General features: G+C 40.2%; 2 protein-coding genes, 1 long non-coding RNA gene and 4 other non-coding genes across 12 annotated transcripts; 1 reads left to right on the top strand and 6 right to left on the bottom strand.

Annotated features, from left to right (window-relative positions):
- Positions 1–4,170: 4,170 nt before the first annotated feature.
- On the bottom strand, positions 4,171–56,510 carry shisal1b (shisa like 1b). Of its 2 annotated transcripts, none has more exons than XM_028044884.1 (5): positions 55,890–56,503; positions 29,897–30,106; positions 26,445–26,658; positions 21,209–21,514; positions 4,171–7,719 (listed from the first exon to the last, which is right to left on the bottom strand). In XM_028044884.1, coding segments are annotated over exons 2-5 (588 nt in total). In that variant the 5' UTR covers positions 29,964–30,106; positions 55,890–56,503; the 3' UTR covers positions 4,171–7,718. The 2 variants fall into 2 exon arrangements, with proteins under 2 accessions (XP_027900685.1, XP_027900676.1); XM_028044875.1 differs by lacking the exon at positions 4,171–7,719 and having other exon boundaries at positions 21,205–21,514; positions 55,890–56,025; positions 56,104–56,510.
- A 63,006-nt stretch (positions 56,511–119,516) lies between these two features.
- Positions 119,517–122,010, bottom strand: LOC114151033 (uncharacterized). 2 transcript variants are annotated; one of them, XR_003596873.1, is made up of 3 exons: positions 121,302–122,010; positions 120,999–121,181; positions 119,517–120,874 (listed from the first exon to the last, which is right to left on the bottom strand). It is a non-coding gene; the product is annotated as an uncharacterized LOC114151033 (long non-coding RNA). The 2 variants fall into 2 exon arrangements; XR_003596869.1 differs by having other exon boundaries at positions 119,517–120,871; positions 121,302–122,008.
- LOC114137714 (U4 spliceosomal RNA) lies at positions 119,521–119,661 on the bottom strand. The gene has a single exon (XR_003594075.1). It is a non-coding gene; the product is annotated as a U4 spliceosomal RNA (small nuclear RNA).
- Positions 121,688–121,829, bottom strand: LOC114137733 (U4 spliceosomal RNA). The gene has a single exon (XR_003594080.1). It is a non-coding gene; the product is annotated as a U4 spliceosomal RNA (small nuclear RNA).
- Positions 122,011–122,730: 720 nt separating the features above from the next.
- Positions 122,731–122,871, bottom strand: LOC114137727 (U4 spliceosomal RNA). The gene has a single exon (XR_003594079.1). It is a non-coding gene; the product is annotated as a U4 spliceosomal RNA (small nuclear RNA).
- Positions 122,872–123,433: 562 nt separating this feature from the next.
- Positions 123,434–123,574, bottom strand: LOC114137720 (U4 spliceosomal RNA). The gene has a single exon (XR_003594076.1). It is a non-coding gene; the product is annotated as a U4 spliceosomal RNA (small nuclear RNA).
- A 9,086-nt stretch (positions 123,575–132,660) lies between these two features.
- plxnb2b (plexin b2b) lies at positions 132,661–287,922 on the top strand. Of its 4 annotated transcripts, XM_028003515.1 has the most exons (38): positions 132,662–134,294; positions 137,840–137,899; positions 166,590–166,776; positions 238,900–240,023; positions 241,721–241,909; positions 242,052–242,177; positions 243,627–243,727; positions 244,453–244,579; positions 245,149–245,308; positions 246,713–246,824; positions 247,343–247,454; positions 248,546–248,647; positions 250,000–250,095; positions 250,675–250,762; positions 250,862–251,025; positions 252,135–252,283; positions 255,021–255,132; positions 256,364–256,500; positions 256,828–257,010; positions 258,650–258,743; positions 261,875–262,072; positions 263,086–263,265; positions 265,635–265,771; positions 266,869–266,969; positions 267,306–267,535; positions 269,146–269,327; positions 271,836–271,902; positions 273,382–273,528; positions 274,609–274,765; positions 276,286–276,386; positions 278,188–278,272; positions 278,649–278,800; positions 279,009–279,169; positions 281,571–281,718; positions 282,441–282,505; positions 282,648–282,723; positions 284,223–284,297; positions 284,832–287,922. In XM_028003515.1, exons 4-38 carry the CDS (start codon positions 238,902–238,904, stop codon positions 284,934–284,936), a joined length of 5,541 nt encoding a protein of 1,846 aa, XP_027859316.1. In that variant the 5' UTR covers positions 132,662–134,294; positions 137,840–137,899; positions 166,590–166,776; positions 238,900–238,901; the 3' UTR covers positions 284,937–287,922. The 4 variants fall into 4 exon arrangements, with proteins under 4 accessions (XP_027859320.1, XP_027859316.1, XP_027859307.1 ...); XM_028003506.1 differs by lacking the exon at positions 137,840–137,899; XM_028003519.1 differs by lacking the exons at positions 137,840–137,899; positions 166,590–166,776 and having other exon boundaries at positions 132,661–134,294.
- The last annotated feature ends 436 nt before the right edge of the window (positions 287,923–288,358 follow it).

Raw genomic sequence — 288,358 nt, 5'->3', positions numbered from 1 at the left:
GACCATTAAATAGTCTTTGATTTTATTGTCGGTGCTCTTTGCTGTTCTCCCAGTTGCAATTAGCCTATGCTTTGAGCTTTATACATCTACAGAGTGCATTATTTTTTATTTATTATTTAGGAGCTTACGGTTTTTATATATTATTTTTATTTATTGATTTGTCATTACATTTAGAAATCTTGTCACAGATACTGAAGGGTATTTAGATGTGGACTTGGATTAGGCTATTCTAAGATATTTTTATGTTGATTCATTTTAGCTTGGACTGTTTCTTCAAACTTGTTGTAGTGCTGGTAGATCTCTAGCCTTAGAAAAGTTGTTTTTTCTAACAAGTTTTCAGATTTATATTACCTTCATCCATGTCTCCATCGCCTTGGATCAACTTGATTTATTTGTTTATTTTGGGACATGTGACTAGAGCTGCTGCGTTTTTATTTGAATAAAATGTTGAAGGGCATGGATTAGCTTCCTTCGACTTTATAAAACACGTTGGGATTTGCGGTTGTAACTTCATAGAAAAAAAAAAGGATATTGTTTCACAACAAATGGAATTGTTTATTTATATAAATGAGCAATCAACAATAAACAAGCACTACATGAGACCATCAGAATAATCAGATAAATTTCATCTTTGGTTACATAACATATATGCAAAATATAATCCATCAATTGCAGTTTAAAAAAGGAGTGGGATTTTATTAAATCCGTCTCATTCAGTTTAAACATCATATTCTAGACTGCCTTAGTATTTTCAACTGAAACTATATTTTTTTCAACACTATGAATTGTTAAAATGAATTGTATAAACTCAATAGAAATCCCTCCTCACATCTTTTTGTGGCGTCATTACATGACTCCACCACTATGGCGACTTTACCAATTATTCCACATCTCTATTTTGAACATCAAAAGTCCATAATGCTGCTGATTGAAGATCATAACTTGAAACATATGACACACATCTCCAGATATACTTTCCAAGTGTTAGAAGTACAGTAGTTTATCTGTGTATAATAAGTCCGGTTCTGGGTAAGGCTGTGTGCTGCATCAGATGGATCTTAATGTGGTGTCAGTGTTACTGAAGCTCCGGCTAAAGTAGGCGGGGTGTTACGGAGCCGAGGTCTAATGGAGTTTTAATAGATAAATGTTGGAAGGATGTATCTGTGGCTCTGCAATAACAACAGGATGTGGAAATCCAGACAATGGCTTTTAAATGGTGATGGATGGGAGCAATTTGTTTCATGAGCAGGAATAGGAAGAGTGCTCATAACTGGGCAAGCGGGAAGTTAAAGGACTGGCGTGGTGGTAAAGATGGCAGCAAGAAGAAAACAGCCTCGCCACCTGAACCTGGGTCTTTATCTCTGGCAGAGTTGGTAAAAGTCAGAGCTTATTAGGAAATCCTCCATGGGACTTTGTTGAGGCGATGATGGAGAAAGCTTTATTGGTTGGGTTGCAGTTTGTTGGAGGCAGGCGGTAGCAGGTGTCTGGTTTGAAGCGAGGTGTTGAGTGCTCATGTGGCGGGTCGCTGTCTGTCTGCTGACTTTTTCACCCTCAGCTCATTGCTTTAATGATGTTGCCATGTTGGCGAGCTCTGAGGCTCTGTCCCCGACCGAGGACCGCTGTCTAAGTGATAGATGCATCATTGCGTAATGTGGTGATTAATGACGAGCCATTGAAGATAAATTAATTGTGGGGTATATTAAGCTGTAAAACCAAAACCTAACAAAAGGCAATGAAATTAAAAGGTTAGCAGCGTCTGGGTGAAGGGTATGAAAAACTTTTCAATGGTGTTTTAATAGTATAATTTGCATTAAATTTCCACAGCACAATGACAAAAGTATCAGCGAAATTAGTTTAGGTCTTTTAGTTAGGAAAATATGTGCTTTTTTAAATTAAACATTTCTACATATATCATAAAAGAAAATGCATTCATCTTCTCTATTTTTGTATGTAATCAAGTACTCTCTGATTTTAACAATTGCTTGATGATCTGCAGTGTAATTGTGACAAAAAAAGAAGAACTATGCAAAAGGGTGAATACTTTGTCACAGCTCTACTGTTCTTGTTATGATTTAGTTGGCATGAGTGCTCCACTTAGGAACGTAACTTCCTGCTTTATCTTCCTGATAAGACGAAAGTCTAGATCTGCTATTAGATCAATCCTTAGCATTTCCCGTGGAGGAAAAAAGGCTCGCTGTAACTGGCACTTCTTGTCTTGCAAGCGTTTGGCTCGGTGCAAGACGCCAGCTTGCAGAAAGCACTCGGACACGACAGCACACAAGGTGCAACGTGGTCTGGCAGCGTGCTGCTGACAGAATTAATGTCAATTAGTGACACCAGAACTGATGAGCCAGGGCCACTTGTCCTTTTAGCACGCAAATACAGCAGTCAAACAAGCTGCTAACAATGCTGCTACCTGTTGGATGGTTGCAAACTCTTGTTCTTTCACAACACAGGTGTTTGTTTCTTCACATCCAAACGTCATAATTGTTTGTTTTTAGACCAATGTGCTGATGACATCTAATGCCCCCTTCCCTCTGGCTCGGACTGTTGGCAGTGGGGGCCGAAGGCTGGAATCGCTAAATCACTCTTTGAAGAAAGTCCAAAGAACCGACTGCTATCTTGGCGAAGGCATTGTGGAATTTATGTGGGCCATTTACGAAGAAATACTACCTTACCATAATGTTTTGGTGGGAAGTACTGTATATCCTAAATCTTTGATATCCCTTAGTAAATCTCTGGAAACTGGACAAGGGAAGGAGAAAAGAACGAGAAGTTGAACCTCAAACGGTGTCCTGAAGAAAAGAGAAGTTGAAAACTGCGTCTTCAAGAAATGTGACAGAAATAATGAATTTAAGCATACACTATCTTATTTTTTGTTGTTTTAATCTAATTTTAAACCCTTGCTGTGGTACTTGTCACTATTTTCTCTCTGTTAAGCAGTTACATTCATTTTAAATATACATTATGCCACAAAAGCAGCTGGTACAAAGGATGCCTTTGTAACAGGCTGCTAGAGTCAAAGAGGCTGATTCCTCCTTTTTAGCTTATAAGGGCTATTATACAAGTTTTTTTTCCCCCATCAGTATTGAGTTGCTAAACAAAACAAGGGGAAAAAATAACATTATTTCATACTTTAGGAACCTTTGGTGCATCAGTAAAGCATCCATGGTGCCACCACATTTTATGGAAGAAATGATGTAAGGTTTTACACATTGATAGTGGAATAATGTTTCAGAGTCTGACTGATCGTTAAAATTCTCCACATCTCCAACCCCGATCCGTCTCCTGTGCTTCCTCGACCGATGGTGCTGTTTCTTCACTAATGTTTGCTACCAAACTTTAAAGGCCGTCAGAACAGCTGGAGTTACACAGAGGATAAATTACTCACGGGTGAACTCTATTTACCGGTTCTTAGATGAATGGCCGCGCTGGGCAAACCTCTCCTTTTGCCGCCACACAGCTCCTACGATGGCCCAATTTATGAAAACATAATTTCTTCACATTTCCTGTTGTGCAAAGTAAGAGGTAGCGCTTAGACACTTTGTAACTTGAACCTCCCTCAACTTCAGCTCGGTGTGAAAACCCTGTTCAGATCACCACCAACAAGAAACATCCTTTCATTTTATGAAAGAAATATGGTGCTAAATAGAAATGCACGACACACTGCAGCTCCAAATTGTGACCTCTCATTTTTTACGCTACGTTTTGTAGCACAAGTTCCTGAAGTTTGTGGTTATACCATGACAATGGTTCTAAAAGTTTTAAAGGTGTAGAAATACATTTTCAAGGTAATAAACATAAATTAGTAGCAATAAATAGATCTGGCAATACTGCCTCTGATTTTCTTTCCTGATGTTTTTTTGTTTTATGACATATTTTATTTCAATAATTTTGCTGCTCTGCTGTAGAAATGTAAACAAAACTAGAGCTGCAATGGGTTCCAAGCCCGACCCCCCCAAAAAGTATGTCCTGGCCCCGCCCCTCTCCTTCCTGCTTCCTGTCAGTCTGCCATCACCTGGCGTCTTTGCCTTCACACGACGAACTACATACTCAGCATAGTACATTTAAAGCCCAATTTTAAAGGCTCGGAAAGTGTGGCGCTTCATTCATTGTCCTGTTGATGATTTTCCTTCCTTTTGTCAAAGAGACTAACTTCACACAGAGGGATTTAAACACACTGGAAAAGATAAAACTTTATTATTTCTCCCTTTTGTGACAATACAAAGTCAACGAGTGCAATTACAATCTCACTGAAAAAGTTACGCTCTATCTAGTAGGAGGTACATAGACAGAACGCGGTGCACGCCATCGCCTTCATCACCACACCCAGAGAAAAGTGAGGTATCGACCACTACAAAGCTTCTGTGTACAGGTGGGGGATTTAACTGTAAGGCAACTGTTACCATGACAACCTGGAGAGACGGAAACAGCTGTGTGCTTCCTTTGCCCCCCCACCCCACATCTGTTTATTTATTTTTTTCTTTCAGTACAGGAGAAAGGCTTGAGCTGATACGATTAACAGTACCACATCACGTCAGGCCAGAATAAGGACGAAACAGAAAACATCACAGGAAACCAGGTTGGAACATTGAAAACAAGTTAGGATTCCTAAAAACGTCTCTGGATGATGAACTCCATCCAAGATCCTGCTACTACTTTTCGATTTAAATTTCCTGGGTAAGACTAATGCATTTTATAACCAGTGATATGTAAAAAGAAAAAAAAAATTCATACAGCGCTAAAAAATACATGAATGTAATTCTAAATTGATCCAGATTTGGGGACTATTCTCCTGCCGCACCCTGTTAAAGCTCTCACCTTCCTGTTTGCTGCTGCTGTTCATCACACTCTGAGCGAGCGAGAGTAATTTAAAGCCAGAACTGAGCTGTGGGCCAATTATTTCGCTTGGACACATCCCGCCTCTTCTCTGCCCCCTAGAAGTTGATGGCACAAGTCTTCTGGGGCAAGCGCGCAATTAAACTTCAGCTACTGAAAGTGGGAATTAAGTTGCTCTAGCGGTTCAGCAAATTTGAATATCACTGGAGATAACGGGTAACGGATGACGCTGGCCGACTTCATGGAGCGCTGAGATTAAAGAATCAAATCCTCCATCTGGTTTGTTTTTGCTCCACCAAATTGTTTGGAGTCAGTGGTCTAATGACCACAAGATGCTTTGTATGACTTTTCCACCAAAAGAGGATTTTTTTTCTTTTGTGGATTCAGCAGCTGATTCAGAGTCGGCCCGAAGTATTAACCTTCAGATGATAGTAGAGCTGAATATCGTCTTTATATCTTTTAGTCAGTCAATTAGGAATCACTTTGGTGTTTCTGTAATTAATATTCTAGGCGAAAGTGACTCCAATGTCCCTTTAAGCCATTTAAATGTGAATACTTAGTTTTTATGACTTTGTCCACTGTGGCAGATCGTTAAGTGTGTCTAAATGGGACACGACTGGGTGAATAAATCAACAAAAGGACAAAACAGCTGAAGACGTGTCTGCTAGTTTAAGATAAAACTCGAGCAAAGCAGTCCATTCATTAACGGGGCAAAACAGGCGGTGGAGTAACAGGTACTAAAATCACTGTGAAATCGCAATAGTAGGTTGTTATATTTAACTAGTTTATAATCACTCGTCAATCCAAAATAAATCAATACATTTACAGTGCTGTGCAAAGGCATTCACACCCCTCGAGGTTTTTCTCACACTTTGCCACGTCACAACCACGAACCTTGACGTATTTTCTGAGAATTTAAAATAAAATCCAGGGCAACCAGCTGCCTTTCGGCTTAAGCTCAGTGTAAATCCAGAAGTTTGACGAAGGCCTCAGGTGGGAGACGCTGCTCTTTATGTGGCATGAAGACAGATTATTATTGAAAGAAAGCTATAGGAATTCCTATTTTTTGTTTGCCGTATTTTGTGTTTAGGGGGTTATGCATACATGAGCGACAAGGTTCTCCGATCAGATGAGACCAAGATCAATTTTTTGGCTACATGTAAAACACTATGCTTGGAGGAAAACCCAGTAGATCACTCTGAATGTACCATCCGCTACAGAGAAACATGGCGGCGGCATCCACAAGTTCGGCCTTGAGCTATTTTTCAAAGCATGGGCAAAATATCTTTTGTCCGGGTCACAACTTTAGGGTTCTTCTACAACATAAAATCCCCAAAAATATACATCGGAGGGTGTGGTTGTGATGTAAAAAAACTTTCAAAATGTCAACATGGTTTGAACACTTTTACAAGGCACTGTATTGTGGTTTTAGGCTTTTGTTTTGTAAAACCAACAAAAAGAGACTTGGAAATAATGGAGGGCATTTTGACTTATATTCTCCAGTAAATAACTTTAAGTCTGAAAGCTCTGACTGGACGCAACTCTCCTGTACAGCTTTCTTCCACAAAGCGGTAATAATTTAGCTCCTACCAAGCTGACACATAAATCTTTGGAGACCTTCTTACGAGTCCTTTTACTCTGAAATACAAACATGTTCTTTTCTCTTCCTTCTCCTCTAAGCACACGCGGTCTGCGGTCAGGGGTTTTCCCCAGTCAGAACCTGCTGGATTCATGGCACCAGTTCATCTTTCTGATTAGGCTGCTGTACATTATTGCTGCCAGTGTTGACGGGGCCCGGATGGTTTTCTTTTCTTTTTTTTTTTTCTTTAAGTCATGGCTAATTTCTTACAATTATCAATGACCAGTACAGGATACAGAGTTGCTCCTTATAAAGGAGCTTACGGTTAATCGATTGCATCATATTGCTAACGAAGCTGCCGCTTGTACAGCTTCAGACGAGTCGTAATATTACAAACTAACCTTAAAAGTATCGGCCTGGCTTTGTTGTTGGTCTGAAGGCTTGTCACCAAGGATTGTGGATGTGTTTAACTTGGCATAAAGCTTCCTGCTGCTGCTGCGAAGCCGTCCCTGATCTTCAATAATGTTCTGGGTGAAGAGACAGAACCTTTGGAGGACTTCATGTCAGGATCATGAAACCACCAGAGGATAAACTGTGATGCTGTGTCTTTGTCAAGGAGGAGTTAAAACATTTTCTTATGTTTTTTTTTTGTTTTTTTAGCATCACTGAGAACACGTTTGTCTGGTTTTAACAAAAAAAAAACAACAAAAAAAACATTCTAAGTGAGATGCTCAGCATCAACCTAAGCTGTTGTATGTTCAGAAAGTTAGCCACTCATAGAAATTCTTCTACTAGTTCACATAAATAATTCACCAAATAGATAATCCACGACTGTGTCTAACTGCTACTGAACACAAAGTGACACAGCGGCGTGATAAACATCTTATATCTACTGTAGAAAGAGGAGCTGTGTCTGTAGGCCCGCGGGGTTTCGGGTTTCCAGTTCGTCGCTCCGGGCCGCGCCGGCTGCTTTTAAAGGATCACGAAAATCCCTCTGAGCAGTAAAATGAACCCGTCTCTCCTCTGCTGGGGCTGCAGCTGAAAGAGTCCTCTTTGATCATCTCTTCCTAAAAAAAAGATTTAAAAAAAAACAAAAACCTGCTTCTGTCCGTCCTCGGGTGTTTGTGCTCATTACGTATTGGCAGTAGTCACTACAAACTACTACAGTATGGCCAGGCCGAAGGTGGTGACGTGTCTGCAGTCCACACTGCAGAAGGGGTTCTGGGACATCTCCTCTGTTCTGTATAAGGAAACCAGGTGTTGCTACTCTTCAGTTTGTCCACTCAGCACGCAGCATTATTCTGTTCAAAAGGAGAAAACAACAACAACAACAACAGCAATGAGGTCAAAATGAACCGAATTCATCTCAGATTAAAATATGACACAGTTGGGGAACTAGTTGTTTGATCGTCTGCTAATTAAAGAGCTAAATAGAGTTTTCTTGCATAAAAACAATGAGCGGTTTATAATTTATTGGCCAGTTCCAGTGGTCTTATTGTGACGTGAAAAGATGACTTATCAAACAAGAATCGACACGATACGCAAAAAGTAATATTCATTTCCTTGTCACAATGTGTTCCAGGTTAATTTGTCAATTTGTATCACAAATTGCCATTTTGTCCCACCTTACTTGCCATTTCCCATCTGTCAATTCATGCTCATCTAGTTTAACTACATGCATTTTTATACTATGTTAAAGTAAGCCGTTCTTTATAAACTGAAAAACATCATGGACAACTGTAACCATCCTCTTAATGAGACTGCCAACAACAGAGCGTCTTCAGTCAGAGGCTTCTTCTTATTTGGTGTAATACAGACTGCTGCAGGAGATCCTTCTGCCCACAGCAACCAGCACCTACAACAAATCTTTGAAGAGACTGGGATAATATGAGTCACAACTTTTAGTTTCCTTTCCTTTTTTTCCAATTTAATGAAATTGTTATTATGAATCAAGGGGATTAATTATAAAAATCTCTTGCGTAACGTAATAAAATGGCTCTTTATTTCCTGAAAACTGTGTTTTCCGTGTAGCTTTGATCAGTGTTTGTGCCTCTTTCATTTTTAAAATATAAAAACCCATCCAACCAAAACATTTATGTGCCCTCTTGTTGGTAGATAAGAGTTACTGGAGCCATAAAGCCATATTTCCATGACTGGTTGCCATAGTAAATCTGAGACGTCCCATTAATGAGTATGAATTGAGCCACGGTTCATAGAGGATGCCTTCCTTTAAAAGGAGGCACAATTATATAACCAAAAAGATTGGGCATAATGGATACCGAAACTGCAAAAATAAAGAAAAATATGACAAAAGGGTGAAATTATTAGCAACCAACTGAATGACAGGTTTTATCTCTTACAAACAAACCAGACGTCTGACTTGTGCTCGGTTGTTATCCGACAAGATTCAGTCCTTGTGTGTAAGCAGCTGCCAAACGACATCAGATACAAGTTATCAGACATTTGCAACAGCTTTGTGCAAAGGTGATCACACTTGGTGTAATATTTCCAAATAACTTATCCAATGTTTCTGAAATAGTTGAAACGTAAAATGAACATCCATCACCGTCATCCATCAGTTTGAAGTTAGGCGACAGTTCTTGCTTCATGCAGAGATTTATGATCCCTCACCTTTTTTTTTGTTGCGCTTTGAATGATCATGGAAAAGGCGGAGATTAGCTCACAGCTGCACGGGAAGAGCCTGTTATTGATCTGAAGGCAGTTGTAGTCGCAGTCACCGAGAACACCGTTGGGAAAACAGTCATTGTAAAATCAAAAGTTTGACAGTGACTCAGAAAATACTTGGGGGGGAAATACTGTGATCAAATGAGACAAAGACTACAGTAGGTTCCCTCTGCAGCCTGAAGGGACCCAGTTCTGATTTTTTGGTCAAATCGGATTTTTTCTGCTGTGGCCGTTCACACTGCCAAACATATGCGACCTTGTATGTGTTCTGCAATGTGAACGGCAAACGATCTGAAAGTGTCCCGCATGCGCAGTAGAGGGCGCAATAACGTCAGCGTTCTCAGTGTTTGGCCAACCGCCATCAAAAAGAATTAGTGCTCTGTGTTAAACATGGATGATAACAGCTTACACATTTGAAGTTGTTGTCCAACCGGAGCAGCATATTAACAACATAATCCTCGTTATAGTTCACCATGGTTGTTGTTTTTCTTCCTGTCGCACAGAATAGTGGGAACTGTTGAGTATCAGTGACGTTCAGAATGCGACCTGGACGTTAGGTCACGTTTGAATCGGATACCCAAGTGGCATTTAAAAAAATATATCCGACCTGCGTTGTTCAGACAGTCATGAGAAGATCGGATGCAGGTCGCATTACGTCAAAAAAAAAAATCAGAACTGGGTCACTTCAGGCTGCAGTGTGAACGCAGACTTAGTTCAAGTTCTTAGGCATGAGCTCAACTGGCCATGTTTAGAAGAAGTAATGATTATGGGTTTCTGTTTGTGAAGCTGCTTGAGGAGGCTTTGGTTTTACATTGGTAATACAAAAAACCAAGTTCGGATCTGTGAAAAACAAATCCGAACTGAACCGGTGTGCGTCCGGCTTCACGGCGTGGCGGGGTCGCTGGACGAGCTCGGTGTCTGTGAACCTTCTGTCCTCATCATCACGGCGGATGCGGTCGTCCAGCATGAAACCAACCCAAATCGTATCATTGACAAAGGAAGATCAACATTGTGGCGTGGCTGAGGCAGTCTCTAGATCTCAGTCCAACAAAAGAAAATAAAAACCTGTAGGAGGGATCTGGAGCTGAAAGCTGCCAAGCTGCTGTTAACAAACTCTTACTGCTGTGCTTGCCAACAAATTCTCCTGCAATAAGGACCAAGCTGTGGTTCGAAAGCGGACAAAAATGTTATTTCACTCAATGGAGTGGAAGTCAGTTTTTTACTTTTTCCTTTTCAGATTTTTTAAATAAAGTTACCACAAAAAAAATTAATGCTGATAACTCCTTTGTGAAAAAACCTACAAAGTCAGCAGGAGGTGAATTAATTATTTCCCCTCTTTACATCCTTTTCTCCTTTTAGTGCACATTCAGACTGTCATCACAACAAAGGGAGACAAATAAGCAGCACCCCGCTGCCTTTGACTCTGAGGCCTTCTCAGGTCTGACATGCTGTCCTCGCCAGTGAAAGGCGGACAGCCCCGTTTTACATTTTCTCCACAACGAAAAACAAAGCATTCGGATGTAGAGATGTACCAGAGCAGCTGACAAGATGATTACATGTTGCTGCCCTCGCTAGTCTTCCCCAGGATGACTAATCAGTTAAAGTAATCATATGGGATGGCTGATGATAAAACATTTAATTAACATTTTCAAATTAAATTGCTCATTTAAATGCAAATGAATTTTATTGAATAATGTGGTGAAAATCTGCCCAAGTTAGAGATTTTTTAAAATGGTGGCAGCGTTTCCTCAGGTTTTGGGTTGGAGAATTGGCTTCAGCCTTCAGTTCACAGTCACTATGTGAGCAATGATAACAAATCAGTTTATGTTAGTAGAGCAGATGGTATGTATATATGTTTTGTCTTGTAACATCGCAACACAAATAACTTATCCAATGTTTCTGAATTCTTAAAGATAACTCAGCAATCACTTTGTCAATCATAAAGTTCTTCTCGACCAACTTTCCTGGTAAAATGAAGGTTAAGTGAAATAAAATAACACAGAGATTTCAGATCTATGAACAACAGAAACTGGCCGGTGGATTTTTATAAACAGGTGTCCGTCCATGTTTTGCTCAAAAGCAGTGGTCATCATTGAGAGTTTCAAAAATGTACTCTCCAGGACCGAGGCTTGATGGGAAAACAGGGAAACTTGATGGAAAATATAAAGAAATTAAATTAATAAGAACCCAGAAATTTGATTTTGCCAGTATCTTAAAGCAGATTAACGTCTGAGATAAATGTCGTTGACCTGAAAATGGAACCTGTAAGGACACATGATGCCTCAGCATTATGAGGGTAAACCATAATGCTGAGGGACACAGTGGATCAGATGCAGCGCTGTAAAAAAGTATTGATACCTCTGGTACTTTTTGCATTTAGACAAATCACAAACACAAACTTCTTGAGATTTTATAGAAAACTGCTCAAAGCCCAGCAGTGAAATGCAATTTGGTTGAAGTGTTAGTTCAGTAGCCTGAAAGCAAATGTCCACCACACTGTTCAGATCATGTAAAATCCCTGTGTAATCGTTTATTAAGTAAATCAAATGTGTGGTTAAATTTCAACAAAATGTGAAAACACTTGGAGAGTTTGCTTATTTTTGAAGGAAATGAAACCGAAGCTAAAAGTGCCGATTTCAAACAAGGAAAAGCCAGCAGCAGCTGCTGCTTTTGACTTTCAACAAAATATGGTACAAGTCTTAAATTAACATTCAGTTAAAAGTTTACTTTCTGTTTAAAACATCTAATAAATTTATCTGAAGTGTCTTAGCAAATCTGGAACAATTTTAGAGGAAACATATTTCATTCAGTAGGCAATATTTAATAAATATTACTATCTCAGTTTATGTGCATGACTAGATTATCATGACAACAACTCAGCTGCATGTCAGAGAACAAGCAGAGTCCTCACAGTCAGGAAGACTCTTTAAAAAAACAGATAAGACTTTTCTGGATATGCAGTGAAGGTAATTTCAAACGGACTGCAGGCAGATAACAAGCAGATAACCAACGGTGCTTTTTACTCTCCTAAAAGCCGTTTTATTACTCAGAGGGCACGGGTCTGCATCATTAAATCCCTCCGTCGATACGGAGACGGTTTGGTTCCTACCGAACAACACAGAGAGGCTTTCGCCTTACGGTTGACACCGTCTACGCTTAAGAGCTGGTGCTCTTTGAGCCTTTTGGTCAACATTGTTCTTTATATGGGAAAAAAAGAAAAGAGAAAAAGCTTATTGGTTTTTAAATTCAGCTCACAGTCAGAAAACAGAAGAACCAATAAAACAGGGCTGCTCTGCTTTTCAAAAAGCAATTAAATTTACAGGAATATTTTAGGAGTCTGTAAGTCTCGTCAGGACTCCAAGCCCACCTCCTTCCTATGAATCACATCCACTGATCTCTTCTGCCTAAATGAGCGGAGCCATGTGCACGCCGCAGTTGGGAACAATGAGCTGTCCACTTTTCTGAGAATTGGGCTTTGTGTAAAAGCTATTTTATTGTTTTAGGGGAACTCAGTTTAAGCAGTTACAAATTGGTGAATGTAGATATATAAATAAATCAGAAGATCGTGGAAAAGGCAATTTATTTCAGGAATTCAAAAATTGGAAACCCGCATACAGATTCATCTTACACTGGGATTTAATTTCCAAATTTCCATATTTTGTGTAAAGAACACAGGTGGTTTTACAAAAGGAGGAAAAGAAGCCATCTACATTAAACATGAAGAAACAACCAACATCAGGTCTCACTTTTCTGACACCTACACTGCAGCCTTAATTCCTCTACACTTGAACAGCCTTTCAAATTTGCAATTTCGAACCAACACCTGGTGTTTCACTTAACGAAATGAGCCTCATTTTAAATTATTTCTAATTTACTGACCTGCAAATCTGTACAGACCAAAATAAAATTTTAAATACTGCAGATATCCCACATGTTTTCATTACTGCAAAAAGCTAAGTGTAGCATTTTCAAAGACCTAAACCTGCTCACCCGCTCGCTCCCTTCAACAGAGCTCTGTGTCCGTCTGTCTTTGTAGCATCTATGATGTTAATTAACTCAAACCACATGGAGGGCTGCATTAATTGGACAAGGTCTTGGCGTGCTGCTCCGTGGACAGACAGGCCAGGGATAATATTATAATGCACCGTTCCATTATTATCACAGAAAACCAACCGGTGGGTTCAAAGATGGACGCCAATGTGCAGCAGGCAGAGCGAGGCTTTGATCACGCTGCGGAAAAGAAAAGAACAGAAAAAAATTAAAAATGAAGGTTAAATGTTTTGTTTTAGCTTCCAGAGTCTGAGGCAGCTCGGCGTCACTTCCTGCAGAGCAGATGTTGAAGTGCAGGTGTTAGGAAAGTAAGTGATGTAACACCACGCAAAAGATGGCGAAGGTGATAAGATTTACTACACACGGATGGTAACGCTGAGTCACTACAGGGAGCTCTGCTTGCGACGCCTGGTGAGTCAGGTGCGCGCGCCAAATGTGGCCACAGATGTCATCTCGCGCGGACCGGTCTCCACATGGTGAAGCTCAGCTGGCCCACTGAGCTCAGAGCCCAGATCGAGTGGGCGGACGTACTGCTGCTTCTCAGTGCGGAGTGACTTATCAGTCGCCAAGGGATTCAATATGGAGCTCTGGCTGATTTTGCAGCGGTGTCATTTAACGTTGCCCAACATCTTATTCCTTTCCGTTTTATTATTATTATTATTTTTTATATATGACTGTCCTGGCAGATGCTCAGATTGCATGAAACCAATAATGACTCGTGCATTTTATTATTTTTTTTATCTGCTGCAAAACAAATACGAGGAAAGAAACCTCTAATGTGTCTTATCTTACCGCTCGAGATATTTCTGCAGCACAAACCAAATCCAGTCGGACTTAAATGTCAGCAGCTGATCAGATCATTTTTGCAGAATCTTAGAGTGGATGCTCTACAAAGAGAATACAGGATGAGTCTTGATCGAGTGCAGACGATTCTCAGCGCGAGCTCCCTTACAGTATTTTGGTTTTGTGAAACCCAGACGGAGGTGAGCTTCGCCAGCGCCTGGAACTTGAAGTGGACAAATTGTCCCGCCTTGACCTTTTTCACATTTTGTCCGACTGCAACAACAAAGCATTTTATCTGATAAACTATTAGAAAACAGTGCAACATTATGAAGTGGTAAGGACGAGGAAAGAAAGTTTTCAAAGTTATTGTGGATACTCGTAGCACTCAACCCACTCTGACACAATACCTTGCAGCAAAGTAGCCGAGAGGTGCACGGAGGAGCTGCAGAGATCTACAGCTCAGGTGGGAGAATATATTGACAGTATGAGGGACAATAAGAGTGACGAGAAAAAAAAAAAAAGACACTGGTCAGAAAAAACCCCCAAAAAACCAAAATGTCTTCAGCAGACGCAGAAAAGCAGGAGTTCACCTTCAAGCAGGATAACAAGCAAAAACAGCCAGACTACGATTAAATAGTTTGTAATCCTTTGTTAAAAATGCCTAGTCAAAGTCAAGACTTACATAATAATGTGTAAAAATCTCTATATAATTAAGTCTGTAAGAAAAACCGCTGTAATAGCAGTAAAAGGCGCCTTAGCGAAGCGCTGACATAGGTGGGCTGAACACAAATGAAGGCAACATTTTAAGTCATTAATCAATTTCCTTCCACTTCACAACAATTTTGCATTACTTTGTATTAGTCTATCACATAAAACCACACCAAACACTGGAGTTTTTGTGGAGAAAAAAAGAAGAAAATGTTAAAATCTGACTAGATTTGTAACATCCTGTCCCGGGTTGTCTCTTCGTTAGCTCCTTTTGGCAAAAGAACATGAAGTGAGTCTGTGGAGCAACGATTCCACAATTATTCAACAAATTCTATCTTGAGGTTTGTGTTGTTTTTTTTTTTTTTGGTCTTTCCATTCTGAGAGGAACAAACTGCCTTGATTGAGAATCTTTAGTTTCTGAGATACGCCTTGCTTCACAGACCTGAATAGATCAATCAAACTAGCTGCTCTGATTGTAGGAGTTAGCCGTTTCACAGGCCACGCTGTATGCTAATGCAGAAAGAAAAATCAGATACAAACTTTAGGGGGAAAAAAATAAAAATCAATCACCATCTCGGATGTCGTTGCCATTAGGCTTCCCATTTACCCTGTGAGTAAACTTCCATCTGCAGGCAATTTCCTGTATGCAAAGAACCGGTGCATCGCTCCAATAAAACCAAGATAAACCACAATATCGGGTGGACTCAATATTTTCCCCTTGAACGTAATTTGCTGAAGAGCGAGAATTAAGTTTTCCATATTTGCTCAATCCGAAGTGAATATGTTGAATGGCGGAGTTTAATAAACGGTATCCATGGAGAGAAAGTAGAAGCGCTTTCTCAGGCCGCCTACACTGAAACCCCCAGCAGATCTGCAGCAGTGTAAACCAGCCGGCTCACGTAGCGAAACAGAGAGCAGTATTCCCTCTGCCGAACACCGAGCTGAACTTTCTCCGTCCGCGGATACTTCGACTGGATCGCCGTGCTGCACTGGCAGCCATACGGTGCAGAATGCCCAAGATTCTGTGAGGACTGGGATTTGTTTTTAGATGCCGCTCAGCCAGTTTTGGGATTTGACCCACACTCTGTGTATTTACATTTGGCCCAGCAGATGTTAAACCAAGTGGACCCAGTTAGTTTCTGAAGCATTTCCCTGCAGTCTCCCCTGGCGGTGGAGGGGGAAAAGATCCCCACAGTTAAAACAAGGGGCCGCCTGATGACGCACTGCGTGGGCATCATCCATTGCGGCCTGCTGTCGCCCATTTTGGTTGCTTAACACTTTTAAGAAGAAGTGTGAGCATTATCAGCATTCAGAGGAGAGCTTAAACGTGTGAAACTGCAAACGCGCGCTTCTAATCTCGTCCCGAGAAACTGGCTGTGACTGAATTTAGCTCCAAGCATCTGTCATGTCGCTTTACTGATTGTTCAAGAACTGTTTTAGGTTTTGGTAAGAGTCGCCCTGCTGCTTTCTTTCCTCTTCTTTTTCTTTTTTTTTTTTTAAAGAAAGCAGATACTCTTTATATAGCAACACATCTTGGACAAGATATGACATCAATCTTGACCAAGTTAGTGTTTGACTTTTTTTTTTTTAGAGCGTTGACGTTGGCTTCCCTTGTTAAACTAAACAGGCACTGCCTTGTAAAATGTTTACACAGCATAAAGTTTTCCAGATTTATCACAGTACAACAAACTTCAATGTACTTTACTGGCTTTTTACTTGACATACCAACACAACGTAGCGTACATGGTTTTCACAAGCTTTTGTGAAATAAAATCTTTAACGTAGTGCTCCTAACAGACTCCTTCACTTATTATGTCCGGCTAAAATGTAGAAGGCTAGCCTGCGTGATGTAATGTTTACAGTGGCCAACCATCTGGCTGGTGGATTTAAGGCAAACACACTGAAAATCAACCTCTCTTCTGTTTTAATGTTAATAATTAACACACATCCAAAGCAAACAGCGTTTACACACGGATCACGGGGTTTCAGCCAGTGGTAGTTTCTTCATTACCAAAGATGTAGAACAAAACTTAAAATGCAACACATGCCATTGGTGTTTTTACGCAGTACACTTGAAATAAGACACAAAGAACCTAAAAGTAACTTTTCAGCGAGATACATAAGTTTGTTTTGTAATAATTTGTGAATATAGATTTTAAAAAGTACTGGTTAAACTGACAGACTTTTTTTTCCCTCCACTTAAAGTAGGAAAAATGTTTTTCATATTTGCAGAAGAAACCAGACAAAAATACTTGCAGCGTGACGCTCTAGAATGTCTGACATTCGTTTTATATGTAACGCTCATTTTCAGTCCAAGTTCACTTCGGTTCTATGTAGCTGCTTGATTGAAGCCTGACCTTTGATGTATTATCAGCCAAAAACAGGCTCATATTTGTGGGTTATTGAACGTATGTTATGTGAAAGAGGATTTAGTGGTGGCAGCATCATACTGTGTGGGTTTTTTTTTTTTTTTTTTAGGAGATTCAGAGAATATGATCAGAGTTGATAGGAAGATTAGCTAAATGCAGACCAATAAGTAACCTGTTGGGGTTTTTAAAAATTACATAAATAGGACAACAACCCTAAACATAAAGCCAGAGTTACAATGAAAAATATTTAATTTAAAGCACTTTTCTATGCTAAAATGATTCAGTCAAAGTTCACACCTAAATCCAGTTGGAACTCTTTACAATTTCCTTAGTTAGTGGAACCGTGAAGTGTGATTGTAACCCAAATATCCCAAAGGAGAAAGTCTGGCAATCTCTCTGTGGATTGGAGGAAAATCACAGAGTCTCTAATAAGAAGAACTAAAGCTGGTAGAGACGAACCAATAGCTCCACAGCTGCACTTATAATGAAGTATAGTTCCACTAATTGACTCCGAGAGCTAAATACAATTACACACCACACTTTTCAGATGCAATTTGTAAAACATTTTGATCATTTTCCTTCCATTTTATAATTACACACTACTTTGTAATTGTAGATGTGTGCTAATTAAACCGTGCTAAAATTGCTGAATATGACAGCTGAGGATGTAAATACTTTTACAAGGTGAAGTGGTTAACAATTTTAGGTCCCCCTTTAATTTGTTGTATTTCAACACTGTAACATTATCCACCCAAAAGCTGGCACACAGGCATTAGAGAGGAGCCTAAGCCAGTGTAGGATTGATGAGTCCCATCATCCCGAACAGACTTTGTGTCTAATGAGGAGGCTCTACGGATCTGTTGAGTCTAAGTTAACCACGTTTCCACCGGCAGAGGGGTCTCCAGATCCCCTCTCCAGCATCCCCACTCCTCCGTCTCTGGGTCCACGCAGTCCACACCGCTTCTCCTAGCCATTTGTCAAACCGTCGCAACATTAAATTATCACGGCCCAAGAGACACGTCTACCTCGAGGAAGAGACCGAACCCTGGTCAGAGAGATATGGGCGCGCCGCGTCCGAGACGGAGACCTGGATGAAAAATCACCTGCGCAAAAGTGGATGTTTGTTCAGGCCGCGCTCCCTCGATTCTGCAGCTTTTTCATCAAAGTTTGAACAATGTCTGGCAAGAGAGGAGGATATGTTTCCCCCCCCCCACCAGTCACTGCGCTCCGCGGTTCACTCCGGGTGTCGTAAATCATCTCATTTTGTCTTAACTCCGCTCACTTGTGGGGTTGATGCACCTTGAGTCTTCCTGACTGCTCTCAAAAGCAATAAAAATAAACACAGAAAGGATGAAGGATGGTGTTTTCCAAAGAAAACACCACAAAAAAGAAAAAAGCGGTTTTTATGTGACCCAGAATACTTTCATTTAGCTTGAAGGAGTTTTTTTCCAGACCATTTTTTTCTAAAACAGGCGCTGGATGAACTCAAACCAACAGGCATTCACAGACATGGAGGCTAAATGCTCTGCAGGAAGACATTTATTAGGACAGAAGGATGGGAGTCTGTGTTCCTGGAAGATGTGTTGATTTTATCTGCTGTTGCCTGTAACGGTTTGTGTGCAGTCTGCTTATCTCCGTGTTTGCTCTTTAACTAAACTAAACTAAATGCTGAGCTGGATGCTGGAGCCCCTGTTGACTTCGCAGGAGATATTCTGAAAACAGTTATTTATGCTGTTAGACTCGTGGCTTCCCCGCCATGTTGCTCTTGAAATAATAAAGCACAAACTACAAAGAAAACAAAACAAATATATATATTCTTTTGAAAACAGAGATAAACAACATTTCTGAAGTCAGTCACCTCACTGGTATCCAAACATCTGCTTCCTTCACTGCTCTCTTCCAAATGGCAACACGGTATCCATGTTGGAAATGTGCTTATCAGAGCAGAACAAATCACATTGTGCTGTACTCCACAGAGATTTACGTAATGCACCTGTGGATATTTTTTTGCAGCAAATATTAACAAATATTAACCATATGTTAGCATCGATTGGTTTTTAGCAGACCGTTTTTTTTTCCCCCCCAGAAATCATGTAAATCAGATATTTGGACCATTAACCGTAACGAAACCTCCACTGCATTCAGCCCGCTGTTACCGAGACGCCGTAGCCTCAGAAGGAATATCCAAGGATAGCAACTATATTTATTATGTTTATTACGGAAGGGCTGCATAGCTTGTTTTATTGGATAAAACATGAGCATGCTTGCTCTAAAGCTCCCACTGGGGAGTATCTTGTGGCTGTGAACTGCGTGGTGACATTAACCAGATGCCTTGCGAAGGTAAAAAGGCCAAGTAACATGAAGATGTTCGGCTCTGACAAACTAGTACACTGTAATGTTTTTTTTCGGGGGGCGGGACGGTAAAAGCTAGGAGAGAAAAAAAAATCCCAGTAGCAAGCGATGTGTTGGAAAGATTTTAAAGCCCTAATTATTTCTCAGCAGCCAGAGGTTACAGAAGCGTTTCACAGCGCTCTTGATTAATAGTTTATTTATGCTATCAGAAGGTGATTAGCTTTCATTTTGGTATTTTTTGCATCTGACTAGAAGAGCCTATTTAACAATGTTAAGGCAAAAATAATAAATAAATAAATAAATAACTGATCGTCATTGTTCAACTGATCATCCGTCTGCTGTTTACCAAGACTGCCATTTTTTTTATCTCAGTGTGATTTTTAGATAACAGTAAAAGCACGATGCTTTTGTAGAGCTAGAACATCCTCTTTATCAGGCTGCTCTTCAGTCAGAGGCTTTTTTGTGTTCACTGCAACACTGATCACTACAGGATATCCCTCCTATCCACAGCCATTACCAGTTCTTTGAAAAAACCCTGCATAATATGAATTCTGACAGTAATTAGGACTAATTGTGCTAAATTACAAGATGCTACAGGCAGTTTAACATGTGACCTATGCAGTCATGGTGACTACACGCCATAAAATCCCACTTAACTCTGAAAACCTGTGTCACAGTGACTCCTCTCACACACTTGCTATAATGTTGCCTCTGCTCCTAGCATTAATAATCAATCGCCGTTCACCACAGAAAGGCTCCTTAAGTGTCCCATACAACGAAAAGATTTAGTTATGGGGAAATAAATTTAAAATAAATACCCCCTTGTTAAATTCTCCATAAATGAGGGATGTGCCACACGTCTTAGGGATGGTTGCGTTCACTTTCATTAGCCTATTTAAAGCCAGACCAAAAAAACGAACAATCATACAAACCCGTCTCACAAGTAGGCTGAAAGATATCAAAAGGCGACAGATTATGACCCGACCTAAACCCATTCAAGAGCACAAGAAATAGACATTAACATCTGTTCATTTGGAATGGCTTACAAAGCAAGTTGTAAAACATTTTGAGCCCAAAGAACCATCTCAAACGAAAAAGTCTTGATCATCAAAATATTCTGTGGACTAATAAGATAAAACAAGAACTTTCTGAAAAGAGAAAAAGCAACAGAGTACTTCACCTTTTGGACATTTATTTCTATAAGTGATCAGGAATTCTGATTTCTACTCGTACAACTTGAAGAAGCATCTCTTGACATCAGTTTGCGATCTTAAACACAAGGTCACATGGGTTATGCAAGCAGGATGATCAGATTGGGAATCAGAGCTTTAAAAAAAAATCCACCTCTGGATTGGGAAAAGATTCTGAAGTGGACTAGTCAAAACCTGGAGTCGAATCTGCTTCACATACTGTGGCATGACCCTAAACCATTAATTAATTCGTTTATCACTATTCATGTTGTGGTGCAGCTAAATTAAAACAGTCCTACAAAGAAGAGTGGACCAAACCTTCTCCGCGGTCATCTAAAAGACTCTCAAAAAACAAACGCTGGTTGGTTGGGATAGCTTTTTTTTTATTCTAAGAAATTAAGCAGACCTTGGAAAACATTTTTGCATTTACTCAGGTAATCTTTGTGCGAAATTTGAATTTGTTTGATGATCTGAAGAAAGAAAGAATCACCAGAATCCGAAAAAGGGCAAACACCCAAACAGATATTTTTTAAAATTTGTACAACTTTGAAGATTGTAAATCAACTAAAATGTAATCAGTGCATCTCACTAGCACTATATATCACATCATTGAACTACGCCTACTCCTTTGTATGTGCCGTGTCAAGACTCACCATGCGGTGGACGTGTTGTAGGGCAGGAGCGTCGGGCTGTGGCTCTCTCCTCTGAGGCTGTGTCTGGGTTGGTAGTGGCTGCTGGGGACCATGGGCTGGGCTTGGGCCTGGACCTCGCTCTCCTCGGGCATGGACCGGTGCCACTGGTTCCGGGCCTTCTTCAGCCAGCGGCCGCCCAGACCCCACTTCTCCAGGTAGATCCGGCACAGCTCGTAGTTTATGGCTGAGTAGTAGAGGAAGTCCAGGGCCAGCAGCACCATGACGAAGAAGCCGTAGATCCACACGCCGACCAGGGCTGTGTAATTACTGCCAGAAGAGAGAGAGAGAGACGGGGAGCAACAGCCCGGCTTTATCTGGGAAAAGATGATGATTAAGAGTCTTTACACGCCGAGAGCTTCCATTTTGATATTCTAAAAGCTAAGCTCCCAAATCCCGAAGGCTATGGTGGTGCTGCCAGGTGTGAACGTTCGCTATTCACTTGGCAAGACCAAGATGTTCATCCAATTCTCCCTTGGTAAAAAAACCAAAAAAACAAAAACAAATTCAAAAACAGATAAATAAATATAAACCTCCATCTGTTCCCTTTGCAGTTTCTTAAAATCAGCTGCACAAATTGGACAAAGAATTTAATTAGCGCAAGAGACTTTTTAATCCCCCATCATTCTGGCTTTGACAAAAAAAATTTAAAAGATAAATAAAAACCAACAAACATCTCAGCTCTTATGTTTCACCTCTTACAAATTTCTTTTTCCACGCGTTACATGATCCAGCTGGATTTATGTGGGTCACATTGAACTACTTTAGTCTACCAGCATCCATAAAGTCTAACAAGGTAAACGAGCAAAAAAAAAGAAAAAGTTTCAGAAAATAAGCTTCCCTGAGAAGTGGGAGACTAGGCCGTTGTGCAAACGGGGGATATTAAATTATCTCTGAGTGTGACATTTCTGCTCGAGTTGGCACTGAGGGCATTTAGTCGGGGGAATATCCCACAAATGGATGAAAAGAAAGAAGAAGAAGCAAAAAAAAAAAAAACCTACTCTGACTCAGATGAGGAGCTGACACTCAATATTACTTGAAAATAGAGATTTATTTGGAGGGAAGCAAATTTTATTTGCCTCGCTATCCAATTATAGTAACCGCACTGATTAACGGCGTGATAAACCGTGATGTGAAAATGCTTCTAGATTTAGCAAATCAAGTGAATCCTATTACGTTGTGAAATCTCAGAGCCCTGTAGATATGAATCTGAAGAAACTGCTTCAAATGGATGTGCTGAGCTGCCCGGAGGTGCATTAGGGTAGATGACTGCTGCCTCTGCTCTCAGATCTGCGACAATGCATGCTCACCTCACCTGCATTTTCCCACTTCTGAGTTAGAAACAAACACTTATTAAATCTTGTGGGACGCGTCGAGGAGAAATGTTTACAGTACGGTGCTATATGTGTTTAGGAAGAAATGATGCTCATTGCTAGGAGGAAATTGTCGACTTGTTATTAGATACGTAGACTTAAATCCCTCCGAGGGTAGATGATGCAATTCATCAGCTATCAACAGCTCTACCTTCCCTGCCTGGTTTTTTTCCAGCATTCATTTTAACGTGACTCCGCCAGTTTGCCTTGCAGCAGTCTAGAGGAGCTGGAAATATCCAGAACTCAGAAGAGAGAATCGGTTGACAAGAGAACTGGTTGTGCATCCCATCACTTTGATCTTTATGAGTCAAAAAAACAACACACATTGTTGGAATAAAGTCATAAGAAGCCATGACTGCAGCAGCTTACGTCGTATGACCTTAATCCATTTAAGGACACAGTAAAGAACAAGCGTGTACTCTGACCAGATGAAATGGGAATTGAGATGTTGAGTTGCTTTTCTTTAGCTCAGAGCTGAATGCAGCAGGCTAGGAGGTAGAGACTGTAAAAAAAAAAAGAAGGCTGAGTTCAAGGCAGAGGTTCACATTCCAGCAGGACAACATCTCCAAACACACAACCGAAGCTAAAACAGAAGGCTTTTCAGATCAAAACATATCCTTGTGTTTGAAGGGCCTATTCAAAGTCTGTACTGATATCCAGTTGAGGCGATGCTTGAAAAATATTGTTCTCAGACACTCACTGTCCAGTCTGACTAAACTTGCTCTATTTTGCAAAGACGAACACATCTCTACTGATGTGTATGCCACACTATTGAGTTGGTTTTTTTTCACAGTTTCAACTGTACTATTTTGTGTTGGAGCAACACATAGTACTTCGAAAGTTGTATTCGTAACCACTTTCAATGTTTATAAAGTCGAAGGGGAGTAAATATTTTTTGCGTTTCCTTTCTGCTCCTGTTTTTACTCTACATACCCTGACGACTCCTTCAAAGGTCAAATGCCCTTTGGTGTTCAACACCTGCAGCACTAAACCTCCACCCTGTAATAACATTTCCACCATGTGGTGTGAGGAGAGAGCAGAGTTGGGGCCAGTTTTTCTTCTTTTTTTTTATATAGCTTTGCCAGTGGTAAATATCAAACCCGCAGGCCCATCACCTTTTGAGCCAAGATGAAAGAATTGCTCACTGGGCTTCCCAATGCTAAAACCGAAATACCACGGCCTGCTGGGGGAGGAAAGAGGGGCAGCGTGAATCGACTGCATACTGGGAGGGCATTAGTACAAAAGGCTGTGGCTTTGCCACCTAAACCTCCCACTGAGAGCTCCCACAGAACGAGAGCCACGGTTTTTCTGTGTCCTTCATGCAGCAGAAATCACCTCAGCCTGCTAGTGAAAAGCCTGTCCTCCAGTTACATCGTACCACGGCTCGCCAGTACGGACCTAACTATTAATCCTTTCCATCCAACAACTGTATTTTGATAGAAACTAGACAGAAAAAAAATAACATAACAGAGGACATAGCGTCGGCGCAGCAGTGTTGCGGGCAGGTGGGCCGATCGCCACAAGTGCTTTCAGCATCTGCTCTTCACTTTCATGCTTTTGAATGCCTCTCTGTAAGCTGCGGCTCAATGTCGACGAACCTCTTCAGCAAAAGGTGAACCGTGTCAACGAGCGGGACGGCGAAGAGAAAGTCGGTCCTCTTGCAAACGTTGCGGTTTAAAACCTTTTGGTCCAACGTAGCTGCAGGCGGAGAGTCGCTGAAGAATCACGGCCTCCACCTTTTTCTCACTAGTCGCTTTAATTAACAGCTCCTGTTTATGCCTCCATTTTATATCCATGGTTGGGCTCCTTCCTACATACACTTCATATCAATAAACAAACCATTTGCAAGCCCCAGCTTACATCATTGCGTATTGTTTACGTTTTTATCTATATTTAAACTTTTAAAAATAATTTTAGCAATTGATCATATTTGTACATGTACATTAATTTCTGGGCTGCACAGTGGCGCAGTTGGTAGCACTGTTGCCTTGCAGCAAGAAGGTCCTGGGTTCGATTCCCGGCCAGGGTCTTTCTGCATGGAGTTTGCATGTTCTCCCTGTGCATGCGTGGGTTCTCTCCGGGTACTCCGGCTTCCTCCCACAGTCCAAAAACATGACTGTCAGGTCAATTGGTTTCTCTAAATTCTCCCTAGGTGTGAGTGTGTGTGTGCATGGTTGTTTGTCCTGTATGTCTCTGTGTTGCCCTGCGACAGACTGGCGACCTGTCCAGGGTGTACCCCGCCACTCGCCCGGAACGTAGCTGGAGATGGGCACCAGCACCTCCCGACCCCATTAGGGACAAGGGTGAACAGAAAATGGATGGATGGATGGACATTAATTTCTCAAAAGCGAGCACCTTTTCTTGTCATTTTGGAAGAGTCATAAAACCACACTTCCCTGCCCTAGACCATAGATAATAGAATATTACTCTAATTGCCAAACTGGTCGGTATAAAAAGTCCAGAATGATCCATTCACTTGAACAGGTACAAAATAACAAAGGAATGAACTGAGCAGCACCCATTTAAGTCAGCTAACACGGGCATAAATTGTACATTGTAATGTAGTTTGGTGAAAAATGAAGAAAAAAGACTTGACTGATGTTCTGTTTTGTGTGTGTGTGTGCGCGTGTGTGTGTGTGTGTGTGTGCGTGTGTGTGCCATGTTTAGTAACAGCTGGGACCAGCCAAATCCCCCTCCTGTCACCACGAACAAGATGGCAAGGAGAATGAATAAGTAAATGAATGAATGATGTCGCTACACGATTTATCCATTCATAGCCTAACAGTGTTTGCTTGCTCGGTCTGACACGATTTTTCCCGAGACATGACCATGACACATATTTACTAAAACGAAAACAAAAAAACAGCGTGGATAGTTATTGTTTTTTTAGCCCAAATGCTCTGTTGACTGTGACGCTTTAATCAAACACTGGTGACCCAGTTTGTTTTATTAGAGAAGAGAACAGAAAGTTCCTCGTCGTCCTTCATTTTTAACAAGTCGTACAACGACCTGATCAAACTCCACTGAATCTCTTTAACAAGATGAAATAAGAAATGTAAGATGGTGAAACAATGTAGATGTCACTGGGTTGTCATAGCGATTCCAGTTCACAACGGAAAATGACTTTGTTCTCTGAATATTGTTTGCGTCTTGCACACGAGAAGCTAGCAGAAGCTAACGCTGGCTAAGTTCATCTTAGGCTTTTTAACACATTTTAGAGCCGAAAGCTCAGCTCCATACATCTGCATGTATCCAATCTCATCTTGCTTTGGTAGTAAATTATGAAACTAGGGTTCTTGAATTTGCAACACGCAAACAGTCTTGCTTAAAGAAATTCACAAAGAAATAATTTTCTTTATTTTAATAAAGAAATATTCCATTCACGCTGATGGTGCGTCCACACTGTGGTGGATGCCGATGGGCATATTTGGAAACCGGGGTCCAAATTAAATTTTTCTAAGGACCTGATACAATATCGGCTCAACTCTGCTCAGCATGCTGCTCTAAAGCCATAATCCAAGCTTGTGGTATTAAATCAACCCAGTCTGTCTTTGATCTAAGACTATGTTCGCAAATACAACCCTCATGTTGGGTTTATTTTTAACCTTTCTTTTTCAAAGGTGTGTGACTTTTCAAAAGTGCCATAGAGTTTTTGCACAATCACCAAAAGTATGTGAAGATCCCTTTATGCTTCCTTCTGCACAGTGTTGAGGATGATTTAAATGATAAAAGACATTTATTACAACATTTCACCCTGATTAAACTTACGAATCTTTTAAAAAGCCTTACAAGGAAACAGGCAACGAGGCAGTTTAATGCGGACTTACTTGTGTGCGTAACCGTCTGAGGTGGTGGTGAGGTTGACCTGCATGACCATCTGAAACTCTGTGTCGTTGCAGCAGTACTTGAAGGCCGTGTTGTTGTGGTGACAGCAGAACATGTAGGTCTTGTTGTCTGAGAGGCGCGGGCAGTGGAATCCAAAGTGGTACCGCCCTTTATGGTCGAAGTAGGGTTCGCACACCCGGTAATGAGCCGAGAGAGCTGCAGCGTCGGAGGAGAACACGACAAGTCATTGTTGCTGTTTTCAGATCCATCCACTCAGAGCAAATGTAACTCATGACCTTTGAGGCAGAAAATTGTGTTTATCTCCGGGCTCTGAAACCCCTTATTAGATTTATAGATTGGAATACTGCTCTTAAAGGAAAGGTCTTGCAGCCTGCAGCTGCTGCACTGGAAGACCTCAGAATACTTAATGTTGTTCTTTTTGTTTGGCTGTTTGCTTTGGAAGCTGCTGGACACAGAAAGACTCCATGTGATAATAAGAGGAACGCGAAGCGAGCAGGGTTTAACTTGAAAAATAACCAAATATGAACCAAAACCAAATGCAATTCTCGCGCGCGTAATTATTTCACATGATTTGAAATAATTACCAACAAATTCCTGGATTGTGTTCTGGTAGAAGCTGGAAGGACAAAACCTTACAATTTGTTAATAAAACAAAAAAACAAAAACACACTCCCTCTGTTTTATGTAGAATCTAAAAGGACAAAGTTAGAAAAGGAGGATCATTATAAAGTAAAAGAAAACCGGACTGAGCAAATGGTAATTCTTGCTTATTTGCATTCCTATAGAACTGTGCTGTCAAGTTCCTTCAGCGTCAGAGCGAGATAAATATCTGCATTCTTGCTGTTTACTGGGAAAAATAAAATAATGTAGCTTCTGCAGTGGAATCGGGCAGAAAATAACCTTTTTGTTGACATTAAAATCTAGGGAATCGACTTCAACGTGAGCTCAGACTCCATCTGATAGCAGAACAACTCCATAAGAACAAAGAATGTGACATTAAAACATGCCGCAATTCTTCCACTTTTGTCCTCATTAATCAGCGCTAGCTACTTAGCATTGTCTCATTTTTATTACCAATAATAAGTGCAGGAAAACATATTGCAGCTCGCAGTGAGACAGCTGTGCTGCGCCGTGGCGGTATAAAAACTGCACAGAGGACATTTATTCACACACTTAATGAGCTCAAGCACTTGCTCTCCGTTAGACTTGTGCATACTCATGAAGAAAACTGCTGAGGCTGCCTTCGTATGTATCTCTTTAATAATCTTCAACCTTTGTTTGAACAGAAGGAAAGAGCAGAGAGGAGTCGACAAGTAGCCGTAAAGTAGCTCCAAAGGTTGACAGAGAAATAAGGAAGTAACCTTGCAAACGTATTAATGCCCCATTCTGTCATGTTACGACCACAAACGTCAGCGTTTCTAATCAAGACTCTCTGATATTCCAACACAAAATAGTGTGTAATTGTGAAGGTTTTTTTTGTAGTTTTCCCAGATTAATCCTCTTTTTGCATAATCTGTCACTGAATGGCCACTTGCTGGGTTTGAAGAGAGACACCTGAAGCCTGGAATATAGTGTTATATAACCCAACTCTGGTTTATCTTCTCCACAACTTCCTCCCTGACCTCTCTCTCTCTCCGCTGTGCTCCTTCATCTGCTCAAATTAGTAAAGTAGTAAGTAAATTCTAGGATTTTTCTTAGGGTTATTAGAGTAAAGGGTACTCGGTACAAATCCATGAAACATGTAAAAAAAAAAAGATAAATAATTATTATATGTACTGTTGCAACTTGTTTGTGGATATGCTAATATGATTTGTTGCTCTCTCGGTGCCTCATAACCATCAGACAAAGCATGAATAAAAGGACGCCTGTTGATGTGACGTGCTCTCGTGTCACTTCGGGTGTAAGTAACCCACCCACCTGCTTAATTTCATTAACACCTCCTGAGATTCAGGACGCCATTAACAGCTGGGCTCTCCCCGACGTAGTTTGTTTACAGGCTGGACACCACCACGGCTGTTTGCAAGCGGAACAAAAAGCCTCTGAACGTCAGAAAGTGTTCACACGGCGCTCCTGTTGATCTGTCGCTGCTTTCACATCTGTACGTTTCTTGTTTCTTTTGCTCTGAGGCATTAAAGTTAATGATCTATTTTATTTGACTCTCATTTAAAAGAAAAGGAAATTGACTAAAGTAACTTCTTATTTCTCAGAATGTGAAATAATGGCTTAATTTGTCTTTCAGTTATGAAAACAGAGAAGTTATGAGCAAAGGCGGCAAAGTCATCACCTCTGACCATCAACTTTACGGCTACACAGACTTTCTCTCGCTTACAACAAAGACAAAGTCTTCAGTTTGGAAATATTTCCAATTACACACACAGTGGGTTATGGTGTAGCAACAGAAGGAACACCCCCCCATAAAACTTATTTATAAATAGAGCTGTAAAGCGATGAGCAACATGTCTGATTGCAGGTTTAGCTACCTGAGTTAAAACAAACTGATTAAAGTTCAGAGTTCACCAGTTAATTACTTTGAATTTCACGTGGATTTGGCGTGACGTTTTACACTTTTGACTGTAAATTATCCTTGCACACTCAAAAAGACATTATCGTTGACTAACTCCCCTGTTTGGAAAGCTGACAACTTATAAAGTGGACAACTAAGTCAATGTTTTGGTGAGGCCGTCACAAAGCCCTGATCTCAGTCCTACAAAGGGTGAATTTGAAAAGGCATTTGTGAGCGAGGAGGCCTACAAGCCTGACTCAGGTCCACCAGCTCTGTCAGGAGGACGTTTGTGAAAGAAAACCCAAAGAAGGGCGTGTTGTGGTGGCGTAAGGGATAGGGCGAACCACGTTTGGAGGCCTTGAGTCCTCGACACTGCTGTCGCGGGTTCGATTCCCGGACCGGACAATATTTGCCGCATGTCTTCCCCCCTTTCCTGTCAGCCTACTTTCATTTAAGGGACACTAGAGCCCACAAAAAGACCTCTGGAGGGGAGAAGAAAAAAAATCAGCAGATGAATGTTTTTAAATCAATTTAATGTATATAGGCATTCTCTGTTGCTTGTTGATTACAGTTGTCCTTTTTTTCAACAAACGTAGCCCCTTTTTGGGCTCTTCCTACCAAACACGACAACGTTTAGGCTCTAAACGCAGCATTTGTCCTCACATTGACTCTTCTGACCCTCAGAAATCAACAACTCCCAGTTTTTTCCGACAAACGTTTGCACATTTCGTTGTTTTCTCTGCATTTATGTCTCGACATTACAGGCTTTTTTCTTTTTGTCCTGAAACGAGGTCTATCTTTTAGAGCACAGGGATGAACGTCCTCCGAAGGTCTCACACGGGTGTCTGCAGACCCCTCTAATGGGACAAACCCTTGAGGGGGACCAGAAAGGCAGACTCACTGATGGACACAATCCTGACTTTTACATACCTGCAGTGGACAGCAGGAGGAAGATGACCGTCAGGACATTAAAGGACTGCCGGCTGGTGATAGTCATCTTCTTGTCCTCATGTGGGAAGGAGGATCGGAGCAGGTGGGGAGGATGGGGAAGGGGGAGGACCACTCTGTTTTAGCTGGATGTGGGCATCCTCTGCATGCTGACAGCTCCTCTCACATGGCTGCTGCTGGGAGACAGGACTCCTGATGGGAACAAGACAAGCAGGGAGAGAAAAGATTAAGATTTCTGATTCGGGTTTCTGGACGTTCCACTGAAACTGGGCCGACAGCTTGCCTGGCAGCGAACGCTGGCGACGGCGGCTCCCTAAATGTGTCCAAAATCTCGCGTAAAGTAATAGCTCCGCGTTCGGCTTAATTGTAACGAAGAAATTCGACGGCAGCTAAACCGGGTTCTGTGTTTGCCGCTCAGTCCAACTCATAAGTATTGGCAACTTCAAGCGATCAGCTGGAACAGACACAAAGACGACAATCTGACAGCTGGATTACTTCAGCAGGTTGCTGCAGTGAATCATCTGTATCCTGACGTCCATCCAGATGTCATTTTGACACATTCCTCCTACCTCCAAAACTATTATTTGGAGGTAGGAGGAACAACAACAACCCCATCTCCCAGTGGTAGCTGCCTCCCCACCTGGAAGGACAATAGAGCCAGCAGAACCATAAAACTGATCAAGACGAAGAGTTCCTCAGTACTGGATGCACTTCTTACTGCCATTCTTCAACAATAGCTAAATTAAACACACAAGACACCATTTTCTATGTATTACTTCTCAAAGCAGTAAGTTACTTATGAAAATCAGAGTAAAGGGCCCAGAGTAGAAGTGTATGCTGCAAAGTGTTGTTTTTAAAAAATATGGGTAAATCGCCCACAAAATATAACATATTAATGCTTGTCGTTAAAACTGATGAAATGTAGAAAGTTTTTGGTTTAAAATCTCTATTAGGAATTCACTTCAGTAGGTCATAATTGTTATTTCTTCAGCAGATTTTAATTTCAAACTACTGACAAATGTTTTGCTCTCCGCAAAACACTGAAAACAGGAAGGAAGATTAGGTGTCAAATACATGTTTTATTACGAGTGGTTTCGTCGGCAATGTCTTAAAATTAAACTTTAATCTGTTTCCCCCTCCCCCCTTTATTTATGTCAGAGGGAGAAGAGATAAATCAAAAGCTAATGCGATTCTATGACGTCGTTTGAACATGGAAATTGTGCAAGTAATGCAATAAAAATGCAGTGTTATGAGAAAAAAAGTGCATGTTTGTATCAAATATTTAATAAATTGCAGGGAATCCGCTCCTTCAGCACAGCGTCAAGAGTTTGGATCGTGAAGCTGCTGAGGAGCACGTTGCTTATAAATGATGCATTGTGGGAGGTCATGCATCCCCCTCGTTTCACCGCTTCCCTTCCCAGTTAGCGTTCGGATCTTCGTCACAGTTCTCTGTCCACTGATGGTAAGTAAGATAAATGAGACGCTGGTGCAACCTGCTTAGACACGCACCTTCCTTTTCCATTGCAAACGCGTTGCTTTAAGAGCACAAGAAGAAAGCACACTTCGACAGCTTCAGTTCGATAACGCTAATTTACTAATTACGTCAACAATCGAGTGAGCGATTTGCGACCTTAAAGTAAACACGCTCTCTGCTCTCAGACTATGATACAATGGACCCGATCTGCTCCTTTAAATATTCATGCGACAGTAATTTCACTGCTTTGCCGAAGTGTGCCTTCAAAAGTGACCTCTAAACTTTTCACCGCTTTACAGCTGCAAGTTCACGTAGGCGCAGGTGTCTCAAACTCCAGTCCTCGAGGGCCAGTGTCCTGCAACTTTTAGATGTGCCTCTGCTGCACCACCTGAATAGAATAATTAGGTTATTAAGGCTCTGGAGAACTGATCTACATAAGGAGGAGGTCATTAAGCCATTTCATTCCAGTGTTTTGTACCTGTGGCACATCTAAGAACTGCAGAACAGCAGCCCTCGAGGACTGGAGTTTGACACCTGTGACGTAGGGGAAAATTTGAAATCCCCCTCTCACCTCCCTCCCAGCGTGGGTTGCAAGGAGAGAGCGTTGCAAAAAAAAAAATTGACTACTGAATTATTGACAAGGGAATGGCGGCTGCCAGGAGAAACCACTTATATGAGCGCAGAAGGCCACCAGTGCAAAAAAATAAATAAATAAAAATAATCGAGGCCCATATTCAGTTCATTGTTGCATCACCATCTTTTAATGTTTTTTTTCTTGCGCCGTTCAAACCCGGAGTGCAGGATATCCATTTGGAGAGAAATTGGTGAATATTTTTATTGAAGGTATGGTCTGAATTTAATGTTCAGAGAGGAAAGACTGCAGCTCCATTCTGTGTCATTTAAAACAAACAACAAAAAAAACCCCAATCTAGTCAGGGAATCGTCCCCTGTGCTTACATGTGAAATATTTAAAGACAAGAGACTAGCAGACTACAGCGCACACGTTTACACTGCTGCGATTATTCCCATAGCAGAACGAAGAATGCTGTTATTCTGCTGCATATTTTATAGACGAGGGTACTATTTCCAAAGATGTAAAGAAGATCTTGACTACTTAAAAGACCTTAGTGATGAAAGGAGCAATCAGAAAGGTGAAAGGTTTTTTTTTTTTACAAATGTAGAGACAGAGCAATGTTATAACAAAGTCAACATTTTACATTATTTATGGAGCAGCAGTCGTCTTTTCAAGTGCAGTGATGCTGTGATCGAAATGATGAGGAAACCAAACAGGTTTTGTGCAAAATATGCCAATAAGCAGCGCAATCAATAAGCACTTTGGCTGGATTCATCATCTGCAAATATATCGAAATATTTTTAAGAGCACTGTATGAGACGTTCAGCACAGATCATATCTGCCTCAGAGCAGATCTCTAAGCTGATAAATCTGGTTCATAAATCAGACTGAAGGTGCTTGAGAAACTCATGCATTTCTTTTACAAATATTCAGGTGCTGGAGTGAAAATAAGTAAAAATACCAGCCAAAGTATGTGAAGTATCAATCAAGGTCATTCAAGGACCGCAAAGACAATTGGCTTTTGCAAAGACTTTTACACGACATGTTGAAATAATGAATATTTTGTCCAAGTGTTACTCAAAAGAACCAGAAAGTAACAACATCATCATTAAGTCCTGATTTATTTTTTTTTAAAACATACATATTTTTTACTTTCTTGATGTCATTTTATTTTATTTTTTTACAGCCAACTGGAAAACACACAGAAAATACCTATGATCTTTTCTTCAGCTATTTTAAAAGAACACTGCAAGCACAGATTTTTTTTTTCTTCCCCAACAACTTGAGTTCAGAAAAGGCTCATGGCAATTTTCACACTATTCACACTTCAGCACAACTTGGCTGCCAAAGCTGAAATCCTCCTGGCTGCAGGCTGTTTGGGGAAAGTTGCATTAGTTGGGTCCAGCAGACCTTCGCAGCATAAGTACTTCTGAGATCCTTTAAAAGGACCCTCAACTCAACGGCTATAAATCTAATTAATTGCCGTAATTTGGGGGGAATGTCAATTATCTATAAATACTTATATGTAGGTTAAGAAGCGTTTTGCTTTAAATGTGTGAGGCTAGAGATGTATGGAGGAATCGGCTGTTTTGAACCAGTTTTGAGCTTGAGAAAAACTGGTTTTCGATCAGGTATTGCTCCAGATGTAAGAGCTCCAGGTCCCAATATTCTGTGGTGTGGATGCTGTTACTGAATGAAGAAGATGCAAAGCAAGCTAGAGGGTGCATTACTGAGATGCTAACAAAGAAGAAGAAGGAAGCAAAGAGATGTAAAAAAAAAAAGAAATTTGACAAATTTCTGATCTCGAAAAAGCAGGGTTTTGTTCTTAGAGTTGCAGTAATCAACTTTAAAATAATGTTGGTTTTTTTACATTTGTTAAAACTGTCACGACATGACAGTATGACATGAGACAGATAATCTGTGAACAAATCGAGCTCCTATTGCCATCTGCAGAAATATACAGCCTGGTCAGAAACAACAAATCAGGAGGAGTATCTTTGAGCTGTCCATCATGCTCGTGCACCCGCGGCACACCACCCTGCTCTTTGCTACTCTACTATAGGTTTCCCACACCAGAGCCTGCCATGAATGCTAAGGCTAGTCAGCATGGCCATCAATGATGGCGGATAAGCAGTTTTCCTGTAAAAATAAGTTGTTTCTCATCCATAAGCACAATCAGCAGCACATACATGAGGTTGATTGACAGAGCCAAGACCTCCCTCCTGACTCTGATTGGTTGCTTTTGACCAGGAGCAGTGCATTTCTGCTGATGGCCACCGGGAGGATGTGGAGGAGCCTGAGTTTTTTCACTGAACATCTGTCTCATACCAAACTGTCACAACATGGTGAGAGTTTAAACAAATATATAAAAGGCATAATTTGTTTTATAAAAGTTACATGCTGCAACTTTCACCATGTCTTTGTACTTATTATTTTACACATTTTGACATTGTACCTCTTAATGCACTGTTGTTTTGTATGCAACTTTCAAAGATTTTATGTCATACATGCCACTTTTGAAGATGAGAATTTACATCTTTATCCTGGATAAATAAAGGTTTAACAATAATAATAAGTTCTGATCTCCAAAAACAACACCGGCATGGTATGCCACCAGTTGGCAAGAAGCGCAGTGGGCCCTGTAAAAATAGCATTGTCTCATGTAATAAAAATATCATCATGTGACCAGAGCTGCTAAACCCGCAGCCACAGCTGTTCGTCAGCATTAGAGCGAGTTCTCTCCTGACCTGATCCAATTAAGCGAATGAGCCCAGAGACCTATGAAGGCCTCCTTTTCCAGTCATCCTTGTTCTGTTTTATGCAAAACCATCTGCTGCCTTTATATTGCGACTTATCACCACCAGAAATCACATTTTATAGAAAACCTACGCTACCCTAATGGAGCCTGAGTGGATAAACAAACATGTTGGAGGAACGCTGTACCTGCCAGAGTTCCTGCTGGTTGTTTTGCTTCCTTCGACTGAAGGCTGCACATGATAACCAAACCAATCCATGGATGTAATATGGAGAATGTGTTTGTGGAGCACAGCGGGCTTTGTGTGCTGGATTCTTTAAACACATCTTTGATCAGTGACGCTCTCTTCCTGCTGGAGAGACGCAGGCTGCCAGGGTCCCAAGAGCCTTGTTAGAGTGGCATTTCTTATAGATTTCCCCACTCCTTTTATTTCCGCTCCGGGTTTAGCGCAGCGTCAGACGACAATACGTCAGCTTAGGCATGGAATCCCGGTCTTTAACAGACACACTCTTACGTCTGCTGTGGTCTTTCACATGACTTGTACGCCAGGATTTATCTGTTTCACATGGAGTCACAAAATTTACACGGCTACCTGCGCTGTTCAGCCATAAAAGGGTGAAGGTTCAGAGTGCCGCGCTTGTTTGCAAAGAAGAAGTGAGGGTTTGATGGGTTTGTGTAAAGAGTCTGACGGTAGTGAAGCAGAACATGGACTGTAAACATGCAGGGAGGCAAATACAGCATGGAGAAAAGTGTAGCGCTTCCTGGGAGGGAAAGTAGAGCAAACGCTCGTGCAACACGCAGATCAAGAAGATGGCCGTTGTCTATTAACCTTTTATTTTTCTTCTTTAAAAAGTTCCGAACACAAACATGTAAAAATAAAACCTTTGAACTCATAATTAATCAAAAACCCAAGGAGTTAAATTATGTATCTACGTGCTCCTCACTGTAGCCAAGGAGAAGAAATGAATGTGAAGTGACCAATTACTGCGACAACCACTGTGAAACTAACACACTTTTCATCACAACACAGCACGAGACCCAGATCTGTCAGTGGTGTAATGAGGAAATGTGCAGTGGAATATTTTGGGCTATTTGGAGATTAGACACAGTGATACACTGGCCATATCTCATGACTGTCCTGCTGCAAGTTTTAGTTTTGTTTGGATGAAAACTTCCAAAAACTTCAAAGTATGACTTGTTAATATGCTTTCAAAGAAGAAAAGATAGCTGTGTGGTCTTAAATCTTTTTTTTTTTATCTAAGCAACTTTTAAAATTACAACTTTTTATGAATAGATTAGAGAAAATATGAAAGCCTCTTATTTTACGTGCCACATTGTTCTCCATGCTGCTGTAGTGGTCTTAATATATGTTTATGTGGAGAATCAATCACCACTAAACTCGTGAGCCTGAAAGCATTAGGAGTCAGGTGCAGGTTAGAGATGGGGCTTCATTTTCACATGATGAGTGCCTGGGAGTGGCTCTGCTGATGGGCTTGTGTCCAAGGGCTGATCAACTGCAATAAGCCCTGCGCCTAATTAGTGCTTCTTTCGACTGTCGTCGTAATAAATGGGCTTTCATTCACTTTGTGTGCCATTAGAGCCTCTCTCAAAAGCCCTTCTGAGTTTCGCCGTGACATGAGGCTGTGCTGCGATCTAATTATTGTAATGTTGCACAGAGAGCGGACGAACTGTACGGAGAGCAGCTAACGAAGACTGTCAGAAATAGGGATTTGCTGTCGGCGCACGAAACTTTGCACTTATCTTGTCTGGATGACGTCGGTGACGTAGTGGCTTCCTTTAGATGCAGCAGATCCAACAACACTTGAGAGCGACACTTGTCGCATTTCTTGAGGCCGAGGAGTCGGGGTGTGTGCCTGAGAAGACGTCTTTGTCAACAGTGGCTCTTCATTAGCTTGCGTTCGGCCTAGCTTGCGTTCAGTCTCCATGGAAACCAGCTCGTTCGCGGGGCTCCAGTATTCTCCACTCCTTCTGTTAGTGCTTCAGGTCAGTTTTTCTCAAACTGTGGTCCGCGGGCGTCCCCTACTGGTCCGCAAGGTACTGCATGTAAACGACCGTTTATTTGCCGCGCGATACGTGAAGTGAGGTAGAGAATATGAATCGTGGTGCTATCGGAGACGACAAATAGCCCTCTCAGATGCTTCAAACGGTTTTCAAGTACGTATCACGGTTCGCGAACGGGAAGGAGTTGTTAGGACTGCTTTTTTCAGTCAAACTGGCTGACTCAAAGAAATAGAATTCTGTCAGCCCTGAGTGTGTCTCACTCACAGCTGATAGAAATGGCTTCATTACCATAGCAACAGAACAAAGAACAGGACAGAGCAGAGCAGCTGATTAGGACTACAAAAACGCATCACTGTAGTTCTAACTATGGCAGAACATGCAGGTTAGAACTACATCATGGCAGAACTGTCAGTTACTACAGAGGAGGAATGAGTCGGCCTTTAGAACTACTTGTGTTTTGGGCATTTTATAGCTGATTTTAACCAACCATTGGTACACACAGGGTTAGTGTGGCAATTTTAAATTAATCTTAATAAAAATGTCAAAATAAAAGCCTTGACAGTTTTTACATCAGGTAATTGCTCTTTTGGGCATTATATAACTGATTTAACCCAATCGCTGTTACTCATGGGATTAGTTTGGACATTTAAAATGAAGTATATTTAAAATTTCAAAATAAAAGCCTTAATACTCCCCTCTGGTTAGTGCACGGCCGTAGGCGGTGCAATAATTTTAGCCTGTATTATCTTTCTCTCTTAGGTTAGTGGGCTGCCTTTCATAGCAAGGCAGTACATTAACATTAGCACAAACATGAGCACTTCACTGCCCTCCACTAGTGCACCGCCATAGGTGATGCAATAATATTATCTTGCATTATCTTTTTCTCTCAGGTATTTCTGCACGTTTTGATACCTCATTTGTAGGTGTGCACGCAGCGGTATGAGCCGCATTAACGGTTACGGAAGAAAAATAAAGAATATTAACGCTTGTTGGGTGTAGAGTAATAGGTTCCTGCCATTGCTTTGCATGGCAGGCCCCAATGAACCCGAGGACACACAATAATAATAACAATAATAATCTAAAGCACTAATGTCCAAAAGAAATACGTTTTAGCTACAGTATTTAATATGAATCTCAACAGTGTTTAAATACAGATAAACATGCACATAATTGAATTATTCAGTTAACATAACAAGGCAATGAACTGAGTGAATCATTTAGAGACGCTAGGCAAAAAAAAAAAACTCAGCTGTTTTTAACATGCTGTCTCTTTGTTATGAACTGACGAAGCAGGGCTGGAGTAATAGCCGACCCCACAGAGTTCCAGCTGCAGGAATCGACATAAATTTAATAGAAAACACAGAATCAAACACAAGTAGTTTTTGGTATATATGATGCTGAATACATTTTCCAGATCAAATCTGCTAAATTAAGCCCAGAGGCAGCAGCAGCATGTTTTGGTCGAGTGGATTGATGTCGCCTGGGAGACGTCGACGTCACAGAAGACACAGAGAAGCATGTACCACCTTATAATTAGCTACCACAATGTATAATACAGGAAATTAATATAGTCCATCTTTAAGGGGGGTGGAAGCTGAAGGAGAGAAACAACAGGGTTGCCATAGCGCCTGTTGGGCAGACTTTGACCAGTTTGGCAGCGTGACGAGTTCAACTAGTGTGCAGCGCTTCTGCTAAGCTGCATGTGTGGTCTTTTTTTTTTTTATTGTTGTTGTTGTTTCTGATGTGGTCTGTTAGATTAACAGAAGAGGAAGAAGATGTGTAGTCCATCTCTAACCTGCAGGAGGTCTGCTCTGTCACCACCTGAAACATGATGGAAACCATCCTGCTTGGTGTTCAACCTTTACCCTCATTAATTTAGCTGTACATGCCAGAATGGAAAATGTGGCTTATTCTCCCACGACCCCCCAAAAAGACAGGCAGAATAATAGCTCACGTTCTTCACATAAAGATTTTTCTATTAAAGCCGTTTGAAACATTTCTGTTAGCATCTATCAGAAGGTAACTCTGATCTAAAGGACTTGATCTCTTCAATTTCAAGGTTATCAGCAATACGATGCATCGCAAATATTTATAAAACTCAAAATCCAAAGTGATTTTAAATATTCAATGTGAAACCTTAAACAGTGAAAAGGGTTAAACTTCCAGTCTTACGCACATTAGACACTTAGTTAGTGTATAATACCTCGTAAATGTCTTTTATTATGATTTTATGTGATAGATCAACAAAAAGTATTGCAATTATAGTTTGATTTGTGCGACCAAAGATCAGGGCCATGCAGGGGGGAGGTGGCTTGAACGAATGTTGTTTCTCATTCTCAATGTTCTTTTTTATGTGTGTGTTTCTCTCTTTGTGTGTGTGGAGGCCTGCCTGTGACCCTCAACAATAATTTTTACTTATTAAAAACAATTTAGCTAAATAAAATTGTCTGGCTTCCATCAGCCACATGGAGACCATTAACCAAAGTTCATGCTCCATCTTCTCAGGTGCTTTGCTATGCGAGTACGGAGTAGACTAAAGTACACGAGTATTAAGCTATTATATGTTATTAAGCAACTGACGAAGTGAAATGAGCGTGCTGTGTGTGGATTGTGCAGAGATTCTTATGGGCAGGAATATTTTTTTTTCAACATACACCTGTTTGGGGAGAAAAATGCAGGCCTTAAATGAAAGCTACACAGAAATCAAGAAGAACTCCTTCACTCCACTTCCCAAACACAGAAATGTTTTGGATGCAGACACAACTTTTGACTCAGGGTTCATTAGGCTGGCCCAGAGCTATTCAAAATGCCCGGTGCGTTGCAGGCAGGGTAGAAAAGACAAAGACAGATCCTCAGTGGCTCCCTCTGCTCTGGGTCAGGCACCCTCTATCACTTTGACATAAATCAACCGTACCGCGACTGTCACCTAAGGAACACGACCTACAGAGCAGGTACAGCCTTCTTCAGGTTTGCTCTCTGATCCACCAGACCTCACCACTGCACACAGGATCTGGGCTGGAGGTGAGCGGCCGTGAACAGAATGAGGAACCTCAAATCTAAATATGTCACAAATAGCAGCCTAAAGCCCAGTGGCAACAATTCAGTCCGTATCACGTATTGAAAGCTAGTATGAAAAAAAGCTGCCCGTTTTTCAACATTTTGATTTGTACAGAGAGTCCGGACCATCAGCTATTGAAAGATGATTGCTTGCTGGAGGCGTTTTACCCAGTTTTTATTCCTCCAGCCAAAATCAACCTGAGAAATCCAGCTCAATAGGAGAAAACCTAGATGTAGTGCTGAAGAGAGATGAGAATCAGGTGGATTTGTGTAGAAAGGCAATGGCCAGGCTAACGGAAAGCCAGACATGGCACAATTCGGTAAATAAAAATGTCCCAAAATTGAAAAATATGAAAATTATATTAAAACTTGAGATGTATTTGTCAAATAAATGAATCAATCTTTACCTTCATACAATATTAAAATACCCATTTTTCATTTGGCTTATTTGGAATTTCATTAAGGTTTTTACTTCATTACTATGTGGTGAATTTATTATGAAATAATTTTTTCTCTCCACCTTAAATCTCTCAGAGATGCCAACACCCCCTTAGATTCGTAAACTTAGCCCCTCTGAGTTATTTTTGATCTTTAAAGCATTCTGCAGCTGAGTTTCCATGGAGATTAACCACTCAGATATTAAGATTTACTTAGACAGATACCGCAGCAATTTAAATGTTTTCACAATTTACTTCAAAACATTTGCTCAATGTTTTGAGCAAATGTTTTCTTAATGTCTACAGTCTCAGATGAACACGCTCTACCAGCAGCAGCATCAGCAACCCCAAAACAGCAACATTGTGACCCATCAGGTAAAACATAGGCTACTCTTAGGCCACTTTTGCTTTCCATTGTCCCGACTCCATAAGTAGATTCAGCTACAGCTGCAGATATACTGAGACTAATTTACTCAGAGATGAAATCTACTGACAAATTACTTCTGAAGGAAACTGGATTCACTGTAGCTTTATTTAGGTGTATCAGACATGGAGGGAATATTTTCTCAGACTTTTGCTGGTGGAAGACAAAAAGTAATATTAATAATAATAATTTCCCTTCCGCTTGAAGCGTATGCACAGCTGTCATATAAAATCCCCGAGAATTGAATCCCAATAAAGGTTGCAACGTGACAAAACAGGAAAAACGTCCATCTGCGTCCTGATTACCACTGGGCCGTTCTGTTATCTGTACTTTTTCCAAGGTGATAAATGTATGCATGCAGACTGAGAGAGGCAGTTAAGGAGACAGCTACTGGAGTTTAATAAGTTGAACTCATTACACAATCAAGGTCTGGAAGTCAGCTGGGGAATGGAGGTTCTTGGAAGCCAAACTGAAATGATGCAAATCTATAAAGACTTCATTTTCATGTGGTGCAGAACACTTCAGCACCAAATGCTACCTTTGCAAGAGATTGGATTCTTAACAATACTTTACATGGATGTCTTCCTTTGTGCTAAAACTGTTGAAACCATTTTTTTTTAGCATTTTAATGTCACATTTCAAACGTTTTATTTCCGTTTCTCTCAACCTAACAAGGTGAATCTTGCTGTGCATCGTACCCTGCTTAATGAGACTCACTGGAACGAGAATTTATTGAACTTTGAGTCTACTTGGGTTTGCTCAATCGGCGGTAATGATTCGTGCCCCACGCTGCAGCAGCATCTTTCACGTGAAGACAATAAAAAGTGTGAATGCCAAGATCTTAATATAAAAAAATGAGACCATGATAAATCATTTCAGACTTTTTTATACCTTCAGCGTGACGAATCTCCTGCATTAGTCAGCTGAAAAATAAACAGACTTGTTGAAGGGAGAATCTGGGGGGGAAATAGAAGGAGCAGCTGCATTGTCTTGCTGCATAAGCATTCAGAGTTTTGAATCTGAATGCTTAACTCCAGTATCCACAGTTCTGGCTCAAAAACTTTCATCAACTGTAGAGAATCTGATTAACTATGAATGTACGGGTGCGTACTTTGCCTTCTGTAGGCAAAACCACAGTTGTTCAAGAGGCTACAGAGGATTTAAACGATCTAATTGTACAAACATGTCAGTTAGGAAAAGATTAAAATGGTACAGAGTTGGTCAGTAAGTGGAAAGGTTTTGGAACAGCAATGACATTATAAACACTAAATGTTTGTTCACAACTCATAAACGTTCACCATATGGATGAACAAAAGAGTCGCTTTGGAAGACTGAAGCTCACTTTCAGAAGTCAAAATGGATGAAATTGGGAAATTTAATATCAGACAACGGCCATTCTGTCAAAATAACTCACCGATATGAAAGGCGTTTTTATATGACAAATCAGTGACAATAATGCCGGCAGCACAGAAGTCAAATTTGCACTGTTTGAGTGTCATCGTGTTAGAAAGAGCAAATGCCGTGAAGAAATTTGACATTAAACATAATGCAAGTTGAACATGCTACATCAGCCTCCTTTTTATCATTGGCTAACAGGCTAACTTGACAAAGAAAATTATGGATTTTAAATAGAAAGCCATATAGTTTCAGTAAAGTAGGTATAAGAAAAAAAACTTTTGGTATTGGTATCTGTTATCAGCCAAATGAGTTTTAGTATATCGGCATATCGGATATTGACCAAAAATTCAACATCGTGCATCCCTGGTAGTTACGTTTGGTCCAAAACTCCCACATGTTTGATAGAAAGGTGACTATAAAGAGTATTACTTTGAATCCAAGGATGCTTCCAAATAAACAAAATGAAGAGTTAATGGAAGACAATCAAAGTCCAGAACTGAGTCTGAAGGCTGTTGATAAAAAAATATGTCCACACAATCTGATTGATTTGCAGAAAAAATCAATCAAATCAAGATTCAGGACACTCAGACTCATTTCAAAGACTGAATGGGGAAATTGACTGAAAAGTTGCTTCAGTTGTTCGTACTTCTGCAGCCAAGTTGGTACAGGTTTATTTATTTTCTTCTTTACAGATTTATTAGTTGAATAAATTAATTTTTTTAAGTATCTTAGATTAAAGCTGGAAAATGACTTATAGTTTCTTTTCTTCCACCGTCACACAAACCTGGCATCTCAAACAGTGTGTGTGTAAAACTTTTTGTATCGCCGGCTAGTTTCCACAGTTCTGCAGCATCCAAAGCCACAGAAAACGTTCCAGTGTTTGTTCTGAAGCATCTTCCAGCACTTACACTTCCATCACGGTTCTGAGCGTTCTGCAGGCAGCCGAGGCCTCATCTGGGTCTCTGGCAGCTCACAGACTGTGACTCATGCAGCAGAACAACTGGACCTATTTTAGCCCCGAAGTTAAGGAGACGTGTCCTGCAGACGTTCTGTGTCTGCGATGCAGAGAGGACACGGCGGCACGTCCCCGGACAAAATAAAAAAAGCCGGCATTGTTTGTCTGACTTTGCTTCAACCACACGCAGAGCTCATCTGGTTTCTCTTGGAAATGTTCCCCGTCATCATCGGCTGACCCCGGGATTTAAAATAGCTCCTACCCAAAGACAAGTAGTCCTTGGGGAATTTCAAAAATGGCAGAAAAAAACCCCCAAAACAAAACAAAGCGAGACATGGCAACGCAAAAGAAAACCGCTACGATAGTCAGGCCTTTGTTGTACTGTTACTGGCTGCATAAATATTCATGTTTTAACATCTTCCACCAAAGCAAAGAGGAAACATTTGACTAAAGGTTGGCATTTAGAAAAAAAAAAAATCTGTGCATGACCCAGAAGTAGGGAGGGTTTAAATTAAATAAATAAAATTAAGCCCAAACATACTAATCTGGGGTTTGCTTTTCATTCAGAGCAAGAGTTTCTCATTGCCCTTCATAGAATTCAGTGACAAGAGATCCTCTCTTTTGTGATTCAGAAATTGAATTGGTTAGTTAATGGGATCCTTGGGGACAAAATAAAAGCAGTGGAGGCAGCTTAAAAGAAAGATGCAACAGAAATATAGTTTTATTTTGTGTTTAACTGGAGATTGGGAGAAAAATGTTTTTGTCACATTAAATCTACGTATTATCCGAGACAAAAGCGAGACGGAGGAAAGTCTTTTTGAAAACGAAGATGGAACAAGAGATATTTCTGAACAGAAGCAAGAACAAGAGGACTGGAGCTTTTAGTGCACTTAACGATAGGGTGCGATCGATATATAAATGATTAAAAAATTGCCTGAGAACACATTTGCATAATCCATTAGGAACAGAATGTCACTGAAGAGTTACTTTACAAGTGCTTTGAGGATCCGATCCAACACTGCAGCCAATCGCTTAAAAAAACTAAACTTTTAATCAGCAGTGACTTTTACGACCATATTGGATAGAAAACATCATCACGTTAAGAGAAGGCTTACATACTCCTCGGGCCTGAAAATAGCCACAGTAGATTCAGCGTAGGTCATCTCTAGGGGTCAGAGGTCACACACAAGTCCGTACCACGCAGCCAAAAATACCTTGGATGTGAAAGGATAAAGCTCCCCACTCCTCCTCATCCAAATGCTAATGGTGTTTTGGCAGTCGGCTTAAACAGCCAATAAAAAATAAAAATAAATAAAAATATCCTAGAAGTTGAGGAAGTGTTTGTGTTCTGATCCAGAGATTGTTACCGGAGGTGTTGGTTGGCTGGCCATCGCAGCGGGATCGCACCTCATTAACGAGGCTGTTCTGGTTTTGACCCACCTCACTTTGGTGCGTTGTCAATAATAACTTCCTGTTATGTCCTCAAATGGCCCCCAAATGCCTGGAAGTTCAAACTCTTAGCTCATACGTTTCTGCAGCAAGGCTGCCCTAAACCGAACAGACTGTGGAATCGTTTGTTTTTCCCCCCCCCCCATTATCATAATGAACAATAGAGTCACCTATTGTTATTCACCAATAACACGCCAATGTGATTTTGGTGCCTGTTTAAATTCTAAGTAATTATAGTAGAAACGGATTAGAGAGAGCTGTTATATTACACGTTGAATGTGAAATTAGAGTCATTTGAGCCCATAATGACTCATGGATTATAGTGAGGCTTTATTTAGCATATCATCCCTGTTTGCGTGTGTGTGTGTGTGTGTGTGTGTGTGCGTGTGCGTGTGCGTGTGTGTGTGTGTGTGACAACAGAAAAATATAAAAAGCTTTGCAGCAGCTGTGGCAGACATTTGATTTTGCGTTTACATGTGCCAGTGGTTTATCTCAACACACAGAAGTACAACCTTCAGCGTCCCGAGCGTCTCTGCTTTTCTGCTTTTATACCAATGCTCTAAGTCCAACAGCATATAGGGAGAATACACACCCCTACAACAACTTCCACAGAGCCATATATTAGCAGAATATCGAACATTAGCAGATCTGAGTCGTTGTAAAAACAAATCCTGAGAATAGAAAATAGATTTTGGCTCAGATCTTACGCCAGAAACACCTCTGCGACACATAACCCCACAGACTGATTGATTATAACCTGGGCGTAGGTTTGTAGCTATCAGCCCAGGGAATGCTTCACCAGTGGAGAGAAAAATAGGTTCAATAAATAGTGGAAAAAGGTCTGTAAAGCAGCTGAAGATAAGTAGGGATTGGCTTTGAGAGGGACAGGAAGACTCTAAAGCAATACTTAATTAGGAACAGCCCAATTAGGGTTTTTCAGCCGATGTGGCAGCATTCTGGATCAGCTGCGGCTGATCCAGAATGCTGCTGCTCACGTTCTCACTAAAACCAGGAAGGTAGAGCACATAACACCAGTTTTAAAGTCCCTCCACTGGCTCCCTGTAGCTCAAAGAATAGACTTTAAAATACTGTTGTTAGTTTATAAATCACTGAACGGCTTAGCACCACAATACATTAAAGATCTGCGGGGCGTGCTGTGGTGGCGCAGGGGGTTAGCACGCCCCACGTTTGGAGGCCTTAGTCCTCGACGCGGACATCGCGGGTTTGACTCCCGGTCCCAACGACCTTTGCCGCATGTCTTCCCCCCTCTCCTCACCCTCCTTCCTGTCTGCCTACTGTAGAAAAAATACGAGCCACTAACGCCGCAAAAACCCTTTGGAGAAAAAAATGGAAAAAAAAGATCTGCTGTTGTTGTATGAACCTTCCAGACCTCTCAGGTCTTCCGGTTCTGCTCTGCATCCCCGGAACCAAACGAGGAGAAGCAGCATTCAGCCTCTATGCACCACAAATCTGGAACAAACTTCCAGAAAACTGTAAAACAGCTGAAACACTGACTTCTTTTAAATCTAGACTAAAAACCCACCTGTTTAGGATTGTATTTGAAATGTAATCAATTACAAATTTATTGATGGAACTTGACTTAATGCTGTGTTTTGATTGTTGATTCTATGTTGCATTGTGTTTCTGTGTTTGTAATGATGTACAGCACTTTGAAACGCCTTGCTGCTGAAATGTGCTATACAAATAACATTTGATTGATTTAAATATTAACCATTTAGTAGAACAAATCTCCATTGATCTGCTGCATAAAGATGCAGTAAAGCAACACCACTTATCAGCGCTTCAGTATTATGAACTCCTCCCGACAAACTCACACACAGCAGACGTCATTATTATTTGTATTGTTTGTATTTCATGTCAGTCACACATTATGTGACAGGCCGCGATAAAACCATGACCAAGTGTCCTATGAAGCGTTTGGAGTTATTTATAGGTCCTGAAAGTGTGCATTCTAAGCTTTCTAATGATGTCAAATACATTTAAATAAAAACATGGAAGATGATGTGGCCAAATGAAAGTTGGCACTCGGGAAACCAGATTCCTGAGAAAACGACTCTCAAAAGTTTCAAACACTGATGAACAACCTGTCTGTGTTAACAAAAACTCTTCATTTTGCACTAACCCCACCCTCCAGTGCTCACTGTCAACAGGTGTGCAGACACAAGCTCTCATACACCAGCTTTTGTCTGACTTATCTCGCTGAAAATGAATATTTTTATTACCTCTCTTGCTCCTGCAAAGGATGTTTTCCGCACTGATCAGCTTTCTAAGGTGCTAAATTCATTTTGTTAGCTCTCTCTTCCGACATAAACCGTTGATAATTTGACTATTAAGTATTTTTTTTCAATGTCACATATTTGTAGGCAGACAAAGCTTACAGCAAAAGTTGTTGCTGTATTTTAGCTCCTTTTTTGCCCCACATGGACCACTGTCTGGGTCACACGACGCAGATCAGCGGAAAACACCAGCAGACGACACAGTGGAAAACAGCGACTGGTTATAGAACCATAAAATATTGTTTACTGCCTGCGATACGCGACACAAGATTGTAGGTTATGAGTTCAAAATGTGTTTGAGCAAAATATGGGTGCATAGCATTCTGGGGGGGGGAAATCCCAGACTATAATAAAAACATAAAAAGTCCTAAAAAATAAATAAATAAATAAAACATCCAGTCTTTAAATCCCAGACTTCAACACTGATCATTTCAAAACCCATAGTTGGAGTGGAATATGTCATCTCTATCTTAAATATTAAATGTGTCATTTTTGAAGGTTGTACAATCTTTTGTTCTTTTCATAAGTCAGATTAGTATACATTTTATTCCTAACTACATACTTCAACATACATATATTATTCAACGTGTCTACAGTAGGAGGTTATGTAATCAGCTGCAACTAAGTAACATCAGTGTTTAACCCTTTGTTCAGATCAAGCACGTCACAGTAGAGTTGTTTTTCTTTTTTCAGGAGTATAGCAGTGGGAATATCCTCCCACTACTTTGAAAAAGATTGTTGATGGGATTTTAAGGAGAGACAAATGCAATTTCCCACCAAAAATGAAAGCTGGCATTTTCCATTACAAAACAAAAACTGCAACTTTCATGATGAAATGACGAAATCAAAAGCTCTGTGTTTGAAGATGCAGAGAAAACCTTGCTTCTAACAAATCGGCTCATACATCACCGTTTGTATGCACAGTTTTATTTTGTGTGGGTCTAAAGTACATGTGTCCCTGCTTCTCATTGCAAACAGCTGAAGACAAGCCAGTTTGAAATCAAATTTCCAAGAGCGGCGACTGTCTTTCTTATGACAGTCTGAAAGTGCATAGAGGGTCTCTCATCTTGCATCTGACATTTGGTGGCTTTAAATCCACTGCTTGCATTTGGAAGTGAATGTGCAACGTCTTAGCACTTTTTTAAAGCTAGATTTTAAAATCTGAACAGTAAAACCTTGGCACACATTTTAATAATTACCAACAGTAAATATTTACAGCTGCGTGATTAAAAACTCACACAGTGCCATGCAGAAGCATTCACACTCCTGTGTTTATTCTCAGCATTAATATTGCTGTTCTGTGAAGGACTCAGGTTTGTTAGAACAAACAGCATCATCATGTCCGCTGTGAACAAAGAACACAGCGGACAGGTCAGGGATCCGGTTCTAGAACAGTTTAACGGAGGGTTAAATTATGAAAGAAATGAAGCGTTACAAGTAACATAGTAAAAATCACCTAAAAATGCAAACAGTACGATGCGACAGCTGAAAACTTGCGCAGATAAATAAGTCTGGAACAGCTGCAGAGATTCTCACCTCAGGTAGGCGAACATGTTGACAGTACAGCTATTACAGCTAACATGCCTATTGTCCAGTTTGTCACAAGTCATGTTGGGGAAACTGCAAACACATGGGAAAGGGTGACCTGGCCATTGTCAGAGGCATACAGATGGAAAACATCATTTTCCAATGATGGAAAACTAGCAAATTGCCTGATCACTCCCACAGTGAAAAACACGGTGGTGGCAGCATGACACTGTGGGGAATTAAATGATCAGATTAAAACATGTCCATTTGCTCAAACGACCCAGTCAGCCTCCAGACCCAAATCAATTTGGGTCTACAAACATATACCAGTTAATGTTTGTAGAGGCTCTCCGTTTAGATCTGACTGAGTTTAAGACAAAGTTTTCAGAAACTGGTAGACATTCCTTAAAGAACATGTAGCTGTCTGAAGAATTGACCCAAGGGCATAGACACAAATGCACAACCCTTTTCAAATTTAAAATTTCAGCAGTTAGGTGTCATTTTTTTTATCCTCTTTACTTGGCATATCACAAAAAATCTCAATAAAACCCCACCGCCGTTTGGGGTTGTAACATTAAAGAATTTAACGGGGAAGAATACTTTTACAATATGCAAATAATAAAATCAAGTTCCACTGACATAAAGCTCTGATGTTTTTTTTTTTGTTTTTTAAAGTATACTTTGGTGTACTTATTTATGGTTTAAAAACAATCCAAAGTAGCAAATTAGGGTGCCTAATATCATAGATTTTCGTCTGCAGAACTCCATATTTTCATAAATACCCATCTGTCCTCCTGTGGCAGATTGTTCTAGTATGATTTAACCGTTTCGACTGAATTAATGCTCAGAGGAGCCAGGGCCATTTTTCTCCTGCTCTGCGCTTCACCCGAGACACAGAAGCAGTGAAACACAGAGCAAACACTGCATTAATATTCACAAAAGCCACTGGGCAATCCTTCGTCAGAGTTGCCGCAGCTCGTCTGTCACTTGATTATTCATTTCTGGAGCTGCACAAACAGAGGAAATGCCTCTCTGATCCCCCAAACGCCCACGCCCGCTCGATAAGAAAAAATAATTAAATAAATAAATCTACAGTGAGGAAGCTCAAAGCAACCCGCAGACATACAGATGAGGATTGTGATGTAATGAAATTCACTTTGTGATTGAGACACTATTGAGATATAGGGATTTAAAACTTCAGAGCTGTTTCACTGGAGCTGCGACATTGTACGCATGTAAAGAAAGGTGTTGGATGATGCTGGATGCCCAACGATGCCACTTGACGAGGATAGCTGATATTAGCTCTGACGTTATAAAAGTATCACCACGGCTTTCTGCTGAGAATCCTTAGGATTGACGAGCAGGGGAGGCGTAACGCTCTGAAAGCTCTGCTAGAATATCATCAGATCACTGGAGTCTGGTATGGAGGGAAAGTTGCCATCATAGGCGATGCCATTTGCCTCTGTTGGCCTCTATACAGTATCTCATTCATGCACACGTGAAACTACAGGCATCCCTTTTTCCAACTTTGTTTTGTCTAACAAAGACGCACTCATCTATTTGGAGGTAATTCAGCTTAAAGGATCAATTGAAACTGCAATTTTCTCTCTCTCTGAGAGTTAGGCTGAGGACAGGGGAACCCGGTGTGAACCCTCTGGAGAGCGACGTCTGGAAGTCAGAGCAAATAAACCAAATAAAAGAAGAGTTTTCAGAAAAACAAGACACCTCCGTCCTCTCCGAGCGGCTGCTGTTTATTTCGGGGGTCTGGAGAATGTAATCATTTGACTGCTGCTGGTGTTTATTAATCGGTTATACTCTCAGTTGGAAATGGTTCAATGGGATTTTCTTTGGTGTGTTTTTCTTGGAGGGACGGGTGACGGATGGATTAGAGGACTCTTAGCAAACCTGATAAACGCAGCTGTTTCTATTAAAATGCGCAAGTGAGATTTGATCAGAAATGTGCTTTACGGCTTTTTAATTATCATTTTTTTAACGATTCAGATCTTTTGGCTTATTTTTTTTAAAGTTTCAAACTGAATCACAGTGTAAATCTGCTATTGAACAAATTAATTGACGATTAATAGTTACTGATTTGGAACATGAGCGATAAATTGAACTAACAGAAAATATAACAATGAACAAATGGAAAAGCAGCCGATCTACTTCTGCTGATGAATAATTATACTATTCATTGGATTTATCTCTAATCCAGGGCTCTCAGAGTCCGGTCCTATAGGGCCAGTGTCCCGCAACTTCTGTAGAGTCTCTCGTTCATCAGAGCTGGATCAATAAATTGGATCATTAGCTTTTCTCTGTATAACCTGACTGCATGCTGAGGAGGTGATTCAGCTATTTGATTCGGCCGTGCCAGATCAGGAATATTTCAAAACGTTTGCGGGACAGTCATAATTTCCCAGACTTTATTGAAAAGCCCCGAGTAAAAAAGATATCTGCTGTAATCTGATTTTATTTGATCTAATCCCAGATAGAGAGAAAAAAAGAGTGCAGGGTTTTTTTTTGTTTGTCTGTTGTTTTGTTTTTTTATGCAGTTCCAGCTCACCAGTGTAACACACAACTTCCTCCTGATTCTGACTGGAAAAGCTCTGCCTTGATTTCTGGATATCCAGCCAGCAGGCAGGCATAAACATCCAGCCCCTTATCTCCAGCTCCGCTTAAGAGGTGTCTGCCTTTACAGACAGCATGGGCTGCTTAGGTTGAGTAAAGGGAGGTTTCCCAGTGAATGATAAGGGAACAGGGGGCTCTTCGGGATTACACAGAGGAGAAAAAACTCTTCTTAGGAATGTCTGTAAAGAAGAAATCTCACAGGAGTGTGTCAGGCAGACAAATAACAGTATTATTAAAAAACAAAACAAAAACAAGCATCTTCAGTCACACCAGGAACAGCTGATCAGACTGGACTGCTTGTAGTTCTTGACTCAAAAATTTCCACATCTCACTTCTTCTTCTGTGGTATTAAGGTGGCTAAGTACTCTCCATCTCACTACCAGATGTTGCTGCCAGATCCAACATGGTGGGCCCAAATGGAGACATGGAGAATGATGTGATGTGAAATGATTATTTAGAAAATATTCTCACACCAGGACCTCGGAAAAATTCTCTACTGGCTTTAAACACACATATAAGTAACCGTATCAATATTCAAAATGTCTCCAAGCATAATATTCATAATCCATTGCAGGCCAGCATGTGCATGTAAGAGTAATCCTAGAAATTGATTGAAGCAATCTGTCTCCATCTCTGTTTGTATTAGCAGAAACACTCAGTCAGCTGTTTGCGCCATGAAGGGTAGGATATCTGCCTCTTTCACACCAGGATTACAGCTGACAGCGCATGTGACCTGAAAAGAAAATTAAAGCTTAAAAATGTCCCATAACGGAGGGCGGTTCAATGCTACAGAATGAAACATTCGCTCCTCAAGTCACGCTGACAACACTCTTTGATGAGGAGGGTGATACAAAAAAAAGAGACAAATAAATATAACGGTTCTGACATGTGGAGATGCACGTCTTCACACTTTTGCAGCAGACCTGACAATTCACTCCGGCATCGTGGATCTGTCTACAAAATAGACTACGACCACGTAGTTCACCCAAACCTGTTCAGTTTTCAATTTTCTGTGCAATTTCTGAACCAATTTCAAGTGTACCTTGGTGTTTCGAAATTCAGAGGAATAAAAATTTGAATGTAGCACCTAATCCTTGACACACTGGTTAATCGTGTAATGCTGTGTACAAGCGATAAAGAAAGTGCCAAGTAGGTTCACGGCTTAGGAAGGCTAACTACAAAGGTAGTGTCTATTAGTTAATAAGCTTCAGAGCACTGGGGTTATATTTGGCTTCCTGTAGGCAGTTATACTGCTGGCATAATGCTCACGTCTGCTCACCGTGAGATAAAGTGACAGACTCCTGGCTCGTCTTCACTCAGACACACCCTCCTCTGTCTGCTCTCTGATCTGATGTATGACAGGATTCGGTGTGCTGGGATCATCGCGGTACACAGAGTTCCTCTCAGGAAATTAAAAGGTTTAGATTTCTTTGCGGAGCCATGATAAGGACCTCCAAGCTGACCGTGACCACCACATTAGATTTCGCTTTTTAACTCCGTCCTCCTGATCGTTCTGGCACGATTCGGGCATCACAAGGTTTCCCTCAGTCAGAAGATTGTTTGGATCTGATGCCCTCCAGCTGCTCTACTGTTTCAACAGGGGTTTGATCATCTGTTCTAAATTTGAAATTCTCCACACTTTAAAATTTCACCTTGGGGGCTCCTGCCAAACAACCTGTCACAACTGCTCTGTCAGCTCTGCCTCGTCCAGTCGGTGTAGATGTACACCGACTAGTGTAAGTCCCTTTCTGGAACCATGGGGCGTGTACTAGAGGTGAATCAGGACATTTCTATTGTGCATGAGAGTAAATACGGGTGCACATTATTGCTTTTTCAGTTCACTGACTCCTCCTAGTCAGGAAAGGTCAGTGAGCCATGAAGGACTTGCTATAACCATCTCCGAGAGGCAGCACATCGTCGTCTGCGTATTTAAGGCGAGGTGACGGAAAGTGGCCGTCAACTATTGACTGATGGTTGAACTTCACATTCCTGACCTCACATGTCTTCAGTCCCTCAGACGGAGCAGATTGTGACTGTGTGAATACAGACTAAGCACAAAGCGAGCGCGAACAATCCTGCAGCGGAACAAGGCTGTTTTAAATGCTCGCTTTTCACTTCAGGGGTCTCTGCATAAACACATCCCACTGAGCATACACCAGCACTTTCCTGTCACTAAAATGAATAGACTGGAGGCTTATGCAATATCTCTCCTTTCTTGTCCAAACACTCCGAACACAGAATAACTGCCTTACCACCCAACAACGAATATTTAAAGGAGTTCACAGCTCATTGCCACACTCGAGTCGTTATCAAAAGGCCTTCTTCGCCGCCGGTGCCTGGGCCGACTTTTGCATCGGCTCTTATCTTATCCGTGCTGAAAAATGGCTGCAGGAAGGGTTTGTGATAAAAACTGAGCATGGAGGGCCTTTGTTGGTTTCAAGGAGATTTACTCAGTCACAGAAGTAAACAAGACCTGAACAATGCGAGATTTTTTTAAGGCATGTGAAGTGAAAAACTTGAATTTCTCTCTGGTTGCTGCGATAGCCACAGTGAAGGCCACAGAGGGGGCTGGACCTTTTGGTCCTTTGAAGCTTTTACTGATCATGCATTAATTTGTTCCTACCAGGGGGACATTTTGTTCCCACGCTGACAGCCCATGATTTTAATTTATTTTTCTATCATTTCCTCATAGGATACTGTATTGAAATGCAGTAAGTAACATCTACCTGGTGAAGGTTATTATGGTTTAATCAGCAGGCAGTCTGTCATGTTTAATGAGAATAAATGGACATCAGAACAGTCTGATACAAAGTTTTCATTAAATAATTATTGACCCCACTAGGGGACAAGGGTGTTAGAAAATGGATGGATGGATGGACGGACTATTAGGGACACCTTACTAAGACCACACTGAACCTCTTATTATAGAGTTAACAAGGTATCTGAAGTATTCCTCAGAGTACTGATCCATACTGATATGACAGCATCTCTCAAGATTTGTTGACTGCACATCTTTGACACAAAATGTCAGTCCCATTACATCCCAAAGGCTCTCTGTTGGGTTGAGATCTGGAGGAGTACAGATAACATTTTGTCAAATTCAAGATGTGTTTGGTGATTTGGGTCTTGTTACAGGGTGACTTATCCTGCAGGAAGCAACCATCTGAAGATGGGTAAAGTGTGGTAAGAAACTGATGGATATTGTCCGGAGTGTTAGTCAAATGGGTTGTGACATTTAATGGATGATCAGTCGGTACTAAAAGACCCTGTTCTGCAGTTTCCACAGTTCGGTAAGGTAAAATCCTAGCTGAATTAGTATGATGTCTTACTGTCCACCGATCAACGGACTGTGACACCACTAGCTCCACCCTAACAGTACCGTACCACTGTCCAGTGGACCCACAACTGAAGGGGTTCCAGGATTTGTGTGGTACGGGTCGGCTGCATGGCTGCTCTCACATTGGAAACATAAAATAGCTTACCAAAGCACATTGTTCCTTGTTGTGCTGCTCAGTGGAAATGAGGCAGAAGTGTGCCAAGAAAATATCCTTTACACCGTGGCACCATGACAACCAGCCTGAATTGCTAATACCAGGAAGGATGAATTCATTTTCAGCATCTTAATACTGCAGGTGAAGACAAGACTCATTAGATCATGCAATGTTTTTGTGTTGAGATTTTGTTGACCTCCCATTGGCTGTTTGTAGCCAATGGGGTTACACCCGGTGTGGGCATCTGCTGCTGTAGCACATCCACTTATAGGTTCGTATTGTTGTGTGTTAGCAGATTGTATTCTGGAAACATTGGTTGCAGTAAGTTGCTATATAAACCGCTTTTACCTTTTTTTTTAATCACATACAAAAAATACTCTGCTCATTCTCCTCTGACTTCTGACATCAACAAGTCATTTTTGTCCACATTCATAAGACTTAGTAGTTACTTCCTCTTTCTTTAGACCATTTTCCATAAATCTTACATGGTTCGAAATGAAATTCACATTGTAGATCTATTTGCTTTGTAACAATCAGACTGCATTCGACGTCAGGAAATGTCCTTCCTTCCTGTTTACTGATGTTCAAGTTTAACCTCAGCAGTCATCTCCAACATGTCCAGAGGCATTGAAACGTGGGCTGGGCTAACATATGATTGGATCTTTTGCTCTTTGTGCTAACAAGCAATAGAGGAGGGGCATCTCCTAAAGGGAAGGGAAATTATGTACAGTTTGCTTGATATGATTGTAGCGCAATTAATTTCATATGCTCTCTTTAAAGGTAAGAGCAACAAACACTCCCTGTACAGCCACTTGCAGTCAGCACACTTAAACAGCGCTCACCTCTGTGCAAAATCATAAAAGCTTCACAACTGCTGCCCCGGGGCCAGTTTTTGCACAGGCAAGGGCAGGATTTTAATTTTTTTTCACAGAAGGAAAAAAAGCTTTTGTGTTGAATGAACAAAGGGAATTTCCTTCTTCAGCTGCTTCTCTCCCTCTCACCCTGGATCCTATCGTATGGCACCGTGCGTCTTCCCACACGCCTGTTTCTAAGCTACCGGCAGCGTCGTCTGCCAATCCAGCTTAATTGCCTCCTGTGTAAAGTGACAGCTGATGAGCGAGCAATGAGAGGGAGCTGTCCTCGCCTCTTCTTGCTTCTAGCCTCTGCTGCCTTTCCAGGGGATAGACTCCACCTGAGAAATTAGTCTTTTCCCCTTTGGAGAATAAACAGTAATGCTGGCCTGGAGGGAAACTTCAACAACCAACATGGAAACTGGAGGAATATGACCAAAATGCACAAAAACAAAACAAAACAAAAACAAACAACATGTTCTCGTTTACAAAACTATTATGTGAGGATGAATAAGCGGAAGCAGGAGGAAACAATGCGAGCTTGGGAGGGAGATAAGTTTTTCAGAAACAGAGGTAAGAAAAAAAAGAGAAGGAAATTACAGTCATCAACGTTTGATGCTTTCGGCTTTCTTTACATACCTTGCTCGATCCTGGAGAGAGAGAAAAAAAAAGATCCTCAGCCACTCGCAGAATTGGCCACCCTGTTGCTTCTTGTTTCCTCTTCTTTTGCTGTGTCTTCCTCACAAATAGATCCTCCTCATCCTCGGGTGTGGGGCTGAAATTAAGAGCTCATAAGAGAACGCCAGAAAACACACCAGAGTGGAGAAGAGGAGAAGAAACACACTCTTCTCACCCCTTACTCCTCCTTGGCAGTGTTTTCCCATCCGTCAGAGCGCAGCAACTGAAAGTGTGTGTGCGTGTGTTGTGTGTGTACGAGAGAGAGAACGAGAGAGAGAGGGAGGAGGAAATGATACTCAATGGGTGAGTGAGAGGGTGTGAGAGAGTGGAGGGTGATCCTCTGTACAGTACGCTCTCCGTCTGTCTGTCTCCGGCGCGCGCATTCCTTCCCGACAGAAGCCACGGGGTCGGCTGCTTTTGCAGCAACCAGACTTGGCTTCCTCCTGAGGGAAAGAAGACTTCCTGTTCGCTCTCTCCTCAACTTTCCTCACGGCGTGAAGGCGGTCTTAGATTGGTGGTCTTCTCGTTTTTTAATAATAATTCCCCTCTCTCATGCAATCATATTCCTGCTCAGTAGTCTCCAGTTGAGACTCGTGAGCATCCCAGCCAGCCTTGATGTAATTTCCTCCTTTCCAAACGCAGCCCATGCAGTGGCCACGCTTCTTACGAGGCATCTGCTGTGATTTTGTAATTTAAATGCCCCCTCTGTGACACAATGTTTACATGTTCACTAGTTAGTTGTTTTTTTTTATTATTTATATTTGAGTTCAATATAGAAACCTCACAAATGTATTGAAAATTCTTTGACTTTCAATTGCCAGAGAGAGTACACACTCTGGCCACTTTATTAGGTACACCTGTTCAGTTGTTTAACACCAATCACTCAAAGCACTTAGTCGTCTAGTAAAGTCGATTTGCTGAAATTAAAACCAAACATTAGCATGAGGAATAGAGGAGGATTTATGTGACTTTTCTGATGAGTCTCAATTTGAGCTGCAACATTCAGTAGTGATTAAATCAACTAAAATCACACATGATTTTAGTTGCTCAGGTGATAAGTCATTGAAAAACATCCTCCTTCTACCGCTTGCTGTCATCTTCTTACATCCGGATGTTGATCACATGACTGGCGTGATGCGTTAAACGTCTGCGGAATACACTAATTTTGACACGCCTGAAAAACTCCCTCATTCTCAAAAACTCCCTCATTCTCGTGCAAAAACAGATTTTTAATCAAAAAATGTGGGGGGGGTTTTATTGGCCTGTTTCCATTAAGCAAATGTATTTTTGTAATTCCATTTTGCACAATTATGCAGTGAATAGAAAAGCAGCTATTGTTACTGCTTTCACAATAGCAGCTCTCTGCCGAGGAGGCTTCTGAATCTGAACATTGTAGCTTCAATACGCAACTGAGTCCTGGTTCCCCTGACAGCCAGACAACAGGTGGTATGGATCAGAAATGCCACTTCATTCCTAATGCACCTCAACACTGGTGCCTCACAGCATGCCTGCCAAACCCCCTCCTGCTCGCCCATAATCGTACCGACAAACATAAATCAAACACCCTCATTAAATTTACAGATGACATCATTTTTAAAGTGCTGCTGCATGACAGGGTGCCACCGTGGAGCAGGGACAACATTCGGAAAAAATAAGGAATTCTTTGAGGAACAACTTCAGGAGATTCAGCATGGCTTTGGGTTTCGCTGTTGAGAATGTTCTAGCAGGTTGCAATGCAGTCTGGTAGCTGCATTGGCCTCGAAGCTCAAAAGAGAACGATCAGATCGACAAACTGCATTAGCTGGACCAAACTGGCAGCCATCCAGGACCTCTATAGACGGCGCTGCAGACAAAGGTCGTCTCCAAGCCCTCCCATTAGGAAAGCAGGGCAGACACATGCGGCAGAATATAGATCTGCAGATTCAAGAAAGGTTTCTGTCCACTGTCTATCAGAGCTACATGTTAAAAATGGCAACTAAGAACTGATTTCTGTAATTTTACTCTCAGCTAAATCCTCGTTTTCATACTGGCAACATGCTACATTTAAACACACTTTAGTGTTTGTCTGAAGTTTTAATTAAACACCTAAAATATTTTTCTTTTAATTGCTAATAATCTATCACTATTTGTTCTTGTGCAATATCAAATGTATCTTTTTTTTTCTACAGAGATAACTGCGGTTAACATTGCATCGTATGTGTAACTGGAAGTTATGAATACAAGTTTATTGTTGAGGCTGATTTACAACCTCTGGATTCGCTTTTGAGAAATGAACCATAAACACAAAACTTTGACAAAATACAAAGATATTAAAAAATACAGTAAGCTGCAAATGAAACTTACTGGAATACAATTTAAATCATTTAAATGACGACAGATACAATTTATGGGACCAGAAGAGAAGCCAAAGCTCACATTTCATCTTAAAAAAAAATGGCCACAAAATTTTTACAGCAGTAGTAATATTACATTTCTACATGTACAGTCAAAACCAGAAGTTTAAATACACCAAATAAAAAAACTCGCTGTCTGGAGTTAAATAAATAAGTAATTATAAGGATAATTTATGGCAATTCACTTACCAGTTTTTTCAGAATAATGTAAAATGAAACGCAGTCATTAGGAGGCGCTGCTTTTTTATTGATATTAAGCTACTAATAATGGCCGTGACGTGTTCTTAGCCCATTGCTAACAACTGCTAAGTGCCCGTCTCGCAATGCTCCGCTGGTTCCTGGTGTGTCACTGCAGTTGAAAAGCCTAAGCTCGTCCCCTGAGCGTGGTGAATTCTGGGTCAGCATGCACATAGAGCGACAGATCAATGAGGTCCCACCCATTACCCAAAGGTGATCAAAGGGTCACGCTAACAGTTTCTTCCACTCGCTTGATAAAAGTGTCAAAATGTCTCTCAGAGTCGAACGCGCACGCCAGAGCCCAGAGACATGACCCCACGCGGATGAAGAGTGAATTTCTCAGAGGTTGGGAAAACGGAGGGTAGGGGACATATGGCCGCGTCGTCTTGAGCGAGCGACGCCCCCGTGGAGCACGGTGGGTGCTGCTCCCGCACACACAGCAACATGCAGGAGGAGGAGGGGGCATTGTGGAGGGCCGGGTTCTGTCCAAGGGAAGATGAGCCGGCAGGGCTGCCTGAAGCCCGTCTGTGTGGCGACCGGCCTGTATGATGTTCAGCCAGGAGGAAATATGCAGGGGAGAGATATAATGCATCCTTTGAGCGTGCTTTTGTGTCTCTGCGTGTGCACCTGAACGCCGCAGTCCATTTTTAGAACTTTCATCCGCAAGCCCGGTCCTGTTCCTACAAGATTTAGTGCATCTCCAGCTACTTAATTAATGAGTGGCATGACCAGTGTTGAATCAGATATTTGTTTACTCTGCAATTTCCTTCTTGTGAGCGAAAAACAAGCAGGAGGCTATTGTGCGACCACACAGTATCATTCTATCTGTCTCCGATGATGAAATTCTTGCAGGGATTTATACGGAGCCCTCCACCCACGGCGACATAAAGTGAACATTACACACTTCCTTCAAATCCTCATGAAATATTGAGTAGCTTGAAATGTGCACGGAAAATCAGCTCATGAAGTACGAATGCGGAGCCGGGGAAGCTGCGTGGCTTGTTCATCCGTCTCAAGATAATCCCTGTGATGACTTGTTTCGCATCTCGTGAAGTTAGATGAGTCATTCAGCCCCCGATGTTCCCCCTGCAGGTGGGAGCGTTCGCTACGGAGAGGGAAAAGCCCACTCTCAGGTGTGGGGTCATGTTTATGACAGGCTCCTTGTTTCGACCATCTTCCAAACAGCTGGGGTCGGTAACGACACGACTGAGTCTGGGCGCTGCGTTTTGAAGTGTGTGTTCTTCTGAAGTAATGCTGCACTCGGACAAAAGGATGAATTTATTGCAGAAATCAACTAAAAACCCATCTGTTCTCGGGAGAACTTTTCAAATAGAGAATATAGCTGCGTATTGAAGTGAATATTGTCACCCTAAAATAATGGCCTAAGTCACTGTTTTCGGCAAAAAAAAAAAAAAAAAAATCCCAAGGCTGAGTTGAGTTAGGCCGTTGTTTTAGGAAGGTGACAATATGGTTTACTTTACTGCATTCAGTTTGTTGTTGTTGTTGTTGTTAGTTGAAGTCTGTCAGCATCCAATATCCTAGATATTTGGACAAGATATAGATTTTGTTCGAATCTTTATTCCTTGCTAATTTGGATGCCTGCTTAACATAATTGAAATGTTGAAAAGTAAGTAAGCCTCATGACAATAATTTTCTGCACCTGACAGTTTTGGCCAAAACCAGACGGATGTTTGGCTGCAACGACTCGTCCAGCTTTGAGGCAACGTAGAGTTTCATTGTGACAACAGAGAGTCTTTTTTTTGTTGCTCCTCACTGCTTTTCATATCCAGCGTTTTTATAGAATCGGTAAATCATTTTTGTGTCAGTGTGTGTGTGCACTTTTACATGGGGATTAAATTTGAATTTATCTTCTGTGGTCTACGTTTCATCTAAGCATTATCTCCTCTAAGACACTCAGACAGTTTGAGTTTTTGTTTTTGTTCTTTGGGGATGTTCAAGAGAATTAAAAGCGGTGTTTCTAAAAGCAGCCTTTTACACAAATATGATTCATAGTCTTTCAAAAGGAAGAACTAAATAGCACTTACATGGAAATATGTCTATTTTTTTCAATCTCTGTAATATTTTTTCCATCATTAACGCCCCAGGCAGAAGACATGGATTATATTCTCTATTTAGAAACCTTAAGACGGCGGGTTTAAGAGACTGATGTAAAATTTAGCAGGGCTATGACTTAGCATCTTGCAGCTGATGCTAAAATGTGCTGCGGTATTTATAAGACAGAATGTTGATAAGTCTTTCTCTGGGGGCCTCCTCGTGGCACAGACAGAGGTCAAAGATGGAACGGGGAATTGTACAAATCCCCACAAGTCCTTGCGTGACCTCTGGCGTTTGGATGAAAACGGTTAATAGGAAAGTGCGCCGCGAAGCTACGTTTTTATTAAGAATAAAAGTGAATAAGACGTCAAAGTTTTCCGTTTACTTATCAGAGTTAATGTGTAACTATTCTGGCTGAAGGTATTGCAGTCTTATATAAAACTCCTCCTCCCCCGGCCTGCAGCAATGCGATTTTGACATGTTAATGTGGACCAAAAGCAACAAAAATCGGTTAAATAAACCTCTCTGTTCGAAAATCTTCTGACACTCTGGTTGCACTTTTCCTAATTTAGTGGAGTGTGTTTTCCTCATTGCCTGAAAGCTGTAAACCTCATTTTAAAAGCAATGGGGTGTCACCTTTAATCGCCAACTGCTAGATTCAATCACAAGTCGTTTAGTCATTTGAAACGCTCTAAGATTGCCAGACCAGACCAAACAAACCTCAGCGTGCCTCGGAAAGGTTGGCCAGTGCACCACACCATATGTCATTGCTTCATTTAAACATTTGGACTAGGTTTGAAACACACACGCACATTGACGCCTATGCTCACTACTTCATTTATCGGTATTTATTTACAGTTTAAGTTGATTCTAAGTCAAGGTTTTACCCAAGGATGTCCCTGCATATCAGGCTTAAGGGGGAAAGCGTTTTTTGCTTTTGTGGAGCAAAAATTCGTCTTACCCACAAACAATCTGTGAAACTATTCAGGAAAGAAACAGCAAGTCTTTTAATCACAGTCAGAGATTAGAGAGGAAGGTTAGAGCTCAAGAGCTGTTGGTTTCCCCGTCACTAATTTTGAAAACAAAAACCAGCAAGCAGCAGAAAAGAGGCAGAAGACGGCCGAAAATATTGGAGAACATATGAGATGTGTCTGATTGAAGTTTTATTTTAGCAAGGTGACATTTTCTAACCCTGTAGTTAACAAAACTGGATCATGAAAATGATCTGAACTCTAAAATCAGACTCTTAAAATCCCATTTTAGAGTTTTTTTTTTGTTTTGTTTTGTTTTTTTAGTTCAGGGTGTGCTTCAACATTTGGCTTCATTTCCCTCACCATAAAGATTACATTCAGTATTATAAATCTATGAATGTCAAATCAGGAGAAGTTGCTATAAGCATTTAATAACCATTTAATTTGCCCTCTCTGCAGATCGAGCCCAGACTGTAGCGATTCTCATTTCAGGCAAAAATCCTACAGGCGTGTCACGTGTTAAAGTTACCCAGGAACTTTATTTAATTTTAGATCCAGAAGCTGAAAACTGAGCTCAAAAAAATTTTAATTTGCAAAAGAATAAAAAAAATGTACTCTAAAGTGGAAAAATAAGGCATCTTTTTTTTTTTTACATTTTATATATATATATTATTTCCAGCTCTGAGTAAACTAGTTTTTTGTTTTGCTTTTGATTTGGTTGCAAAATTACCCATTTGTGTTTGCTCCAGTTCTCAGCTGGAATTAAAACTGAAAGCCAAGTGGATAACGCATGTTTTCACCAGGCACAGCTCCTAAAAATACATTTCCATAAATAACATTTTGTGTAGAGTTAATGAGATTCTGAATAAATTAAATCTCCAAGTCAATTTTTGTTATGCTTTCCTAAATCCACACACAAACGGTGGACGTCCTTTTCAAAATGTTTCTCATGTGAATCAGCCTCGTGTCTAGTTCAAGTCGTCTCCCGCAGCAGGTGAAGTGACAAACTGGTTCTGGCTTCGCACTAAAATAGCTTTGCTGTCTCGAAGTTATTCTGTCTGAACACTAAACTCTCAGAACTGTCATTGTGTTGCAATGCGTCAGGTCAGCTATGTATTTTTTTATTTTTTAAAGTTTTTTACAGCTCTCATCATGCCACAACTTATTTTCTGCTGTTTGAACACAAAAAGGAAAAAACAAATGAACGTGGTAAACTCAGCTTGTGTCAAGGTTTTAGTCAAACAAGCAAAACAAACAAACAAACAAAAAAACAGCTCTTAAACTTTTGTGAACACCAATTATTGGTTATTTCATTGATGCGAAAATAAAAAAAAAATGTTTTTAAATGTACTGACAAATAACCAACACTCACAAAACTTACTACTGATATAACTGTCAGATTTTGGGTGACTTTGTGTTTTGTGTGGATAGTTTTCTGCTTTTACCCCAGTTTTCCACCAGAGGTCGCTGGGGAGTCAGAACTGTTGGCTTCCTGGAGGGCGGTGCCGACCAGGTGCACCTGCACACCTGAGCGCTACGAGGCTTGCATTGGGTTTACGCCTGTGCGGCAGTGAAGGAGACCTGCTGCTGCGGGGCAGAGCTACTCAGGTGTGTTAGAGTCATAGCAGCAAACCAGCAAAACGCAAAGAACTTGGCACAGTTTTCCGCCAAAACTAATCGACTGAGTTGAGTAATGCTGTTGGATGCAGGTAACATTAGCTAAAAGATGACGAGCTAATACCAGTACAGCACCTTAAGCTTGTTAACTAGTAGCCTGTAGGCTACTGATGGTGTTTATGTTCAAAAGTGGGTAGTACTTGTTACATTCACTTGAGTAAATGTTTTGAAAAACATGGTATTTATAAGAGTAGTTTTACTGCACTTTACCTTTTTCTTTTACTTGAGTAATATTATTATTGCTACAAAGATTAATTTGTCCCCCAGAATACGCCTCTCCAAAAGGCAGCGAAACACAGGAGTTAAAGCTTCCTCTTGGGATTCTCTGCCAGAACTTCCTTTCGATTGTACAACCTGTCCGCCGTCCAAACTCTCCGGTTCGTCATCGCATCCTCCAGTGGCAACCACAAAGACCACTTCACCTTTTTAAAACTTTTTCCTGGTATCTTGAGAGTATGTGAGTCAGGCACTTAGCTTAAGAAAACCATGACTTAATGTCAGCCACGGGTAATTCAGAGACATGGCATTACTAGGAGGCAGTAAACGATCTGACAAGCACTCCTTGAAATCAAGAGGAACATATCTTGTGAGAAGTGATTACTTGATGGGTAGCAGGTGCACTACCCATCAAGAAACAGCTGCTAGGGTAAGATTAATAATGTTATACATGTGGATCGACACAGGTTCTGGAACGCCAATGAAAAATGCTGTAATAACTCTTCCACACATGTAGGTGGCAGCACTGACAACATTTGCAAATGAAGAAGTTCCTGGGCATTGCTAAAGCAGCGCCAGGCTAAAAAAGCTTAAAAGATTCTTGAACATTAAATGTTTTTAGCCTTTCTTCTCATAGTTGTTATTTAGTTTACACTTGATGTTTTATGGAAACAGTCAGGGTGGACAAGATAGAAGTGAAAAACCAGCACAAACGCAGCACTGTTGCATTTTCTAGAACATAAAGTGGTTGCGTTATTGTTTCAAATTCTCTCCAGATATCCAATCTATATAAATACATCACAAAAGGTTTGCCAAAAATCGAAAGTCAGGTTATTTAGCCAAATAATGTTATGTTCATTTGTAATCAATTATTTTTGCAAATATGTACCTTGAAATTAAATTATTTTTTTAATTCTCACTTTTTTTTTTTTTTTAACAGACTCAAAAAATAAAGAGGTGAAAAACATATCAGAAGACAGAGAAACCCTCCATAAAATATTCAGCATCTGTCAATTGCATATTTGCTTCTTCCATTCCCGTCTGCATGGAAAACGCTCAAAGCATCATCACCTGTCATCATATGTTGCTTTGAAGCCTCAGTGCGGAGAATATCTGTCAGTCAAGCGGGTCCACTCCGGGTCCAGCTAAATTTTGCATGAGCTTTTTTTCTTGTGGGGGCAAAGCTTTCAGGAGGAATTTATGTGAAAATCCACTTTGGGCTAAACCCAAAACAACAAAGCTTTGCTCGCAGTCACCGACACGGATGATACGTTGTTATTGCCGTCATAAAGTACCAGAATTACTTTTGTGTTTGTGAATGGGGATTAAACGTGATTGTAGCAATCATTCCCCCTCTGGGATTAGGCTGTTTCTTTGTGCAAAAGTTTTATGGTTCTTCACCTCGAAACGACTCGTGTCATTTGTGGTGATTGACGCCTTCGCTGTCGATTTGCTTCTGGATAATTAGTGAGAAAACGGCGCGGGGATTGCCAGCCATGAGATCAATTCGACTCTATGTCAGACCCACAGGCTGCTAAAGATTTTTTGTCTTTGTGGCATCAATAATAAATTACCAAAGCAATTCAGGACATCAGGCTGTAAACATGGAAGCTTGACTGAGGATTGAAACTTGACTGATAAACACCAAAGGTGAATTATGATCTGCGTTTCTTTTTAAGGCAAATCTTTCATCAGAGCTATATTTTGAAAAAGAGGAGGAGATCATTTTGATGGTACCATGGCAACATAGCTAAGCAAAATATTAAGCTTCCAATTAAAACCAAAGCTCATTCTGGCATCATCCCAGACATGTTTAATAGCAACTTTACCTTGCAAATCTCTGTGGTTTTGTTGTGTCTGACTAGCAGGAAACACCAGAAGCTCTGACTGCATTTGCCTCAGACTGTTTGTCAAAACCTGTTGTCAACCAGAGAATAGATATAGATCTTACTCTAAATGACCTGCGTTCATGTTTCAGGTTCCGACCACACAGAAAGGTGCTTTCCAGACTGACCGGCAGCAACAAGGAGCTTCCAGTCACTGAGATCCTTACTCGTGTCTTATTTCATAAAATGAGTGTTATATAACAAGCAGCTCTCACGCTGATTCCTGCACTTGTGCTTTATGTGAGTTGGGAAGTTATGAGACACAAACTGACCTTCTCACCCCCTTCGCTTTCCAGAAATCCAATTAGCTGTTGCCAAACTTTAAAATGCTCTCTCCCCCATTTCTACCTGCTCCGAGCCTCACTACCTTTATTATCAGGAGAGACCACTACGTCTCATCGAGCACAGCCATTACAGACATTTGCAGCCACACTTTGAAGTCTTGACACGTTTAATTCACCTGCTAAGCCATTGAGTCAAATGTGCATGCGTAGACATCGGTTAAACGGAGGTCCTAAATTTAATATATGTTTCTTTCATCTAAAAGTAGAGCCCAGCATTTTATGGCTTTGTTTAAGAGCAAAGAAGCAGCTGACAATCTGAGACGTCCAGTGAGGCTTTGGGCCGATGTCTGTCATGAGGGGCTTTTAGGATAAATGCACCCAGCAGCGTTCAGGAACCTTTATATTGTGTTTACATGTGAGGCTTTTAGAGATGGACGTATCCAGGGGGACTACAAATGACTTAATAGCTCTGGGACACGGCCGCACTGTTGTCAATAGCAGTGTGGGGACGATGTCTCTGTTTCTCTCAGCAGCTACGATCAGAACAAAAGAGTTTGCTAGAAAGACTTGAGACCAGTTTTGAATAGAATAGTACCACGTAAAAACCCTGAGACGTCTGACCTGCTCTCCTGAGGCAGCTAGCAATGTACGCACTTTACAAGACGGCGGAGTTACTGTGAAGGGACTCTTCGCGCCTAAACAAAAAACTAATATGGAAGAAGATTCATATAATTTGTGTATGTCCTCAGCGCCAATAACAGGGTGAAGTTGCTAAAATTGTCAGGACTGCAAGCGAAGTCAAGTTTATTTGTTCGGCACATTTCAGTAAGAAGGCAGTTCAAAGTGCTTTGCACCATAAAAACATGATGCAGTAACCAATTATGCAAAAGCCATAAACATTAAAACGCCGTCATCAAAAAATCAGCCAGCGCTGTTAGCTTTGGATTCATTGCTAGAAGAGCCTTTATCAGTCTGCTGCTGCCCATTTTAATGTTCTCCACATGCAGTCTGTGGTGAGGAAAGAGGAAGAGCATCGCTCCGCTCTTTATTTCATACTCTGTGACGTCATGGGGAATCCAATGGTGGCGGGCGGGCGGTCCTCTGAAAATGGGTTGATGCTGTGCATTCTGGGATTCAGAGTCTCCTTTCTCTCCTCTGTGTGTAGTTCAGTCAAATGATGAATTGTCCAATGCTTTGTGAACCACTCAGAGCTTTGTGTTTACATTATTCTATGGGCAAAATCTGCTTTTCGATTGTAAATTTGTGCTACACTTTATTTTTATTTGTGAAATAATTTGAAAACTGTGCATTGTTCTCTTTCCAATTTACAGTAAAATCCTACCTTGTGTTTATTTATCATAAAAGTTGAATAAAGTTGCTTCTTTTTCACATCAAATCCTAACAAAATAGTTTGAAGTTTTGTTTGTAATGTGACAAAATGTGAACAGTTCCTACTTTTGAAAGGAAAAGTGACACAATTTAAGTAACTCAATAAATATTTTTGATTTTGTTTTACGTGTTCGACATGTATAGTAAGCTCCCTACATTTTGCAAAATGATACAGTAAAAAAAAAAAAAAAAAGCAGAGTTAATGTAACATTTAACGTTATGAACTCTTCCATCTGTTTACTAGAAATATAAATATTGGACCTGTAGCATCTGAAGGTGGTGTTGATGCTTTCGGAAAGATGCAGATTCAGGATGACAACCTCTGTCAGGCTGCCAAAGACTGAAATGAAGGCGAAAATAAATACGTGATGATCTCACTTGGTAATCATCATGAAAAAAAAAGGCACAAATTTACAAAGACTGCGAATTTCTCTGGGCCCTGGCTACTCCTGGCAAATTTCTGCGGAGGAGCTGGCTCTTTTCGTACAAAAAGATGTCTGCAAGAACATTGCAACCTCACCACAAAATACGCAGATAATTCATGCAGCCTTTTAGAGTTAAAGTGCTGCCTCTGCAATCGAAAAGAAAATAGTTCATATTCTAAACTGACGGAGAAGCCAAGAAAAACTCAAATTACTGCAGCTGACAAAATCCTCAGACATCTGCTCTACAGGCAAAGTCTGTTTATCACTTTTGAAATGATGTCAATTTAAAGTCTGCTTTTCTGTCTTTGTCGTTTGCTACAAACACACACCCACACGCCCGCACACACACACAAATCCTCAAATCATCAGAGGAAACCTATTTAGAGGAACAGAGGCCTTTTACATCTGGGACAAAGCCCTCTATGCCGAAATTGTTTTTGATTGGAGAGGGAATAATTATTAGCACTTAAATTGTCAATCAGCTCATGAGGCTTTTCATGTGATTGCATAAGGGCCCTTAAAAGCTGCCCGGGCCTCTTCAAGAGCCCGACAGCGTGTGAGAGCTTACCCTGCCGAATGAGATCAGTAGACCTGTGGAGCACGAGCAACGGGGGCGAAGACTTCACCTCTGACCTGGTGCTTTTGAGCATCCATGGAAAAATCTTTGACACAAAACAGTTACATCTGGCTTAGGTAACGGAAATGCATCATGACACAATAGCACAAAGTGGCTGATAATGTTTTGCCTTTTTCTTAATCCATGTTTTACTTCCTTAGCTCCAATCAGATGTGAATGAAAAGCTAAACATTTTATAGCAGCTCTGATAAAAGTTGAGAAATTAGCATAAGTCCATAAGGGAGTTTCTTAAAATGAGCAAAATGTTTTATTTAAGGAAGTTAAACCAGAGGGTAATAATTTTTGATTTTCTCACAGAATAATCTACTTAAAATTTAAAAAATTACTTACAATTCCAAGTATTTATGTTTTGTTAACCACATTTTCTGCTTTCATTTTGCAGTAAATAAAACTGCAAACATCCAGTGACCTTCACTAAAAAGCAACAATTTATACAATTTAATTTAAAATTAAAATTATTGATATTCCATGCCTTGCTACCTAAAAAGCGCTAAATTTCCTTTCTAAACAAACAAAATAAACAATCTATCCAGAAGTATAGATTGGAAGATTAAAAAGATATTTTATATCTTGCTACTGAAAATTCACAAAATTTTATTTACAGACAAAATCAAAAAAATAATCTACCCAAAAGAATTAGGAAAATGTATAATCCCTTTTCATGTTTTGAATTTAGAATATTTACAGATTCCTTGAGACAAAAATCTGATTCTTTTGCGTGGCTGCTCTACATTAAAGGCTCTTTAACCCTTTAAAGTGTTAAAACCTGGACGTGGTGGACAGGAATTCAACCCAGCATGTGGGATTTATGTGCTGAAACGCTGCACGTCATTTCCAATGACATGAATATTTCAGATATTGATTCACCTGAACTAGAATATTGACATTTCTGTTGTGCACGCTGCACATCTGTCTGATGATATCATGTTTGTGCCTCATCTCTTCGGGTCTGTTTGACCAGGCGTGCGCCGTGTGGATGAGCGATGACCTGTGTTTGCTCCAGCACGATTGTCGGTGGGGAGCCGGCTGATTAGAGTCACAGGACATTTGCTGAGCGACTCATGGAAGGTCATGTGTGGCTGATGCTGACAAGACCTCTGGCAAATGAAATATAGACTCACAGAGTCATCGTGAAAACCTCTAGAGCAGCGTTTCCCAATTCCGGTCCTCAGGCCTCCCTGCTCTGCATGTTTTAGATGTGTCTCTATTCCAGAGCAGCTGATTCAAATGATTGCATGACCATCAAGTGCTGCAGAAACCTGTTGATCACCCATATATTCAATCCAGGTGTGTGGCAGAAGGGAAACACCTAAAACATGCAGGGCAGGGAGGCCTGAGGACCGGAATTGGGAAACGCTGCTCTAGAGCATTGAAAACATTTCTACTTCCTAATTAAACCAATCAAAACTGTCCTAAAGTACACACACACGCACAAGTACTTGAACAAGTTTCTCACAATGGGATAATTCATCAAATTTAAAACATGCTAAGCATCCTGAGTAGCTCTGTGAACTAATGTTATGGCAGCAACAGAGAAACCGTGAAGACCTTTGTTTGAACAGGAGACATTTCCTAAAACAATAAACATCAACACTCAAATCAACAATTTAACCTCAGCTCAAACTCATGCAGGAAGGATTTTCGGCTGTATGTTACACAACAACACGTCTGCTGCTCTACCGTCGATTAATATTTGATTACTGCTGGTAAGTGATGCTCACTATTCATCTGCGTACAAAATACCAAACAAACTTAAACAAATTTTACATCATCAGATCATAACATGAGATGCTTGTTGTAATGCAAATATAATGAACTCAAACCACTGCAGAGATATTGGGTGACTTTGCCTCAGTTCACCGGTTAGGATGAAATTTGGTCAAAGTTGAGTTTTTCAATACAACAAATAAATCCAAACACACATTAAGTTGTGTTTGGATTTATTGTTGTATTGTAAATGTTTATCATTTACAACTTTAAAAAGTATATTCTTTGTGATTTTCCTGTTGAGATGATTAAATTAAGTAGGGCTGGTTAATTTAATTATTGCATATACGATTGATGAATATTCAATTATGATACTAATAAGTGTCATAGCATATAATAGAACAAAACACATATTGCATCCTATATGTTTTGCAAATATGTAGATAAGTATGTTGATGCTGCAGGCCTTTTAAATTTATACAATCCTTGCTATGTGTCAAATTTTATATTTTATATTTATTTTATATTTATATTTATATTCCGGAGTAACCTCATAACATTGGAACCTCAAAACATTGTTCTGAGCCGTATGCAACGAAATTTCGTTCTGTATACACCTGTGCATTGTTAAGGAAAAATGATTATTTTCCTAAATCTGATCCATGTTGCTTCAAAAAGGTATAGTCAACACTCTTATTTGGAACAGTTTTCTGTTGAGCATTTGGGATTGAGCAGATGAGCAGGCATTCAGACAAACCGGGGCCAAAATGCAGATCACTCAATGGAGTCTCCCTGCTGTGAGGCCGGGCCATAGGAGGCCATAAAATTAGCATTCCCGGCAGGGCAGAGAGACTTTAGATTTCACAGGTATCTGTGAGATTGTATCTCAGGTCGTTCTGTACTCAGAATGACCGTGGGAGCCACGGGGGGTCAGAGCGCAGCGGTTTGCTTCTTTGTCTCGCTAGAAGACAGATGGCCCTTTGATCTTTGCGTAGATCAGGGGGAGTTACAAGTTTCTCTGAGTGCTTAAGGGAGTTTCCAGTTGGTCAACAGGAGGAACGCCTTGAGTGCATAAATTAAATAGAAAAAACACCCCCTTAGTATAAGATTACGTGTCAGGAGAGAAAATGCAGAGAGCGGCCACCATTTTGCCTTTTTGCATCGGCTCTCTCCAAAGACGCGTCTTTGCTTTTTGTTTGTCTTTGTTTTGTGTTTGTTTGTTTCCCCTTGTCTGTCTTTATTTTTATGAGAAAAATGCATATCTCTGTTCCTCTGCAGTTTTGTTGTTGATTGCTTTGTATGAGATTAAACTCTGTGATCTGTGACGTCAACGCGCTTTGTTGTTGTTTTCGCTTTAGCAGCACGACGCCGCCACTCGCCGAGGACTCGGAAGAATAAGGAGGAAAGAGCCAAATGTTTTGTCCAAAGTTAACATTAAATTATCCTCTTTTTTAACAGCATGCAAAATGATTATAAAGTCAGTCTAAGTCTAAGTCTAAATTTGCATCAGTGGGCATCCAGGCCAAATGGCCTTTCCAGATCTTGGTTGATGAAGTACACAAATTAAAAAATATATATCCAGCTAGAATGTTCTTGATAACCAAGTGCTTTCTGTGTAACTTGCTAATGAATGAAATATTTCAGTGGGAAATCTTTATTCATTACATAGCAGAATGCATTGAGAACAAAATAACATAAAAGTGATCAATGTAAGTCAGGCTTATCCCACGGAAATCTGGATTTACAATCATACTCGGAATAAAAGTGGAAAAATCAAATCACGTTAACGTCAGTGAAAACACCTCAAGACAAGTCTCAACGGGGTTCAGTGTGTGTGGCCTCCATGTTTGACCTCCCTATGACTGCTGCAAATGACCCTGATGATCCCAATGTTCTCCTGAGCGTTTTCCCTCCCAGGTCTGGATTAAAACATCAGTCATCTCCGGGACGAGTGCGACGTGGCGGCAGCGGTGGATGGAACGAGACATGATTTCCAGATGTGTGCTCTGTTGGATTCAGGTTTGGGGAACGCACAGGCCTGCCCAACATCGAGCAGGAAGTTGTGACGCACTTCAGCCACATGAGGCCCAGCATCGTCATGCATCAGAAGGAACAAAGGGCCCCACTGCACCAGCATATGGTCTCACTATGGGTCTCATCCTGGTACGCCATGGCAGTCAGGATACCTCTGGGTAGCAGCACATGGAAAGATGTGCCAAAAATGTAGATTGCAAAACTAACATTTACGCAAGGAAATCCCTTTGTTGTACAAAAGAGTTGATCCTTAAACTACAGAGCAGGATAACATGTCGTGTTTTGATTGTTGATTCTATGTTGCATTGTGTTTGTGTTTGATATGATGTAAAGCACTTTGAAATGCCTTGCTGCTGAAATGTGCTATACAAATAAAAATGGATTGATTGATTGATAACACCAGTGGGGGGGCTTGATTTAAAAGCTTCTGTTAACCTGGATGAATTAGAAAGGAGACACATAAAGCATGCTGGCTCACTTACACCCACTACAGTCATCTTGGCGGATTGACTTGCTCCTGAGTGTGACCACTGTGAATAATGTGTCATGTTCCACAACCACCAGACATCCCTTGGGGGGGAAAGAAACACCTCAGTCCATCATTTCTGCAACACTAAAAATAATACATCTGTAATCCAGAATCGGTGCATAACATCAGGATTAACCATAAATGAGATGGAGGGAGGCAAGTTCCTGCTCAGATTTACTGAATCTGTCTCGACACTCGCACGGTGATTACAGTAGACGGTGTCCTTGGAGCACGGCCATAAATCACGGAATAAAAAGGCGTGTGCTCCTTTCAACCCTCTGTGATGCTGTGCAGTGCTCAGGTTTGGCTTCATAAGACAAGGCTCTGAAGTCCTCCAAGAGCAAATCATCAACTCCAAGATCATTGTGAAACCAACAATATAATTTTAACAGCTTAAATTTTAACAGCTTAAGGGAAAGAACAGGGAACATAGAGTGCAGAAGGAGGCAATTAAATTTTAAAGAGCCTGATGATAACTGTATCAGAAGGGCACCTCTCCAAGATCTACAATAAATTAATTCTATGTACTGGCAAAGATTTCAATTGGAGTTTTTAAAAAAATTTCTAATCATTTCCAGTTCGTGTTCAATCAAATGCAGCCCTACGGTAACTTGCTTACTGTGTCGGTCTTAGAAACAGGGTTCCAGCACGTTTCTCATGTTCCAGACGCTTCAAGGCTCAAATTATCAGCGTCCCAAGCTCGACATATAAATGTATGGAAATGGGTGGCATAAAAATCCAAAGCAGATGTCCAAATGGACAGATGATGACTGATGGAAGAATGGCTGAGAGGACAACCCGTTGGATGCATGTATTGGTGAATCGTTTAGGTACTGAGACAAGTCCATACCGATCCAGACCTGAAAAATATGTCTTCTTCTAAGCCAGAATGACTTGACTTGGACAGAATCCAGAATAAAAGGAGGTTTACTTTAAGACCTGTTGTTGTCATTTCTCTCATCTGTTGTCCATCGTGATGTGTTATGAACATGTTTTCAAAATAATATGGCACATTTTCCATGAGCTTTTAATTTTATTTCTGGCTGTCATTTGCGTGAGTTTCCACTGTACCGTCCAAAACTGTGCTGTTTATATTATTACATCCTCCGGAGCTGAGAAGGTCACCCTGACTGCAGATTTTTTTTTTTTATAGCTTTCACCCATCAGAAACTGTGAAATCAGACCAATAACACAGCTGTAATCTCAGATCCTGATAGCTGTTTCTGGGCTACATTTCTAACCTGGTATTTTGAGGTTGTTCTGGTTTCAGAATTACAATTGGGGTTTAGAAAAATAATATGGCACATAAATGGAGATATGATACAAGCCTCTGTCTCTGTCCTGAATCACCAGCAAGGTGTCAAGATTTCTCCCAAAATGCAGAGAAGGTGTTGTACAAAAATCAGATTTGCAAATCCACTACGCTACTCATTGTAAATGTAATAAGTGCATCAAATGATGAAATTTTCCAGCCCAGCAGCTTCCTCTGATGGCTTGAATACGATTCAAAAACACAGTTGCTTCCACGCTGTTTATTAAAATGAAGCAAGAGGAATGCGCTTCACTTTGCTCGTCATGTCCTGTCTGGTCAATCTGATCAGCGCTTTACATGTTCGAATTAGTATTGTGGTGCTGTATTCTTTCCTCCTACATCCAAAAGGAAACCGAAAAAAAGGAAGAAGAAAAAAAAACCTGCAGTTTTAATCACAGAAAAGTGTTCAGACTCAAACCTCTGCTGAGTGAACTGTGACACTGTTTTTCAGGATCGCCTGGAGGAAAGGTGAGATTAGCTTTGATCTGACACACACACACACACACACACACATATAAAGACACAGAGAGAGACACGCCACCAGATAGATTGTGTCTTGTCTTTTATCTGTTTTCACTCTTTGATTCCATTTGTCAATTCTTCAGACCTAATCTACCTCTGGGCCTGCATTTTGTCTGCCTCAGCGTGAGCGTCTCGCTGAATAAGACAAATCCTGGCCTCTTGTAACCTCGCAAATAGCAAACAAGGTGATTTCAATTTGACTTGTCATAAATCACAAAATATTAAATCCACACGACACAAGGCAGGAGTTGCACGCGTGTACTGAACATCATGATGACGTCAGTTTCTAATCACCTCACATATACATTTGCATGTACTGTATATCAGTAGTTTCTATATATATAAACAGAAATATAATTTTTTTTCTTATTTTTCATTACTGTTTATGTGACCATAAACAGGAATATCAACACCAGCAACAGCAAAATGCACCAACAATGATATTTTTACACTTTTATTTATTCTTGCTGTAAACAATAGCTCACTGTAAAAATAACTTACAGTTTAAATAAATAAATTCAGGAGCATTGACAGACACATCATGATTAATTTTAACTCTGTCTAACACAGTCTAAGTGGCAAAGAGGCCTTGCGTTAGAGTCTAAATGTTGAGAGAGCAAGTAGGTTGTGAAAATGGGTCGGACTTCTCCTCAGTAACTGTGGGTCAAATGATAGATCAGAGTTCCTGACCTGCTGCTGGTCTCTGCAGTGACCGCTGCTGCTGCTGGGAATATGTCTGAAGCAACATGGATCGGATTTAGAAAAAAAAGTAGCAAGTTTACCAGGCAGACTTTTAAAAATAAATTCTAATTTATTTTTTTTAATGGCTTTTAATGCAGCCTCTGAAAATGACCACGTTCTTCAAAAAGTATTAAACTGGTGAACAAATGGTAATGAAGGAAAACACTGGGATTTGGGTCTTATTCAGCTGCAGAATGGAAATTGAAAGAGGAGGAAAAACAATAAACTGATTTTATGCAGCTGACCCAATTATAATTTGTTCAAACTGTGCGAGACAGAATGTTTTAATATATACAGCAAATCATTGCAAGTCATAAATGTGTTTATTTCTTGTCTGGACTTCTCATTGGTCTCCAGCAAAATAAATAAAGTAGAAATTTCCTCATCCAAACAAATGTCAACACATGTTGATACCGTCACTTTGACTTCTGACATTTAATAACAACAAATACGGCAATCTAATTGATTTCTCTCGCTTTCTTCAAATGTGTGGAGTGTTTCGTTTGAATGCCTCTCACTTCCTACCTTCACCAAACCTGGCAAACATCAACAGCGGGGCGTCTACAGATCAGTGAAGGCGGATGAAGATTTGGCAATGTCCTTCCTCCCCAATACATGCACTGATGCGCCTGATCGGCGGAAGAGACGCCCGGTGAAGCTTCATTATTCACGGTGGATGGCAGAGCGCTGACAGCGTGCAGGTAAAGAAAAGCTGCCGTCTTCAGCTTCAAAGCAAACATGCAGCCTTGTGGAGTGAGAATAATGACGAGATGAGCGTTGAAAGCGGTTAACTACGGTGGCCGACAGGTGCAAATGCGCAGCAAAAGAGAAAACATGCAAACAAAAAAAAAAACACGCGCACAAATTAAATGCGGCAAGCAAAAAGCGAACAAAATGCAGCAAACAAAAAAGAAAACACCCCCGAATGAAATGCAGCAAACAAAAAAGAAAACACCCCCGAATGAAATGCAGCAAACAAAAAGTGTTGAAAACGGAAGTGCTCCAGACCACTAGGGGGAGTCAAAGAAAATCGAGACCGAGCCCAGAACGGTATGACTGACACAAAGTCTATCACGCTACCCATAAATTATTCTGTTATTCTATAATATTATAAAAGACGGCGTATCTTTTTATAATATAAGTACGTATAGTATTTATACGTACTAAATATAGTTATATAGTACGTATAACTATATTTCTGAAAAGAAATATAGTTATACGTACCTTTACTTTCTTTCAAATTTCTTTCTCTGAATCTTGCATCTGGTCCCATAGAAATGAATACTATTTTCTTTGACTCCCCCTAGTGGTCTGGAGCACTTCCGTTTTCAACACTTTTTGTTTGCTGCATTTCATTCGGGGGTGTTTTCTTTTTTGTTTGCGTCTCTCTTTTTGTTTGCTGCATTTCATTCGGGGGTGTCTTCTTTTTTGTTTGCGTCTCTCTTTTTGTTTGCTGCATTTTATTCGCTTTTTGCTTGCCGCATTTAATTTATGCGCGTGTTTTTTGTTTGTTTGCATGTTTTCTCTTTTGCTGCGCATTTGCACCTGTCGGCCACCGTAGTTAACACAGTGAGAAACACGTTGCTGTTGCAGGAAAAGATCGTTGAGTCTCAAACGCGCTCGTTAGGCGTGCAAAAGCGGACGATACCTGTAGCGCCAAGGGGCGAATCCATCCACACTGAGTTCATTTTCTCTACAAGTCAATTATTTGTTACTTCCCGTATCATGTATAAAAATGATAAAGACAAAAAAGGAGAGATGTAAACATCTGGATGGGGTCAATCAGAAAGCAAACACGCCCTCTCTGTTTACTGAAATCTGCGATAAAGACAATTAATAAGCTTAAAATGAACCAATGATTTTTTTGCAGTAGAAAAGTGTAACAGTGAAACAAATCATTATCTATTTTACTTGGTCAATGCCTTAAATTTTAGGTTTTCAAAGTTTCTAGGAACTAAATACCCTTTGCTTCTTGTTTCTCAGGGGAATAAATATAAGGTGACACAGAGGAACATTTCTTTTAGCCGCTATTCAATAGACTAGACAAGGACTTGAGTTTATTTCGCCATCAAAGGAGAGTGATCAGTATGGTGAAAGGGGTCAAAAGGTCTCCAGAGCTGACCTGAACATTAGAATAAAGAAACAAAAGGATTCACCAGTCTCCATAGCAACCATTAAACGCTATCTACATGTGCACCAATTGTTTGAGGAACCAAGAAATAGCTAACAAAAATCACAAACATGAACTTATGGAGTTTATAAAATGCTACTTCCACTATACCTATAAATGTGTATTTTGGTCAAAAGATTTTAAGGCTACTTTTAGATTATTCCACATTAAACACACAAACCACCGATCAGTTATTGGTTCAGGTTCAGTTATTGGCTTTGTGCTCAAACCTTTAAGGCAAAAAGGATCATCACAAAATAAAAGCTAGGTAATCTGAAATCATGCTGTCTGGAAGTAAACACTTCAGATCTGTCAATACTTTAGAAAGCAACCCATGTAAAAGCTCCTCAGGCCAATTAATTATGGTGGAGGATCTGTGATGCTGTGGGCCTTTCTGAACTGCATGGCCTCATAAGCTCTGATGAAATGCCAGATATAAAAACCTAAAAAACTAGAAATCATAATTGGGGATTTCATCAAGAATATAATTTAAAAAATTGGACCCAAATCAACACAGAAATGGTTCACCGGACAAAAGTAACCTTCTCTCAAGATTTACAGAAAACACTAGGTGAGGTCCTATTGGTGGCTGAACAAAGTATTAACACCAGAGTTGCTAATAATCGTGCTGCAGATAAATTGACTAAAACTAAAGACTGGATTAATTTCGGTACACCCTCGCATAATAATCTCTGCCTGCACCTTGAACCGGTAAAGCTGGTTCTGGTAGAACATTAAGTTCTATAAAAGGAAGCTTCACGCTCATCTGAAGTCTGGCAGCAGCTAAAGAAATCTGTCAGTGGGGGCAGCCGGGATTAGTGTCAGCATCTCACTTTCTCCTCCTGAGAGACTTAAAGATTGGCAAGAAGTGTAATTCATGGGACATTGTGAATCTGACCTCCGTCCTCCTGGATATAAAACACAGTCATCTAATCACCGAATCCTGTCAAAGTGTTTTATTTCATCATTTTCTCATGTTGTTCATCGCTTTAAAAGGGCTCTAGGTGCTGCAGTGTAATTAGTTCTTGCCGACTCTTGATGAATTTCCATGAACATCCCTGTGGAAATCTGTGATCGCAAACCTTTAATATTTGAGCGGCAACACCGAACATGTTCATCTGCAACAATATGCGTTTAACTTTGATGGAAAGCGTATTTTCTCTCTCTACAGCCACCAGTGGAGAAAGCATTTACAAAGAGAACAGCCTGAAGCGTTCAGCAGCTACAGAGTGAATTTCTTCCCCTCCATTCGTGGCCCGGCGCTCAGGGCGAGGGATTTGACATCATTTTCTGCATAGATAAAGTAAAACACTAAACTTTTTTTTTCTTAAATAAAACCAAAACAAGTAATTGTCACATCTTGTTCAAGCTCCTAAAAACGTGTTTGTTCCTGGTTGGGATTTACAAAAGGAAGCAGCAAAGAACGAGGATTTCATCAACTCTACGCGAGGCGCAAACAACTCCAGACTCACAATTTCGTCTGTGACACACAAATAGTTCTCGGGCTGATGAGGCAGAAATTCATCTGCAGACATCTTAACACTCAACAGAAAATTGACCTGACACACTTCAGCTGCATTCTATCAGCGTGTCACGGCTTCAAAGTAACATTTCTCATTATGCTGTCATAAGTGAAAGTCGGATGCTTGACTCTCTCAGCTGGATCGTATCAACAACCTGATTTAAAACAGAACTTTGCGTTTCACAGCACATACTCAAAAAAACAAGGAAAAAAATCTCAAGAACAACCAGGTGTGGCTTGCAAAATGAAGAGATGTTGCACGCCTTACACATGTACTGACTCAAGCTTGCGTGTGATTCTTCTGTCACTCTTCGCCGTCCCCTGTGTACAGAGTCGGCGCAGGCCCACTTCTTCAAACTGCTTGTTAGGAAGCTTAATAATTATGTAACGCGCCACAAACAGGATGTAATTAGCTGTATTGGTGTGGACAAAGCCTTTGATCTTAATGAACAGGAGCATTTGATGAAGGAAGGAGATGGCTCGCAAGCAAAGCCCGGTTGTCATGGCAGGGCTGACGCAAAAACCACGAGCAACACGCAGAGAGCTGTTGGCTATTTTAAGGTTTACTACTGGCTTTAATGAGAGCGCTCCATTTTGCTGTGGTTCAGACAGAGACAAATGCTCGGCAGCAGAAAGGTGAACAGGTGAGAGGAAGGTGGGAACATAACCCCAACAAGTCCCGGCAGCAGGGTCACGTGAGATTCTTGTTATCTAGGCGAGTGAACGGCTTTCTAGGAGAAAACCCTCATTGCCTTACCTTACCGGATCCATTTATTTCTCATCTGAAAAGCATTTCCACAGCATTAGAAGCAGCGTTGATGTTAGTGGTAGACCTGAAGTCGACCTAATTCAAGATCCTGAGTGGTCAGACTAAACCTTTGATTTCCTCTGACATTATTTTTGCAGTTCTGAATGTAGGACAAAACGTCAGAGGCAAGCCATACCCGCTGCCATACTCGTGATGCATGACGCAGTCTTGATGCCGTCCGGTCTCTACAACTGCCAGGTAGTCTGGATTCCTCGCAATGTGAAAAGTCAGATTCCAAATCTATATTTGGACCTGCTCGGATTTGCTTTTCAGACATCAATTAGTTCTGGAAGCAGCAAGAAGGCAGAAATTATTACCAGCCTGATTCTGAAAGGAGACAGACACCTGTGCCTGGCTATTTATATTGAATAATCTCAGACAGCTGTCCTGCTCACCTGGGTAAAGTCACAGAGTATTACATGTGAAAGCTTATGAGAGGAAGCGGGTTTCTGTTTCTTTCTTTTCTCTCTCACTGCCAGGCGACTGCTTTTCAAGATTTTCATAGTTGTGTTAATTTTTTTGTTCTTGTTCTGATAAAAATAAACGCCATTATGATCAGGCATATTGCAGCAAACTTTATATTGAGTTGTTAATGCTGTCAATGACAGTGAAGTTAATTTAGAAAAATATAATTCTCCTGTCGCTTCAAATGCAAAGTTGTTACAAATAAAATCTGATTTCTTTTTTCTCCATGTTTCTATTTTCTGAAAATCATTGAACCCATAAACATTTAGTGCATATGGAAAGTAGCACAGTTTTTTTAAATTTAATTTTAGTTTAAACACCAGAACAGGAGCTAATAAAGCCACTAAACTATTACATTTAAAATCCAAACTGGGATAATAAATAAAAACACAGACTGTAAGAAAGAAAAGAAATCCTCTCTCATGATACTTAAATAAATTATAAAATGTTGAACATATTCAGGTGATAACCTAATTACCCTCATGCTAACGCAGAACACAGCCTACTGAGATGCTACTTCCCCCTGCTGGCCCACAATCTGTGCAACCGCCCCACTCCCACCCCACGATTGTTTTGCCTGCCTACAAAATATGCCACAAACTGTTTAATCCCCATGTTTATCCATGCTGCCCCACACATGACGGCCTGGTGTTAAAGGAGATGCTAAAATTGAAGCTCAAATGTTTCGAGTCAAAACTTCAGGAACAGGCACAAGGGCCCTGTGGGCCGACACGAAATCACGGTCAAAGGTCATTCGCAGAGAGGAAGAAAGATGTTTGCTTTTGCTCCGTAACACACTAATCTGATTCATGCCCACTGGTATTTCTTAACTGAGAATGAAATATGTACAGTGAAGTGCGTTTCTATTTCTGCGCTGCAGTCCTGCACAGATATTCAGGATGAAGAAGCATTAAAGTGATGCAGTAATGTGTCTCCAGGGCGGCTTCCTCGCCGTGAAGAATTACAGCCAAGGTTACATTCTCAGCTCAGTCGCAGGCTTTTCTAAACAGGATCTCCTTTTAGTAAGTGATATTTTAAAGTTTTGGATACATGTATAATTTTTTGTTATTTATGAAGGATAGTATGGTAACATTTAGAGAAAAGTTCATAGTTATGACATAAGTTTCTTGTTTAGTTTCGGAGATGAAACTCCGTCATGATGACAGCCAGTTATTAAAGTTTGTTTTGGATATGATCCATTCACTTGGTCTCCAAGGTTACGTGACATCATGGGTTTTGTTGACACGCTACCGGTCCTGCAGCTCGCGGGGGTGGGGGGTCGGCTACCGAAAAAGCTTTGATAACAAAGAGCCGAGCGGGTAACATCAGACGTCTGTGTAAATGTCTGATTAAAGATGAGCAGCTCTCAGCATCCATAAAACATTCATATGCAAGAAGAGCAGCGAGGAACTGGAGCACATAGCTTATTTACTCAGATGTTATATTTCAATATTAATTCATGAAGTACATTTTGTCTTTGTAGTTTCAAAATCGCCCTCGCTGAGACAAAATATTGTGTGTTTAGGTGTTTCGATTAGATTCAAAACTGGCTTTGTGGGTTAGAGTCCTAATCTATATAGTAAAAAAGAAATTAGTCATTATTTCAAGTAAAATTTTTATATACATAAAAAATAGCATCCAGGGGTTGCTGTGGTGGCGCAAGGGTTAACCACAACCCACATATGGAGACCTTAGTTCTCTATGCGCCTGTCACAGGTTCGATTCCCTGCCTGACAACCTTTGATGTGTCTTCCCCCTTCTCTCATTACCCACTTTCCTGTCAATTTGCCATCTAATAAAGGCCACCAGAGCCAATGAAACCTTTTGTTTTCTCAGTAGAGTTCCTTGCATACTCCATGAATCTTCCATTGTGCATATAACATACATTTAAAGTATTTTATAAATTGTTTCTTTTTATTTTAAATAATCAAAATCAACATGGCAAAAGAAAGAAAGGGAAACAGAAACAGCTTTCATTAGGAGTCGGAGGCAGGGTCAGTCAAAACAGTTTGATTTCTGAAATGTCAAATTTAAAGCTACAACAACATAAAAGATTAAACAGTCTAAACACAAGCCTTAAATAAAAAACAAACGATTAGCATCTGATCAAAACACTACAGTTTGTCTTCATGTCGCCCGTCACAGAGTTTGACTAGCCCATGTCGCTTTTCTCACAGCTGATTATTTCAAGGTAGAGACATGACAGTCATGCTTATTTATCCTCACTGTACTGGTTAGTTGACCAGAAGATGGCTATGAATTCATCACAAACAACAAAATAAATAGGCAACCTTGCTTGTGAGGAAATTGTGATAAATCAGAATGTTTTCGGATCCATACTCCGGCCCCGGTATAAGTGCAGGGGCTCCATGCGCTCGGCAGGTTGGATAGCAGCTCTGCATCTGGACATTTCATTACTTTGTCATCTTCCCTCAGCTTTAACAGGGAAACTCTAAAGGTCGACGTGATTATTTTCTCCTCGGAGGTGTGTGTGTGTGCAGAAAGGTGTAATATTTTGAAGCAGAAAACGCACTTTTTCAGCGTCGGCTGCAGCTGAAAAGCTCTGTGAGGGTCGGCAGAGTATTTAGATTGTGGTTTTTACTGTCAAAGCAATTCGTCATAAATGGAGCTTTAACAAAAGCCAACACCCATTTAAAATGTGAAGCGTTATCTCGCTAAAGCTAAGCTGTTTATAGCTAATAGTTAACGTTTGCGTCATAAGAAAACTGACTCAAAGATGAGCTGAGATGATTTATTATAACCGCTTTTGAGTGACTTTGGGTTGATGCACCTCAAGAAATATCAATAAAATAGTTTGCTTTGAATATGACAAATTATATAAAAGTTAAAAATGAGAGAATTATTTCACAAAAACCTACAAGTAGAAGTATTTGCTTTGCCTGCCGTTGCTTTCCCTCTTTTCTTACGTCACTAACTTCATGGCAACTCAAAGAAATATTTTATTTTCTAGTCTGAAATGATTTTTCAGAGTAGATAAAGTACTCGCTCCATCTTGTGCAAACAGAATACATCAATGTGCCGTGGTTATACATTAGTAAGAAGGGTTTGTACCTGGCAGAGTCTGTGAGTGAGTGACTCAGGCTGCATATTGCCAGTAGTTACCAAAAAGCCACAGTTCAGAAAGAAAGTGAAAATAAATGAGATAAGAATCCAGAAAGCCGGTTTAGTTATTGGAGTTCAAAGGCAGCAGAAATTATGGATGAACCTGAACTGCTCACAAGAATGTTTTGAATATTCCCATTTCCAATAACTTGGCAGCAAGCATGGCAGCTATTCTTAGCAGCAGAGTTCCCAGAGGTCACTGGCACCGGAACAATGCAGTTATTAGTCAATGATCACGTGGACAATAGAGCATAAAGCTCTCTCTAAAGTCTAAAATCGCCTCTCATTCATAAACCCTCGGCCCCGCTCCGCTCCGTCCTCAAGCACAAGCGGCAGATGTTGGCGTCGCCAAGGTGTACTGCATCTTCATGCCTGCGTCAGAGGATCTTCCTGCCGTATCCCGCCGCCCCCTCTATCTCAGAGTTGTTGTATGGAGAAAATGTTCTGTCTTACTTCTTTCTGTTACAAATTGAGCATGTTCCCATGGCAACTACGCTACCGTTAGCCAGCTGTCCAAACTGAAACAACAAGAAAGCAGAGAGACGTCTGTAAAGTCCCACTATGATCACACAGGTTAGGCAAATCTGGTGTATATTTGCCCAACTCACATCACCTTAAGACCGGTTTATAATATTCAACAGGTTCCAGACACTGGGCGGGTCCAGATTTACATGGAAATGTTGAACATTTTGAAAATGTGTTGTTATATTTTCCTAATTTTAGTGATCATAATCAAAACATAGAAACCTGGATGCACAGTACTTATAGTTCACAACTACTACTTGCCCAATGTTTTCCATATGCATGGGACAATGCAACTCCATTGGAAAACTACACAACAAAAACTACCACTCACACATACACACAACTTGTTTTTCACAAGAACGTGATTGAGTTTATTAATTGTAACCCATTTGTAGATCTACTATAAGCACATCTATTACATTCTATTCTAATGTGCAAAGTTTGATTCCTGCCTTACACTTAATGCTTTGTTTACTTCCTTTACAAATCTTCAGCATTCACGTTCACTGATCAGCCAAACTGAAAAGTATAATATTTCTCTTTTTTTATTATTCAACCATGCAACTCAATATTTTCTATTTTTCTTATTTAATGCGATTGAGCTGTTACTCCAACGGTATGTATATATATATACAGACCAGAAGTTTGGACACACCTTTCTAATTCAATGGGTTTTCTTTATTTTCATGACTATTTATAAGGCAAGAAATCCCACTTATTAACCTGACAGGGCAGGTTGACCTATGAAGTGAAAACCATTTCAGGTGACGACCTCTTGAAGCTCATCAAGAAAATGCAGAGTGTGTGCAAAGCAGTAATCACAGCAAAAGGTTGCTACTTTGAAGAAACTAGAATATAAGGGGTATTTTCAGTTGTTTTACACTTTTTTGTTTAGTGCATATTTCCACATGTGTTATTCATAGTTTTGATGCCTTCAGTGTGAATCTACAATGTCAATAGTCATGAAAATAAAGAAAACTCATTGAATTACAAGGTGTGTCCAAACTTTTGGTCTGTACTGTATATATATATATATATATAATGAATGAACGTCTGAAAAAACAAAACAAAAAAAAAACGTTTGAGGCATTCCACGCAATTCTTCTTCTTAAAAAAAAAAAGCCATTAAATGTGGAGGGAAAATATACATCTGCACGTCAACAGCACCCTCAGTTTTTCATGAGTTACCATGACAACCAGAGAGGAGAAAGGATTACCCATGTTGAGCCTGAGCGGTTCGGTGCTGGAAAGGTTTCCCTGATTTTCTGGAGTTATCCTGACATAACCTCTAGGTGTTTTTATCTTATTGGTTTTTGAGTGAAAATAAAAATACCGCTTCGGAAAAAAATATAAATCTGTTCATCTACGGTTTATAATACAAAATTAAATCACAAGATTCCTACATTTACACAAAATACTAAATAATTTTTAAAAAGAGCTACGTGCCATAAACATTTTCAAAAGTATAACCTTTATGTAACAGACAATAATGTAAAAATGACTCTTAAATATATATTAAACTAATAAGAAAATACGGTGCAACACCTTTAATTAAAAAACATCATCCATTTTGACATTTAAGTAATACTTTTTAAAAGATCTGTCTGGAAATACAAAAATGCTAACATGGTTTTCTTTTCTATTTGGACAGAAAGGGCTTCAGTTTTTTCTTTTGGCATTTTTCTCGTGTCTTCAAATGCAGCTTTTGATTTCAACTTTATCCTTTTGTCTTGTTCATCCTTATCAAGACACGGGTGGAAGAAACAGTCACCATACACTCCTCTGGTAATCAACACTTGTGCACCTACTGAAGAGGATTAACATTTGAGCCCACTTTCACATTCATAATCTCCGTTTATTATGCATATCATGTAATAATGAGCTCCTTGACTTCCCGGCTTGAATCTGATTGGAAGCAACCCCTCGTGTCTCTCCTTTTTATTGCCTCCTTTTACTAAACTTTGCTTCTGCAAGCTAACTAAACCATGTTGCATATAGTTGTTTGCAAAGCAGGAACACACATTTGTACCAAATTGCCAAGTTTTGAAAAACTATCCATCTCACTTGAACATTTCTACATGTCATATTACTAATACAAAGAGAAGGTGGCACAAGGGAGCTAAGAGGAGAAACTTCATCATTCAGTTCAAAGTTCTCGAAAATCTGAGCTCAGCTCACAAACGTGTTTGTAGGCCACATGCTAATTCCTTTGGATTGGCTTATCACATAAAATTTCAATAAAATACACTGAGGTTTGTGGGAGTAACTTGACTTTTTTTTTTTTTTAAACCCAAAAGTTTGTTGGAAATTTCTTTGGTCTACAACACAAAAAAATAATTTGCTGTTTTATTGTCATCCTTGTTTAATCATCAACCACAGATGAAAATTTCCCCATTTTGTTTTACCTTCATCATGGCACAAAGGTGCATTACGGCTCTCACACACGCACGCCACCCGCACACACACACAGAGACGGGGATACAAAAGCTGACATTTCAATATTGATTTCTAACGTCAGGAAGGAGCCGAAGCATTGTGACTCGCAAGGGAGAGGGAGAACTCATCAAAGTGAGCTGGTGACAAATGAAGGTGACAAATATTGTGACATAAATGTGGAAAGGTCACGAGTGACACTGCGCACACGGTGCACTTCTCTAACTGAGAGAGCGAGCCGTGTCATTGTCTCCTCCTCCAGCTCCCAAAGGAAGGACCAGCAGGGAAACAGTCAGCTAAATGTCACATCTGCCCTGTGAGGGCAAGCCCAAGAACCGTGCTGACAGGCCAGTGGTATCACAGGCTGCTACTGCCCTGCCAGTACATTAGAAAGTACCCATCTCAGGACTGGCACACAATAGCTACTGTCATACTGTCAGCCGAGTGCCTCGCCTCCAGCAGACAATGGGCTCTCGCCACCGTAGCCTGGATGGGAGTCCGTCTCCTATTGTGTTTGGGAAGATAGCAGAGTGCAACCTGGACCTTTTCACAGCCAATCATTATCTTCCTTCTCCAAGCTACCAACTGTGCCACTCTGTCTGTTTGAAATGATGTAAAAGAAAAAAAAAACTACCTTTTTTTCCCATTCAGAGTGGCTTGCTTTCTCACTTATTTATTTTTTTTCTTGCATTATAGGCCAACACAGAAACTTGCAGGTTGCCGATTTTTTTCCCCATCAGCGCTAGATGTCAAGATATTTGTGCGTGCTGAGGCATGAAAATATAAACCCGGGTTGATTGTAAAACCCTTCTGTCACTCTTTTCTTTCGGAGCTTTTCGCCCTGATTGCTGCCGATGTCTAATTTCACAGAGTTGTTAAATGACAATTGCCCTTTGCTCCAGAGTGGCAGAAAAATTCACATGCAAGTAGAGTGACCGGTATACCTGTGGTGTGAAAAATCAGCCACAATAAGGTTACTGAACACAGGCCTCTAAAGAGAACTGCTAACATATAAAACAATATTAAATCATTAATTTGCTGGAGGGGCAGATTTTACAATAATGGAAGAATATTTAGTTTTGATGTAGGACCAGGATGTGGGACCAAAAAACTAGTTGTCAGATGAAATTAATACATCTAATATGTTCAGTGCCTCATTCAGACATCATTACACTGTAAAACAGGGTGTCAAACTCATTTCGTTTTGGGCCAAATCAAGATCTTGAATGCTCTTAAAGGGCACTTTGTGCCAGAATGTATTGATAAAACTTGTTCACAAACTGTTAAAATATAAATGAATTCTTAAAATTAAACATTATTGAACATCTTTTCACTCCCTCCAGGATTTTGATACTTTTTCTGATTTTTTTCCCCCAATAAAAATCCAAGTGTTTGTGGTACTAATTTGGAAATATTTGTGTTGATTTATGAAGATAAATATGAGTTTTTATTACGCGCTATGTAGGTCATGGACTATAATCTGACATCAATTATCGCTGACGCAGCGGTTTATTACAAGTAAGTAAGTTTTTGACAATTTTTGAGGAAAATCTGCAATAGACTCCCAATTTTTAGCGCAATTTGTTGATTTTGACTGAGTTTCCTAGATAATTCTCAAGAAACTGGAGGGACTGATAATTTGGCAGTAAACAGATACAAACTTGATTGATAACATAATATTTAAGACCCTTGGTGTTTAGTCTAGAATCTAGAGGGCCACATAAAAAGCTACGGCGGGCCAGATTTGGCCCACGGGCCTTGACACCTGTGCTGTAAAATATTTGAAGGTTGTTTAACTTGAAAATGAAAGTTCATCTGCTGCCTTGAAAACGCAATTTAAGTCAACAATAAAATTATTTTGACTTAAACTCAGAAATTAAAAGATCATGAAGTTGATTTATAAAGAGACAAGTTGTCTAAGCAACAAGTTGATTAATCTTGAATTGTGAGTTTTAACTTAATGCTGTAATATAAAGCAAATAATGATTTCGCAATATGCAAGAAAAAGAAACTACTGCCATCACCTCGTTTACCAAGTTAAAATAATTAAACATTTTTCTTTAGAATAATTTAAATTCTTGCTTCAAATTGCATGAACAAGCTTTAGAATAAACATTTGCCTTAACACACAAGAGTCAGATCAATGTAAGTCACTTCCATCTCAGGAGACAAAAACATGCCGCTAAGCATTCTGGGAAATAGTTCCCACTCCTGTCTTTTTCTTCTTTCAGTTTTTTTTTTAAGTGCTAATCTAAAACCTCTCACTTAGTCAACTTGACAAAATGAATAAAACGTTAACACAGCTTATTACTGCAAGTTTATCTTTCACAAACTCACACATTTAGGTTCAAAATCTAGAACTGGCTACATTTATTTTAAAGAGTAAAAGACAGTAGGCACAACTAGTTGTGGGTCAAACGTTTCACAGTGCAACACTTTCTCTATCACTGGGGATTTCCCCCATCTTCAGCTGAGACAACCGATCAATCACAAAAAATGGAGCCAATCTGCAGAAAAAATTAACTGAACTAAAATAGGAATAAAAAAAGATAATTTAGCATGCAGTGCATTATTACTTTGTGATAGTACAGTAATATGTACCAAGCATAACATCAGAAGCGCTGATGTAAAGTGAATAACAATGATTATCTCTTTATCATATAGTAATATGCCTAAATATTGGACATTAACTGAAGTAATTTGTTTACTTTAACACTGTTCAACTCTACACTCTAGGGTTTGATCGATTTCTCAAAGTTGCACATTAAACATTTCACAACTTTACCTATTTTGTATGTCTCTAAGGATTGTGTCTAATTAATATATATACTGTTTATAAATTTATCTCAACTGTAATATTTACTATGATAAAATCTTTGCAGTTTTGCAAACTTGAGGTGAGATTCAATTAATTTTAGAACTTTAATTTTAGAACACCAGCTTCATTTAGTCAATAAAAACACTCCAAAATAGTTTTGAGGCGCTTTCTGTTATGAACGTGTTTTTCCACTACAAGATTAAAAAAAAGAGAGAATCACTGAGAAACTCATTTCTTTCAATAAAGAAGCGGCGCTCTGAGGTCAACATCAAAGCTCTCCTATTTAACATTTATTCTTTTCGAGCAGACACCAAACATGAATAATCATAGCGGCTCTAAGCACAAGCAGATATGCAAACCAAGGGACCGAGTGGATGAATCTGAATTACAACGAGCCCGCCTGAGAAGCAGCAGTGTTACCACGAGGGAAGACGAGACACCGCTCCTCCGCGAAACAACGGCAGGAAGAAGGAAGCCGAACACAGTCGGCGCTTGCAACAGGTGCAAAATGTGTCACAACCCAACCCTGGTTTAGTGAGATGAAAATCGTCTCGAAAACAGTTAATAGTAACAACAGAAAAGGGCTTTTTTTGTTTTTATGCTTTAAATGTTTACAAAGTAGAGTCTTTGCAGCCACACAGGAAGACCATAGCTCAGATTTGAATCTAAGGTACGTATTGGATGGATGGGTGAATGGAAATAGCTATAATTACTGATTTTGACGCTCTATGCAGAGGTCCATCCAAAACAATGACAGTTTCATGGGTCAAGAGAGGTAACAGAAACACCAGAGGGGAGAGTATTTTAAGGTCAGCAACGTCTAATTGGATCTTGGAAGCTGAACTGGGATCTGATCCCAGGACCTCCTTCCTTACGAAGCACATATCTAACACCTGCACACCAAGTGCGGTCCACTTTTAAGTTCAGATGGATACAATACAATGTGGTTGAGTTAGATCGACCTAGCAGCCTTTAGTAGGTTTTCCTCCTGTCTTACTAATTGACTGAAGGCAGGTGAAGGAGGATTTAAAGAAAAACGAGCCGAAGTGATATTTGTCCGCACCTGCCACGGTTTTCTGGCAGCTGCCTGAGGCGGCATCAAGATGACTCATCGTCCAATCAGTCGTTTCATTGACCAGGAATGCGAAATCCTATTTCTGGGAGAGACTTCACTCAGTTATTTTAGATGAACGGTGCATGAAAAAACGATCTCAATTTCTTCACATTAATTAAACGAGTTAAAATAGAATAACTGAATTATAGGAAAATATTTTATTGCCATGATGTCAAACTGAGGACAAAATCTCTCATTTCATTGTCACCTGCAAACACGTAGACACCAGAAGCAGACACTTAAAAACAGTGGCAGTCAATCAAGACACCAGATTGACGTATCTAAGGTACGTATTGGATGGATGGGTGAATGCATCCAATACGTAGACTTCCTGACTTCCAAGACTTCCTGATTTGATCCACATGAAAGCAGCGGCGCTCTTCTCACAAAACCCCCTGACCTGTAGCATCTTCGGGTGTGAGGATGACGAGGTGTTTGCCCCTTCAGCGTCTCCTCCTGACTCCTACAGCCTTGGCTCGGCAGTCGTGCTTTTTTAACATACTGGTGGGTGTGGATTTAGAGGAGCCATTTGGTAGCACCGCATTGGTATTCAGCGGTTGGCGAATTGTTGACAGGTCCCTCATCATTGTGCTGCATTGTGACAACACTGACAAAGTAGAAAGGTGTTTGCATAGCTCAGATCTGTGGGGAAATGTCAGGATTCCTTTTGCTTTGACAGGCTGCCGGAGAGAGAAACAATAGAAAACAGACTTCTTGCCAGACCTTACAGAGTAGGAGATTATTCGGGTTTCACTGGGGGGGAGGAGAAATTCACACACTGTTCCTGGTGAAAGACTTAAAGAAGATTTTATGGGCAACCGTACCAGCCCTGCCAACCCCAATTGTCTATGTCGGCTCCCACAAAACTTTGAAGAGATTTAAGTGATTAAAAAAGCCATTTGTACAGAAAAAATACGATGCATACCTGCCTCGCAGCATGGATATAAAATACCTCCACCTGTAGATCATGGAGGCTGAGGAAGCTAGATTGTGTTGTTTCCCAATCCTCAAAATCAAAGCCAGCAATATCACTTCCAGAGGGAGGATGGACGTTGACTTAATCTTAGTCTTAGTAGCCAAGATGCTACATTTCACAAAAACGGTATGTAACGGAAAATTATTTGCAAACGATATGGTCGTATCGTTTAATATCGTATCGTCGGGACTTGAATGCGGCGTTAAGTCAAACTGATGCTTAAAGGTACTTTTCAAGGCTTGTGATTTAAATATTTGCTGCATTAAAAGTTGGTCGTCCTGCAAAGAGTCGCCGTCTGCACAAATGATGTGACTCATTCAATGGTCGGCTTCCACGTGCGAAGTACATTTATTCCAGCAGACGAGTTATGGCTTACGCTCACGAAGCCTAGAACAGTTGACCGCGTTCAGACGGCTGTATTAATGAGGAGTGCGGACGTTTTCCTTGGAAGGTACCATTACGACTTCATGTCAGCCAAGAAGCGTATGAACCAGAAATTTTTAATGATCCCATTTACACATTCTATTCCTGTCTTCTCTTTCAGGGATTATCTGACATTAAACAGGATATTTTGAATCAACTTACTTCAATTGGAACAGAAACGTTATTGAAATACCAGCTTATTTGAGTCCATTAGACACTGAATAAAACTGGATGGAAGGACATTTCACAGCAAACGTACCATAAAGACAGCGGGTCGGCCCGCAATCTAATTGTGTAAAAGCAAATATTTGCTGCAACTCTTATTTAGAAAGAGCAATAAAAAGAGATAGGAGCAAATCCAGCAAACCAACATGTGACGGAAAAGGTAAATGGGATTTAATCTCTTCCCACTTTTAATAATCTCGCATGTGTACCTTAGCAGATATGGAGCGTGAACAATGTTCCACAAACTGAGGCAATTTCTTTCCACAGTGTTGTTTACATTGTGCAGTGGAGTTAATGTTCAGGCAACCCTATCCATGTCTGAAACAAGTTTAGCTATTTTTGTTTTCTCTCTTGAGTTGGAGTTTTGCTCTAATGAGAATCCACTGATTCTTATGGGTTATTTTTCAGCATGGCATGGCAAGACTCTAAATAAAGGGCCATTTGTTGGTTTTTGCTTTAATTATTTATCTCTGATCTAACTGTCCAGTGATTTGGGGATGGATGTTTAGGGCTACTTTAGATTAAGATAAAGGTGGACAGTAAAAATACATAGAGTGATCACACCTGGAGTGAATTTTTCTGGGTGATATTTTAAAGCAGTGTTTGTGATTATATGTAAAAGTGTGACTTTTTTTGTCTCCTATTTTCAAAATTGTTGAACACTGGATGAAATAACTATTGAAACCATCAAAATTTTTTCTGTGGACGCCAGGAGTAAGATGCACACAGACAAGTATTGAGCACGCCTGCTGAAGTTTCCTAATTGCTTTCTGGAAAAGATTTTTTTTTAGTCATGACTACTTCCAAAAATCAAATTTTATCTATTGTTATAATATTTATGTTTAAACGTTTAGAAGCTACTACTACTTCAGGTCAATTTATACCCACCTCACCACCCCCACTTCCAATTCATAGCCCAACCACACTGTACTTAGATCAACTGTATATCAATTGGTAATTTCATTAATAATCACAAAAGGTTCAAATCTCCTGTATAATTTGATGTAATTTAAACTCATGATATTTTCTAGGCTACAGACCCAGCAGCTGGTGCCACTGTGTTGCAGAAAGAAGGTCTTAGGTTCGAAGCCCAGCCTGGGTCCTTTCTGTATTGAGTCTCCCTGTACATGTGTAGTGTGGTATGTGTGTGTGCGTGGTTTTTTTCTCCTGTGTGTCCCTGTACTGGACTGGCAACCTGTTCAGGTGTATACCGCCTCTCGCCCAATGACTGCTGCAGATAAATACCAGCCTTTCTGTAACCCTGCAACGATGAGGGAGTATAGACAATGGATGGATACATTTCAAGACTCCTTTGGTGGGCACTAAATGACCCATCCTCCACGACACATCCCGTGACCGAAGGATCGAAACCACCAAAGCTGCCAAAGTCCAGCAACCCACAGTACAGACACAAGAAGAAGTGTTTCTGTCCTTGACAGTCGGCAGGTACTTCTAACAAAAGTCACAGGTATTATCCCCAAACAAGCACAAGTGCAATATGTTCTCTCGTTCGCAGTCAGAAATCTGAGTGAGAGTGATATAAAACATACTGGCCTTGCTAAAAGTCCTTGTGTGTGTCAGCTGCCACTCTGCACCCTGATGTAACAGCTCCTCTCGAGCCGGTCAGAGGAGATTAGTGAGTCCGTCACATGCCTTTGATCAACAAACAGCCTTGGAAGGGACAAGACGCTCTGCTTTCCCTCAGCTAATTATCGGGAGTGAGCTACCAGAACAATGACAAAGCCGTTAAACAACAGCTGGCCACTACATGCTGACGATCTGCTGTCAAATTTAACATACAGCTACAAGGTCAGAGCGTGGAATCGCTGCTTTGTGCTGGGGTGTAAATGTTAATTTGCTGAAAAAAATATAAAAGCACAAAGGTCATGTGTGGATATCAGGATAAGACTGCAACTTTTGATAGTTTATTGTTGGAAGTTAAAGAAAAGAAAATGAACTATTATGTTTAGGATAGCATATTTGAAACTCAGAACATTTCAATGAGTAAAAAAAAAACTTCTCATTTGTTAAACATCTCCATCTAACCTCGTTACTTTAAATGCAAGCACCGATTAAATCTGCTTGAAGCTTCTGAAGCTGCGAGGACTGCAACCATGACATTATAGGAGTAGTTGGAGGAGCTTCAAGTACCAGAGGACACTGTGAGACTCTTTCTATTAAGCTGCTTTGGGATTTCTTGGAAAATAAAAATAGACTTTTATAAGCTCCGCGTATTGTTGAGCGGCTCGAAAGGTTGCTCTGATTTCACCCTCGGAGTAAAATGGCCAGAGGGGAAATTTATAACCCTCCGAAGAATGCGACCCTTACAGATCTTGCTTTCAGCTTTCATCTTAAGGGTTGCCTGAATACATTGATATCACCTGTTCTTACGGGAGTGTACTCTGAACGGGTTGGAAAACAGAGAGAGTGCAACAAGCAGCCTGCAGGTAGCTAATTATTTCTATTGGCTGAAAGAGAAATTGTCTTTGTGTTTCCACTGAATATAACTCAGTGTAAAAAAAAAATGTTTATGTTAATCATTATCATGTTTAACTGAAGACCAAATGAACAGCTCTGAATAAAAGCTAACCTTGCAATAACTTTTTAATCAATTAAATTTGCTGTCTTCTATTTTCCCGATTGAGAAAGTCTTACATATGTAGCACCTATTCTATTCTATTCGAGAAAACTAAAATGGAGGGTGCTTGTGTTCGACATCAGTCCGGTACCCCAATCGGTGTGCGGCACCAATGACCTACCTTATGACAAATACGACCCAGAGGAATGTCGAAATTTTAGGCAAAATTATTCAGCCTAACATTATTAAACTAAAATGACAGAAAACCTATTATTTAGTCACCACCGTAGCTTTGTGGTTGAAAGACCCTTCAATGGGATTTAAACAAACATAAACCTCTTTACAGAAGGCAGGATAAATAAAATATTAACGGCCACCCTTTTTGTTTTTCCACAGCACCAGGACAGAACAAGAAATGTCCAATTATATCAATATACAGTTCTAAACAAAATATAACCCAGTCAGTTTGTTACTCACGACCTCCAGGAAAGTGTGAAAACGTTGCAGGCTTGTTAGAAAAACAATGAGTCGAAATTCACTTGCAAAACATTGAGAACGTTGCAGTTCACTCGTCCTCACCTCGACTTCCGGTGAACGCAGCTGAACGCGTGGTGGTGAAGCGGCTAGCTCACTTAGCTTAGCTCACTTAGCTAAGCTCACTTAGCTTAGCTCACTTAGCTAAACTCACTTAGCTTAGCTCACTTAGCTAAACTCACTTAGCTTAGCTCACTTAGCTTAGCTCACTTAGCTTAGCTCAAAACTCGTCAGGACTACTTGCGTCCACCTCCTCTGGTCCCGTCCCTCTCGAGGCGACCAAGCTCTTCTAGCTTCTCTCGAATTTCGTCCTCTTCCGTACTTTTGTCCAGTTTTTCTCTCCCTTGAGTGTGTTCTCTTCACTTCTTGTCCGCTCGTCTCGCCCTCCGTTCTCTACCGTCACGGTTCTCCTCTCCTTCTTCCTCCCTCCTCCTCTTCTCTCCACCAATCACGAGTCACGCACCGGACGGACCGTCTCAGTGACCAATCAAATGGCAAAGCCAAATAAAATACACAGTGCGTCTTACATCACACTAATACTTCTTTAAATTGCAATATTTACACAAAATAATGCTCTTAGTTGATTTACAAATAATACAGTTTTAATTACTAAGTAAGCAAATTACTTAATAGCTACCTTTACCCTTTAAATTATTGAAATATTAAAGTAAAGGAAAATACTGCTGTATTTCTTCCAGAGACAAGAATATGAAATCCATAGTTATCACCCATGTTATGCATTAGTAACATGTTCACTTTTAATAGATTTGGGTCTTGCCTTGAACTATGTAAGATTTCTATTAACCTCAACACACGTCATTACAGTAACCTCAGTTTACCACAGGGCTACATATAGTTAGGATCCAAAGAATTGCCAACAAATTGACAAACTTAAGCAGATGTTTGAATTAATGGATAGATAATGGCTATAGATTAGATTAGTAAATCTCTACAAACTTTTTGGCTGGTTACACAACTTTCTTCAATACAAAAAGCAGTTCACATACACGTGCAGCCAGAATGACGTGAATAAATCTGATCCAATGTTTTTTTTAAAATTATTTTATAGTTTGAAATTGCGATGAAAGAAATTAATTAGGCACATAGCGGCTTTTTCTCAAGTGTATTAAGCTTGTCTTCAAGAAAGGATGTCAATGGTTTCATTTCTCATCTTTCCTTAAATTTCTTTAGCTCTTATCTTACTCTGTTAAATTTTGGGATTTATTATCATACAGACAGGCTCTGCTCAATTTCTTGAATCTACATTTTTGGCATAAATCAGACCTGGCTGTGGCTTGCAAAACCAAACTACGGTCAGGTTGGTTAGGATAGATTTTTCTGCTTAATAAATGAACCCAGTAACTTGCTTTATCTGCTATAAAAATGTATTTATCTGAAACATTAAGTGTCACAGAACAGCAAAACCGTCTGCAAGAGAGAAAAATGCTTTTCCACAGAACCTAAAACAGATTACAGATGGGATGTTTTAATTTACATCCCGTCTGGTTCACAAATCCATGCCCAAGACCAGCTTAACTTTGGTGTCACCATTTTGTCAAAGTCCTTTTTTCTTATCATGCAAAGCAGAACAGAATGCAACAAAATCCTTGCTAAAAAATACAAAGGATAAAGCAAAGATAATGCCAAAAAGGATAAGGAAAAACTATGTAACAGTAGTCTGAAAATTACAACGGTATATCGGTGTGTCTGCTTTTTTTTTTGCTAGTCGTTGAGTATGCCTGTGTGATGAAGATGGGTGAGGAGTGATTCACACATACGTTATATGCTGGATTTATGCACGAGCGTAGGTGAGTCTGACTCTGACTTTTAAAATTGTGGCATCAATAAGTCATATGCTCATTATCAGTTATCAGTGAACTACTTTAATCAGCGCTCGCTGCGCATCTCCTGCACTAGGAAAGCAACCTGACATTGTAGAGGAAGGCATCGGCTGTTTCGAAATGAACGAGAAGTGGGACCGTCTGGAAAACGTTCACATGACTCCCTGGAACAAAGAGGAGCTGAGAGTATCAGGTGTTGCCCTGTGTTTTTGAAGACCTGAAGACTCTCTCTAAACCTTCACAAATTCTTTATTCTTTATCTTCGTTGCCTCAATATTCATTGAATTCATTGTCACGACTGGCTTGACAAACAGCCTCAGAGGTGCTGGCCTTCATCATTTTGATACCCCTCCTATCATAAACTTCCTGAAGTAGGCGTCCTGGATTTTCCATCTGATCCCAGAAGAAGTTTTTTCTTCTTCTTCTTTGTTGACAAATTGTTTAAGCTATCATTTCTGGTCTGTCATTGGCCTCACAAAACCTTTACATAAAACATCCATTTTGTCTTGCTGGTTTGCTTCAGATCATCCTGCTGCATAAATCAAGTGATGATCAGATGTTTACCTCCAAGGCTCAAAATAAATACATTTTAAAAAGAGTGCAAAGTTTTATGGGTTTAAATACTTGAATCATAGTCCATTTGCTCCACAAGATTTGCTGAGTTACATATTTTTTAGAGCACAATGGCATGATTACCTTACATAAGAAAAGGAACTGATCGTAATTTCAAACAAATCTCTCAATGGTTTATTTTATATTTTTGAACTAAACTCAAATGTACTGCAGTTTCATAAAGTATTCCACATTCTGAGCTGCCAAGAAACACTTTGTCTAAAGAGCAAGTCCAGGAAACAAACTCCAGCCTGCCATTGTTACGCTGCCAATTCATTGGCTCCATTCAGTGCTCTGTTCAAGTTATTTTCTTGATGTTATAATGATAATCCTGACTAAGCATGTTTATTGCTGGATTTATTATGAAAAAAAGCAACAATACGAATAAGTGTTCAGAATTACAGAGCAGTTTATTGGAGAAAAAAAAAATTGGTTTACATCAGCATCTCCTCAAGCAGATGTAAGGTAGGGGAAAAAAAGCTGATTTCTTTTCCTCCAAGTTGAATTTTTATTAACCTACAAAAAAGAAAATCTTAAAAAAGAAAAAAAAATTCAAACACCATGTGTTGCTTCAGACTTGCAAATAAAACATTACACACAGATGTACGTTCTTCGCTGCACTTTTTAGCATCACTGAGTGACAGATTGGTCCTTTTCAGATTTTTTAACATATTTTTTAAGTATTTTCACTTTGTGCCACTTCATAGCACAATCAAGTACTTCCGTTACCTCCAGTGGTTTTAAAATTGATGTATATATCAAACATGAGTTAAAAGAAATTGGAATTGGCCATTTTGACGTTTTGAAATTGGCCTCGGTCTATGGAGTGAAAATAGTCTCAAAATATCTGTGCGTGTGTAATACTGGATTTGTAACTCGTGTAAGCATCTTTGTGTGTAATTTTGGATAGTTGTGTCTGTGAAACATGATTTGTAAACCGTAAAAAAAAGAAATAAAAAAAACCTTCTCCTACGCCTACAAATGTTGAAAAAGTACGCACAAGTCACCTGGTACACACACACACACAAAACTGCATTTACGCACAGACCCGCTTACGAGTGCACGAGTATTTTTGAGACTCATTTCACGCCTCCGGTGCTCCCAGATTTGTGTGTAGATGGTGGCCTTTAGACACCCCAGAATGGCTGCCACGGGAGATTCTTCAAACATACATAAAAAAAATAAAAATAAAAAAAGAATCATGTTTTCAATGAGGGAATAACATTACAGCATGATATTAAGCTAAAAAATGTCAATGTTAGATACGCTTCACTTTTCCTCTTTGAGAAAAAAGAAGCAACAGGCTAGTAAAGATGATGTTTTGAAGTTATAACACTCAACAGAAGACGCTCGAGTCGCTCCTTGATCTCCTTCTGATCTGAAGTTTCCATATGACAGTAACTCAAACACTTGCAAAGCCCTTTCCCAAACAGTCCACAAAAACACTCGCCAGACGGACATGCCATGTTCCAAGATTTTTGACGCTGAATATTTGAGTAATCTGACATACAGCTTGGTGACAATTTTTTGTTATTCTTGAGCTGCAGTGTCTTCCAAAATTATATTTTCCTCCCACTTCCACTGCTCTGTGTCGGTTCATCGCTTCAGTTGCCAATAAAGTTGAGTAGAGTTTGTAGCTTTAACAAAGCAGAATCTGAAAAAGTTCAAGCGGTATAGAAATTTGAAACCAATATCTTGTAATTATACATTAAAAGTTAAAGTTAAATTCTTGAGAATGGGATGAAGATTCAAAGAAAGTCCATCCTGTTGTAGAGTTTCCAGTAACATATCTGGATTTCTCAACTTTTGCTCTTATAGAAGCGCTTACACAATTCTCTTCAGTACGTAATCTACTCCATTTAATACATTGCACACTACAAAATATCAAACGCTGTTATTTTAGTCCTCCAAGAAGTGACATCAGCCAGGTCCAGGAGATTTTCATTGCAGTCCTCAAATACGTTCATGAAGTTTTGTAGACAGGGTTTTGCAGTTTGAAAGAACAGCCGCAGGTGTACAAATTTTAAATTCAATCCACATTCCTTTAAAAAAAATAAATAAAAATCATATCGCTCTGACGAGAAGCCGAGGTAGAAAACACTGATTCTGCTCTATTCATTATGGAAGATTATTTGGTTTGCTTCTTGTTCATGTCTGAAGAGGCTGCCCCTCGGACACCATCACTTTTGCAAGTAAATCCTATTTGCCCTGTTTTGATTGGCTTAGGAGTCATAGAGGACTGAGGCAGAGATCATAAGCAGAAAGAAATCGGCAGCTAGCGGGGAAGCATCATGAAATATCCCTCTGCTCGAACTGACAGGAGAGAACAGGTGAGCCTGCACATCTGAAATAAGGTCATGACCTTGTGGTTCCCCATTTCCTCAATAGTGTAATTAGCCAGCCTCCATCTGAATTCTCTCATAAAGAATACACACAACCCGTTAAAACATTTCTGAGTTTTATTCACAGCCGAAGGCAGATGGACGCTGCAGCATTCATTTGGATTCACACTGTAGTGCATTGCTGAGCTCGAGTTCAGAACACCAGAGAACATGCTGTCCAGAAAGATTCATATTTAATAAGGCTCAGTGTTTGAGGGTCTGTTTTTGGAAAGAAATAAATACAATTTTGAGGAGTTAACTCGGTCATATAGAAACATGCTAGTGTGGGAAAAAACACTAATTTGCCAGAAGTTTGCTTGGGGATATAATATTTTGCTTCAAGCACTTTTAATAATAATTTGCAACTTTTAAGTGCCACTTTTCTGCCAGCGATGTTACTTTAATAAGCCAAATGCAGGGACTGCTTTTCATGGCTGGGTGATCTTGCTAAGGACCCAAATGGCAAAAATAAATTGCAGGGAACCTTTTAACTCCTTCCAGGGTCCACAGACTGCATGCAACATAAACCCTGCTGGGAAAAATAACTGGTCCAAATGTTGATGTTTTTCTTAATCTGGACTTTGTCTGATGAACCAATCAAAAGGCAATAACTATCGGTTGCTGATTGGCAAGTAAGCTGGTAATTACTTGATTAGTCTGTCTCAAATTGCTTGAAATACTGGAAGGAAATTATTGAATTATGTAATTTGCTGCCTCTCGCATGGAGATAATTCTTGCACCATCATGTGTTTATAATCTGTTCGACATTAAGTCACGCTTTACTCAAAACGCTTCAGAAGCAGGGTGACTCTGTCGTGAGTTGTGAGTTTATAGATAGACCAAAATGCAGATTGGAGCTAGGAGGTTGGATCATGTTAAATGTTTTAATGGGAAAAAAAAAAGGACAAAAAAAAAACTTACAAAAAAAACACAGGGAGCCAGAGCAGAACAAAAAGAGGAATCCAGCAACAAAATCAGTCAGAGGATTCAACAGGGAAAGAGAAAGTGGCACAGTGGGTGAGGCAGACAGGGGACTAGCAAATAAATCTAACAATAAAGAATAACTAGACCTAAGGAACACAATTAAACTCGAGCAACAAACAATAATTAGACACAAGAAGTAAACTAGAATCACTAAGGATGGACTGAACTAAAGTAAAACAGAAACAAGCTTATTTAACAAAACAGAAACTAAGAAATAAACAAACCTGAAAAGCAACTCAGGATCCTGACGCGTTCAGAAAACATCAAACCGCTCCACCATTGGTGAAAAATGTGGCAAGAATATTGATTCTAATAGAATTAGAATCATTTTTGAGACATTTTGTTCTTTACTGTTACACAATATCCACACCACTTAGCACTTGAGCCACTAAAGATCTAAATCAGGTGGGCTTTATTCACATGCTGAGCTTGATTGCATGACACTTGAAATACTGCATCCTATCAAAGCAATGCAACTAAGCAGTTCTCACTGATTGCAATGCTGGTTCCATTTCTATATATTGTGCTATATTTGGAAGTGGTTAAAAAAAAGTAACTTTTCGTCTTGCTTTGTGCTTCTCTGTTGCAGCTTTAAAATGCAGACAAAGCTTAAAAAGATGTCACAATGATGAGATGTAAACAGCCCCTGCCATTAAACAATGCAAATTATTTCTTCTAATTGAATCTAAGTTGACTTTTACGTTAATCAGTGAAGATTTTTATTTATTTTTTGCTCACATCTTCTAAATAACTGCATCAGTGACGACTCAGGTCTTGCTAACATGCCTTGTGCAGCATTTTCAATCTATCAACAATATGCATTACCTTTCAGAGATGGCAGATATCAGGGAGAACATTATTACCCCTTCTGGCCACGATCATTTGCTCCCCCACCATGCTTCTGCTATTTTTGATCATTCCGGATCTATTTCCTCTTGTGGTGAATGAAATAGCCAGGTCTTTGAAAGCCCACTCTGTTCCACCTGGGGGTTATTTCCACTCACCTCCCGATAAACGCTTTTGAAAAACTCAGACTCGGTGTTCAAACTGTCAATATTACCCAATTAGACGGTTCTCATTTATTAAAAATCCAAAGAAAAGAAATTGATTCCACCGTAATTGATTTACGCTCAATGACCAACGTTTTTTTGTTTTTGTTTTTATTTTAATAAATCTTAGGCCTGAACTATCTTTTTCTCAAACAAAGCTAACAAACCCAAACAAACATGTCCACTTCGGTGGATCTGAATATGGATCTACAAAATCTTCCAACTGAAGAACATCAGATTATTTTACATTTAAACTACAAGACATGACATTTGCTGTTTATTTGTGCTTGTTTTTTTGCATTAGCAGTTTTTCTTTGCCTCGTCATTCACTCAGTTTGTTTAAAGGCAGCATTTTGTCTGCTCTAATAAACTGACATGAAGTTATTTAGCTGTTTAAAAAAAACTGCTATGAAAAGAGCTGCAATTTTATGATTGAACAGAGTGTGTTAGTACGGATTTTACAAAAAAGCACCAAGAACTTTTTGCTTAAAGCTCAGGAATGTGTCACCTAGTGAAACTAGCAGGCTGGTGCAGGGCAAAGGGGGCTTGAGCCTCTGCCCCTTTTATCCTTGATGCCCCTGGTGCCCTTTTTGAGTTTTTGTGTTTTTGGTTTTTTCAACAAAAAAAAATTCATTTTTTATTTTTTTTATCTGTATGTCAGAAGGCCTGCGTGTGCCCCTTAGCAATTATATTTAGCTAAATATAATAATTTAGCTAAATAAACTAGTCTGGCTGCCCTCAGTCTAATAATGACTCTCAGTTTGGCAGAGAGGTGAGGAGGAGGAGGCCGGATCTGTGCCCTCTAACTATCAAATTATGGCCAAGGATAATTTTTTATACACTGGTTTGTGAATAAAAACGTAGGTCTGATGTTTCTATTTATATTTTCATAATTGTCCTTGCAATAGCGGTACAAAACCCGCCTCGCCCCTAAACTCAGAAACGCTTCGGCAGCAGAGAAAACTTCTGACTTTAACTTAATCAGGCTGCTAAAGTTAAAGCAGCCTGATTAACTTTAGCTAATCAGGCTTCCCACTGCTACAGGCAGTAGGCAGTAGCCCTACAGGCGAGTCGCTCCTACTGCCTGTAGGAGCGACTCGCTACAGGCAGTCTGAGTCGGTCCCACCGACAGATATAAAGAATATCTGTCTTTATATCAGACATCCTGATGTAAGACACGGTACTGCGACTGTCACCACGAGTCGCGACGCAGATCAAAGCTCCAGTACCACCCAGTACCACCTGGTACCACCTGCTCTCTGTTCGCTCTGCTTCTCGTTAATGTTTCCACCAGGCAGGTTAAAGTCTCTGCTGACGGGATCTGGGCTGGAGGTTCTGGGCTGTAAATAGAAGTTATTGCAGAACCTCAAGTGTTAAAGGAAGATTCGGCCCATTTAGAGTCACAAAATAAACATCAGAGAAAATATTGTAGCAATAATTAGAACCGCAGTAAAAAGCCAAACATGCCACAATTAAATGAATCAAAATGTCCCCAAAGCATCGGGGGACTGACAGGGGCCACCGGGGGATTCCAGGTAGATTCCAGGTAAATTCCAGGTAGATTCCAGAGATGGGCATCACAGTGGCTGTTCCTCCAGGGCCGGCCCAAGGTAATATGGGGCCTTAGACAGAACCCCCCTCCCTCCGGAACCCGTCCTACTAAGAACCTCAGCATCACTAACATGTTTAAATATTGATAAGGTGAATCTGTGAGAGGGAGACCAGGTTTATTGGCCCAGTTTAAAATCAGTCACTGATTATTGTTTGTTTGCTGTGATGTATTTGTGAACAAACCCAATTCAAACACAAAGATTACACCATATTGTTGCCATGGTAACACAACAATCAAACTATCAAGATGATTCTTTAAACTTTTACAAAGTAAACTTAATAATTAAATCCTAAATTTACTATTTATTTTTCTCAGCTGAATACATTAAATGAAATGTAATAACATTCTGTATAAATGATGCTACAGGTTTAGATTTATGATCTGTGTTACAATTAAACCATTTCTAGGGGCCCCTGAATGGCCCCTACCACCAGCTACTGAGTTTCTTTGCCTTGATATCTCAGTCTTATAATTCTAGATCTAGAGGTTTAATATCAAACTATTATGTAGAGTTTGATATTAAATGAGGTTTTTTTTTATAAAAAATGTTTTTTATAAAACATACCTTTTTTGATCTATAAATCAGACTGCAGCCAAGTTGTTCTAGAGGTTAAATAGATATAATTAGGGCTTAATTAGTAAAATGGCAACAAATTTGTTTATTTCATTACTTCATAACCTTTGACCTTCTCTCCTCTGGTCTGTTTAACAGCTACAGTCTCAGATCAGCTCAGATCTCCAGGACTGTCAGCAGCAGAAACAGAAACTTTATACCTGTTGGGGAAAATATAGATTATATTTGCTTTGCATTTCCCCACATGATGGCAGTGATACAGTAGGATCCAATTAGATTCTTGATTAATATGGGTTGTTGCTGTGTTGTTGTACGGAGTTTTTGTTCAATGTGCCTTTTTTTTAAATTTGAGCCCCTGCCACAACTGCTGGCTCCTCATCACTGTGTTTACTTTGGCTCTGCCAAATATGAAGGAGGCAACATTCAGTGCACTCTTCGCCTCGTCACATGCTGAATACATTCCAGTAGTATAATTACTTCTGTCAAACACATGTAAGCGTAGCAGTTTCTTAGCAACAGCTACAAGCTCATTTCCAGCTTCCCCACCGGATGTATTTCTGATCTGACTGAAACTGGACTCACTGCTTATAGGGCGCAAGTCGACTGTGAAAAGATTCTTATATAAATAAATGCACGTCGTAAACCCTCTGAATAAAAATGATGTCACCTACATAACACAATGGTGGGAGTGCGCAGTCAGTTATTAAATTTTATGTTTTGTTAGTAGGGAATCTGGAGTCAAAAGCAAACCGTAAAATACTAAACAGAAAATAAAAAATGGAATAGACGCGGCCAGACTTCTGGCAAGAAAGAAAAAACCCTCCAGGTTGTAAAAAAAACTGCATTCATTTTTAAAGTTCAAATGAGGATCGCATTAGTCAGCATTGGATTGGGTTTCCTTTAGCCTGAAAGCATTACATGAGCAAATAGCATATGTTGTCAAAATACAAACCTTCAAATATATTTTATCTTATCTGAATCCTTCATTGAGTCCTTACAGGGTTGATTTGTGAGCTATGTTCAAACAAGAGACCTCACTGGGCGAGCAGGAGGGGAAGATCCTGGATTCATCGGATGGTTCATCCGATGAATCCAGGATCCAGAATCCGAGGAATCCAGGATCTTCCCCTCTTCTCCGTTCCAATGGTTGAGTTGGAGGACAACTCCGATGCCGGCCTCTTTGCCAGCTGGGCGTCGGGGAGGGGAGCATCATCTCTACTCTCTGATCGGTTTGCATCTAAAATCAACTTAAATATGCTCTGCTTTACTTCTGTTTCAACAGGCGGTATTGATTTCTCCTATGTTGAGGTGAAGCGGAAGCGTCTTTGAGATTATCCGATTCCTTCTGGAGTCGTGGAAAGACAGCTCTGTGCACACCAAAAGAGAGAAATGGAAACTTCTGGCTTGCCTTTGGTCATTATTCATCCACCGTTTTGGAGCTGGCCTGAGCTCCGCGTGTCAGCATGGATGGCAGACGACAACCCCAGGCAGCGAGCTGAGGGAGTCAGCCTCGGCCTTCATCGCTGAGCCGGTGGCTCAGATGGCTGCGTGAGTGGCAGCCAAGCAAACAGAAGGGACTGGAGCGCAGATATAGCTATGGCCTCGTTTAGGAACGTTTCGAATCAATGAGCTGGTATTTGAAAAAAACAAAACAAAACCTCTAATCTTCATTCTTTTCATTTGCTTAAATTAAACTCATCGGAGCTCAAGCATGAGCCAGAACTTTCCAGTTCTGTGCAATCGGGTTGTCGTCTTAGAAAGACTGCTGAGGAAACTGAAGTTTGGTACACAAATTGTTTTTCTCATTGCAATGCAAAAGTTGAAATATGTGTTTGGCAAAGAATCGCAAAGCTATAGAGGCTACAATAGATATATGAGAATGCGAGCGAATCGGGGAAGATTGCCTAACAATTCCCTTCCATTTGGTTGATTTTTAAACTTATAATGAAAACATGTAATGGAAATCATCTAAAACAAACAACTGCCTACTCATTATGAGAAACCTTTACAATAAAGATGACTTGTTAATTCAAAATTAAAAAAGAAAGACAGCGATATCTCTCAGTAATAAAAGAAGAAGAAGAAAAGCTCCTCCTGACAACAGACAAGATACACAGTGAAACTCCACACAGCCGGTAACCAGAGCAAAATAATTACTTCTCAGAAACAACAGGAAGCTCTGCAGCAGGACCTATGAAGCACTTACAAGATAAAAGCAAATAACTTCCTGGATAAACAACAGAAAGCTATTTCAAGAGTCTTCTTGTCAACTTTACCAAGTCAAGCTCCATTTCTGGAAAGACTCCTAAGGATACAGAAAGAAAACAACATTATCCACATATCAGAAATTAAATACACTCAGCAACAGCAAGATCCCCAAGATGCACATACTGTTCTCTGACAGCAACCAGGTTAGGACTGATGCACGACAGGATACTGAGGTGGATCATAGTGAGTGAAAGAACATGGAATTCAAGCACAGAGCTTGACTTTTTGTTTTATTCCCAGTTGCTGCTTACTATTATTCTCAGTCTTCCCTGTCAAGCCTCCCCACCACCTGTGACAGCCCGGTCCTCGCTATGCAGCAATAATACCTGGCTTTTTTTTTTTTAAGACACATGTTTTTGTTTTTTGTTTTTTATTACAAAATCTTCCACTTCCAAAATTATTACCCAGCTGCATTTCCTAATTAAAACTGCAGAGATGCTGAACATGAAATGGGTCTCTGGATATTTGAGCATAACCAGCTTTTTGATGAGCTCCCTACTCCCCATCTGGCTCCTTACTGATAGCGTTGCTGCGTTGCCGATACGTCGCCGTTTGGCTCGGAGTCTACAGTGTTGCGATTTTCAGTCATATCTTAACAAGCCTGCCTTTAAGTACTAGCTATGCCAAACCCTATCTACTCCCACTTTTCTTTCCCCCATGTGCCTCCCGTAAGGTCAAAGTAATCACACATTACAATGTAGCTTCTGGCTGCCCAACAGGGAGACGGTGATTGGGCAGCAATGGGTTCTAAAATTAACAGCAATCTGTCCCTGGAGGAGCCCATTTATCTCACCCAGTGACTTCAGCGCGGTTGTCGTAGCCTGGACCCGTGTTAGACCGAAGTACAGATTGTGGGGGGTGGGGGGGGGGGGGGGGGTGAAGCAGTGGGCAAACTCCCTCAGTCTCTTTCTATAGTCAGGAAACAGGCTGCTATTTGGAGACACCAGTCAAACCAGAGCTGACAACTCAGCTGAAACATCAGCCAATCTGCTGCTCCTGCTCTTGATTTCCTTTTCACTTCAGACAGTAAAGCTGACACTTAATATGGCGTCTTTGACCCTCGTGGCGATCTCTGAAACGCTAGACGCAGGGGTCTCAAACTCCAGTCCTCGAGGGCCGCAGTCCTGCAACTTTTAGATGTGCCTCTGCTGCACCACACCTGAATAGAATAATTAGGTCATTAAGGCTCTGGAGAACTGATCTACACAAGGAGGAGGTCATTAAGCCATTTCATTCCAGTGTTTTGTACCTGTGGCACATCTAAAAACTGCAGGACTGCGGCCCTCGAGGCCTGGAGTTTGAGACCCCTGCGGCTAGAGTGATTATGAAGCATTTATCTTCCTTCATTTGCTTTTCTGCGACATTATGCTAAGCTGATAATTGGGTTAGTAGGAAGAATACTGTAAGCCTGTTGCCACCAAAGAAAACAAACACTTCAGAGGTAAAACTCAGCAGCCTTTAGACAGTTTTTACTTGTGTTGCCACAAGGTTGATTTTCATGGATTATACTCGTGTGTTTGAAGAGGAAAATAAAAACTCCCACAGCGCTCCGATGTAAAGGTGCAAAACAAAAATTTATTCCACAGTGTTTGCGTAATTCTTTTACGAGAGCAATTGGTTCTTAGCTAACCTCCACAAACAAACTACGGTTGAAAACCCGTGTGGCTCTGTCGATCTTACTTGTAGCGCCTCCTCGATTCTCTATCTTTCGTTAACGCACACCTCATTTGCATAAATTGCAAAGTGGCCAATTAAGCAATAAAACATCCATCCATCCATTTTCTCACACCCTTTTCCCTAGTGGGGTCAGGAGGGCTGCTGGTGTCCATCTCCAGCTAACGTTCGGGGCGAGAGGCGGAGGTCACCCTGGACAGGTCGCCAGTCTGTCGCAGCTATAAAACATACAAACTTCAAATAAAACAGTTATTCACAATAAAACATTATGAAATTACCTACATGCAATATATTAATGCCACCTCAACAAATGTACTTATTAAATTACTAATTAAACAAATACGTTTTAACAGTAACTGTATATTTTATACATTAACTTGGCCTCCAAATTACTGATGCTTGTTGTACTTTGTGACAAAGTTTTAACACTGCTTTAGTTACAAACACTTTCTCTGTGGCTATAAAGAAAGGTCAATATTTTTAAAAAAAACCCTAATATAATACTGCTGACAAAATGTTTTCCAGTAGTCAAAACAGACCCAGTAATACCAAGAACTGACTGACACCTTTTTAGTAAATTCACATGATCTCCCCAAAGAAAAAAAAAAACACACAAAAAAAAACAGTTCTTCACACCTTGCCCTCTATCACACTGACTGATTAATGGATTTCATTTTAGTTTAGAGGGGATTAAACACACAACTCCAGTTTCTTAATTAGTGCCAGCGTTTGAGCTGCAAGAATAAACTGAAGATAAATGCTAGCTCTTTGGAGGGTTGTGCAATGTTGACCAAAAAATTATACATTAGCTGCTTCGGAGAAATAAGCATTCAAATAAATGTGGAAAATCTGATTAAAAATGGCACAAATATGAAAACTGACCAGTGAGATTAAATGTCCACACGGCATTGCACCTAAGGTATTGAGAAATTGTCATAGTTCTGGACACTCGTTTATGTTTGAATGCAATGTTTGTTGCCTTATCTTCTTGTTAGTCAATTAAACTGAATCACCCTGTTGCTGAAATGTGCTATAGGAATACAACTGCCTTTCCTTATCCACATAGGACCTCATGTGCAACATCTACTGACCTTCTGAGGACCAACAGGCCTTTTTGGGACCAAACAGAATGAAAGTCAATACAAAGTCCTCAGACTGATGAAAGAAATCTCAAAATGCTCCAAGTCAAAAAAAATTTCTGCATGTGAGTCTGAGAGAGAAAGAAAGAGAAGTTATTTGTCAAGGTAAATTTTTTTTTTTTCACTTTTTACCTCCATCCAACCACTTTTGCCTGGAGGCAAAAGCGTTCCAGGTTGTGAAGCCGGTCTGATTGCTACCAACCTTCCCTTCCTAAACTGTCTGAGCTGGTTTAAACCACCTTGTTTTGGTCATTTTCACGACACGTGAATTCAAAAGCGATTTGATATTTATAACAACCAACAGATGAGACAACTGGCTTAATCAAAACAGCAACATTTTAAGAAAAAAAATCCTCCTATGCAGTCTGAATTTATTTTGCAACGCAGGGGTTCTGCACTCAAAATAATATCATTCATGCATCTGGTCTGCAGGAACACGACCGAGTCTGGCAGGAGATTTGCTACGGATGCCGATCTTGAACTAATGCTTTTATACCTCCCGGGTTTTCTGTGTGGGCGAACGTGACCTACCAGACAGACCTGGAGCCAGACGCAGATCAGCCCGCTCCCTGGGAAATAATTGACACATGCACAAGAGCAAGGAAAAAGGTTTGCAGTAGAAACCAATACCAGGGCTGGCTAAGACCCTGTTCCTGCATTATGCTTTCTTCATCGACGTTTCCCCCCACACACTCGATAGATCCACCTTTTGATAGAGCTGACTTGCTGATGTCGACACAAAGGAGCTTTGGAAAGCAAATGTCAAAGCCAAGTAGTTTCATTGACCGCCCCGCTACCCCCCTCAGATAAAGTTGACACCAATAAGAGTGACTCTTTCTTTAACAAAAGATGGTGGGATGCTGAGTCAGTCAGCAGGGCTTCACTGGCAGATCCATCAGATGATTTAAAAGGATGGCTATTTTGAAATAATTTTATGAGGGCAAGAGATGGTCACTTTAACTCGAAGGGGTTTATATTTTGTTCAAAATCTGACTTTTTTTTATCATAAAATTGCTTCTGTTGTATTCTATTGTCTTTTTGTAACATTATATATACTGTCTATTAAACGTATTCACCCACTTGGATGATTTCCCTTTTTGTTGTTTGTACAAATCAAGCATGACCAACACAGTTTGGCTTCTTTGACAGACGAAAATGAGAGAAAACCCTTTAGTGCCAAAGTAAAAACTGCTACCACAAAATAATTATGATTAAACAAAAATACGCAACACAAAATAAGTAACTCAATAGATATTCTAACTGCGTCCAAAACCCAAACTCGCCGTCAGAGCACACAGTTTCAGAGCAAAACGGCGCATAAAGGTGGAGTAGCGAAACATAAAAATTTACTGGTCACTGTTAACTTCATTGTAAAGTGTGAAAAAATTTTATTTTTATGGAAAACCACATTTTAGATTGACAAATGAAACGCACAGCAGCTTTGCAGCCTTTTGACAAAATACACTTGTCTTTTGACAAGTGTATTTTGAAAGAAGTTCCCCTTCTTCTTCAAAGGACAGTGTGACGTAAAAGGTGAAACATTTTCTGCCGTAACGTTGGAGTAAATCGTCTAGCCCAAGTTCAAGCAAAACTGGAGGGATCATGTAAAGAACACAGTGTTCTTAAATGAGAATAACTCAGAACTTACATAAAAAGGCAACAAATCAGAGAAAACAACCGGACGTGGAGCGAAGAACGGGGAACGGGCAAGTAAAGGAGATATCATCAGTAGTCATGGAAGGAGTCAAAACCAAAACGTTACATATATACTGAGGAAGACGAGGAGGATGAAGGGGGGTGAGGGGGACCGGAGAGAGAAGTGAGAACAGCTGAGGGAGAGCGCAGGCAGAGGACAACGAGGTGATGCATAACAGCTGCGCTGAGAAGCAGCGGGGCAGGCTGAGGGAAGGCAACATAAACAGAGAAGGAACACAGAGGAACCAAGTAAAATGTGAGAGAACATAAACCAGATAGATGAATGATAAAAAATAAATACAAAGAAATAAACTCAAATGTGAATCGACCATAAAAAAAAACAATGATGAAAACAGAAAGACAAATGAAACCTGAACGTGCCATAATGTTTTCGGCCGCCGACACGCTGCTTATTTCAGCACAAACTTTATTGAACAATGTCAAATTAGGCATTATTAGGAAACAATTCTGACTAAACCGTTTTAAATATGGAGTCAATCCTTCGTTGCTCAGCTCAGTTTTGACAGTTTCGTCTCTATTACCTCTACCATCTTCTTCCGTTTCACATGCCTGCGTCTTTGTGAAAAAAAGCCAGGAAAGCATGCAGCTGAAAGCAAACGACTGCACATAGATAATAGTGTCGAGCAGAGCCACTGGTCAAGACATGCAGGGAACAGCCAAAAGAAATAACAACGACAACCATGGTGTTCGTTAACCGGGTCTGAGCTCTTGTTTTGCTTCAGTTCTTTCTGATTTAAAACAGTGTTCAGGTTACGTTCTTTAAAAAAGTAATAAACCCCCGACAGAGTTGAGCTGTTTATGAAGAAAACCAGCAGACCGTGTAATATATAATGCATATTTAGAAGCATATATAGTGCTTTTCTAGTATTAGCAGCCACTCTAAACACTTATATATTACCTAACATTCACATATATTCCCATTTTTAAAGCAGCAGCAGTATTCAGTAACTTCCAGTAAGGACAATTCAACGTGGGTTGGGATAACCTCTCTCTAGGTGGTAGGTTTTATTTCCCCCTTTCATTTTAGCTCATATTAAGTAGCGCAATAACCTAGACTGATATTTAATAACATATTAGTATTTGTAAGAAATTATTCTCTGTATTTCTCTTATTTGTGTGTGAGCTGAGAGCGTACCGACTTCCACAGACTGACTGCTGTGGCCAGAGTCGAGCTTTTCTTCTGGAGAAAAGAAAAAAAACCAGATAAAGGATTTTAAATCAACCATTTTCTAAGGGATTACGGGACATAGCTCACTGCTTTCAGTAAATGCTCTTCCTAAATTTCAGTCTCATTTAAGAGGGTCAGAATACCTCCGAAGGTCTAAATCTGTGGAAGAAATACTTTCAGAGGATTTTGTCTCCTGGCAGAAGAAGTTGTATGAAAGGACTTTGGAAAGGTTCAGACACGCTGAGTCCTTTTTCTCTCTCTCTCTCTGTATAACACATATCCAAACTGAACTTAATACAGTGTAGTGAAAAATTTGCACTACGTTTTTCAGAGGATTGCATGGAGTTGCACTATTAGTGAAAAGCGAGGGTGGAGGGTCATCATTTGGTCACACTGTAATTCCCCATTAAATCAAATTTCTGTGTACTTTACTTATGATTAAAGTGTCTGTCTAGTAGTACTTGTTACAGGCAAAACTCCTGTCGACGAAATCCAATTAAAAACAGAGGGAACGAGAAAGGCTTGAACCTTTTAGGTAGATATTGAAGCGTATTTAATTGTTTTTATGCTTTAATGTTTTTATAGCTTTAAACGGATTTACTGTGTTTCTTTAACTGATATACATAGACTGGTCTAGTTTTTAACTGAGACTCACCCTTAATGACTCAACACTTCTTCCTGTTATGGCAACTTATTTTCACTGAAAAGCAGGAAAACTAAAGTACATACAGATTGTGTGACTTCTGCCGAAACTTCAGTTAGATAAACAACTTTGACAATAATTTATAAAATTATTTAATTCAAAAATACTTAATTAATCCCAAAGGGAAATTAAATGTTTGCTGTAAACCAGAATATACCATTTTCTGCAGAGTGTTGTAGATGCTGGAGGCTGTGGGCAGAAAAAAACTTAATATACAGTAGCAGTCAGTATTACAGTACATCTGAAGAAGCCTCTGACTGAAGACACTGTTGCATTACAGTTAAATGAGGAGGATGCCCAGGGCGGTCTGTAATGTTTTTCATTTTATGACGAATCTTTCTTTGCATAATTAATTTCAGCATCGTCTGGGGTAACAGGAACAAGAGGAAAAAAATGCAAGAAAAGTCTATCTGCAGTAATTACTAGGTTTATGAGCAGTTTAGTCAAAACACAGCAGCATGGTTTATTAAAAGTTATTCAGACCTTGAGGTCTGTTCTCTACATATATTAACATTTAGCATGTTAAAAGTTGCCAATGTGGGGAAGATGCAATTATTCTGGAGCTTAGAAACGTCAACGGGATTGGTCAGGTAAAACCTCTGTAAAATTTTGCAGAGGAATTGTGAGTGCTCTTAAAGTAAAGGTAAAGGTAAAGGTAATTTTATTTATATAGCACAATTTCAGCAACAAGGCAATACAAACTGCTTTACAGGATTTAAAAAGAAATACAAACAAAATAACAAACTGAAAAAAAGAGCAAAAGTAGAAAAAGCTAATAATGTTGATCCAAAGTAAATAGACTAGATACTCCTATTCAGGGTTGGTAGATGAGTATAAGTAAGTATCCATCCATCCATCCATCCATTTTCTGTTCACCCTTGTCCCTAATGGGGTCGGGAGGGTTGCTGGTGCCCATCTCCAGCTACGTTCCGGGCGAGAGGCGGGGTACACCCTGGACAGGTCGCCAGTCTGTCGCAGGGCATAAGTAAGTATCCTCTGGTCTAATTCCTTTTCTGGTTTATTCTCTTCTGGAAGAACAGGAGTCTAAAAAGTAGTTGCTAAAGTTGCTAAGTAAGCATGCAGAGCCTCACGGTGCGTCGTCTCCATTGACTAAATTCACGGACCGCAGGTCTGCGTTGTTCCAACGCACAAAGCCCAGCAATTTAAAAAAAACAAACGCTTGCTCTAAAAGCAGACCCCGTGCATTGTAGCTTCAACGCATCGTTAACATCCACACAAGCAGACGTAATCTGCTCCTCAGAAAGAGGTTAGCACATTTTTCAGAGCACATGGAACAAAAAGGCTGCAAAATAAAAACCAAAGTCTGCAGTGTTTGTTTGTCAAAGGGATCACACTAAGCTTGTCTTTCATTGCAGCTAGCGGGCGGTCTTTGTTTTCGGTTGGTTCTTAGTATTTATTCTTTTGGAGAAATGAAGATTTTTTTTAAAAATGAGAAGAAACTGTGGTAGACCAAATTTTGGTTTCCTTTTTGTCATCACTGCCACCACTTCATTAACTAATTTGTTGCATTGAAAAGCCAATTAGTGATTTCTTGCTGACAAAAGATGTTTGGCAGAAAAACATGTTGAGAGTACAACAGAGCTTGGCTTAGCTTAGAGTTTGTTGTGCAAGTGTATTTTTAAGCATCAATGTAAGGGCCTTCAAAATATGCTGCAGCCTCAGGTTGCATTAAACGACATCAAATATTTGTTCATTCTAAAATGCGTCACATACGCTCAGAGAAAGAGTTAGACGAAAAGAAAAGACGACGCATTTAATTTGACGTTGCAAAATGGAGGACATCTGCTTTCTATTAGAGATCTCTTGACCTTCTGCTCTTGCAGAATAAATAAGATTAAAGAACTGCATGGATTTGTCCTTCGTCCAGTAACATGATTACAGATTGCTCCTTCAATCAGGCTCACAACATACGTCTTCTGTATTTAAACAGGGAGTAATTGTCCCTCGGGGTTTAGCTTACATCAGAAAAACATAATGTTCATTAAAACAAAGTAGGTTCACAAGATAGATTCACTTAGAAGAAAGAATGACAAGGATTATTTCAAAGCACTTTCAAAGGACTTTTATTCCTAAAGGGTCTGAATGATTCTAGATAGACTGACTGACGACCTTTATTGCCCAGTAGGGGCAATTTTATTTTCCTCAAGAGTCAGCACAAATACACAGTCAATAATCTTCACTTCACCGTCTTCTTGATCAAAGAACCACAGCCAACTATAGACTGATGCTTTATTTTCCTTAACATTTATGCTTAACCGAAGGAGATGATTCTGCACGGATTCTCCCTTGGAGGCGATGCCGCTTAAGTTACAGGTTTCTTCTAGGAATCGCCAACTCATTTGTAACAATATGCAGCAGCATAATCAGCAACAGCATCGGGCAAAGCTACCGGGCTTTTTATCTAATGCCGGGCTGTTGATCCGCAGCACTGCTTTTGCTTTGATCAGTCACAAGATTTTATTAGAGTCTAGAGGATGGCTCTGCATGCCAGTTGTTTTTCTCACCGACTTTAGTTTGTTCGCATAAACAATGACTCTTACCAACAGAGTGTGTCATCATCATGATGTTGGGTTTCGATATTTCTGAACATAAATATGCAATGACTCACATGTATTGTCTTTGGAGACGGCGCGCGTCTTCTGCGTGGCACTAATGAGATATTTACTCAGTAAGTTACGAAAACGTTTATTTTGAATGCTTCGTATAACCCATTGGACTACATGCAGGTCTGTTGCTACGTGGCATGGAGAGAGACCGAATATTAGGGAGAAAACCTGAGAACGATGTCAATCATTACGGATGATGCTAAAGACAAGTCAGTAGACTTTACTGCTAAGCCACATTAGCCAACCGTATGAGCGCAACACAAGGAGTAGATCAATGCATTTCTGATCGAAACAGCATTTCCCACAGACTGTGGAAAATCGACCTTTACTAGACCAACAAGCTAAAAGTGTCTTGAATCATGATGCAGTTTGCAAACTGTGTAGACAGACCTTGCACATTTCAACTACTTTACACTTAAACTCAACCGTCCAAGCGAACACAACACGTTGTAATGGTTTACGAAAGTCACAGGTTGATGTTGTCGTTCAGAATGTATGTTAGCATTCGTTAAAAAAAACGTGGCCATCCATGCTAAAAGACTGTTCCTTAATAAAATCCGCTTATGTTTATTCCAAAGTCATTTTATTCCTTTTATTTTCTGAAACCAATGTGTCGCAAAGAAACTAATTTCAACAAAAGAGCATCTAATCGTGGAAAATGCTTCACACTGAGCACTGTCACTGTAGACCACAGGCACAAATGTAGCTGTAAGGAAATAAAAATAACACTTTAGTTATTGATCGCATACCATTGTCTGCCGCACAGACAGTGAATCACTGGAAGAGCAGGAAACTTGAATTTTTGGGGGACTTAATCCCACAAAAGAAAGGAAGTGTTCATTTCATTGACAGATGTGTCAAACAACAGAGTTATCTAGCCTGCAGGACCCCGTCTTTGCCTCAACTGTCACCACTCAGCAAAAAATACCAATTAAGATACATCCCTTATATAAAAATAAGCCAAAAGTAAAAACACATTGAAGTTCAGTCCAGAATGTTTACAAGTTATAGTTTTATATTTAGCCATCTGTTTAGCATTGATGCTAAGCCCAGTTAGCTTCTTTTCTTAATAGTCTGGAGTATGTTTTTTCCCCCCCTCCTAATGCAAGCAAATTTTGCTGAAGAGTTTAAAACAAAAGGCTTTTTCCAGGGAACTGGAAGGTTACACTAGATTGCTTTCACCACTAAGACAGCCAGGCCTTTTGTGCCAAATGTAATACAACTGGAGCACCTGTGCCCCAAAAACCAAACACCACACTTCATAGACAACTTAAAAAGGAAAACAAATCATTCCCAAAAAAAAAAAAAAAAAAAGTGACAAAGAGTGGAAGAGACCAGTTTTTCTTGGCTTGCCTGTAAGGTTTACAGAGTAATTGAGGCTGAAATACAATCAGGATAGATGCTTTCCATGTCATGGTGTCACAGAAGGCAACTAATTGGGGGCAATCCCTTGTACACCATGCAGAGATTAAAAAGGCAGATAGCTTTGGAGGACTGCAACAACTTTAATTGGGTTTGTTCAAGAACTTTTGAGATTTCTGTTCACTCATGTGATCTCTAAATGCATTAGCCGTCTCCCTAAAATGCCTCCCGCCCCCATGAAAGAAACGGCAGCGAGAACAAAAATGAGAAGACCTGCTACGACAGGTGAAGCAACAAGGGTGTCCGTAATTGGCCACAAATCAAAGCGTCCCTTTCAGGATTTGCACCTGCGTTTTAAATAGGATCGGCTGTGATCTTTTTTTAGTCTTTGAAGACAAGTGTGGTTTTCTAGTTAGAAAATGGAAATGCAACACCCACTGTGACAAAAAAACAAACAACAAACAAACAATACAACACCAGCTTTAAAAGCAGACTGTAGATTAGCTTACTGAGCAGACATGTGAAGAAAAACAAAACTAAATAGTTTTGTCTCCTGTAATAAATGGTTTCGGTTTTGTCACGGAGTTCGACGTCATGATAAGATATTATTCTTTGTAATGAAAAGCAGGTTTTCATTTGTGAATTCCTCAAGCGAGTACTGCTGCCTCTAGACTTTGTGGGAATGATTTTACATCTTAGAAAAATAAACTTTAAGAGTAATCAATAGTGAAACGCGAAAGCTAAGACACATTAAAGGTAATAGCTTGTCACACATTTCCAAACAGACATTAGAGAGGAAGAGAGAGACACAGATTTAGAAAGAGATGGGGATGGAGGGGAGGATACACTGGTTTCCATAGCAATCCTGAGCACTGTCACATGGTTACCTAGGAACTAGTCCTGTCGTGTTGTGCTGTGTATTTGTTTACGTTTTGGCATTTATTAGGCTCCTGTTGACGCAGAGGAGAGCCATATCTTTCATATCGCTCTGGACGGCTGAGGAATTCTCAGCAAAAGACCAGACCCTGACCCGATAAAAAGAGCCGTCTATTTTCACCTCATGTTACTGAAACCGTAATTACATCCTGACGTGGAGCGACCGCTGGGTCATAATCGGGTCAAGAGGACCACACACAGAAAATATAAAGTGTAAAAGATTTACTGATCACTGCTCTGTGGGTCTACAGGACAAGCCAAAGGAAATGCTCCCCAGATTGCCACAAGGTTCAATGCAAAAATCTTTCTGAGTAGTTTAGGGAAATATAAATCTCTCCTCTTCAAAGCTTTATTTGACTTTGGATGAAGATGACCAGTTGCTCCAATTTCATTTTCACAGTCTCACTGCTGAAGTTGGGGAGTAACAACCAACAGATGGCTTTCTGTAACCGCACTCCAACATCTGAAACAATGACTCATTATGAATGGTGTACAAACGACAGCACGCTAAATACATTTAGCAAAGTAGCACATCAAAAGACCACTACTAGGAAACTGCAAGACAGCAGGTTAGCGTAAAAAATATATATATATATATATATATATATATATATATATATATATATATATATATATATATATATATATATACAGTATATATATTTGTGTTTAGCAAGGCAAACTGGTTTCATACCATAACATTAAATCCCTCATTTTCACTTTCATAAACAGCAAAGAGTGAAAATAAAGAGGAAATGAAGACTGTTTATAAAAACATCAAAGTTAGAGAGCCTTATCGGGGTGAGACAAGAGTCTTATGAGTTCAGCTGGTAAGCCTTGATTAAGTCAAGGCTTACCAGCCTTTGACTACATCAAATCTCTTTCTAATTAAATAGCAAAGCAATTATGTCTCTGTGAGATGCTAAAACATGACAACACTAATATTATTTTAGGTTTTAGAACATTTATAAAGAAACTGAATTTCAAGTGACGATTAACCCTCAGCATAACCAACTCGATGTTCCTCTGCTCGGCTCTTCACCTTTATCGTGGATCTAGAGCGCCCCCGTGTGTTCTAGAAAGCACAGTGCATCACAATATGTGTTTTATTCTGGTTTCAGGTACTAAAACTTGCCAAAATGTATCTACTTTTAACTGTAGCAAGGGAGGGAAAAAATCTATTTACTAATTAACCACTGCATTCACCAGAACCAGAACCAAACATGGAGAAGCAGCATTCAACTTCTTATGCACCACAAATCTGGAACAAACTTCCAGAAAATTGTAAAACAGCTGAAACGCTGAGTTCCTTTAAATCTAGACTAAACCTTGTTAGAGTTCATTTTGTACCATGTTGAATGAAATACTAGCCAACATTTTGATTATAAATAAAAAAGTAATGTTCCAATAGTTGATTTTTGTGTTTTTATGATGTAAAGCATGTTGAACTGCCTTGATGTTGAAATGTGTTACACAAATCAAATTTGATTTGATTTTGATTTGACTTGAATTAGTTGTGGGAACATAACGTTAAACACAAATATCAACCAAAGACAGCGTTGTCGATACTGATACGACATGACTCACTGCTTAGTTTTAGATTTCTCTTTAGCTTTCTCACTTTGGAAAGTAAGGTTGGAATGAATGTTTTCTGAATCTTCAAAACACATGGAGCTGAAACAGACAAACTACAAATATACATCTAGCTTTTTAGAGTAAGTTACTGATCTGGTCTGCAAATGCTAAAATCTTAGTTATGCTGCTGCGATGACGATTTTTCCAACGTTTCTAAATGTCACATATTTAAATAAGGAAGTGGTTTGGAGACATTAGAAAATGTGTTTTCTAAAACCACTTGAACCCACAGAAAATGGATATGAGAATCAACACTGAGATGTCGATGATATACTAGCAATAATAAGAAAAATAAGCAAGTTTTCTCTGATAGAAAAATCACAGTATAAAAGAAGTTAAACCAATGCTGTAATATTACTCTTTTGATGATGGAGTGGGAAATGATTATAAGTAAAACATAACATTTCAAATGTGATACAAACATTTTCACAGTAAAATACAATAATTACTAAACTTTTTTAGACACATTCAGTCTGTTTTCATAAACACACATAGCTAACATTAGTCTACTTTTTAAGTTTGCAAGATCTATGTCTGACCAATCATAAGTCCCATATGTAATAACTTTTACAATAAAATCAGTCTCCGTAGAGACCGTCAAAAATTGCCATTGCCGACTATATTTCAAGTCGTCAAGGCGGGGTATTGGGTAAAGTTTTCAACTAGCAATAATCGCGCCTCGGATAAACCTCATAGGCTACGATACTGCCACTGCGCAAAGATGGCAGCCTGACCTCAGCGGAGGGGAACTCTATTCCCTCCCTATCATGTTAACCCATGGTTGAAAACATTGCTTCATCTTCATTCAGCAGCTCTGCAGAGGCAACAGTAATAACATTATAATCACATTTTAAAATAACTTGACAATATTAAGCATCAACTGATTGAAACCAATGTTTGCTTCAATTCGAGAACTGCAATGTAGACTTTAATCAAATTTTACTGACAGCTGCCAAACTAATCAAATTCCACATTCACTTTATAAAATACAATAATTCATCAAGGTTTTGTTTTTTTGGTTTTTTTAGATAACTTACACGAAGAAGCAGGAAGCCCAAAACATTCAACAATTTGCATTCTGTCGATTTTATTCACAATTGCTAAAAAATGCTAAAGTGACTATACACTTCATCTTCAGCTGGTGAAAATCTTAAATGGCATCCCAAATGGCTAATAATATCACTCAGCAGTCACTGTGTTGTTCAGCCCATTGCTGTAAAATGATATGCAATGTCCAAACCTCAGAGTAGTTATGACACTGAAAAAATAAGAGCCTATTTCTTCTTGAAGACTTTAGACAGAAATATTTGGGTACTTATGGGTCATCCAAATATTTATATGTTGACGAAAAGACATTGTCTTCTTTGCTTTCACGAGACAAGGCGAACTGGCTCAAAACAGTTAATTGGTTTTCAAACGTGGAACGGAAGAGAAAAATCACTTATGAATTCTGTTATACAGAAACTAGAAGATTTCATTGACCAGACACATCCTGACCGCTTTCAGAAATAGTGACGGTCAGATGATGCCTCATTGGGTGTATGGCATATACCTCAAACTGTGTCGACACACTGCTGACAATGTGTTGCTGTTGCAGATCATGTCACAGCAAGTGGCTGAAAACAGACTGGACAAGGTTCATCCACATGTTTTTATTTAGAAACATCAGCTGCTGTAACAGCCTTGGGTGGAGGCGATTGCTCCGTCTACAAACCACTTCTCCTGCTTTTGAGAACACCGATGATGACGGCATACATAGAAATTTAATCAATGTTTGTGTGACGTAGGGTAATTGTAGTCTTTGCATCCCCCAGTATTGTACCGGACCTTGTGATCTTGGTGCGTTCGCCTCCGAGATGAATCTTTGTACCTGGATGACAGCATCTGTGGAGACATTTGAATTGGCCTTGCTCTCTTCGATTTCCATGTTCAGCTGCTGCCACAGGTTTGTCATAGGAGGAAAGACAAATGCGTCTGTGTTACTAATTTATTGTAATTACAGGGAGTGATTTGCAAGAACATTAAAATACATATAAACACAGTTAACAATCATGACAAACCTGAACTGGGAGCAGGCGGTTGAGTTGAAGGTCCAGTTCAGACGCCTGCTTTCTGGAAGCACCAGGGTTTATCACGGAGTGTTAACCGGATCATCCCCCTCATGCCGGGCGCGATGATGCCTCAGCATTGTGGAAGAGCTCCAGTTACAGTAAGACCACACCTGGGAGCAAATCCTGTTTCACCTGCAATATATATAAAAGTTAATCCCCTATAAACTAATTCAAATATCCTATAGGAAGGAATTGGAATAAGCCGAAAGAACAATTATAAATAGTGGAAATGAGAGCCGAATAATAATTTACCTTATTCTCCGCGACCAGATCAAGATTGATCCCACACGGGAGGAAAAATCTTCTTCCTCGGTTGATTCATGCCGGTGTTCAAATACGAGCCGAAAACCAACGCAAAGTATCTCCATTCAACAAAACCCACAAACGTGTCGACGCCGTTTCTCCTTCACAAATACAATTTGGCGCGTTCGCAACCAAACAACACAGGAACTGTATTTGGTCACGTGGTTTTCCTTAAAGCGATACGCGCACCACCGACACGAGGTTTCGTTTTGTTTGCTCGGCGCATGCGCCGAGGTTTCTGCGTCATCACCATTCGGAAATACATACCAATGAATACAGTTTACTTTCTTAATACTTCTCAGATCAAAGTTTTGTTCCATTTACAATAAAATCAGTCTCCGTAGAGACCGTCAAAAAATTGCCATTGCCGACTATATTTCAAGTCGTCAAGGCGGGGTATTGGGTAAAGTTTTCAACTAGCAATAATCGCGCCTCGGATAAACCTCATAGGCTACGATACTGCCACTGCGCAAAGATGGCAGCCTGACCTCAGCGGATGGGAACTCTATTCCCTCCCTATCATGTTAACCCATGGTTGAAAACATTGCTTCATCTTTCACTAAGACTTTGATGATTGAGAAATGCAAGTCAAAACATCAGTCATTACCTTGAGAGACAATGAGATTTGGTTAAGAATATAGAATAGAATAGAAGTACTTTATTCATCCCAGCAGGGAAATTACTTCATAGTTACAGCATAGAGACAAGTCACAATAACAACTACCACTGAGTAGTAGTTGTAGATAAAATAAAAAAATAAAAAGCTATAAATTGTAAAAATATAAAATGCTGTTAATATAAAAAGCAACTTAAGAGCAGTCCTTGCAAAGATTCAAAAAATGCAGATATGTATATGTAAATATACGTACAGCAAGTGTGCCACAGTGCAGTTGTGCAAAATTGGTACAAAACAGACGTTAATGGCAAAAATGAGCAAATGTCACAAGTCGTACAAATGGAACAAATAAGGAGTGACGTTTAAGGTCCATTTATCTGCACATTACAGAGCTAAATAAATGTTAAATTTAGTGCATGCACAAATGATTGTACCTTTGAGTTAGAAAACCAAAACAACAAACAGGAGGTTATTTGTTGTTTTAGACGTAATCACATTTTCTAAATACATTTAAAATGTAAATATTTTCCCCAACACCATGGGTATTAAAACGCTTAAAATTTTAGTTTTGAGAAGTTTCAGCAAAATATGTTATTTAAAGGTCACCATGAGTGGAGCTTAATGTGAACTGATTGGTAAGAGAATAGAGTTTCTGAAACTGATTGCTTGTAGATTACAGACCAATGCCTACATTTCCCAAGCTTTAAAGACATTACTGACATGAATAAAATCATTTTATCATTGCTTTAACATCAAAATCAGTCTCCGTAGAGACCGTCAAAAATTGCCATTGCCGACTATATTTCAAGTCGTCAAGGCGGGGTATTGGGTAAAGTTTTCAACTAGCAATAATCGCGCCTCGGATAAACCTCATAGGCTACGATACTGCCACTGCGCAAAGCTGACATCATCAATGTCCGCAGAGACTCTTTAGTCTGGGCTCTATCTCTTTCGTTCACGGTTTAACCAAGGGCTTGGTTTCAATAAATGCAAGTAGATCACATTATTATAATTATCTGTTAGTAATCATATTCTTCTATTTCTCAAACAAATGGCAAAAATTAAATCTCTACAGATATTAAGAACAGAGGTTAAATTGAGTCTGTTGTAAAACAGGAAGTGGTCGAAAGCGGCCGATCGCTTCGTTAACGCAGTTGGTGTTAAGACACGTTGTAAAAAGCGTGGCGCAGTGTCGGATCTAAGAATAGGATAAACGTGGGAAAAAAAATATTTCAGTTAATTCAAAGCCAGTGTAGAAAAGTTACCGAAAAGAAGGTCCAAACAGCAGTGACGTCACATCCGGTGTTACAACATTTAAGGCTCGACAGACTCGGAACCAATCAGAGAGAGTTCCCACAACTGCTGTGTGGAAAGGATTTAGTGTTGGTCGAAATGATCGGGTGCTCTAGATTCCTGTGACTGTGGCTTTTATGTTATAAGTTTCATTACTTCACAATAAAATCAGTCTCCGTAGAGACCGTCAAAAATTGCCATTGCCGACTATATTTCAAGTCGTCAAGGCGGGGTATTGGGTAAAGTTTTCAACTAGCAATAATCGCGCCTCGGATAAACCTCATAGGCTACGATACTGCCACTGCGCAAAGCTGACGTACGGACGTAAGCGGAGGGGTAGTCTAGTCGCTACATACCATTTTAACTCACGGTTTCGTGACCAGTTCAAAGTACTCTTGTATTTGCCTCCTTGCTCCAAAACATGGACCATTTTAGGGTTCCAGCGGATAAAAATTAACAGCATTTCTTTGTTTTACGAATAAACGTATTTTAAAACTGTGGATTGTGGCGCGGTGCATTCTGGGTCCAAAAGTATATAACTTACGTGTTTAACTGATTCGACATTTTTTCGTCTCACCATCAAAACACCAATTGACTCGCACTTAGCTTAACAAGAGAGCTAAGCGTTGTGTTTATAATTCAAAAGCTTTGAAATTGTCCCCGCATACAAATTCTCACATATCAATGTTCTCAAAAAGACAATGTTATGGCATGACCACCAGATGGCAGCGTAGACAAGAGCAGAGCTGACCAGGCTCACTTAAAAACGGCTTCCAAAATGCAGTGTTGCTGCATTGACACCAGATGGCAGACTGGAATGAGAATAAAGCTGGCCTAGCTCCTCAATAAGCTCGAAAATATCATAAAACAGCTATAAATAAAAATAAATAAATAAAATTTTAAAATGACGTAATGTCATTCCGCTAAACTTCCCTCAGAGAAACGCCCGTCTCGCCTTTTTTCAAGATGTTTAACTGTCTCTGAATCTATTACATGTGAATTCTGAATGGAAAACCAAATTATGTTTTTCTTTAATCCAACAACATTATAGATACGTCCACTTACGGTCTTCATATGATTTTTAATCGCACTTTTACAGGCCCTTCAGTGATGCAGACCTGTTGACCTCTCCCTAGACGAACCAGAGATAAATTATTACATATTTTCCCGTGCATTTTTAATTGTACTTTTGTGTTATTTTTGCTCATTTGTCTGTGTGTTTACCTAACATGTAACTTAGTATAACCTGTACACATTTGTTTCCATAGTGTTAAATCTAGAAGCAGAGAAACAAATATTTACAATTGTAAGAAAAGCATTTAAATTTACAAGACAAAGTGCTTAATACATAAATTGGCAATAATTGCACACTCATGTTCAAAGAAATATGTCCCCTGTGCACTAATATTTAGATGAATGTTTCTCAGCAAATTGCACTTTCACCACACGCTTTTTTTTTGTTGATTGCACACAACCTTCTGCATACCAAAGACTGAGGCAAGATAAAGATCAAGCAGCTTTTCCAAATTGCTGTGAAAAGGATTCAAGAACTTTCAACTGTCAAGCACGGTAGCGACACCATCATGGTGACGGTCTGATTAGCTACCGCTGGCCCTGCTGCACTGCACAACCCGGGTTGGAACTGGACAGACTTGCATTTCCTGTGAAAATGCAGTGCGGATGCGGTAAGGCTGAATGTTTTTGGTGAAAACCGATCGCAGAATAAATCAAAGTCAATTGCATGAAATTTGCAGAAATGTATAAAGAAATAGGCAAAATGCATACAGAAAAAACTGTTGAAGACAATTGAAATGCGAATGATAAGCATCCACATGCTGGCTGCGGCTGCAGGAGTCATTCTGCACATGTACTGAAATCCGGTCTTAAGCTCTTGGTAACGGACTGAGCTTTTTACACGCAGCGTGTTCGACATAAGCAGTAATTTCACTCTGTGGATATTAGAAACCTATTCACTTGTTGTGAAGCTTCAGTGGTATAATGTAGGTGCTTTTGGGTGCTCGGCAGATAAGCGTTGCTGTGCCAGGTGTTAAAGCTGCCTGAGCTGACACATTAGACAGGGATTTGCCCGTGCCAGAATGTCAGGCCAATGAGGCTCAAAGAGGTAGGCTTGGATCACTGTCAGGGACAGGTAAGTACGCAGATAAAGGGATTACACTATGTTTGCGCCGAGTAATCTCAAATGAATCCCGCCAGCTTCTGTTTCATCCTCAATCTGGAACGCACAAATTTCTCTTTTCTCAACCCAAGAAGCGCGCCGCATCAGCAAAGTTTAATTCATGAAAACCAGCCTTTTATTCGCTCTTAAAGTGCATTTGAGGGCATTTTTGGGTTATGGTCATTTAATAACCTTGACTGTAATAATCTCCTATTTTCCTAGAGCCATAATTGCTTTTCAGCCGCATTCAATTTCTTTTTTATCAGCAGCTCTGCCCACTCTGTGCAGGTTTCGTAATAATCTGGGCCTTTCCATTTGGTGGTGCCGTTCTATAAAGCTTAAAGTGGACCTGTTGAACAATTAGGACTTTTTAGGAGTGGTTTAAGTTCCTCCAGCCTGCGGCTTTTCCTGATGCCATGCGTGGGGGATGAAAATAGAGCTGAACAGATGGCTGTTTCCGCCGTTCAGCACAGACTGGTGGCTACCATGCCATCCAAAAGAGGCTCAGTGGAGAGCCTGAAGATTTTAACATGCTGAAAGCTGTTCCCCCCCCTGAACTATCAAACACAAAGAAAGCTAATGTGTCACACTGTAGTGGCCATTGTTGGCCAAACCAAACATCCAATGTGAATGTTCCATGAGGCCCCTATAAGGCACTGGGGTCAAGTTTTCCATACGCAGGCAAAAGAAGGTTCACTGTCCAAACTTGTTTTGTTGTTCTGGATGATTTATTTTGTTTCAGCAAAACAATTACAGAGTTCAAACCTTTTCTTGTTTTCATGCTACCTCTCTTGCTCTGGTAAAAACCACAGGCCCCAAACCCAAATGCCTGCTGGTCCTTTACCAGGCCCCTAGATTGATCCACCTCACTTCCTGTCTTTAGAAAACGAATAAATAAGAACAAATAATCAAACAAAAGATAAATAGAATCAACAATCACCAACCTGCAAATAATACAAAAATTAGAAATGTAAGAATAAACTAACAAAATTCAAATGAATAAAGAATAAATAGCTCCAACAACACACACTTTTGTCATTGTCTAGTCCATGTTTAAAAGCTTCGTAAGTAGGGTCTGTTTTGGGCACGGGGGTTGAGGGTAACAAGAAAGACATCTGCTAAATCCAGTGATCTGGCCATCCTGGGCTACACAGCGCAGCTTTCTCCTGTAATCACACACTGACAGACCTCGCCATGGAAGCGGTATCTCCGTCTTATCTCGGATCGCCTGGACGAAATAGATGCTTGCTAAGAGTGTGTGAGTGAAAGCAGGCGCGTTTGGGCTTTTAGCCGGACGCGAAGAGGGTCATTTTATAATCTGGTCTGCTTCGGGTCAAGGCCGCGTTAAAGACGGTTAGCTATGTTAAAAGTCTCTTTGTCTCTCTAGACTGGGGCCACCTGGAGACGATTGAGCTGTGATTAGATTGTTTTAAGAGCAGGAGGAGGAAAACAATGACGTTTTTGTGTTTTTTTTTTTTTTTTTGGCTTGGGTGAAAATGACAGCCGAGCGAGTGTGAGCGAACATCTGATATGAGAGGGACCAACGTGGCTCGCTGCGCCTTCGTGGTTTCTGCCTAAAACCCTGGGGTCAAAAAGACACACTTTGTGTGTGTGTGTGTGTGTGTGTGTGTGTGTGTTTTACTGATCCGCGAAATTTACCGCCCGGCTTATACCAGCCCCATATTTATTGCGGTACATCTCCAGACGTCATTCTACTCGTTCAAATGTCACTCTGTCTGTCCAACGCGTGCAGACTGTTCACAACAACCCACACACTGCTGCCACCCTGCTATTCCCAGCTGTAGTTTTTGTTTTTTTTCCCAGACTGAGTCAAGAGTGACACCATAAGCCTGTCTGTCCGTTTTATGCCAAACCTGATGTCTCCTTGCCGCACGTGGCCTTTGCCAAGTACGTAAGCCTTTCACGCATTCCACAGCTAGATTAAAGTCCCTCTCTCCATTTCCACGCATCTCAAATAGCTTCTAAGTCGTCCAGCTGGAGGTGCTCTCCGCTCGGTTAGAAAGCAGGTCATGTAAGGGTGTTGCCTCCGCCTCGAATAACACCCCCTCACTCCCTCGTCAGTCTGTCTCCGCGCCTTCATCAGCACCCACCCCACAACTAGTCCCCGTGTCTGTGAACTGCTCCATCTGTTGACCTCGCGTTTTCACGATCTGCCTCCATCGCATATCTGGCCGCTTCCAGCTCGATACGACCAAATTAGCCGAACCGATAATGCACTCGCGCAGAAGTTGCGTCACTCTCTCGAGCCGTTTCGCATTTTGTCACTTTGCAGCCACAAACCCAAGAGCATCCAGTTGGGATTTTATGTGATGAGGGCGCACATAGTAGCAGAGGACAAGGACACACACTTTTAAACCTTGTTTTCCAAATAAAAGTCTGAAATGTGTGTTTATGTTCACCCCCATTTTGTCAACAATTTGTATGGATATCCTTTGCTTGTCTTTCAGTGTATGCCAAGTGACTTTCGACACCTAGATATGGACATTTTTGTGTGTTACTTGCAAAATAGTTCGAGCTGAGCCGGACTGGACAGAGATTTTACGTGAACATCAATTTTAAATCCTCCCAATCCAGATTCACAGCTGGATTTATGTCTGGGCTTTGATTCGTCTGTTTCTGTCTGGGTCATCAATTTCCACATCCTTGCTGCCTCCTAAATGCATTTTTTCCCCACACTTTAAGCAGGATTTCTTATAGCCAGCTTTTTGTTTTTGGTCTCTCAACCAGAAAGATTGTATTTGTAGAGATTTGAGTAGCTGACTAAAATTTAGGAAGTTAAAAGTTTCTCCCACTTGAGTTTATGATCACTCTTGGCTGCTTCCCTGGTTCTTCTACAGACATATTTGTGTAAAAGACTAAGCTTTGTTAACATGTAAGCTATTTGACACACTTTGATCGTCATGTAATCCATTTTATGGTACTGCATAAGTTCCCAAAGAATGCAAAAAAAAAAAGTAAAAAATATGTACATTTAAGTGCAACAACATTTGTAGTTTGTCTTGTACAGTTTATGGGAAGTTCTACCACAAATTATTTGATTTTATTGACACGTGTTTGCAAATTGTTATGAATCTGTACTTGTTTGTGTCCAAGAGCTACGTTTGATGTCAAATATAGAAACACTGTTCTATAAGGATATAGTATTTTATCTTTTTACATGCAGAGTGAATAAACAAAACAAAGGATCATAAAAGGATGACTTTATTTACCTGCGTTTTCTTTTTTAAAGAATGCAATACTGGGTTTGACCAACAGAGGGCAGTCTGTCCTTATGGCAAACATTGTGAACTATGAGCCTTGAATGTGTTATGACCACTACATCATCACGGACACCTGGAAGACTGCATCGTAAATGAGGTCATATAATGTGATGATAGTCAAATATTTTAGTGCGTGGACCAGCTGAGGGACACTGTGTGAATAATGGCCGTGTTTGACACCTGCATAATAACGGATCATCGTGATTCGAGCAACATAAAGGGACGCTGCAGGTAGGTGTAGGCGCATTGATCAAAGTGTCATCGGGATATCTAATAGAACAAAGTAAAACTCTGTTCCACTCCAGTGAATTTAAAGAGCCTCCACTTGGCCTTTCTTTGCTACCCAGACTCCCCTGGGCTAACATGCTCAGAGATCCAGCAGCCTCATTACTCTTTAGACAAACAGATTTGGACATATTGAACTCAGACCCAAAACAACTCGGCTGTGTGCCGCCACTTTCCACTCTCCAGGCTCTATGTGTGATAGGAGGGTGTTTGTCTCTCTCGCTCTGTCTCTGGCTGTCTGTTTGCCTGACACTTGTCTGGCTTGGCCTACTTTCGTCTTGATCTCATCAGTCAGTGTGAAGACCTGCGAAGGCCATCTTCCCCATCTTGCTCTGTGAATCCCCGCCAGCTCAGTGCCTGTGTCAGCAGTTAGGGACTGACTCAAAAACCCACGCAGTTGCTAGTGTTTGCTCCAGGGCCCACTAGGCAAAGGCAGCACTTCTCCTTCAATTTAGCAGACAGGCTCGTTTGCATGCTCATAAATCACTCAGAAAATCTGACACTGAGCCACGCACTAAGACTTGCCACAGTTGGAAAACTCAAAGAACCATTTTTTTCCTTTACATTATGAGAAAAGTACTCCAATCAAGGAAAATCATTCAGATAATCGTACAGAGCGGGTACCCTTCATGTCAGTTATTCTCAAGCCTTTTCTGCAAGTACTACCTCGCTAAATGCAAAGGTTTCATGATTACACTAAGATTCAGGCAGGCATGTTAAACTGGAAACACGGCATGACTTGTCATTTTTCCCATTTCTTGTGTCGCTGGGCATGGATTTAATTTCTACTTAGAACTTACACTTATTTTTGTCTTTCTAGGTAAAACACTGGACAGGAAGTCCTGTTAAGTAAAAATTCCAGGTGTTTTGGTTTCTCATCAATCCCAAAATCAAGCTGCAATATGGCCGCTGCACACGTAAGCCACAGCAGTGGTAAACTGTCAGGAGCTTGGCTGCTAAAGTCCTTTTCAACACACAGCCTATGTTAGTGTTTGAACACATACATTAAAAAGAAATAACAGTTTTTAGCTATTACTGGTGATAGAAGTTAGCTTGTCACTGAGCCCGGTAATTAGCACGTCCCCTCCGTCCTCAAGCTTTTTATTACCCATTTACACGCCAATAAATCACTCAAAAATCTGGCACTAAGTCCTGCACTAAGACACATCACAGTTTGAAAACTCACGGTGCCAGTTTTTACTATTATGAAAAAAAAAAGTACTTTAATTGGGGAAAATCATTCATATGATCCTACAGAGTCACTGTGCTTTAATCCTGTTGTTTTCAAATCCTTTGTAACATGTTCCACCACAGTGATATACCACAGTTTATGGTGGTGATATAGCAAATGGCTGAAATATCTGCCACTGTACTTTATCATAGCACAACTTAAAAATGTTCAATTATTTTTTGAAAGGCTTATCTGTATTATATTTTTGCTCAGAAATGACAGCTGTCAAGTTCGAAGTTGAAACATTAAATAGGATTTTCTCCAAATTCGGCTGTCGAAGTTAAATGGACGCCACAGATAAAATCCAATATGGCCACTGTGGGTTTAAATATAGCACTAGCTGCAGTTCTTAGCTGTTATTTAATTTTTTTTAATGGTTTGGATAAAAAAGATTTTTCTACAAATAGTACAATACAAGCATTGTAATGAAAATGTTGCTTTAGTACATAAAATGTGTAAGAAATTCACTTTTATTACCTATCATTGCTAATAGCACTTAACTCGTCAGTAATCCAAGATACTGACATCTCACGTTGGTTTTCTATTTGCAAGTGGAATATAGTTAAATTCAAGTTTGGCTTCATTCATAAATCCATGTTTGAACACATGAGGTAAAGTGATGAGCCACCAGCTCTGCTTCCTTGTTTATTGTTGTCAACATTTTACTGGCGCTTGTGTTTTTTTCTAGTTCCTGTTTAATATAAACAACGGTGTGTTTCAACAACTAATCATTTTGGTTGTTTTTTAGTTCTGATTTTCCATTAGAAGTGGTTAGTATCAGAATTTACTCTAAGGTTACCTAGTCCTACCAGTGGTGCTTGTACTAAGGAACCTCGTTTTTTTTTTTTTAGCAGTAGCGACAATCAAAATGTGGTCATCAGCACACAATTTATAATCCTACTTTTTGTTCTTTGCAGCTTGAGTTTGCCACAAATCTCTGAAAAATCAGACTAAAAATGACGTGAACATATGGCTCATTCAAAGCCCGTTGAGTGTTCACAGCTTATAAAAACTGAAGAGCTCCAAAATTATAGCTACTCCTTCTGATTAACGATTCAGCAGTCGAGGTACAGAGCACACACAAATAATTTGCGTTATTCAGACTGCTAAACCTTCTCTTGTGAGGACACAGGCACATGGGGCTATGTGAAATGTAAATGAATGAAGAGGGTTGGTTTGGAAAAGTATTTTTAAACCAAACAGTTTCCCCCAGAACGGCATCAATCAGCACTGATTTATTTGGAATAAGAGCGGCGTGTGTGTATGCTTCCTCGTTTGCGTACCAAGAAAAGTGCAATTAACATCATTACATCCAGTCACCTAAAACACAGCATATGTGTATAGTTTATAGTGACAGCTAATTTCCCATTACTGTCAGTTTGCTTTAAAGCGAGCTGACGCCAAGGCTTCTGTTGCTGCCACAACAACAAAATGGAAACTTGCTGGATGATTCAGACAAGATCACCATGTGACAACCGTTATGTCTTCCCTTGCAAAGCTGAAAGACCTCGCTGTCAGCAGCCTCCACTGGCAACTGGTTTATATCCATCCAAAGCAATGCACGCTAGAAAGCTGTCCAGAGTGATTCCTGTTGATTATCCCAGAGTACCGTGAGATTGTTACTGGGTAGACACAGACAGTCTCTGGAGTGTGTTTTTCTATGCTAGTTATTAGAGGCTGTAAGCACGTGTGCAGCAAAATACCCGAGGTCATGACCTCAATCTTGCGAGTGGAGAAAGTAGCTCAAGGACCTGACATGGGACTTTTTATCTGTTACTCCGCAATCCAATAATAATCTTGACCAATCTATTGTATTCTAATGGGAACAAAAATGCATAATGGCCATCAGGCTGTCAATAAAATCTTGGCTTATTCAAAAAGCTTCGTCTGCAGGCAAAATATGAGGAATGGAAATAAATACAAGTCAAAGGAACAGTATTTCATAAGTACAATGCATTAACCTTTTTGTTTTTGCATCCAACATTTTGACATGAGAATAAAAAACATATGTAGGATAATTACAGTTATGAGAGCTCAATTCCAATCAGCCTCTGTAGATTTACGTTGCAAAGCCTTGTGTTTATGCACACTGCTAATTGTAAAATTTACTGCTATGCTTAAATCTGTGTGGTCTGTATATATTTAGCAACATCAACATAACTTTCAAGTTTCCCTGTACTTGATAAGACTTCATTGGAGACACTCTGAACGAGGGACAAAGTCGTGTAATGAAAGGGTTTGTAATAAGCAAAGCGCTGATTTATCTACTCAAATGAAATTAAACTACCTGCAGGGCAGCACTTGTAAACCTTTTATTTTCTCAAACATTAGGTTGTTCAGCTCAGAATACAAAATACACACAAAAACTCACCCCTATTCGCATACATATAGTGCATAAATAAAACAATTTCTAATATAGTGCATAAATAAAAAATTTTCTAATGCAGCGCGTACATAACACCGAGTTTTTTGTGTAGACTTTTAGTCTTGTGAAATGTTTTGAGATGAAGTTAACCTGAACTCAAGTTAATGTTTACACTGACTTCTCAGCAAACTTACGAATATAAAGCCTGCTGCTTGATGTAGCATTCACACTCCCACTGTGACGTAAAGACCGTTTATCCAGCTGGAGCCAATCACTCTTGAGCTGAACATAGATATGAAATAGATGCACAATCATAGTGTACTGAAAAAAAAAAGACACGTAACCAAGCGCGTTTGAAGTTGCTTAGATCACAATGAAAAAATATGTAGGATTATTTGAGGAGATACAAAAAAAAAGATGACAAGAAAAGACTCCAGATGTACCCAAATTTGCCACTCTGACTCTAAATAACCTAAAATAATCTTTTCCGAACAGACAAGACTTCTGAACGTGTATAAGGGAGCTTCTGGTCAGGAAAGAACCAAAAGGACAACACCCAGTATAACATAGATTGTAAATTTAGCTTGCTCATCCACTGTACACACAGTAAAGGGTTAAAGTTCACTTTCTATCGGATTCAAACAAGGTTTGTCCAAAACATATAGATTAACGCGATCTCTCAAACAGTTTTAATTTGTCACACCAGATATTTATTTGTCTTGAAGATCGTTCGCATTTTTTATTCGTTTTTTTCCCCCTAACTTCATAAAGCTTTCACACTGGATTGAGAAAAAAAAATTATACAACAGCGTACCGGACACTGGCACCGCCAGCCGAATTAAGCAAAAGCTATTACTTTTCATAACGAATATTAGGCTGTATTGCTTGAAGTGACCTGGAAACGCCCCCGCAGAAAGCTGAATCCGGTGCAACACTTTGGGAGCCACAGCGCGGGGCTTGCCTGCCTCCGTACCGCTGCCTTTCCCTACCCGCGGAAGTATTTCCTATGTGCGTGCGTGTCGGCAAGCAGGAGACACAACTTGTAGCCTTCTCCTCGTTTCCTCCGCACACAGCGGCTTCGCCTTCAGCGTGCATTGGAGTAAGGGAGAGGGGGGATACTTCTTTCCCGTTGTCGCTGTCGTCTGTTCTCCCCCTGCGCGCTCGTCTCTCCAAGCCTCCCAACCAGCCTGTCCGCTTGGCTTCCTCCTCATCCTCCCTCCGCTTTGTACGCAGACCTCCGGGGCTCGCGATGAGGGTCAGGACGAGCGCGTGAGAGTCACATCCCACAGGTGTGTTGCCGCCACTGCGAACGGTGCCTCCAGGCTCTGGTCAGAGGCACGCGCGCGCGCATACCTGGAAATTACCATGTGACTCTGCACCTGGGCGTGGAGAAAGTCCTCTTATTCCAACCGGAGACTCTTTTGTTGAGGAGTTGACCGCGCCGTCTCCAAACAGCAGCGACTGTTCGGTCAAACAGCGTGACCCGGGTTTTGGCTGCTCCATTTTTCCTCCCTTCCAGCGGAATAGTGCCTTTTTTCCCCCCCAGACCCACTCACAGGACGCGAGGCAAGATGTAAAACTTCCTTACGGACATTTCTCTAAATAAAAGTCCCCAGATTTCGTTAGAGGGATTCTTCGCTTGGCTCTCTGGACTGTTTGGCGTTTGTGGAACTACTCCGCTCGTTCACCTTCAAGGTGAGTTGTGAGAAAAGCTCGTCAGTGCTGTTGTTTTCATCCCCTTTTGACTTTGTATGAATTTCTGTCTCTGTTAAGTGAGAGCCTGAACACACATTTAATGCCAGTTAGCGTTAGGAGACAGGGAAACCCAGGAATGTCGGTGCACTTCAACTTCTACTCCGTTTTATTGCTGCCTCAGAAGTGGCTTCGGATCAGTTCGCCCCTTTGCTGTTTCGTACCAGTGTACAAACCATGTTCTTGATCATTGCGTATTAATTACTTCTTATTATTGGTAGTGTTGTTTAATTTTTTTGTGTGGAAATAATTATTTACAAGTACTCAACTGTCTCCTAAAGTGAAATTAAGTGCATGTTAGTTTCTGAAGATGTTAACCATCTCAACATAATTTAAAAAATAAACAATCCTACCGTTCTCGAGGACCATTATTACTGGCTATAATAACATTAATGCATTCCTACAACTATATTGCATCCATTGTCATCTTCGCTGTCAGTCCCCAGAGTCTACCCCAAATGCTCTCTTGCAATTGACAGCTTTGGTCAGTGTTGCAAAAGTTTTAAAAGTAAGTTTGCTTATTGAGTCTTGTGGATTCTTTGCCAGCTCTTGTCAGTTGTAAGGTCAGCCAAAAATGACTGTTTTGATGAAGACGGGCAGCTGTGGGTAAGGGTTTACAAATCAAAAAGATGCAGATACATTCAGAGGATAAATTCCAGCCCTCAGATCAGAAACTTCTTGACAAAAAGGTGGAAGTCGCCAATAGCTCTCTGAGGACACATGCTGCATAAGGGTCTGCAGACAGGACTATATTGTGTAATGTACCCAGGGTTAAATAAGTTTAGTGAATGTTGTTCGGATGAATTTGCAGACAAAATAGAATATAGAAAGCCAATAAAACATTTTCAAAACTGTTTTCCAGTCTACTGCTTACATCAGGGAGGTCTTTGATCAGGTCACTGGTTGTGCTTCTAGCTCCGTCTTAGACCTTATGAAATACGAGATTACGACCCCTGAGCAAACTAAAATGACCCCCTGCTGATGTATAGTGTCCATCATCGTCAAACAACTACAGTTCTGTCCTATTGATTATAAACAGATTGTAGAGATTTACGAGCAATCACCAGTTGCCAAAGAGTGTATAAAACAGTCCTCGGGTCTTACAAATTTGATATACCCACATACTGTTGAAAACTGAGGTATGAAAAGAAAAAAACTGTAAGTGTGAAACATCTAAATGGGCAATATTGACTATCATCCCGTCAAGGCTCAAGTCCTACAGGCAGTAGTCTGTTTGATGAAGGCAAAAAACCTTGTGAAAACAAGCATGCCTTGTTCCCAACCAGAACTCCATCCTTACCATGAAACGCACCAGTAACGCTGTGCGGCATACCTAAATGTTTTTTAAAAAAAAGTCCTTTTGTGCACGAGTAATGAGCTGTGTCATTGTAGTTCTTCACAGTTGCACTCATGACTGTCTGAGTGAAAACTTGTTCGACTGTTCTCAGACTCAACAGCTGATTGATGGTACAAGGAGAGGGAATAAAGGTCCCAGAAGACATGTGCTTCCTTAAAACCATTCATTTGACGTCAGATGCACTACAGCCACAGCATCTGCCCAGTCACCTCACAAGGGGCCATCTGTCCCTGTGCGATCTGCAATTTTGGTGAGAAATGGGCACGTGAGCTGCGTTCCTCACCTCTGGACAGGCGAGCCGTACATCAGCATCCGAGAGCACAGACATAGTAGAGAGCCATGCCTCATGTTTGCTTTTTCTCCTTACTCTGTATCCGCTCTGTCTTGTCTCTTTTGTGGAGTACAAGGGGACAGAGGCACTATTGATGTCCCTGTTGAATCTCAAATGCTGTTCTTCCCAGTCTGTATCTCTCAGTCCCTGGCGCAGCCCGCAGAAAACCACTGTACTGCCTTGTTGCCCTGTTTAAATCATCTTTTTTTATGATCATCTACACCCCTCTTCCTCTAGACATGCCTACTGTACGTGGGATGATCTACCTCCTGGAGGTTATTCCAATTAAATAACTTCATGCAAACAGTCTCATAGTGGGAATGGATTAACGCAGGAAGGGGTTGCGTGGAAGCCGGAAAGGTGGCTGCTGGTGTCTGGAAGGGGGTTCGAGCAGGGGGTCAGCCTCCAGTTTCTTCCCCGCACCGGGAGAGATGCCATCTGGTCACACAGAGATGAACGCAAGCAGTTTTAAAAAGTAACCCCCTCTGCCTCCTCCCCGCCTCTGTTTAGTGTGTCTTTCTCTTTCTCCGTGCCCCACAATGCTTCATTCAGTGTTTATCTCTTCTGCTCTGAATAAATAGAGACACCTTATCTGTGCAGAGGAGAGTGTGATAAATGTTTTCTCCTGCTTCCCCACAAGGGTGAAGAAGACGGGCGTACCACACTGCTTCATCATAGATGCTCTTTTCAGGACAGGGGAATGGGAGACGTTTCTCATTCAGGTCATGCAAGGGGTTTCAGGAGTCTGCAAAACAATTCCCAATGCACAGACTCATACCCTTTTAATGCAAGGGAAACGGGAAAACAAATCGAGCATTTCTGAGTTTTCTTCGCCTTCAACCTCTCTCCCTTTGGGTAAAAGGCTGCTGGATCTGGAATGAAACTTTCAGGTGAACTGTAGCATGGAGTAGCTTACAAAAGTTCTCATGCCAGGTCTACATTTTCAGATTTGCTTTTATATTTTAGTGGGATGTGATGTTAAAGATCAAAGGAAAATGTTGCTTTATTTTGAAGCAACATTGTGCCTTTGGCCCATTTTTCCTTGCAAAGCATCTCATGGTCAGTCAAATAAGGTCTGCAAATTGCAATTGTATTGCCACTCTTTAAAAAAGCCCAGATTTGTGGAGAGCAGAACTAATAGTTGTCATATCAACAGATTGTCCTGCTTTAGCATTGGATCTCTGCAGCTCCTCCAGAGTTACCAAGGGCCTCCTTGTTTGGCCTATCAGTATGCTAGAGAGAGAGAGAGAGAGGTCAGGTCTAGGAAGGTTTGCATTTTTGCCACACTCCTCTCTTATTTCAGATGATACTGTTTGCGAACCAAAATTCTGTTACAAAACTCTTCGGATTCACAGAGCAGCTGTATTTATACTGATTATGTGAGACACTGGACTAGATTCTTAAACTGGACTGTACTTATGACATAGGTGATTTAAAAAAAAAAAAAAATTATGTTCAATTTTGTTTAGGGTGTCTGAGTAAAGAGGGCTCAGTGCAAATCACATCAGACTGTTCAAGTTTTATTGTGAATAATTTGGAAGCCATGTATAATATTCCTTGCACTTGATTATTAAACGCTACTCTGTGTTGAAGATTGTGGTTGTAATATGTAAAATGTTCCACGGGGTATAAGGGCTTTTTTCCCAAGGCACTGTAACTGCCTTTGGACTATTTATGAACGGATGTATTTTATTTTATTTCTTTACTATACATCAAATGTTGCTTAGATGGTGTCTTTTCTTGCCAGTTTTGGAGTGGGCTAAAGTTTTAAATTCTTTGGTCTCAGTTTTTTTCCCACAGAGTGTAAACTGTCTCCTGAATGCATGTGACCTATTCTGGGACTTGGTAGCATTTTTTGAGGTCAGATGAATTCATACTCATCCACTGTCTCTTTTGTTTCCTTTGCCACGGATTACAGACTCCTGTCATTTTCATTTGGGAAATAAAGCCTTAATCCTCATAAACAACAAGCAATCCCTTCCCTCCTGTCCATTGCACACAGGCAGGAACAAAGCACCGGACAAGCAGAGACATGACAAGCGTTTCCATCATTGTTGAGGGCCACTGGTTCTTTTTCAACTGCTAAATAAGCCTCCCTTTATGGGCCTTTCTAGTCATTATAATCTAAATTATTACTGCATTCCTTTCCTTCTTAGATCTAATTCACGATATTGTTTGCTAATTCTCCCCTCTGTAGAGTAGACTTTCTACATTTACTGAGCATTAAACAGGTGTGGTGCAAACTAGATGTTCATGTGTGCCACTTTGTTCCTCTTACTTTTCTTATGTACACATTGCTTTCAGGGGAGTGTGGGCAGATCCTTGAAGGGTGTGTCAGCCTGACATTAGGCTGCTGAAAGATGGGGGGAATTAAGATTTTATTTAAATTGGAGATAGACCTGTCTTTTCATGTCTAAGGATTATCCAGTGGTGAAGGAGGCGCCACACTGAGGTGGATTTTTGATCTTATCTCCACTGGGTATTAATGCTGCCACCCTTGCCCTTGGAAATGAAGGCCTTGTCCTGAACCGGCCCTTTAGAGGGTGGTGTTTTTTTTTTTTACAGCTGCCTCTCTTTCTGATGTGATGTATGCACTTCACACAACTAAACACCCGCTACCCTTTCCACTCAGCACGTTTCCTGTCCTCTCATGCACTTGAGATCAGAATAAACAAAGCAGATGTACAACAGATCTAGGAGTTGTGATTGTGTTAATTCTCATCTCAAGTCCCCTAGCGCCAGGCTGTGAATTTAGCTTTGTGACAGAGGAGCCTGGCATTTTTCTTTGCACCGTCAAACATCAGCAGCAGATGAAGTTCACTTTAAGGTCCAGTAGCCTTTCCAGCTGAAGGGTCAAACGCAGCTCAATGTGTTTTACTTTTGCTGCTAAAAAGACCGTGCCACTTTAACAAATCAAGCTTTTTTTATCCCCATGTCCACCAGCAACCGCACCGCTCAGTCAACCCATCATAGTTGTGAACTCGCGGTGGTTTTTCTTGCTTCCCCTTCCCCCCACCTTTGAGCTATACTTACTCCCCCTTCCTGTACTGGAGCATGAGTAAGAGAAACATAATGAATCTTGAAAATACCTTTCTGAAAAGCCAAATGAATCACCTGGGGCAAGAGCTTCCTTAATTGCTTAGTTGAAGAGCCGTGGGTCAGGATGTTTTACAGGAGTTTTGTTAGGGGGGGGAAACAAACTTCTTTAAAACGAAAGACTGAACAGGAGCATTTGTTTGGTGTGTTTATGAAAAAATGATCTTAGAGATTTTCCAGTTAGGCTGTTTGTGGCTGATGCAGAGTTTTCCCTTTCTTGACGTCTGACCTGGCTCAATCACAAATCATTGAAAGGAAAATTGTCCGATTCGGATCTCTGGCCAGTTGTTTGGTGCATCAGTCATTGTCACTGACTGATGTGAGAAGGGCTCTTTGTAAACAGCAGTATGGACCGTCGCCAGCAGTGAAGACTGGAACCCAATGATGGAAACAGTAAACAAACATTTGCCTCAGTCCGCCTCCTCTGAGCCACTTTCCTTTGGCTGAAACAGACACTGGCTTTTGATGGTGCCTGTTTACTGGAGGCATGTCATCCAGCCCACCAACTCAGGCCATAAGCAACATTTCACACACAGTAAGCCACTTTGCCTGCTGCCACAGATAGGTTTAAATGAAAACTCCTCTGCAAATACAACCCTGTTCAGATCACCTCGTTTCCCCTATACGGAGACGTTTTCTTGTTTCGATTCCAGAAAAGACAAGAGCAGAAAGTTAATTTATCTGCTGCTTTTATAATTAAGCCTAGTGTGATTCACTATCAAAACACTACCTGCTTAAACACTTTAGAGGAAAGTCGGTTGCTTCATCTAGTCTAATGTGGCAGGCGATGTTTAGTCACTCTCTCTTTGCTTAGGAGGAGAAGACGGTTCAGATCTCTCAAACTGAAACATACTGAAAATGAGTCGACGCTTCATTTCTGTGCAAATTGAGGGTGCCTGTGAAGGATTTGGCCGCTTCCTGATACATCTGCCTCAGAAGGCTTTGGGGCTGACATGGTCTTAGGCTTACACTCGCTGCAGAATAATGGAAACTGTGTAGAGCTACTTATTCCACCTGTAATGCTTTATCACCGCACTTTTTAAGTCTTCGACTAAGGGTTTCTCCACACTGAGTGGCATTTAATCCCAGCAATGGCACCAGAGGATGCAATTCATTTTCATTCATGTGAGTCATTTCACAGTTAATCCTCCAAACTGACCAATTTACTCCCCCCAAGATCATTTTTAATTATCACCTCTGCTTTACAGCTAATATGATGTCCAGCTGGTTGATGTTAATAGGCTAGTGCCTGTCGACTGTTGGCCCTCTGTTGCTTTTTCTCTCTCTCTCTCTTTTTTTTTTTTTTTCATGTACACTTGGTGATTAATTATGAACCACTGAAAATTAGGCTCAGCCAGAAATGGTAAGTGACAGATGCATGAAGGGGTCAATTGAGTGGCAGCAGCTGGAGACGAAGGTCACAATGTCAGAAAGCAAAGAGATACGATAACATGACAAACTGCGGAAGAGAGACGGGGATGTCTTGTGCAAGTGAGATTTTGAGAGCAGGCTTGCACAATAAAATTAGTGGTGCTGCAAATTAGTGACTGCTGTCGATTTTTAGTTTTCTCCAATTCAGATTCTGGTTTCTAAGGATTGAAACGCATAAAAGAGAAGAAAGATGTTGCAGAATGTTTAAAATCTGACAGAGAATGAGTTATTACCATCTTCATTTATGCATCAAAGCATTTTTTGTTTGTTTTCCTTGTGTTTTGTATTAAAAATGCATCAAGGTACTTTCTATTGACTCAGATCTTTCATATAGACCGACTATTTTGTCATATACACTGAATCTTAGTTTTAATGCTTTTAATACATTATAACAGCTGCTTTATTAATATTATTTTATTATTTGACCTTCCTTTCACCGGGCAGAGCTGGTAAAGAGAAAAAAAAGCTATTTGTAGGTTTTGGCTAAGTGATTGGCATATCTTTATAATGAAATTAACCAATGCAGATCAATATGATCTTATAGAATTGAGACATTTCTTTTGTCCTCATGTCATGACTGTCTAAGGTTTTAATTTCAAATAAAAAAAGATACACCCGAAACAGAATTTTATATTTAGTTTCAGTTTATTCATATTCCATGTATAGCTGTAGACGTCATGTTATTTTTGGCAGGTTTGGATGATCAGTTCAGAACTTCAGTTTGTAATTGTCCACATTCTGACTAAATTAGAATTTTTTTTAGATTGCTAGTATTCAATTTTATTGACTGATGGGACTAACGGCATGGATTTTACACTGTGCAGTGCAATCCTTTGTGTGGTCCTTAGGACGAACGATTCATATTGTGTGCTTTTCCTTGCCATGCATTTTCTGCATGGAAGAGAGAGAAATTGTAGCTTATAAACCTATACGTTTTGGAATTTTTATGTTTTCAATATTTAAACATAAAACTAATATTGGAACCACGTAGCTATTTCTTTTTTGGCAAAAATCTGGATTTCTGAAAGTATTTTTATTTTTTCAATTTTTAAAACTTTCCCACAATCAAAATTAAATGTACAACGGTAGTAATTGATTTGAAATAAAACTGGGTAAAACAGTAATTTTACTGACCCGAGCTGCAGAAAAGCATCAGCAGCGTTGGATCATGAGACCATATGCTGTCCTTATTATTTCTGGCATGCATTGAAACCTGCTGGCAGGTGAAAGTGGTCATGGGAGAGGCGGGCAGCACTGCTGCAGGTTGGATGTCTGTCCCTTTCAGTCAAATTGTGAGGTTTACTAAGGCTGCAGAAAGATGTTTTGTTCCTTACTTGCGCTTATTTGTGCAAAACATGAAGTCTCCAGACCTTTCTGCCGTGCAACTCAATAGGATCTAATAATGAATACTAATATAGACAAGATAACACAGGGTTTCTAAGCATAGCACGGTTAGCAGCGCTTTACACAAATCCAGGCTGTTTGGTAAATCTCGTCTTTCCCTGAAATAAATCTACATCCTTTTATTATCAAGCTGGGATAATAGAGTATATAGACAAGGTTATGCTTTATTACATTTTATAATGAAATAGTATGAGGATTTTTTTCCCCAGTATCATGTCCTTGTCTCTGTTAAATGAGGTGGGTATAGTGGCCTTTCGCTAGCCTATGATTCAAGAGGGACTCATTAAAATCTGTTCATACAGCCATTGTTAAAGTTGCTGAGAATCTAGTTAAATGCCACTGGCTCTGTTGCTTCTCATCTGTAAACTGACAGACCGTTTTACTGTGGCTGCAGTCTCAGCAGCAGTAATAATACTGCCTAAGAAATAGCCTCAACCTCAGAGACTGACATTTTGCCGGCGACCCGTCGGTCGCAAAAAATTAACTAGACTTTGCAATAATTCTTTAAGGGAATCTCTTTTTATTGATCCCCATGGAGAAATTGGCTCCTGGGAGCAGCCGGAGAGTGATTCAGCAGAAAAGAGTCGAGTACAATGCAAGCATAAATATAAATAAAAATGCACCAAAACAGAGAAAAGTGGCCTGTGTGGAGGCCAGCTTTGTCATATTTCATTGCGCATTTCATTTTGCTGTGCAGATTTATAGCAGGTATTGGAGTGAGTCAGGTATTTTACCTCTGCGTTGACCTTGACATAATGCCTGTGGGTTAAGAGCGCTGTTGGAGTGTATATAGTTGTAGTTTAATGATAATAAAGAGCAGCATTATTTGCAATGGCATGCAAAAGAACTGGTACTCCTTGTCATAATAGAACTACACATTTCAGTGTTTACATTGAGATCTTTTTAAACCAGGACATGGTAGTGCATCATTCTCAAAGGAAGAGGAAGGATACAGGTTTTTAAAATGTTAACAAATAAAACAAATATATATATATGGCTTTCATCTATGTTGAGTTCTCTGGAATCGAAACCTTTTAAAACCACAACTGCAACTACAGCTGCAAGTCTTCAAGCCTCACAGTTCAAACTTTAGCGCTTCTTTCTTTGCAAAGTTACTCCAGAAAGTTAAGCAGACTGGATGGCGAGAGTGCCATTCTACATGAACATACTTTAAAAAAAACTATTCTGTAATAGTTCTGTTTGTTTAAGGTCACTGACCTGAATATCTGCTCCAGTCTGAGGTCCTTTTCAGCCCCTTGCATGACTTCCATGTATTCGGTCTATCGTTCCATTATCTGTTTTATGTCCGTGCTGAAGAAAACATGTCCATTAGATAATGCACTGCTTGTGGCAAACTGCAGATGGGACTTCGTTTTGCTTTCTTTTTGCCACTTTGCCATCACAGGCAGATTAGAGGAGCTGATGTCAACACATGATTCCCCCAGATTTATCACAAGTCTTTCTGTGAGTTCTACAGAATTTTATTCAGGAGTATCAGAGTAAAAAGGGCTTAGTAGAAATGTCTGCCTGATTTTTTTTTTAGGTTAAAGAATTTGTAAACATGGGGAAAAATGTTTTCCTTTTCATTCTGTTTTTGTCATGTTCTTTTTTTTTGTTGGTCTACTTAAAAAAGCATGGTATTGGTAGTTGTAGCTCATCAAAAAAGGGAAAAAATTCAAAGTACTGCTGGTGTTATCAGCCAACCATGAGCCTTGTGGAAGTATCCAAACAAATTCATGTCTAGAACTTCCCTGTAACATCGCCAATGCAGAATTCACCTAGTGTTTCTTTGAGACTTTCCTCTTTTGCTCCATTAATTTTTTTTTCTAAACTATTCTTACTCAGTGTGTCTGTGCTCTAGGTGGACATCTTTCCTGGCATTTTGAACCTGCCTGGAGCATGAGGCTGTCTACTGAAATGTAGATGTGTGGTGGTGTCATCATTGCTCCATGTCTTAGGTGTCCACGCTTGCCCTGTAGCCTCACTACTCTATTCATGCAGCCATAACGACATGCATTATTCCTCACTGACTCATCTGGGCAGCCTTACAGCTACCAAGTTTTGTTTCCCCCTCTCAACTTCTTTTAGCTAGAAAAAGGAAGCTCATTCGGTGTTTCCGGTGCTGTCTGCATATTATCTAGACACAGAATCTGTTTTTTTCTTCTGCTTTTCTTCTAAATACTCTGATTTGCAAAGGTTATTATTCAGACTTGTTTAGTGTACATTATTTTTAACCTGCAGCACATTGTTTCCAACAGTTACCCTTTTTCACAGATCTGTTTACAGTTGCACTGCCGTGGCTGTTCAGTCTCCAACTAAAGCAAATGGTAGTCTTGGGAGAAATGACATCAGAGTTGCAGCCACATGCCCTTGTAGGAATGCCTAAATATTTACAAGCTCTCATAACACATGCTAGCCAACCACTCAGTCTTGGATATGTTCCGCCTGTTAGTTTTAAAACTGAGCCTTGTGGTCACTTCAGTCTGGTGCGACTACGTCTATCCTGCTTCTCGTCTGAGCCGAACCCACGTCACGTCCTTCTTTGAAGCCCAACTCTTTAATTACAGTCATTAGCCATAGTGGATGTACTGCTGGGGTTACAGAACCTTATTACCAAGACTTTGTCTTGTTCTCTCTCTCTTTTTTTTTTGTGCCACACAGCAAATAGCCTGATGCCTTCTCTCTAGTGGCTCCTTTGAAAACAAGTTGCTGTTACATTGTTTACGGAATACATTCTGCCAATTGCATCCCCAAATCACGCACAAGTCTCACCAGGAGACATTTCCCCCCCCATCTACCCTCATCCTCTTTCAAATGGATATGGACAAGTGTGCAGTGTGCAGCAGCTTAATAACAGACTGTAGCAAACCCAGGGATGTTAGACAGCATGTTCACTTTAGCTTGTTTACTTGTTGACTGGTGCCAATTGGTGTTCCAACCAGATCTCGATAGCCATTTATCCTGCACTCTGGACCTCCATTAAGGTCTTTTTGTTGTTGTTCTTATTGAGATCAACGGTACACTTACACTAACGTGTCTGTGCTTCTCCCTTAGCCAGCTTTTTTTTTTATGTTTAACCAGGTTCTGCTCTACTTCATCTCAAGTCCCTGTCTTTGTCTGCTGTCAGGAATTCATCACACGTTCCTCTGTGTCTGTTGTTTAATTAGTAATACAGAGTCACTTGCCTCTTTTGGGTAATGGAAAAAACTAAGTCACATTTTGTTCCCAATAGGTTTTTATGCGTCTCTCCACCTTCCGACTTGAAAACAAAACATTATCCCCCTTGAGCAGTGTGCTAAAACCACACATCTGTTCTCCACAGAAGATGTAAACAAAGCAAATCCTAATTACTGAAAACCGGTGGGATTATTAAATATAGTCTTATTTCGTGCATAAAGTGTATTTTCTTCCTCTGTAGGAAATCTGACTAGACTAGATTAAAGCAGTGCACTTTTGCTAAGACCTGGTCATGCACTGATCAGCACAACATTATGACAGGTGGAGTGAAGCGCAGCATCATGGTACCTGTTAGTGGGCGGGGTTTCGTTTGGCAGCAGGTGAACATTTTGTAATTAAAATGAATGTGGTTAGAAGGAGGAATGGCTAATCCACAAGTATTCTATAGTCTGCAAGTCAAGTTAATTTGTGTCGCACATTTCAGCAATAAGGTTGTCCAAAGTTCTTACTTCAAAAAAAAAAACATCATACAGCTGAGATTGATCTTTTCAAAAGTGTTTGAGGAATACGCAAATGAGTGAAGGCTGGCCCATGTTGTTCTGATCCAATTGATGGGCGACTGTTGGTCTGGTAGGTTCTGAGAGAAAATTGCAGCAACACAGCGCATTTCAGTTTGCTTATCATCTGCCCCACATGGTTTTGGTCTCTTTGAGTGGGATAATGACCCTGCCATGTGGCAGAAATGGTTCTGGAGTGGTTTGAGGTGTTGACTTGTTATCCAGAATTCCCTGAGATCAATCCAGCGAGCTTCTATTGGATATCCTAGACAAACATGTGACGCAATAGCGCCACCTAAAACTTTACATCAGCAATCCATGCTTCAATGGTGCAGGGTGATTTAATTTTTTTTCTCTAACCAAGACTTTTATACTGTGGTCAGTAAGCATTAGTCTGTTTAGGTTTTTAAGAACAATAAGATTTAATGTCTTTGTTTTATATGAAGTAATGTGGCAGTGTAGCAAAAATGTTTGTTAGCTGAGAAGCACATTGCTCCCCCATCTTCTGTTATATGAGTTTGTTATACTTGAATACACTTGATGACTACATTTAGCAGTTATTATATTTGCGCTTTGCTTTATGCATTAAGACTAAAATAAAAACTACAGAGCACCTTATTAATTTGCAATAATCAACATCCTACTGAATTAAAAATAATTATTTTCTTATTTTAAAATAAATTTGATCATCCTAGTTATTTTTGTGCTAAAATTTTTGTGAATTTTGTAAAACCAGTGTGTGTTTTTGAGTTTAGGTGCACAAAGTTGTTTGAGTGCTGGTATTGAGAAGCCAGTATTAGTCACATGTTTGTGGGTTCAAAGGCCCACATGACACGATTCAGGAAAGAATTGGTCACACTGTCCTGTTCAGGATTTAGTAACTGTTGAAAGGCTAAGAAGGAGTGCCAGGTTTTAGATGCAGGACCCCTGTGAGAAACACAGCCCTACTTCAGTATGGTGATGCTGTGAACACCAGAGTACTCGCTTAGCAGACTTTTTTTTTGTGTGTGTGTGTGTGTTTGCATTATCAGCAGCAGCAGACTCAAATGCAGCTCCAAAATCATGCTTCTTCCATTTCTGTTGGTGGAATTAGGAGCTGAAGGTTGTGCTGTTGCCTGAGTGCTCAGGCAGAAGGAACTATTTGTGAGTAGTTAAAGCTCCTCCGTTACGGTTGAGTGAGACTGAGGCCTTCCTTCTGAATGAATCACCTCGGTCGGCCTGATCAATTCATGGTTTACTCCAAGTCGTCTAAGTGTGAGCTCATTCTGGCCTCTGGAAATAATTCGGACATTGACCGGGGCAGACTTCTTCCCCTGGCTACAGCCACGTGGACAAACACAGAATATATACATGGATAGAGATTCCAGACACAGCCTCGGATCCTGGGGGAACAGGGCGGTCAAGACGTGGATCCATGAATTTCTCATAACACAATCTGTTGGCTGATCAATAATTCAATTCTATCTGTGAGCAAGCATGTCTGGATCCATTCTCACCTGCACCTACTCTGGCCTTCTCTTAACAAGGTGGGTGTTGTCTCCTTGAGCTCTGCTCGGCTTATGCCAGTGTGGGTTTTTCTGTCCTTGTGTGAACTGATTAGTTGACTTCAGCTGGTTCGCAGGCAGTTGTGGCCAAATCCATTGCTGTTGGTACACTTTCCTTGTGCTTGTGTGTGCACGCATGAGAGTTCTTGGTCACTCTGGATTTTGGTGTGTCCATTATTTCAACTGCATATGTCCCACTTTTTTTTTATGACTCCAACTATGAAAGCCGTGGATGGACACATGTAGCTTTGAAGTAATTCTGATGTGTGTGTGACGAGCCTTATGGATGAACTGTCTCTAGCTGCAAGCGCTAAGACAAATCAAAGACAGGGAACTCATTAAAAGGTATAGAGCCTGTGGAGAGGTCACTGGCTAAGTTCTCTGATTTAGCTGGATCCAGCAGGGTATCAGGCTGCTGTGCTTGCTTCGCTGGGGCTGGGAGGGGTACCCTCATCAACATGCCTGTCATCCCTCTCCAACCCACACCTGGTGGGTGTTGCGGCCAACAATCTTTTTCACTGCATGCCTCTGTCTCTTCTGACAGGGTCAAGGACGACACACAGAGGTGCCATGCGGCCTCCCCTTCCATCTCTTCTAATTTTTGCTTCAGTCTTAATAGTTCTCTTACTTACAGTTCTGTTTTTATCCCTCTTTGAGTGTTTTATCTGAGGCCACTACGAGTTTCCGTTCTCCTGCTGCATATCAAGCTGCACCCGTCGCCTGATGAGGAGCTTTCTGGATCGTTAGCAGCTTGTTCCAGGGCTCAGACTCCTATCAAAGCCAGTGACCATGAACCAGGGATGACTTTGAGCCAAGGGTAAACTGTGCATGTATGCTGGTGCATGTGTGTTACTGACTTGGTGAGATAGGATACATCTAAAGGCTCTCTGACTTTGGACAGTTTCTCTTTCCTTTCCTCTGAATGGCCTTTTTCTTTACTCTGGCAGTCACGTCCCCTGTGTGCCTCTCGGTTTAATGCCCTACCAGATAAAACAACGCCAGTAAACTTCCTTTTTGTTTCCCTCCCTCTTTCACTTACTGATAACCACACTATCTGAGAGAAGGTCCGGGCAACATTCTGTCTATTCACTCCCCCTGCTCCACCTCCCTATTCTCTCTCTCAGTATGGTGGGATGCATTGTATGTAATCAGTAGATGGGATGGGGGTATTTTTTTTTCTTTTCTTTTCCTGGCTGCCTGAGAAGGCGGTGGGAGCAATTGCGGATTGAGTGGACTGGTGCGTATCTGCTGACTGTCACTTCCATTAAGTGCGCTGTCCCCGACTGCCTCCCTCATATGCCCAGAACCCCGTCTCGGAGTGCGCCTTTTGTTCGCTGTCCAGCCTCGCTAATTCACAAACCCTTCAACCTAAAACTTTCATACATAAGGATTTAAGTCACTTTCAAGATTTAATTTTGTTGTTGCAAAATCTGTTGGAGGTGCCACAAAGCCATAAAACAGTTATTGCCTTTTTGGCTAGAAGAGCAGGACTCTTAAGAAATACTATTTGCTTGTTATCATCTTTTTCTTTTTCTGGATTATCTCGTGGTTCTAGCCAGTAGGGTCCAGTGGAACCTTAAAAAACAGATATTTCTTAACATCAGTAAATGCATCTCGCCTGTAACTTGTTAATAATGGATAGTCCCATATGGTGTGTGCGTAAGGTCACCAGCTTGGCCAAAAGTTTCTATAAATGCTTCTTTTTCTTTCAAATCACTTATTTTTTTCTGTCAAATAGCATTAAAAATCATCAGGATTCAGACCTATCACTCTGTTGCCCCTAAATAAAATGTAATGGTTAGATGGGAGAATATGTTGGCAGGACAAAATCTAATTGTGCATTCTACATATTTTGCCTAAGCCACTATCAATAGAAAGCAATAACAAGTCTTGACTTGTTCTGCCTGACCTGTGCAACTAGCAAAGCCAGCACTGAATTTTACCTTAACACAACATCTGTACAGCCAAACATAGTGGTACCATCATCATGCAGCTATACTGAACTTGAATAAAGGACAGGGAAGGTGGTCAAAGTTGATAGGAATGTCGGGGGAGTGAAATACAGGACAATCCTGAAAAAAAAATTAGTTAGAGACCTCTGGTTTAGATCAAAACCTATTTTATGTTTTAGAATGACTCAGTTAAAGTTCAGACCTAATTCTAATATAGAATCTGTGGCAATACTTTAACAAGTCAATGTTCACAGATGCTCTCAATCTGACTGAATATTTTAAGAATGATGGGTAAAAAGGTAATTGTTTTAGCACAAAAAATATGAGGTATGAATATTTTTGTAGCACACCCTTATATATATGTACATACAGTATATACAGTATATACGTATGTTTGTGAATGGTCAGTCTCACCCTAAAGTGAAGGAAGAGTGAATCGTCTACACTTGTCTATCTTTGTCGAACTCTTGGTCTAAGTCGATTAATAAAATTGGATAGTTGTTGCACGTACCAAATTAAAGTGCCTATTTTTGGATGAAATCCCCTGTCGTGTTTTTGTTTTCTGTTTACATGTCAGAGAATTCCCTGGACAACAGCTGGCTCCCTAAACAATGTCTTTGAAGAAATTTAGTTCATCACCGTGCAAAGCATCTTCTCTAAAGGGCAGTGCTGCTCTTCTGGTTGTCGATGTCTGTTAAGCAGAATAATCAGTGCCTTAATTAACAAAAGTCAGTTCAGAATATCAATTATAGCATTACTTTATCTGCAGTCTTGTCACACCAACAAGCAATTATGACTGCTTGCGAGTTTCCATTGTCTCTCGCTGGTGATAATTGGTAATTTTTTTTGCTCATAAATAACTTTTTTCTCCTCTTCGTACACAAGTTCCAGTCGTGCGGATGAAGAAACATTGGTGTTACTCTAGAAGCCCAAGAGATTTACCAGCGTTCTCTCCGTCTCATCCAGGTCCAGACATGCTCTCTTCCTCTGGCATTACAAAGATTGCCAAGATACTAGCTCAACGCAGAATTGATCCTCAGTAGAACACATTCACCTCTACTCCCATACACATTCAAATCTGTTTTTCCCCCTTTCTCTCTGTTTGTCTTTCTGTCACGTCACAAAAACACTCTTCTGTCATGTTTTCTGAGCATACTAAGCCCAGGTTGCTCTTTGCCTCTGGCTGAGGTAATGACATGGTTGTGGGTCTCACTGTGGTGGTGTTGAAACAACAGATCTGCTTCACCGTTGCACCTCTGTCCGCTTGTGTGGCTTGATGAAGTGTGTGTTCTTATCGCAAAGCTTTCCATTGGTCCACAGTCAAGCTGTCATCACCTCCAGCCTTCCATAACAGATAAACATTGTTTTGGTTTCACCTCATGTTGTCTTTTTTTTTGGTTTTGTTTTATACCTTATTCCTGTTGTCTGATTGAAAACAAAGCGTCTGTTTTCATTTCTTTGTTTGGAAATAATTTGCCATGCTTGATTGACTCTGAGACATGACTGGGATATGGTTCTTCTCCAGTTTCTGTGGAATAGTTTGCATTTGCAGCCTGGGCTGTTCGGAGTCGGTACAGGGTGCAGTGGAACCAATTATAGCAATGGGTTTTGTGAGCAGTAAGCGTAGCATGGTTGTAGTGGTTGTGATGGGTTTTTAATGGGACTGGGCCAGAGTCACAGATGTAAGGGCTTGTTGTTTTTGGTGATTGCAATGGTCAGTGTGCGATAGGTGAGCCAGCACCGCGCCACACACTCTACTTGAAACTGTGACTGATTGTTGGGCTCAAACAGTTCTCAAAGCCAGATGGTTTCTCAGCGGTATTTTACTTGTTTGTTCCACTAATTTTTAATTGAAATGTGACTCAACTTGCCAAGAAATCTTGCAAAAACTAAAAATGGAACAAACGTCCTGTGATGCTGGGGTCATGTGGTTGTTTCTACCATCTGTTCATAATCTTTACTTTTAGCCAGAGCTTGGTAGTTTTTGTTGAGCAGTGAAGGACCAGCATGAAGTTTTTCAGTTTTGAGGAGGTGTAACAAGATCATCTTGTAGAACTTCTTGCGGTGTTAAAACATCACAATGTTTCTCATGGTGGTCAATAAATTCAGCTGTCAGAGAGGTTCTATTTAAATAGTTTTTTATGTACAGGTCAGTTTAATAATGGATTTGTTTTCTGAAGTTGAGTTTAACTTTCTAAAAAAACTGTAATCTCAGTTAATTTGTCACATTTTATAATATATGCGCTGCTAAGATGGCTGATTGTTGAACCCTCAGGCAGCATAATTTGGCATAGTAACAGACATTGTTTGCCTGAGAAAATGTTAACAAACTTGCTGAAGTATAAACATGTAATATAGCTTTCCCTATTCCTTGGATATGATCATATTTAATTTGTGCTAAAATGGTGTCCCATATCTAAAAAGCTGTTTGCTATCTAACTCTAATAATAACATTTCTACAAGCTTGCTGTGATATGGCATCTGCCGACTACAGGTGAAGAGAACTAGAACTGATAACTTCACAGAACCTTCCTTTAACAGACCTAACCTTTCTCTTTAAGTAAAGAAGGAGAATTAAATTGCCTAAATCTTTATTGCTTAAAGTCATAATCAATGTGCCAATTGTGTGCTTATTCAGAAAGGTAGTTTAATGCAAAAACTCATCCCATTTAAGGTATCCCTAGGATGTTATCTTGTGAATAATGAAAGTGTTGCTTCATCCCCGTCGTTGGAGCCGCAGCGTGATCCTGTATCTGCAAAGGCCTGTGTGGTTAATGATATGGCCAAGGCCATTAGCTAGATCTTTGTCTTTTCATCCTGCTGGCTCTTCCTGATAGCTGAAGTGTTTCTCTTATTAACCATACTATCATAAGCTCTTTTGTAAGGATGCACATTAATCTAAATGCAGACTACTACATTGAAATTCTTTCCACACATTGATCCACAAGAGGTTTGATCAGCTAAGAAATGAGCAAGAGTGTGCCAGTTCACCAGTTTTTGCTTAGCTCAGTGTGGACCATCAAAGAAGAGATTTGTATTCGTGCTGCCTTGCATTAGCCAGTCTGGACAGGGGGTTGTTATCAGAAGACCTGAATGAAACAGCTGCCTAGCACTGCTCACCGCCGTACACTTGAGGCTCTTTTATGCTTTTGAAAATGCCATGTTCTGCCTGTTGTGTCGGACACATTGCTTGCTAATGATTTCTGGCTCTTATCCAACCGTATCCCGCATTCTCACCCACAACACGGTCGTAGCTTTTGCATCGGGGCCTAGGCTCTGACGGCTAGAAGACTTACCTGGAAAATGTCTTTCCGCAGCAGTGGAGACGTTTTGAGCATAAACTCTAACCCACCATCTCCTCTCGGAGCGGACGGCCAGCACCCGACTCTGCCAACGCGCTAATATTTTGCGACAGAAGGGTGTTAGCAAAGCCCTTTGGGGGAGCCACAGTGAATTTTTCACTTCACAAACAAGCCCAGTTATATTGAGATGGTTTCACCTGTTGTTTTGGTCATGCCCTCTTATCGCCCTTGATTCTGGGGGCTGCTATTGAAACCAAGAGCACGTACAAAGTTGTCAGCACCATGCAACTACTACCTGCAATATCTGGCCCATCACTTTTATCCGTGGTGCCACATGTTGGCACTTTTTTCCCTCCCCTGTCCATGCTTGTCTGATCCAGGTCGTAATCACCCTCCCCTCCCCAACTGTAGACTTGTCTGTTTGGTTGTAATGCAGCCTGAGCCTTTGGTTGAGAAGGGAATTAGCCTACATTTGTAGGCAGCTCCTTTTTTTATCCACAGATGGGACTAGCTGCACCAAATTAGTGATTTGGTTTTTTTTCCACTACTTTTTGCTTATGCACCTTATGAAACCATGAAAGAACCGTGGTTGATGTGACCCTACATAGGTTTGATTATGGCTGGATGCAGCCAGCAGCCGAAATGAAGATGGAACATAGAGGTTTGCGGTTTTTTTTTTTCTGCTCTGCATCTCTGTACTTGTTTGTGTGCATCACCTAAAAGCACCATCACTTTCCCCCACCCACCCTTCCCAAAACGTATCCCCAGTGCAATCTCATCTCCAGCTTTGACTCCGCTAGGGGGGCTTCCATCAGCAATTTTGAGTTCAGCTCTCATGCCTGTAGGCTGGTGTAATGATAGCTTTTGCAAAAAAAAAAAAAGCACAGGTGTTTGCTCACAAAGTATGAGGCTGACAAGTAGGAAAAGGAAAGAGGGGAGGTTGATGAAAGCATCATGAGCCCTCCATTGTAGGCTGCAGTGCCGCTCAGTACACTACGCACCCCCCTAACAAAAAGCAACAACACGTGCATCTTGAAAGATTACTTGGCTGCTGTTAGCTCTACCTCATCACCTGCAGGATGGAAGGTCGGGAATCAAAAACGTCTGCTGGTTTTAGTGGGATAAGTAATTGGGGAGGGGGAAAAAGCCACTGCGCCAAGTTTCTGAAGTCAAATACTGCAACGTTGGAAACGGAGGCTGAGATCCTGTTGATTTTAGGCTCTCTTCGTCTAGTTACCTGGGTGATGTCTCATCAGGTTGCAGTGATTACTTTGTGGACGGGGTTAACAGCCCATCTAAAGGCTCCTTTTGTGAAAATGTGTGTGCAAGCATGCATAAAAAGGGAACAATTGTGTAACATAGTGAGTGTGCAGTGTACCACTGTCCAGACGCATCTGCTTGGCTTTAATTAGTTTTGGCTGGCACAAGCACCCACCAGTCTCTCTTGTGTTTAATAACAGCCAAGACAGTGGGCATTTATCAAGGTCTGAATCCAGCTGAGGGGTTGCGTGTTCATTTGGTAAAATCGCTTTAAACTAATCGAGCTCTCTTTATTTTGTCGAGTCCGTTGCAAAAGAGGTTCCTGTCTTCTCGCCTCCATGCAAGTTCATCTGTGCTGTGCGTGTTTTGGCCGTCTTTCAATCCTCTCTTCTCACTTTTTTCCCCCCTCTCATCAGTCATTTTTATTAATGCGTTATGCATCTGACCCAATTAAAAAAGGCTCTGGAGTTCTTCCCGCGTTCTCCTTGGCCTTGCTTACTCCTGTGATGGGAGTCATTATTTCTGCAGATACTGGTCACAGTGAGCGTGAAATGAAGGCCTTGTTTTGTTATTTCTCAGTCTAAATCAGTGAGCAGCACTCATTGGCTTCTGTCTACTGAAAACAGTGATTTTTAATCAGGGTTGGGGATGTTTGTTGATGAACCGATGTAAGCTGACACACAGTCTCCTCTCACCCTACCCACCTCCTGCCTCTTCCTCCCCTCCTATCCCTTCACATCTGTGAGTCTTACCTGACGGGACTCATTTGTCAGCCCTCCTCCCAGGTCTTCTCTATCGTCTGCTTGCCTGAGCCACCTGATCCCTCCCTCCCGTTGTTCCGCCAGCGCCAACAGAGCTGAACAGGCTATTGCTTCTGAGAGTCGGAGGAGATGGAAACTAAACTGAGCAGAGATGAAGGGCACACAGGTGCAGCTCCTCTCGCTGCCTAAGGGAAATCTGTCAAAGTCTCTTCATTTCGTCCTTCTCTCTTAGTAGTTTTACCCACTAAGGGCCATGGCTTCTTTTCCCCTGAAATCTAGCTCTGGTCTTGGTTGGTACACTTTGAGGACAGGGTGGTCCCAAGAGCCACAGTCCCTGCAGGAAACATCCCGACAGGCTGCCTGAAGAAAGAGAAGGAGGAGGATGCGGCAGGGGCTTGAGTGAGATTCTCACTGAAGGATAACCTGGAGTCAGAACACCACAGCATCACTTTGTCAACACACAAAAATAAAACCAAAATATGTAACATCATCTGTTGTATTTAAAACAGGAAAACAACATTTCTTTGTTGCTTTTAAAATAAAGCACGGTATATAGCTGAGATTTTAACAATATTTCAAGTAAGCCTGAAAATATCAATCTACTTTATTTCCACAAATTTCTTGGGAAAGTTCACAAATCAGTGTTTTAGAGAATTGATGCTAACTCTAGTAATGCTAATTTTAGCATCAGTAGCTGCTAACGACTGGCATTCTGAGTTTTCAGAAATGATTTGCATGTTGTCTGTCCCTCTATCGCAGTTTCTTTGTACTACAGAGCAACAACACTGCTGCCTAACCAAAGATTTATATGTGATTTAGGATTTATCAGTACTTCTGCTAGGTGTTGGAGCCTTCTAATTTTGCTGGCAGTCCACAGCAGTAGGTGGGGGAAGGGCAGTGGTACACTTGTACATTCTCAGTAGTTTATAAGGACACATTAGCAAATGCATTATGAACATTTTTAGTTATTTGAAACTATTCACTACTTAAAACCCTAGCATGCCTCAGTTAACTGGCCCAAACTCATTCTCCACATCTTGATATTGATCAGTCTGAAACTTTTTTCCTCTGGTACTCGTGCACAGCTTTTCAAATAGTTTGACTTGAGATGTTTACATGAAAAGAGTAATGAAAATGTGAATATTTCATAATTGTCAACAGAGGTTGGAGCATCCACCACATGGATCCAGTGGCGTCTATTTAAGAGGAAATATGGCCACATTTTTATAGTCGTATGCCACCAGTGTGCTGACATTTTACTTTTTATGGAATGGCTTTAGATTTCACCAGAAATGGAACATCTAATTTTGCTCTGTCTGTTTTATAAGCAAGAGAAAATTATATTTTTTCCTTTCAACAGCTGACCAGCGGAGTTCAGCAATAGGTGAGTGAGGAAACAGGACTCCGTTACTAAATGCAAGTAAGAGTAAGTGTAAAAGTGGGGGAAAAATACATTTGTAATGATGTGATAAAAGTTTAAAAGGTCAACGTTTTAAACTCCTAGTACACTTTAACAGCAATAACCACCTCATGCTCATACACCGGGTGCTGATATTGAGTAGCCTCAATCTTTCCCTCTGCATTGCATGAGTCACATTTCAAATGTTTTATTTTTTTTCTCATTTTGTACAAAGAACAGTTCTGATAAAAATGGAATAATAAAAATGTCTGCCACCACTTTGATATATTGGATACCTGAGGGCACCTAAAAATGTGAAGTTAGAAAGAATCTGAAGTAAGGCTCAGTTTGGTTTCAAATTCTTCTAGCCTGTTGAGATGAAGTTGTCTTGAGTTTCCCAGTTGTAATACTGCGCACATTTTTATTTTTTACATAATGCTGTATAACCCCAAATTGTCTCACTCAGCTCACCAGCTAAGTTCCTCTTAGCTTGGAGTTGTCTAATTCTACTCAGCAGGGAGGAGGGTCCTTTGATTCCTTTTTTTTTTTTTTTTGTTGGGGGGTGTGCAAACTTGACCAGATTAAATGGAGCCGGTCCAGGCCGGGTGGACGGGTGGCTCCCAGCCATCTTCTCATTTGTGTTTCTCATTGTCGGTCGCAACTCTCCTCCATTTTTGTTCTCTCCCCTTCCCTTTGTTTGCCTCGCGCTTCTGCTCAGGATCTGGCCAACGATTGATAAGACCCAATCCCTGACAATGCCTGGCACACGGCACGGGATCAGTGGCTGCGGCGCTCGGGCATTGTGGAGCCCGCGTGTCTGTTCTGGCTTCAGGAGAGAGGTGGAATGCAGCTCACGTCATTGTTTATCTACCTTTCCACTTCCAGATGGCACTCAGCAGAAAGAATGTGCTTCTTGACAAGCGCCGTCTTTATCTCTCGCTTTCCTCCATCCACCCATCCCTTTCTCCATCTCTCCTGTGGTTCTCTCTGGTCTGCGGATCTGCTTTCAGGTCCAGAATGTGCAGCACGAGGCGAGGCAAAGGGAGCCAACAAGGCAGATTGGAACGTGAGAGGGGAGCCCTTGAAAGTCAGGTGGCACTTTCTGATTGTTTGGGAAAAGTTGGTGGGGGGGAAAAAATAAAATCTATCTAATATTCCCCTATAAAATTGCAGCATTTGTTTAGTATCTTACGAATGTATTCACACCCCTTGACTTTTTTCACTTTTTGTCACAACCACAATTCTCTGTGTATTTATTTTTGATAAGTTTTATGTGGAAAGAGGGACAAAAAAGATAAATATTCAGATTTTTATAAATAAAAATCTGAAAATTGTGGCATTACAACCTGTGAGATGTCAGCTTATATGTTTAGACTCTGATTTATTCTTACAAGTTGCAAATGCTGGCATTGAAATCATACAAATTATCAGAAACACCTCTACTTCTTTTCTTTTGTCTCAGGTCAGTAAATCATAAAAATTGTGCCTCAGATAACAATCAAGTCGCCCAGCCCTAGTTTTCTTGGTCGCCTGGATTGATGGACGGTCAATTCCAGCAGCCAGAGATAATCACAGCGTGTCAGCCGCCACCGATCCAAACTCTTATCTGTGTCTGCCCACTGCCAGCATGCCACAAATGACCACAGGAACGTGCATTTTCACGTCATTGTTACAAATCCCCTGGGGAAGGGAAGGGAACATCTTTGTGTCTGCTAAACTTTGTGGAAGTGCATCCTTCACATGGAGTTTACTATTACTACAGGACTATTTATGTCTAATTCTCCCTCCTACATTGGAAAATCATCCCTTCTCCTTTTGCATTGTAGGATATTCTCTTATCTGCATTATCTGGTGATTAGCTGTTTGCAGTGTCAATACCCTCAAATTGGATTGGAGCAATGTCCCGTGGCACCGTGTGAGGCTTTTTAGTCCCTCTGCATTTTCCATCAGGAATGTTAACAAATCAGATTATCTCTCTTGAATGTTTGTCTCAACAATAGACTTTGACGAAAAGTCTTGCTTCTCTCTTCCACTCTGCAGCCCAAGGGGCTTTGGAGGGGCTGCTTTCCCCCCAAATGAGCTGCACTAATTGTGGCCTAATGGCGAGCTGTTATAGCCCAGAGTGGTAAAAAGCAGTCGGTCGTTGAGGCTCGCTGCTTTTCCTGTGCGGGCTGATTACGCTGTCCAGTTAATGCACCCTCCTCAGATACAAATAGAGGGTGGTTATTGCATGAGCAGAGACAGTCAGCCTGTCAAAATCACCCTCTCTGCCAGACAAGAGAGAGATAAAGAGAGAGGGAATATATTCTGGAGAGCCAATTTCACTGAGGGGACACAAGCACGGTGGTGCAATTATGAAATACAGCTTTTTGTTCCTATAATAACCTTCTATCCACAGTCTCTCTCTCTCTCTCTATATATATATATATATATATATATAAAACCAGTATAAATGGTCTGGTTACTGGTCCGGTTTCCAGCATAAATCTGAACCTGTGGAGTCCTACCGAAAGAACTCCACTGTGAAAGTTTGTCTTGCTGGCTCAGAAAATGTTGTTTCTGGATATCTGAAACAGTAAAACACGTCGCCTTCGAGTTGTTTTTGCTCCTGTTAGCCATTTCCAGTTTGTGTGGGAGTGCACGCCTGTGTGCCTCCGCTCCAGTTCTTCAGAAGCAAATGGGGGAACTCTCATACGGGCTGTTTTTCCTCTTTCTATAATTAATCACCAGAGAACCACATGATTGTTTCAGCTTAAGATGCATTTTCTTTAAAAATATGTCCCCCCCTCAGCATAACATTTGCTGCGAGTCACAGACGAATGCCCTGCCAAACATGGCCTCAGCACTGCTGCCAGTTGTGTACAACACCCACAGTCGCTGCTGTACTGCTTACTATGCATCTGTCTGGGTAAACACTTTGAGACACGTTGCCAGCCAGCTGTGTTATCAGCTCTGGAGCAAAAGTTTGAGGTGAAGTAAAAACACAAGGTCAGAAACTGATGAACTCTGTCTTTGCACTCTTGATTTGGGAAACAGATTTTTGTTGGAAGAAAAACACTTCTAAACTTTGAAACATCCTGGAGCTAAATGCAAACACAGGCTTCTGAAATACAACGTTTGGCAAAAAAAAAAAAAAAAAAAAAAAAAAAAAATATATATATATATATATATATATATATATATATATATATATATATATACATACAGTATATACAATATATATACTGTATATATATCTTACTGGCTAAGTTTTTTCTGTCTTTTTTTGTTTTGTTTTTTCACTATCAATGTTTAAAATATTTCATTAGGTTTGGTTTCTATCATAAAAAGTAATTTGTAATTATGAAATGATAGTTTGGTAAGAGTGTTGTTTTTTCTAATCAAGTTGATGCCATCTGGTTTTTGTTTACTAATTATAGGAGTTTTGATGTTAATAGGCTCCTGATTTTATTTAAGGGTATCGGATTTAAGGGAGCAGGGTAGAAATGTACTCTAGATGGGTTTTTTGCAACTTGCATTAATAAAAAAAAAAAAGAAAACTTACTGTTTTCACTACACAAATATGCACATTTTGTAAAATCAGATGATCATATTAAATTTGTAGTTATTGGACAAACTAAAGGACAAAAAGGTTCAAATGTTATTTTGCAAAATGTTGTATTTATGGGGAATCACTTGACATCTATTTCACGTGTGGGTATATATGACTAGACATCTAAACCACAATTTATTACATGATTTTTGGAAATGTTCTGTATCCAGCAGAAATCCAGTTATAAGCAATCAATCTAAATTTGTGTAAAGTACGGTGGAACTCTTCTTTGCCTCACTGCACATGCAAACTCTGCAAATCTTGCATCATTAAATCTGAATATATCTAGCATCAAATTGCCCTGAATAATTTTGTTATAAATCAATGCTTTAATTGCCAACTCACATTTTATTGGCTATCTTTGCGGAAATGAGGCTTTTTCCGAGTCATTTCGCAGAAACCTGTTGTATTAAACTGAAGTACCGGGTCCCATTCTGTCTCATGATAACTTTTCTTTCTTTTCTTAGTTGTTTTTTTACACAAAGCAAATATGTTTCAATTACAAAGTTACAGAATTGTGTAACTGAAACATAGTAAGCTGTAGGCTGGCAGTTTTATACCAAGAGTTGCAAAAGTGTTTACTCCCCAGAGTTTCCCACAGCGTATTATAAGCCTGTCGGGCCACCAGGCTTTACTTGTGCCCCCACCAGGCTTAGCATTGCTTATTTAAGTTTTTTAAATGTTTGCATTTTGTAAGACTTTCTATTTGGTGTTCAGATATTAATATTCCAATCGTCCAATAACACATAATCATCAAGTTATGTTTTCAAATTTTCAGTCAACTTTAAACATTTTTTAACTCAAAAACATGACGGGCCGCTGGATGAATGACAGCCACCAGACGTGGCAAGTTTTCTGGGGGAAACCTTTCTCCCATTGAGCATTTTCAAATTGTCATGTTCCAAACACAAACTTCAGCATGCTTTTTACTGGGGGTTTGCGTTTTGGACAAACACAATGTGGAGCTCAACTCTGAAGGAGAAAAAGGAGGGTACATAGATTTAGAACTATTTTTTTAAGTATCTATATAGTCAGCCACCTCTATTCTGATGTCATTAAAAATTGTCTGTAATCTAATTAGTGAAGAGGGAATCTGTAAATTGATCTTGGGATAAATACTTTTGCAATGCTCTAACAGAGTGACCCAGTTACTTACTTCCATCCGAGATGTTCCCATATTTATCATCTGGAGCAAGTGCATCTCCAGGGTAAAACGGCTCTTAATTTAAGTTTGCATGAAGGAAGTCATTGAACACACTGTGGCATCCAACAGTTGGCGAAGGGAAGCCCTCATCCCTTTGGTACCGGCTCACAGCTATGCCTGAGTCCACTTTCCTATTACCGTGATTGCCTGCAAAAAAAAATAAAAAAAAAGTGGCGGGACGCTGAGCGGATTCACTCTGCCAGACAGCTTCATAAAACGGCTACTGATGATTCCCAGTGGGGCCCTCATCAGCGGCAGAGCGCAGTGAAGCGCCCGAGGACTCTGCTCTCGGAAGTCACTACAGTGCTCCTGCCTACGGAGGTGCGATAGTGAGAGGGGAGGGTTGGAAAACAAGATGGCTGCTAAGCAATTGCATCTCTTCAACGGCTCGTAGGGAGGTCATCCAGGAAGTAATGAGGTGAAGCGCCGCAGTCGAGCAGGAACTGTCAATCACCTCGGAGATCGTTGGGTTATAATGAGCGCCTGTTGTGAGTAAGCACCTACATAACTTGGCAGCTCAGTTGAATGTAGACCACCTTTTAGCCTCTTTCAGCATCTGCCTCTCTTGCTCTAATCCCTTTCATCCTTCATCCTCACCACCCTCCCCCCCCGTCTCTCCTGCTCATTGAGAACTAGACAAGTAAAGCTAGCCGTGGACCATTTCCCAAGCATAATCCAACATCTGTCTTCCTCATGTCTCCTACTTTGGCATGAAAACATTCCCTCCCTCCCTGCATCTCATCTCCCTCCTCGCTCCCTCCCCTCTCGCTGGTAGCCGTCACAGCCTCTGAACGATTTCCTCTCACAGGGAGCTTTCTCAGAGTCATTGTGGCAGTGTCAAACCAGCCTCCTATTTAAGCTCATTAAATCTTTCCAAGAGAATGGGAAATCAATGGTCCGTACCGGTGTGCAAGAACTTTTCTCTTAATTTAATTTCTCCTCCCCCACATATCTGTTTGCATATCTTCTCTCGTTCTCCCGTCATTTATGTCTGCTCTCCCCATCTTGTCATTCTGTAAGTGGTGGAGTGGAGAAGGCCAAAAATGGTTGCCTTCAGAAGCTATTTCAGAGCCCTGTTTGTGACGGACACCATGGAGAGAAGCTGTCCAGACCGTTCACTGTTGTTTAGCGCCCACCAGTCACAGCAGAATTCACTTGAAAGTTTTCGGCATGCGGACCAGAGCCTTGGAGTTTGGGCTTTTGTTTCAGCCCGTGGTGTCAGGAAGCAGCTTCAGAGCAGCACAGAATGTGCTGGTACAAACATGTGCAGCATGTAGCATGCTGATGTTTTACACTTGAAAATATTCCCTCCTGCTTCCTTGATTCCTTCCTTCCTTCTTTCCTTCCCATTTTGCGTTTTCACCCCGTCTCTGTTGTTCCTACTTTTTCTAACAGCTTTTTCATTTGATTTGTATTTTAAGACCACTTTTCTGCCCATTCTTTTTGTCACGATAATTTTTGCTGGACGATAAATTGTCCTAGAGCTTATTGCGATAAACAATAACATTGTTTTTGAGACCATTTTCAAGTAATAGTAATAATGGCAAGAACACATTCTCAGAGATCAATAAACTTTAAATTTTAATGAACATTTAAACACTGGAACTGGAAGACAAATAAAAATGTAGTTTCTTTTCATTTATCATGCGATTGATCGGTGCATCTCTTCCTAAGTTGCACAAAACGACAATCGTTAACAAAACATAAGGAAATAATTTTGTTTACAGAGTTTATTTGAAATATCCAAAATGAATAAAAAAACAACAAATAAAATTAATTATGAAGTGTCTGTAAACAAAATTCTTTCAAAAAAGGGATCGTTTAGACCAGAGCACCAGACTGACAACTTTTATCATGCAGTTTTTGGTAAAAAGAGAAAAACGACCAGTCAAGCAAATGGAAATTGTTGCGTTTGTTTTAATCTATCATGTAATTAATTGATTTATTGTTTATTGTGACAGGCCTACATTCACACATCCAACTTTTTGTTTATCCATGTATCCTACCATCAATTTCAGTCGTAAATCAATTCTTGTCTGTCTGTCCGTTCGTCTTTCAAATTGTTTGTCCATCCATCCATTTGTCCATCTAATGGTCTGTGTTTAAAGCACTTGATCACCATCTATCCATCCTTTCTGTTTTTTTTTTTTCTTTCCTCAATACCCTTATTTAAACTCTGGCCTTTGTAGAGAAGGACACCTTGGTGTCATAGTAAACTTCTGTATATAAACTATAGGATTTTGACATAAGAACAGTATATAAAGCCAGTATACATGTGTTTGTGTGTGTTTGCCTGTGAGTACATGTCTGGCAGGGCTTTGTGCTGTTTGAAACCATGCCCTGGGACGAGGCCCACACCTTCTCTGGAGCTCCTGTAATTGCTCTTTTGGGGCCCTGACTCTGGCTCTGAGCCTGTCGCCATCACTCCTCCTGTCATCTTTTTTTTCCTGCCCTCCCTTTCTGTCTTCTTTCCCTGCATGGCTCATTATGGCTGATCCCCACCTGCCCAGTTGGGGAATTCTCCTTTATGCACATACACACTCGCGTTCAGTCATACATACAGTCAGAACCACTCAGCGGTTTTCAGAGCTGCCTGTCGCTCGGATGGTTTGTGTACTATCTGCTACAAAACAGCTTTGCTAATAGTGTTTGGCCGAGAAATGGAAACAATAGGGCCATAAAAAAGTTCCCACCTCCTGCTGGTGCAAACAGAGAGTTTTTCATTTCGTTTGTGGCTGTTAGGGCACAATTTTTCATCAAACTCCAGCCCTTCAACTGCAGCTTTTGCCTTTGTAGGCATTAGCCTCAGCCACAGGCCCTTAACCACAGGCTTCTTTTCTATGTTGAATCCAGCCTTCCTTCTGCCATGTCACCCGGCAGCCCTTTCCATGCCTATTCCCAGGGTAGTGGGCTTCGTTTGAGCGATAATGGATGTGGCCAGTTGCAGCTGCTCAGCAAGCAGGCACTATCACAGGACTTATCTAAGGACCTGAGAGTGGCCTGTGATGAATGGCTCGGAGCTGTGTGTCTTCTCCGATCAATAAGCCACTAGCACCCAGATGAGCTAGATCCCTCTTCGTTGGCGCTCCCTCCACTCCCCCACCTCATCTACTCATACATCCCCCCCTCATAATCTCCCACCATGTTTGTGAACTTTTCCCTCCAATTCTTGTTCTGACTTGGGCCATTGATCTTTTATCCTTGGCTTGTTTTAAATAAAGGCCTGGTATCTCCTTCTCCCGAGCATAAAAACATTCTGACAGTAGTTATTACTATTCTGGTAGCCCACCTTATAAACATTTTTCCTTAGCTAGGTCAAAGCCCTGTAATCAGAAGGAACACTGGTATGAAGCACCCCACTCCTCTACGGCAGCTCTGAGGTTTCCACAGTAAATGTGACGCAGGCACAAGTCCCATGTGGATTTCTGCTTTTGTAAGGGAGAAAAACATTTGTATATAACTAACTGTTGCCGAGCCTTGCATGTCCCATACAGCCACAAACTGCTCCACCTACTCTGAAATGACACGAGATGTTTTGGCTTTTTATAAGTGTCGTGCAAACATGTGTATGAGGTCTCCTCAGACCACTACCCTGAGTAAACTGATTCCTGCTGCAGAAGGCCAAAGTGTACAATGCTGGTAAATGAGTGCATGCACTTATTATTATTGATTTAAATGGGATATTAATGTGCTTTTAATTATGCATTTTACCTGTTTTGGTGATGGAGAAATTATATGACTTGGACCATATTATGTGTGTTCTCTGTTCCAACACAGGTTTGAAATCTCACAAAAAGGGGCAATAATATGTGAAATAAACATTTTTGAACTTTAAATCGGGTTGTGTTATTACCTCCTTAAAAACATAGCTGGAGTGTTGCCTTGATTCTTTAATACATATTTGATACATCCTTTAATCTCCCGTGGCAACCATTCAGATGTGCAAAACGCTTGGTGGAACAGAACCCTGCCTTCGTGGACGAAGCTCCTCCTTGGTGCTGCAGCTTCCACCTCACAGAGCAGCTGCTCCCTCACTCAGCTCCTTCAGACTAACCAGAAGCAATTAGCATACAGCTGGTGGAACTGTGCATCAGCAGAGATCAATATATGAGCTACATCTCAGTGCAACGCTGGTAAAAACGTTGTTAAAGGGTTAATGAAGGAGCCGTGTTGTGATGACGTCCTGAAAACGGAGTGTCGGAAAAAGCAGGAGTTTCTTAAATGGACAGGGCCCAATTTCAAGGCGTAAAATTATTAAAAGTCCTATTTGGTAATGCAGAATATTTTATAATTTAAATGGCACTATGTGTCTGGAAAATACATAATACTGCCCTTTAATAAATATATACGCACAGATTACATTTCCGATAAGTATCCCATAGTAAACATAAGAGATTGCTTGTGGATTTCTATAGCCATAAGCAATCTACTGATATAAATCTGGCTGCATATATGACTACTCTTTTAATCATAATTGGTGGAGCACATTTATATTTGGTTCATGTCCTGGGACTAAGCTTTTAAGCAAAGTCCATAAATTGTCAACACAGTTGAGGCTGGAGCCATTCCAGGAGTTTAATGTTAGTCTGCTTTATCTAATCCAAAATCAGTTTTAATGTGTGTTTGGGATTGTTGTCCTGATGGTACATATCTGAGCTCTATAATAATCTGGAAGATGCATCTGTCTGGTCGATCCACAGGAAAGTGATGTTTAAATCATCATAGACTTGAGAGGTGGTTGACCAGTACTCTAAAACTTACTCTAAAAGGCCAGACAAGAGAAAATAGTGACCAATTTGACCATAATAAGAGTCTTTGAAGATCAGAGTGAAGCTGTAAAACACGAGGTCAATGTAGCAACTCTCAAACATGGTGGTGGTGGTAGCATCATACTGTGCTGCTGTTTATCTCCAGGGGTAGTAGTGAATTGCAATAGTGAAGTGGAGGAGTTGAAGGCATCTAAAATCAACAAACGGATGGTTGATCCAAGTTGGCGTTTGTACAAGACGATGATCCCGAGGCCTGCTCCATGTTGGCCTCAACTGTAACTGTTCTGAAAATGCATGACCTACCATTAAAAGCTAAATCTCTGGCAGGAATCCAACCGGTTTGATTGAGCTCTACTCTTTCGAAGAAAAACTATAGGCAGATATACAACGAGAATTTTGCCAGAACCCAACTAAATATCAGTGAAGTGCATTTTATTTTAGTTTTTTAGAATCAAGGAAAAAATAATTTAAAGTCCTCTAAGGTTTAAACTAATCACCTTCATGCTGATGTGTGAAAGTGAACTTGTGATTGACAGCGTGGGGCTGGCTTTTGATCTGCATTTTCTTCAGTTTCTGAGGACTTGCCGATCAAAAGAGCAGAACAGAAAGTATTTTTCCTTCCATCCCTTAGGGACTCGTAGTAGTGCTTCCTCCTCTCTTCCCTCTCATCTCTGTCTCCTCCCGTCCTGCTTCTCTTCTCTCCCCTGTAGCTCTAATCTTCCCTCTGATCTGCTGTTGTCTCTGTCACAAAGAGCAGAATCTCAGCCTGATAATTGCATGTCTGCCGGCCACCACACCTGTTGCCGTCACTGCAGCTGTGTTTTAGGGTGGGGGTGTGGCGCTGCCCTCTGGCCTCTGCAGCTCCAACTCTCACCTCCACCACCTTTGCCGCAGGTATAAACCCACAGGGACGTGGAGAGTGTGATTTTTGGGGGCGGTGGGTACCTGCGGAGTTGAGTCTGTTTCCACACTTGATTGTGTTCATCTGTAACCTTCAGTCCCACCTTAAGCATAAGGTGTAGACGCGTCTTCTCAAACCGTCGCCAGTAATGACAGCCTCCCCTCTCACCTTCTAATCCTCCCGTCTTTCTTCCCCCTCCAGAGCCCGAGCCCTTAATGAAGCCGGGGGTCAGCGGCAGTGTGTGGCTAATTGGCCAAGTTCGCCCGGGGCTGGGGCTACCTGTGATTGAAGTGTTCAGTGAGCACAAACTGTGCAGCCGCCACTGCATCCTACTCTGTTCCACTCCAGCAGCCAAGACGCACCCTGCACCCCTGTCGGCCTCTCTCTAGTGAGTAGCAACTCAAGGTCATTTTATTTTCACTTATCCTCTCATTTACTTGCACCACTTTGCTATGTTCTTTTACTTTTTTTTTCTGTACAAAGAAAAATTCATCGGGGTCTAGCTATTTTCTGGACAACCAGCTCTGCCCGTCACACTTTTCTTTTTTTTTTGTTAATAAAAACTTGTCACAATTTGTGTACTCTTTCCTGAGCTGTATTTTTGCTGCTAGACTTTGTAGACTCGGGTCCTGCATTTCCTCACTTTCTCCAGCTCACACTCTGCTCACACTCTTTGTCCTCACTAAACACAGTTGGATTTAAGTAATTTTTTATGGTCTCCCATTGGGCTGCAGCCAAGGTGGGAGGGGGAAGAAATAAAAAAGCATTTCAGCTCCTGTTTTTCTCCTGATGGGTGAGTCAGTTTCAGGCCAGGCCTCGGTGTATCAAACTGCTTTGAGTAAACAGCAGGGTGTGGAGCTAATGGTGTGGAGGTGGTATAATTACTGGGTTCCTATGCTGTCTGAAAAGGTATTGAATTTGAAATGGTGTTTTTTCAGGTCTGAATAAGGACGGAGAAAGAAAACTGTATTAAAAAAATAGCACTTTCAGTACTTCATTTTATATCATTTATTTCAGGGGAAAAAGTTCCCCAGCTTTAGATATTAAATTATAATTCTACATCAATACAATTTGAAAATGGTGACTATTAAACTAATACGTTTTAGCTACCTTTATCCCTTTTCATGCAATTCTCAAGCTAAGGCGCATACATTCCTTCGTTTCTTTGAAAAACGAGTTTAACAGACAGAACTGTTGGAGATTTCAAAAAAATAATGTACAGAAGTATGGTAATTTCACTTGAAATGTGCATAGGAACCCAGTAATCAGCCGAGCCTCCTCTTTTCACTTGTTAACCATTTTGCTCCCTGTTGTTTATCCATATTAAAAGTTCTGGAGGAAAGAAACTGAACAGCGTCGAGGAGAGCAAGTAGTTCTGTTACCCAGCAGATAGCAGCTCAGCTCACCTGGGAGATATGCTGGCAGTAGCTACCTCCAAAATACCAGCAGGTGTTTCTATTTGTTTGTTTGTTTTGTTATGGATGTGGAGCATTGCTGGACAATAAATGGTCAGCGCTCTGTTTCAGGAAACTATGCCCCAATTACAAGCCAAGCCTTGTCCTACAAGTTGAGGCAAGTTCTCAAAGTATTAACTCGGTCCGTTCTGGTGAAACTTTTTGTGGGCTCTATTAAGATCTGTTTGTTTATTAAGGGATATGAGTAATTAAATCTGCTCCGATGCTCATTAGCTGAAGATCCCCAGTAATTAACTGCTGCTGTAACGGTTTTTACGGAGAGCGCTGTTAAAACTTTTTCTTTACGCGTTTAATTGAAGAGGAGAAACGCTGCTCCGCTCATCCAGTCAAAGAGATGAATTAAGGTGAGGAACGTCGCAACATAATTGTGACTGATGTATCAAGGCTTGTCTGATATTTCTCACTCTGTCACTAACAGTTTCTGTGGTGTTTAAGTCCCAAAGCTGTCAGAAAGCTTGAGGAGTTGCTGATTTCTCTGGATGCCTCTTACTCATCTGTGTAGTGCTTATCTTGACAGATGACTCCTTCTCCTCCCCGCCCCCCCCCCTGAATCTTCCTCATTATCAGCTGTTTGCTTTGGTCATTACTGTTCTCCACTTTCCATCACATTTCCTGCAGTCCTCGGTGCCCACCAGCCAGCCCTCTGTTGTTACAGATAAATAAAATGTTGGATAATTTGAAATCTTGGCTACCCCAGGTGCCAGAGCGCAGGCATCTCTCCATCCCCGTTCTACTAAGTGAGCGCAGCCAGAGTGAAATATTTAAACTACACGTGTGACCCAAAAATGCATCCCATTAAACATTCACACTCCTTATTTATGGAGTTTTCTCTGTTTATCCCTTTTGTTGTTTACACTCTTCATCTCATGTCCCAGAAGATGGTATAAATGTCATGGTAATGACATGCTTTTTGCTATCCATGAGGATTAAGAAGTGTCAATCATTTTTCCCAGGAGGCTTTGCAACGGCGCTACCCCAGAGCAAAGTGCTACATTGGGGATGAATGAATTAGCATGCACTATATCAAACAAATGTTTTTTAACCCTGGGGACAGGGTGGGACCTGTAGCTTTCTATTCTCTTGTGCAACAAAATGTTGTAAATTTTAGATTGATTTTAAATTTTTTTTTTATTTAAAAAAATCACATTTTTCCCGTTATTCTGTATAGCAAATGGTAATCAAAGCTGTTCATGTTGTCTTGTGAAACTTCACATTGAGCTGCACAGATCAAAACATTTTTTTGTCCGATTTTCCGATTGCTGGATCTTTTTGTTTCTTTGACTTGGCTTGATGCTGAGTTTAACTGCTTTTGCTTTCTCCTTAGCCATAGTAACTTTAGTAATAGAAAACAAATCTATTTATTTTAGGAGCAGTGTGTGTTTGAGAGTCCAACCCGTGTAAAATAGGGATTTACTGTATCAATGATTTTTGATTTGACCTTTGAAACTTCTGTTTCAAGTTAGTGTTGCACATAGAGCTAAAACGACACTCCGTCTGATCCTCAAAGGAAGAGCCTTACCTTAACACTGAGATTTATCAAAGGCTGCCAGGATGACGGACAGGTTTATAGTTTGAAGAGATGGAATAAAGTGCCTTTTCTGTTCTCCTTTCACTTTTTCTGTTATCTGCTTAACAAACTTCAGACGTGTCTCTATGTCCTACGAACTGGTTTGCTTTTAAATATCTCTTGGCGTCTCTTTGTCCACTTTTTTTTGTTTCTATTTTGTCATTTATCTTAAAAACACTGAGCTTTGAGCCTTCAGTCAGTAACATCAGCCACACTGATAAGATTTTTAATTTTCTTGTTAGTGGTCAAAGCAGGCTAAACTGAAAATATTCCCATAGCCAGCAGGTTTCTCATTGCATCACTTTTTAAGAAACCTCCTGCATTTCTTCAGTTTTAAGGAAAATCCTAAACTCTGACTCTTTGTAAGTGATGATGGATGATGATGATGGTAACAAGATAGGATTAAATAAATTTGTCATGCTAAAAAAGTTATTGTTTTTTCTTGCAAGGCTACTCGTCATGTCTTTTGACTTTTATTCTTAGTTTTGTTTTTCCTCCCATGAGCTACATGACCTCAGACCTGTTTATTTTTTTTGTCTCAATGATAATTACATAAACTAACTCCAGGCTTTAAAGATGCATCATCACCATGCAGGTTTTGACTGTTGAAGCTTATATAGATGCCTAATAAATGTCGGGAAATGGTTAAAAATGCTCATATGTCCTCCAGACACATGTGCTGGTGGATAAACTTGGCTGCCTCTGGTCCCCACAGAAATGGCACCTCCTTCACCCACCGCAGTTCGGTCTTGCTCATCACACTTTGGAAATGTCACGTCCTTGCGGACCTAAAATAATAGAAAGCACCTTGTTCCTGACTCATCACTGCCCCTCCGCCCGTGGGCCCACCTCCCCCACCTCCAACACGGTGCTGCAACGTTCCAGTTTTCCATCGCCCCCTGCAAATATCCAAGCTGTCGAGTCGGACCGGGCTGATCGTTTTTGTGCCAGGGCACAGTTGGAACGGATCTGGCCTCCAGGCCACATATACTGCTCCTCTCCAGGCCGTGCAAACAAGGCCTGCCCTGCGCAGCTGTCATTTACATGCTAAGAGCTTTGGATTTCTACAGTGCGTTCCTTTTTTGTAATTATGTTTCCATTTTTTTTTGTGATGGGTTATCTCTTTGGAACGTGTTAGCTCTGCATGCTTTACAGCTTTCTGAGCGCGAGTTTCCGTTTTCAGCTCATTCTGTGAATCACTGAATTTGCACTGAATCATAGAGATCAACAAGGTGTGCAATTGCATATTTCTGAATAGATTGTGCAGATGCTTTTTTTTCTTCTTTTTGTTTGCTCTGCCTATTTTGCAGCTTCTACACACACGTGTTTGTCCTTTTTGAATCAGCAGGTGTAATAACGGTCGTCTTTCAGTGGATCGTACGAGCCATAAAATACCCGGAGATAATCACCACATCTGCAGCTTTTGTTAGGCTGGGAACTGTGGCCTTCAGGAATTACAGGAACATAACATGAGCAACGAGAGGAGGGTGAAGGGATGGCTCGTTGAAAGACGGATCCCAGACGAGCCTCTCAAACAGTTTCATGTCAAATCCACAGACATACAAATCTCCACAATGATCTGCCAAGTTTCCGGAGAAATCACTGGAGCAGGAATAGCCGAATTTCACACCCCCGCCCCGATCCCTCTCCTTGCCTCCCTCCTGTCAGCCATCACTGGACGCCGCTTGGCAGTCGGGGGTGATGGGGAACATCTGTGCAAATCAGTGTGGTTGAATACACTTAACCGATAAGAAGCTGGTGTTTATTTCAATATTTTTGGAGACGGCTTTAAAATTGAAGCAGTTTTGTCATTTAATTTCTGCACATATCAAGTTGTGGAATGATTGAAATTTTAACTGCTAGTGGAGGAGTAGATAACACACTTCCTATGTAGCTAAATTACTTCCTGTGGCTGACAAAAACAAAGTCACTGTTTTTTGCATATACTGTATGTGCACCATCAGTTCTCTGTTCGCCTAGTTACTAGCTTATCATCAGGAAATAAAAAAAACAGTGAGAATGATTCAGCAGGTCTCTGGACGCTCCTCTGCAGCTGCCAGAGATGTGAGCGCTCGGAGTAACTGAAGTCTCTTTTATTTGGTTGCTCCGTGGAATATAAATAATGAAATGAAGCTCGTAATTGGTGGTTCTCAGTAATTAGGACCAAGCTGTCAGCTAGTGAAGTTGCCTCAGTCTGATGGCGCAGCAGCCAGGGCAGTAATTACTATTATCTATGGGGGTTTGTTGACACAACAATAATCCCGTTCTCAACCAGGATAGTGGGGCTTATGTTTACTGTCGCAAGTGTTAAAAGTTTTTCGCAGAAAACTGTGATAAAGACGCATCTTTTTTTATATATATACATTTGCTCTAAGAATCTGTCAAGTGGGCAACATCAACTCTCCGCTGTAAATGGAGCAATAGGCTTCTGTCCTTGAATTTTCCACTCAATAACTGAGAAGAAGCTTGTCCATATTTTCATTAGTAAAACATTTTTTATTTATTTTTCTCTTTTGCCAGCGTGACTTCCAACCATAAACAGCATTATCAACCATTTCAGCAGGTTCTTAATGCCCCTGTAATCCTGTCATTTCACTCTTGGATACTGCAGGGGTTATCCTCGGTTTGGGGCATATCTGCCCACCTGTCTCTGCTCCTCAGTGTGAGAGATTGGATTCCCCCAACTTCTCATCTGCCTCCATCTCTATACATCTACACACACACCCCGACACGCACACACACGCCCACACACATCCCATCACCCCCAGGGTTTTGCTCATCTCGTCCGCCTCATAGTGTAAATAGCCTGATCTCACCTTAGGATATATGTGTGTATATATAAATAAAAATGTACATGTATGGGATGATGGTGCTATAGTCCTTGTGTGTAGTTTAGGATTATTTGTTATTGATGGTACAAGTTCTTTAAATTGAGATTTTGTTGTATTTTTATTGGACAGATTTTAGTTGATGCAAGCTGCAGTTTTCCTGCTTTCTGCTTTTCTCATAAATTAGACATGTAAATTAACTAATATGACAATGAATATTCAAAAAGTTCAAAGTTGTTGAGCTTTTTCCGTATCCCAAAAAATCCACAAATGAAGTAAAATCCTCCATGTTCTAGGGCATTGGCATTTATAAATAAAGCCAGATTTTTCCCCAACAAGACATTTAAAATCAATATCATTGTTGATGGCTACATCAGATTGTTAAATCATTACTTTATGGTAATTACACAGGCGTCTTGGGTAGCCTTTTTTTGTTGCACAATTCCATTTTTAAAAGACTAGAGTTTCTCAATATACTGAACTTCAATCATAATCTCAGTAACTGTGTCTGCAAAACTATTATTGTAGAAAGAATGCTTGGATGCAGTTATTGATGGGGTGTTATATATAGAGCGACACGCATTCAAACTCTGCATACCAATAATATATTTGAAAAGTTGCAGGGACTCTTGCTGCCCTTTATGCCCTCGTCAGATGCATATCTTAGTGGATGAGAAGCTTGCAGAAAATATGAGGACATTGCAACGATGAAAAATAAAGAGAGGAGTCGGGATAATGTAGATCAGTTGTAATTATCATCACAAAAATCAGCAATACTATTGCTGCTACAGACCAGGGGAGATGCCACTTCATGTATAGACTTGGATATGATTTCACCAATATGTCAAATAAAGACAAAATGATAGTTGACCTTTTTAAAAATGCGATATATCTGTTTGCTATATCTATTTTTGCACTATTGGCACATTTAACATAAATAAAACCGTCTTTTCTTTATATATTTTCTATGGAGTTGGTGGTCCTGTACTTTTATTGAGATTTCCAAAAGGAAATCTCAATAAAAGATTAAGGAAATCTCAATCTTTCCAGTGTGCTGGAAATGTTTTTCCTATACTTCCTAGCAGGTGGAGTCAGACTGTCAAAATGTACAAAAACAGAGCAACTCTGCTGCAAGACGTTCGGCTTCCTGTTATCTGCTGATGTCTCATTCCTTGTTGCAACAGCTTGACTGAACATCAGAGAACTGTTTTCTTTCTTGAAGCTGCTAAAAGCTCTTTCTATTTCTCTAGTTTCAGCTTTCAACAAACCTTTGATAATAAAAATAATAGTTGTTTTCACACAGTAACAACTTCATCACTGAAGAGTGACAATATTGGTGCAGCCTGTTTGTGCTTATGCTTCCTGCATTTGCAGATTAGAACATTTTTGCTGGACTTCAAGGGGTTTTAGCAGTCAATATTTATTTGTATAGGATAGCAAGGCAATGTTACAACATCTAGGTACCGTATTTTTCAGACTATAAGCCACTACTTTTTTCCTACGCTTTGAACCATGCAGCTTATGGCCCGGTGCGGCTTTTCTGTGGATTTTTCCTCAACCACCAGGGGGCTCTTCAGCGGAAAATGAATTATTGGAAGTCAAAATTTGAAATCAAAGAAGAACGTGCTGATTTTTATTTAGAACAATCACATGCTAGCAGCAGGCACGGCGGAGAAATGTTTTCAAACTCATACCCCCTCATCATGGAAACAACACGAAGAAGTTCATATGATGACGCTTTTAAGTTGAAGGCTATCGATCTGGCAGTACAGGAGGGAAATGGAGCCGCTGCACGAATCTGTGGTTCGGCGTTGGAGACGGAGGGCTTAATAAATCCAGCAGATTTATTAAGAACGCAGCCCTCTGCTTCGTCCTTGTGGAAAACCGAGAGCGGTGGAGATACCAGCAGCTTATATATGTATGTTTCCAATTAAAAAAAAAACAAAACTTTGAAGGTGCAGCTTATAGTAAGGTGCGCTCTATATTCCGGAAAATACGGTAGTCGTTTTAAACATTTATTTTCTGCTGCTTTTGAAAGATTTAATTTGGAGTTTCCATCTAAACTAACTTTAGTATTCTATATTACTTTACTAAATGTAAACCTCCCTTCCTGTGTATATTGGCTAAAGAAAGTAGATCTTTACTTTAATTCTGGTTCCCAAAAAGCTGCCAACAAATTCCAAATCCAGCACATGTCCAAGCCAAAGGCTGAAAGCTCAAAAGGACTTTGCTATTCGGTTGTACTCGGTCAAGCGTTCCTGTTATCTGTAAGCCTTGCTTTCTCTCACTCTCCTGCAGCTGTAATGAACTGCAGACATATTAAACTATTGTACACAGTCTCTGACTGGCTGCTGCTTAATTGTAAAATTGCCTGAATTTGCTCACCAGCTGATTTCTCATCACATGTCTATATCTAACCCAGAAGATGAAGAAAATGAATGGGCAGAAAACCCAGGCGATAATTCTTTCCTCTGCTTTCAACCGAAGTAATGAGTCTCTGTGACCTCTTGTTAGAAGGTGCACCGTGTTATTATTGGGTGAATAGAACGGAAAGTCAAAGGTGAGCAAAGGTTGGACGTGTTACTGTTTTCATCTATACAGTGACACACAAGCCGCAACTAGCTGTGACTCTGAATTAAACATGTAGCGCCTGATAGCCTGAGGCATGATGGACATCCAGACATATTGGGAGGCAGAGAAAATGCCTTTTTAAGTACGCTATTTATGGCGAAGATATTGTATTCATTTTATTATACGAAAACATCCATTACTTTTTGAGTGAACGGCATGGGGAGTGTGAGGCCGGCAGAGTGCAGCTCAGAGTAATAACAACAGCGCGTCTGCTCTAAATGAGCCAAGGAAAAGAGCAGCTTCCTGTAGATATTAGTTTCCTTTGAAGGGGTGCTCAGGTCTGGTGATATGCTTTGTGAGGAGTAATAAAGAAATATATCTGTTTTTATTGTGCCTTGGCGACACAGTTATGTTTAGATCTGGCATAAGGAGCTGGAACATGCCGTAAAATGATATTATGGCCCATTAGGTGGGGGCCCGGGCTAAGCGTCGCTAGCAGTAAGCGGGTATTGGGGGTAATGGGGCCGCGGCGTATTGTCTGTGATCTGCTCTTTCACTTCTCTCTGATTGAATCGTCTACATCACTGGCACTCCATCTCCTGGGGAACCGCAGTAGACAGGGTGATTTTGGCTGAAGACATCACTCTGTCAAACATGGGAGATAAGAGAATAGGGTGGGGGAATTGGAACGAGCACAACCTGAAATGTAAAGGAAGCAATGACGTATGGGGTTTATAACCAGCTTGGTGTGCAAAAAGAGCTCACCTAAAAGTGTGTAGATCGGTTTGTTTTGAAATCAAAAGCAGCTTTCTCTGAGCTCTCACAACAAAATGCAGAACACAACAGGGTTTACTGCGGTTGAAAAATAAAAAGCACATCTTCCAACTACTACGTTGGGCTTCGTTTTTTTTGTCCTGCGGTACAACTAAAAGCAGCAGTGGTGTCCAGTGCCAGTTATCCCTAATGGCTGTTCTGCCCGTTAGTTTCTTTTCCTAGTTCAACACAACTTCAAAAAATAAATGGTTCATTATTACAGACCTTGGTGAGATGCTGTGAAAATAATTCAGCCATTTCAATGAGCTGTGTTGGACAGATCTAAAACAGGCAGGACTCTGCCCCTTGAGTACTGTTCTGCTCTCCTACCTGAAAGGGATACTTTATTGTTTTAAGTGAGATTTTGTGAAGCTATCAGTAGCTGCTTTGTTACTTGCATTAAGCAGATCTAGTTAAGTGCAGCTCTGTTATCTCAGCCGAATAACTGTGATGGAATTACAGTGACTAAGGGTGACGCTGTGTAATTTTACTTCATCAATTGCAGCTCTAGTAAGAATACCTTTTAATATTTGGAAGTAGTTTTTTTCCCTAATGGCTAGTTGTAAATGCAAGAAAAACGCCCTCTAAATTGAAATTTGAGCAGTAAAAGTTGTTGACCAGTGCCAAATTTAGTATTCAATATGGCTCCCATGTCTATAAAATATGGTGAAAGTTGTAAATATAAATTTATTAGTACCGCTCACAGCTTGTAAGTCATAAAACCAGTTGTAAACACTGCAGTGTACAATATCCATCAGCTGTTTCTCTCTATTTTAATGTGTGTCTGTTCACCAAATCCCAGGTTCGACTTGAGAGACATCTAGAAGGCTGCAGAGTCGCCAGAAACTGAGTAAAGTTTTTCATTTTGAATCAAGTGATCGTTTGTGCAGTAGCATTAAAGATGCTACATTTTTGTAGTCTTCCAGGTCTTTTATTTTGAAAGTATCGTGACAAGAGTCATACAGCCAGAAGACTCGGACAAAGTAATTTTTAAATAGTCAGATGGGCGTTCATTGGTTGATAAAATAATGTCTCTTGCCATAATGTAGAGGTTAATTACCTTCTAACATACAATTACATCCCACAGATTTTTTTGTTTGAGTCTATTTGAATTCCTGGGATCAACCAACTTACTGGCTGTTGGTTCTTTACAGCTGTAATATTTCTCTTTCTTTTCTTTTTACTTTTCTACAAATCCACTGTGACATAACATCTTTCTACTGGTAAAAGAACTACAGAGAACCTCATTTTAAAAACTGAATACTCTCTTTTTAGTCACTTGATGCCTTCCAGGTTCTTTGTCCTTTGACTTGAGTATTTCAATCTTGCTGGTCTCAGTCTTCTCGTTGCTGCCCCTCTGCTGGTGGGGATTTTCTTAGTGGAAATAAGTGGGAGGGGTGAAGGTTTTTGCCCTGGCAAAATCTCAAACTTGGCCTTTCTTTGGGATCTGCTCACTGCAGCAGGTATGAAGGCATAAATCAGAGCAGCTTCCTGCTTAAGGCTCATCCACACTGAGTGTAAACTCTGTGTAAACCGCTATCACTTGTCAGATTACACCTCCTCAGTTACACGTTGAAAAGCCAAGGCATTGTGTTTGGGGGGCATAGTTTATCTGTTGACCTGCACAGCTAGCATTCGAGCTCAGGAAGTAATATGAACCAAGCAGCTGAAGAATTCCTGGCATTTTGAACAGAACCAGATGTTTCTGTGTTTTTGTTCTCACTGAGCCACACAATGTGAGCCCTTACATTTTTTTAACCAGCACGTAAGGCAAAAAGGACCTGCATGAATTTGTTTCTAAATGAAAACTTGCACACATGCAGTACATACCATGAAAAAACCTGCAGGGAATTTTGACTTTCATAATGGAACGAGATGATGCGATAAGAAATGTGATAAGCCAGAAATGGCTGCTGCGTAGCATGCTGGCCAAGCCGCCCTCTGTCCTGACATAGATTACCAGTAGATTACCATTCAGACTGCGAAGATGAGATGAGCAACATGCATATCTCCACATTTTTCCACACTTTTGGTTGCCAAATTTTCTAAATCTCTCTTTGCGTTGATTTTGACAGCCTAAGAGAAGTTCTGCCAGAAGGACGCTGCTTATTTTATTAATAAATCAGACTTTTTAAACTTCAGTTCTTGAGGCTATGGTAAACTCTTCTGTGCCAAGAGTTCTGAAATTAGAATAACTTAATGAAACATGATTAATTATACCTGAGATTTAGTGCTGCTGTTTTTGTCTGCCAAGAAAACGTCTGAAGTTTGGCAGATGGAATAACAAAAGCTGAGGATATGTTTGTCTTCTAATGCCTTTTGAGTAGAAACTGTTCTTTGCAGTGTAAAACGTCAGGCTTGTTTCTGGCATTACACCCACATTGCATAAGTGCTGACCCCAAGGCGACGACTGAAAGACTTGGATGATCCTGCCAGGGCCACACAAAGGCTTTTCAAATTTATTCATTGTCCGAAAACCTTGTTCCTCCTCCTCTTTTGGCCCAACTGTACCATCAAAGGAAGTGGTGTTCACCGTCTGAGGATTTGCTAACAGGAATGTGTGACTAAGTGTGTGCGTGCACGTTGCCTGAACATGCAGGCCCGTATCAGCCATCACCACAGGAAATGACCAGCCGTTTGCTTTGAAGTCCCAGCAGAGAGTTTTTCATTATTCCCGCTATCTCCAGAGACACGAAGCGACAGATTCTTCCTCCTCCTCCTCAACCCACAGATACGCTGTGTGCTCACCCCTCCGCTGTTCCACGCTCCAAGCGGTGCCACCAAATGTCTGTTAAAATGCAGAACAAGCGTCTATTAGCATAGAAAATGGCAATGCAGGTTGCCACCGGGCACAAACCTCACCACTAACCTCTTACGTCTACACACCATACTTGCCTGAAAAGCATGAGAGGGCATGTGTAATTGCATTTTCTTCACCTCTTGCAAGAAACGGGGAATTCTAAGATTCCCCAACCTTGGCTCATCCTTTCCTCTTCCTCTTTATTTTGCATTCCCACTTGCCTCACTGCACACCTCCACCTTATTGAAACCTCCTCCTCCTCTCCTTAACGCTCCTAGCATGTTGAAATGTGTGGTGTGTGGAGATGAAATTAATTGGATCCAACCATAAAAATGTTCAGCTTCCCCATGGTGTGCTGCTGTGTGAGGCAGGATTGGCACACTCATAGCAGATCCTTCTGCAAAAGCCTGCTCTGCTGCCGCTTTGTGCCAATCCGAAGCCTTGCTTCCTACACACAGTCTTGCGTGGACTGGGGTGTCATGCAAAAACGGTTTTGCATGACACCCCTCCAGAAACTCTCTTTCCCTTGTTCCTATATAGCAGATGCCTTTTACCAGTGTCTTATAGAAGTTGTGTGTACAACTTTGAGAGCAGAGAAGGAGATGTTACTCTGCCAGCAGGGTGTATGCCAAGGCATCATGCCTGTGTTGGGTGTGGTTGAAATCTGGGTCAGGAAATCCCCCGTTGAGATTATTACATGCAGAAATGGTAATTGTTCCACCAACATCCGCGTTAATGAAAACACTAGCCTTCGTCTTCTGAATGTACATCGTACATTAGAGTGACAGTCATAATGACAAAATAACTAATCTGCTAATATCAGTGTAATCTAGATTGTTTGATAATGGAGGCTTTTTAATTAGGAAGCAAAACGAAAACCATGGGCTTTAATCTGTGTTTAGGAGCTTACAAAGCATTTATTCCTTGAAATCTTCTTAATTTGTGTCCCAAACGTCCATTTAAGGCACACGATTTAATATAGATTTTTATGTAACTAACCAGCCAGTTACCACCAAGTAGGGAAGAGCCACAAAATCAATAACATGATCAATATCAATAGAAAATACTTGCGATAGAATGTTTGATCATTTTACTGGACATCAATCCAGAACAGCATGGCATTCTGGGGGATGTAGGCAAATAAAAAGGCTGCCGGCTCAGTGTGTTAGTGGCATCAACCAACTAACTCACTCATTGGTTACGTAGCAACAACATGTTGAGCAACTTGCGCAGCAGCAATTTTAGGTATTAAGACAAACAATGATGTGAAGTGACTTTTTGTCACCAGTTTGGTAGTATTTCACCAATACTACCAAACAAAAATGTTTTGTTTACAAACGAAACATTTTTTTGTTTGTATTTAAAACGAATAAAAAAATCAATAACCAAGTCCTTGACTATTTAAAAATAAACAGATTAATGAATTGAAGCAACTAAATTGTAGCATCAATATATTTTAGTAAATCACACAGTCTGTAGGCACTCTAATAAACACAAGGTGTCGCTGTTGAGAAAATGACGCAACTGCACAACATAAATTACAGGAAAAAAAGAATAAACAAGAAGTACTCTTTGTATACAAAAACAAATGGTACACATTTAAACTTGTATGTGTGTGATCAACACAAACATAAGTGAACATACTAAAATAAACACCACCCTCTGACTTGGAGGATGTTTGGTTTGCATAAGAAATACAAACCAAATATAAACAGTTAAGGCTGTAATGGATTATAGGTTTAATATCCAGCTTTAATGTTTTGAGCTGTCTAAGTTTGCAGATGCTCATTACTAATGCTTCATCTGTCCAGAGGTTGCTGTTTGTTTCTCCTCCCTGCCGCATCAGTGCTGGGCGTCTGTTGTTTTTTGACTTCTCTGTTTGGCCTTCTCGCTCGTCCTGCCGGCTGGCTGTGTCTGATTTATGACAGTCTGGAGCTAATGGCACAGAACCAGGATTTGTGTCCGTGGTGTTGTGACTGGGCTGGTGCCGGCTCATTGGCCTCCTTGCTTTGCTCTGTCCCTCTTCGTCTCTCTTCTTTTTTTCTTTCCTGCTCCCTCTAGGTGTTGAGAGAAACAGAGGGAGATAGGCGATGAGTGACTGTGCTGTTGATCAGCATCCCCATTCGCCAGCCCATTCGTCTTCATTCCCTCCACATCTTTACGCCAGATGAGCCGGGATGAAGGCTGGCAGGGGAGCTGAGCTGACTCACCTTCAGACAAGGCCACCAGACCTTACCTCACCTTTCAACCCTTTTCATTTCTCTCACTCCCCCAACGCTTCCCCCCTCGCACGACAACACAGCCTTGACGCTGTCCCTTCTTGTAGGAGCACAAGGCAGGGGCCAGCCTGTGAGGCCAGCAGGGGGCCTTGTATGTGGAATTGTGTTAATTAGCACAGCAGTCTGGAGACGGAAGCCACGTTATCTGCTGCCACCACCCCCCTTCTTCATACCTCCCGTTCCTCACTTCCTCTCTCCCTCTCTCTGAGCGTCTCTCGAGGTTGCTACCATCATGCCGCTTGCGCCTCCAGGTTTGTGAAGGATGTCGCTGCCAGCTGTCTTTTCATGGACGAGTGCCAACTTCTTTTGGTGTCTACTGTTTGCTGTCAGTTGTTCGTTTATTCCCATTTCTCATTCCGTTTTTCCTCACTACCTTCCGTTGTGTAGCTGTTAATAAACTCTTTTCTCTTCAGTTCATTTTTGAATTTTTCTGCATCACCTTGGGGGGAAGGGTTTTTGTGGAGCTCTCACGGCACATTTGTTTAGCTCTAGAAAGATCGGGTAGGCCAGAGGTCAATCAGGTCGGCAGACTGTCTGCACACCAGCTATGCAATCTGTGAGCAGTCTGTTGAGAGCAAAATAGACTCAATTTCCTTCACACCCCAGTGCTGTTGGCTTTCTACAGCATCAATTTTCAAGATGGCTCAAAACGACAACCAGGGCTTTTACACTGACCTGTCATTTTTGTTTACAGATATGCCTTTATTAATGTTTATACAAATCAACCAATCACATGAAAGTAACTCAACTCTTTGTCAGTCTGGGTAAGTACAACCAAAACAAACCCAAGAGTCTAACTCTAGAGGGAGAAATGGCTCGTGACCTTTCATCAAAGACAAAAGAGAAATTCCTACAATGGAAAAAAAATCTGTCACTCTATTTTTGTTTAAGAAAGAAGTTGCACACATGTCTTCTTCAGAGGTTTGTGTGCTGTTTACTTCAGTGTTTCTTGGTGCAGTACCACCACAGACAAGGGACTGAACAGGTTTTCCAATTGATCTGAAGAGTTTGACGCTTCAGATCAACTGCGTCAAACGCAGTGCAGTGTGAAAGTGAACCACAGTAGCTGAAAATGTAACAAATGTTGCAATTTTGGTCGCCAGTCAAACCAAGTCTACCAGACGATTAGGTATGAAACATCCTTAGAGGCTTCCTATTTACTGGGATATTCTAGCACCACCATCTTCCAGGTTTACAGAGAATGTTGCATGAAATATCCAGGAGGGGCTGATGTGTGGATAGAAGTACCTTATTTATTTCATGTCATAGAGTTAAGCTAATACTCTATGTCCCAAACAAGACAGGTTCATTTTACTCCCAATGGCCCTACATAGTCACCAGACTTTAGTCCAATAGAGCAGCGTTGCGATGTGATGGACCTGGAGATTCTCATTGTGGACGTGCAGCTGACAAATCAGCAGCAACTAAGAGATGCCATCATGTAAATATGAATCTAAATCTCTGAGGAATGTTTCAGACACCTAGTTGCATTTGTCACAAAGAATTAATGCAGTTCTGAAGGTAAAAGAAGACGTAGCTAGTAAACTGCCCCATGAGAGTGTATATTCGATCAGGACAATGAGATTCCCAATAAGCTTGCTGCTTCTTTTCATGACCTTCCTCTCTTCCCAGCAGGCCGAGCAGGTCATTTTCTCCTTGCAAACGCTTCTTCCACTGTGTCTTCATCCCTGATTGAATTCTTTGCTCCATGGGTGAATTGTAGCAAATTTCATTCCTGAGTTTTAGACGGAGTGAGAGAATGAGAGACAGAAGCAGGAGGTGAGCCGGTCCACTATTATACACGTGACTTATGAAAGTGTGCATTTGTCGCTCACACAGACCAGCTTCATTCAGTTAAAGGAAAGTAGGGTCTTCTGTTTGTCTAGAGACTTTGAGCTCGACTGTCTGTGGGAATTTTGGTGTGTTTGAGGGTGAAAGGGATTCGATTTATTTAAATGTTTGTGCTTTAGTTGTTGAGAATCCCAGTCTGCCATGCTGTGAAGCGCTGCACTTTGTTTGACCCTGGACTCCTTATGAAGTGGTGTCGTGAGCCAATTTTAGCCTACATCTATTCCAAATAAAGACATAAAACCCACCCTCTTGTGGAACTGAAGCCATGTCTTCTCCATCCACAAACACACATCGCTCACACAGGGATTTCAGCATTTGCTCCTGAGTACTTTAGCTTTGTAAACTAAGCTCTTTTCGTCTGTGATTGTTTTGAATAATCTGTTGGCTGTCTTTTTAAAGGACACACTGGACGATGCTAATTACGCCTTTAAATAAAAACTTCTTTGTTTGAAGTAACCTCCTTCCAAATCAGTTTTCTACAAAACCACTTCTATTCATCTTTGTTGTTTTATCTTTTTATTTTGTCTGTCTGTTTCTCCATTATCCGTCCTTTCACACACAGAGAGAGCTTTCCGCTGTATTCCACACACGGTTCGTTTGGGCTTTTGAGATATTGCATTTAAAAATTCTCTCACTGATGAAGTACTTTGATACCCTTGCTAAAGTAAACCAATTCCACTGTTGGGGGAATTAGGCCTGCTTTTGTACCCTTAAACTCCCCTGGTGCTGTGCAGTACTGTGATATGGCTTTCTCTCAGAAAAATAGTGGAACAAGGACAGAGCTAGTGGGAGGGAGACCGTCTCTGATCTTCTGACTCTTTCGAAACCTTCTGTGTGGTGCTGACCCAACACATTAACACTCGCAAACATGTACATTTCTCACATCTAGAGTTTGACAGAAGTTGCACTGCTTGCTGAGAGAGGCTTATGAATAGGAACAGCAGACTGAAGCTGAAAAGAGGTCTGGGGATGATGCCTGTCGTTGCCTCGTTGATAGCAGAGGTGAGAAGTCTGTAAATGGTTGGGGACGCAAATAAGAACACAGGCTAGCTTGTTATAAACCCCAGGCTCAATAAAGGGACGCAGAAAATTCATAACTCTTGACCTTTTTCATATTTGCTATGTTGCAACCATCAACCTCATCCCATAGTGGAAGGTAAATGATAGTAATTGGTTTAGATAAAGTCTAACACATTAATGTGCTCCATTTTATGCTGTTCCATTGTAGCTCTGACTTTATAATTAGGGCCTTAGAGGATGAATCATTAAAGTAGTAATTGGTCCTCTGCCCTATTATTTGTCTATATTAATTTTGTCATGTGCCGATGACGTGTGTCAGTTTTTTGTCTTGCATAGTATTCTTTGGCTGCTGTAGGTAAGTGAGAAACAAGGTTTTCTGACATGAAGGGTGCAAATTTCAAGTTCAATCTCTCTGGCCACATGTTGATATGCAATTGGGCAAAGCCCTTAATCATAAATTGCCTACTACTCCACGTTTGCCAATGTGACTGTGCCTTGGTTGTAAAAGGTCTTGGAGTGTTCAGTGTGACCTGAAATGCACTAACTTTGGTGATTTTTACCATTTATTTGGGCCTAAACATTCAGTTTTGGTCTCATAAATTAACAGCACTTTCTTCCATATGTTCGTGGTGTTACATGGCTGGTGGCAAATAATGGTGACCTCTGACCTGTCGATCTCTTCAGTTCATCCAGAGAAAACATGGGGTTGTCTAGCTGCTTCTCTGATTGCTCAGCCATTGCTTGGTAGGTCTGGAAGATTTTTTCCACATTTTCAAATGAATTGAACAGTCCTTGTTGAGATGATGATGATGTCATTAACCCAACTTTACCTCTCCAAAGCTTCATGCCTAATCTGTTGTGTTTCATGTTCTTCACATTGCTGTTTGTTCCCCAATGTTCTCTAATAAACCTCTTTTGAAAAGTTGAAGGGTTTAAGTGCTTTAGGAAGGTACTGTATGTTTTGTTTCCTGTAGCTTATCACATCATACAACAGTCCATCCTAACACTGCCTGCATGAATATCAGTCTTATGCCTTTGCTGTTGGTCCCCTAAACCAAGGATTAGCAACAGGTTTTATCCTCCACCACTTAAGCTCTCTTGTAAAAACAAAGACTTTATTACCCAGCGTGAGTGTGCATAATAATGGTTTTTATTTTGAATTATCCCTTGTTTGTAAGATTGTTGCACCAAAAATATGGTGTTGCTCTGTTGGTTGCAGATAGAGGTTTAAGAAGGTTTAGTTGGGGCACAAGCAAAGTAGTATTCACGAATGCTAATAAGCTACGTACAGTGTGAAGCTCTCGGTGTTGACTGTCAGCGAGGTAAGCCTCAGAGACGTACAGCAGGATGATTCGGTGTTAAGTCTGTCTTCTGCTTTTCCTTTTTTTTTTTTGCTTTCTTTTTTTCCTGTTTCTGGAGATATCTTAGGGTGAGCAGCTTTTATCCATGGCTTCTATTTCTCTTTAGAAGCCAGTGACTGACTCCTCCACCCCTCCTCCTCGGTTCCTCGCTGCTGTGAAATGGAATTGCTTTCTCGTTCGTTAAAGATTTTCTTGTCGCTGCCTCATACTACTTCAGGAGTAAGATCACTTGAAGTGGCTGAAGTTCTCCAAAACCCCCTGGAAAAATATGGTGTGGTAGTAGGGGTGTGTGTTTGGGTGGGGAACGTGGGTGTGGAAGCCCACATGAATAGGAAAATTGCTTTCTGTTCTTTTTTTCTTTTAGAATTGAATCTGTTCAGGGGATCTCTCTATTTTTTATTTTTTATTTTATTGACAACTCACAAATTAATTCGGGCATATTGTCGCTTTACATTAAAGCATGAAGCGGCCTGCTGGTGTAAGGGGAAAGCAATCCGTCTTCTGGTTGCCATGGAAGCAGGCGCGCTGTAGGATTTGGTACCAGGCATGCTGGTTCTGCCAAAAACTGCTGCCCACCTATATCACATAGGCGTTTCCAGGAAGTGAATGGGTTTCCTTTCAGACCATGAAGTGTTCTTTCTGAAAAATATTTGGAGGCTGCTTGTATTTGCTGCTCCCATGTGCGGCTTCCTTTAGTCTTTTCATGTGATCTCTTCCTCTCACTGCAAGAATGAAATGGGAGAGGATAATCTGCATGCGTTTGAAATAATTCCACTTTTCTTACACGATGTTTCTCTAAACAATTGTTTGCAGCAAAAAGGCTTTGTGATCGTTCTCATCACTCGCCTCCCGCTTTCTCCTCCATTTGCTCCGTCCTCTTTTACTCAAACTCTCATCATCGTTTCCATCTGCCCCTTAACAACGCAACTGTTCCCAGTGCCTCGCAGTCATGCCCCAGCACCCATGGTGTTGCCGTACCAGCGCGGCGTCACTCGGTGGGTGTGTAGCGCCAATCTTAATCACACTGGGCGAGCACACCTGTGAAAACAGATGTCCACTGGGGCTGGCGTGCTGTTTCTCTTTAGGTGGAGCGTCTGCGTGTGGCTCCGAGCCACTCGTCCTCCTCCCCTGCACGCTTCTGTGCACAGATTTTTTCAGGTTTGCAATCAGCTGGTCTGGATCCAAAATACCCAGACAGGAAGATGCCACAGCGGCATCAGGCGGGGAACAGGAAACCCCAGTCCTCAGGCTCTTATCACGAGTCCTGCTCAAAGTCGATAATGAGGATCTGATCCAAAGCCGGAGACTTTCTCTGTTTACGAGCAGGGCAGACGTATTGATGTAATGCAAAATCAAATTTTGAGAATTTTGATGCCGCTGTAATCCAAAATCAATGTTTCAGCCTCTTTTTTATGAGAAAAATGAACAAACATCAGACATTGACCTTTTAGAAATGAATCTGGCTGATTTATGAAAAGATTTTCCATAATTGCGGGTTTACATATAGAAAGACATTAGCAAGAGCATGCTAATACCTCCTTTCATTTAAGCTGTTTAACTCTCCAGCAGTCAATACAATATTTAGCTTTGTATAATTAAATCCTTATCTGATAGAAGGCATCTTTTAATGCCAGAGCCACACAGCACTACTGTTGCCCAGGGCTGTTTCGAATAATGTATGCTCTTAATTTGGTTTGCCAGATAGCTACTGATGTTAATGAGTTACTGCTGAGTAGTTTATATTAGTGAATTCTAAAGAGGCAATAAACTCAATGTTAGCCATGGTAAAAAAAAGATTATGTGATTTCTATCCACCAAAAGCTTTGGCTGTTTTCCTTTGTTGAAACCTCAATCCATTTTTCTGCTGTCAAATCCTCCTGGCTGAGCTTCACTTTATTCAGGTGCTCCTCTCGTGCACTCGACCCACAGAGAAGCTGCCCATGCACATCTGAGCTAATGCTTTAAGCGGCCACTTCATCCATATTGCGTAAATATGGCAGTTTAAGTTTCAATTTAATGGTTTTTAGCCCTGTTGGTAAAATGTTTGCATTTTGAAATGCCAACCTTTTTAACGTCACTGCTATGACACCGCACCAAAAGTGAAGAGGATTTCTTTCACTGCTAATTGACATTGCAGCTTCTGAACATACGGTGGCTCTCAGCACCTCTGTTTAAAATGCCAGGATTTGCTATAAATCATTTCAAAACCTTTGCCACATACGTATATTCTGACGTTTATTTTACACTGACCACTATGAAACTACGAAAGAGAAAGCTATTTAGAGATGTAAACAAAGAAGCTACAATAACTTGGTTGCACATATGAATCCCCTTAACTAATATGTGGCTAAAACACCTTCTGACTAGTTTTTAGCATTCAGTCTTGTGGAAATTTCACCTCGTGCAAATTATATCTAATCTGAAATTATGTTTAACTGTCCTTGTTGTATTTCCCTGACTTTCTACATTTTTAACATTTATGTAATAAAACTGTTTGCATATAGATGAAAAATCTATCTTACCATATAAAAGTACCAGTCAGGAGAAAGATGAAATTCCACATCCTTATTTATATACCCTGGTACACTGAAGGTCATTAATGTTGGTAGAAAATTTTGGGATAACTGACATTATAAAAGCTGGACGTTTTTCCAAAATTATATATATAAAAATAAGATAGACATTGGTCAGGGAGGGTGCAAAGAGGCCAGAGGTACAACTAAGTGAGCTGAAGGAATTTCCAAGAAAGACTGGTTGTGTTCTCCATGTGATAACAAGCTCCAGTATTGTTCATGTGTCTGGAATAAGGAGTAGGCTTACAAGATTGAAGTTGTGTGCTCTGAAGAGCCAGGCCTGGCTTAAAGCTCTCACAAATTTATGGAAGAATGTCTTACAGTTTTGGGAAGGGATTTCAAGGCGCTTCCACAAAGTTTTAGTTTAAAGGTTCAAACACATTTACAGGCAGGTTATTCCACCTTTCTTTGCTAACAGATTTTTCAGTTGAATTGTACAGGACAAATGTTATGTTTTCTTTTTTTTCCTTCAAAGATTAATCATTGGTGCACTGGGAGTCTCAGTTGTAAAAACAGGAGCACATTGTGCAGGGACTGTAGTCCTCAGTGTGACTGTCCTGGGTTCGATTTCCGATCTTGGGGCATTTGCTTCATGTCTTCCCCTTGTCTCTCCTCTCTTTACTAATCACTTTTCAATAAAGGTCTCTAGTGCCCAAAAATACCTTCAAGATTAATCACAAGCTTATTTTTCTTTTAAAAATCACAAACCCAGGATTTTAACAGGTCTCTGACTTTTCAGGGATACTGTGTCAAATCCACAGATTTCACTTTATACACTTACTGCTTGTACTTTCCATTATAAAAGTGAGTCCTATATTTCAGCATTCCTGGGGAAGATTCATATCTCAGGCGACAGGTAGCATAATTTCAGAATTGCCAGAGTCGGGTTTTGATTTAATCCAGTCTGGAATCTATATGTCTGTGATATTTCTGTTCTGCCCCCATCTGAGAAAAGATTACAGAACAAGCTATTCTCTCATAATTTAAATTCTTTCCAGAGAAAGAATTTGAACGTGGAGTAAAGTTTCCTTGGGTAGTGCTACCTTTGCTGTTAATGAATTTCATCAGCTTTTTGTACTTCAGGTTAGCTGAGGAAACATAATAACTCTGCTGACCTTTTCACTCGGGGCATAGCAATCTTGGCACAAGATTTTGTGATATTTAAATTTGATGATCGTCCTCATCACAAAGTCAAGTTCACCTCCCAAAGCACAATCCTGCTGATGTCAGTGTGACTTTTTGGTTAGCTGGTTGGCAAAAGAAGCAGTGACTAAGTGACAAAAAACAACTTTGTCAAATTGTAAGCACTGTGAGAAAATATTGTGGTACCACTTCTAGCTAAATTGGCATTTGAATCTGTGTTTGATTAAACTCTTTACTAAAGGACCTTAAGTTCTTTTTCTTCAGGAATCTGGACTGCATTGGGTCATCTCTTGTTCAAAGTCCAAAGTATTTCGACCGTTCAAACTTGAGGTGGTTAACTGTAATATGACCAATGACATGTTTGCTACTGGTCATAATGTTATGACAAATATGTTATTTTTTTATATAGCAGTATTCAAATCAGATAAAATCCAACTGCACATCTGGAAAGCAGTCCTGTGCCATGAAGACTCCCTACCTACAATCCACCAAACACATGGTTACTTTAGCAAAATGCTCTGTCAGGCACTCCAAAATACGCTTAGTGTAAGATTTGTAATACAACCTTGAATAAAAAAATTATCTCACAGTAGAGATGTGAAAAAACATCCACAAAAGACATTAATTCATTCATGTTATGAGAAATGATAGATCTCAATACTACTACTCCAATCCTAGTACATCTAAGGAATTGCCCTACTGCATTAAAAATGTCAAACATGGAGTCTGTTAAATCTGAAGATTGTACAGCTTTGCTCAGATATGTCTTTTTTCGGCTCCATCCTTTGCTCCACACAAAATGTGGGAAAAGTGGTCACTCCAACACTTTGTCTGGCATCCAATTAAAACAACTTTAACGTGAAGAACGCGATCTGACACCTTGGTATACTTTGATCCTGGAAACCAGCTCATTGTTGCGCCACAACAGGAACGTGGAGGAGCGTCGGGAAGGCTGCTTGTTTAATTTCATATTTTCACTTTCAAAAATGTAATCAAAATATTTAATGACTGAACTGAAACAACGGCTTTTGGTCGCATCATTTCCTGCAGCTTGTCATTACCTACCCTCATTAATTTACCATTTGCTTAAATACTGTCTGGAGCTGTAGCTCTTAGTTGAGGAGAGAGTGGGGACTTTCTTTCTTTCTTTTATTTTTTTATCACCCACGGTTCTACTTAACTGTCCTTACCAAAGTGGCCTCATGGAGGCTTTCAACACCACAATTAATTGAATGTGAATAGTTCATTTTCCCATTAGGAACGTGTAAATTATTCCTGGTCAGCTTCAACCTGCAGTAGACAGTGTTTGTACTCTGTTTGGAGAAGCTCTGAGTGTTTTCTTGACACGTGGACTAATTTACAGGATGTGTACGACATATCAAACATGTGATTTTAAATAAAAAAAGAATTTAAGCCACATTGTGGTTCGAGCAAACACTGTAGTGTGGCTTTTGCCACTGTGCCAGCTTTGCATCATGCAGTCGCATGGGTCAAGTTTACAAATCATGGTTCACGTCTTCATGCGATTTTGCACAGAGATTGTATTGCAACACATACATTTTTCTGCGTAATTAACTTTCTGATACAAAAGTAATGGGGTGGAAAAATCCCCACGGTTTTGTTCGCTCAAACTGCTCTGAAATTTGTGAAGGTTTTAGTCGTTTTGGATTGCAGCAATTTGCTCCTCAGGTCCTCCTGCACTGACCATCATCAGCATGAGCCAGATGTCTGAAACCTTTAACCTGCTTCTGCGAGGATATCGTAGATGTACAACTACATCTATTTAAAAGATAAAAAGGTGAATTTCATGATATGTGAAACTTTGTTTAATTTCTTAGATGCTGCTGTGAGTTCACCACACTCACATGCTCCATAGCCCCCCATTCTTGTTCCAGCATCGCATCCAAACTGCATCGATCCAACCTCTTATCTCCACTCTGATCCCTGTGTTATTTCAGGAGCATAGGGATAGCTTAATGATCTATTGACCTGCTCTATTGATCTGTACAGTCAACCACAATGGACCATCTACTGAAGAGGAGCCTGTAGGGCACGAACTCCTCTCTGGCCTGCCTCAACTCAACTCACACCCTCCCACCTCCTCTGCTAGCAATCTACACCACCCTGCGTTCACTGTGTCGCTCCATAGAGATTAGGTCTTAATGTGCTTTAAGCACGAGGCTGTAAAGTGGTTTACATATTTCGGCTCTGCATCCAGTGCAGTTTCTCACGTGACTGTGGATCTGTTGGCTCAAATAGCTCTGTACTATTTGTGCTTGACAGATTTTGTGAGACACAAGGTAATGTATTATATTGATGTATAGTATCAGTACAGAAGGTAATGTATAACACACAAAGTATTTTACAGAATTTCATCACATAGAAATCTGGAAAGTGTGACATTCAATTGCATTCAATATGATTCACCTAAGTGAAATCCGGTGACATCAGTTCTTTGATCGTTTATAGGCATGTGGAAGAAGGGATTCTCAAAGTTTTTGGTGTGGATTGCAAACTGACATTGTAACTCAGCCTAAATACAACCATAATCCATGCTAAAACATAGTAGTGGTAGATTCATGCTGTTGTGAGGCTTATTTTTTCAGCAGATGTAGGAAAATTGCACACAGTTGATGGGAGAATGGAAGGAAGTTGATACAATTGAATACAGAAAGAAACCAAATAAAAATGGATATAAATACATTTAAACGCCACACTTTTAAAAATCATGCATCCTTTTTCTACCTATTACTTACTATAGCCAAGTTTGCAGTCATTGAATAAAATCCTACAAAGATGTATCTGTAACCTTGCGTAATTATAGGGATTCAAAGAAACAGCAAAACACTTTGTCAGCTGCATATCTAGTTTGCTTTAAAGATAACAAGTTAGAAGATGGAGGTGACCTTTGAATACAGCCCAGTTTGTCAGCGTTTGAAACCAGTTTTACTTGCCGATGGTTGGAAACATACAATAAATATCATCACCTTGACAGGTTGAAGGGATCCTTTTCATAGAGCGCCTGGTGTGTACGCAAGTTAACTTGGTGTAAGCTAACAATTGGGAAGAAACTAGTTGCACACCAGCAACACATCTGATTGGCTCCTGCTCCGTGTCTTGTTTGCACTGTGGCACCTTTGAGTGTGACTGCAGTTGTCGAGGTTGTCATGGGTGAGATCCTCTGGGATTTGCAAGACTCCACTAAATGACTCTCCCATGTTTAATACATTTCTGCCAGTGCTTTTGTGGGTTTATTTTTTCTCGCCGCCGATCCGCTTAAGGACGACGAGCCTTGTTGGTCAGTGTGCCCGCAAGCCCGTGACAGCTTCAGGCAATTTCTATTAAGTTTGATGGGGATTTTTATGCTGTTAAAAAAGAATGATTTACGAAATACCAGTCATGTTGTGCTGCCTGCTGGCAAGGATATATATATATATATATATATATATATATATATATATAAATATATATATATATATATATGTATGTATATATTTAAACCTTGTAAAGTTTATTGTCTAGAATTTATTTTGGTATTCCAGTCTGGCTTATTGCTTTCTTTTAAATTTGTTGTTTGAGTGTGTGCTCAGAGATTTGCTGAATTAAAGCTTCTTGGCCTGTCTTTCATTCAAATGTAGAGATGTCTTGATCGGGACTTCTTTTCCTTATCCAAAATAACACATTTTCCATCAGCATTACATGGTATGCATTACTGTTATTGTTTCCTATTGAACAAACTCAATAGTGACGTTCTGAGTCCTACAATATTCATTTTTCTTAGCAGATGTTTTGTCCCTGAAAGAGTTTTTGTAGGACATCTTTATGTTTGTTTATGTGGCTCACACAGCTAAAGGCTTCAGTAAACATACACATTGTATCTCCATCTGAAGTTTAATTTCAGTTTTCATACAGTTTGTTTTTGAGACTGGCCATGCAAATTGTCCCCACAATGGATACAGCTAATCAATGTATTGATCATTACAAAAATTGTGATCAGGGTTATTTGGCTTCCATCAAAACATGCCTAATGGCATTACTTCATTCTCAATTTCTTTTAACCTTTAGTAATGACTCACTTGCTATGGGACTGTAAGTGTTGGTTGTAAAATGACTAGAAGTTTTAAAAATCTGACTCAGAGTAAACATACTCCAATCAAATTGGCTATTTGTTGTTTTATTGGCTCTGATCAGTGATCGGTTATTGTTTGTTTTTCCTCATTCATTAAATAAATTTACCTTTTATTTAAGACTACTACCTCCATCAAGAGATATGAAACACCTTTTCTCTTTTAAGTGTTGTGTTGCCGGCCCTAGTTTCATTTATAATAACAAAAAACTGTTACTCAAACCATTAACAGTTCCAAGAGGATATCACACATCCACATCAGACTTGCTGGGTTAGATTGCTGAAATAAAAAGTTAAACTAATTTACTTGTCAGGTGTGAACAACACACTCTGCTATATTTTGATCTTTGAGGACGCTGCTATCCTCCCAATTAGCAACTGCGACACACAAAAATCACCAAATATGTTGCGTGCGACTCTCAAATCAGACGCCCAAACATCACAAGCCAATAGGAAGTCAGTCACACTGATTGCAAGTCATGAGCGGTGGCACAAGCGGCTGCACAGATTCCGTGATGCGATTGTGAACGGTGACCCACTGCATGTGACATTATGAAATTAATGTGGCTGCGATCGATATCGGATGACTTTCAAGCAGCTCAATTTTACACTTGCGGCAGGGAACAGATGGTACTCGCTGATAGTGTTTGCTGGAGGTGGATCTGTGGCGGAGGAGCTGCAGAGGGAGAGATAGAGTGAGGAGAGAATAGATCCTCCGGAGCACTGGGAAAAAAGGTGGGAGGGGAGAGGTTACGGTGCTATGTTGAAACGTAAACTTGTAACCTGTGTGGAAGAATGATTCCCTAATCAGTTTTCTGTAATGAATAGTTAATTTCACATAATCTCCTACTGCTTGTGTACACAACATATGACCCCCTCGTAGATTCATTTACGCTCAAACAGCAGCAGCACAGTTGAACTGATGTCTGTACTTCTCGAATGTTGTCATTAACATCAGCGCTTCATATAGCCGCAGGGTACAAAGTTGCATTCCCACTGTCTTTTGCAGGCAAAAACATTCCAGAGGAAGTCAAATATTAATATGCACCCACATGGCACAGTTCTGTACTGTATTTCTGCTTTTTAGGGCTGCAACGTTACCTGCTGGAGATTTTGTGGGTATGGAAGGTTCTGTCTTTGCATAACTGATAGGACCAGGTATCTATGGAGAAGACCTCTGCCTTCTTCTTGTAAATCTGTCCTGTCATGTCGAATCTCCTAGAACTGCAGAGACATCCTGTGGGAAAGGGCGAATGAAACAAGCGTCCACTGTTGAAAAGCATGTTATTGAAACCCAGTCCGGCTGCGGCATTCCTTTTAGACCCTTGTGATTACAGGGCTTTGGTGAAAGTATGTTTTTGTGCGTCGTTATGTGTGTGTATGCTCGTGCGTTTCCTTGGCCTACTAAATTTGTTGTGCATCTGTTGTAACTCATGTGGCTCTCTTGCAGCTGAAAACAGGACGGAGCGAGGAGTCAAAATTCTTAAAACCAGTCTGGGCACATCTGGTTGTGATTGGCAGGAGAAAAAAGGACTCTTGTGTTCTGGGAAACGAGAGCAAAAAAATAAAAAAAAAAAAAGCCTGACCCAACCCAGCTCAGTACAGTACAGAACCAGCCAACACAGGGGGGGGGGGAGAAATGGCACGACTGATCCCCTTCACCCCTCCCTCCCTTTCCTGACTCTGGGCCAATTCTCATAATCCCACAGTAAAGCCGCTGGCAGCATTTTTTTTTATAAACAGTGTTCAGGGCTCTCCCATTCCTTCCATTTCAATTTAAGAAAGTAAAAGCTGCCATGAGCCAGGTGGACCCAGAGCTCCATTACTTTTGGCGGCAACTCTTGTGTCTGGGATAATGATACCCTGGGGGGTGAGTGCGTGCTTGAATGTCTGTTTGCTCATCTTGCCACCTTACTCGATGAAGGAGGGAGGAAAATTACTATGGGGGGGGCGGTATATTGAAAAGCTTTTCATGTGGGAAGCTGAAGTGGGTTTATAGTTCCATTTGTTTGATTCTTCCACTTGAAGGTCTGTATGTCTCCTTTTTTAAGGCAAACAGTAAGCACTGCTGCATCCCCATCAACCAAGAGAACAATGGCAATTAGAAATTGATGCCAGAGTTTACAATCGTTGCCTGAAGCTATTGTTTGTCCTGCTGACTCTGATCAGGCTCATTATCTCGAGGGGCATTTTACCTGTGGAAAGTCACAGTGGTGCTGGTTTAGGAGATGGCCAGACTGGTTCTCCCCAGCGGCTACGTCTGAAAACAAGTCCCGTCCCCTCACGAATCCAGCTCTGACTCGAGTGACGCGTTTGCATTAAGCTGTCTGAAACTGCAGCCCTGCACTTGGACACAGAGACAGTTAAACTCTTGTCTACAGGGAGAATATCATGGCTCGTGTTATTGTGCCGTTGGTGCTGAAGGGATCATTTGCAGTCCTTATTAAGCAGTCTGATTGGTGACTGGGCAGCGAGCCTGAGTGTGTGGGCTTCCACAATGTTCATGACAATGTTCACTTAGGGATGTGCATGTATTTACTGCAGGCAAAGTAAGTTATCAAAAATGTCAACGTTTTTCTCTGTAAATGTATTTCTAAAGGGGCTATGGCTATGAAATTCACACCAGCTGTCGATAACGACCGAAGTAATCCAGACATGCGAAGACATCAAAACAATAAAAGCCATAAATATGTTATCTGTCTTGAAGACGGGGCAAGTATTGGACACATTAAGGAAGCCCAGAATGTAGTTTGGAGGATTCCTTTCTAAATACTGACAAATTACAGATGATCAGTATAAATATAACCCACTATTTCAGTCCCAACTCATTACATATTGAAAAGTTTCTCAATACCAAGGTATCCTACAAGAAAAATCTCATTAAGGGTAAAAGCAAAAAGCTGAAAATGACTTTGGGCGTAGATGCATTTTAAAACCTTTATGATCCCACTGAGAACCGTCAGGGCATTTATTCAATGGGGTCATACTTGGGAGCTCCTTGCAGGATTTCTAAAGGAGAGTTCAAAACAATGATTAGAGAAGCGATCCAAGGCCCTAGCCAAGAGTCTTGGTGTTAGCAGGGACAGATTTTCCTTGGAAGCAACAAGTAATGCTCTCAACCATCATGACCTCAGTTCACACCCGCTGCCAGAGGATGACTAAAAGGCATCTTGAAGCCTGTTACTAAAGCTTCAAGACGCCTTGTAGAAGTTCAAGAAGCTCTTACTACTGATTGCAGCAGATTTTGGGCTAGACTACAATATACTGGAAAAGAGTTTGGTCATATGGGACAAAAGTTTGACTATTGAATTTGTTTTGCACAATTTTTAGAGGAGAAAAGTCATTGCACATGACTCTTAAAACACCTTACCAACAGCATATGACAGATCTCATATGATTGGAGAAATTTCTTGAGAATCTTGGTAAATGACAATGATCTCAAACACAGACAAAAAACAAATCACGTTTAGTTTTAGAAAAGCAAAATGAAGTTGCTGAAATGTCTGCTCCTAATCAGTCCTTAATCCAATCCAAAAGCAACTGTGATAAACCTTTCGTCGTATGTCATCCTACTTTATTACACATGATAATTTATGGACTACTTTACCGAGGTTTCTTTGTATGTATAATGAAGTTGCATTGTTACCAATATGAATTTCATGTTAATAGCTTGATTATAAATATATTTACTGACTAGGTTGCTGTGTGTGTTATGTGGCCTATTTAGGACCTTCCCCGGTATTTTCACTGACCTTCTAATGACTGATGGGCCTTATGGGAGAATAAAGCCTGGTCCTAATGTGGTGGACTCCCTTTTTAGGGGTTAGGGATTTAAACGTATGGTGGGTATTAAGTTTTGGTTAGGAATGGGGTAAATATGTGTTGGCACAATGTCCTTATATGGGTTGAAATCTGAACTTGTGCCTGAGTAAAGGCATGCAGACAGGATGCCTGAAGCTGACAACTAAAGTCAGAGAACTGCTGGTGTTTCTACACATGCCATAGATTCACTGACCCTTACCAGCATAATGACTGCGAGGTTAATTCCCCAGGAGCGTCTAGCACTCAGGGGGAAGAGATGAGAAGAAGTGCAGTGAGGGCTCAGCAGTGGGTCGCTCTCAACTATAGAATGTGCAGCAGCTCTTATACGTTATGCAATGCAGAGTAGCATGTCTTAACCCCATCATTCATGATGGGATTTAGCAAATCACCAATAATCCACTGCCATTGCAAAATACATCTTTCTCTGTCTTTCAGTTCCTCATTTAGCATTTTTAAATCTAAAAATAAAAGCAGCACAAATGGGTGAAAAGATAGAATTGGGAAGTGACTGGTGTTTTTTATTTTTTTCTAATCCCTAAATCATGGCGGAGATGTTTCAAGGGAGGGCTGTGCTGGCAGAGAGCAAAACTGGAATTACACCCTGACAATCTTCTACTCCATCGCTAAAGAGCCGTTAGACCAGACAAAACCGCCCATTTTCCCCACGGCATTAAGTGATTTGCTGGGCAGTGTTTGAGGAGCAATCATCCATTTGCATGGCATTTTGCCTCTCAAAAGGGAGGGTAATGGCTATTTCCCTCAACACAGTGATGTAAAACTGGTAAATATTGAGTAGATGTTTTGGGATAACACAGCAGTTACCATTTGCCCAAGAATGTTTCAGGAACACACCTACAAGATCCATTTGCCTTGCTGCTATTTTAGTTTATTCAATTATTATTGCTGCTAATGTAGCATGCCTGCGCTAACATTCCCCATTTGTATTCAAAGTGTACGATGATGAGATCGAAGTGGTTGAATTTATGGTTTGCATGAGAGCCGTTTTGAGGATTTGTAGATAATTTTTATTGTACAGTTTCCAAAACACCAACTTCTCAGACGTGGCTTCAATATTCTTTGACGATGCCCATTCCGTAAATTGATGAGGGCTGTCAGTTTTGACTGTAATCTGGCACAGAAATAGTTTTTTTGTGCGAGTGTGGAGAGCAGTGGCTGCACTCCCTGTTGTTACATAATGATAAGATATTGACTGTGTGACCCGGTACCGCTTTATCGCGCTCTGCACAGATTGCATTCCATAATCTAATGAGACAGATATTCTTTAATGGAAATCCTCGACAGGGTCATGATTGCAGTGATAAAGCTTAAGGTCACACTTCACATTGTGCAAGGCTGCTGTGCATGTATGCGCAATAAGAAGGGGCTGATATTGCAATGGAGACCATGTTGTAATCATGTCTTCTCATATTATTTTCTTTGCTTGTTAAAAAGCAAGCTGAGATTGTTTGTTATGGTGCAATGTCACAAACTCTGACACTGAGTAATTACCAATACATCAGAGATCCGCGAATACGTCGGACGAGAGTGTATTAAAAATGGTCATGCAAATTTGGTCATCACAATGTCTGGCAGTGTCTGGGTGTTACTTTTGAAATATGGGCAACAAATAAGTCAGATGATGCACAGTCAACATACAAGCTGTGTTTGTGCACTGAGCTGAACACAAGAAGAAGCAACCATATGGAAAATCTTGATACACAATTTTAAAGAATAAATCATCTTAATTTTAGACTCTAAAAAGTATTAAATACAGATTTTCTGTAGTAGATCAGAATTTTTCATTTAGTTGGGGATTCATTTGTATTTTTATTTATTCATTACCACTTAAATGTTTTTTTTGTATTCATTCATTCTGTATTTTGTAGTTCTGGCTGAGGAATTTGGGTGTCATGACATTCTGACAAAAGTACAGACCCCATGATGCGTTACGCAATAAGCTTGGTTAAAATGAAATGCATTCCTGGACATCCTCTTTCCCTCAAACATGCAATGAAAGTGTTTTACTGCATGTTTTGCCAGTTTAAATCAAAATGATGTTCTTAGGCTACTTCCAGCTGCTTAAGGATGAGGAAGTGTGTATTTCTTGATGCTTGGCCTGAAACTGGGTTTTCAATTGTTTTTCAAAACCTGATGTCAGCAACTGTTATGTTTACTAAAAGTAGAGCTCAATAAATATGACTATCGTCGAAAATATAATGTAGTATTTTGATTTGAACTGTTTATTTTTGTTCATTTTGATCACTACTGTTAGCATTACAACATTTTCTAATACAGAAATGTATTCCTGACTTACACATTTATTGGGAAGATTACTGACTTGACAGCTTTCCAGCAGTCACTCACATCCTCCATATGAAAGATAAAAACAAAAGATCAATACCAAAGTACTGGCTGTTCAGAGCATGTAAAATTAAGTGGAAGGAAAAGAAGAAGTTTGAAATGGTGGCACAAACAACAGGGATAGCAGAGGACTTTAGAGAAGTGTTGAGCAAAGCTAACTTAACAGCTTGGGGTCAGTCGTTATTTCATAACTCAGCCTTTTGTAGATGCAATAATCCATGCTAATATTAAATGCATGTCAGAACACTTCTGATCTTATGTAAAAATAATAGAGAAAATTATTTTGGGTTTTTATTTGCCGTAATCATCTTAATATAAAAGCTTTAAATGTATAATTTATGTGCTCAATAATGAAATGTTTCTCTTTATTTATTGAGCTACACTTGTAGAGATTCGATTACTACCACAAGGAAGGTCTTGTGAGATGGACTTTAATGGAAATGTCAAAGTCAATAAACCACAAGTCATGCACAACAACTTTTTTGTAATTTATAGGGGTTTTTTTGTCAGGAAATGCTTAGACTGCTTAAGTTTATTTGGGATTTACAGATGCATAAGTGCTCTGTTTTGAAAGAAATGTCTGACGGGTCCAATTTAGGAGCCTCATTGAAAAGAAAAATGCAACGTTAATGCAAATTTAATTCGTAACAGGAGAAATAGATAAATTCAATTCGGCGAAATAATATGAACCACAACTGACAGACGTCATGTTCTACACATGACACTGAACTAGTTTGTAAAGGGAATCTAAGTTTGAATGCATTTATATAAAATGACCTTTTGTCTGACTTCGTTTAATTCACTTAATATGTTCATATTTATCCAAATTGAGCAATTACGACGCAAAGCAAAAAGCAATTAATCACCAGCATGAAGAGAAACTTGAACCTTTCTTTTATTGCAACTTTTTCAATAAAGTCTCGTCGCATTGTGCTAAATCTTTAAAGTGTGCTGATTGCTACAGAATGGAAGTGTCGTTGAGAAGCAGAGATATATGGAGCAGAAGAGAAGAAAACAGCATCATACGTTAAGTAAATGTCAGCGCAAACTGCTGCGTCAGTGCCGAATAAATTCCTCCAGCCTGAGCTGACACAACAGAGCCATCGAGCAATAAAAAGTCATCTCACCAGACGTTGACTTGTCTCAATTTATGATCACCATCAAAAAGTAGAGGGCTTTAATTACGCCTGAATGAAAATGAATAGAGCACATCCAAGCGTTACAGCTGGAGAAACAAAAGAGGAGGATTACCACAGAGATTTGCCTCGAATTCCTTTGGTGAATTCAGCGTGTTTGGTTTCAGATCATTGTTGTTGACGCTGAGGGCAAGAGAAAGTTTGGGTTTCCAAATATAGAGTCAGAAGCCGCAGTTGCCCCCACAAACATTCCTCTGTTTCATCTTTCTCTAACTAGTTCCCTCAGTCATTTTATTTCTCTGAGCTTGTCTATCGGCCTCCAAACTTACAATCTCCTCTTCACTGAGAGGTTTCTCTGCATGATGCCACAGAGAGAGCCCAGCTGCACAGATGTTTTGCCTGGCTCACAGCTTTTTTTTTTTTTAGCATTTGCCTGGAGTGTCCAACCCTTCAGGACCCCCAGCCCTGATGGAGAAGCTCTATTTGGCAGCTTCTCATTCGAGATGGGGGTTTCTGTCCCCAGACTCTCCCTCGCGCTGTTTCTCATCCTGACTGTTCTTTTGAAAACAAGGGAAGCTACCGGAATAGGGAATCCATCATTGTGTTTGGCCCAGGGCGCTACATTTAACGTTGGCGCCCAAATGGAAAAACGTGTATTGCATGACAAGCGTGCTATGATGTTGGGGCCATCTCTTTCCTTTGTCATCCACTGGAAAATCGGGAGCACTCAGCCCACCTTTTCGTTTTGATTATCCATCACCCCGGAGCTTGTTGAAAAATCATTTACTGTACATGAAGGTGATTGACGACTCAAAAGGAGGCTATGCCTTAGTTCACCCCCACAGACATAATACTCTCTCTGAGGACAAAGGCACATGCAAACATGTCACAGACACAATCTCTGATTGTGTCCAGAGATGCGAAACTTAAAGTTCAAAGGAGGCCGGAGGGGTTTTGCTTGCAGAGAGCATCTCACTTCTCAACAGTTAACACCCCCAGTGAAACGTTTCACTCGTCTCTCTCAAAGTCGCACTAACATGCAGAAGAAAAGTTGACCTGCTCGGTTCACTGAGAGAGTATCTATCACAGGAGAAACAATGAAAGCGAAGCTAAAGATAAATGGTTTATTTCTGTGTTTTTCAGAAGAGACGACCATTCCGTCCAGTGTTCAGTGACTTAATGGTGTGGAGTGATTTGGTCTTGGGTAGAAAAGCTTCTGCTTGATGTAGTGAGGGGCCTTAGCCCTGCCGAAGTCTAATCTGACCTTGGCACGGGGCTTCAGTTTGCTGTAACGTTTACTGGCGGGTTTTATAAAAACGTTTTGGGGATTAACTAGAAACTTCTTCAGAATCCTTTCTAATCCACCATTCCTTCTGATCAAAGGAAGCCAGATAGCTCTGACTTAAGCTTAGTTTTCCTTCCCACCTTTTTTTTTCTTAGTGTCACAGCTCCGGTGTAGAATCTTTCAAATATGCAGTTCACCCTTCCCTTGTCTGATTGCATTCTGAGGGAGTCTGAAAATGTGACTGGAAACATATTTTGTGTGGTAGACGGCTTGTCTGTGCCTTCAACTGACTGCTGTAGTAACCTGAAATGCTTAGCTGTAAGAGTGAGGTGGAAACCGAGGATATTTTTAATTGCGCAAATATCTTTTATACTTACACTGAGTATCAAAAATTACTGTTGCTAATTCAAGTCTCATAGCTTCTTGTTTTTCATGGTTATTTTTGCATCTATAAATGTGTAAAAGCTGTGCCTCGAATAGACAGGCTATCACTGTCTATTCTGTCTACATGCAAGGCTTAAGTAATTATTGACCTATAAGGGTAAGCTCTAATGTTTTACTTCTGATTTGAAGGAGTCAGCTGTTTTCAGGCAGTTGGTTCCAGAGCTAAAAAGCATAGAAAGTAAATGCTTCCTCCCTTTGTTTAGTTCTCCAACTAAGCAGGTCTCTAGCTGGCTCATAATTCACAAATAAATCTTAAAATGTTTAAACCTGAGACCATTCAGTGTTCTGTCGACCAGAAGCAACCACAACCAAGAGGGATGCAATTTCTATCCATACTGCTATACGTTGTAAGTCTCTGGAAACAACACTGTGGATAAGATCCAGCTTCTTAATTCATTTTTCCCTTTAATGATCTCTGAAGATATACCATTACAGCAGCCTGACCAATTAAGAGATTTCTAATCAATCAGTGTTTTGCTCTTCAAAGAAGCATGCTATTTTTTTCAATCCATCTGCGATGGTGTTAGGCTAACTCAGTGATAAATGTTTATTTGATCAAATGGTCATAGTCCATAAGTATGCCTAAGTTTCTTGCACACGCTGCTGTCTTTAGCTGTCAAGATAGGAGCTGATCTCAAACTTTTTCTGCATTACGCTACAGGAAGTTCTGATGATTGTGGTCAAGTGGTGAGAATCTAAAGTTGTCAACTCAAGTATGTAGATGTAAGTATAAATTCAGATCGTTTAAATGGCTTTATAAGCTTGTTTCAATTGGGTTGTTAACATATTTCAAGATGACTTGTTATGGGACATTTGTAAATTGTAGTTTTGTTTTAGCACATCTCCTGAACTTAAAAGTTCTGAGTACTTCTTCCATCGCAGCTGTTAAAAATTAATTACAGAGATTAATTAAGGCTGAACACAGAAATCTGTTTGAGTTCTTTCTCCAAATGTGGTAACAAAGCCAAAAAAAAAAAAAAAAAATTACGTCCAACGAAAATGAAACAAACCCAGCCTTTTTGAAGTGTGATATGTTGTTAGTTGGCCTACCATCTGCTTGTACTGATCAAAACAATTGACATGTTCATTATTTCTGTGATGTTTTAGTCAGTGAGTTCAGTCTCTCAGCTTAGCAAACAGAAGGCGCTGTGTTGCAATCGGCGTTCTCGAGAAGCCCAGTCTTGCTTATTTCAAAACTGGAATGTGCTTCTCCGTCTGTGCCAGAAAGGGGGCGAGAGAAAAAAAGATAAATCCACAACAGTAGGATCTGTTGTGGATGAGAGTGGGCCCTAGAAGCCCTCTTATTGTGATATGCTATCTTATGTGTGATAGGAGACGTAGAGCTGTTGCTGTGTTGAGGCTGGGTGAATGATTTCCCCTCTATCCCCCCTCCAAAAAAAAAGATGTCAGTACATTTCTGGACAGATAAAGTGGAGAAACTGAGATGTTGAAATGTTCGATCTGGTTGACCTTTGATATTAAATTCTTTTAAGATATGAAAGGCCATTTTCTGAGCAAGGAAGCTGAAATTCTTTTCTAATTTAGTAAAAAAGCATTTTGTGTCACGATTGGACTTTTTTCAAGTCTTCATTTTTAGGAAATTATATCAGAAATTGCCTGCACCACCTGCTAAGATATCAAACCACATTTGGATTGTGCCACAGGACCTTTGTGCTGGTCGTAGAGCATTTCTATTATATTTTGATGACAAAATGACATGCAGACCGAAGCTGAATTCTTGCTTGATAACACATCAAAGTATGATGTGACTTTGAGAAATATATTAGTTACTGTTACTAGACAAAGCTGTTTATTTTAAAACAAAAACATGACATATATCACTGCTGTTGCATCACACATTTTGTCAATATTTGTATGGAAAATAATGGTGTTTTTTTTTTTAGCTCTGACGGGCTGAAATGCAGCAAAATAACAGAATAAATAAAAAACTATTCCACAATCGAAAACAAAACTTCTGCAATTGTTACTGCTGAAAACACATCATATATTGTTGCAATTTTTAAATTTAGTAATGGCTCTTTCTAGTTGTTTTGATTGATTAAAAACTCATAAGTTTGCCAAGTAAAAACAAGTTTATTAGCATTATAGCTTCAAAATTGACTTGTTGGCAAAAAGACTGTAGAGCCAGCTGGATGGTTCATAAGATCCTTTTCTAACCAATCTAAACTGTGGTAGAACCCACAAGAACCTTGTATCACCAAGGGTTAGGGTTACTTGTAGTAACAAGTAGTTTGGATTCTTTGTTTTTCATTTTTGCCTAAGTTTAGTATATTGAAAAATGTGATATATCTCTAGCCAGCATCTTGAATCGCTGATCCAAAGGAGGATTGATTGTTGCCTTCATGTTTCATGATCGTAGTGCCGGCCAGAGTGGTCTTCTGCTGCTGTAGCCCATCTGCTTCAATGTCGTGCGTGCTGAGGTAGCGTTCGTGTGTCGCTTATAACAAATGGTTTATTTAAGCTATTGTTAACGTTCTGTCTTGTCAAACCAGTCTGCCCACTCTTCTGACATCAACAAGGTGTTCCTGTTTTTACAACTGTATCGACATTAATTTCTTTTCACCACATTATCTAAACCAGAATGAATGATGGCTGTGTAAAAATCTCAGTAGATGAGCAGTTTTGGGAATACTGACACTGGAAACAACAAGGTAATTCTCCTTTATTCCCCCTCCACCCTGATGCTCAGCTTGAGCTTCAGCAGCTCGTCTTGTCTGGATGCCTAAACAAGTTCACTTGCTTCCATGTATTTAGCTGTCAATGTTTGTGTTGGCAAACAATTGAAGAGGAAAGAGATGGCACGTTCCTTTCTGCTGTTTTCCCTTTTGTAATGTTATGTCGGAAGGCTGATAAACTGAGAACTTATTTTTGCTTTTCCCAGCAATATGTCGTAGCAGCTAGCCCGGGGTATTTCTTTTATTTCACTGGTGCTAAACTTGCCAACTGTCATAATCATTGCCTTTTAGAGAAAAATAATTTACTTTTAAAATGAGCAGTGCATAACAATCCTCAGCAAACCTTGTGTTTGTTCAAAAACAGGGACACATTCAGGGGCTTTTCCCTCTTTCACAAACAGAACTGGCTGCCAGCTTCCAGCAGAAGGTGGTGAGTGCATACCATAAAGCTTTATGACATGCACATCTAAAACCCTGCACTACTGTGTGCAATAGGAACTGTACGACGAAAAACGTTGGTGGTTTTGAAACACGACTTGTTAAAACTGTGGTGTAGACTAAAACCGAAAAATCCCAGTCATAACTTAAACTTCAGCGATTGCTAAAGAGAAATGAAGTGCATTAAAACAGTACCTTGTTTGTACTATTTCTCAAATCAATTTCTCAAGTAATTTTGTGCTGAAATTGCAACGATTGCATGTTAAGGTTCGACCTTTGACATGTTTCTTTTAATGATTTTTATAGCACAGCTTCGCCCGCCTCTAATTCTCAGTGCACTGCAGCAGAGCTATCTGGTTTATCAACATAACCTCTGGATTGCTAAGCCACAACTAAAATAGCAAATTGATCACAATCTCCTCCTGATTAGAAACCCATACGCCTACAATTTTGCTGATAGAGCCAAGTAAAGCAACCACAGAGCAAGAAGATAATTGGATGTTGCTTTACAGTCGAATAACAGCAGCACTGGTTGACTTTCAGTCTGCTATGATTTGAGCTCTTGCTTTGAAGCAGAAATCCAGTCCAATGTTTGGTGCTGGAGCGAATGTGCAAATCAGAATGCTAACAGAATGAGTCAGAAGAACAAACTTTTAAGGTTCACGCTTTTTCAGAATGCCGCTGTAATGCATTTTAATAGGAGTGGGCTATATTTAAGCAGTTATAGTTTACTTTTAAAGCTCTACTTTTGAAAAGAGGGTAATTTATATGGATTCTATTTTCCCAGTCCTATCTTCTGAACCTGCATTGTAAGTGCTGATGATAAATGGTCCATGGAAACTGTCATTCCTCCTTTCATACTGCTGAAACTGGATAATTTATTTTCTCACAAGCAAATGTCTCCCACGCTGGCTGCACTGATAGGTCATTGAGAGCCACTACATTCATTATAAATAACAGGAAAGTACAAAAACATTTTTTCTTTTAAAAAAAGGCAAAAAGCTAAGCATCCTTTAAGGTGCTTCTGTCTGCAGTGATTAATTTAAGAGAAATTCAGGCCACTAATATCAATTCTACTTCAGGCTTATTTGAAACCTTAGTTTTTTATTTTTTATGTATTTTCCTCTCCAAGAACAATAATTGTTTTATGACGATGTGCGTTTTTTTTGCGTATTTCTTTTTAAAAATGGTTTCTTTCTTAGTGTTGCTCAGGTTGAAACAAGCAGTTCAATAAAATAGTGATTTTCTATTGTAATCAAATGATGCCAAGAACAGATGATGCTGATGCCTGTAAAGTTATTTTCAATGCTTTTAATTTGTGATTAGCACATTTACCTAAGTTAACAACACAAACTTAGCTTCAAGTATCTTTGCGTAAACATTCCTGCTGGGGTCAAATTTTTGTTGGCAGCCAGCGATTACAAATCCTTAATACCTTAAATAGAGAAAAATGTAAAAATAATCAAATAAAGATACTGTATTTCTTTTGTCCTGTCAGATCCTTGTTCTACTTTGAGTTTTCTCCTCAGTTATTGTTATGGCAGCAGTTAGAGATGACTTTCACTGCTCTTTACTTGCTTACGGTATTCTTAAGCCATTTATTTCATACACTTGAGATCAATATGTTGTGGCTGGTGTTTAATTGGATCAACATTTTCTCCTGACAAATGGCCAACTGAGGCAGTTTCCCCACTGAAGAGTGTTCTTGCTCATGAAACCTAAACCAGACGACGAGACTAGAGTCTTGTCATCATCTGATTTCTCATTGTAAGGTTGGATAAATATCACAACGATGAATAAATTAAACATCTAGAACTCCATTTATCCATCCATCCATTTTCTGTTCACCCTTGTCCCTAATGGGGTCGGGAGGGTTGCTGGTGCCCATCTCCAGCTACGTTCCGGGCGAGAGGCGGGGTTCACCCTGGACAGGTCGCCAGTCTGTCGCAGGGCAACACAGAGACATACAGGACAAACAACCATGCACACACACACTCAGGGAGAATTTAGAGAAACCAATTGACCTGACAGTCATGTTTTTGGACTGTGGGAGGAAGCCGGAGTACCCGGAGAGAACCCACGCATGCACAGGGAGAACATGCAAACTCCATGCAGAAAGACCCCGGCCGGGAATCGAACCCAGGACCTTCTTGCTGCAAGGCAACAGTGCTACCAACTGCGCCACTGTGCAGCCCTCCATTTATCTGATTATTCTTTTTTTTTTTTACCAATCACTTTCAGTGAACTCCTCCCTGCCCCTCTGTTGTTTTCCTGTCTGATTTAAAAAATCAAGGAAATGAATGTGTCTGTCTTGTGTTATCTCAGCATTTCTACAGCAGTAGCTCTCCCAGGCAGCCATGACAGAATATTGATGGGTCTCTTCTCTTGCGTCTCTTCAATTTCCCACCCTTTGCTAAACTGCAACCCCCCCCACCCCTCTCTCTCTATGCTATATCCCAGCTGACACACCCATCGCTCCCCGCGGGACAAAAAGTTGAAATCTCTGGCAGAGCGGAGTCGTCTGGCTCACTGTCAACTCTCGTCTTCCCCCCACGGGAATGCAGAGTTCAGATGTTAGACGGGGTGACTGAAAATAAAACCAAACGCAAGCAGAGGGATGCTGCTCCGCTGTGTGCGCTGGCTGTTAACATAAGTGAGTGGCTGTCATGCATTTTGTTAGCATCAACACTTTTCTTTGGGCAGCCCTGCGGAGAAGGATTGCCTGTCGCAGGGAGGAGATAGTTGTCAGGGCCGTGCGAGCGCGCTCCCAAAATGGAGAGTAGCAGGGGCCCCTTTCGCCTGCCTGCCTCATTTCTAAGAGCAAGATAGCAGGAGCTTAGAGGGTAGATGTTAGAGGAGGAGGATTGGGGTAGTGGGAGATACTGGAGCAGACTGGTTCCTGAAGATCTGAGCAGTGAAGTGGAAAAAAAGAGAGACTCGTTTATCAAAGCTTGACTTCAAACGCTGCTTGGTGACCCGTCGGTTCTACAGAAGACCCTGTGGCCCCAGCAAGGGGAAAAAGAGGTGCCATCAGTGTTCAGGGGCAGCAGAGTTAACCACCCCGGTGGGGAAACGGGACAAAGTAGAGTCTATCAGCTCTTTAGAAGATGTCTGTGTGTGCAGGTGCATCCGAGCAGAACCCTTGCTCTAATTTGGCCAAAGGAAGCAAGTTTCTTTATTCAATTAATACAGAGGGCAGTTTTTTCATCTAAATACTGAATGTATTTTTTGATTTAGCATATTTGCACTGCCACGTTATAAGTAGAGTTTAGAGTGGACATGAAATGGTTTTGAAAATCTAATTTTACAATCTGTCAGTGGAAGCACGCTTTTGCTAAGGATTGTTTCAGTATTTTTAGAGAAAATTGCCCTTAAATGACTTGACTACACATGTACTCAGGGATTCTAAGGAGAAACATTAAAGGTCTTGAACTGCATCATCATACTACAGATATTTGCTGCATAAATAGACTAGTTTCATCTAAGTTTAGTAACAGAAGACACTGACATGTTTTATCCAGAGTGAATACAGTCTTCAGGAGATTGTTGGTTTATGTTGTGGATAAGGAGGAGTTTTAAAGGATATATATATATTTTTTTCCATTTTTTTTTTCCGAAGAGTTTTTGCGGCGCTAGTGGCTCATATTTTTTCGACAGTAAGCAGACAGGAAGGAGGGTGAGGAAGACATGCGGCAAAGGTCGCTGGGACCGGGAGTCGAACCCGCGACGTCCGCGTCGAGGACTAAGGCCTCCAAACGTGGGGCGTGCTATCCCCCTGCGCCACCACAGCACGCCCCTTAAAGGATATCTTTAACAGTAAAAACAACCTTCCATTTTTTCTAATCTTATTATATATATACTACTGATTTGTGGTTAATTTTAGGAATTAAAATGAACCTACAGGTGTTTTTTCAATTGTGTTTTCCTCCATAAACTGATGGTTATAGTTCTATCAATCACATTCTTGACAATATTGCTGAAAAACCAGACAGGATTCGACTTGCTGATCAGCAATGGAGAAAAAAAATCTAACTTTGCCTATTTTGTCCACAAAGACTAAAATTTCCCACCATTTACCTTTAAAAACGCTTTAAACAGCATGTACTTAGATGCACTTTTCCTATTGTCATAAATTATATGAACTTTACGGGATGTACTATTGACCATATGTATGGCAATATTTTGAAATACTTACCACATAAAATAGATTTTTTTTTATCGTCTTATATTGGCCTGTGTGTGCAAATTCAACATGCAGCTCAATCTTCAAATGGCTATAAATAAATCCATTTCGTAGTGCTTTTTAAAAATACTTTTTTTAAAATCCAACATTGAAACTTTGAAAACATCATGAATATCTTAAAGTAAATAATTTCATTATAAAAACCTTATTCAGCAATTGCAGTGGCTGCTATCATAATGCATCTTGTGACAGTTTCGGTATCGATTGGGAAATATCCTCTTGGCCTGTAGACTAAGTGTCAGCAAACCCGACTCTACTCAGAGTAAAAAAGTAATCAGATGAACATTATAATTTTTTTTTTTTTAGGTCTGATGGCTTTAAAAACGTAAAGTGCGCGACAATATATCATGTATTACTCTTAACATTATACGGTCTGCTTAGCCATACTTAAGATTTTGATCTCTCTGGTCCTTTTCCAATGTTTTCTCTCAGAATTACAATTTTATTGACATTTTATATAAGGGCAGATTTCCTTCTTTTCACCCATCATCTTTATCTCTTGCATTTTGCGATGTTTCTCTCGTTATTTTCGTGTCCCCTCTGCCTCGGTCCCTCAGACCTCATCTGTCTGAACTCTGTCCGTTTCTGCTGCTGACCTCATCCAGATGAAAGTAAGAGGATTTCAGTGCTCCGCAGTGTCAGGCAAAAAATCACACTGCAGCCTTGTATAGGATAAAGAGCTTATATATTAACCATATTTCTGCGATAAAAAGCGCCCTCTGTGATGTCCACCCTGCAGTCATAAGCTGCCTCTTGATTTATGCTTTCCCGATACGTTGTCAGTGCGACTCTCAGCGAACACATAAAAGCTCATGCATCTCTGTCATATCAGTCTGTCAGATCATTTGTTTATTCATGAGGAATTACCGTACTTGTATGTGTCCTGTTTACCAAATCTTTAACATCTAAAAGGTGGATGCGAAGGTTTTGGCTATTTGTCTTTTGTTTCGGTTTTCTGATTCGCTTTAATGAGAACCAAAGAAACAGATCTGTAATCCCTTGAATTTTCCTCTCAATCCCTGGTTTGGGATGTTGAGCATGCAAGGCTGTAAAGAGATCTCGAGTGACACACCAAGGTAAATCTTAAACGATCTCTTGAGTTGTGCAAGGTCATGGCCCTTCACAGAACGTTGTGTGTAGTATCGAAGTTCTTGACACTTCAGAAATTTTGTCTGTTTTTGCATTTTTAGTAGTAGAAGTCACACCAGTTTTTGTCTTATTTTATATCTCTGATACCAAAACTTACTTCAGATGATTGTATTTACTCTGGGATAAAACTATTGTCCAAACCAGCCTCACCGTTTATTTGCTCTCTTGACCTACTGACAGACTGTGCTGATGGCAGCAGCTGCTATCGAGCTTCAGAAATGACTCCCTTTAGTCTTTTAATTGCTGTGGAGTTTTTTTTCTTTTTTTATTGAGCTATTTAAATTCAGGAAGGTATTCAAACATGAACTGTCTGTTTAAGAGAAGTTCTGAAATTTAGACCAATTACAAAACTTTTGTCGTTTAGAAGTGGACTTACTGGTTTGCTTCGGTTCGTTTTTCATCCTGAAATGGACGTGTTTCCTTCTTATTCAGCGGAGGTTTTCACCTTGTAATTTTGACATAATGATCATTTTTACCCTGTTTCTTGTTGTTGAATAACAAGGTTTTTGAGACTCTTACATGAACCAGTGATGCACACTCTTGTAATAATTTTGGTAGCTGGGCTAATCAAGGCAAGGCTCACCAGCATGTTTTGTGGCTTTCAGTCCCTCACTTTGGTTCACTGGAGTTTCAAAACCTGAGAAAGAGCGTTGCTACACTGAGGTGTGATTAGTTGCTTTTGAGATCTTTTACCCTAAATGATTTCATGATTTATTTTTGAAGCTTTCTTCACATGTCTGACAGTAACCAAGCACTGATTTGTCTAATGAAGTTGAGTTCAGCTTTTCCCAACGTTAATCACAGTAAATTCATAATTTGACAGAGGGGTAATTATTTTCTCAAATTGTGCTGTGCAAATTCACATTATCATTTGAAAACTTTATTTCATAATTAGTGAGGCTACCTTGGTCTGATATTATAATTTGCTTGAGGGGAAGCTACTACTTCACAGCTCTGTGGTTCTTGCTCCCTCTTGTAAAGGCTAACCTTTCATTTACTTAGCAAGTGATCTAAATGGAAAAGTAATTTGGTTCAGCATGAGAAGCTAAATTTGATAAGAGGGTACTTTTTCCTCCAGTTATCGATTTGAAGCGAAAACAAAATGTCTAATTTGTGCAGAGTGAAAGTGTAAGCCTGGTATTTTCCCTGATGTCGGGGAGTCATTGTAGCAGCACGGAACTAGATTTAGCAGAAAACAATTCCTCTCTCTGCTAATGTGACCCTCAGGTGAACTGTGTCAGCTTTAAAAAACTGTTTCCTCACAACAAGTGAACAGCGGAGATTATTTTCAGCGGCAGCAAATTCGTCACAAGTTGGGTTTGATTTTGTTTTGTTAATGTTTCCCCTCGGCCCGGGAAACGTGACCTGCTGCCTCGCTTCTCTCTGTAATCTTAAAGGCTCGCTGTGCATCCGTCTCCCCAGAGGAGCGCTATGTTGTCTGTTAGCGCTCTGCCACTCTGACTCTCTGAGAATCTGATACCCTTTAAGGATTGGCCTCAGCTACTCTGACTACACTCCTGCATCCCTCACACACATTTACTCAGAGACAATCTCTCTCAGGCTGTCTCTTACATATAAATAAATCCCAGCCAATCTGCAATAACTGATTTCATGCACTCTTGTCACCTGTCGACCCTATCCTCCCTTTGCACTTTAAGTTCAACACTCTTCCTTTAGCGCTCGTAATTGTTGATAGTTACTAGGGATTAACCGAGCTTAATCAACACAACCCGCCCACCCAGAAAGAAACTCTAAACAAATTGGGGCTGAAGCGATTGAGTTAATCGTGATTAATCTGCTATTAAAATAATCAGCTAATTTAGTCAATGATTAATCGTTGACTGGAGTAAACAGGCTTTAAAAATGGCCACTTGCTGAAAGAACAACACAACTAATAACTAAGCCAAAACTGTGGCTTAGAAATGCATACATTTTGCATTGAAGATGAAAACGCTTTCTTAAAATCTGCTCTTTCAGGAATCCTCAAGTGACAGATCAAATACTGAAACAAACAAACAAACAAAAAAATTTCTATTAAGCACCTTTTGTTATCCAAAAAACATGATGAACATGTTAGTGAAGATGCTGATGCGTCCTTTGCTACAAATGATGAAGGAATGCTATTATTGCTTTTTTATATCCTTATTCAAAAAAGTATTTGAATTATTTACTTATTTCCATCTTCTAATTTATTTTTAATATTGTGAAAAAAAAGGTATAAGTGGTTAAGTAATAAAATCTGCAGAATGTGCCAATTTTTTTAAATCGATTAATCATCTTTGGTAGAATAACCAATTGCTTAAATAATCGTTTGTTGCGACCTCCAGACACACCTGACTCTATTTGTATGAGAATTCACTCTGAAAAGTTGATGAGGGGAGAGGCAAAATGGGCACATCGCAGAGAAATGAGACTTTATTTTAAAGCTGACTGGCATTGATTTCATCCCAAATACATGTTTACATAACTCTGACAACTACTGCCAGTGTACGTACCGGTTATTGATCGGGAAAAATGAAAACATAAGCAATGTCGGATTAACTGCGTAGCGGGTTGTAAAGATTCTCTTGTTAGATTCACACAAGCTGCTTTCTATAAGTTTCTCTCTTCTGTTTTTCTCCTTCTTCTGCTGAAAGTAGGAATCCACAGGATGTAGTGAAAGAAGATTGTCACTCATGGCAAAGATGCGGGAAGGATTTTAGGATTTCGCTGCCAGTTGGAAGCTTAGGCCAGATGAGTTTCCGAGACAGATTGGAGAAAATTCTTCTGAGCGCACACTTGCTTACTTGTGAATACTTGCATGTAAATACCCATGTGTGCGCAGACCACTTGAGATGCTGGTCGACGGTGATTATAAACTGCAGAAAATAACTCTGATGCAAGCCCTCATGTAGCTATCGAGGGCTGCCCGCCATGCAATCTAACCTCCTGATCCTTGGTCTGCAATTGCCATGGTAACAATCAGTTTTTCCGCCACCCAGCCACCACCGCTGCTGCCCCATCCCTCGCTCCAATCAGATGTGCCTTGTCGGGTGCTATTCAGGATGTGGATTGCCAGGCCACAAGCCCAGCAGGTCCTCTGCAGAGCTAGAATAGAACCAATCAAGGAAATGGACCGGCTCGACCAGGTGCCACTTATGAACATTACCCCGTTTGCGCACTCTCATGTTCATCTGTACAGCTACTTATTTATTTGTACCTGTTGTCATCGGTGCGCAAGTCTCGTTTTTATCGAGTAAGGTGCACAACATTGTAGTTCTTCCTATGGATTTGATGATTGATGATGAGTCTCTTCTTTATGTTCTGTAAAATGTTGTGATGTTCTGCGAGACAGGAAGAGTAGATCATTTAAGTTCTCTTTTTAGATTATCCTGAAGAACTTTTTGTGGATTTGACAAGTCAGCGTCTCTTTCTCTCTTTTTTTTCCTTCTTCCTCAGATTTTACACAGGTTTTCATGTTGTAAGCAAAATCTTACAAGAAGAGGTTATTGTCCTGAACCACCAATGTGGTGACAAAGTTGTGCAAGTTGATTTGACATCCAGCAGGGCTCAGCGTTCTTACCACAATATTTCTTTAGTTTGCATATATTACACCGAACAAGTCCTTCTTGCCTGACACAGTCATTAAACTATTGGTTTCATTTACATTCCTTTACACTTCTACATTCAAATGTTTTATGCTTTTTGCTACAGTCTTGGGAGAACTTTATATCTTTTATTTATTCATTTATTTATTTTACTGTGATTGTTACCAAATCACAATGTATTTCTTAAAGGTTCTCTAATCAGTTTACACTATAATTTCAAATTTGACTTGTTCATAAATCTCTTTTTTTTTATTTATCTACAAATACATTAAAAAATCTTTTTTTGTGCTTTTACAAACTTAGTACTGTTGATTCAAAATCAATCTAATTAGAATCTAAATTGACATAAGTGGTAAATTTAGATTTTTCCTTTCAACTCAATCCTGTGTTCACTACAAACCTTGCCTATGTGATCATTATTGAGTAAATGACAAATTCGGTGTGGTTAATGTATCGGAAGTAACACAAATGTGACTAATTAAGAGGGGGACAATTAGTTTGGTTTGCATCCATGCCTGGAGCCAATCACCGCCTGAAGAAATCAGCTGTGACCTGAAGTTCGCTTTGGACCAGGCGACAGGAGAATGATTGCTGAGTATTTGGCTCACACACTACATGCTAAACACATACCATTAAAAGCAATCACGGCAAAGCAATAAAACTGTAGCTGATTTGGTGTGCAGGTGCAAATAGAGGGACCTGCGCTAACATTAATATCAGACGGCGAAAAGCACTGCAGGACTCCATATAGTGGCAGCTAATTCAGTGATTCACTCGACTTACTTTCTTTTACACTGATGGAGTGATTGTGGAGAACAGTAGACCTGCAGTTAACGACTAGCAGAGAAACACTCTGAGATGAAGCAAAAGATGCATGCTCTCTTCTCACTCACCTGTAGAACCTCCCCGGAGATATTCATGTGCTCACTAAAATGTTTCAAGTTCGCACAGTAGACAGGGATAATCACAGCATAAATGCTTAAGACTTTTTATGGGTCATATGCCAAAGTTTTTTGTTTTTTTTTAATCTTTTATCCCGAGGCATAAGTACCTTCAGGTTTGAGAGATGGTTTTCATGCTATGGTTTTTGCTGTGGACCTGGTGATTCTGTTTCACCCACTGAGTTTAATGTTCAATCATTTCCTCAAAATAAAAAATAAAAAAAATCACTTGAACTCCTGTCATATGCTTTTTTTTAAAAATCTGGTATCTTGACTCCCTTGGGCAACACTTTATCAGTTTCTTAATATAGCTGCAGCCAAAAGAGCAAACTCATGGTGTCGTTGAAACTCTTCAGACTCCAGGCTCCTGCTTTCCCCTCATCTCTTTCTCTTCCTTTAAGAGACAGCTGGTGGATCAGGCTCCATAGGCCATACTTTGCCAGCTTTAATCCACAAACTGTTTCACGAAGGCCACAGTTATTGGCAGTGTTGTTGAGCTGTTGTGATTGCATCAACATTTTTCAAGCAATCATCATCAGCTAGCGAGCCAGAGAGATGGAGACACTGACAAGTCAAGCAGCCACTCACTCAAGCACTCACACAAGGAAATATATTTAATTAGTTTAAAGATGGCCGGCTGATCCCGGCACCAGCAGCTTAGGGAAGCTGAGTGCTGTCTTTACTTTCCTCTGTTGTTTGATGAATTCTGGGCAGGAACAAAGAGGCACAGATTCCTTCGTCTGAAAGTACCGTCCTTTTGATTTGGGTCTAATTGCATGCATGTTAGCCTCTGGTATAACAGATACAACTAATTAGGCGCTTGTGTGTGTAATTAAAAGAGTCTTTCATGGCCAGGCTTCCAGCAGGGTGTGTGCTCTATAAAAACAATTAGGGAATTTATCACCTGGAAAGATTCTTCATCTATTTTTATCTGCATATCGGGCCCATCTCTCTCTCTCTCTCTTTTTGGACAACAAAGGAAGCATGTCCTTTGTGACAATCCTCTGCTGCTAATCGAGACTCTGCTGTAACAGTAGCGGTGTGGAGAGTTAGGCTTGATTGCCATAAAGGGACAGTTCAGGATTTTTGAAGGGCAGTTTTGTTGAAATATTGTATGACATGGATCTAAATGTTTATTTACACAAGTCAAAAGGTTGTGTGAACACTAGGCACACTTTATTCTGAAGAATTACAACTTGAATTTATGTTCCCACACTAAAATAAATACATGAAATAAATAAAAATCTCTAGTTTTTAGCATAATGCCTCACATTTTATTGGCCAGTTAATTTGTCTACTATAGCCAGAAGTAGATGAAACTTGTTTTGCTGATCGAGTACAACAGTAACAGCTGTTTATCTGACCATGTGGGAAAAATCTTTGCCCACCTCTAATTTAAAAGTTCATGAATTGGTACTCTCATTCAACGCAACAACAATTTAGAGATTGGAGCCGTTTTAAAATGGAAGAAGTCCACTTTAGTCTTGGCCCCTCTCAGGCTAACCATTTATCTGAGCCTCCAGGACTAAATACTAAATGAACTGAAAGAAGCCAAGAGAATTATCTACTGCAAAAGTTCAGAACTATCCCTTTAATGTATATTGATATACAGGGAGTTCAGTAACTTCCTCTGAGATTCTTCTTTTTTATATCGCTCCCCATATTCTCCTCCCATCTCCCCTCCCAAACCATTAGGCTCCATATTAAAGATTCATATGGCACCTACACTGTATTCAGAATACACCACTCCCCTGCTGCTTGCTTCCTCCTTACTTATTCTACTCTCCACTTTATCCACTCAACCTTTACCCCAGCATCCACCCCAGCTCCCCTCATATCTGTACGTCCCTACTAATAAGGATACTTAGAGCAAATCCTCCCAGCTCTAGTTTCCACAGCGGATTAGCCGTCTCACCCTCTGTGAAGCCAACAATCAGTTGAAAGAAGCAAAAACAAAAGGCCTCCTTGTTGCTGATGTGCTGTTTTGGCTCCTTGAGCTTGTTTTCCCTTTTTCCCACTCTCTCTTTTTTTTTTATCCTTCCCATGACTTAGACTGAGGGTTACTCATCCGCTCCATTTCCTTTACCTCTTTCCCCTCTGCCTCGAGTTTCCATTTCTCATTAATACTTCCACCGTCGGCGCACATGTGCCTCGACGACTGTTTATGCATTTGTTTTCCAGTAGCTAATTCTGACCAAAGCCAATGTCCTCGTTTTGGAGGATGGACTCAATCTAGCAACTGTTACCCATAATTTCTGATGGGTTAAACACAAGCTCCTTGGCGACAGGGTATCTTAGCCAAGCTTTTGACACTTGGATTTTCCTCACTGCAAACCAGAGGATGAGACAACAGAGTTCACATAAATAATCCGGCGGTTTATCCCTCACCGTCTCCAGCCGCTCTGTCACATTTAGAGACGAAGCTTCTTACTCCTGCCCCACCGGAGTCTTCCAGCAATTAGGCAAGTGCCAGAAAAACACATTAATCTAGCAGTTATATCTAGCCTCGTTAATTTATGGTAGGGTTGGGGAAGCTTACTCATTAATTGGCTGTGTTGGATGACACACAGAGAAATTACATTTGCATAGATCATTTTTAAATTGCCACACAGCATCTTGCTGGGAGCAATGCTGAGAATAAACCTTTTGCTTTTAAAGCGTTTGATGGGAGTCTCGTTGATCAGAAGGAACATGCATGGAGAAAAGGTGTCTGAGAGAACTGTGTGGGAGCTGCAGGGCTTTTTTTTTTTCTTTCCTAGACTGGGCTTTGAGGTAGCCATCTCGCCCACGTCTCCATACAAGCCGAGAAATTGGCTGTACTCAGCAGACCAGGACGAAGATAGCGACTGGCGGGGGGCAGAAGAGCAGGCACCCAAGCAAAAAGGAAAAAAAAACACCCAGGATGGTGCAGGGGGGTAGGGGAGTTGATTCCAAAAGGCTTCTTGAGTTTCATTCCAAAAATTGAATCGTCAATTTCTATTGAGCCCACCACTCTGCAAGATTGGAAATGAATGAGTGTCAAAGCGGTGGTTGTCCTGGAAATAAGGGGTTAGCCCTGGAGTGAAATTCAGTGGTGACGGCGTGGGCAGACTCAGAGAGACAGGAGTGGATAAGTGGTAGAGGAGAAAGAAAGGTGGACTGGAATCAGAAATGTAATTGAACAGAGGCCCTGACCTTGAGATGCTCCGTTTTGCGATGGCCAGAGCTGATAATTCCCCCCTGGCTCAAAAGCATTCACGGGCCGAATGCTTTGTGGTGACAGAGTCCAAAGAAGAGACAGATTTTATTAATTGAGAGTTTCAGGAGGCATAGATGGAAATCTTGGCTTCAGCTGCAGACATCAGACTTAAATTTGTGTCCCTGCCTCGGTCATTGTGTTTGGCATGTTCACCTACACTGCCGGTCAGACATTTACATAGAACCATCCTGGGCATTATTCGTGATTCCTTGCTTCTCGGGATGGGTCGATTAAACATAAACATGATGAATTGTACAATTAATGATTGGATTTTGATGTGAATTTTCTAAATCTATCACTTGCCTTCTAAACACCTGAAAATGTGAAAGTTTTAATCATCTGTTTAGTGATTTAATTTTTCTTCATTATGTTGACATAGCTCCGCTGGTTACCAAACCAACCCTAACTATGATCCTACCACCACCATTCTTGGCATTTAGTACTGTGTCTCAGCTCTTGCTTATTGTCATGGTGACCAAACCGCTCTCTCTGCTTTGTCTGACAGTAAAACTTTTCTTTAGACGATATTTGAGTTGTCCACGTGAACAGCTGTGAGTTCCAGATGTGTTTAAAGGTGTTGATTTTGAAGCTGGTTCTTCATTCATTCAGCTGGATTCACTGTGGACATTGACACTGGTGTTCCGACATCTTCCAGTTTATACTGGGCTTCAGCCTTGGTGGTTCCTGTGTTGGTACTAAACATCCTAATGAATTTTCTTTCATCTTCCATCACATTTTGGGTCAGAAGCTTTACATTTGGAGGCATCTGGGTGGTCCAAATAGACAGTGATCCTAAACACGCTTTGTAATAGATTTTGGGAATGGATAGCAATACTGACAAGAAGAGGTTGAATCATATATGTGTGATTTTCAATCTGCCTATATTAGAGAAAATCCACAACACTTTCTAACTTGTGCATCAAGCTCTTGATTTTTGTTGTATCCCCCTGAAAACTCGACTGGTTCCAATGCATCATTAAAATCCCCAGATTAATGACAATCTTGCCCATGATGATTTATCTTCTGGTTGGAGCAGATGCCTGACCTCTGCCAGCAACAGTCCTCTTCTTCCCTCCTCACCTTAGGGTCTATGTGACAAAATGTCAAGACGTTCAAATGACATGAAAGGCACAGTGACCCCTTCAGAGATGAGGTACAGATGCTATCGTTGACACTTCTTGATGTGCTGCACAAACTGGTCCCAACTGCCACAATGCCGCTTATCACTCAGACCATCTGCAACCTGATTAGAGCAGCTTATTTTTAGACGGTGAGATGCCCTCTGACCTTTGTGCATCTGCATTTGATTAGAAATGGATTGGGCAATTAATCAGAGGAGTGTACAGAAAATAAAACCTAATCATAGCCATTTATCAGCAGGGGAGTGTATACATATGCATAGCATTGTGGTTGAACTTCACCTGTGCTTTATGAGGTGTACAGATCCCTTACTTCCACCAGCAGCTCACTACCTTTACATATAAATTAAATGGTAAATGGTCTGCTCCTATTAGTGCCTTCTAAAGCTTATCTGTACTCCCCAAAGCACTTTATAATGTGCTACTCAATTACTTTTGCATGGCTGGTATGTATGCATTGAATTCTTGGATGAAAGTCGGGCTCATGTATTGCCTTTTTGTTTGAAGTCTATTAGAAATGTGCAACAACTCCAACCTTTAGGTGGAAAAAACAAATCCCTAATTGATTAGTTGCCTAAATTTGAACCAACACTTTCCCATTTCTTATTTTTTTTTCTTCTTCACATATAATAACCTTTTTATCTCATTCAAACTTATGCAAACAAACACCCCCTGTACCTGTCAGACAAGCTGAACACCCTGGTATTAACAGAGAGGGAGGATGGCAGCCCAAGTGGCAGCACCAGTGATCATCTCCACGATTTCAAACTTAATTAACCTGGGCATCACGCCACACGTCCTCCGGCCCGTCAGCAGCGAGTGCCGATCTCCTCTGAGATCTGTTGCGATGGCGGTGGGGAAAGAAAAAAAAAAAGGAAGGGAGGATAAGGGCGAGATGAGACAGATGGAAACTTGCCGCACCACTACCAACACACACCATAGCCTGCTATTATCAAGTCATTCCTGTTTGCCTCAGTGTGAATTTAGTTTTTTTTAATATATACCTTTTAGAAACCATTTTTTCTGCATTTAACAACATTGCATTTGCCCAATTAACCACTGAAAGGGGGTGAAACATTGACACAAAACTCTTCACATGGAGGTTAAAGTGAAGGCAAGGAGTGTAATAATGAGTTATAATTCAGCCCCCTCAACCCCGGTACTGAGGAAAAGTGTGCTATTTTCACTCGCCTACTTATAAACCTGACCGTAAATTTTGAAGAAACGTCCTCAGTTTGGTACCATCGTTTTACAGTTTCTTGTTGTTTTCTCCCCCAGACTGCTCTGACTAACCTCTGATTATCTGAGTGCTCCTGCTTCACTAAATGTTAATTGATGAAGGGCTGTGGTGATATTTGTAGGTCATGTAAATTGCCGATTTCCATCCTTGATTAATCCAGCAGTTATTTTCTAAGTTTCTAAACTAGTCATTATGACTGTACCAGAACATCGTGTAGTTTGTCTCCTCTCAAGAGATTGAATTTGCTCAAGACTAACTAACTAAGCAGGACATTTTTACTGATAACTAATTAATCAAAATAAGTTAAATGGTTACATATGGAAAGCACCTGTGGAAAAAGGTCACCTACTGATATGGTTTAGCCTTTTTATTGCCTTTACAAATAAATCACAGTTGCTAAAGACGCCAATGTGAAAACTAAAGACAGCAGAAGAAACATGGCTTATGTATCAAAATCATAATTTTTACAAAGTGTTAATTATCGCTATAGTTTAAATATATTTTGATTTTGAGATCATTTTTGTCTTTGCATTAAGTCAGTTAGATCATATTATGTAAAATTTCCTGTTTAAATACAGTGAGACTCTCTGGCAGTCTCTCTGAGGTGTTTGCTTCAGTCTCCTCATGAAGTGCCATCTCTGCTGGATCCTCAGGTGTGTTTTTTTTGTTTTTTTTTAACCAGGTAAGGTCATTAGCGATCTGTTCTTCAAGGAGTTGATGATATACAGAGTGGTGTGTGTTCAGTTAACAACAAGCCTTGGACACATACAGGAGTCCCCTGGAGGCTATTAATTCTGGAGTATTTTGAATAATTTCAAGGATTTATATAATGGGGGAAACATTGCCCTTAACGGTTGGCGGTCCAGTAAACCTTCAGAGCAAAACTTTCTTGTCCTTTGCTCACCCCTTTCCCCTGAGTCCTGACTCAGACTGTCTGCCATTCTGTCCGTCTTGAAATCCGGGAATGTGGAAGTTGCAGACTCGACTATCTCTGGTGTCAGATGGGGAGGTCGGTGTACACACGAAGGCTGTGCAAAATTCCCTCAACTCAACAAGGACTTGTAAAAATATATTTTGCTGTTTCTCATGCAGAGAGGAAGAGAGAGGAGTCTGACAGCAGATTGATTGGTGAAGGGATTATTTCCTTCCCTCCTACTGTAATGCTACTGTAAACCCCCTCCCATCCAAAAAAATATAATAAATCCTGTCGTTCTTACATTTCCTTATTTTACTTATCCTCAGTTGTTTCTTTCCCTTCTCTGCCACTCCCTCTTCCATCATCATCCTGTCTGTCTGGGCGTCTCATTTAAGTCTGTGACATTTGATGTGAAGTGGCGCGAGCCCGAGAGCTTACAGTCACTGACTCATAAAAACACATGTGCATGGAGGACTGGATGTGGAAGGAAAGGTCAGGCCTACTCTCCGAGGGCCTAATCACCCACTCTCATTGAGTGGCTCGCCCGCTCAGTCACACTTGATTGAGTGTGTTTGTCTGCGCTTGTGGGGGTGTGCATGTGAAACATTACGGCGGGTGTGATGGGTTTATGCAGGAAGGTGACGTCGAGTGCGAGTGGGATAGATTGCAGGCCCGAGAGCGCTGATTTGTGGCTGAAAGCGTGTTCATCAGTAAATGTGCATTCCTGAGTTGGGGAACATACAATTAGCAAATGACCGCTTTAGGTCAGGTGGCGTCCCCTCTGGAAATGTGCATTCTAACGTACACACCGGCTCTCCTGTTTCCAGACGCGCGGTGCAATCAGCCACCCCGTCAGGGGAGGTGTGGGGCTGTAACAGGCTCATTAACTTCTCCCTGAATATTTTTTTTTTTATATATATATATAGAGGGATATTGGCTGAGATGAGTGGGCCACACGCGTCCTTAACACGGCCTTTTCACGCCTTAGTTTTTACACTAAGTGATTGTGCCTGCGTGAGCCTAAATATGCGACCCTTCCTTTTTATTCCCACCTTATCCTTCCTCGCGTTTTCGTGGCTATTTCCTCATTAGGGGACCTTCCGCACTGCCCACAGCTTTGAACAGCCGTAGCAAAGCAGGGTGGCAGGGATTAAGTATTAAAGAGCCTCAGCTGCTCTGGGGCTCCTGTAGCTCAGCGCTTGGCCACCAAGGCCTGATAATGGTATTTGTTTAGCCATTAGTCAGGCCCTGCTTAGCAGCTCTCTCCCCTCTGGCTACAGCAGTGCTGATAGATGATGGATGAAGATTGCAAGGATCGGCAGACTGAGGGATGAGAGCTGTGCAGGGATTTCACCAACCCACGGAGCGTTTTTGTTTTTTTAAAATCTTTTTTATTGCCCTCAATTAAGAAGCAGGTAGTCTAAGCAAATGTGGTTTTTCATTAATATTTTAGAGTGGGTGAAAGTTAGAAGGCGCTCTTGTGTTATGAGTTTTGCATTGAGGCATGCAGAGGTTTATCACAGTCCTCCCATCCTGTGATTAGTTTTCTTCGTCCAACTAATTAAAAAGACGTCCAGTCCATTTCCTTCTGCTGCATCGGTGGAAGGCAGCTATTAGAGATTACCTTCTAAGTTCTGAATGTGACCTTTTCTCCATATGCTGATGAGAGCTGGCTCATTTTAGAGCCATTACTGATAGCTGTTAGTCATTACCAGCAGCTGGAGTCTTACTGGGCATCAGTTAATATACCCATCACGACGATACGCTGTCACCAACCACACTCTGACTCATGTTGACAAGTGACAGGCAGCTGCCAGGTCGCACAATAAAGTTATTGAATTTCAGTCAGTAAAGTGTGAAAGGCCCGCCCTCTGCTTCTGTCCTCCCTCCTTCTCTGCTCCGTCCCACCTGTTCCTTTGATGTTTTGCAAAAGTATTCATACACCTTGAAAATATGTTTCATTTTATGATAGACCGATACAGACTGGTGCATAATTGTGAGGTGAAAAGAAAAGGTTATTTAAGTTTTACAAGCCGGAAATCTGAAAAATGGTATTTGACTCTCCTGAGTGAATATTTTGCTGAAGCATTTTTTGTTGTAGTTTCAGTGACAAGTCTTGGTGTATGTTGGTGTCCCTTTGCTTGGTAATACTCTAGTATTACATTTTCTCCCCATTCTTCTTTGCAAAATAACTCAAGCTATCGCAATCAATTTTCAAAACATTCAAAAGATTCTCAATAATAAATATTAGACTATGACTGTCATTATCACACGTGAATATGTTTTGATCTGATTGCTCAGTGACATTGTTTGGTATTTCTGTCCCCAATACTTTTCACACTTAGGGCAATTTATTGAGGTAGACGTGCCCAGTCGGTTTTCTACTGCATATACAGTTTCATTTTGCCTATGAACAAAAACGTTCATTGCTGGTATTTTACCAGGGTGCCTTCTCTCACATGTTTGCTGTCCCCTATAATTAGCTTGAGGCAACATGTGTGGGATCCGTGTCTGCCAGTCCTCCTGACAGGTTTCCCACCTGAGCTGTTTATCTCCACAGCTTTCCCAGAGGTACCATGGAAATCTTGGCTGGTTCTCTGATTAATGTTCTCATTATCTGGCTTGTCGGTTTACATGGACAACCATGTCTTGGTGCTTTGGCATACTCTGTACATTTTCAGATAAGAGATTAAAAATGGCTCAGATAATCATAACCTTACCTAACTTTCCTTTAAACTGATCCACAATTTTATCCTCAATCTGTCTGTGTGTTCCTTAGTCTTTAAGTAATGTTCTCTCGCAAACCTTTGAGGCTTTCTTAGAACACCTCAATTCATACACTAGACTTTATTTTGTTGCAGATGATTAAAGGGGGATTAAGACGTCTATGGAAGTGTGTATGTATATATATATATATATATATATATATATATTTATTTATAAATTTGTAAACCTGGCATCATTTTAGTTCATAAGTATGCACTGTTATTTTTCTATCACATAAATCTAAATACAACACATGAAGTTGGAGGTCGTAGAGGGACAAAACTCGAAAAAGTTCACGATTTACAAAACCTGTAGACATTGGTTTGGATATGTGTGAATATTTGGTTTTAATCCTTTTTTTAAGATGACCAGAGTATTACAAACATGCCCAGGCAGGCAACGGAGCACCCTGCTAAAGCTCCAGTACTCCTTTAAGTACACAAATACTTGACTATACTGCATACACCAAAACCAAGACACGACCAGGAAGGCTTGCCTGATAGAAATATTTCTTGGCAAATGGAAGTGACCATACACAGCCAACTTTCTCCATTGTTTTGTTGTCATAAGCTGCTTTCCCACATACGACGTCCGCACTATCAGGTTCGGCCATTGTCCGAAGTCGCCTTTCACACACAACAGGAGTTTATCTTTGTTAGACAGCAACTCATTACTGGAAGTTTTCCATGTGCCAGTCTGTCACGAGAAGCTGGACCTGATAGAGGGGAAAAAAATTAATTAGCTATTAAAATCTTCTTTTTTTTCTTCTAGTAGCATACTGGGAATGATTGACTCATAATGATTTTTCAGTTATGATATCAGTGCTGCCTGTATCTGAACTTGCCTCCATAGAAGTTACAAGCAGCATGGTTGCATGCAGAAGAGAGTTGGAAGTGGTAATTGTTTGGATTATAGCCTACTGTTGTTGACAGAGCAAAGTCTCCTTATATGCGGCTCAGTCTTGGAACTTTATGTTTTGTCAAACTCTACATAATTATTATGTTCAGATTGTAACCTGTGTGTGTGTGTGAGTTGGGAACTAGGAAACAGTTTTTCGATAATGGCATTTATTGGAATTAGTTATCGGATTGGGTTTCTCTAGCTGAAATTTACTACATTATGTTAATCAGCCTTTTACAACAGTCACAAACCTCAGAGAGGGGAAGCAGCAGATCCCAAATAAAACACAGATCATTTCATAGGGTAATTTTAAATGGCTCCATCTGAAATCTGCCTGAATTTAAAATACCAGCTACTTTCTATAAAACAAAAGCAATCCGTTTTCACAGCCCATCATGCGACTGTCAAATTCAGGCACATTAAACACCACAGGGCAAAATGGAGACAGCTGACCAGTCAGCATGCGTCCTCTACCAGAAAAGTCTCCAAATACACATACTAAGGTTTTAAGGCATTAAAGTTTCCAAACTGCTCACATTTTCAGTGTTATCTTCCCTGTGCTTTAAAGTACTTACAGTAAAATGCCACAAAATGTCAGAGTTGTGGGTTTTCAGTTACTTCCAGTTAAATAAAGCAGTTTAATGCAATGCTGCTCCTTCTCCACCTGTTGTGCCACAGTGGAGGTCAGCAGGCTAAAAGAAAGCAAAGTTTTGTCTCTGTTATAGGAAGACAAGTTCATTGTTTGGAGATATTTTAGTCTTAGACAATGTAGGTTTAGAAACTAGAGGAACACCACCTTACTCTTACTAAAGTAATGTTTTATGAATGTTTTTAAAAACAATCCTACTCTACATTATTGGAGACATTTTGATGTTGTGTTTTTATCACCTCATTTAGGACTTATGGTATGCATTTTCCTCTTGTTTCATGACAGAAAGCAATGCCTACCAATTTTTGGTGGCACTTGCATGCCACACGTTCGTCTAGCCCTCACAGCAAAATTTCCAGGCTTGCAATTAAATATAAATGTAAAGACACCCGGATGTGTCTGTGCTTCAGAATGTTTGGAGAAGTGCCATACGATTATTTTGCAGAGTTGTGAAGCATGAGACAGCATCTTTGTTTTGGGGAATGCTGCATAAAGAGTTTGCATCCCCCGGGCCCCTCATTGCAGACGCGATTTTGATGGTTCTGAACATCAACCCATCTCCACCGCCGCCAGATTGCATCATGGCGTACAGAGGAAAAGCAAGGAGAAATGCAAAATGGGTAACTCAGCATGTGTGCTGCGAGTTGGATCGCAGTATCTGTAACAAAGGAGAGAGGGGGCAACAATGATAATATGTAAATGAACAACATTTATAAATTTATAAGACTCAGATTCTTTTGCTACACAAAGTTTCTCCCTATTGTTCAAGCTCCTATGCTTGTGTAGAGAATAAAATGCATTCAAATGTGTTTATATTAGAGCTGCACAATTTATCGAATTGCAATATCAGTGTGTGCAGTATTTCATTTGCAACAGACTGCTTGTGTGCAGCATTTGGTGGGGGTATTATATTTCAAGTGTCAGGCGTTCACGCTCTGCATATTGATTTGGTCAGATAGATGGACTCTAACTGCCCTCAATCTTTAATGGTTTGGTGCCAAAGGCTCACAGAAAGTGGTGGGAGCATTGCATTATGGTAAAAAAAAAAAGTGCCTGGAAAATGTGAGTGAATTATCAGCATTGCAATTGATTTATAGATATTTTATGCACTTTCCATACTATTTATTTACTGTACGTCTTTGGATATGCATGTGATAATGATGGTTTGTAAGTAACATTGATGTCTGTACGCATGATATGGGTGGGCGATATATACTTAAAGTATTATCACAATATTCTGTGGTAGTATTGTGGTAACAATAAAAGTGACAATAAGATCTATTTATGACTACTGTTTTACAAAACTGTTTGGCTGTGACTGCATGACGCAGCATTCATAGCCATACAAACAAAATACTGCTCTTGAGAATCGCACCATTTGTAAAATGCTTCTTTATGCCCACCCTCAATGTACGAACATGCATTCGCTTAAATGTATCACCATCTTCAGCAGCAGCGTGGCTATTGAAGATTTTCCACATATGATAAAGCCCAAGTTTATATTTAGAGGTTTTGCATTGTTTTTAATCAAGCTTATCGTCAAAACTTCAAAGCACAGCCAGTGGAGGAGACGGCCGATTTACAGATTTGTTTGCGACCCATTTGAAAGCATTTGCCAGATTACTGTATATATTCTGTCCTACATTACACACAGAGACTCCAGCTGTGTGCTGACACAAGATTCATTTTGCTCATCTCATGCTATGCTTGGAAGGAAAGCAAACAGCCGTATTACCGAATCCCCTTCAAGTCAGAGCCACTAAAAAGACAGAGCAGTTGTATCTTAATGCCGAGCGTTGCATAGGCTTCATGTAAATATCTGCTGGAGAGGAGGCGAGCAATCCGTCACCATGAGATCAGTATTCCCCTTGGAACCAAAGGAAAGCTGGCCACTGAGACTAAACCACATTACAAGATACCTTCATGGCTCATTGGCGTTTATGCTCGTGAAGTGAAATCATTATAACCAATAAGGTGTGTAATGGATTCCTTCCCAGCAGTCAGTCTGCCGGCTTGACTTCTTAATTGTCACTGCATGAGAGTTGGAACATGAGTGTGCAGTGTGTAAGAGCAGGGTGATGAGCAGGGCTTCACCTCAGGCTGGTGTATGGATTAAGGGAGCTGCCTTCCGGCCGGTTGAAGCTCACAGTTTCAGTTTCTGTGTGCGAGAGGGAACTTCCAACTTGCTGAAATGCCCTTTAGCAAGACACTGAGTTATTACCTGTTTCCCCCCCCTTTTTTTTTTTTAAACTCTAATATGAGGAAGTGGAAAACGAAATAGCCTGTAGCCATCAGTCTTGTGTCAAATTGAGCTCAGGGTGAAAGCATTAGTTGACGATTTGATTAGTGGATAGACAGAGAATTAATAGACATGTATTTTGCTAATCAGAGGTTTAAGTCATTCATCAAACAAAACATTGCAAGCTTGACATTTTGTGAACTAAAAAAAAATTAATCCATGCATCAAAAAAAAATTAAAGGAAGGGGTTGATTGATAGTGAAAATATGTCTAACCGGAGTCTTGGCATGAGTGACAGTTTTCATATGCTGCTCCAGAGTTGGTTTTTCCACATGCAGATCACTGAGTGAGTCAAGGAAATGAGCTTGTGCATGCATGGCCGCCTCCGACAACTGTTTGTGTGTATTACGGCAACCGTCTGGACGCGGCGGCTATGTTGGGCCGAGGATGTATTGGCTCCTGAAAGTAGCTCTCCTCTGCCAGGCTGGGCCGTTTAATCAGGTTCCCCACGTCGGCCAGCTGTGTCCACACAGCGAACAGCCACTCTACACCACTGGAGAGCTGCAGCATCCAGCTGGGGAGACGCCGTCGGAGGGAGGAGCGGTGCAGGTGGTTTAGCGACGGGAGATTAACCGAATCTGCCCAGACAGACAGAGGTTGCATTCGCGTGTTTGTCTGAAAGACAAACAGAGATTGAAAAGATTACAAGAGACTGCTGAGAAAACTATGTGGCTGGAAAAATTCAGGCACCGAAATTTCTGCGTGCGTGCGCAGCGGTGCACACAAAGCGCATTTAAATGCGTGTGCGGCTCGAGTGGTTTGTGTGTCTGAGCCTGTGGTTTTGTGCTTTTGCTGCTCAAGTGTCCAGCTGGCAGAGGGGAGATAGCACGAGCCTTAAAAATGGTGACGGAGCAGTAAACAGACACACAAACAGTCTATCAGCCTTAATGAGGAAAAGTGCTGTGCCTAAACGGATGGTGTGTGTGTGTGCACATGTTGGGCTCACACCTTCCTGACTCGTGGTCATACATCACAGCAGACACAACACACATAAGAGGACACAGAGACAAAGTAAATACTCAGTAAATTTGGGACACACAGGCTAAAAAAGGTACCCTGGCACGATCCACACACTCTTTGGGTCACGGGCCAACTTTAAAGATGTTAGCATATTTAGGCCAGAGCAGCTGGATCCCTCTGAAATGGACCGGGCTCATCAAACCCCCGCCTCTGCTTGGTGCCCTGAATACAATGGCCTGGCTGCCTGCTTTAGTGAGCGAGCTTCTCCCAGTCAGTCAAATTGAAATAAATGAACTGCCAGCCCTGACGGCAGGGTAATTGTTCATATGGAAATTGGATTGCCATCGTCAGGCAAGCCTCCCTGTTGCAACTTGTGAAACATCGCTGTAAGGATTGGACAAGAGTGTCTGCATGTCAAAATTTTTCTTTTTTTTTTTTAAAAGGACGAATAAAAGACGTGCAGATAAAGAAAGTGCTCTCCATAGTCTCCCTTTTCGTGTGTCTCGTCTTTAACAATGCGTCTTGTTCTGCCCGTCCTACTGGTAGTGGCAGGGAAATAAAAGACGGACACGCCCATTTTCCCAGTTTGTTGTCATAGCTCCAGACCCCTCTTGAGCTCTGTCTACCTTGTTCATAAACTTACACTGTGTAGGAAAAATGGCAAGAGGTCCTTGAGAAAAGCTGGTTTGCAAAAAACTGCCATCATACATTGCTTTGGAAAAGTATTTATAATTCTGTCAAAACCAAATTAAATAAAAGAAATTGGTGCATCTCTCTTGCTGCTGCTGTGCAGTATCTCATGAACATACCCTTTTCACAATATCGGTGTGGAAAAGTTGATACGGCAAAACACTGTTTCTATGCAGGAATTGTTTTCTAATTTCTTCTATATTATTTTTAGCCTCACCATTGCCTTCCGCTAGATTCTAATTTCTTTCACGGCTCTGCTGGACTTTCTCCCATTGAGCTGGATTTCTCCTGTAGAATTTCAACTGAGTCGATTGGCGAACAGGAGATGTTTTGAATGATGACGTCAATTTCCTGCGCTGTTTTAAAATTTCAGTCTGCCTATAGTTTTAGCAATGGCAGCGAAGGAAGTGAACAAAGCCATTCAGTCCATGTTGGCCGCGCTTCCAAATATTGAATTAACACTAACAGCGGCCTCATTCGGTTCGGCACTTCTCTGTTCACGGTGGAGGATGGTTGTTTACAGCGCAGGCACACACACCACGGGCAAATGTTTGTGAAGTTGAAGTTAAAACTTCCACAGAGTCCACGCCTTGAGGAATCAGTCATTTCTCAAAAAGACGAGGGTCCAAACCCTCTGCACGGCGCAAAGTGTAGAACCTTTTTTTTTACCAGGCTATATTATTGCAGGCCAATAAGATGTTCTGCCTGTTGGACAGTCTTGCTGCAGTCAGTGCCTATGGATGACCTCAATAACACCATTAAGGTCACAGAGATGCACATGAAAAAGTCTGTTTACTAATGACATAACTATTGTGTGATTTTCTAATATGATGCAACCCACATCTCAACTAGCTTAGCACATTTGGACATTGCAGGTTTTACCCATTCTTTGCAAAATATCTTTAGCTCAGTCAGGTTAGATGAAGAGTTTCTGAGAACATGTATTGTTAGGTTTTTGCCCAAACTCTGTTAGATCTAGATCTGAACTTTGACTTGGTTGTTCTAGTAGATGACTGTGTATCTGTGGCTGTATTTTAAGATATGTTGCCCTGGTGGAAGGCTGATCTTCACCCGGATGTTGCTCCCTTCACCAGGTTTTCTTTCTGGATTGCTGAATTTTTGCACATCAAATCACATTAAATGCACTGAAACTTTATAATGTTGCATGCAAACATGTTGAAGTTGAAGGACTATTAATATTTTTCCAAGGCATAATGTCTAAATCCTCGGAGACCTCCCTGTTCATCCCTCTCTGCACAAAACAGAAACCTCTGGGGACCGGACAGTAATTTAATTGCACTCCCTCTTTTCTCTTTTTACATCAGTGAAAGCGCTTTGATTATAAAGATACCCAGCACATCCCTGTCGGAGCTGGCATCTATTGAAACCAGCTCATCTTTATAAGTGCTGAATATGAATGATCCCATCATGGAATGATATATCCTATTATGTTTTCAGTGTGGCGCGTCTGTTATTTAGCCATTACATCCGTTTCCTTTCCGTATCTGTTTTAGCGCGCAAGAGCAGCACTCGTGTCAGGCTAATACTTGCCAAGTCAGCAGTCTGAAGCAGTTTGTGCGGATGATGGAGTCACAACTGATTCTCCCCCTTCGAAGCTTTATCCTTTATGATCTTTGGCTCACTCTCCCAGCCAACGTTGGCATGTTTGCTTCATGGCGAGAGGATTGGACGACAGGCATGAGGGCTTCCATGTTGGGTTTTAGTGCCACTGTGTCAAAGAAACGCAGCATGGCAGTTTGAGGAGAAGAGTGTCGCTGTGTGGTCAGAGGGGGATTACTTCGTCAGCACTTCAGCCTGAGACGGTGCACGGATGGATGTGTGAACATGCGGTTCAAAGCCTGTGTGAGGTTGTGTGCATGTTGCGTATACACCTACAATTTTTCAATTATCTGTCATTTCCTCTGCTGAGAGCTGCCTCTCTTGTCTAGACTAGCCTCAACTTGTAGCAAGTGACTAAAAGAAATTGTGCTATGTATGTCAACAAAAGGTGTGTGGAGAACTTGGCAAGCCAACAAAGCGACATACTTTCATAAGCCTTGTGCAAGTCTGTAAGTAGTTTCCTAAAGTAGTAGTAGTAAAGTAGTTCCCTTCTTGCAAGACTTATCTTCCTTGTATCCAAATTAATAAGCTTGAGGTACAACCAAATGACCTCAAGTCTATTGAGGTCATTTGTAAGATTTTGTTAAGTCTTACAAATTTTATTTATACACCACCTTAAGTCATACATTTTTTTGTTGGCTGCTCAGTTGGCCTGGCAAGTTCAGACTTAAAAAGCTCTGCTCACGGCTACATGTATTACGAAATTTTCCTGGATCTATCAGAAATCAGTCCAAACGATTGGAACAGTTACAAGCAGAGGCATACCAGAGACATTAGTGGTGGATTTTTGATCTTTAGTATTTGGCCATTCTAACAACCCCATTTCTAAAAGAGTTCTAGCTCGTTTCCTGTGAAAACTAATCATAGTATTGGAGCAGAGGTGACTTTACATCATGTGCGTGAGAGAGAAGTCGCTGTCTAACTGGGCCTCAGTCAGTCGAAATTAAACATTTTACACTACCTCTAGCAGTTCAAGAGTAAAACAGCCAAACTTTTTCTGCCTTATGTTCAGTCTTATTTGCTGGAGTCAGTACTCAAAACTGCCTCACTGTTGGAACAAATTAACTTCCTGTGGCAAAACTGCTAAAGTATAAAATTGCAAGCAAGATTACCAGCTTTAGCCTCGCTTTCCGATGCAGCTGCAAAAGAGCAACCAATAATATGCATCAGCAGCAAATGGTTCTTTCTCTAACTTGGCTGTTTAACTCGGTATTAAAAATGACAAGCATAGTTTTCTTCCCATTGTAACAGCTCTCGCACTACAGATTTTATTGCAGCATGATAGCACTTGTGTATGCTGCATTCACTGAAGAGAAAATATTGAACTTTTGAGTTCCCAACACTCTGTAAAGCGTCAGTCAGTCTGAGCCGATTTTTCTGTGCATCTCTGGTTATTACACACAGTCTGTTTGTCCAGACATGATGTGCTGCTTTGTAAATCATTGGATGTCCTGTTGCGTATGCTACATTAACCCTAAGAAATTGAATATTTTAACACAAACCATCATTATATCCTTTGCCCAACCAAGGAATTTTGTTGCCTTAGGCAACTGTAGCTCATTGGTAAAGTAGTCATGTCTGAGTGTCCTTGGGCAACCTCTGCAGCCCCAGGTTGCATCCGAATATGCTTATCAGTGTACGAGTGAACTTACAGGACTGTATATGGTGTAAATACATAATAAAAAACCGTGGGATTGTGTGGCTGTTTCAAATAACAAACTATGGAACCCCGTTGAGGTAAAAAAGGCACTGTGCCTGCAATGATTTACCAGTGAGCAGGAAGTCAACAGAAACTGCTACTTAAGATGCGAGTCTACGTGGTGTTGTAGTTGTCCCACTTTCGTAACGCTCTTTCCATCAGATATTACCACAGCTGGTACACCACAGCTCACACACAGGAACAGCTGGCGCATGGTGTCTAAGCCCATTTGACAAAATGGTGGTATTAACACCCAGACTATGGAGATTATGTGGCAGTACCTAAATTGTACATCTAGCCTGCTGTGCAGCAATTAAGCCGACATTCATAAAAATGTGTTTTTAAATCTTGCTTCGGAGAAGGGAGCTCCGCCATATTCCCTGATGCATTAATGATCTCAAGGAGTTTAAAACTAAAGCATTTCTTCACTAAACTTTCACAATAAGGTTGCATTTAACAACAAGTAGTTTGAATTACTTGATTGATTATGTTTTATATGGCACATGGCAAAAACCGCAGCGTATTTACATGAGAGGATCAGTTCTGTTTTATGGTTAACGATGGCACCCATGGAGAAAAAAGTCGAGAAACAGAATTTCACCGAGGCAGAAATCGATGTGAGCGCAGTGGAGTTGAAAAAATATAATTTTTTCCAACAGTGGTGGTGTGACAAAAACAAAAAAAAAGAAACAAACACAAGCCCAGTGGAATGTGATTTGTGAGAAAACTTTGAAATGTTGCGTGGACTTTAATATAATATTTAATTTGGCAGCTATTTTTTTTATAGTTGTGGTTTTGATTAAGGAGTGAAATTAAATATCTCAGGAACCGGGCTGCTTCAGTTTTTCCGTCACCAGTTTTTCTTGACTCCAAAAGCTAGAATTAATTTTGGCCAGAGTTTCGGTAAGAAACTACATATTCTCCCATCAAGTTTGTTTTTTTATAAATTCACAACTTTTCTTAGAAAGTGACGTACTTCACTTTCAGGTCACATTTCGTGTGTGTACGCCACCTTTTTAAGTGAGACCTCTGATGTGCTCATTTGTTTTAGTTCAGCTGCTCTTCATTTGTAGGTCAAGCTGAAAATCGTCTAATTCTGACCAAAACCTTTTTGTTGATGCATCTTTAGTGTTTGTTTAGGTATTCGTAAGGCAAGACAAAGAGAACAGCAAAGACATTAAGGAGGTCTAGTAGGAATGTATAGATTCAAAAACCCAAACATAATGAAATTAGCAACTTATTCTTGAGGTCCTTTAACTACATTGTGCATCATTAAACTGACCAATTCTCCTTAATTTGGGTTTGCATGTTTTAAGAGGACAGGATCCATTTACTCTGAACCTAATCTGGGGGAGGATCCATTGTTAAATACCCATTTAGTTGGAAGATAACTGTCTTTTTAATTAAGAGTTTTGCCTATTCAATATGTTCTTTTGAATGTTGTGTAATACAAAGATAAATTGGATCAGATGCCTTATTCAGGGTCAGTTGAACACCCCCATGAGGTTTGCAGGATTCAGCAACAACTTCTTTTTTTTTTTCATAAGATGACATTTTTCATATGTGCCACCTTTATTAGCGCCTGATGTGTTTCATTATATTTATTCCAGACCATTTGAAGACACCATTAGCAGGAGGCTGATGTGACACAAGGCCCTGCTAAATTTAACAGCTATTTATTTATCTTGAATGGCCACGTGTTGAATGATATGCCCAGTTGCCACGCTCCCTCATCAAAGCTTTCAAATATGTGGAGAAAAGAGACGTGGGCTAGTCTGAAGAGAAATGGGTCCTAATTCACCTGCACCACCCCTATTACGCAGCGGTCTGTCCTCGGCTCTTTAAACCCTCTATAAATCTCATATTCAGAATTAAGCTTATGAAAATACAAGTGGGTTTATGGAAATGTGTGTGTGGATTTTTGTGTGTGTGGGCGTGTGCGTGTGTGGATGAATAGTGACCAGGTTGAGCAACAGGGACGCCTGGGTGGTTTGTTCATGGACAAAAAATAATTAGTGGCTTTGAACAACCTAATTTTTTTCTGTTTATAACAGTTAGTTCAGATTAACTTTTAATTTGTTTTTTGTAGCTGAAGTTTTATTAGACACAAACATTCTCAAAGTCTGGACTTTTCAGTATGGTATCCTGCTAATTAATTTGTCTCAGTCCTGACTTCCTTTCTTATTGTAGTCAATTTTCCTTAATTTGTCTTCCCTTTTGTCGTCTGGAGTATTTTTATGTGGCTCTGTGTCTTTGTCCTATAGATTTTCACAACAATTTAAATTCATTGGTCCAAGGTTGGTGGTTTTGCCCGATGCCTTTTCCTCCTTATTGATTTCCAGTCAAAATTATTTGGCAAACATTTTGTTGTCTTATAAAGGCCAGTTTAATATTGGTCGATCTCTTTCAAGTTTCAATCTATTTTTCTTTCAATCTTTGACAATCTCTCCAATAACTGGTCGAGGGTGATTCAGATTTCTGTACAAGAATGGCGATTAAGATGACATAACCAGCAGCATTGTTTCTGTACTTTCTGCTGTGTACAGTTAATTATTTGTAGTAGAAGAAGGGGCGATATCACACTGCGCGTGTGAGGAATCTGACTCTAAAGCCTTTTTCAAAACGGACAAATTGATTAGAGGTCAGATCTTAAATATTTTAGCTTCTCTTAGAGTTGAGAGATGCGAGCATTCCCAAAGCAAGAAATTCCTCACTGGAACATGTTCTTGGCATGAAGTATTTGCCCATACTTGTGTTGTGCTCACTAATCAGAAAAATTATAAAAATTTTAGTTTGTAGCCACGTGTACCAATCAATTTTTCAAGAAGCTAAATTTAACTGTCAGGTTTATGTCCATTTCGATCGCTAATGAGTGCTTTCCAGTTTTAAACAAAACTTGTTGCACATTGCATGTTGAGGTCTACTCTATTAAATGTCTTATGGCACGACAGGATACATGCATTGCTCTTATGAAAGCAGCTTAAATATCAGCTTGTTGTGGAAGACCGGTGGGTTGTAAGTAAATGCATTAAAATAACCGAAAGCATTGCCAAATGTATTTTGAATCTGCACTTACTTGCCTTTAAAAGCAAACATTATTACGCTAAGAGCAGCTCACAGACATTTTCATTTAATTCTGCAGGCATTTAAAGATTATTTTTTTAAGATCTCTGTTTTTAATAATTTCCTATATGACACATCTCCTTGTCGGTACTATGTGGCTACGTTTTGCTTATTTTTCCCCCCGACAATTTGTGGCAGCAAGGCTGTTTTGCAGCTCTTGCAGTTTTTGCGGTGTTTCCTTGAAAACCTGAACATTAAAGTTTTCTTGGCATCTCTTCAAACTGAGACAGGCTCATAATTGCTACTAGAAATGTCTTTGAAATTGAATTTTTGTTACTTTGAAATGAAATTATTGTTCACTTGTTTTTTTTTTTCTTTTTCCTCCCACTGCAGCATGCGTGTAGCCTCAAGAAAGCTCTTTGACAGAACACCGACTGCCCCTTTCTTTTTAATTAAAGCTGTAAGAAGCAAACAACCACACACTTTTCTCGACCTGTCCCGAATAAGCAAAGACAGGGATTTTACTGCACCATTTCAATTTTAATGGAGATATTTTAATCTGCGAAATGAACTGCATTTATGCAGTGAGATTGGCCAAGGTGGGAAGAAAGATTGTGGCAGTAACTCCAAAGTAAAATAAAATCATTGAATCGATTTGTGGGCACTTAAGTGCAAATGAGTGTTTCTGGTGAAAGGAACGTGCTTCCCCCGCCCCTCTTTAGTCAAGTTTCTAATCAGTGGTCTCCCCACTTAGTGAAATAAACAACGGCAGGTTAAGGCAATAAAACACAGCTCTGGCAAGTTTCATCGGGGGGCTTTCATTTGACTGAATGTGCCTGTGGATTTGACTGGCAAGGTGAAATAAGAAAGGAGGCTACTACAGAGTGCGAAAGCTCGAAACTGCATTCAGTCGCAGACACACTTGTTGTGTGGGCAATAGCTGCTGCAAAACCACCTGCAGTTCCATATTTGCCACAGCTTGGGCAAACAGCAGTGAGCGAAGGCTCCGCAGGCCCCTGCTGTGTCCTGGTACATGATGCTGTCTGTACGCCGTGATGATATTGTGTGATCATGTTTTCCTGAGACAAAACGCTGTTCTTCCTCAGCACATTGTTTTCGGGGGTGTTTGTGTGTTGAGGGGGCACAAAGTGCAAATCAAACTGGCTGAAAGCCAAGAACTTTAAATAAACCTTGTTCTTGGCCTCAGTCTTTATTTACCCCCCATCTGAGCAGAACAGTGATCGTTTTTGATATTAAGTCAGTTAAATCCAAAATAGAATGGCCTTTTTATAACTGGAACACAGATCTGAGTCACACACAAACACCTACACTGCACATGGTCTTAGCTGGAGGCAGTTAAAAAAAAAAAAAAAAGGTTTTACCCCAATAGCTGAACTCCAGAAATACCTTGATATGTTTGAGATTATGAATCACAATTCACTGTTAGTGTTGCTGATGCAATAGCCAATTTTGTGCATAACCTGGAGGAGCAGTGATACATGCAGCTCACAAGATGAAAAGATGGACAGTATTAGGTTCTCAATTTTTTGTTAAACATTTCACAAATAAAAACATATGCTTTAAATATATATATTTCTTTACCAGATTTGATTAGTGTGTTTATAGATTTGTTTCACCCCTTGAATTCCAGTTTGTTTTCAGACCCAAATGCAGCAGAGATGCTCAATGCCATTGTATTCATAACTAGAATAAAAGCTTAATAAATATCAAACTGTGTTTCAAACATTTTTCAGTGTTTAATTAGCCAGTTCAGGGTTATTATGTTAGATTTTGACCGGAAAATGGTCAAAAAGCCTAAAATGTAAGAATGTTCTGAGTGGGTAAGTAAAACAAACAAAAGAAATACTTTGTTTTCTGCCCCATTGTCTCCATCCATTAAAACCTGGATAAAGTGAACTTGGATAAAATTTGCATCATCAACACAGGTCAGCTCAGGCTTAATAGTTCACACCAAAATAAAGACCCTAAGACGTAGACGTGGTTGCCAAGCTTACAGCGCTTTCATATCATGGGGTCATAGTTCAAAAATTGCTTTACCAGATGAAGCATTGCTAATGTAGCCACTGGATATGATTGTGTGTGGGCATTTTTAATACCAGAGGCTCCCATACCAATTCTTCTGGCGTAATCATGGAATCACATTGGATAAATAGTTGATATCGCTGTCAAAACTGAGACGGCAGAGTGGAAAATCTGAAAACCTGGGTACAATTTGTCATGGCACTTTTTACGCTACATTATAAATGTCTGTTGGCATCATCTTGAAATGCTCTAACGGTGTTTAAAGGGTGCTGCTCCTATTAGTGATTTGTTCAAGTGTATAAATGTTCAAATCTAACATTCATTTTTGAATGTTACTTGGTAAGTTGGAACCATGTCTGATTTATTATTTGTCAAAAAAAATTTTTTTTTCTTGCATACGTTTGATTTTTATACCACTTTTCATAATCACTGTTGAAAACCTTTAGACTCCCTATAGGCCCTGAGGCAACAAACCCAGATGTGGTTCTGGGAGCTGGGTGGGTCCGATTTTATGATTGATATGTAGTTATGGACCACCAAGCTCCCAAAGACATTTTTTTCCCCCCAAAATAAAAAAGTCATGACATAGAGAGTTAAAATGTGATTAGAAACATTCCTGACCTTAACATAAATTCTTGGTTTATATGCACTATTGTGTCAGGGTCATGTTAACCACTCAAATGCTGTTGAGCTCCAGTGTTTGTGGCCTTTAGAGTGCACTGCTGTATGCATTTAACTTCATTAATAATGAAGCATTTTCTCCTTTCCTGTTCCCAACAGAGATGGCAAGCTGGGTCTCCCTACTTCTCGTCCTCTTATGCCGATCAATATCACAAGCCCAGGAGGAGAGCAGCAACGCCCCCCACCCGGTTTTCAACTCTGAGACCACCATTAATAATGTGGTTCAAGACCCCCAGACGGGCCGTATTTATCTGGGAGCTAACAACTCCATCTACCAGCTCGGCCCTTCCCTCAAGCTGCAGGCCCGTGCCGAGACGGGCCCCAAAGATGACTCGCCTACCTGCACACCGCCAGCGTCAGCCTGCCAGAACACGAAGCCAATGCCCAATCTCAACAAGCTTCTGCTAATCCATCCATCTAATCAGTCACTTATAGCCTGTGGCAGTCGCTATCGAGGCATCTGCTCCCTCCTCAACCTGTCCAACGTGGAGCAGGAGATTTACTACTGTGACAGTAAAGGAGAGAGGACTTACGTTGCTAACGTAGAGGATAATGTCAATGTGGTGGGAGTCATGTCTTACTACAAAAAAGATGACAAAACTTTCAACGTGTTTGTTGTGGGGAAGGACTACAGAAACTCTGACAGTTCAAAACTCATCAGCACGCGAATCCTCGATGAATACAAGGAATGGGTCGTGTTTGAGACCATCATTGAGGCTTCTACAATACAGCCGCCATTTAATATAAAGTACTCTCATGATTTCAGGCACGCCTTCAAAGAGGACGGTCACATATATTTTCTCTTGTCTCGAACTGATGGTGTGGATACCAAAAACTTGACCTTCGTGTCCCGTCTCTGCGAAGACGACCAACATTACTACTCCTACACAGAGCTTCAGCTGAAATGTGGAGCAGAAAATCAATACAACAAAGTCCAAGCGGCTTTTGTGGCTTCTCCTGGAAAAGAACTGGCGCGGGCCATGACTGAGTCCACTGTGTACGGGAAGGTAAGCCCGTGGCATAAAGTCCTCTTCATGGTGGCAAGTTCGGATGACCTCGACGGTGAATCAGCTCTGTGCATGTATCCCATGAACTCCATCAATGAGAGGCTGGTGGACATAATCAGCGCTTGTTACAGTGACAACGGGAAGATTTCAGGGGTACCTGCTGTTTACATCCCCTACTCTTCCAAAGCTGGAGAATTTTGCACATCTAACATTGGGGTGAGTTCTCTATAAGCGCAACATATTTAATAGATCTCTGTCTTCTATATATAAAATGCATATTTTATCAGTAAAAACAACTTTTGAATACTTAAAAAAAAAAATTTTTGGCACACATTCTATCGATGGTAGGCATTTGAAAAGCTTTCCTAGTCAGATACTGTACATTAACATTAATAAAACTTGTGTCAGGTAGACGATACGGCCAGAGATATTTATAGCCCTAACAGGTTTAGATTAGTGTGAATATGTGTGTGAATGACTGAATGTAGTGTGAGGTGCTGTGGGCTCCTCTGGATTTGATAAGGCGCTTCACAAGTACAGGCCATTTTAGTAACTTTCAGTGACCAAAAAATTTGTTTTTAACAGAAAATGACACATTCACCTCCCATGTGACAGATAGCCTTGGTATAGTGGAAAAGCCTTTATTTTTTATCAAACCCAGCTGATAATCATTGGCAAAATTTTGCATGTCTCCACTGATATATTTGACTATACAAGTCTTAGTTCCAGGTCTTTGAGGTTCCTCCTCTGTCCTCTGATCTTTAGCTGCTTTAACATAACTCCATTAGACCCGAGTCATTCCGAAATATGGCCCAGCCTTAAATATCTTAAATTCATGTATCTAAAACTAAGGCCTTAACATATCTTAAATTTCTTGTTTTTTTAAAGTAAGTTGGCCTTTCTGTTATTCCCAGGTCTTAAATTTTGTCGAGACAGGACTATTTAACCTCTTATATTATTTTTTTCCTTTCGTTTTTCTGGTGGAATTTTTCTGAGACCAAACGTTTGAGTCTCACTCACACATCTTCCTTACGTTCTGTGACTAGAGACGGTTGAAGCTACCGCTAACTAGCCACTGCTACATCCTGGCTAGCTGGCTAGCCTTTTTGCATCTATCATGGGCCAATGCAAATTTATTACATGCTGGCTGGATGAAGTTTGTGCATTTCTGTGGAGTTATAGGTCTTAAGTTAAATTCATAAGGGTCTTAAATTTGAGTTGGTGAAACCTCCGGAAACCCTGAAAACAACAAAGTGCATATTACATGAATTAGTCACCTGTAAGCAAAATGCTCAATATTCAGCACAAATTGCACATTTAAGCATCCTTACTAATTTCAAATGTCCATCCATTCATGCATAATCTATAAGTGTTTCTCCTTTCAGGGTGCTGGAGGCTGAAAGGATTTTTAAATGTACAACTGAAAACACTCCTTTTTTATTCTTATTTGTCAAAGAGGATCAAAATCACATCAGAAGTTGTTCCCAATCAAATGCAAAGTTTTCTACATTTAAATTAATGGGGTTTTTTTTCTTTAGTGTGTCAGTTCATTTTTTGTGTCATACTGAACTAATTCTGCTGTCTTATAAACTACTTGAAATGTCGGGCCTATTGTGCAAAGAATGGATGAGAAAGAATGAGTTTGTCTTTAAAAATCTAAATTTGACACATAAGCAACCCAAGCAGAATAATGTGTCTTTTTGGATGAAGCATATAATGTAACAAGTTAAAACTGCATTTCAAATTGAAAGAGTAGGTTGTGACTATAAAAAGTAATCGCTATACACATGTGAGCAGTGTAATTAGTATCAACAAGTGGTTTTATTTGCAGCTAATTATATCATTTCATAATGTTGAGGGGGAAAAGAGAAAAATTAATAAGTCCTCTCTGTACAATTGTTTACCTTTCACAGAAAGACTTGTTGGAAACCTTCAAGTGTGGTGCAGACTTTTTGCCATCCCCTCTGGCGAGCAGGCCAAAATTTGCCTTAACGGCCAGTGCAAAGTGGACCTCTAAAAGCCTTCTGACCGCTGTGGCTGTTGCCGTGGAGAACGATCACACCATTGCTTTCTTGGGCAACAACAAGGGAGAGGTCTTCAAGGTGCTGTTATTTCATCTGTTTCTTCTCTCAGCTTTTCATTTTCTTTAACCTTTTGCCCAGAGGGAGCTTCTGTCAGGTTAATGACGAAGCTCATGTCTGACAGCGTTGCTCTCTATTTATTTATTTTTTCTTATTTGTCCAGGTACATCTCACAGCGGCAGCGGATGAGTACGGTAAGGTTCCTGGTGACAACCTCGGGGAGAAGGTCAACAAGAACCTCTTCTTTGACCTCCCTCACAGCCACCTCTACATCACCACAGAGAAAAAGGTACGTCAGGCAGGTAGAGCGCAACGTATTCATGCAGGTGAACAGCAGAGAGGAAGTCTGTTGCTTCATGGCAGCGCTTAAAGCCAAATACAATTCCATTTTGAATATTTTCACTATTTATAAGTGAAATAATCTGTCAGTGGATCAAGACTTTTCCCCATATTGTAAGTTAAAATGTCTTGTTCCACTGGGAGATTATTTCACTTATCACTAGTACTTTTATAACAAATACCTTTTCACCAATGTTAAGGAATTATTAACTTAAAACAAGCTCCTATATCTTGCTGAAAAGTCACCTGCAAGTTGGTTTTGTCTTATTCCAAGTGTACAATTATATTTCCACTAGAAATTAGACCAAAAATACTAGCTAAGGTTCTATTGTTGCAGTACAAATGGAATAATCTGGTTATTGAAGAGATATTTTTCTTTTATTTTGATAGAAAATCTCACCCAGACATTGATTTTATTTTCTTTTTTGCATCTTTTTGTCTCAACTGTGTGTTTTAATACAAATATAACTTGTTCAGGTGTAAATCTCACAATTACATTTTGTTTTTTAAGTCAGAATTGACTGTTAACCTATTAGTAACATTACACTGATTTTATACACAGATAAATTTTACTACTTAGCAAAATTTTAAAAAATCCTGATGCGAGAGCCCCAGGTTGAATACAAACCCACTTTTTAAGGTGAATATATACAGATATGTTCTTAGTTGACATACAGCTGAATTTAAATCTCAAACGCTTTTGTATTTTGACAAAAACAACTGCGCCATATGTAGACAGAAGACTGAAAACTGAACCCAACTTTGATTTTTCCCTTCGTTCTGTTGTTTTGAGCCAGTCTAACAGCAGAGAGACGCGGGGTTAAAAGGGTGACTTGTACTTGATCAAAACAGGTTTGAATGACACGATGTTCAGCTGCGTTGGAAGCGGCGAGCGTTCGCGTCTCTGCCAAGCTCAGTCAAAAGCAGAGTTGAGTGCCAACTTTCTTACAGATAGGCGAGATGTGAATCCTTTCAAAACATGAAAAATATTTTTAGACCGTTTCTCCTGGAAGATGCTCATAGTGCTAAATAATTGTATCAGGGCTGGGATAAAGAAAGAAAAAAATCTGTGCAGCTTTCTCCTAAAAACAGAGAGGCTATTTCAGATACATTTAGGGACTTGTGCAGGCACTTTGTTTGAAGAATCCTGACAGCAGAACGTGGCGTCTAATGGAAGTGCATAGGGTAATTACATAGGTAGTTACTTTCTATTAGCCCGATACAGTAAACATTTACTGAATGCGCCGAGTAAATTGTTTCAGTAATTGTACATGACCATGTGCTGTGACAGGAGCACTCCTCCAGAAAACCAGTTAGGCGCTTCTAGCCGAACGCCTCGTTTCAGTGCAACGTCTCCGAGGTGCACTGTTTGATCGTACTCTGTTTTGTAATTCTCAAGATCACCAAGGTGCCGGTGCAGACGTGCCTCCAAAAGACAGACTGCAAATCATGCGTGGAGCTGAGGGATCCTTACTGTGGCTGGTGTGTCCTGGAGGGCAGGTGAGAATCTCTGTCACAGAGACATGCGCGTATGCACAAAAACACACGAATGCAAACACCCGCGAATGCTATTCCATCTGTATAACACAGTGGGGTATTTGTTCGGTGTGTTTTATTGCAGACACATTTATTACCCCTTAGTGTTTATATTCAGTCTTGTGTTGTCCATGGAACCGTAAGAAATTAAAGCTGTTTGTCAGCTTCATGCAGCGAAGCCAGACTGCAATTTACTCTGATCAGACTATATTTATCAAGGTCTGAAAAGTAAAAAAAAAAAAAAAAAAAGGTGCGAATGTGTCATGTTTCACAGGGATATGTTAGGGAGCTTTCTTTAGAAAGTTAGTATTACTTTTATTATCAAATGTGTATTTTGCTCATTAGTTGAAGAGGTAAACAGTTGTTTATTTTTTAAAAAAGTCTAGCTAGCTGAGTCAGAAAATAAAATTACTTATTTTGCTTAAAGTTGTTTACCCTCAAAAAGTACTTAAGTTCATTATCCCTGAAATAATTTACCTTTAAAATTAAAGTGTATTTTTCCACCGCCAAGATTCTGATTTTGTGCTTATGAAAGTTTGTTTTAAGAACATGTTGTTTTTTTTAGGTCACTTTGGTGTCGAACTGTTATTCACAAAGCCCATTGAGATTCTGCGGGAGTCTGTGGCGTTGGGAATGTTTACGGGATGTGGAGCAGATGCTGATGGCGGTTGTTCATCCTTCATTTGTAGGTGCACCAGGAGGTCCGAGTGCCGCCGGGCAGAGGAGAGGAACGGCTGGCTGTGGAGCCCCGGGCAGCAATGTCTCAAGATTTTATCCTTCTACCCGCCGAACCTTTCCAACAAAAAAACTGACAAGGTACACACAGTTCCTCTAATTTGCTCTGGTCTTGTTTTGTGTTTTTTCTCTCTTGCTGGCTTCCAGAGCATGCTAAACTAATGTCTATGATCTGAGCTATAAACCGTTTACTCTGAGTCAGCGACCATAGACTCTGGGTCTTCCTGTTCTGTATTGATCCATCCAGAAAGCTCCAAACTTTCTTATTAATAACCAGGCTGGCTGATTGGGCCTTTCACTGTGAAGATTGAGAGCCCCTCTTATGTGCTTTGCTTCTAAAATGTTTTTTCTCATTCCTTTTGCTTTCTATTTTTCTGTCCCTCCCTTTCTGACTCACTGGAATTTCCATCAAAAGCTTGTCTCCTCCTTTCTTGCTCTCAATCAATCTCCTGTCTTTCAAAAGGAAATTGTTTCTTGTTTTCTGACTTCTGTTTCAGAGGTGTTTGTATCATTAACAGAGCAGAGAAATTAACTCAAGTCTTTCCTTTTTTTTTTAATCAAAGCTTGTGATGAACAACATTGATTTTAGCAAGAATCAATTGGTTTTATGTTCTCTGTGTGTGAATTTTCTTTTCTTTTTTCCCAACCAGATCCAGATCAACATCCCATCACTCCCTTCTATCGGACCCTCTGACCGTCTGAAGTGTAATGTTGGATCGTTCCAGAGTGAAGGCATCATGCTGGACTCCAGCCAGGTCTCCTGTGATCTGCCGCAGCCTTCGGACATCCCCAAAACTCCCGAGAATCAAGGTCTGGCCCTTCCTTTTCATGACCAATCCGATTTCCTTAAGGTGCCTCGCAAAAAGCTTTCAAGCTTTTCCACATTGTTGCTGTAATTTTCAATATATAGTACGGTATTAATATCCCATATGGTGAGCAAATGCAAAAAAAAAAAATCACCCAATATTGAAGTGACATGGCTTTTTAAATATGTATCCAGAAAGTTTGGCATGCATTTATATTCATCTCTATTCATTGTAACAGAGTAAATACTTTGAAGTACCACATTTCATAATAATTAAAGCTCCACGTTTAGAAAGGCAGGTTCATGACTTCATTAGCATTGAAGAGAATGACACTTTTGCTCTTTTTTTTTTGTAAAATTGTTCAAGGTTTGTTTAATTTGATTAGTAATGGACATGTTTATCATTTATTTTTGTAAATTTCTTATTGCTTTTGCGATAAATTCTAAATAATGCTGTTTAACTCTCCTCCCCAAACTGCCTGTTCAATGAGACGATAAATAAATATGAATAAATTCAGTGACTGCACGGAGCTTAGTGATAGAAATCACACTTTTCTAGTGAATAGTGTCTTAAAGAAGTGTTTTATAAATAGAAATGTTTTTCAAGAGCAGCGTTTGTGTTTGTGGAGTTTGTGTTGTCATGCAGTCGCGGCCCTACAGCTGCCTAAAAAAGAAGTAATAAATAGCTCTTGTTGTTATCACAATAGTACCACAAATTATCATGATAATAAATTCATATCGCCCATAAGGCATGTTGTCATGCTGCAGCCTAACCTCTACCTCAGTCTCCAGTATTTTGCAGCCTCCAGCAGGTTTTCCATCTTCCTCCAGCGTGATGCCGCCACCACCATGTGTGGCTGTTAGTTTTAGATGGAGAGAGTTTTGAAAATAGGCTTGAAGGCTAAATTTTAGTCTCATCTGATCACAAATTCCTATTTCATGTGTGTGTTTTGTGTCTGTTAGACGGCTTCTGTTTAGATGCAAATGGGGCGTCTTTGGGTTGTTTTATTTCAACTCGTCTTTCTAAAATTGTTGAAATAATTAATGAGCTGCTTTGCATTGATCTGTAAAATAAAAGTGTAAAGTGTGCGAACACTAATTCTGCTAATTCTGTTCCGTCAGTGTTTGTTTAATTCTGTAATTTGGCTTTTATGATATAACCATTATCTGCAAAATGTTGGCATTATCTTAGTTGTGGTCACTTTCAAAAGAGATCAAAAGTTGCCAGCCAAGAAAATCAGCGCAAAAAGTTATAGATTGGGTCATGATTTGTAAACTGTTTTGGAATCATTGAACAGATATTTACTGAATGAATCGTCTCTCTGGTCTTGATGAGCACACGTAGCATTTGTGCTTTCCCTGCCTGGCTTATCTTTACAAAATACTTAACAGTTTTGCTCTCTCCTTAGATTTTGTGGCCGTCTCAGTGAGGATTTTCGTCAACGAGACCGTGGAGCTGGCTGAGAGGGAGTTCAAGTTCTACAACTGTGCAGCCACTGTGAGGAAATCAGAAAACACGCCGTGAGTGAGATTGTTACCTATCAGTTCTGCTCTGTCACTCACCAAAATGCACAGTGACACTGAACACAGCATCGCCTTGACAACCTTGATGTAAATTTATCACCACGCATGAATAGATGAGAGATCAAGGCTCTGTTTGTAAATTGTGATGCATGGCGGCTTTGAATGCACCTCTCGCATTTTTCTGTGCCTTTATTACCAAACCGAGGAAATTGCCTGTGTTCCCTTTTCATTAATCAAAAAATGTAAGTCGATCACACCAGTCCCCCCTACAGCACCTCCTCACACCCCCACCCATATTTTTTCTTCATTTCTTTCACACGGAGGCATTTGTGATGAACGAGCTTTGCTTATGTGAAGTTGCAGAAATCCATTTCAATGTCAGCTGCATAGATTTCTGTGCCGGACGGCCTCTGATGAGTTTGCATGTTTTAAAAAAAAATTTGTTCTTTACAGGCTTTTGTTTGTGCATATGCTTGTCAGAATTCTCTGACATTTGATATTGCCATGTCTTTTAGGTGCATGGCATGCGTGACAAGTCCGTGGGGCTGCCAGTGGAATACGCGTCATCACACATGTAGTGACAAAGACGACAGCACAGTGGGCCCAGGTATCATTGGACACCGTAAGGTCAGTCTCAATAAAGAGATGAGTTGATGTTTTCTATCACTAACAGTGTGTTGGTATGTTAAGTGAAGAGATCTTGCGTCTGTTTTACATTTTGCCACAATAGAACCACAGACGTCAATGCATTTTATTAGGATCTTATGCCACATATCTACACTAAAGAGAGGTTTTTTTCTGCATTTCTTTCCCCTGAAAAGTGTGGTGTGCATTTGATTAAGGCTATGTTTGCACGCATGCAGTTAATAATAGTCAACCAACTGTTGCAAACTTAGGGTTTCCGTCACTATGTTTAGTGAACTTTCAAAAAAAATTGATACTGACCAAAATTGGAATCGACAGGTCAAGTTATTTTTTGAAAAAGATTTGTGATTGGCCAAATTTGTGGTGTAACCCAGGACATACAACCAGATCTGCAATGGAATGGTTTGGATGAAACATTTTAATGTGCTGGAATGACTCCAAAGTCCAGACAAAATCAACATGAGAGTTGAAATTTGCTGTTATGCTTTCCCTTTAATTGGACCGAACCTGAACTATGTTGCAAAGACGAATGGGTAAAACATCAGTCTGTAGATGCAAAGCAGACAGAGCCACACTCTAATAGACTTGCCATTGCATCAAAAGGATATTTATTCAGATGGATAAGACAATTTTGAAATTACCTTTTAGAATCAAAAATGTAAAATTATGCATCATTTTCTTTCCACTTTATATTAGTCCCCTATCTTGTATTTCTGTAAAATGCAATTCCACTAAAATGCATTAAGATTTGTGGTTGAAGTTTGATGAAACGTGAGACGTGCAGGGGGCATGAACACTTTTGTAAGACCGTGTATCTATTCATCAATTGTGACGCAGCAACTGACTGTTCAGAGCCTTCCTGAAAATTAATAAAAACGCAAATCCCTCAATCAGCCGCCAACATCGTCCATGACAAACACTGAGTGTGGAAGATATCAATTTACAAGTCGGCAGATGTTCCAGCGATAAACTTATCTGTTGCTGCAGATGAGGGCATCTGTTAAGTGGCTTGCATGTTTGAAATGCAGATCATTAAAAGTGGGTGTGTCTGACTGGCTTTGATATGTTTTCAGGGATCGGCGTGTCCTCAGTTTGAGAATCCAGATCCAGTTCTGATCCCAGTGGGCTACGAGACCAGTATCAGTTTTGAAGGGATCAATTTGGGTAACTACGAGGTAAAGGCGACTGTCTACGCACCCAAAACATTCAGTGGTTTGTTAGCAAACAAACAGATGCGGTACACAAGTTGTAAAAGAATAAATATACAGCTTTTTCTTGATTAAAAAGAAGAAAAAAAACTCCACCTTATAAGAAAGCAAAAAGAGGAAGCAGACGTTGGACGTGCTAAATTCCATTAATCACCTAAATCACAACAGGAAGTCATTACAGCGAAGCGAAATGGGAAATGCACTGTATTTATGTAGCACTCTGATAGTATTATTGACCACGCAAAGTGCTTTAAAACACAAGCCACATTCATACACATTTATGCCGTGTTTTTTATTTATTTTTTTCTTCCTGTCTTACATAAAGCACTTCTTCTAGCACAGATGCACTTATACATCAGGGGAAACTGGGAGATTTACCAGTGTTGCTAAGAACACGTCGACATGTGGACTAGACTGGCCGGGGATGAAGCACCTATCCTCTGCCTCTTTAGCCATCACTTCTGATCGAGACTTTGAGTGTTGAAGCAAGTCTTAATCCAAGTTTTGAGACTAAACTTGCCACTTTTGTGTGCCTTCTTAAGACACTGTGTGAGGCTGAAGGATCTATAAAGCTACCTGTAATTTACTAACATATAATCATCTCAGTGTGGGAAGGCTGGAACAGTCTGCAGGTATATTTTTTGCCATGCTAATGGACTAGGCGAACATGGATGAAAATAGTATGTACCGTACCTGCATGTGAGTCTGAAAAGAAATTGTCATTTTATTATGAAGTTTATTTCCATAATAAAAACTCATTCTGTAGATTAAACACAGTGCTTTTGTTTCTTTTAAGTTTTCATACAGAGTTGCTGGTGGTTCCAAGTTCTGTATCCAAGCATATTATTGGATAGTTAAGTGGAAGGAAAAAGTATATTAGGAAAAAGATACACAATCAACAGGGATGAAAGCATCCTTGAGAGGATTATGAATCAAAGTCCATTCAAGAGTTTGCAGGCATCATCTGTAGCTGTAGTGAGAGCTTAAAGACAGATTTATTGGTTAAAATATTAAAATAGGCAATTCTACATTTTTTGGAGGGAGTTTCAGGTATTTGCGGCTTTTCATTTTTTGGCTCGTGCCTGTGTTGCACAGACACTTCTGGAAATAAAAGTGGTTTTTGGTCTAATATTATATTCAAATTTAACGAGAAACGGAATTTTAGATTTTCATTTGCTGCTTTCATTTGGTGATCAGTTTTATTGTAGCTAAACACTTGAAATATGTCAAGAGATCACTTAGTGAGTCTGGTCTTTGTTCTAATAATAGCCATTGCCTTCTGTATCAGTTTACCTGTTTCCCTCCTTCTTGTCATGCAGGATCATGTTTTCACCATCGGCACCGAACTGATGAAAAACATGGAGGAAGTGGTCAGAAAAGAGAGCGGTCGTTTCTACAGCTTTAAGGGCTTCAGTGTGAGTACACCATAACTGTAAATACTGCACTAGACTTTAGTTTCTTTCCTCAGTGTTAGCAGAAATTATCCTCCACTGAACTGCAGCTTCTAAACTACAGCTAAGGTGTGGGGTTGTTCAGTTTATAGTGCTACATACAGTAAGTAACAGCATATACCATAGAACAGCCTCAGTTCTTTTTGCAGCACATCCTTTTTATTGCCAAGCATGTTCTGTATGTTGCGTAATTATAAATGAATTTCCCCTTTAGCAGTTTTTTCATAATCCTTTGATATTCTCTAGCTCCCTCTAATGGACAGGCTCCACTCGTTTGAGTTATTTTAGCTGCGTCTCTCCACATTTTGAATTCTCTGATTGAGAAACTCGAACCGTATCTTGCCCCCAGCTATGTTCTTTCTCCTACATTGATTTCCTCTGCTGAAAATCTGCCAGACTGGGTGTAGTTTTTCTTTTTCTTTTTTTTTTTTTCCCCTTGGCACAGGGTGGCAGCAGCAGCCCACACTGTTTGTAGAGAAGAGTTTAAATGTAATAAATCACTGGATTTCATAGTATTTATTCATTCTGTTTTCAATTCCTTAGTTCTCCTACGATAAGTCACCGGAGACCAGCGTCCTGTTTTACATGAAGGACAAGAGGACTGGGAACAAGATGGACAGCACTCTAAACGGTGCATTTCTTAAGCTACCTTTAATTTCCAACCTGAAACAAAATGGATGGGAATCTGACTAACACTCTAACTGTTCTTCTGACATCTCTTGCGATCCAGTCACCCTGTACAACTGCTCCGTGGGGAGGGAGGACTGTAGCCTCTGCAAGTACGCCGACTCAAAGTACGACTGTGTGTGGTGCAGCAAGCAGAAGGCGTGTGTGTTCAATAAGCTCTGTGGTGATACCCAAAACACAGAGTGCCCCAACCCTGAGATCACCAACGTAAGTACTGGCAAACCTCACATTTACGTTTAAAATGTGAAACTGTGTCCGCCTCTAGGACGTTTGAGCAGAGAACACATTGATCTTTGGGATTGGATTATTGATTAGACCAGTGTATTGGCTGTGTATTGTCTGTCTCATCTGTGTGTTGACAGAAGATTTGGAAGTCTCCTTGTGAGCATGGTGCAATGTTCCTCCATTATGTCTAGATTGGATCAATATTTTGTTTGCTTACTGGGTTGTTGGTGTCTTTTTGTCATTGACAAAAGAAACGCCGACCAGTAATTGTGTTGATGTAATTCAGACAGAGGTTGTCAGCAGCCACAACACCGACAAACAGATATATCGGTTGATGGAAACACGGATAAATGGCATTGGCAGGATTGTTTATGGTGTCAGTGGGTTGATTTTTTTTATTTTTTTTCCCCCACCAATCATTGAGGTTTCAAGGATCCCAGAGGTTGAATTCAGTTTGTCTGCTAAACCTTTGTTCTACTTGTTCACAAAAACAGACCGACTCCTAAATCTCCACCATCTTTTCATAAACTAGAACCAAAACTCTTAATGTATTGAATTTGGATTTTATGTGACTGGTCAACAAAAAAGTTTTTGACATGTTAACATTTATATTTACATTTATACCCCTGAATGAAGTCCTGCGCAGCAACCTGACTTCACACATCGCTTTGCAGTCAACTTAATCAAAGTATAAATCCAGGTGTTTTTACTACTTCAAAGCATTAATTCTGATGAATTGATTATGTAGATTTTAAAAAATCTATCAAAAGTTTCCTGCTGGAAGCCGGAAACGTTCAAGTTTTATCTTTTTTGAAAGAATAACCAATAAGCTCCATGTGTAAAGCTGTGAGTCTTGCAGCTGTAATTGCAAATGAAGGTATGTGTACAAAGTATTGATACAGGGAGGTGGGTTTCAAAGAGGCACTGCACTTTGAAAGAGAAAAAATAGATTTCAAAGTTATGCACAGTGTGTTGATCTGTCGCAGATTCAACGTGCTTTATGATGTAAAGCACTTTGAACTGCCTTGATGCTGAAATGAGCCACACAAATAAGCTCAATTGATTGATCTCTCCAAACTTTCTCCCTCCAGATCGTCCCTCTTTTTGGGCCCATGAAAGGAGGCATCTCCATTACCGTCCATGGATCCAACCTTGGTATTTACAAGGAGGACATTAAAAACATCACAGTAGCCGGGGAGCCCTGCATACATCAGGCGGAAAAGTATTCTGTCTCCACCAGGTAAAGTATGCTTGGTGTGAGCTATACTACAAACATACATTTCATTGTCATTTTCCTAATTGTGTTTTTGAAGTATCTCTGCATTCGGAGGCTTTTCCCTCTCCTCACTGTGTCGTGCCTGCATGTGCTGGAAAGCTTATTATACAACCGTATTGATCTGATGGTCTCCAGACACGGGCGGGCTTAGTAAAAAGTCTTCTCAAAGGACACAGACACTGCATATTGTTTTTTTGAGTAAATCTAAAACAACAGATCACATTCAGCTCCTTCATTAAAATTCCTCTCAGGTGAACTGTTAGACCTGTCCAAGGTGTCTGGAGTCCTAGGTTAAATATTTTTATAAAACTATGACTGAAATGCATATAAAGGAGAATGCACTCAGAATAGCATATAAGCGCCTCTAAAAACACATTTCAACTTAAAACTATAATGAATCACTAACTCTTATTTTACTTTTTCTTTTAAACATTTTGTTGGACAAAACTCCATACAACCCAAACCATAAGAATCTGAAAACACATTTGATTTAACAGGCAAATGCACGGCTTATATAAACAATTACAAAACTGTTATGATTTGGTAGGAGGCATGCCAACACTTCCTCTGCTTTTTTTTGTAATTGTGTTTTATGTGGAAATTGGGGATGTTTTTAGCTAATTTATCCAATTAATGATGTCAACATTGCTGTTTTTGTGAAAATCTAAAGTTTAATAGATTGAACTAATTTTCTGAAATTTCACAGTTTTTTCTCAAATTAAACAGGATAAAATTAATTCAAAGTTATAAAATAATGTCAAAGTTGCAGCTGCAGAAACAACACTCAGTTTCTGCTCATAAGAAGACAGTAAAGACAAAGTTACCGTAATATTATTTTTAATCTGCTGAACGCACTCAACGAAGTCCGCCATGTTGTCCATCTGCTATGTTTTTCCCTGAATAAGTGTTTGTGGAAGCACTTAGCTGTCCATGTATATTTGTGCAGACGTTTGTTTTCATAAAGTACTGCCACACCTGCAAACACAAAAGTCCAACAATATTCAGCAAACTGCTACAAATGAATTGATCACCATGTTCCTTTTTTTTGTTTACTCTGCTTTCCCCTGATATTATTAATGATGCCTTTACTGACTTAAAGTTTAAAATCTAGTTGAGCATTTTTGGCTGGATGTTGATTGTTGAGTCTTTAGGGAAGGCTTTAAACTCCCCACTGATTGTGAACATGAACATTTGTGTTATTGTAGAGAATAAAAGTAGTAGAATATAAATGATGTAGCTCTTAATTGCTCCATTTTTAAGCCAAAAAGTAGCACAACCTGAAGCAATGTTTCCAACTTAAAAAAGGTTTAATAGTGGTTTATTCTGATACAGATACCTAGAAAGGATTTAACCCTTTGATTTTTCTGCTTTCAATATGGACAGCATGCAGCTAGGTCTCTGACTTAATTTTTTTTTTTACTTGCACAGTAACATATTTTCACGTGTAGTGAACCCCAGACTGTTCTTACTGAGAGTGGCAGGAATTTAAGATGCTTAAAAATGAGCAGAAGGAAAGTATTTAGTTTTGTCCTTTGTAGTATGGTTAACTAATCTGGTCAAATTATGACGTTGTGTCATTTTTAGTACAAGTTGATCTTTTTTATCTGCATGTAAACATGTGGTTGGAAAAGTCAGAGGAAGAAATTGTCTTTGTCAAATAATGTAAAGACACTTAACAAGAAGCGGAAATAATCAACAGAAAACATTTTTAATTGTGACCTTTGCTTTTTATAACCTTCCTCAGACGGGGCAAGTGTTCCCAGGCCAGTCTTAAATATGACATTATTTCAATCGTGATAAGATCTTGCATGTTCTGGACAGATTTTTAATGGTTTATTCCCTTCGTCTTGCAGGCATTTTATTTGGCAGGGCACAGTTAGGAAGATAATTGCATTAACCAAGTCTACCAGATTCACTTCAGTCACAGCTGGGTCTAAAAGTGCTCACTCCATACAAATGGTCTATAAAACAGAAAACAGCCTCTTGCCAGAGCAGTTGACACCTGGCAGGATGGAGCTACATTTACGACAAATCCTCGCCCCACCATCTGCATGATGAGGCATAAACCGGGATTTATGTGACCAGATGGAAGTCTCCCGGTCTTAAATCATTCACTTTTGTTCCGACGACCGCGCTCCTCTCCTCTTGTTGCTAGCTGCCACGCGTTTTTTGTTGTTGTTTGTTTTTCAGGTTGAAGTGTGCTTGGCTTGAGCTCCTCATTCTGATATTGGGGCCCACTCATTTGCCTGAATGAACCTTGCTGTTTTAACTTTAATCAGCTGCAACACACTTTCCCTACAATCTGCTGAAGATGTGGACATGGTTTTCTACTAGAGTCCAGATGCCGACATAATAAGCAGCCACACATCAAAAGTTGGCTGGTCCAGCTAAAGATACTGAAATACGTTTTGTAATTATTCAGCGTTACTAAAATATTAACTTGTTGTGTTGAAACAGTCACTTTCCCTTTGCTTTTCGTTGTTTAATTTACAGTTTTTCTCACAATGTGAAGGAGTCTTTACGCTTTTTTTTACAAACTGTGCCAGTAGCTGTAAAAGTAGGCTTGTGACTTGCAAGACTGATAATGAGGATTACTTAAAAAGTGGAGAAAAAAAAGTGTGTGTATATATATATATATCACATAAGGTCCATGCCTGAAATACTTTCTCACATCTAAACCTTTCTTATTGGATTTGTCCAGTGTCGTGTGTGAGATTGGACGTATAGGCCCTAATAAAAGCCTCTCGGGTCCAGTGGAGATATGGGTGAATGGGGGAAAGAGAGGAAAGTCCCACATCAACTTCACCTACAGGGTAAGTACCAAACTTTACTTTGCTGCCTGACTAGAAGTAAGTCTTAAATGTTTTAAGGAAAGGAGATAAAAACTTAAGATTTTTATCTTGATTAATATTTTGGAGACCGTGCTTGTATGTTTGAGTACTTAAACGTTCATCTCAAAACAGTGCCGTACAAAAATTTTAATTCCCATATTTTGTAAAGTTATCCACAAACCTCAATATAGTTTGTTGGGGATTTTTGTCTGTGAAAGTAGTGGTTAAATGTGGTAATTCAAAAGTGTGTTTTTTAAATTTTATTTGCCATATATTTCAAACTAAACTGGATGCTGAGCACTTGAGAAAAATCAGTTTTGAAGACTTCTTACATATTGTGGTTTTAAGTCTGGACTTTGACTGGGTCATTTTAACACATAAGATGCACATAATGCATAATTGTTTTGTATACAGCTAAGGGCCCCCATCAAGTATATGTTTAATTTGCCCACTGAAGGATAAGCATCCATAAAGTATGTCACTGCTACAACCCTGTGTCAGGGGTATGAAAATCAAGGGGATTATTTATCCTTGTCAAAAAAAATGTATAAAAACATTTGAAAACTACATATTTTTTCTTATGCTTCATAATTTAGCACTTATGTGTTGGTTATTCCCAAAAAGCAGAGAATTTTTGTGGTTGAAATTTGATAAATGAGAAAAAGCCGTATGAAAACTTTTGCAAGCCACTATACTCTCCTTAAAACTTAAACTAGGCCATAAATTTCATTTCTAGATATGCATTTCTTTGTTAAAATGCTCTAAGTAGGGGTAGAGTTTAATTTTCATTATTGAAGTGCTAAACAGCAGTTTAACTTCAGTAGTCACTTTTTAAATGCTTTATAAGATCACAGCTTTTTTTTTTAACTGGCCTTTCATATCGCCGCCTTTTCTCCCCACAAGGGAATTGCTTCCGCCTCGCTGTTTACGCGGCATTTTGAGGCAGATGTGGAGCTTGTATGGGTTTGTGGCAGAATGCTTCTGATAGAGCGAGTGGGGGTTGTTAAAGGAGTCCGAGAGAAAGCGTGCATGTTTATGGCACAACACTGTTATCTCTGTGTGTGTAGCTCCTCTGGTTGTATGAGCCTGAGGGTTGACGCTTGTGTGTTTGAGTCCTTGCAAGATAGATATGTGCACTTATTCAAGCAGTACTTGGTGACAAACAACCTGACTGCTTTTTTTTTTCCTACTCCTTTTTTTTCTCCTTTGCTAGGACCCAGTGCCACAAGGTGTGCACCCTGCTAGAGGGCCTAAAGCAGGGGGCACGAACATTACAATAACTGGGCAGTTTCTGAAGACCAGCAGCAAGGAGGATGTCCAGGTTAAAGTTGGAGACGTGAACTGTGCTGTGTAAGGATTGCATTTAGATTTGTATTGATGCCATTAATCTCTTTGATGAAATAGCCAGCTGCTGTCCAGACTTAAAGCCTGTAGATTTTTCAAAAAATATAAAACTTTAATTGATCTTAGCTGTAGAAATGTATTTTCCCCTCTGTTTCACTCTTGTGGCTGCCAAAGTTCCTTCAAAATCCATAGCGATATTTAAAAATAACAACCAAGAGAAGCGGTTGAGCCAGGACTGTCGGGTGGCTCCCATGTTGGCTTGAACCGCACAGCGACCTTTTGTACAGGCTCAGTACAGACAGCCTGTGCTGAGCTTTGTCCTTTTCTTGGCAGGAAGGAATTCGGGGAAGCTATTGTCTGCAAGACAGGTGAATATCAACAGGAGAAGTTGCCTCTGGAGAAGCTCCCCGTCACAATTCACTACGGAAAGTCAACCACCACATCCGTCCAAGGTGCCTTCCAGTATGTGGAAAACCCAACAGTGACAAACCATCATCCCAGAGAAAGCTTTGTCTGGTCAGTATAACTAAAGCATCCACCTTTGGCCACAGTCTGACTGTGGGCCAAATATCACAAATAGTTGTCCCAAGTTTTCAATTTTCAAATGTTTTCAATTTACATTAAAATGGGGGAAAAAACGTGTCTCCACCTTTTTTCACATTATAATCACCATCTTCACTGTCTTTTATGGAGATTTTATGCGATTGACTAAGTAGTAGAACATTTGTGAAATAGGGCAAGAACACATTGCTTTGCTTTTTTATTAATAAAAAAGCTCCACCGATTTTTTTCTAAAAGTCTGTCAAGTACATTGAAGTTGTAAATTGGGGGAAAAAGTCCAAAGGCAATGGATTTTGATCCAATGATTTTGCTTTGCAGAATTTGAGGAAAAAGAATGAAAATCACATAAACTTGCTATAAATTATGTTTTAAAAAGGCTACAGTTAGCTGCAACAGTTGCACCTCCCCTAGAAACATCTGAAATCAAACATCGAACTGGAGCATAACCCTGAAAGTCACATGGGGAAAAAAAACAGCGAAGGAATCACAAGAGTCAGACTTCTACATTTCCAGCCTTGTCTTCGAGCTGAAGGAATAAACCCAGGACAACACGTACTAACATTTTAGATAATTAAAGGACACACTGCCATACTCAGACTGGCAAAACACACACAAGTTGCATTCAGCGCTCTGTACCTGTCGGAGAAAGCCTTGAGCACCGTGTAACTATAAACAGGCTATTACAGACATCACCCCTGACATCGCTTTCCTCGAAAGGCGTAGAGACCTCAAGCTGCTCATATTTTTGTATGGAAACAAATTGTTCTGGAACTGGTTTTAAGTTATACATTTTACAATTGATTTTGTTTGTCTAAGAGGTAAACACACCTATTTTGCTAGCACTTTGCTGTTTTGCAAAAGATAAACTGCTGCTTAACGGCTTTGTGATCCCCAGGTGATGAATCATGAAGACGACCACAAACGATAACAACATTTGTGCTCACTTAGCCTGTAAGGTACATCTGTATATGTGCTGGATGGCAAAGCACATTTTTATGAATAAATACATGCACTTTAACAAATGGCTGCTTTTGTCAAATGGTGAATATCATCTACATTATCTTCTAAGCAAAATCAATATGTTAGCGCTCCGCTCCCAGCGCTTTTCTGCAACAACTGACAGCCTTTCTGTAAAGTGTTGTCTTGTTTTGAAGGCCTTAGGAGATGCAATTTTCTGGCCCCAACAGTCATCGTCCTGCCAGAGCTGCTGATGTCTAAATCTCTGCAATGGAAGCGGTGTAGAAAATGTCACAAGGACCGTTAGAAATTAGGAAATAAAATGAGAGAACAGGACTCGGGACTGATTGCACCTTTTGAACTCTAAGAAGTAAAACAGAGTTTAAAATGGAATAAGAAAGACTTGAAAATGTACCGTGAAATAAAGTGTTTGATCATTTCTTAACCAGTTGGTGTTTTTTTTTCTCCAGTATCTGTCTTTGATCCGTTATGTACTGAAACAATTCGCTGTAAAATTGCTTTAGCTTCTATTTAAAATGCCTGTTTTCTTACAAGTCACTCTTTTTCTTTAAGTTTAATCTGAACTCTGTGCGTCTGGGAATTCACATGCCTAATTTCTGTTTGATTTGTGTTTTAGTGGTGGGAGGAACATTGTGGTCACAGGCTCCGGTTTTGATATAATCCAGACCGCTGTGATGAGGGTCCAGGGAGACAACTCATCATCTGTCGAGGTCTCTACTACATTTCTTCATCACCGTTTCTCTTCTTTGATCTGATCTGTCATCGAGTGTTTGTCTTTTCCCAATCACTTGTCTTTGGCAGCGCTGCGCTGCTCTGCTCCTTCGTTGACAATTCATTCAAAATTAGCTTTGCTGTTGTTAAATTAACTGCAGATTCCCATCCCTTCTTTTTCTCCCCACCAATTAGGAACACTCTTTAAATCTATAAAACCTGTTAAGCTCAAGGTAAAAGACATATGGTTTCAATCTCACCATAAAGCAACTAATCCTTGACTGGCTTCATTAGGTTGATCTGAGCCAGAAGGTTTTCACGCAGCTTGCTGCTATTTACCAATCTGTGTCCTGGGCAGCGCTTTTCTGGAGAGATTCAGTGCATTTTATTTAAAGACCTCAATGTAATAGCAGATTTAAAGTTTCACAACGGTGCTAAACCTTACCACTTTGTTCTTGGGCCAAGGTTCTGGGCAGAGATTGGAAAATACTTCTGGCCAGCACAGCCTAGAACGGGATGTAGGGTGTCATCTCAGAGGCTTAAGCTGCTCTATTTGATACATTCCTCTTGGTTCAACTCCATCCAACTAAGCCCAAATATGCACACACATTATTGCTGCTGGCATGTGGTAAACCAATGTTTACATGTAGGTCAGGTTGGTGGTTAGCCATCAAGTGGTTTTCTGTTTTTGAAAGACACTCTGTACTTTTCATTTTGAAACACAGCTCTCTGAAGTCTGCATATCAGTTATCATAAGCAGGCATACTTTAAGAGCCAATTTCCTTAATATAATAGAGAGTAGATGGTTCTTGTGCTATGAGAAGCTTTATTGAAAATGTTTATATTATCATGTTAAATATGAGGGCAATGTTGTACTGTTGTATATTTCCAGATAACCTTATGCTAGATTTAGCTAAACTATATCATGTAAAATCGTTTAATGTGTAATGTTTTTATTGGTAAAATATAAACATTGCATATAGTCCTGTTTATAATAATAACAGTGTGGTTAAAAAACCCCCCACTTCATTTGAAATCGTGTGCATAAGATTGACATAACACCTGTCATGAACACGAAGGAGACTTTATGAATCTGGTCATGAAGTGTCTTTCGGTAAATAATGACACTTTTAAAGCAAAGTTTCATTGAAACGTGCATGTTATATTTTATTTTTATTTTTATTTTGTCTACAATTGCTACTCAGTGGTGGTTGTTGTGTGTCTTGTCTCTATGCTGCTGTAACTGCGAAATAATTTCCCTGCTGGGATGAATAAAGTAATTCTATTCTATTCTAAAAGTCCAGTAGAAGTCCATCAACTTTGCATTAAAAATGCAGTTATTCACCAAATAATGCAAAGTTGACAATTTTATTTTATAAGTGTCATTATTTACCGAATGACACGTCATGACAGCAGACATAGACATTCATGAAGACTCCTTCATGTTCATGGCAGGTGTTATGTCATGTTTACGACAGTATCATGTCGGTCTTATGCACACCCCGTCAAATAAAGCGTTACCAAGAAATGTAAGCGAAGCTTGAATTTCATGTAAAAGCCTTTATTTCTGTTTTCTAAGCGATTTTTAAAACTACATTACATTCACCCTATATACAGAAATAAAACTTACAAAATAGTCTGCATTTATCTTTACAAACTACAGTAATTTACTATATAAACTGAAATATGCTTGGAAGATTTAGCTTCCAGTTCTAAATCTAGATTTAGAATCTAAATCTAGATAAATCTAGATTTAGAACTGCTTTAGGAATTTAACGATTTCTTTGCATTTCTTGGTTTTGCCTCAGAAAAGGCATGGCTGTTGTTACTGTTGCTGTCTGACAAACTGTCTGCAGCCCCTAAAAACCTCTAAAAAGAACAACCTCGCTGTCATCAGTCCACAAAATGTTGCACCATTTCTCTTTAGACGAGGAAATGTGTTTTTTGGTCAACTTTAGCGTCTTCAGTTTGAATCCTTGGTTTGTTCCTCTGTGGCCCTCAGGTAACTTATAAAGATAGATTTAAATATTCTTGCATGTCGTTCTAGTTTGGCTTTCCCCTTGAAAGTATTTGAGGTTATTTTAGCTAAGCAGCGTTTCTACCACTTTGTTTTCCTCTTTCCAGTTGAGCATGTTTCTTAATCAAAACATGCTTCTGCTTTAAAAAGTATCAGGAGCAACATATTTCGTTCAGGTTATCATATTGGAATGCACTAAAGCCAACATTTGCTGAATTATTTTAAACGAGGCTCCTTTTTGTAAATGATAATAATAATCAGCAGCATGAATGTCCTTTTTGCTGGATCTGTTTTTTTTTAAGTTATTTGTCATGTCTGCTTAGCTACGCAGGACTGCTCTTATTTTAAACAAAAGCTTATGTCATGTCAGCTTTAAAGCAAAAGGACATACCTGATTAGTATTCTTGAACTAAACATATTCTCTACATTTTATTTCATATCAAACTAGACCTGAATATAAAATACACAGACTTATGTCATGAATTAAAACGTACATGAAAGTTACACTGTGAATAAAAGATGCTCTGTGAGGTTCTTTTTTTTTTTAAAAAGCTGCAAATTTACTTGTTTTTAGGACATTAGTTAGACAAATTAACACTTTTAAGTTTTATGTATGACTTATTAGTCATACATATGAGCCTGAAGAAGAATTTAAGTGTTTGAATTTATGTGAATTATGGCACACCTTTACCTTGTAAAGGTAAACTGTGATGGAGATTGCTGTGTTTTTTTCAGTCCGTTATCAAAACAATCAGTGAGTGACAGAGTATAAAAAAAATCAAACTAAAAGATGTTTAATAAAGCACTGAAATGCCGTTGTGACTGTGATTTGTGCCTCATCAGAGGCAGATGCTGCTCTCTGTGGCAGATTGGAGTCTGAATGATTTCAAAGACGTGCATAATTTTATCCTCTTTATTGTACAAAAAACTGCAAAAAACCCCAAAAACCCAACAATAAAACAAAGGCCTTTCAACAGCTACTATTTGCTTTTTGATTCGCTAATCCCAGTAGCTTTCTGTGCTCATACTGGTGTGTTTTCATTTGTGTCTTTTCTTCCTCATTAATTTTGTTCACGTCTTTTTTTCAAAAACTGTCACGCTGAAACAACTCAGGAAGCCCACGAGAAGAACGACACGGTCATCCAGTTTCGGTCTCCGACGGTGAGCGGCTCTCAGAGCCAGGACTTCAGAACCTACATCCAGCTGGACAACTGGGTGATGGAGCTCAAGTCCTTCAAGTACTACGCCAACCCCGTCTTCGAGAACGTGACGAAGAAGGTCATCACTGAGACCAGCATCATCATCGTCAAGGTGAGCACTCGCTGCACCGACTCCCTCCCTGTTTCGTTTGCTTGAAACAATTAAGAGAAATTGCTTTGTTATCTGACATGAGAATTAAAATGAAAAGGGGGGAAAAAATTGCTGAGTTGACACAATGTGACACATTAACATTACTTAGCAGCTACTAGCCTTCTCGGCTCTGTTGCGTATAAAAGCTATGCAAATAACAGAGCACTTGTTATCTGTAAGTGTTGGTTGGAAATGATGAATGCAAATTAGTGTTACAGTTAGCAGACTTTATAGAAATATAAGAGAATAGCTTAGGGGAAAAAGGTTTTGGCCTCTTTGTGGTATACTGTTAGGGATTACAGTATTTAAATAAAAATGAATGTTTTATGTGGTTTAGATTAAGAACGAGATTCAAGTCATTCTTTAAATATACACAAATGTTCATGTCTTCAGATTTTTTCCTCATAATTACAAAGACACTTTGGACCTGCTAGTTGAATATTTCCGCATATCTTATTCCAATTTTAAAATGTTTTATTTTAAACTCTTAAGTAGGAAGTTTTAAACAGAAAAAAACGGAATTGTCATTGTTATAGTGATTATACACATTGTTCAGTTTACATTTTCTTACTCCAAAAAATCATGATAAACATGAGAGGTTTTCAGTTATTTTGTTGCGGTTTACGTAAACCTCCCTTGTATTAAAATTATGGGAAGTTTGACTTGTTGACTCCTAAATGATTTGATTTGACAGAACTGTAAGGTTGATTTTCTTAAGTGAACAACTGCTTGTAATTATGCCTCCAGCAACTATAATCTTAAGAATTTAAATGACTTCTAATTACTTTTCAACCCTTAAACAGAAAGGGACTGTTAAGAGTTTCTCTTTTCACCCCTTTCTAATTAAAAAGCCTAGAATAATGCTCGCTCTGCTCTTTACATCATTTATCTAATATTGGTAATTATTTTTTTTTCTCTCTCCCAACCTGTTCGGTCTCAACACGGTGAGCGTTTCTGTTGCTCTTCTCTTGCAGGGTCGAGGGTTCTCCAGGGCAATGACCGCCAAGGAAGCCCAAGCATTTGTGGGGGACGTTCAGTGTCAAGTCAACACGCTTCAGGACGACAAGCTGTTCCTGGACCCACCTTCCAGTAAGCCCCAGGCCCGCTCCAGACGGCAGCGCCGAGACACCCGCCCTGAGCTGCTGGACCTGATGGTAAGAACAGATAAAGACCAAGAGCTGAAGCATGGAGGAAAAGTCCAGCATAATGTAAAACTACTGTCCAGTATTTTGCTTTGCAGGCAAATATTAAAATAAATAAACGGGACAAATTCAAATTGTTGTTTGAGAGTTAAATATGGTCTGAAGTGCTTATTTTTTGGACTTAAACTATTTGAAGGAAATAATGAGTTAATACATGAATATAACTATCCAAAATCTTGTTAGGAGGTCAAATAAGCAAAAATGCCCTCAACTGTTTGGTGTGATTATACTGATAGTTACTACATAACAAGCATGCAGTGGCTTGCAAAATTATTCATACCACTTGAACTTTTCCATGTTTTTTCACATCACAACCACAAACATAAATATATTTCTGTTTAAAAGACCAACACAGAGTGGTTGTACAATTGTGAAGTAGAAAAAAACTACTTTTTCTTTCTACATTTGACAAATAAAAAACTGAAACTGAGAGTCGAACTGTATGTACTGTAATCTTCAACCTGTTGAAGAAAACACAGGTTGAAGAAAACATTATGGAACAAACAGCATCACGAAGCAGACAGGTCAGGGATAAAGTTATGGAGAAGTTTAAAACAGGCCATTTTGCCATTTTGTTGTGCACAAATTCACCCTAACTCGTACAAAATGACACCTTTTCACTTACTGTAGAGGTTTAATATTTGAACCTGACAATTATTTGAAAACTAATTGAAAGCAACATGCATTTTAATAAATAAATGTACACTATTTGTCCACATTGTATGAGGATATTTCCTGTATGAACTTGACACAGGCTCTCTGTGCAGTCTGTAGCTACAAACTATAAAACAGAGAATGTTCTTGGCAGTGGAGTGGAAGTGTAAATGAGAAGAAAATCAAAAAGTACATGTCCCTCAAATCTGCACTAAGAAACATTATTACTTGAGTAAATGTTCGTTGCAAAACTCCAGACTCTTATGCAGAGGTATAGAAGAGAACAGCTATTCATTATGAGTATCGGCTGTGGTTCTCTAGGCATGTCCTCTATACATGCGTCTTGAGACTTTTTCTTTTTTCCTTTTCTCCAGCTAAAGAATTTCTCTGTAGCTACAGGCCCCTATAATTACATTTAATTATATCCAACCCACAATTGTGATGAATAGAGTAATCTCTCCCATGGGTAGTACCTAAAAGTGAGCTATTGTTTCATTTCTGCAGCTGTTCTGTGCGGCATAGTTAAGGAACATGACTGGACTATCAATAGTACAAGATGCGCGCAGTAAAGAAAGGAGAGTACACTGGGATCAGGTATAACATTATGATCACTGACAGGTTAAGCTGCACCGATGATCACTTGTTTATAGTGGTACCAGTTACCGAGTGGGACATGTTGGGCTGCGAGTGAACATTTTATCCTCCAAGTTATGTTATGAAGAGAAAAATGGACAAGAGTAAGTATTAGTTTTGTTCTGATAAGAAGGTGTCAGAAGATACTGTCCATCCCAGTTTATAGTGCTGCTGTTTTGGCAGCAAATGGAGATCATAATGTTATCCTGAACAATTTTACGTGTAAACATTTGTCCGCTTTAAAAGGAAACAGTGGCCACTTCACAGCAGCAGTTTTGCATACACTTTGTATGTCTGTTGCTGATCGTACAAAGAATGGGCAATATGGACTTAAAATGTTCTCATGTTTTGTGGCATTTTTTAGTAATAACAACTACAATAAAGTCTTCTTATGGAAATATATTTGTCACTGTTTACCATCATAAGCACCCTCTACTTCTCTAAAAGTAAAACTTACATTATTGAAAAGGCCATTTACTTTAGAACCACCAAACACCACACAATAATTATGTTTAATCATCTATTCAGATATATTGATATTTGTTGATGATCTTATTGTACCAACTGTAAAGAAAGTCACTAACAATCCCAACTGTCCTGTCAGTTTTTGGGGTTTAATGTAGGGTTTTTCAGTTTAATAATATTTTTTGTTTCTTCATTGTAATCAGCAAAGCAATAATTGTTTCTTCCCAGTTTGTACCGCAGGTGTTTTACGGATTGGTCACAGCAGTTTTGTGTAATTGCAATTAGATTTTGGAAGAGTCACCTTCAGTTATTAAAATTAGATTTATTAATTTACGTGATATATTTAGTTACATATATTTTGTTGAAGGTCAATATGTAGAACACATTGGCTTTCTGCTGGTGTGAAACCAATCTTGTTCATTTTCTCGCCACTAAAATGGATTTCAGCTGAAATAGGAGCAGAATCACATTTGTGTATTTGCGTGTTGCTTTGCACGCTCTCTGCCACTCTGGGTAAAATGTGCTTCATTCTATACGTTGTAAGAGTTTTCCACTGTGTTTATCCACAGATCAAGTTTGGAAAGGGAGAGTGGGTAATCGGCTCGGTGCAGTATGAAAAGAAGAACGATTTGTCTCTCTACATAATCATCCCTGCAGTTATTGTGCCCATGCTGCTCATCATCATCATTTCAGTCTACTGCTACAGGTGAATCATTCTCACTCCCATGTGGTAAAATGCAGTAGCCGGGATTCAGACTATTGCTGATTTAATTATAAATCAGAATTTAAGAAATGTTGCCGTATAGTACGGCGCTAAAACGGTCTCAATGTTCACACGTACACAGAACAATTCACAAATGCAATGCAAGATTCACACTTGTACTTTTGATGGAAACGCAAATGTATCTTGAGTTACTTTCTGCTTCTGGTCTGTGAATTTTGCTTCATTCGTGTGCGAGTGAAGAGACTCCCCTGACTTGACTCAACCCACAAATGTCATCTTTTTAACAGGGAATCAGATATCTTCCTTATTTCAGCCAATCATAAGAACACACCTCACGTGGAGCCATGAGCCAATCATATTAACCCATTTCAGCAGCGCTGTAGCCTTGTTGAAGTTCAGACAGTTTACAACTCAACATGGCTTAAGGCAGCAACAGTGAAGCAGCAACATATTTAGCTATTTATCCACATGTTATGAGAAGTTTTTAATTATGAATGTTAATTAGTATAATTGTGCAAGCTAGCGAGCTATGTAAGAGGGGCTACACTACCAAGCTGTGCTAACCACAAAGTTGAATTTCTTGTAATGAAGCCAAACCAAGGTAGCAGCTTGGGATTTTGTAAAATTACTGGCCCTAGAGCTTTCCCAAGATAATAATAGCGTTGGTTTTAAAGTTCTGGTCTTTATATGATCAATTATTAGAGCAAGGTAATAATTCATTTAAAACACTTTTCATAAACACAAAGTGATTATTTTACTTATCCTACTAGGCTGAACACGCTGCCTGCCAAAATATGTGTTCCCCGCCAAAAAACAGGAAGATGTGAACATTGGTGCGAGCATTGGAGTAAAAATTGTACGTTGGCGTTAACGACAAGGTGGCGGTGCCGGGGCTCCCACGGTCGCCACAAGTTTGGAACAACGTTGAGCTACGAGGGCTGTCAACGCCGCTTGTGTTTGCATCAGAAATACACATGGCGAGACTGCTTTATCGCCATGGTACAGCGCAGTTGAAATGTTTTATTGGACCTAATGTTCAATGCATTTACATCTTACCTCTCCTCTTTGTATGCGTTTAGGAGAAAGAGTCAACAGGCCGAAAGAGAATATGAGAAAGTCAAGCATCAGCTGGAGAACCTGGAGGAGAGCGTTAGAGACCGCTGCAAGAAGGAGTTCACAGGTAATACGAAACCAGCTGCTAATTCTCAGCAATGTGATTAATGTCTGATGAAGAGTACTGTGCTTCATTGCTGTGATTATATATCTTTTCCACTGCAATTAATTCAGCTCTCCCTCTTAGTATTGTTCTGTCATCAATATGAGAAGCGGTTTAGCAAAAACGGTTATAAAAAGCGGTCTTTTAATGGGGAATTGATTTTTCCTGGAGGGTTTTTTTTTTCTGTCTCTAACAACATAATTTAGACAGATCAGCAGTGTACAAAGGAAACAGAAAACAAACCCCACTGCTTATTAGGTAAAAATACAGTAATTTTCATTTTGTTGTTGCATTTTGCAGACCTGATGATTGAAATGGAAGACCACACGAACGAGTTGAGCGAGGGACGAATCCCCTTCCTGGACTATAAGACCTACACCGACAGGGTCTTCTTCCTGCCGTCTAAAGATGGAGCCAATGACGTGATGATCACAGGGAGGCTGGATATCCCGCAGGCCCGGAGGGCGACCGTGTCGCAGGCGCTCAACCAGTTCTCCAACCTTTTGAACTCCAAAACGTTTCTGATTAATGTAATTATACCAAAAATTACTTTCCAACAGACTAGAGTGGTTAGTTTACCACTTTAACCCAGATGCTAGGAGTTGGCTCTACTTTTTATTCCAAGTGGTTTGCTATAAACATTGAAAAGAGCTGCTAGGATTTTTGCGTGATATTTTTATACTTCTATAAACTTGGCGAGGAACGGACGTGTTAGATGGATCAAGACTAGGAAAATTAGACTTATTACCTTGGATTATTCCAACAATATAATCTCAAACTAAGTTCTCACTCCTGATAATGTTTTACTATATTGAATATTAAGTGTTTTAGCGTTTGTGAAATTTAGGACTAACTCTATTTGTTGTTTTTCTGTCGTTCTATCAACACACACTCTCTGCACTGCACACTTTATAATGTTACAGCACCATTTGACTCGTTGTGTTCATCAAAAAGGATAAAAATCTACAGTCCGCATTTAAATCTGCATCTCTTGTTCATTTTCATAAATTTAATTTCAAAGGATGGGCAGTGGTTATGCCACCTCTGTGGCAGTACAAACTTGCAGCAAGCACAGCTGAAGATGTGCATTTATAATGCAGTTGTTTATGCGCAGACAGCTGCAGAAACACTCACCATTTGTTCCTGTGACAGTTTTCATTTGGAAGATCTCTTACCCGCATTTATCTCTGGTGTTATTTTACGGGCGTGTTGGATAATATCTGCAACTTTTTCTTTTCAGTTGTGTTCTCGCTTGAAGCGCCTGAACATTTTCAGGTCCACGTTTGAATTTATGATATATGAAAAAGAGGGTAAAATTAAAGGAGTTATGTCGCCGGCAGAACGCTGAACATTGGGTATCTACGCATACGACGATGACAAAATGATTATTGGCAGTGTCAATAGGTGGATGGTGACATCAGAGAGGAAGAAATCAGGATTGTAGTTTGGAGTTTAATCCCCAGTCTCCATGTATTTCATCACAGTGGTGAATTTCCTCTGGCACCAAAAACTAATTAAAAAGCTTTTTGGTCAATGTTATATATATTGCTATATATAAGCATAAATCATTTAAGTATCACTTTTCACTATATTTTTTTGTGCCATGAAGTTAATATTCATATTAAACTTTGATTCAGTTTGGCACCTTCTATCTATATTGGTTTTGAAAATCCAGCTTAACTCCTGTCACTGTGTTGAGAGTGAATATAGAGTCTAATTTAAAGTCAGACTGCTGGCCTTTAAATTGAAGGCTGTCATGTTCTACGTGGTGATGCGGCATCAGAATAGCAGAAGACTGAGCTGGGAGATACGTGTGAAGCTTCCTATTAATCCAATATTGCTGGCACAGAAACAACCTCCGAGGTGTTAATGGTTGGTGTGTGTGTGTGTGTGTGTGTGTGTGTGTGTGTGTGTGTGTGTGTGTGTGTGTAGGGGGATTCTTCTCCCACTAATTGGGATCATTTCTAAGCCACAATGTTTTTACAGGGCAAAACTAAAATTACCTTGATGATTATAATTTTCACTGGCATTAGTCATCTGATAATTTAAAAGCACATCATGCAGGATTTGCTTGAGCGTGAGTAACCCTCATTGCAATCACTAATTCACTTCATCCTCCGCCTGTGTCTGCGTGTTGCAGTTTATCCGCACCTTAGAGCGCAGTCACGACTTCAACGCCAGGGCCAAGGTGTACTTTGCCTCCTTGCTTACCGTGGCCCTGCATGGGAAGCTGGAATACTACACGGATATCATGAGGACATTGCTGCTGGAGCTGATGGAGGAGTACGTCAACAGTAAGAACCCCAAGCTGATGCTGCGCAGGTGAGTGAGAACCAACTTCACGCGCTGCTTAGCATCAAATTTCGAAGCTGACTTTTGAACTTGTGCTTTCAGCAGCTCAAATTTTACACAAGTAAAGTATCTTTTGTTTGACAAGATTGCTTGCCACCACATTTATTCAATATTTTTTAGTAGTATTCTCCTTTTATTGCCCCAGTAGGGTCAGGAGAACAGCGAATAGGTTGACGTTAGCTGTTCTCCTGCTTAGTCAAACTTTTCACAGGTCATTAAAGGTCTTCGTGCTGAAGCTCTATAAGGCGTCTCTCCATTTCTAGACTTTGGCACTGATCTCATCGGACAGTTGAGGCGGACTGGGAATCGGCTCAAGATGCATCGGACTGTTTCATTCTGGTGCCATATTTTCGGTTGAATTTTGCACTTACTACTGGAGTCCTCTTTGAACGAGCCAGAATGCAGCTCAGTCTATTCTAGTCCTCCTCCTTCTGTTCTTCCTTCTGTTTTTCTTTTTCGTCCTTGGAGCCCACCGCAGTCCCCACAGATGACTGTTTTTAGCATCTTTGATAACGTCTAAAATGTTATTTCTGACCAGATTACCACTCTTAAAACTCACAATAAATCTACAAATAACATTCATCTTTTACCAAGAGTTGTGCTTTAAAATCTTTAATTAGAAAATGAATTGTATATAATTGAAACAGTTTGAAGGTAAGAATACACACAGTTCTGGCCAGAAACTTACTTTAGTCGTCATTGATAGAAATATCTAGTGTAGATTCTCACTCATTAAGGACAGGACAATCCTAAGCGCTTAATTAGAAGTCAGTAGAATTGCTTCTATTTTTTCTTCTTTTTTTTGAAGATGTTTAAGCCATCATCCAAAAAGTTTCTTCAGTTCTCCAACTTGGTGTGAAGGAACATGTCTTATGAATATTATTCAGAACAATCAAACAACAAAGTAGCAATTTCAACATGTAAATCACTCGCTCAAAGTTTATGTTGTTGTTTAACAATCTGAAAAGATTAAGTCAGATTTAATCTTTCTAACACCTACTCTGCAACTCCGAGTCTTCATCTAGGTGGGGTTTTTTTTCTTTAGCAATTATTCACCTGTGACCAAAACAACTCGCATCGTTCGGGATATGCTCCGACGGTTGAACAATAATGTGAATATTGTGATGAATGAAGGGTTGGACCAGCAGCGACTTGCATGTCCTAATTGCCCCATTAATGACTTAAAAGGCACTATTAATGTTATTGTTCACACTACAATTTATTATCTTGTTACTTCCAGAATATTCAGAACTGAAGAAGCCTTTTGGATGAGAGGCAAAACATCTTAAAGGATACAAAGATGTCAAGTTGCCTTGTACTGGAGCACTTAAGAATGTCAGGGATGACTGAGTATCTACACCGGACATTTAACATAAATGTCATGTCAATTACAATAAACTTTGAAAACAATAATAAGCTGCGCAAGAGCGAATTTGTGACTTTTTCTCCAACCCAACCATATATATATGTATATATTGGAGAGAAAATCTGCAGTAAATACAAACTGTTATTCTTATTTCTGAATTTCACTTAAATTGCGAGTTGTACGATCATCCCACCTTTGCAAAAGGATCATATTAAAATGCTCAAATAAAAAGTAATGTGACGCACACGCCTGTGACGATATGACGTAAACCTGGAACAAGAACTATCGGATTTTCATTAAAACATTCTCAAATACTGCTTTTATTTAAAAATTTTGACTTTAAAATCTTAATGTTTTTCCCTTTTTTTTGACTTTGCCAGCTAGCTTAGACTTTTAAAATTCTTCTGCTGTTTCAAAAAAAAAAAAAAAAAAAGGTGACCTAACAGATTTCTTTGAAATGCATCATCCTCGGTGCAGTCCAGGCTGTTTGTTTGTTTGGTGTAACGATGCCATCAGTGTCAAATCGTCTCCTGATTACACAACAGTCACTCATCGCCTCTGAGACGGGGTTATGTGATCCGAACTATCTGCTGTGCTGAGGCAGGCAGCGACGAGCTGCAAGCACACATCCTAATTATTCCCCAGTGGAGAAGCTCGTTATGTTGATTAGGCCATTGTACAAACACAGGCCCTTCTTATACGCGAGACATCTAATTAGGTATGCCACAAGTTAACAATGGGTGTCACCCGCCCGTCAAGTGACCGCTGACACGAGATTTTGATTAAAATATCTTGACGCTGATTAGCTGTTCAGAAAACGCTGAAGGGTTTCGGCATTTTCAGGAGCACATAATGGAGATGTGTGCTGTTCCGTTTTATTTATCCTTGCTGTTGCTTTCAGTGGTGGTGATTAATTTATTTATTTTTTAAAGAGTTAGTTGATCGATCTGGAACTCGCATAACATGCAGAATGACCCTCATGTAAATAATTGAATCTGTCCATGTAATTTTTACTCTGATCTGCCATCCATCCCAATGCATAAGTTCGTGCATTTCAAATTAAAACTGATACTATTTGCAACTTTGATGTTTTCATCTCATCTGTTTTTCAGATCAGAGACGGTGGTGGAAAGGATGCTTTGTAACTGGATGTCCATCTGCCTTTACCAGTTTTTGAAGGTAGCAGGATTTATGTTTGGCACCTTGGAATCCATTAAATCGGTTTTGATGACTGAGGAGGTGAAGGCATATTAATTGGTCTTCGCATCATCAGGAAAAGAAAAAAAAACAACACAGTATTAAAAATCAACTTTCAGTCACTCATCTGCAGCACGACAGGAGCAAAAACAGCAATAAATTAGCATCGCCTGCTGCTATATGAGCAGGAGGGATGGAGGATAAGTTCCAACAATTTTTCATATGTGTGCTTATTAAACGAGGCATAGATCTGAGGTTACATCTTTTTCAAGACATAGTGAAGATTTTTGTTATAAATGTTACCCAACATCAGCAACTATGATTAACATGGGGTCATTCTGGGGATGTAATTAATACCGGAGGAGCAGTAACTTAGTGATTTTGGTTCAAAATAAAATATGTTCCTTTTTGATCAACTTACATGGTGTTTTGCTCTCTGTTTATCTAAATAAAAACCCATGTTGGTGATGAACTTTTACATTCTTACTAAACAGAAAAGATATGCACTTTGACATTTGAAATAAAGCTTATGGATACTCTTAACAATAAAAGGGAAAATATTGTTTTGATGAGAACATTGCAATCATCAGCGATGTTTGACAAACAAAATTAAACCACTGGTAAAAAGAGGCTTGTTAGCCTTTAAAAATAAAGCTTATAAATACTGTTAAATATAGATTTCCATATCTGTCATGTTGTATTGCAATTGTAGGTTCTACGTTACTAACGGCATAAAACCAGCGATAAAAATGGGATTACTAACGTTTCAAAATAAAACCTAAATAATTCATAAGTTACATTGCTGAAGTGGGTTCAATTACTATAATAGTAATTGAAATTTAGCCATTTTAAAATGGAGCTCATACATACTCAGTAAATTTTTAGTATTTCATAGGATAAAAAGTTGCAAATGTTGGTTTTTACCTTACTTATTTTTTTAAACCAGAGAATGTCATTCTTTCAAGATTGTTCGCTTTAAAAGACAAGCCTCAATATTTTATAGATAGTTATTAAACAAGTATATTCTGCACTACTAATTGAACTAAAGCAGTGATGTAAAACGGGATTCTTTCAAAATAAAACTCATGCCGGAGCTACAAAATGAAATCCTCATTTTTTTATTGATTGTAAAGCTAGCCTCCACATTACTAATGGATCCAAGCCATTCTTGAAAAAGTGATTATTAACCTTTCAAATTAAAGTCCCTTGATACTTTTCAAAATAAAAGTCATGCTTTTTCATGCTTGAGTTATTACCAGGGTAAAGTTCAGATTAATAATGAGCTTTTTAAAGAAAACAACCAGGCATTCTCTGGTTTGAGGTTTGTGTGAATGTTGTGAATTTATCTTGTGAGTCGTCTGACAGCGATTAACTTCCTAATAATAACAACAGAGAAAACCTCCCCTAAGTGTTGCTTTATTCCTGTGCAATTGTGTGTGTGTGTGTGTGTGTGTGTACTAGGACACCGCAGGCGAGCCCTTATACAAACTGTTCCGAGCCATCAAGCACCAGATTGAAAAGGGGCCTGTGGACGCCAGAGTTAAGAAAGCCAAGTACACCCTCAACGACACCGGCCTGTTGGGCGACGATGTCGAGTATTCTGTCCTGGTGAGATAAACTCACACACACATTTCCGCATACATATTCGGAAACTCTGTCACAAAGACTGCACACACACTGATTTCTGAATACACAGTGTTTCATGCGTGATGGGCTACAGAAACATGCTCACACACATGCTCTGTGGTGTTGCCATGGTAGCCATACACAGGAACAAATCTTAAGGTGACAAGCCTGCTTTCATGTGACATCCATTTCCAGTTGCCAGTGTTCTCATTCTTAAAAGAGAGAGAGAGAGAAAAAAACATCCCTGGCGACTCATTCCAGTATAGCGGTAAAATGTGTGGTTTAGGTGAGCACTGTACAAGTCAGAACAAGAATGGAGTACAAGCCCCTTCGGCGACCTTTCCTCGACCTTGCCACCTACGCGTGCTCTGCATTTGTTTGGGAAGCTTTCAGGAGGGGTGGGGGGGGCTGCACCTTTCATTTTAGTATTGTGTTTCAATAATGGACGCTAATCTGAGCACAGCTGTTTTCTGTTAAAGTCAGCACAAACAAAAAGACCCATGGGTAATGGCGTCGTCGAGGACAATTATCAAATTAGGCTGAATTACACGTCTCCCGTTGTGATGGATCGGCTGCTGTGATTAAATTTCACGGGGAAGGGAGAGGCAGAGGGTGAAAAAAAGACTAAACCAGTTGGATTTTGCAGGCAGATGCCCCACTATCCGCCTGCGAAATCTTTACCTCTGCCTTCAGTCCACAGCGTGTTCACGTCAAATACAGATCAGTTTTATGAGCTTTCAGCTGTGAATTTCTTTGCTCCCTGTCCACTGAGTGGTCAGTTATCTTTAATAGCTGGCAGAGTATAGTAGGTGACGTGGGTCAGGGTTTTCTCCAGCTGAGTCCTGGTCATTAGCCAGCCAAGGTGACAAAAGTCATGTCAGGTGTCAGTGCAGCATGTGTGTATGTGTGTTGAAATGCCCAGTTGCCATAATGGTAGCATCCCAATTGGCTGTAGATGTGGACATTTGTCTGCATGCTTTTAATTCTCAGTACTCCATGGTGGTACACATGCTGTCTCCGACTCGGTAATGATGTGTATATATCTGTATGTTTACCTGTCAGACCCTGCAGGTGCTGGTTCAAGGTGAGGGTCCAGATGTGACACCCGTCAAGGTGCTGAGCTGTGACACCATCTCGCAGGTGAAGGAGAAGATCATAGAGCAAGTATACAGGAACCTGCCTTACTCCCAGAGACCCAAGGTTGACAGCGTCACTCTGGGTAAGTAGAGAAGAGGCACTAATGAGTCCTGTAACACGGTGCCCTCTTGAGCTTATGCACATTGGTCATGTCACAACCACAAACCTTGACCAACACACAGTAGCTCATAGTCGTGAAAAAGAAAATGGTTCTGAATTTTTTTTTTTCTTGTAGAAATAAAAATCTCAAGTGTTTCAGACATTTATATTCACCCCCATAAAGAAAATTACAACTACCGTAATGAGTCGTCTAAAGAGTCAATAATGTCCACCTGATGCTTATTAGAGAACATTAGTGAACAAACTTTATCATGCAGACCAAAGCCACAGCAGACAGGTCACAGTTGTGGAGAAATTTAAAGCAGGTTTGATTATAAAGCTTTGAACAACTCGTTAGCACTATTTGGGTAAATGCAGAATAATCCAGGAAATATATATAAAAACAAAAATTAAGATTGAGACAGGGGAAGAGTTTCAACAACCTTAAAGCCGGAGCAACAATTTTGTCTTTTTAGATCAAATCAAATTTGGTAGAATGGTACAGTCAAAGCCCAAAGTTTAATTCGATTGAGAATTGTGACAAGATTTGAATATTGCAATTCAGGACGTCTTTGTTAAATTTGGTAAAATGTAGACTAATTCACAAAAAATGAGCAGAAACAACAGCCTCTGGAAGTACAAAGTTTGTGAAGAAAACAAAGTGTTGAGTGAAGCCACATAGAAATGCATGCCACATTTTAAAGATAATTTTGTAAAAAAAAAAAAAAAAAAAGGAAAAAAGAACAAGTTTGAAAAGCCATCTATGCTTTTGTATCCACTTCAGTCATGTGCTGCTTTGTGCTTTCCGCCAGTAAGATCCCAGTGAAGTGTGATCTACTCTGAAACTGGGATGTGACAGACATTGCAAAGGTTTCAAAGTATGAACACTTTTACCAGGCACTTCAGATAAGTGGTTGTAAAATTATAAACATCAAAAATATTTTCATTAAGATTAAATAAAGCCTTATTTTGGTGAAGATGTAACTGTATTTCAGCAACATGAAGCAACCCTTCATCCTTTAACAGAGTTTTTCTCTCCAGTGCAGACAGGAACCGTTGGGACCGACTTGAAAGGCTAAAGCTCCGACAGATACGCCAGAACCTCAAAGCCACTCGCATCACGCTGTAGATCTAATTTCTCGAGACGTTTTAAATAGAGAGCCGTCTTTGTTCACGATTAATAAAAAGATGGCTCCCGTATATTTGCTGAACTCGTAAGGGAATCATCCAGAACATCACGTGTGTTGTCAAGTCTGCAGCGATGCAGAAAATGTTAGGGTGCAAAACACAGATTTTAATTAAATCTAAATTATTCATAAGATTGATGTATTTTCTTCACTCCCAACTTCCTCATGTGTGCTCTTAAAACCCCTGCAGAAAGCTGGGTGACTGCCATGAATAACGTAACTAATTTAAACCTGTGTACTTACCTAAAAAAACAATACATTTGTGGACATTTTCCAAAGTTTTTCAGTATACCTTCCATCCTCTTCCCGTTGACAGAGTGGCGTCCCGGCTCAACAGGACAGATTTTATCCGATCTGGACCTGACCTCCCAGAAAGAAGGCAGATGGAAGCGCATCAACACTCTGGCACACTACAACGTGAGTACCGGCAAAATATTTAATCCTAACTTTAAATGCAGTATCTCAACAATCAACTGCTGCAATAAAAGAAAAGCTTTGGATTTGGTAAGAATGTAGGGAGATGAGTAGATAAACGTGGGTGTGTAGAAGCGAATGGAGCCTAATATTTTCACTTCATCTCAGTCAGTCAGTCTGAGTTGCACATTGGAGCAATTTGCATGAAATCTGTCTGCAGTAGATTTTCTGATCTGAATACATTAGCACATATTGAGTTATTGCTTGTTCTTATCACAAAACTGCCAAAGGTTTGAATTTTACACCATTTCTTGCTATTGCGTGTACGAGTGGAAATAAAGAAAAAAACGAAGAATACATCTGTTCTTCAATTCACAATCTGTCATCTCTAATATGAAGTATTTAGGGCAAAATAAATCTCTCTACCTGTTAGCTAAATAGCTTCAAAATCTACGTACAAAGTTGACTTACGACACACAACACAGTCTCTGTGACTCTTTGTCATATTTTATGTCTGTCAAGTCACTTATTGGGGGGAAAGAATTACCATAATGAGGGGGAAAGGGGGAATTCATGACAAGGACATTTCTCTTCACTCCTGCTTATGACCCCCACAGAGCATTGTGTTGTAAATTTAATGTAAAAATTCTGCCACCATGAATATCCTACACATGTATTCAGACAAATATGCAGGGACTTTTGTGCCATATATAACAAGATAGCAGTCAGTGGATATGATTAATGGTTGAGAAAATGTGTGCATCATCAAGAAGCTTGGAGTTTTTCTCCATGTAGCTACCTGGCTAATTAGCTAGCTAGCTAGGATATTATTATCAAACTCATTCTCAAGTCACCACTTTTCTTTAGACTTGTGTTTTTTTTCCCCAGACCCTCCCTGCTTGCCAGTTTTGGTTCCCAACTGAATGTCACTAAATCTTCTTGCCACTGTATCGATTGTGAGACAATAAAGGTCACGCGGTAATATCCCCTACTTGCCGTGCTTTTCGGCTACTTAAATCCTGATCTTTCAGAGCGGCTTGGCCTCCTTTGAGCCTACCTGCCTCTCCGTTGTTCTTAGACCTCAGCCTAACTGCCATGGATTCATCGCCCGTGTCAGAGCGCCGCTAATCACAGTGTATGTGCGGTCAATAACAGGGTGTGCCGCAGAAACTGGCCTCTAAATATCACAGTTAAGACCCACTGTTCATGTCTGCTCAGTCGCATTGATTGGACATAAATTCTGGGGCAAACAAATGGGATGGAGAAACACAGTTGAAATACAGCACAGGGCCTTGTTACAACTACCAAGTGCAATGTATCTTATTGGGATTTTATGTGGCAGACCAGCATAAAGTAGTTCATGCGTTTTCCAAAAGAAATAAAATTATAGTTATTTTTCAAAAATATGCATAGACGTAGCTGTTTACCTAAACTGTAATTCAGAGAACTGGCCAAGTAACTCTGGAGCTCAAGCAGAAGAATCAGTACAACTATTAGTCTTGAATTCTACAAATTTTCAAAGTTTTTTTCTGGAAATGTGTCAAGAAAAGGAAGCTGTGTTCCTGTTAGCATTTCGCAACAAGCCATGTAGGGACACAGTGGGGGGCTTTTTTTGTTTGCATAGACATGGACTTAATGGGGCTGAACATAAATATGAATCATACTTTTTATGCTTGATAAAAATGTCTTGTCTATGAAATTGAATCACAATAAAGTGCTGCTGTTGGCTGTGTTTGAGTGTTGTTACAAGCCAATGCATTTATCAAAATCAAAAGTTATATTTTCTGACATCTGTGCATTGTAGGTACGAGATAATGCCACGTTGGTTTTATCCAGAGTGCTTCACACACAGCAGAACTATGACCAGAACCAGGAAAACCATGAAGAACGTAAGTATCCGTCAGTACACATAATGAACAGATACAAGTACAATCCAAAAGATCAAATGTAACACGGCATTCAGATTATAATACATTTCTTTGTCTTGTTTTTTTTTTTGAGCTCCTCAAAAATATCCCCACTCTCATTAAAAATGCTAATATATGTTCTATGTATTCCACTCTTTTATATTATGCTGAAACTGTCTGCATTTTTATTTTATTCTTTTTTTGGGACACATTTCATGAGAGCTGTTTATCTACTGTTTGCTTTCTTTCAAATCTGTCTGAAAATTCCCCCCTCATGTTTGTTTACTCATCAGAAATACACATGGGTAATGAAACTGATCTAAAGTAAAGCTTGAACTTTTTTGTCTTTCCGCAATAGGAAATGCTCTGTTGGACGACGATAAAGTTTTCCATCTGGTGAGGCCGCAGGACGAGCTGGATGAGATCAAATCCAAACGAGGGAGCATAAAGGACAAGTCGATGACCAAAGCCATTACAGAGATCTACCTGACCCGACTTTTGTCTGTAAAGGTAAAACACAAACACAAAACTGTATGTACCTCCTGACATTGGAGCATTTTGGGGGTCCAAACGGTATTGGGTGACGCCTCGGATGATCAGGAAAGAACAGAAATGCTCTAAGCTTAAACCCATTGTTTTTTCTCCCAGGTCCATCTCAGAGCTTTAATATCAATAACCGTCAGCTAAATAGTTTCACATTCTGTCTGTTCGCTTTCAGGGAACACTGCAGCAGTTTGTGGACGACTTTTTCCGCAGCGTGCTGTGCTCCGGGGCAGTGGTCCCACCAGCTGTCAAATATTTTTTTGACTTCCTGGATGAACAAGCGCTAAAACACAACAATGTTGATGAGGAGACCATCCACATCTGGAAGACTAATAGGTAAAAAGATGGGAAACGGTAAACACACTGTACTTCAACCAGATTCTATGCTGCTGTTCTTTTCTGATCATGTAAAATAACATCAACTAAAAATAAATGATACATAATTTTTCTAGTTTTTAATAAAACTGTTGACATGCAGCATTGACATTTTTGATGCTTCAAATGTAGCAGATACTTTTGATTTATAAGTCTTAATTATCGTGCTAATGGTTAAGAAAGCCTTAACATTGTCAGATTACATTTGATTGCTAAAAGAAAACATGTCTGTCAGGCTTTTTCCCCCACAGATATTTTGTATCCAATAAAAGCCCGTGCCTGCTTTATTGCTCCATACTTACCCGGACTAGAGGCAGACTGACTTGCAATATCAAAAATCATATTTTCCCCACATTTTCTGCAACTGAAGATTAAAGCACAAACGAACAATGAGATCCACCTAATACTTGTTGCCTAGATTTTACTGTTTCATCAAATACTTATTTTGTAGTTTTCCACTCAGTCGCACACTAACAGCATATCCCCAAAACTGCATCTTCAAAACCAAACGCTTGTTATAATTAGATTCTGTTTCACAGAAAAGAAGCTGGTGTATAAATCACAAAGACCTTTCAAGCTTTTACTTGGCTCATGCATCATCCTTGAAGTTTGCGGAACATTGTCCACTTGACAGTAGAAGAGGATCCAGCTCCATTCTGTGAGATTGCTTCAGAAATGTAACTTTACTGTAGCCACTTTCTCCCACTTATCTCGAATCACTGTCCATTTCTGCCCGGACCTGCTTGGTCTCATATCGGGACTCCTTGTGAAAAGATTTATTGCAAAGTTTTTCACACACGACATTCGGTTTCCCTGGAGTAATAATATGGCGTGACACAGAGGCCTATTTCATTAAGCCACTGACCCCAGGGTGAATCAAGTTTCCATAGCAACCACTAGACAATACCCACATGACGACATGGTGTTTGGAACTCGTGCCGTTCCTCTCTGACCATCACAAACATAAACATGTGGAGCGGACCTGGATCATGCTTCTGTCAACAATCACTTCAGGTGGAGTTCACCTCAGAGGTGTCAAAGGTTGTACCGCTGCTGATTGCGTTACAAAAAGATGTACTCGGATTAATGTGTATCTTTTGATGTTTCTTTAGGTGTGCATGCTGTTTCTCAGTAATAAAATATTAACTTGCAGCATCACCTAATAAAACACAGTACAGTACAGGCATTTGCCCACATTTCAGACCTTCTTCGACTAACAAAAACGCAGCTGGAAGTCTGCCCAGTCAGCAGCGGTCAGATTATTATTATTTTTTTCTTCTTCTCTCTCTCTCTGATACGATAACTCTCAAAGAAATAAAACTTACTTGTTCCGGGAAGCGCTGAATGCAAATGCACAATTTCAGCGGTACTTGGTTTGCATTTGCAATCTCTGCGCTCCCATGTGCCATTTAAGTGCATAAATTAGTGTCGCGTCGGCTGAGGCTCAAGCGCACAAGACGACGTGTTGCATGTAGATGGCCGTGATTGACGCGCTGCTGGCTGGAGAGCAGCCGCACAAGGACACGAGATGAGCGATTTAATTACTTACTATACTCTGCGCCCAATTCTGCATCCACCCGTTCTGTTTATCAAATCAACCGAGGGCGATGTATTTAATATGAATGTGTGTATGAAGCATAACAAACAAACAAACATGGTAATTATTTCCCAAGCTAAATTAATTCTGTGATTATAGTAACAGCTATTTTTATGCTCCTATTGTATTCTAACCGAAGCCTTCCCAGAAGATATTACCAAATCAGGATGAATTTTACATGCCGCACGTCTCCTCTCCCAGATGTCGGGGATGTTTGCGGTGATCTGGGAGGAGAGGGGGCGGAGGGGCTGAGGAAACTGCTGTATTTTGGGGCGTTTTTCATGAATTCATAAGCTTGAGAGGGAGAGCAGAAAGAAGAGCACTGAGCGTGTGTTTTTTCCTTTTCAGGAGGGAAATTAGCACAAGCGCCGGGGCGTTACATTATGTAGTCTGGTCTTTACATTAAGCTGCGCAGGAGCTGAAAAGGTCAACGTGCTGCAGCTACTTCGGCTTTCTTAATCTCTGTTTGTTAGTGTGGACGCAGTGTGGACTTACAAGGAGGTCAGCATTGAGCAAAACGCTAAAATAAACAGACAGTAAAGACTATTGTTCTGAATAACACTGACACATACAAAGCAGGCTTTCCTCCACCCCTGTTATTACCTCCTATTGCAGTCAGTTCAAACCACAGACAAGTGCTCTTTCCCATGCCACGCCTCCTCGACTTACATCAGTTTACCGTTGAGATTTCCCTCAAGTTTTAAAGCGTTAATGGTGATAATCACAGTGATTTATTTATTTTTTTTGCCTCCTTCACTTGTCCAGCCTGCCACTGAGATTCTGGGTGAACATCCTCAAGAATCCCCACTTCACCTTCGACGTCCACGTGTCTGAAGTGGTGGACGCGTCTCTGTCAGTCATAGCCCAGACGTTCATGGATGCTTGCACCAAGAGCGAGCACAAACTCAGCCGGGTGAGTAGACCCAAATCAAAGGAGTGGGAATGTGGTGCAAGAGAAGGTGAAGGAATATACAGGAGCATGTCAATGAAATAGAATATCATCAGTCGGTTCAAGTATGTCAGTGGTTGTAAATCAAAATGTGAAAGTCTGATATAGACTCATTACACCAAGAGGAATATTTGAGCTATTTTGTTTTTGATTTAGTTTTTCTGTCAGCTGGAAGAGTCAAACTTGGGATATGTGTATGTGTTGTAGCTCTTCAAACATCGACTCCATCTTGACTTCACACATTTTTCCCAAACTCGTAAATGGGTTTCTGTTCAGTCTTCAGAAGGCTGTACTTGTCCCTACTTGTGCGCCCTCTTTCACCACACTTTGTCCTTTCACTGAGCTTTCCATTAATTCGCTTCGACTTTCTTTAGGAGTTGTTGTTTGTGACTTCCCCGATCTATAGAAAGTGTCAGTGATTCTCAGTTGGACAACTGTTAAGTCACTAATCTTCCCTATGATTATTTAGGCCGTAATGTTGCACATCTGCACTGCAAACCCTTTAAAATTGGTATTTTGTAATATTCTCATTTTGTTTCATTGCATGCAATAGTACTAAAAACTGATTCATAGTTAAAACTGATGCTTACTGAAATAAATGATATTTTCAACTATTCTAATTTGAGATGTAGATGTATGTCCTTTTACTCATGCTTTCATTTATTTTATTTTTTTTTCATCTGCAGGACTCTCCAAGTAACAAACTACTCTATGCAAAGGAGATCTCCACCTATAAGAAGATGGTGGATGAGTAAGTGTGGTGCTCTTTACTCTCCCATCTGTTTTTATGTCAAGTTTAAAATCCTCCAGATTTCCCCAAGACCATTTTTTTTAAATAACAGTTGCATAACTGAGTGATTACACCCTCTTGTCTGTTCTTTATGTGTGTGCAGCTACTACAAGGGCATCAGGCAGATGGTCCCTGTCAGTGATCAGGACATGAACACTCATTTGGCGGAAGTGTCACGGGTGAGAGACGCAGCTGTCATTATCTTTGGCTTGTAGTCGACCTTGCTTTAAATGTTTTAAGCCCAGAACCAGGCGGCAAGCCCAATGGGTTTCCGCTATGTGTAAAAGAGAACATGTTACGCGGTACATAAATATTATGAGGGGAGGCATTACATTTCTCTATCAATTTAATCTTCAGAGTTTGTTTTTGTTTTTTTCCAGCAACGGTTGTTGCCTTATTTCAAAGCATGCAATTTTCTTGCAAAATGCACCCTGGCAGTTTTGTTTAATCCCGTTGTGATGTATTCACATCCACATCCCTCAAGTTATTTTCAAAATTACTGGTGCAGGCAAATTTCTTGGCACCCCTTGAAAGGATGTGTAAAAAGACTTACTGCATAGACTTACAGTGATTTATATTGATAAGTTCACCTTTAAATTTGAGTGAGTTTCTTCAGTGACTGGTTGGTGCCGCTAACAATAACTTTGTAATAAATATTACTGAAGTGTTTTTTTTTGTTGTTGTTTTTTTTACTTAAGCTGATCAGTTTCTATGAAGTTTTTCATTTGATTTAACTTCCAAAAATAATTACAAAACAAAAAATATTTTTTTGCTGTTGAGGCCTGAGTTTGTGCATTTGTTGCAATAATCACAAGCAAGTAGTTCGGGGTAGTTTAGACAGACCATCATAGATTTTATTACTGCTTCCAGAGAAAAGTCATGGTGTAATATTGGTCATATTCCATGTTAGTTTAAGAACAAATCTTAAAGAGTTTTGCGATTAATTTTAAGCAAAAAAAATAATTACTTTATGTAGGTCTGGTCTGAAGTAAAAGATTATTCTGTATAAAAGCATTGTGCCTAATTATTAGTATGGCAGCCTGTGTTGCTCTGGACTGTTCTCTCCTGTCTCATCCTCTTGTCCAATGAGCATAGAGACTTTGCTTTGCATGGTATTATGATTTATGTTGTTTTTTTTTTGTAAAGTTTAAATCAAAATCTGTTGGCATTTTAAGTGGGGTCTCATTAATGTCTCCAGGACTTGAGCTGGTACACATTTTATCTGAATTTAAATTGTTGGTGTTACAAACTACAACAGGCACAGAGCTTGTTTTTTTTCTTTTTTGAAACATGATTCCTGCTGATTGCAGACAGTTTTGAAGAAAGCAAGAAAAACATATTAGAATCTGAAAACGTGGTTTTTATGTCACGTTTATTTTAATATTTTGACTGGAACTGTTTGAGTCTTCACTTTAAATAAGAAAAAGAATCTTTGAGCAAATATGAGCCAATTTATGTCTGATTGTTAAATAGAACCAATTATTTCAAATTGCAGTGGTTAAAGTATGTTGGGTCTTGGGTGATATTTTTTTGCACAGACCACTTTTTAAGTTGCCTCTACAGGTAGAGTCATTATCTACACCGGGGGGAGATGAGGGAAGGGCACTTTTTGTGCGCAATTTAGTCCTTTCATTTCGTCGAATCTCTTACTTTTAAACTGTCTTTTTATGTTCTGCAGTCTCACACCGACAAACTGAACACCCAAGTGGCTCTCCATCAGCTTTACCAGTACGCCAGCAAATACTACGACGGGGTAAGAACCTCCCTGCTCTCCTATCGCACCCATGGAGGGCTATTCCACTGCATGCACTGCTACCCACTGTATTTCTTTTTCTCCTCCTTCACTCTTGATATGCCAGAAAAGAGATTGTGTGAAATTTTAATTGAAAGCATTTCTGTGGGATGTGAATTGGAAAATTGCTTTGGGAATTGATTTTTTTTTCTTTTTTTTTTAAAAGTCCACTGCGTGTTGCCACTTGAGGTCACAAAAAGGAGCAGATAAACAAAACCTAATGAACAAGTCGGATAAACAAATGGGGCTGTCAGTCTCCCCTAAGAGGGGCTCACAAACAATAACGACTAATATGAAGTGACTGTTGATGGGGAATAACACCCGTCCACACTCGTCACCCCTTTCCTATTGTTTTTTTTGTTGTTTTTTTTTTACTATTCCAGCGCTACCCTTCTGCTGTCCTTGATCCAAATCCTCCTCCCCTCCCTCTTCTCTTGATACTTGCGACTGCTCTGTCGATCATTTCAATGACCGTCCTTCCGTCGTCCCTTTCAGATCATCGCATCCCTGGATGAGGACCCGGCCGCTCAGAGTAAACAGCTGACCCTGCGGCTGCAGCAGATTGCGGCTGCCCTGGAAAACAAAATGACTGATCTCTAACCCACCGAGAGGAGGGACAAAAGTCAAGACATAGAGGGAGATCGCCAGTGACTACAGGGGCTTATTTCTTTTTCTCCTCTTTTTTTCCAGAGCATAAAGTATGGAAATGCAAAAATCTGAGAGGGGAGGGGGCTCATTTTGATGTGTGCTTCCCCGGAGCGTGTATTTTTTATTTTTTTTTCTGGTTCTGTGGCGTAAACCAAGATTAATTAATTGCACACAGACATCAAAAAAGAAAAGTAAAAAGATTGGGGAAAAATGATGGGTTCCGCTGTCATAGGTACGCCTTAAATCTCACTTGCCAAACCTTAAAGGTCTGAGCCCTTACTCATGCTCCACTGAATACTGCTCCCAGGATGCAGTATGAGAAAAGTCTCTGTGAGAATTAAGCCCCACTGTGGAGCACTGGCACCGCAGATAATCAGATGTTTGAATTTCTCTCTCTCTGTATGTGTGGAAAAAAAGGGTTAAAGAGTTGTATTATATATTTTTTTTATTGTGCAGTCTTTATGCAGAAAGCTTTATAAGAAACAAAAAAAAAAAATCTTTTTAATTGGAATCACTTTGTGGTGCGGAGAGTGTTTTTATCAGCCTGTGTGCGTAGCTGTGTGAATGGTAGCGTGCCTGTTGTGAGCGAGCGTGGGGATTGTGTGGGGAACATGCGTGCGCACACAGGATGCCTAGGCGTGAGGGCGAAGCGACGCCTGCGTTCTCTCGTTCTTAAGTCCCCATCCCGCCGGAGCCTGTGCTCTCGCCGAGCTTTACGACAGCGACCAAAGGGTCCGGACAGGGACGCCGGCTTTGTGTGACTGACTGCTTACCAGAGGTTTCGCAAACATTTCCTTTTGCTTTTTTAAAAAAAAAAAAATATATATATATATACACACACACAGATGTTTTTTTTGTTATGTTTTAAGCTTGATTGCCAACTCGTGCTCATGGAAATCGATAACAGCACAGCCTGTCTCCCTTTATTGTACAGTGCCATGAAACATTCCACTTCAACTAAAGCACAGAGGGACATTTCTGAGTTTTCTTTAAGACATTTCAGTTGATTCATTTCTTTTTCTTCTTCTTTGGTGTATTACTTTTTTTTCTTTAGCTGTCAGCAAAGAGAAGCAGTTGTATTATGCCATGGAACCATGCCACTCATATTAGCCCTGCAATAACGTCGGTATACTACGAGCTACAATACAGTAGACTCCTGCTTTTTCTTATTAAATGTATTTGCCATATCGTAGCAGTTGAGCAATATGTTAAAAAACAATTCAAAATAGATTTATGCATTTTTATTGTTTTTTTTTATTGTTGTGCCATTTCTCTACATAGTAATGTTTCAAATAATCATTAATAACTCTGCCTCTTTGCTATAAAATAGCCTAATGCTGATGGTAACGATCTGTCAGAGACGCAGTTGGTACTGCAGCGGCTTGTTGCGAACAAATTGTTGTTCTTCTACATTTTCTTTTTGTTGTTTCTTTAATGATGTCAGGGTGCTTGGGTTCAGTCGTGTATATAATTGCTTATGATAACTGAAATCAATGTCAGAATGTGGCCTGAGTCGCAACGAGGGTGTGATATTTCTTTGTCCATTAAACACCGTCCCCAAATTGTAGGTCTGGCCGTCGGCAGATCTTTTTAATTGTCCTCCCTTCGTGTCTGACGGGTGGACGTGTTTGGCCGACACGTGGCAACGAGCTCCAGAGACCCCAGAATGTTAACGATTCCTGCCTTGGCTAGAGTGACGTTTGCACAGACCTCAAGCCTGCCCGCCTGCCGTCTCAGCATGGCGCTCCGGCTTCCTGACTAACAGCATTTGGCACTGCCCACTCAGTGCGATGCGGAGTGGCACTCTGTGTAATGAAATCAGCAGGGGAGGCTTTTGATCTTAATTGCATGCCGACTGCAGACTCTCCATCCTCGTCTCCGCTGTTGTTTACTGGTGACTCCGTTCTCGCTGACTAGAGTCGATGCAAGAAGCTTCTTCTTTCAGAGCCTTTCTTTAACCAAAAATGTGCCTTATCGGATAGGATGACACCTATATATTGTTTCTAAATTATTCTGTTGGTAACATAGGAATATGATGATAGTACTATAGACACAGCAATGTACTTGGACTTGTGATCTTATGTGTGGTGTCAAAAAACGCTAGATGCGCCGCTGCAGCCATTGGCGTGCCGTTAGGCTGAGGACATTTCAGTACGATTTCTTTTTCCTGGCTGCAGCTTTGACGTGTGCATTTCATTTGGATGTCTTTGGTGTGTGCTTACTAGGATTTTGGTGGCAAAAACAGCAAAAAAAATAAAAAAGAAGAAAAAAAGTCAAAGACTAAATGTTGAAGAATGACCAGTTGGGTTTCCCTTGAAAATGTCTCACATTCCAAAATTAGACAAAAAGGGTATCCATGTGTACAATTGAACATCGCGCAAAAATTGTTCCAATGGTGTTGATTCTTTTGACCTGTGTTTCTAAGCTATCCTACAGTGTGTACGACAAATGACTATCTATACTCGACAATTGACTTTTCTTACTGCTGTGCAGTTATTTTTATTTCTCGTTTCCTATACATATGAATCTTTGTAAAACAAGTTGAAATACTGTATTCTATCTGTATACCCCTATGCATTGGTTCCTATGACGAAAACAACAAAAGAGCGAAAAAAATTGTGCTGTTGTCGAGACCCGTTTGTTTTTTTTGTTGTCTTTTTTTTTTGTCCCTCACTCCCCATTTTGAAACTTGTGAATGTGCTGTATTGACAAAAGAAACTGGGACACTCCACTTTTGGTACAGGACCAGTAATGGAAGCCAATGGGTTTTTTTTTCCTCCCCGTACGAGGCAGCTTTGAATATTCTCGATCTTGTACCTGATCCGGTCGTGCTGGATGAACATAATTTTAAAAAGTCGTATGTGTGGACGGAGCGGTTACCCACATGTTTCATCATGTACTCCTCCGTGAATAAACTCAGAGACATATATACCCTTCATATTGGCTGTGTTTCTTTCACTTGGACAATATTGATTTGCTTTGACTGAAACCGCTCTCATGCTTTATTCATCAGGAGTAACAATCACCTTGGGTGATGGAGTTGCCACAGGCAGCCGATTTTTCTCATTGGAGTGAATTGTGTGTTCTTCAAAATCTCTGACACTTACAGCACCTTTGCATAAGTATTCAGACACTTTGAACCTTTCCACGTTCTGTCCTGTTACAACCACGGACGTCAGTGCGTTTTAATGGGATTTGACAAAGTAACACAGTACTGCAAAATCATAAGATGTAAAGATAGTACTATATGAATATGCTTTTCAACTTGAATATGAACATATTAGCTGTTTTGTGTTAAACAACAGTGAGCTAGGGAGCAAGGGCTAATGGATATTTTTGAAATTACCTTTAACCTCTGACAATAAGTGACATTA

This window comes from Xiphophorus couchianus, chromosome 2 (assembly GCF_001444195.1).
Source record: "Xiphophorus couchianus chromosome 2, X_couchianus-1.0, whole genome shotgun sequence".
In the NCBI taxonomy this organism is placed as follows: Eukaryota; Metazoa; Chordata; class Actinopteri; order Cyprinodontiformes; family Poeciliidae; genus Xiphophorus; species Xiphophorus couchianus.
Note: the sequence above shows the minus strand (reverse complement) of the source record. Positions and strands in the feature narration are given on the sequence as shown.

Coding starts and splice junctions, on each gene's coding strand:
- shisal1b (XM_028044875.1), bottom strand. CDS start 29,963: ATGACTATCACCAGCCGGCAGTCCTTTAATGTCCTGACGGTCATCTTC. Junction 26,659..29,896: donor CCTCCTGCTGTCCACTGCAG/GTATGTAAAAGT, acceptor CCGACGCTGCAG/CTCTCTCGGCTCATTACCGG. Junction 21,515..26,444: donor TCAGACGGTTACGCACACAA/GTAAGTCCGCAT, acceptor CTCTTCTGGCAG/TAATTACACAGCCCTGGTCG.
- plxnb2b (XM_028003495.1), top strand. CDS start 207,549: ATGTTAGACGGGGTGACTGAAAATAAAACCAAACGCAAGCAGAGGGAT. Junction 240,024..241,720: donor TTTGCACATCTAACATTGGG/GTGAGTTCTCTA, acceptor TACCTTTCACAG/AAAGACTTGTTGGAAACCTT. Junction 279,170..281,570: donor CACATCTGGAAGACTAATAG/GTAAAAAGATGG, acceptor TCACTTGTCCAG/CCTGCCACTGAGATTCTGGG.